The 251441-nt window shown below is 42.9% G+C and overlaps 2 protein-coding genes across 10 annotated transcripts; one reads left to right on the forward strand and one right to left on the reverse strand.

Annotated features, from left to right (window-relative positions):
- Positions 1 to 60805: 60805 nt before the first annotated feature.
- Positions 60806 to 137720, reverse strand: EAF2 (ELL associated factor 2). Its single transcript, XM_033944846.1, has 6 exons — positions 137585 to 137720; positions 117379 to 117473; positions 112112 to 112248; positions 94484 to 94626; positions 78054 to 78278; positions 60806 to 61874 (listed from the first exon to the last, which is right to left on the reverse strand). The coding sequence occupies exons 1-6, from the start codon at positions 137685 to 137687 to the stop codon at positions 61828 to 61830; spliced, it is 750 nt and encodes a 249-aa protein (XP_033800737.1). The 5' UTR covers positions 137688 to 137720; the 3' UTR covers positions 60806 to 61827.
- IQCB1 (IQ motif containing B1) lies at positions 137701 to 243437 on the forward strand. 9 transcript variants are annotated; one of them, XM_033944836.1, is made up of 15 exons: positions 137881 to 137988; positions 140857 to 141017; positions 148209 to 148323; positions 148441 to 148603; positions 157353 to 157482; positions 161301 to 161394; positions 167644 to 167743; positions 177743 to 177915; positions 186318 to 186427; positions 203257 to 203366; positions 220815 to 220957; positions 232261 to 232409; positions 239149 to 239280; positions 239558 to 239714; positions 242615 to 243437. In XM_033944836.1, exons 2-15 carry the CDS (start codon positions 140925 to 140927, stop codon positions 242845 to 242847), a joined length of 1902 nt encoding a protein of 633 aa, XP_033800727.1. In that variant the 5' UTR covers positions 137881 to 137988; positions 140857 to 140924; the 3' UTR covers positions 242848 to 243437. The 9 variants fall into 9 exon arrangements, with proteins under 9 accessions (XP_033800730.1, XP_033800731.1, XP_033800727.1 ...); XM_033944845.1 differs by having other exon boundaries at positions 239558 to 239596; positions 242615 to 242765; XM_033944838.1 differs by having other exon boundaries at positions 137965 to 138061.
- The last annotated feature ends 8004 nt before the right edge of the window (positions 243438 to 251441 follow it).

Below are 251441 nucleotides of genomic sequence, written 5' to 3' on the forward strand. Positions count from 1 at the left end.
ATGTCATAGAACTTTCTGATTATAGAAACATGATGGCAAATAAAGGCCAAATGACCCATCATAGAAACATAGAAACATAGAAGATGACGGCAGAAAAGAGCTACAGCCCATCAAGTCTGCCCACTCTGCTTACCCACCCCCTGTCTATGCCCTAATGACCCAATTTCCTTATCTTGACCCTCGTAGGGATCCCACATGGGTATCCCATTTATTCTTAAAGTCTGGCACGCTGTCTGCCTCCATCACCTGCACTGGAAGCTTGTTCCAATGATCAACCACTCTCTCTGTGAAGAAATACTTTCTGGTGTCGCCATTAAATTTTCCGCCCCTGAGTTTGAGCGGGTGCCTTCTTCTTCCGCGGCTCCATGTGTCTTCTTACCGGGCATATATTTCTGGGTATGCCTCTCATGCTCAGTGTCCTCGGTGCCAGTCCACCCCTGCCGCTTTGCTTCACATGTTTTGGTCTTGTGACCACATTCAGACATTCTGGTCTTTTGTTGCGTTATACTTACAAACTGTTTTGGGTAAGCGGATTCCTTTGAGGGGGAAATCCTCTTTACTGGCCAGGAAATGTATTCTTTTGTTGTGGCGTCAGGTCGAGGCGCCCACTATTACCATGTGGAGAAACGGACTGTTTACTTTGTTAAAAATTTGAATACCTGGATGTTCGAAGGGATGTTCCGGGTCCTTGGAGGAAGTTTCGCAGAATTTGGGCTCCTGTTTGGGAGGGATTGTCCTATATAGCTAGAAGTTTGCTTTTGAACTTTTGACACTGGAGTGTGTGTGGGGGAGGGGGTTTAGGGCTGGGGGGTCTTTGGTGAGGGACTTGGATCTTTTAGGTCTTCGTGAAGGATTAACACGGAAGACCTTTATGGTTCTGCTGTTGTCTTCTGTTGTATGTTTAACTAAAAACTTAGTAAAAACTATTTACAAAACACACAAAATAAAGCAAAACAAGGAACTATTAAATTTATTGGCTTATAGCAGGGGGTCCCCAAAGCCGAATCCAGTCGGGTTTTCAGAATTTCCCCAATGAATATGCATGAGATCTATGTGCATGCACTGCTTTCAATGCATATTCATTGGGGAAATCCTGAAAACCCGACTGGATTGCGGACCTCAAGGAGGGACTTTGAGACCCCTGGATTAGAGTGTCTATGTCAGGGATGGGCAACTCCGATCCTCGAGGGCCGCAATCCAGTCGGGTTTTCAGGATTTCCCCAATGAATTTGCATGAGATCTATTTGCATGCACTGCTTTCAATGCATATTCATTGGGGAAATCCTGAAAACCCGACTGGATTGCGGACCTCAAGGAGGGACTTTGAGACCCCTGGATTAGAGTGTCTATGTCAGGGATGGGCAACTCCGATCCTCGAGGGCCGGAATCCAGTCGGGTTTTCAGGATTTCCCCAATGAATATGCATGAGATCTATGTGCATGCACTGCTTTCAATGCATATTCATTGGGGAAATCCTGAAAACCTGACTGGATTGCGGACCTCAAGGAGGGACTTTGAGACCCCTGGATTAGAGTGTCTATGTCAGGGATGGGCAACTCCGATCCTCGAGGGCCGGAATCCAGTCGGGTTTTCAGGATTTCCCCAATGAATATGCATGAGATCTATGTGCATGCACTGCTTTCAATGCATATTCATTGGGGAAATCCTGAAAACCTGACTGGATTGCGGACCTCAAGGAGGGACTTTGAGACCCCTGGATTAGAGTGTCTATGTCAGGGATGGGCAACTCCGATCCTCGAGGGCCGGAATCCAGTCGGGTTTTCAGGATTTCCCCAATGAATATGCATGAGATCTATTTGCATGCACTGCTTTCAATGCATATTCATTGGGGAAATCCTGAAAACCCGACTGGATTCGGCCCTCAAGGAGGGACTTTGGAGACCCCTGGTTTATAGCATCCAGTGCATGCCACTGATCTAATTATCTAGTCATAAGAACATAAGAATTGCCGCTGCTGGGTCAGACCAGCAGTCCGCTCACACGGCAGCCCTTAGGTCAAAGACCAGCGCCCTAACTGAGACTAGCCCTATCAGCGTATGTCCTTGTTCAGCAGGAACTTGTCTAACTTTGTCTTGAATCCCTGGAGGGTGTTTTCCCCTATGACAGACTCCAGAAGAGCGTTCCAGTTTTCTACCACTCACCCAGTCAAAGAAATTCATCAGATTTTACGGACATTAATTCCCTCTGCCTTGGATCTTCAGTCTGCTGAATTCAAGATACTACAAAGAGACCACCCTGCAAATCCTTTAGATTAATCCTTAATGGCACAACCCCAGGTACATTATTGGGGAAAGAAGCCCTCCAGCTCTTTGAGAGTCCATGTGTTCTATTAAAAGAATATTCTTTGTAAACTTTTAAGTTTTTTTTTTTAATAATGCTAGCAAGCCAGAGGGCAGCCTTCTGTAATTATCATTCCCAGCACACTTCTGCCTTCTGGGCTGCTCCGGCAGGGCCACATGTCAGTCAAACCAATGTTCTTCCACAGCTGTACCTGCCAATTACTTAGCCCTCCTATGCAAATGCCATCTGAACTGTGCCGAACAGAATGGAACGCCAGACGCCCTCCATCTCCCGCTTTCTTTCCGTGTCCCATGTAAATGATTCTGACTGGATTGAATGATCTTCAAAATAAATTAATTTCATAGCAGTCATAAAGTTCACTCTATTGATTTTTTTATATTTTTTTGGCTTGCATGAGCTTTCCGCAGTTTTAAGGACTTATGGTACACGATCGTACTGACCCGTTGAATGGATGCCACTTCTCAAAACCAGTCTTTTCTTTCAGCATCACCAAGAAGACTTCTTTACGAACTGGTGTGACACGGCTTAAATAAAGTTAAGAGGTGAAAATAAACACAGAGTGACTGGCGTGTACCACCATGTTAGCATGCGGAAAACAATGATCACATGATAATAATAATAATAATAATAATAACAACTTTATTCTTATATACCGCCAACAATCTTGCGGCTTCTAGGCGGTTTACAATGAAGAGAAACTGTACAGACAGCGAATTACAGAGTATAGCATTGAACATCTAGTGATAGTAACAGGAGAGTTACAGGGTCTGTGTATTGTTTCACAATGAGTAGCATTATACAGTCGACGATATTCAGAGCATAAGTAGGAGAAGAGAAAGGAGATTGCGCTTTGAGTTACAAAGGTGCAAGACTGCGAAGGTGAAAAAGATAACATAAGATGTTGATGAGAAGTAAGTTGTTAACTTGGTACATTTGAACGAAGGACGGGCACCAGTGGGAAAAACTGGTAACAATTAAAGATAGAAATTTTGGCAGAAGACTCCTTTAGACTGCACAGTAAAACCTTGGTTTGCGAGCATAATTCGTTCCGGAAGCATGCTCGTAATCCAAAGCACTCGTATATCAAAGCGAATTTCCCCATGGGCAATAAAGGAAACGCAGACGATTCGTTCCACAACCCGAAAAACTTTAATACAAAATATTGTACTGTTGTGAGTGCTTGTGTTATGCTCAGCTCAGCGGCGTTCAGCTGCGCTCAGCGATGTGATGCGCGTATGTTGTGCGCACTTGTATACGGTGCGCATCGACGTGCTCGTATCGCAAGACAGCGCTCGATCAAGTTAAAATTTTATAAAACGTATTGCGAAACACTCGCACACCAAGTCACTCGCAATCCGAGGTTTTGCTGTACATCGGTTTCTACCCTCGTATGACTGTTTACAAAATTTTGTTGCTTTTTATTCAAGATTCGTTAATCTTAATTTCCCGCTCTTCGTAGCCCACTTAATTCCTTACTGTCACGCACAGGAGCTAAGATCTACACATCAGAATTATCTAATAGAAGGCTGCAAGCAGCGTGACCACCTCGCACCCTTTTTGCAAAGCCTATAATGGCTACCAGTACCTTACAGGGCTAAATTTAAAACTCTTTTTTTTTTTTAATCTTTATAAACCCCGCACTGCTCCTTGTGACCCTGGGCAAGTCACTCAGTCCTCCATAGCCCCAGGTACGTTAGCTAGATTGTGAGCCCACCGGGACAGTTAGGGAAAATGCTTGAGTACCTGATTGTAAAAACCGCTTAGATAATCTTGATAGGCGGTATATAAAAACCTAATAAACTTCATAAAAAACTTGATAAATCAAGTACAATATTGACATTTATCAATTAAGCATTCAAATACACTTGAAATCCTATAATTGATCATCATAATATAAAATATTACCCCCCTCCCTTATTTATTTATGAAAATGATTTGTTTCAATTATAATCAAAAATACCCACCCCCCCACCCCCTCCCCCCCTTAATGTCTTAAAATTTTATACAGGGAAGAATATTTTTAATTTAAAACTCTATTCTGACTTTCAAGGTCCTCAGAAAAAAAATGGGTTAGAGCCCTTCAAGAATGAGGGCCCCTTCCCGCGTGGCAAACGTGACACAGTTCATTCAGTTCTTAAGGGCTATATTGCATTTGCCGTGTTGATACTCACTACTACGATTTTATAACAGGGGCCCTAAGTTAGGCCTGTACACACCTTTGAGACCTCTAAGGTCCTCTCAAAGAACATCACTATCTGTACCCTCATCTGGAGATTTAAAAGTACAGCGCCGGGAGGAGGTGGGTGGGGGAATCAGGAGCTGGTGAGAGGTCATGCTACAGGACTCCAATGGGGTCTAGGATGGAGCCCTTGGGCCCTCCCCCAAACAAAACAGCGTTCCACTGCCTATGGCTTCTACAGTCTGGAATTTACTCCCAGAGGGGTTATATCTAACCTGAGACAACCTCTACTTCAGGAAGCAGGTAAAACCCTGGCTCTTCACCCAAGCCTTTTAATATATACATATCCACAATGAATATGTACGAGATGGATTTGCATGCCCTGCCTCCTTGAGATGCAAATCTATCTCGTGCATATTTATTGTGGATAGCCTGAAAACCTGACCTGCCTGTGGCTCTCGAGGACCGGAATTGCCTACCCCATCTCTAGGTGGAAGCTTGAGTTCCAAAGCTATAATGCAGTGGCAAAGCAGTTTGTGGGAACCCTGGGATTGAGTCTGAGGGTTCAGAACAAATCTCCTTTGTGCTCCTGTTGTCATTGATATATTTGTTCCTATTCTGTCTTCCATTATTCAGTATGATATAGAATTGCTTTAAGTGTCTGGATTCCAGCATTCGTTAAATATTGTGTGCAGTCCTGGTCACCACATCTCAAAAAATATATGGCGAAGCATATGACTTCTAAATCCAAAAGGTATGACGGGATATAAATAAAGTTATTATTATTATTTAGACATTTTGGGGAAAACAACCAAAAATCCAGTAGAGAAAACGATCATTTTCAAAACAGGAAAAACGTCTATCTTTTTGCTTTGAAAATGACCATTTCCTAAATATTTTTGTCCTCTGTGTGTTTATCTTTTTGAACCATTTTTGGAAAATGTCCAAATGAAAAACACACAAAAACCAACCGTTGGGACGTAGAAGGGACCAGCATTTTTAGTGGACTGGCCCCAGCAGAGCAGTGGGGCACCCCGGAGGGCACATAAAAGGTCCATGACCGATGCTCCCTCGCGTACGGACTGACTTGACGTGAACAAAAGTTTTTCTTCACGAGCGACAAAATGTCTGTTTCATTAAGGACAGTGGTCATCACGAAACCGGAAGCAAGTGACCATGTAAAATCTGCGAGAGACGCTCTAAAAATGTATGAGCAATTGCTCACATGCTCAGCTTAGAAGGAACATAGATCATCACCCCCTTACATTGTGTAGTGAGCCCGCAACCTATCATGCACAACTATACACCAAAACAATAGCCCTTACACATATGTAGGTGTCACCTGTACATCAGTACAGTAGGTGTTTGCTGGGTTTTGGTAGGCTTACACTTTCCACACCCAACCCTCACCCTCCAATGAGTGTTACTGGACCCGGCTGGCCTGCCGGACGGGCGGGCTTGGCACCCGTCCGTCTGGCCAACTTAACAGGTACGGGGAAGGGGGTGGGGGGGTTGTGGGGTCGGCTGGGGGGGGTCGCGTGTCGGCCGATTGGGGGTTCTGGGAGGAGAGGTCGTTGGGGGGAGGGGGGTTGTGTCGAGGGCAGGAGGGCCTGGGATCCCTCCTGCCCGTATTTTAGTGGGGGGATGGGGGTCGCCGGGGCCAGGAGGGCTTGGGCTTCCTCCTGGCTTGCTCGTACTCGGCTGGGGGGGGGCATGATCGCCGGGGCAAGAGGGCTTGAGCTCCCTGTTGCCCCGATATCATCAGGGGTGCCGCGGCTGCGGCGGGGCAGGAGGGCTTGAGCTCCTTCTTGCCCCGATGTTGTCGGGGGTGTCGCGGTTCGACAGGACAAGAGGGCTTGGGCTCCCTCTTGCCCCAATATCGTCGGGGGGGGGGGGGGGTGATGTATCGCGGTAGGAGAGATTGGCCATCTCCCCTGCCGTGATGAGATCACTCCTGTACCCGAACTGCCACAACCCGCGGCAGTTCGGGTAGAGGGGTGATCGCATCGCGGTAGGGGAGATGAGGCATCTCTCCTGCCGCGATGGTTACGGTGGGTAGGTTGCCAGGCCTCTGAACTGGTCGCACCAGCGGCCATCAGCTCAGCAGCCCCTTTTTCAGCACTTAGACCTGGTTTGACTTCGTCTAAGTCAAAAAGGTCTAAGTGCCGACTAGGCAACCTGTCAAATGTTTTGGTTATACCTGTTGTACGCCTAGGTGTAGGTCGGCCCACCTCCCGCCCACTGCCCGCCCTTTCCCCTCCTCTAAACACGCCTCTTTTCTCTCTGTGCATTTAGAGGCAGGGGAAAGGCCTAAGCTGGTTTTAGATACGTCTAAAAACCAGCTTTGGTTATGGTACTTGGACGATCAGGCTTTTTGATCATCCAAGTAGCCATTTAGGACACTTTTTAGATGGTTTTTTTTTTTATTATGAACCCCATAATCTCCAATATGTTTCATAAGGTTTAGTTCTTTGTTTGCTTTGTTGCCCCCTTAATTTTGTAATTTTACTGATGTTTTCATCGCTTAGAATTTTGAATAGGCAAATAATCAAATTTATAATAACCTTGAAACCTCATGGAGATCCAAAAAGGCACTTTTGGGTCCTTTTATCAAGCTGCGGTACGGGTTTAGCGCGTGTAATACTGCGCATTAAACCGCCTGCCACGCTAGCCGCTAACACCTGCATTGAGCAAGCGTTAGTTTTTTAGCTGGCCGTGGTGGTTAGCGCATGATGAAATGTCCGACGCGGCTTGATAAAAGAACCCCTTAATTTATAGTGATACAGGGGAAAAAAAGCCCAAAGAGTTCCTTATTGGAATCAGCTGTGTAGTCCTTTTGTATATGAACTTTCTCTCTTTTTGGGGGGTGACATTATTTGATTTTTGTCAAAGACCCCTTAAGACTTTCAGCAAAACCCTTGGTTCAGAACAATATCCTTTTCTGGGGTCTAATTAGTGGCGTAGAGAGGGTGAGAGGCACCCCCCCCACTCCTTCCTCGATCCCCCCTCCCGCCCGCGCTCCCTCCTTCCCTTCCCCCATACCTCCAGTTGTTCACTGCTGCGAGTAACAACTTCAACGTGCTCCTCGCCACCCCGTCGGTTTTCCCTCTGATGTCACTTCTTATGCGCGGCACCCAGAAGTGATGTCAGCGGTCGTGCCGACGCGGTCGCGAGGAACACATTGAACTTGTTGCTGGCGATGGTGAACAACTAAAGCAGCGGTCTCAAACGCAAACCCTTTGCAGGGCCACATTGTGGATTTGGAGGTACTTGGAGGGCCGCCGAAAAAATAGTTCATGTCTTATTAAAGAAATGACAACTTTGCATGAGGTAAAACTCGTTATAGTAAGTATAACGAGTTTTACCTCATGAAAAGTTGTCATATAGTTTATAAATCTTTCCTTAATTGCTTCTGATAATTTCAGCTATACACAGCTGAAAGCAGTGCAACATGCAGAAAGTGAAAAACTATTAAAGTATCAACTGCAAGAGACAAGATATTGGAGCAACTATTTTGAGGCCCTCGGTATTATAAAGAATGATTCTTTATGGAAAACCTGTGCTTTAAGTGTCCGGTGGTCGTGTTCTGGAACATTGCCCGCCTCACACGAGCACTTTGCTGCATCTGTATGCGATTGTGAGGTGCCGTGGAGAGGACAATCGCATACAAACGCAGGAAAGCGCTTGTGTGAGGCGGGCAACGTTCCGGAACAAGACCGCAGGACACTGAAGGCACAAGTTTTCCATAAAGAATCATTCTTTATAATACCGAGGGCCTCAAAATAGTACCTGGTGGGCCGCATGCGGCCCCCGGGCTGCGAGTTTGAGACCACTGAACTAGAGATACGGGGGAAGGGAAGGAGAGTGCTCGCCTGGCAAGGGGAGGAGTGGGAAGAGGGAGGGGAGGAGGGATGCCGGCACCCCCACCAACATAGCGCTAGGGGTGGACCGTCCCTCCTCGCTACCCCCTTACTGCGCCACTGGGTCAAATAATAAAAGCAGATAAGTAACTGCTGAATAACAGTCCTAATTATTTTAAAAGCAAGAACAATACTACTACTACTGTTTATCATTTCTATAGCGCTGAAAGACGTTTACGGCACTGTACATTTAATATTCAATAGACGGCCCCTGCTCAGAAGAGCTTACAATGGACATTAAGACAGAAATTGACCCTAAATAATTCTCTCACGGCTAAACTGCTTAAAGGGTGGTCTGTCTCCTTTAATCTGAGAACTGTCATACTTCCCTGCAGGATAAAATCTAGAGAAGTGTCAGAATCCGGTAATATTTTATGAGACCTTCAGAAGACTGGAAGGTTTTAATAGCTTAAAAGAATGGTAGAACAGAGGTCAGAAATTAAACATAGGAAAAACATCGGCAAGAACGGAAGCAGTGCTTTCACTTCATGTAGTTACAGACTGAGGCGTATGATTGATAACTCCAATCTTCATCTTTGTAGAATAATTAGCTAAATCATTACCTTTTTTTAATAAGAACGAAGTAAGCAGGAGAGTTATTGCAGTACCATATCACAATCGTTCTGGTTTTATGAGGAAGATCAGGTTTTAATTAAATATAGATTTAATTTTTTTTATTGGGAAAGCAAAATGTAAATTACGCAGCACATTCAGAAATCCCTAGTGTAAGATACATGCCAAAATATGTCTTGGTTAAAAACCAGCAGCTTGATAAGCAAAGGAAGCATAGAGTCTGAACTGTTCTATTCTTCTAGCACGTTCTAAAACAAACAAACAAAAAAAAAAAAGTGAGAAGGTTGTATTGTTATCCTTTAGACTCCATGCATGTTTGTGGATAGGCGAGTCTAAATATAACTGTTGGGAAAAGCATCCCCCCTCTAGATGTTGCACTCTGTAGATTTCAAAGGATAGATTATCCAGTTTAACCACAGGGTGTCACTGTCCCATGGCAACAAATATGAATGTGCTTCTCCACCACTAGGAGGCAGTACAGATAGCAACTAGCTGCAAAGTGCAAGGTTTTGTCATTAACCCCCTCTTCTACGAAACTGCGCTAGCTGTTTTTAGTGCAGACAGCCACACTGAATGACCCGCACTGCTCCCGACGCTCATAGGAACTCTATGAGCATCGGGAGCAGTGCGGGCCATTCAGTGCGGCTCTCTGCGCTAAAAACTGCTAGTGCAGTTTAATAGAAAAGGGGGTATGTTTCACAGAAGAATTAACAACAAAGAAAATGAAGTACACATTTGAAACACGGAAAGCCAACCTAATAGGGATAGAGGTGTGGCTGCGAGGGAAGGGACACGGGATAGAGAGCTGTAGTGCGGTTTTTACAACCAGCCGCAGCAGTAACAGCTCCAATGTTCATAGGAATTCTATGAGCGTTGGAGTTGTTACCGCCGTGGTCGGCACTAAAAGCCACACTAACCCCCTGTTTTATGAAGCCACGCTAGTGGCTGCCGCATGGCAACGGCCCCGAAGCCCCTTAAATCTCTATGGGCTTCGGGGCCGTTACCACAGTGCAGCTGCTAGCGCGACTTCGTAAAACAGGCCCTATACTTTTGTAAAACGGGGAGATAATTATTTTTAATGCACGTGTGGGGGGGAATAATAATAATATATTTTTTTTAATTTAATTTTTAATGAATACAAGCAATAATGTGTTACAGAAATTCTGAAAACAAAAACATAATCCCAACCGACCTAACAGTTGGATTTTAAATCTAAATCAAAAGAAACAATTCTCAATTATATATAGTCCTGAAGCCTGAGGAGAGAAACAAGAATGAAATTAAGAAGTAAAGAAATCATTATTATATTTCAAGGAAATAAAGTAGGTAACATTCGACTACTAATATAACTACTGACTCATTTTACGGGACGGGGCTAAATCGCGCGAGACAACGGCGCGCCGACAACTGAGCGCAAGGTTGATGGCGCGCCGAAGAAAAGCACTATTTTAAAGGGCTCCGACGGGGGTGTGTGGGGAGGGAACCCCCCCACTTTACTTAACAGACATTGCGCTGGCGTTGTGGGGGGTTTGGGGGGTTGTAACCCCCCACATTATACTTAAAACTGAACTTTTTCCCTAAAAAGCAGGCAAAAAGTTTGGTTTCAAGTATAATGAGGGGGGTTACAACCCCCCAAACCCCCCACAACGCCAGCGCGATGTCTGTTAAGTAAAATAGGGGGGTTCCCCACCAACACCCCCCCCCGTCGGAACCCTTTAAAATAGTGCTTTTCTTCGGCGCGCCATCAATCTTGCGCTCAGTTGTCGGCGCGATTTTGTCTATGAACCCATTTTACAATGGGCTATTTTAGGGTGCAACAGACACCCCATTCCCTTCAAGAAACAAACGCAACTTTTCTGGCTCATAGAAAACGTATTTGTTGTCTTGGTATAGAATAAAACATTTACAAGGAAACAATTGAAAATTAGCCCCTAATGAAACAACCTTTTCACGATAAACAAGAAATTCCTTTCTTCTTATTTGAGTCCACTTGGAGACATCTGGAAATATAAGACACCTGTTTCATAGTGTAATATAGGGCTCCTATTACAAAGCTGCGTTAGTGGCTTTAGCGCGCGCAGCACTTAATCACGCACTAACTCCCGTGCTAGCCAAAAAACTACTAATGCGCCTTCTTAAAAGGAGCCCATAGTGCAATATGGTCTTAAAACTGACTCTGTCTTGATGAAAAACCAATGAAACTATCAATGTGGTTCTCCCTGTGATTTCAATCTCAGATGTCTCCAATACTGCAGATAGATCTTGCTGAGGAACTCCATTCGTCTCTTTTAATGTTTTGTTCAGGTCATAAACTTTTTGAGTAGGTGGAATACTTGTATCCAAAATTTTTAAAGTACATAAAAACATAAGCAATGCCTCCACTGGGTCAGACCCGAGGTCCATCGTGCCCAGCAGTTCGCTCACGCGGCGGCCCAACAGGTCCAAGACCTGCGCAGTAGCCCCCTATCTATACCCTTCTATCCCTTTCTTCAGCAGGAAATTGTCCAATCCTTTCTTGAATTCCAGTATGTACTCTGTCCTATTACGTCCTCTGGAAGTGCATTCCAGGTATCCACCACACGCTGGGTAAAGAAAAACTTCCTAGCATTTGTTTTGAATCTATCCCCTTCCAATTTTTCCGGATGCCCTCTTGTTCTTATATGTTTTGAAAGTTTGAAGAATCTATCCCTCTCTACTCTCTCTATGCCCTTCATGATCTCCTAGGTCTCTATCATGTCTCCTCTGAGTCTCCGCTTTTCCAGGGAGAAGAGCCCCAGCCTCTCCAATCTTTCAGTGTATGAAAGGTTTTCCATGTCCTTAATCATTCGTGTCGCTCTCCTCTGGACCCTCTCAAGTGTTGCCATATCCTTCTTAAGGTACGTTGACCAATACTGAACACAGTACTCCAGGTGCGGGCGCACTATTGCCCTATACAAAGGCAGGATGACTTCTTTTGTTCTGGTCGTAATACCCTTCTTAATAATACCCAACATTCTTGTACGAAATGTCTATGCGATGCAGGAAATAAAGGGATTTCAGGTGGGGGAACAGCAATTTAAACTGGCGGCATACGCAGATGACTTTTTGGTGCAAATTGTGGACCCAGAGCGGTCTTTATCTGCGTTATTGGAGTTGATGCGTGAGTACGGGAATTATGCTAGATAACAAAAAATCTCTGAAAGTCTCTCTGGCAGATTTATACTTAGCCACCGGCAAATTTGAAATTCTCAACTTTAAAGACCTATTTTGATTCTCCAAATTTTCTATTTTCCGGAGAAGAAAAGCTTTATCCATTGTTTACTGTTTACTGTAGTAGCATTTCTTGTTTCTTGAACAGTCTCTTGAATTTCTGCTATCTTCTCTTGATGATTCTGTACCAAAGTATCTAAGTGCTTCAACTTAGTTGATACTTGAGCCAAAGGTGTAATAAAGTTTATACATACAGATTGAAAGTTGTCGATTGCAAATCATAGCGAGTCCATTGTCACAACTGGTGGTTTATAATAATAATAACTTTTATTTGTATACCGCAATACCACAAGCAGTTCAGAGCGGTTTACATAGGAAGAGACTGTACATATGCTGTGATGTTACAGGGAATATTGTCAAGTACATTGGTAACAAATTTCAATTACATTAGTGAGCCGAAGGAGGTTGGGTAAAACCGGAAAGTTGTCGGAGATACAGCAGGTAAGGCAGTGATATAGCAGGGTAGGAAGGAGTCAGAGAAATTTATCAAAGAGATAGGTTTCAACTGATTTCCTGAAGAATTGGTAGGAGGGTGCACTTGAAATGAGGGTCGTTAGACAATTATTCCATTTGCCAGCTTGGAATGACAGTGTTCTATCAAGGAATCTCTTGTAGATACAGCCCTTCAGGGAGGGAAAGGCAAATAGATAGAAACATAGAAACATAGAAACATAGAAATAGACGGCAGATAAGGGCCACGGCCCATCAAGTCTGCCCACTCCAGTGATCCTCGCTATCTATCTTTGCGGATAGATCCCACATGTCTATCCCATCTGGCCTTAAAATCCGCCACACTGGTGGCCTCAATAACCCGAAGTGGAAGACTATTCCAGCGATCAACCACCCTTTCAGTGAAGAAGAACTTCCTAGTGTCACTGTGCAGTTTCCCGCCCCTGATTTTCCACGAATGCCCCCTTGTTGCCGCGGGACCCTTGAAGAAGAAGATGTCTTCTTCCACCTTGATGCGGCCCGTGAGATATTTGAATGTCTCGATCATATCTCCCCTCTCTCGACGCTCCTCGAGTGAGTAGAGCTGCAAATTCCCCAACCGCTCCTCGTACGGGAGCTCCCTGAGTCCCGAGACCATCCTGGTGGCCATCCTCTGGACCGACTCCAGTCTCAGCACATCCTTGCGGTAATGCAGCCTCCAGAATTGCACACAGTACTCCAGGTGCGGTCTCACCATGGATCTATACAGTGGCATAATGACTTCAGGTTTACGGCTGATGAAACTCCTGCATATGCAACCTATGATTTGCCTTGCTTTGGATGAAGCTTGCTCCACTTGGTTTGCCGACTTCATGTCTTCCCTGACAATCACTCCCAAGTCTCTTTCTGCTACAGTTCTTGTCAGGATCTCGCCATTTAGGGTGTAGATCTTGCATGGATTCTGGCTTCCCAGGTGCATGACTTTGCATTTTTTGGCATTGAAACTGAGTTGCCAGGACCTAGACCAGTGCTCCAGCAGAAGTAAGTCATGCACCATATCGTCTGTCATTGCTTTTTTGTCTGTTGTGCTTTTGCTCACTACATTGCACAGTTTGGCATCATCAGCAAACAATGTTATTTTACCTCGAAGCCCTTCTGTCAGGTCTCTTATATAGATGTTGAACAAGATCGGGCCCAGGACGGAGCCCTGTGGCACTCCACTTATCACCTCCGACATCTCGGAGGGAGTGCCATTCACCATCACCCTCTGAAGCCTACCTCCAAGCCAGTTCCCAACCCATTTGGTTAAAGTGTCGCCCAAACCTAAAGAACTCATCTTGTTCAGCAACCTGCGGTGTGGCACGCTATCAAATGCTTTGCTGAAATCCAGATAGACGATGTCCAGGGACTCACCAACATCCAGCTTCCTCGTCACCCAGTCAAAGAAGCCGATCAGGTTGGATTGGCACGATCTCCCCTTAGTAAATCCATGTTGGCGGGGATCCCGCAGATTCTCCTCGTCCATGATCCTATCCATTTGGTGTTTGATTAGGGTTTCCATTAGTTTGCTCACTATTGAAGTGAGACTCACTGGTCTGTAGTTTGCCATATCCACCCTGGAGCCTTTCTTGTGTAGTGGAATGACGTTAGCCGTCTTCCAGTCCATCGGGACGTTACCTGTACTAAGGGAGAGATTAAAGAGCGCGGATAGTGGTTCCGCCAAGACATCTCCCAACTCCCTGAGTACCCTAGGGTGTAGGTTGTCAGGCCCCATTGCCTTGTTGACCTTGATTTTTGACAGCTCGCAGTAGACGCTGCTGGGTGTAAATTTGAAATTACTAAACGGGTCTACTGATTTAATCCTTGTATGTGGTTGAGGGCCGATTCCCGGCACCTCGCGGGTGAAGACTGAACAGAAGTATTCATTTAACAGTTGGGCCTTTTCCGAGTCCGTCTCCACATGGTCTCCGTCTGGTTTTCTGAGTCGTACTATCCCACCTGAGTTCTTTTTCCTGTCACTAATATACCTGAAGAAGGATTTATCTCCCTTCTGGATATTCTTTGCTAGAGACTCCTCCATGCGGAATTTGGCCTCTCTAACTGCCGCTTTGACGGCTCTTGATTTGGTCAGATAATCTACTCTGGAGTCCTGTGTCCCTGATTGTTTGTAAGAGATGAATGCTTTTTTCTTCTCTTTGATGAGGTCTGAGATCTCCATAGAGAACCACTGTGGCTTGTTGTTCCTACTCCGTTTGCTTACTGATTTAACATAGCGGTTTGTTGCTTCCTGTATGGTGGTTTTCAAAGTTGACCACATTTCTTCCACGCTGTCGGTATCTGCTTGGGTTTGTAGCACCTGGTGAACGAAGTCTCCCATGTCCTGGAAGTTTGTGTCCTTGAACTTGAGAACCTTGGTCAATGTGTTAGATTTCGTGAAACCTTTCCTGAGATTGAACCATATCATATTGTGGTCACTGGAGGCCAAAGTTTCACCCACCGAGACATCTGTGATACTTTCTCCGTTGGTAAGTACCAGGTCCAAAATTGCCTGATCCCTTGTTGGCTCAAATACCAGTTGCCTGAGTCCTGCTCCATTCAAAGAGTTTAATAGCTTCCTGCTGCTGCCGGAAGCAGAGGAAAGCGTGACCCAATCCACATCGGGCATGTTGAAGTCACCTACCAATACTGTGTCCCCCCGCAAGGTGATATTCTCTATATCTCCGATTAATTCCAAATCTAGGTCTTCTTGATGTTTTGGGGGTCTGTATACCACACCAAGATATAGGCATTTGTCCTTCCCTCTGGCCAAATTTACCCAAAGGGATTCCCCAGTGTACTGTACATCTGTGATTCTGGTGACCTTAATGTCATCTTTAGTATATAATGCTACCCCACCTCCCATTTTGCCCTCCCTGTCCCGACGAAGCAAGTTGTAACCTGGTATGACCATGTCCCACCCGTGGGAGTCTGTGAGCCAGGTCTCAGATATCGCCACCACATCCAGGTCGGCATTCCTCATTTCTGTCTCCAAATCTAGGATCTTGTTTCCCAGACTGTGGGCGTTGACGTACATAGCCCTCCATGTTGTGTGCTTGTTGTATCTCAGTGGGGACAATCCCTCTATATCAACTAGACCACCATTAGTATTTTTCGCTTGGCACTACGTGTGCGAGTGGTGCCTGGAAACACAAAGTGATGTGACAGGTAAATTGGGGATGAACCCCGTTAAGGTTTTGAAGCAAAGGCAGGCGAACTTGAAGATGACCCTCGCCTCCATTGGCAACCAGTGAAGCTTTCTGTAGAACGGGCTTACATGATCTGACTTTTTGAGACCATAAATGAGACGGACGGCGGTATTCTGGATGATTCTCAGACGTTTGATGGTTTTCTTGAAGGATCCCAAATATATGATATTGCAGTAATCCAAGGTGCTCAAGATTAGAGACTGAAACAGCAATCGGAAGGAGGCGAAGTCGAAGTAGTGTTTGATGGTAAGGAGTTTCCAGAGGGTGCAAAAGCAGTTTTTTAACCTGAGCATTGGTATGGTCTTCAAAAGTCAGGCATCGGTCCAGGATGACTCCAAGGTTTTTAATGGTGGAATTGATTGGGTAAGTTAGCCCGTTTAGGTTCAGAGAGGTATTCGTTAGTTTGTGGTTGGGACTTGCGAGGAAAAGCTTCGTTTTTTTTCTGGGTTTAATTTTAGTTTGAACTGTGTAGTCCATACCATAGTGAGAACAGAGGAGGTGAGTTGTTCAGTTTCTTGTGTCAGTGAGGTTATGGGGATGATAATTGTAATGTCATCTGCATATATGAAAGTTTAAATCGGAAAGCTTGAACTCCGGCAGCCGGCAGAGATCTTGTTCAGCTTGTGGCTCCCCACGCTGATTCGTGCCTCTTCCGAGCTCAGCTCCATTCACTCCCAGTGCGTCCCCTCTGTCCGGTTGAGATGACCCGGAAGCCATGAGGACTTCTCCTTCCTGGGTTATTTGCGCTGGAGACCCCGCAGCACTCGGTCTTCCCCGAGGCCCCTCAAAACTTCGGTTCTCCTTTAGCAATCCTCCAGGATCGGGAGGGGGTGGGGTCGGGTCCCGATGGGCTAAGTGAAACCTCACTCTCCAAGCTGAATCGCTTCTGAGATCCAGCAGCGGAAACGGCCCAACGCCAAAGGAATTGTGAAAGCTGTTATTATAGTTTATCTCGGCGTTGATGTTGCTGGTAGAGGCAGAGGGAAACTCTTGATATTATTGATCGCGCTTCAAAGATCATTTTAGTGCTATGATAATAACATTGTAAATGTTGACAGATAAAGATCTGAACGGTCCATCCAATCTGCCCAACGGTCGCACGCATTATTAATTCATGATTACATTGGTTTTCTTTGACATTTCTGGGACATAGACTGTAGAACACTGCCTGGGACTGTTCTTAACTTCCAACCTTTGGAGTTGCCATCAAAGCCCACTCCAGCCTATCCAAACCGTCTTGTCATTTCTTTATGAAATTCTCCTAAGAAAAATGGGAAAATGTAGCTTGATGAACTCGTTGCCTCCGTTTCTGCCTGCCCCATGAACTATTGTCCTTATCGAAAGTGGTAAATAATGCAGTGGCTTCTCATTATTGAAATGAGTCTGGCCTGAAACGTCCAATTTTTGCTGTGGATGTTTTCTACTGCTGCTTGGGCTAGACTCAGCTCTCCCTCTTTCGTCACTTCCTGGTCATGGAACCAGGAAGTGATGGCGGGAGGGAGAGCTGAGGCTGGCGCAAACAGCAAGTTGCTGCTTGTGCGGTGGATGTTACAGAGGTACGGGGGAAGGGAAGGGGTACACGAGCGCAGCGGGGAAGGAGCAGGGGGGGGAGCAGAGAAGAGGACGGGGGTATCACTGCTTGCTATGCCACTGTCCCGGTCCACCCACAAAATGGCCGGCTTTGGCTTTAGCAGTTATTGGTGACATTCGGTGGCATTAACCAATTAAATGCCACTGAATTTCAGTGAGTAGCTCCGCAGAAGCGATATAACTGGACGGGAACCCCCTCCTGAATCTTTCTCATGCTTGAGCTACCTCTGTCTTGGCGTTCACTCCCAGTCCTCGAGAGCTGCCAACAGGTCAGGTTTTCAAGATTTCCTCAATGAATATGCATGATAGAGATTTGCATGCAATGAAGATAGTGGGCATACAAATCTCCTTATGACATCCACTGGTGGTTCCAGTGACATAGCGAGGGAGGTTGGCGCCTGGCACGGCCGTGCCATGCGCCACCCCACCCTTCCCCGCTGCTTGAGTGCCCCTGCACCTCTTGAAATGTTTGCTGGTGCGAGCAGCATCTTCCACCTGCAGCTCACGCCAGCCTCTTCTCCCTTCCGATGTCATATCCTGGTCCCGCAAGCGAGAAATAATGTCAGAAGGGAGCCGAGGCCAGTGTGAGCAGCAAATAGAAGGTGCTGCTCACACTGGCGGACATTTAAAGAGGTATACAGGGGGGGCAGAGAGGAAGAGAGACGCTGGCGCCCCCTGCAAAGACGGCGACCGGGGCAGTCAGCTAAGGTCCAGATTTTCCCCGGACAATGTCCGGGTGTCCAGAGGGCTCTTCAAAACCCGGCACTTTGTGTTGAAAAGCCTCCTCTAAATCCCGTTGGGCAGGAGGAAATCCGCGCAGGCGTGGATTTCCACACAATGATGTCATTGCATGGCATCCATGCATGTGCAGATTTTCTCCTGCGGTGGTGGGCATGGCTAGGGCAGGACTGGGGCATAACTGGTGGAAATGGGCGGGACGGGGCTCCGGATTTTCCGATTGAAAAATCCGGCAACCGTACAGTCAGCCCCCCCTGGGAGGGAAGACCAAGGTAGTACCGAAAAGAGCCCCAAAGGGGTTTTCTGTTATAAACCATGGCAATAATCCTGGTTCTCTGCCAGGGTTCCACCATCTGGTCAGCTCTGATGACTGTGTGGCTTTGTGCTTGCAGATGAAGGAACGGAGGAGGGACGTTAGGACGAACTCAGTTCTATTAATTTGCAGAAGGTCTTCTATCAGTGACAGCATATCTTGCACTCTCTTAAGGCAGCCCGATCAGCCTGTAGACCTGACCTCTCTCACCCTCTCTAAGGAGTTTCTTCAGCGGCTTGGCAAAGAAGGGTTTTTGTCAGAGAAAGTGAGAGCAGTAATGATGCCCCGGCAGTGCCGAGAGGATGTTAAGTATGATGCGGGGGCCCCGTTCAGATTTTAATTACAGATGCTTTCAAAAAAATCCATAGAACCTCTGATTAAATTCCTAATTGCTTGTGACCACATGAATCAACAGTCAATAGGTTGAACAAAATGTCTGCTCTTCTTCTAAACAGGTTTTATGCCTAAACAAATTTGCCTGTATTTAAAGCGACACTGCCTCAGACCCATTTACATCAAATTAAAGGAGGTCAGACAGAGGACGATTCTGAAATGGCCTTTTTTTCTGGGTGACTCAGCAATTGCTTGGGTAAAATGGGGGGGGGGAGCTGAAAAGGAGTCGTTTGGGAAGGGAGGGGTTAGGGGAAAGCTGGCCGGCACTGTACAGGAACTTCATTTTGAAACGATCTGCCGATCCAAACTTGCTGACCGATCCTCCGTTGAAAAAACTCTATTAACACCAGAAACACCGTCTTCTCTGCCCTCTGGAATGCCATGCCATCACATCTCCGCCATGAAAATTCTCTTGATAAATTCAAAACCTTTTTATTTCAAGATAAGATCCTTTCTCCAACCACAGCATACTTTTCGTGAGAACCGTTTCTACCAAGCGACTTCCCCTTTCCTTGCTGTTTTCTCCCCTCCCCTCGTACCGCCCTTTATACTTCTCCCTCCCTATTCGCGGGGGGTTAGGGGCAGAGCCGGCCCGCGAATAGGGAAAAATCGCGAATAACTTTTGGCCGGCTCCGACCCAGCCCCTGACCTTACCTGGTGATCTAGCAGTGACGCGGGGCTGGAGCGATCTTTCTACACTCCTGCCCCTTGCAGAGCCGTGCTGCTGAGTTCCCGTGGTCTCACGAGACTACAACAGGAACTCTCTTTCCTTTTGGCTAAGTCTTAATAATAATATTGTCATTTATAGCTAAAGAGACATGTGATCAAGAAACTGTTTTATTTTACTTTTGTGATTATGAAAAACCTACCGAGGGCCTCAAAATAGTACCTGGCGGGCCGCATGTTTGAGACCACTGCTATAGGCTAAGGCTCTTTACACCTGCATTGTGATGTCATAGAACTTTATGATTATAGAAACATAGTAACATAATGGCAGATAAAGGCCAAATGGCTCATCCAGAGCATCCACTGTCTTCTCCCTATTGGCTAAGGCTCTTGACATTTGCATCTCCTCTTCCTATAGGCCAGTGATCTCCAATTCAAACTCTTTGCAGGGCCACATTTTGGATTTGGCGGTACTTGTAGGCCTCAGAAAAAAACCAGTTAATGTCTTATTAAAGAAATGACAACTTTGCATGAGGTAAAACTCTTTATAGTTTATAAATCTTTCCTTTTGGCTAAGTCTTAATAATAATATTGTCATTTAAAGCTAAAGAGACGTGTGATCAAGAAACTGTTTTATTTTACTTTTGTGATTATGATAAACATACCGAGGGCCTCCAAATGGTACCTGGCGGGCCGGAGGCTACTGGTTTAACACTACCTTCCACTTCAACCTAGGTTACTCCATTGGTCATTTCCACCAGGAATATTACATGCATTGGTCTCTACGCTTGACTATCTTGCCCCTCCCCCCGACTAGTTCCTTCTGATCTCACAGACCTGTCCTTATCTGATCAATTCAAGGTTTGGAAAAGTACTCTTTCTAATGTCATTAACACTCTTGCTGCCTTGTATCCAGCCAGATCTTCTTCCCATTGTCCCTTATCCTCAATATCACTAGATCCTTTGTCTTCTTAAGATGCCAAGATGACACTGGTGTCATCCTAATACGCTCTCTGCTCTTCTGCTTTGCAAATAATCTCAAATAGCCTACCATGCTGAAATCATCAAGGCTCGTGTACTATTTAAGTTGGGTTGTCTCTGTTATAAGGTCACGAATGGCACTGTTCCTATCTATATGATTGTTAGATGTTTCACAGCATCCCACAAATACAGTAGAAAATCTCATGCTCTGTTTCTTTTTCCTTCGTTTCAAGATTGCAAAAGTAAGAAATACTTGGAATATACTTTAGCATTTCAGGCAGCCTCCGACGATAAAGAATTTTGACCACTGTTAGGTAAAGCCTTTTCTTACAAACATTTTAGAACTCCGTTGAAAGACTATCCTTTCTCAAAGTATTTGGCTAAATAGTTGGTGTCAAGTCAAATGCGCGCCGGGACAAAGGCACGCACAGACAATTTAGCGCAGCGCGGAGGTGCGCACCACACTAAATTACAGTTTTTACAGCTCCGACGGGGGGGGGTGTGGGGGGGAACCCCCCCACTTTACTTAATAGAGATCGTGCCGCGTTGTGGGGGCGTTGTGCGGGGTGTGGGGGGTTGTAATCCTCCACGTTTTACTGAAAACTTCACTTTTTCCCTGTTTTTAAGTTTACAGTAAAATGTGGAGAGTTACAACCCCCCAAACCCCCCACAACGCCGGCGTGATCTTTATTAAGTAAACTGGAGGGGGGCTCCCCAACAAAACCCCCCGTCGGAGCCCCTAAAAACTGTAATTTTCTTCGGCGCGCGCCTTTGTCTTTCGCCGAGTTGTCTATGAACCAAATAGTTTTAGGTGTTTCTTATGTTATTTTATTGTTAATCTTTTGTTAACCGCGTTGAACTTCTGCTTACGCGGTCTCTAAGCACGATGTTATGTTAAGTCTTAAAGCGTAGTGTCCTGGCCTTGATCCTGGAATCTTAAGGCGGCCTGAGCTATAATTTCTGGACAGTAATAACTTTAGTCACTGTTCTTTTCTGAAATTCACTCTAATAATAATAATAATTTTATTCTTATATACCGCCAAAGCCATGGAAGTTCGAGGCGGTTTACAGCAAGAAGCGCTGGACCATCAGCGAAGAGGTTACAATCAAAGTCAACAGTACAGTCTTACATAATGAAAGAATTGGAAAGCTCTATAGTTCTTAGCAGAGCTGTGCAGATTCTTAGTTTACAAATCGATTGTAGCTAATTTGCTCACAGTTTGTAGATTCTCAGAAGTTGTTGCCCACTTGTTGCTCTAAAGGCAGAGTTCCCCTGTAACTTCATATGAACCCTCTGAATGTGTGGGTTCTTGTTTGGAGTCAGGGACTTAGGCCTAGATTCGCTAAACTCACCTAAGCGATCCGATCCGTGGCCGAGTCTTCCCGGGCGACCGATTCACCAAGCCTCCTCATGCAAATTAATGCGATCGGAGGCACGACCCACAGCGGCCCCACAGATCGCTGCAGAGTGATCCAGACGCATGCGCAGACCATGCTCTTTGCTGTAGATGTTATCCGCGCAATGCTCTCGCTCGAGGGTGGCTGCACTCGCTGGACTTCAGAGGAATCATTTTACGTTTACTGCCGGACTACCTATCATTTTAAGCACGACAGACGCAGCCAGAATGGAACAGAACTTGTGCAGCCCTGCTTTAAACCCGTGGGTTAAAACCACGGGCTCGCACTGCGCTGTGTTTTATTTTGTTTATTGTGCACAAGGGAGATGTGTTTTGTTTTATTTTTGCACAAGGGAGATGTGTATTATTTTATTTCAGGGCTACAGGGCTGGGATTTCAGGGCCGCAGAGAGCAGAACAGATGGAAAGGATGTGAGCGACTGGTCCTCGGCAGTTGCTTCTTTTTGGATCGGCCAGCCCAGTCGGTGTTCCTGAATTTGTTTAGTGAATCACTGCCTTCCTACTTTGCATGACATTTCCCCTCATTTGCATGCACAGATCGAATCGGATGGGAGGTTGATCGGCCAGGAGGTTAGTGAATCGGGTCGGGGTCGGAAAACGCTCGCAAACTGGTCAGGACACGATCGGTGAGCTTAGTGAATAGTGCCCTTAGGCCACTGCTAACTTTTTAGACTAATATAAGAGTGCTTTCTTCTTCCTGTCATATTTTCTCCCTCCTTCTTTCCCTGTATTAGAGTGGGCAGAGCATAATAGTGCCTTGTTGTAGGCTAGATTTTTGGGGATGTCATCAGATATATATTTTACTTTGTACCCATTATTTATCATAAGAATAGCCTTACTGGGTCAGACCAATGGTCCATCAAGCCCAGTAGCCTGTTCTCACGGTGGCCAATCCAGGTCCCTAGTACCTGGCCAAAACCCAAGGAGTAGCAACATTCCATACAGAATCTCGAAGAATAGCAAGATTCCGGAATCCCAGAGAGTAACAAGATTCTAGAACCCCAAAGAGTAGCAACATTCCATACAGAATCTCAAAGAATAGCAAGATTCCAGAATCCCAGAGAGTAACAAGATTCTAGAACCCCAAAGAGTAGCAACATTCCATATAGAATCTCAAAGACTAGCAAGATTCCGGAATCCCAGAGAGTAACAAGATTCTAGAACCCCAAAGAGTAGCAACATTCCATGCTACCGATCCAGGGCAAGCAGTGCAAGTATATTTCTTCTGTGGTAATTCTGCCACCTGTGTCTCACATATTAGGTTATAAGATTGTCTTTGCTTGTGTATTTTCTATATACTTCTCTGTACCTGTGTGATATCTTGTGCCTCTGAATAAAAGAAGTTATCCGAGAGAAAAAGGTAGTGGCGGGATATTAAAAAAAGGTATGACAGGATATAAATAAAGCTATCATTATTATTATTAGTGGTTATTGTCTATCCACAGATGTGTACGATAGGGTGTATGTGTGTGTTTTTGGGTACTGGAAGGACCGTAGTGGTTATAAGGTGGGTACCTTTGTGACCCCTGGCCACAGGGCACCCCTTACAATATCTGTGCATGTGTACAGGACATCCAGAAATGGCTCTGAGCTCGTGGAAGGATACGCACGATTCGTGTGGGGGCAGGGCTGTGGCAGAGCAGGGTGAGGCCAGGTGTCCTCTTTATGTAAAGAGGAAATCTGGTAACCCTAGTATGGCATCCTCTCAGTCAGCCTCTGTCTTTTTCCTCTTTAATTACTAATAGTGCTTTTAAAGTATAGGGCAGGGGTAGGGAACTCCGGTCCTCAAGAGCCGTATTCCAGTCGGGTTTTCAGGATTTCCCCAATGAATATGCATTGAAAGCAGTGCATGCAAATAGATCTCATGCATATTCATTGGGGAAATCCTGAAAACCCGACTGGAATACGGCTCTTGAGGACCGGAGTTCCCTACCCCTGGTATAGGGAATGAGATATCTCCTACTTCTTTTCTTATCTCTCACAGTGCATGAGGTTCATAGGCACCAGGCCTGTGGGTGCTAGAGCACCCTCAATATTCTTTCCAGCACTGCCCAGACATCAGAGCTGAAATCTTCCCGATTTAGAGCTGCAGGCAGTAAGGCTGTGACTCTGAAGCTATTGCTCCCACCTCCCACTATAGCCTATTGGTCAGATATTCCTCAGCCAGCCAAGTCGCAAGATTGTTGGCGGTATATAAGAATAAAGTTGTTATTATTATTATTATAAACTGCAAAGGAGACAGGGCCAGTAGCTTAGGATCACCATTGGTCAGACTTTCCTTAACCAACCAATAGACAGCAGGGAATATCAGGATGGAAGGTTGGTGTGTCCTAAGTCATTGGTTCTGCCTCCCTCTGCAGCTATTGGCTGGCTAAGGAATGTCTGGTGATCAGTGGAGTGCTGCAGGGCTCGGTCTTGGGCCCGATCCTATTTAACATTTTCTTAAGAGACCTGGCTCAGGGGCTTCAAGGTAAAATAAGTTTCAAGTTTATTAGGTTTTTTTTATATACCGCCTATCAAGGTTATCTAAGCGGTTTTACAATCAGGTACTCAAGCATTTTCCCTATCTGTCCTGGTGGGCTCACAATCTATCTAACGTACCTGGGGCTATGGAGGACTGAGTGACTTGCCCAGGTCACAAAGAGCAATGCAGGGTTTGAACCCACAACCCCAGGGTGCTGAGGCTGTAGCTCCAACCCCTGCGCCACACACTCCTCGCCGATGACGCCAAACTATGCAACATAGTAGGCAAAAGCACATTGCCCAACAGTATGACGCAGGACTTACTCTTATTGGAACATTAGTCCTCGACTTGGCAACTAAGCTTCAATGCCAAAAAGTGTAAGGTCATGCACCTTGGCAGCAGAAATCCATGCAGAACTTACACCCTAAATGGTGAGATCTTAGCTAGGACTGCAGCAGAATGAGACTTAGGAGTGATCATTAGTGAAGACATGAAGACTGCCAATCAAGTGGAGAAAGCTTCATCCAAGGCTAGATAAATGATGGGTTGTATCCGTAGAAGTTTCGTCAGCCGAAAGCCTGAAGTCATAATGCCGTTGTACAGATCCATGGTGAGACCTCATCTGGAATACTGTGTACAATTCTGGAGGCCACATTACCAAAAAGATGTGCTGAGAGCTGAATCGGTTCAGCGAATGGCCACCAGGATGGTCTCAGGACTCAAGGATCTCCCGTATGAGGAACGGCTGAGTAAATTGCAGCTATACTCACTCGAGGAACGCAGAGAGAGGGGAGACATGATTGAGACGTTCAAATATACCATGGGCTGTATCGAGGTGGAAGAAGATATCTTTTTTCTTAAAGGACCCACGGCCACAAGAGGGCATCCACTGAAACTCAGGGACGGGAAATTTCATGGCGACATCAGGAAGTATTTTTTCACCGAAAGGGTGGTTGACCGCTGGAATAATCTTCCACTGCAGGTAATTGAGACCAACAGTGTGCCAGATTTTAAGAAAAAATAGGATAGGCATGTAGGATCTCTTAGTGGAAGAAGTTAGGGGGGTGGGTCATTAGAGTGGGCAGACTTGATGGTCCGTGGCCCTTTTCTGAAGTCATTTTCTATGTTTCTATGTTTCTTATGGGCTCATAGCAGGGAGCAGAGAAGTGCAGCAGTGTAGGTCATAAGAACCAACTTTTCAAAATGATTGAGGGTGCTCAAGCTCTGCCCCAGAACCCACCCAAGCTTCACCTCAGACCATACCCCATAATAACAGTATTAATTGCAATGCCATTTTTCCATTCATTTTTCATATATACAAACAATATACAGTAATTGTATTAGCAATACATAAAGGTCAATCACAAAATTAAACAATACAAAACCCACTATATGGCACTTCTCAACATTCATTCCTACTAGAACAACTGGCCTTGATTAGACATGCAGAACGCAGATAAATGTTAAGCAAACCTAGGACCACAAACTAAAAGTACTAATATACACAAATAAAACCCTAAGATGCCAGACTCTGCATGCAGTACAACACCAGAGAAACAGACACAAATGCATTTCTTCCTGAACAGAGCAAAATACTGTATCGTGCAATGGTGCGCCCGCACTTGGAGTACTGTGTCCAGTACTGGTAGCCGTACCTCAAGAAGGACATGGCGGTACTTGAGAGAGTCCAGAGAAGAGCAACTAAGCTAATAAAGGGTATGGAGGACCTCTCATATACTGACAGACTGAAAAAGCTGGGGCTTTTCTCGCTGGAAAAGCGACGACTTAGAGGAGACATGATAGAAACCTTCAAGATCATGAAGGGCATAGAAAAAGTGGACAGGGACAGATTTTTCAAATTATGGGGAACCACAAGTACAAGGGGGCACTCAGAGAAATTGAAAGGGGAAAGGTTTAGAACAAATGCCAGGAAGTTCTTTTTCACCCAGAGGGTGGTGGATACATGGAACGCGCTACCGGAGGATGTGATAAGCAGGAGCACGCTACAGGGCTTCAAAGAAGGTCTGGACAGTTACCTGGAGGACAAAGGGATTGAGGGGTACAGATAAGAGTACAGGTAAGGTTATAGGGATAGGATTAGAGGTAAATGGTAAAATTAGTCAGAGACCACTGTTCAGGCAGTGGGCCTGATGGGCCGCCGCGAGAGCGGACCGCTGGGCGAGATGGACCTCTGGTCTGCCTCAGCGGAGGCAACTTCTTATGTTCTTCTTCTTAACAGATGTAAATTCTCAAAACCACCATATTTCAATAACTAAATTGAAAATAAAAACATTTTTTCCTACTTTTGTTGTCTGGTGATTTTATTTCTCTACACATCTTTTCCCAGTCTCTGGTTGAACTTCCTTCTGTCTGTGCTCTTAACTGTGTTTCCAGGGCCTTCTTATCCATTTGCTGTTTTTCTCTCCTTCTTCACTTTCTGCCCTATATCCATCTTTGTACCCAAATAATCACTACCAGCAGATATTCTTCCTTTATATATATATATTCTGGATATTGTATTATAAAAGTGCACAGAAAAAAAATGGTCTTTTGAACCGTTTAGAATGAGTAAAGCAGAGATAGGTTTCAACCTTTTGATCACAAGAAGATATGTTTCTTTGACAGTCCTTGCAATATGCGTCAGAACCCTGAGAGGAGTGTTAAACATCTTTTTGAGATAAGTGAAAATGATATTTTTTTGAAGTTTTGAATATTTACTACATAGATGAGAAAGTACGAAAGGTGCAATAATTGAGAACATGAGACATTGACTAGTGGGCTTGATCCACATTATGTTCTCACAAATCACCATTTTTCTGAGCACTTTTATAATACAATATCCATTATATGCTGTAAAAATATTTATAAATGAAGAATATCTGCTGGTAGCAATTATTTTGATCCAGTATTTATTTTTGCTTTAGCAGTAACTATATAAATAAATTCCCCTGATTAGTTTGGATTTCCTACATCCATCTTTGACATTAACTTAATATTCAACTTGCTCAATGTTTCTGCTTCCTTCTCAAATCTATCTACTGTTCCATGTCTTCCCTTCCCATGTAGCCAGGTGCACCATCTTCTCCCTCTCTGTGCCCTTCCCCTCTCCTCCCCTCCATCCATATGTACCATCTTCTCCCTTTTTCTTCTCTCTTATTCCCATCTTTTCTTAAACAGCATTTCTTGCATCTCTCTTCCCTTCTCATTCCTGTGCATCTCCTCCTCTCTTCCCTTCCCTTGCATATCCTCCCTCTCTCTCCCCTTCCTCTCCATCCCTAAACAGCTTCTCCTCCCTCTCCCTCTGGAGGTCTGACATCTTTTTCCTCTCCTTCCCACAGTCTAGCATTTATCTCCCCTCCTTCCCCTTTGTGGTCTTGCATCTCTCTGTCCTTCTCTTCTCCCTCTCACCTACTTCTCGCTCCTCCTTCCCTTCCCTGGTCTTGCATCTCTCTCTCCTTCTCTCTCCCTCCAGTAGTCCATTCCTCTCCTTCCCTTTCTTCCTTCATATGGTCTGTTATCTCTTCTCTCCTTCCCTCCTCCTCCTCTCTACCATGGTCTGCATCTCTGTCCTGCCCTTCCTTCAGCCAGAGGTCTGGCATCTCTTTCTCTCTTTTTTTTTCCTCTCCATCCCTGCAGTCCAGCATTTCATTAATGACCCCCTCCCCAATGATCCCAGAGGACTCCCCCCCATGCATTCCTCTCATCCACAAGATCAGATTAGGCAGTTTACTTCACTCATGCTGCCAGCAGCCAGAAGAGTGAAAGAGCAGCTGCAACAATGGATCCCACCTTCCCTAGATCCACCATCTCTCCTTTTCTCTTTTCAACTACCCTTTCATCCAGCATCTTTCTCCCTCCTTCCCCACCACCCCCCATCACCCCACCACCCCACCATCTCTCCTTTTCTCTTCGAATTGCCCTCCTATCCAGTAACATAGAAACATAGAAATAGACGGCAGATAAGGGCCCACAGCCCATCTAGTCTGCCCACCTTAATGTCCCTCCCCTACCTTTGCCCTGTGAATAGATCCCATGTGCCGATCCCATTTTGCCTTAAAATCAGGCACGCTGCTGGCCTCAATCACCTGTAGTGGAAGACTATTCCAGCGATCAACCACTCTTTCAGTGAAAAAGAATTTCCTGGTGTCACCTCGTAGTTTCCCGCCCCTGATTTTCAACGGATGCCCTCTTGTTGTCGTGGGACCCTTGAAAAAGAAGATATCTTCCTCCGCCTCGATGCGGCCCGTAAGATACTTGAACGTCTCGATCATGTCTCCCCTCTCTCTGCGCTCCTCGAGCGAGTATAGCTGTAATTTGTCAAGCCGTTTTTCGTATGGTAAATCCTTGAGTCCCAAGACCATCCGGGTGGCCATTCTTTGCACCGACTCCAGTCTCAGCACATCCTTGCGATAATGCGGCCTCCAGAATTGCACACAGTATTCCAGGTGGGGCCTCACCATGGATCTATACAATGGCATAATGACTTCCGCCTTACGACTGACGAAACCCCTTCGTATGCAGCCCATGATTTGTCTTGCCTTGGACGAAGCCTGCTCCACTTGATTGGCAGACTTCATGTCCTCACTGACGATTACCCCCAAGTCTCGTTCTGCTACCGTTTTTGCTAGGATCTCGCCATTAAGGGTATAAGACTTGCATGGATTCTGGCTGCCCAGGTGCATAACTTTGCATTTTTTGGCATTGAAGTTGAGTTGCCATGTCCTAGACCATCGCTCCAGTAGGAGTAGGTCGTGCATCATGTTGTCGGGCACTGAATCTTCGTCTGTTGTGCATTTGCCCACTACATTACTCAGTTTGGCGTCATCGGCGAATAATGTTATTTTACCTCAAAGCCCTTCTGCCAAGTCTCTTATAAAGATGTTGAATAGGATTGGGCCCAAGACTGAGCCCTGTGGTACTCCACTAATCACCTCCGTCATTTCGGAGGGGGTGCCGTTCACCACCACCCTTTGGTGAACGGCACCCCCTCCGAAATGACGGAGGTGATTAGTGGAGTACCACAGGGCTCAGTCTTGGGCCCAATCCTATTCAACATCTTTATAAGAGACTTGGCAGAAGGGCTTCGAGGTATCTCTATACCACATCCCTAAACACCACCCCATGAACCCAACTTCTCTCCCTTTCTTTTCCCTCCCTCCATCCCATTATCCACTATCTCTCTCCCACTCCTCTGTTGCCAGGCCCATTATTTCTTTCCTTTCACCTCCCCCTCCCAGTATAGCATATCCCCTCTCTTTGAACTCCCTCCCCCTGTGGGCTTTAGGGCAAACAGGGCAGTGGCCCTCAGTCCCATGGCTTTAGGGACCCCCTCCCCGAAGGCCGGCATACTTCGCCTTCATCTTCACCCTCATCCAGCTTCCTCCTAGCCTTTCCGGTTTAACCTTAAAAAGTAATGACGGTCTGAAGAGGATTGCCATCCCTACAGTAATTCTAACTGGCTGCCCGCACCCTCCACAGCACTTTCCCTCTGCCGCGGTCCCCTCCTTCCTCTTATGTAACATCCTATTTTGGTCTGAGATGGACCGCAGCAGAGGGAAACTGCTGCAGAGGCCTTTTTTTTTTTCACTCAGAGAATAGTTAAGCTCTGGAACGCGTTGCCAGAGGATGTGATAAGAGCAGATAGCATAGTTGGTTTTAAGAAAGATTTGGACAAATTCCTGGAGGAAAAGTCCATAGTTTGTTAGTAAGACATGGGGGAAGCCTCTGCTTGCCCTGGATCAGTAGCATGGAATGTTGCTACTCTTTGGGGTTCTAGAAACTTGTTATTCTCAGGGATTCCAGAACCTTGCTATTCTTTGAGATTCTCTATGGAATGTTGCTACTCTTTTGGTTTTGGCCAGGAACTAGTGACCTGGATTGGTCACCGTGAGAACAGGCTACTGGGCTTGATGGACCATTGGTCTGACCCAGTAAGGAAGTGATGTCAGAGGGAGATCCAAGGCAAGTGCAGTCAGCAAGTTGGAGGTGCAGCTCGTGCCAGGGAAGTTCAAGAGGTACAGGGGAAGGGAAGGGGCACACTACTGCCCTGGGCACCTCCCACCCTTGCTATACCACTGATAAAGAGGATGAGACTTGATATACTGCTTTTTCTGTGTGTGATTACACTAAAAGTGGTTTAGACAGGTACTTATTTTGTACATGAAGTGTTAAGTGACTTTCCCAAGGTCACAGTGGGAATTGAACTCACAATTTCGGGGTGCTAAGGCAGCTATTCTAACCACTAGGTTACTCCACCACTCATGATGATATGGAGCTAGGATGGCAGCTCTGTGTACCAGAAAAGTGATTCGAAATTAGCATTTGAAATGAGGCAAAGCCTGGTTCACGTGCTGAGAATTCACTGGCTTCAACCAACCTCACTTGAATTTTTCATCAGATGCTGCTGCTGCCACCTAGAAGAGACCTACTGGAAGTACACAAAGAGAGACCAGTCTGGCAAAGGCAAGCTTCACATCCTCCCGCTACAAGACAAGGCTGTAACTGGGGGTGGGCAAAAGAAGCAGCCACTAGGGCAGTGGTCTCAAACCCGCGGCCCGGGGGCCACATGCGGCCCCCCCCCCAGGTACTATTTTGAGGCTCTCGGTATGTTTATCATAATCACAAAAATAAAATAAAAGTTTCTTGATCATATGTCTCTCTAGCTATAAATTATAATATTATTATTAAGACTTAGCCAAAAGGAAAGATTTATAAACTATAAAGAGTTTTACCTCATGCAAAATTGTCATTTCTGTAATAAGGCATTAACTTTTTTTTTTCTGAGGCCCTCCAAGTACCTACAAATCCAAAATGTGGCCCTGCAAAGGGTTTGAGTTGGAGACCACTGGCCTATAGGAAAAGGAGATGCAAATGTTAAGAGCCTTAGCCAATAGGGAGAGGAGGAGATAGTGGATGCTGCGGATGGGCCATTTGGCCTTTATCTGCCATCATGTTACTATGTTTCCATAACCATAAAGTTCTATGACATCACAATGCAGATGTAAAGAGCCTTAGCCTATAGCGGTGGTCTCAAACCCGTGGCCCGCCAGGTACTATTTGGAGGCCCTCAGTATGTTTATCATAATCACAAAAGTAAAATAAAACAGTTTCTTAATCATCTGTCTCTTTAGCTATAAATGACAATATTATTATTAAGACTTAGCCAAAAGGAAAGATTAATAAACTATAAAGAGTTTTACCTCATGCAAAATTGTCATTTCTGTAATAAGGCATTAACTATTTTTTTTCTGAGGCCCTCCAAGTACCGACAAATCCAAAATGTGGCCCTGCAAAGGGTTTGAGTTGGAGACCACTGCACTAGGGCATATCGCCTTTTGGAGGTGGAAAAGTGACTGTAAAGTGAGTGGAATTCAAGTATGGTTTGGTAGTGTGTGAAAAGCCAGGGAAAGAACATAATGTAACATAACATAAAAACTTACTTCTGTACCACATAACTGTAAAGTTCCATGTGCTTCACAAAAGAAAGATGATAGTCTAAACAAAACTAATTACTTTAAGATTCGACATATAGATATGTTTTAAGTGTTTCCTAAACTGCTGATAGGTATTAGCGGTCGTCAATAGTTTAGGTCCTTGTCCCAGGAAGCTGCCTGATAAGATAAGAGACGATGGTGATAGTTTTTAAATCTTCATCCTTTGACAGATGGAAAAAAGAAAAGCGTATCTAAGTGCCTAGAATGTTTTACATTAACAAATGTAAAAGCATCCGTAATCAGGTGCAAATCCAAATAATACCTTAAAACAAATACAGCCAAACTTGAATTTCACACGAACCTCTATCGGCAACCCATGGAGTTCACGCAGAAAAGGAGTAGCGTGATCATACTTTTTCAGATTAAAAATCAAATCGAATTGCTGTATTTTGAATCTATGGAAGTTTTTTTGAGTGCCTGCTAAATAAATAATATTACAATTTGCTTCAAGGTACTTTATGGCTTAGCCCCTAAATATAACACAGACCTTTTCTCTTTCACAACCAACAGACATAGGCGAAGCTCACACCCGAACTTTGTTTCTCCACCGGTTAGAGGTTGTAAATTTAAAAGTCATCACCAACATCTTTTCTCACATCAAGCAGCATTATGGGGTAAAGACCTGGAACAACTGCTCGTGCCTACGACTTATAGGGAATTCAGGAAACGCCTAAAAACACATCTGTTTCTGAAATACTTAGGAAACCAACCTATACAATCTTAGTCCTCAACAAATGATCTCTAGAACTGTCAATCACCAAGTCTATACTTTGTTGATTCCACTCAATCTGTAACATCTTTAATCATTGTAAACCGCATAGAAAATCACAGTCCTGCGGTATATATAAAAATTATTATTGTTATTATTTTCCCAAGTTTATCTAAGGTTCTGCCTTCTCTGCCTGGTGGAGTACTTGTGTAAGTTCTGGTACTGTTTGCTCTCTTTAAGACAGACTCTATGACCAACGAGTGGTGTTGTAATTGTGGTCTGTCAAACTCTGGACAACATTAAATTCTATAAAGTGTGTCCAGTTTGCATGAATCCAGTTGACTTAAAATCAATGATTGCACCGGTAATCTGAAAGAAGAGATATCAAAATATGCTCATATAGTACATAGTTTCCATAAACTGTGGAAAGAGAGGAGTACCTGGTGCTAAAAAGCCTAGCTCAGGAGTGGGCAACTCCAGTCCTCGAGGGCCAGAAACCAGTCGGGTTTTCCCCAATGAATAGGCATGAGATCTATTTGCATGCACTGCTTTCAATGCCTATTCATTGGGGAAATCCTGAAAACCCGACTGGATTCCGGCCCTCGAGGACCGGAGTTGCCCAGGTCTGGCCTAGCTACAGCTTTGATGGGATCAGCAGAATCACCAAACTGTTTGCTCCTCTATCTTTAATTGTTTTGAAAGAGTCTCATTAAAAAAGAAGAGGCAGCATTGTTTACAATATATTTTTTGCATCCTAAACCTTATGGTCAAGTAATTGATCAAAGATGTTGGGACCTCCTTGTGAAATATGTACTTTACTTTATAGTGGACCCAATTTTTTCATGTGAAAAATATAATTTCAAAGTTTTCAAGAGGCACCGAGAGACATTCTTTTTTTTTCTTAAATAAATCTTTATTCATTTTTAAAAGCCAACATAAAGTGCAACAGGTTAACAAACAATTCATACAATAAACAGCACTCATTACAATCAAATGTACATAACACGCCACCCCCCGCACCCTCCCACCCCAAATCTCTTTAAATTTATTATAGTGTCCCAATTGTAACGAATTCATATGTTCAAACATACAGTTTCCCACCAAAAGTTGTAATTTAACCTGCCTCAATTTTTCTCGTGAATACCTGCATAGCAACTGAGAGACATTCTAATAGGGGAAACATGGCAAATGTGAGTTATTGTTAGGTGCCATCGACTCATGCTCGAGTCCTAGCGACTTGATGAATTGCGGATCTAAAAAGAAGTCCAGAAAGGTCCTCCAATGTCATCCCCCAGGGTTGTTTTCAACGTATCCAGCCATCTGATTGCAGCCATCTCTTTGCCTGGTTCCTTTGGTCTTCCCAAACATGATGTCCTTCTCCAGTGATCTCTCTCTTCTGATGGTGGGACCAAAATAACAGTTGTATCTTCATCATTTGGGCTTCGAGTGACATAACCGGTTTGATCTCTTCCAGAATCAATTTCTTAGTTCTTCTGGTGGTCCACGGCACGCCGAAAATCCTTCTCCAGCGCCAAAGCTCAAATGAGTCAATCTTCTTTCTGTCTTGTTTCCGTAGTGTCCAGCTTTCGCATCCGTAACTGACCACTGAGAACATGAGTGTGTGGACAAGACTGATCTTCGCTTGTAGTGTTACCTCCTTGCCTTTGAATACTTTGTCGAGAGCTTTCGTTGAAGAAGAAATGTGAGTAGCGGTTCAATAATCATGACAGTTTGCCCTACACCAGGTAAATCTATTGTTTGCTTCAGACTGGAACTCTTGAGTCACCTCTGTGACCCAACACTAAAAGGGAATAAGAATGAAGAGAAGCTTAAAAGAGGCAGAGAAGGGACAAATTCTAACAGCAAAGAATTGCTCCCAACCTGCCTGTAATATGCTTTATGACAGCCGCGATTGCTCCAGTTTCTGCAAAAGTGCTGAGTGATGCCAAGTCTCTCTGCAGTGTCAGCACTTGAGAGACCACTGAAGTTCTAAACAGACTCATAAACCTGACAGCAAGTGAGGATTCGCTCAAACTTGATGCATATCATTTAGTACATGGTAAGGGCACATCTCGCTATTAAGTGCATGTGTGAGGAATCTACAGCTTTACTCTTCAGGGCAACATCAACTTAAAAGAAAAAAAAAAAAAAAAAAACACCTTGAATGATGTTTCCTAAGCTGCACTAAGCAGCTAGTGCAAGTTTTAGCACGAGGTAGCAATTTGCATGCAATTACATGGAAAGAGTAAGGCTGGGTTTTGAAAGGCAAGTGCCAGTCCTTTTTGGTCAGATCATTTTTTGATTCTTTTTCCCTGGCAGGGCTTAAAACAGAGAGCAAAATGAGAAGGAGAACTGTGATGGTGCTATTGGCTAGTGATATGACTCCAGGCAGACTGCTAGAATAATTTGGATTAGATACAAGGGTCATTTCATAAATAATGCACACTATTTTTTTTTTAAAAAAAATTTAAATGTTTTTTGTTTGTTTTATTCAAGTATTTCTTTACAATCCTTCCATACAGTCTCCCTGCTTTGCAATGACTGAATCCCAATGTCTGGGAAGCTTCATTATTCCATTCAAGACACCGTTTTAGTTCAGTTGCCGAATGGCTCGGGTAACGGCGGAAGAAAGCTCTTCCAGAGATGCAAAACGATGTCCACGCATAGGTTGTTTCAACTTTGGAAAAAGGTCAAAGTCTGGTGGTCTTACGTCTGGACTGTAGGGAGCAAGTGGTAACACCTCCCAGCCGTATTCGTGTAGTTTTTCAATGACATTCCCTATGTGCAGGCGAACGTTGTCATAAAGAATGAGTGGCTCAGCCAAGAGCAACTGAAGTCGGGTTTTGTGCATTTTTTGCAAAAAAAAAATCACAATAATACACTGCTGTGACACTTCTTCCACATGGAACTTTGTCTGTGATGATGATGCCTTCATGATCATAAGTAAAAATCATCATTTGTTTGACTTTTGATTGAGCTCGTTTAAATTTTTTTGGTCGTGGGGAAGATGGAGCTCTCCACTCGTCATTGAAAAACTACGCAAATACGGCTGGGAGGTGTTACCTCATGCTCCCTACAGTCCAGACTTTGACCTTTTCCCAAAGTTGAAACAACCTATGCGTGGACATTGTTTTGCATCTCTGGAAGAGCTTTCTTCTGCCGTTACCTGAACCATTCAGAAACTGTACTAAAACGGTATCTTGGATGGAATGATGAAGCTTCCCGGATGTTGGAACTCAGTCATTGCAAAGCAGGGAGACTATATTGAAGGATTGTAAAGAAATACTTGAAAAAAAAAAATAAAACATGTAAATTTAAAAAAATCGGGTGCATTATTTATGAAATGACCCTCATATAAAAGAGAATCAGGGAGCATGGGTAAAAAAGATGGTAGGAGAGTGATATAAGGGTTTGAGGGGGAAGTGAACACCACTAACCTATTGAAAAGGACTGGAAATAGGGTAAAAAAAACATCTGCCGGGTTGACAGAGCTGCTTAGAGAATATAAAGCAAATTATTCGGGAATTAAGAGATTTCTTTTATCATAAAGCAGTGTCTCCAATGTTTTTAGCTCTGGCACATTAAATGGAGCAACTGTTTTTCACATCACACTATACAGAGCAAATATTTTTTGCGGCACATTATAATTCAATTTATAAAATTGCAAAACCAACAAAAAATTAAATTTGAGAGTTATTTATTCAAAGTTTTTTGAGCTATGTATGGGTAATTGTAATAACAGTGAAACTAAAGTAGATAGAATAGAATTGCTAATCAATGCAATGGATGTGCTTGTTTTTGAGTGCAAAGTAACTCAAAATGCAGCTCGATAGTCGACAAGCAAACACGCATTTCATTATCCACCATATGCAGTCGTTCTCTTATTTTCTATTTAATTTCTGTCAGAGCTGAAAATCCAAGTTCACAAAGATAAGATCCAAACGGTAACAAAGCCTTTATTACTTTATTGCTCAAGTTAAGATAACTACAGTGAAACCTTGGTTTATGAGCATAATTCGTTCCAAAAACATGCTTGTAAACCAAATTACTCATATATCATAGGAAGTAAGGGAAACTCGCTTGATTCGTTCTCACCAACCCCCACCCCCCGAGGCGCTGCTCCACCCCCCCCTCACCCCCGAGAACCGGCATCCCCCGCCAGATCGAACAGAAGCCTTACCCCATCTGGCACCGGCACGCAGCCCCAGGATGTGCTGGTGTCTGTGAACAAAGATCCTTCCTGTTGCCTGGGCCTTGAGCATCTGCGCATGCTCAAGGCCTTCTGGCTCTCGCTCTCTCCTTAGATCTCTTAAAGCCGTTTCTCCTTATACTCTAACCAATTTGTAACCAAGAACTCACAAGCCTTCTCAGTACTCTGCTTACATGTATTTGACGACTTTACATTGGGCCTCTTTTCGCTGATCGTGCGCTAATTGTTCCAGCTCCTCTTATCCCGCCCCTAATCCCTCTATCCTTCCTCGCCCCGACACCTACTACCACCAGATCAGCCCACAGACATAAACTATCCTTCCCCTCTCTACACGGCATCCTCCACGCAGGTAAATTGGGATGATCCTTCCTCTCCAAAATCACGGGCCTCTGGAATGATCTCACTGTCCCGCTGCGGAACCTGGGCTCCCTCCAACTATTCCGAAAACAACTGAAAACCTGGCTTTTCTCTAGCATATAACATCTCTTCTCCTGATTACATCCCCTCTTTTTATGCTTTGTAAACTTTTTCTCTTCTCTCTTCCTATATTTTTAAGCTTTGTAAACCGTGTCGAGTTCCACTTCCGTGGAGATGATGCGGTATATAAACTTAAGGCTTAGTTTAGTTTAGTTTAGTTTAGTTTAGTTTATCATTGTATCCTGCTTACATGTATTCAATGACTTTATATTGTGCCTATCATTGCTGATTGTCTAGCTCTTCTTATTGTAAACCACCTCGAACTATTATGGCTTTGGCGGTATATAAGAATAAAATTATTATTATTAATTATTATAGGGAAACATTACTACTACTATTTATTATTTCTATAGCGCTGAAAGGCGTATGCAGCGCTGTACATTTTAACATACAATCCCTGCTCAGAAGAGCTTACAATCTAATTTAGATAGGACATTTCAGGGTTGGGGAGGTTATAGTGGGTCTAGGTATTTGACAGCAGTGAATGGAAGTTAAGAGTTGAAAGCAGTTTCAAAAAAGTGGGCCTTTAGTTTGGATTTGAAGACTGCTAGGGATGGAGCACGACGTATTGATTCAGTCAGCCTTTGGTCTGATTCTATTTGAAACAGGCCTAAGGAAGGGCTTTGGATTTAGGTCAGCTTTCACCTGTAGCTCAAGGCAAGTTACATTCAGGTACATTAGGTATTTTCCAGGCCCTGGAATGCTTACAATTGTAGAAGTAAACAGTAATCATACTGCCCTCTGCTGGACAGTGTAGGATAAGACATGGAAGTAATACATTTTGAATAAGTAACTGTTTAGCACTCTGGAGATAAATTGCTCTTTATTAGCTGATCTTAGTTCTAAATTCCTTCTTTACTAAGTAAAGTGGTGTGTTAGTCCAACTTTAAAGGTAATAAATAGAAATAAAAGAAAATAACATGATGCCTTTTTTATTGAAGAAGAAAGTATTGCCTTCAAAAGCAAATCAAAAAATGTATTAAATTGGTCCATTAAAAATGTATCATCGTATTTTCTTTGTTTTGTTTTATTTATTAATTTCTTTACGAGAATCTACATAACACATGTAACTATTAAATAAAGATAAGGAAAGAATGAAAACCTTAACAATTAGAATTTAAAAGTTATATATAAATGTTCAGAATGTTCAAAAGAAAAGCACTTTAAATACAAGAATGAACATTTATCAGCTGGAATAAACATACACTTCCTGTGATAAAGCAAAGCTGAAGGGAAATAAAGAGCTCTGAATAATCAAAAACCCAGAACTACAAAACAAACACATGAAATGGTGTGTTATGAAAAAGCTTCCTTCTAAGTGTTCTAAGAACAGCAAAGCTCTGGTTTCCCTTGATGTGATTTTTCTTTCATGTATTTGGATTCTCAGAAGGTGAAAATCCCTCATGAAAGACTCCTTAGGTAAACTGAAGTTATAGGATCCCTTTTATGGATTGTAAACTGGCTTAAAAAAAAAAATAAAAAACACCAAAACAGGGCAACTAAGTTTCAATGCCAAAAAATGCAAGGTCATGCACCTTGGCGGCAAAAATCCATGCAGGACTTACACCTTAAATGGTGAGATCCTAGCAAGGACTGTAGCAGAATGTGACTTGGGGGTGATTATTAGCGAAGACATGAAGACTGCCAATCAAGTGGAGAAAGCTTCATCCAGGGCTAGACAAATCATGGGCTGTATTCGTAGAAGTTTCGTCAGCCGTAAGCCCAAGGTCATAATGCCGTTGTACAGATCCATGGTGAGACCCCATCTGGAATACTGTGTACAATTCTGGAGGCTGCATTATCAAAAAGATGTGCGGAGAGTTGAGTCGATTCAGCGAATGGCCACCAGGATGGTCTCAGGACTCAAGGATCTCCCGTATGAGGAACGACTGGGTAAGCTGTACTCACTCGAGGAACGCAGAGAGAGGGGAGACATGATCGAGACGTTCAAATATGTCACGGGTCGTATCGAGGTGGAAGAGGATCTCTTTTTCCTTAAAGGACCCACGGCAACAAGAGGGCATCCGTTGAAAATCAGGGGTGGAAATTTCATGGCGACACCAGAAAATATTTCTTCACCGAAAAGGTGGTTGACCGCTGGAATAATCTTCCACAACAGGTAATTGAGGCCAGCAGCGTGCCAGATTTTAAGAAAAGATGGGATTGGCATGTGGAATCTCTTCATGGAGGTAGTTAGGGGGTGGGCCATTAGTGTGGGCAGACTGGATGGGCCTTGGCCCTTTTCTGCCGTCATGTTCTATGTTTCTATTTGGCATGTGGGATCTCTTGATGGAGGTAGTTAGGGGGTGGGCCATTAGGGTGGGCAGACTGGATGGGCCGTGGTCCTTTTCTGCCGTCATGTTCTATGTTTCTATTTGGCATGTGGGATCTCTTGATGGAGGTAGTTAGGGGGTGGGCCATTAGGGTGGGCAGACTGGATGGGCCGTGGCCCTTTTCTGCCGTCATTTTCTATGTTTCTATGTTTTTTGAGATAAGGAGACCAGAACTGAATTCAGTATTCAAGGTGAGGTCGCACCATTGAACAAGTACCTGGCAGAAACCCAACGAGAAGCAACATTCCGGAGCTCAGATTGTGATGTCATAATGCCTCATTCCACCAGTACCTAAGAGTCAAACTCATCGGTGATGTCACAATGGCTTCATTATACTGCCATCATTTTCTATGTTTCTAAAATCATTGTTAAAATCCCATCAATCAATTATCCATATGGAAATTGATTGCTCCATGGGACCTGTGCAGATTAAGAGCACAAGAATAGCCTTACTGGGTCAGAGCAATGGTCCATCTAGCCCAGTATCCCATCTTCATGGAGGCCAATCCAAGTCACAAGTACCTGGCAAAAACCCAAATAGTAGCAGCATTCCATGCTACTGTATCATGTCTGTCTCAACAGCAGATGATGGACTTTTTCTCCAGGAATTTGTCCAAACCTTTTTTAAAACTAGCTGCATTAACTGCTCTTACCACAACCTTTGGCCATGCATTCCAGAGCTAAACTATTCCTTGAGTGAAAAAATATTTCCTCCTATTGGTTTTAAAAGTATTACTCTGTAACTTCATTGAGTGTCCCCTAGTCTTTGTAAATCTTGATGCAGTAAAAAAAATAGATCCATTTGTCCCCATTCTACACCACTCAGGATTTTGTAGGCTTCAATCCTATCTCCCCTTAGCCTTCTCTTTTCCAAACTGAAGAGCCCTAAGCTTTTTAGTCTTTCCTCATACGAGAGGAGTTCCAGCCCCTTCACCATCTTGGTTGCTCTTCTTTGAACTTTTTCTAATGCCGCTATATCTTTCTTAAGATAAGGAGACCAGAATTGAATGCAATACTCAAAGTGAATTTGCACCATTGAGCGAGAGAGGCATTATAACATTCTTAATCTTGTTAACCATTCTTTTTCTAATAATTCCTAGCATGCTGTTTTCCTTCTTGGATGCCGCCACAGATTGGGTGGAAGGCGTCAGCGTATTGTCTACGATGACACCTAGATCCTTTTCTTGAATGCTGATCCCCAAGGTGGTCCCTAACATCTGATAACTACGATTTGGATTATTCTTCCCAATGTGCATCACTTTGCATTTGTCCACGTTAAATTTCATCTGCCCAGTCTTCCAATTTCCTAAGGTCTTCCTGCAGTTTTTCATGGTCCGCATGCATTTTAACAACTTTTAACAGTTTAGTGACATCTGCAAATTTAATCACCTCACTCATCGTTCCAATTTCCAGATCGTTTATAAATAAGTTAAATAGCACCGGTCCCTGCGGCACACCACTATTTACCCTCCTCCACTGAGAAAAATAGCCGTTCAACCCTACCCTCTGTTTTCTATCCGATAACCAGTTCTTAATCCACAATTGAACATTGTCTCCTATCCCATGCCTCTATAATTTTCTCAGGAGTTTCTCATGAAGAACTTTGTCAAAAGCCTTCTGGAAATCTAGATACACTACACCAACTGGCACACCTTTATCAACATGTGTATTCACACCTTCAAAGAAGGCAAGCAAATTGGTGAAGCAAGACCTCCCTCGGCTGAACCCCTGCTGACTCTGTCTAATTAGATCATGTTTGTCAACATGTTCCACAATTTTATTTTTTATAATTGTTTCCACTATTTTGCCCAGCCCCAAGGTCAGGCTTACCGGGCTGTAATTTCCCGAATCTCCCCTTTAACCCTCTTTGTAAACTGGCATAACATTGGCCACCCTCCAATTTTCAGGTACTACATACATTGTTAATGACAGGTTACATATCAGTAACAGCAGATCAGTAATTTCATGTTTTGAGTTCTTTCAGTACCCTGGGATGTATACCATCCAGTCCAGGTGATTTATCACTCTTTAACTTGTCAATTTGTATGTCTTCCAGGTTCAATGAGATTTCTTTCAATTCCTCCACCTCATCACCCTTGAAAGCACAGTTACTTACCGTAACAGGTGTTATCCAGGGACAGCAGGCAGATATTTTCTACATGTGGGTGACGTCACCGACGGAGCCCCCTAGCGGACGTTTTCGCAAGCAGACTTGCTTGAAGACCTTCAAGCTTGTGATTGGCCTGCGCATGTGCGCATGCCCCTCCCGCCCGGTCTAGGGCATGCATCTCCTCAGCGTGGCCTTAGTTCAGATAGCAAGCAAAGAAGCCAACCACGGGGAGGTGGGTGGGTTGTGAGAATATCTGCCTGCTGTCCCTGGATAACACCTGTTAAGGTAAGTAACTGTGCTTTATCCCAGGACAAGCAGGCAGCATATTCTCTACATGTGGGAGACCTCCAAGCTAGATCCACAAAAAAGGTTAATCAGAAAAGCAAAAAAGCAAAAAGTCATCAAATTAAATGACCTTAATGATTAGATCAACATGAAGGAAAAAGATCTCAGATTTGCCACTCTTGCGGATTATATTGTTATTGCCCACATATGGAATAGTGGCGTGGTTGTCTTTCATTGATCTAAAAAAACCTTCATGATGAACATATGACTTGATTCGTCAAAAATTTAAATGTATCTATTCACTACTCTTATTTAAAGTGTCTATCCTATATTTTAAATTAGATATTTATATAAAATTTTTCTTATTTTCTATTTTATGTAAAGACTGTGCAAACTTGCAAAAATAGCGACTGCTTAACAGTAACTTGGAATGTGCAAACAAGCGAAAATTCTACTGTGCAAATAAGCAACAATTAAACTGTGCATATATACAAAGCACAGAAAATAGCAGCAAAACTGGTGCAAATAAGCAAATTAAAGCAAAGACATATCAAAAAAGCCAAAAGGCACTTATCTTGTGTTGTCGTATTACAAGATAGAAAGCTTAATTCCCATGGTTAGTATCCGACGGGAACCCGTTTCGCCGTAACATGCGGCTTCATCAGGGTTTAAATTGATATGCGAGCTGAGAAAAAAGCATATAACAAAGTTGTTAATGTAAAGAATATGTCTGCCATCTAAATGTTTGCAGATAAAGTACTAACTTTAAGCGTTTGTCTTTTAGGTTGTTATCACACAATCCTGCACTAAAAAATGGCGCTTTTAAGCACAGAACGCCAGTGCATGTGCAGTAGGCCAAAAGCTATTCAAGCATTTTGATTGGATATCAAAAATTAACATGTTAAAACAGCAGAAATACAAAAAAAGAACTTATATAAATATTGACCAATCTGCTACTGTATTTAGACCAGAGGGATACATGCTGTTAAGCCTATAGGTCCATCTAAGTTCTCGTTGTCTTAATCTTTTTACTCTATCCCCTCCTCGCAACGTTCTGGGTTCCTGATCTATCGCCAAACAGCGTAAATCATTGAAAGTGTGTTTAAATGCAGCACAATGTTCGACAATGACCTCTGCACTTCTGTTACGTTTGAGGTTGGATTTGTGTTCACAGATCCTGGTCTTTAAATCCCTAGTGGTCATGCCTATATATAACAGATTGCATGGACAAATAATAGCATAAATGACAAACTGACTCCTACAGTTTGTGAAGTATTTCAACGTATATTGTTTATTATCTTGTGGGTTAGTGAAAATTTTTGTTTGCAATGTGATTTCACATATAGCACAAGATTGACATTTGAAGTGACCGATTATATTCCGTGATGTTATTCCGATCGGGCGGATATTGGAAGGGCATAAAATTTCTTTAAGGTTGGAATTCCTAGAAAATGCAATCCTAAGGAACAGAAAGGGAGAGAAATTGGACACAAGGGATGGTGTGGAGGAGGGATAGAGATACTGGATAGGAGGGTAATTAGGAAAAGCAAGGGAGAGATGGTGGACTCTGGGGTGTGGGGAAGGAGGGAGAGATGCCGGATGAAAGGGTATTTAAGAAAAGGTGGATCTGTGGAGGGAGATGAAAAAAAGGAAAGATACCAGACTTCCTGGGAAGGGAAGGGAAATGGAAAGGGAGGACAGAGTTGGCAGATGAATGGTTAGCATGCAGAAAGAAAGAGACCCTGGCAAGCAAGTTATCAGAAGAAAACCAGAGCCTTGGACCAACAAGATTTGAAATATAACCAGACAACAAAAGGTAGAAAAATTAATTTTATTTTCTGTTTTGTGATTATAATATGTCAGATTTGAAATGTGTATCCTGCCAGAGCTGGTGTTGGACTGCAAATGTGAGCTAGGATTTAACAGAGAGAGGAAAAGTCCTTTTTGTTTCTTTATTTTATTTACACCACAGCGCCAGTGTGGTTAGGAGAAGCCAAAGGGGGTGAAAAAGCTATAAAACCCACCAGGAGTTTTGAAAAAAATCACCCAACTGGGCAGGAAAATCGAATTGAAAAACCAATTCAATAGGGCTGAATCGAATCAAAAATTTTTTTCCTGTATCTGGCATCATTAGTTTGCACTACTGTCTTAGACTTTAGGACCTGGGATTGGGGAGAGATGGCATCCTCAGTACTTTATAATGCAAGTGAAACGAGGATTTGCAGAAAAAAAATATTGTATAGGCCGGGGACATGAGACAGCAGGAAATGGGAACTTTCTTCCTTCTATTTTTGTGAATGGAAAGGCTGAGGATGTCAGAGAGTTCAGTTAAAATATGTGCTTTATAAGAAAATATAATAATGTGTTTTATAAAGTTTATAGCATAGCTGGCCTACCCAGTGAGGTGTTCCTAGTAGTGATGGTGGCAGCGTGTCAATGTGTTGAGAGGAAGAGGTGGTCTGGGAAATTCTTCTGAGCAAACTCCGGGCCCATTTCCACCCCCCAGTTAGTCCACTCCACTCAACTGGTTCACACACTGAGTGGGTCTTTGGGTGTTGTTTTGGGATCTCTTCCAGTGGTTTATCTCCTTCTGGTCCAAGGAAGGAAACTTTGTTATCCTTAGCATTGACCTACAGAATATGTTTGTAACAGTGCTGCTTGTGTGGCATTAGGCTATGTAGTGATCGAGAGAGAAAAACAGACCTTTGCACATTTTTGCACTATATGGTGGGTGTATGAGGAGATTCACATTTCCTGCACAGCTAAGTCCATGTGAAGTTACCTTGTGCTGTATTTGACATCTAGCAAGGTCTCTGTTTGAAAGGAAAGATCTAAACTTAAAAATGAAGTGGCCAGAAGTTATGGTAAAAGCAGATAGTGTAGCTGGTTTTAAGAAAGATTTGGACAAATTCCTGGAGGAAAAGTCCATAATCTGTTATTAAGACATGGGGGAAGTGTCTGCTTGCCCTGGATCGGTAGCATGGAATGTTGCTACTCTTTGGGTTTTGACCAGGTATTAGTGTCCTGGATTGGCTACCATGAGAATGGGCTACTGGGCATGATGGACCATTGGTCTGACCCAGTTAGGCTATTCTTATGTTATGTTCTCATCTGTAGGGGCCTTTGTTTTCACTTCTTATTTTAATGTATTTTTTTTCTGGGAACTTATCAGTGTTTTTTATAATGGGAACAAAAATGGAAGAGAATTAATGTGTGTGGAATGGGGGGTAACTAATTTCTTCAGCTAAATAATTCAATCCACCTCAAACAGACATAGGAGAACTCACGTACCATTCACACACCCTCCAACCAAAAACGTCAAAAGAAAAAAACTGTTCGACAACCTCCTAGCCATTCGAGCTGCAACACTCGACCCCCAACTCTACAACCAATTGACATCGACCACAGACTGCAAAACCTTCAAAAAGAAATAAAAACCCTTCTATTCAAAAAACACATAAAACCGAACTAACACAATCAGAACTGTCCCAAGCATCACCTGCAACTACTCCATATGTACTTCTGATGTCATGACAATTCAGACATAATTTATGTTATGTTATGTTTGGAATATAAGAAAATTTTCACTGCCTGTTTCTATTCTGACCATTTATTCTGTTTCATGGTCATTACAAAAAATATTTTTTTACATAGGGGGGTGTGTGTCAAAAAATGATGGGCCCCGGGTGCCACATACCCTAGGTACGCCACTGGTTGTAGATATACCTTCTTAGACAGGACCCTAGCTTTTCAAGCAGGTAAACTGCAATCTTGGCTAGGTAAATGTATTCACCAAGCTATGTCTTACTGCTCTTTTCGGAAATTAATTAAGACCACTTTGTTCGATAAACCCTAATAAGGGTTTTATTATTTGAAACTGAATTTTTAATGAATGTTTGCATTTTTACTGTATCACTGTATTTTGCTGATTGTCCAGCTCTTTTTTAGTGTAAACCACCTAGAACTTTTGGTTATGGCGGTATAAAGGAATAAAGCTATTATTATTATTATTTTTATGTATGGTCTCCTATGTATTGTATGATACCAGCAAAGCTAGAATGATGGTAGGTATAGATTCAATACATGCAACTTTGGGGACCCCAGCCAGAGTTAATTGCATATCAAAAACTCAGAAATCAATAAGGAAAACATCTTTCTAAATGAAAACATTTTTTTCCAAATGGACTGAGAGTAGAAATCAATTTGTAAATCTCAAGTAAATGCAGATCCAAATTCTTATCCTACGATGGCCAGAAATAAAGCTATCAGAGAACAATGAGTATTGTTTATGATGGCATTAATTACTTTTAAGGGAGAATTTAATTACCCAAATATTGACTAGGAAAAACAAAAGTCAGGAACATGTTTCTGGAGATAATAATGCACTATGTCAGGCTAATGGTTGGCTGCACAGTGATATCAGTAGATTGTAGTAAATGAAAGTACTAGATTACAAAAAAAAGCTATTTCATCCCTTTTCTCAGAGTAGGCCATTTTGTTTTAAACCAGGGGTGTCAAAGTCCCTCCTCGAAGGCCGTAATCATGTCGGGTTTTCAGAATTTCCCTCAATGAATATGCATGAGATCTATTTGCATGCACTGCTTTCATTGTATGTTAATAGATCTCATGCATATTCATTGGGGAAATCCTGAAAACCCAACTGGATTGCGGTCCTTGAGGAGGGAATTTGACACCCCTGTTTTAAACAGTTAATGCCCTGTCCAGGGGAGATGAATGGCCTAGGCCAGGAGTGGCCAACTCTGGTCCTCATGGGCTGGAATCTAATTGGGTTTTCATGATTTCCCCCAATGAATATGCATGAGATCTATTTGCATGCACTGCTTTCAATGCATATTCATTGGGGAAATCCTGAAAACCCGACTGGATTCCAGCCCTCGAGGACCCAAGTTTCCCACCCCTGGCCTAGGCCCTAAAATCATTATAAACTCTAGTCTAGAAAGCAGGGACAGGTTCTTACATAGGGTTACCATATGGCTCCAGAAAAAGGAGGACGGATTAAAACATCCAGGTTTTACTTCCAGTGAAAGCAATGGAAGTAAAACCCGGATGTCTCAATCCATCCTCCTTTTCTGGATCCTAGATATGTATCTGTATAGTACTCCATGCGTCTGATAATACCTTAGAATTAAACAGTAGTGGAGTTAACCTACACAAGACATGAACTGCTCAAAAATTAACGGACCAGAGAAAATTATTGTTTCTGTAAGACAACCTACACTTTATTTATTCACAGTTTCAAAGGGGGAATTTATTATTATTTTTTTATCCCTAGGCCAGGGGTAGGCAATTCCGGTCCTTGAGAGCTAGAGCCAGGTCAGGTTTTCAGGATATTCACAATAAATATGCATGAGATAGATTTGCATCTCAAAAAGGCAGTGCGTGCAAATCCATCTCATACATATTAATTGTGGATATCCTGAAAACCTGACCTGGCTCTGGCTCTCATGGACCGGAATTGCCTACCCCTGCCCTAGGTCATGGAAGCAAATGCTCCCTGAACGTCAGGGATGCAAGCCGTAGCTAAAAATGTCCCGTGTTTGTACCAAAGTACAAAATCACAGTCTTTGTTTAACGTTCTCCCTGGACATAAAAATGTGAGAACGTTAAATAAAGATTGTATTTATGTACTTTATTTGGTCTGCTTCTCTATTACTCTTCACTGTGGATCTAGTAGACAGGTTGCCTTATAATTTTCTCCCCCGTTTTTGTACCAGTCAATAGAGCAGGGGTGTCCAATGTCGGTCCTCGAGGGCCGCAATCCAGTCGGGTTTTCAGGATTTCCCCAATGAATATGTATGAGATCTATTAGCATACAATGAAAGCAGTGCATGCAAATAGATCTCATGCATATTCATTGGGGAAATCCTGAAAACCCGACTGGATTGCCCTCGAGGACCGACATTGGACACCCCTGCAATAGAGGGTCTGACCTACTCAACCTATTGACCTATTCAGGAGATTTAGAACTTGACCGCAATCCACCCCATGTTGCCTACAGCTCCACCCACAATTATGCTGAGACCCGCCCATTGCTCTGCCTCTGGAATAGCCAATTTGCAGTCATGTGAAGTACCTCTCGGTCTTTAGGAAGTACTAGCACAAATCCTACAGAAATCATGCCTTTGTTGCAGGTTTGTAATGTAATGTAATTTATTTCTTATATACCGCTACATCCGTTAGGTTCTAAGCGGTTTACAGAAAATATACATTAAGATTAGAAATAAGAAAGGTACTTGAAAAATTCCCTTACTGTCCCGAAGGCTCACAATCTAACTAAAGTACCTGGAGGGTAATAGAGAAGTGAAAAGTAGAGTTAGAGGAAAAATAAAAATAAAATAAACATTTTAACAAGACAGCATTGATCTAAATACTTTGGAAGGTAGAAGAGAGGAGAGAAAGGAATAGAAGCAGAAGGGGGAGCCGTTGAACAGTAGAATTCTGCAGCATCCACTATCTCCTCCTCTCCCTATTGGCTAAGGCTCTTAACATTTGCATATCTTCTTCCCATTGGCTAAGGCTCTTTGCCTGCATTGTGATGTCATAGAGCTTTATGGTTATAGAAACCTAGAAACATGATGGCAGATGAAGGCCAAATGGTCCATAATGTAATGTAATTTATTTCTTATGTAATGTAATTTATTTCTTATATACCGCTACATCCGTTAGGTTCTAAGCGGTTTACAGAAAATATACATTAAGATTAGAAATAAGAAAGGTACTTGAAAAATTCCCTTACTGTCCACACTGTTTGTGTGCGTTACACTGCTTTAGAACATTAAAAATTAAATGTCACATGTACAATGTGTACAGATGCAAGTACTTTATAAAACTCACATGTATAGGGTAACAAGACGTCCAGGAAAACCCAGACATGGTCCTCTTTATAGAGCAGACTTTCCAAAACCCAGCAATTTGTCTGAGTTTTGGAAAGCCCCGAGCTCCAGCCACATCTAGAAAGCCTTCAGCAAGCATGTGCGGACGACATCACACACATCCGCGCATGCTGGAGGCTATCCAGACACAGCCTGGAGGTCGGCAAAAAGAGACGCAGCTTATTGGGGGTGGGGATGGAGGCAGAATGGCGTGTCCAGGTTTTCCCGTCCTTAATATGATAACCCCACACATGTAAATCACAACCCCACCTACACTGCACCCAAGCTTCACCCCTTAGCATGCCTACTCTATAAGTGCATACTGATATGCTCTAAGCATACAGTACCTTTAAGCAAGACTTAATTTTGCAAGAGCCCATGTCTGCCTGTAAATCAGTGTTTTATGCAGGAAAATAGTTTATAAAATTACCCTCATAGTGAGCAATGCTACAACAGTATGCCTATATTTGGGTGCCTACGTGGTGCCAAGGGTTGTCAATTCAGTTCTCCAGCCACCCAGATAGTCAGGTTTTCTGGATATTCGCAATGAGTACACATGAGACCTCATGGCCGTTTGGTGAGGGATGGGCTGGGGAGGGCTTCAGTGGCTGGGAGGGTGTAGATGAGCTGGAGTAGGTTTTAACGGAGATTTTAGCAGTTAGAACCCAAGCACAGTACTGGGTAGAGCTTTGGATTCTTGCCCAGAAATAGCTAAGAAAAAAAATTAAAAAATTTAAAATGAATCAGGTTGGGCAGACTGGATGGACCATTTGGGTCTTTATCTGCTGTCATCTACTATGTTACTATGAGATCCTGAAAACCCTTTGGCCAGGTGATCTCTGAGGACTGAGTTTAAAGCCACTGCTATAGAACTGTGACAGAGTGAGGTTTCTGTCAGGGGCCAGCAGAGGGACCCTAAGCAGTGGTGTCTAGAGCTCATTTGCATAGAGATCTTGCAAAGACTGCTAGGAGCTGTCCACACACCCTGAGTGAAGTAGGGTGCTGAGAAGGAGAGCTCCAGCACAGAGAGCTGAGAAGAACAAGAGCTCCTTTGGGAGCCAGGCAACCCTTGAGAGGAGAAATGCGGGTTTCAGACTAATTCTCAGCGGCAGCTCCAGCTTGACAACCGGCAGAAGGCATGGTGGAAAATGTGTGAGTGATAGAGTTCACAAGGAGAGAAGCTGAATAACTGCAAGAGTCCTCACAGTGGGGAAGTCCTGAGCAACTGGAAGGAGTCCTCAGAGCACGTGTCTGGGAAAAGATGACTGGGAGAGTCCTCAGGATGTGAGTCCAGGAAAAGATGACTGAGCAACTGGGAGTGGGTCTGGAAGGAGGAGTAGCCAGAGAGCCTGGTAGAGCTTGGTCAAAGTCGGAGGTGGGGGCGGGGGGCTTGAGCTTGATGACCAGTGGAGGGACTGGTGAAGAGTGTCCAGGACCTGTGGGGACACAGAAGGCTAGGGTTCAGAGGACTGGCAGTGGCCCCACAAGTAGCCAGAAGAGCTGGAAGAACTGAGGGGGACTGGCAAGTGGCTGGCGGAAGGATCAGTGGCGACTGGCAGAGAGACTGGTAATGGTACTGGGAGCTGCCAGAAGACCCAAGAGGAAGCAGCCTGTAGATCCTGAGAGCATTGGTCAAAGGTGACTGGTGAGTGACCGAAGGAGCCGGTGGCAACTGGCAGAGAGACCAGTAAATGGTACGGAAGCTGCCAAAGACCTGGAGGGCCAATGAAGGGTTGGAGAGGACCCAGAGAAGAATGAGGGTCAGGAAGGACCTGGTGGAGACAAGGAAGTGTCTGGAGGGACCTAGTCATGTCTTTTAGAAGTGGATGAATGATGTGTGTGTGTTGTTTTAGCAGAGCCTTAAGAAGGATGGAAGACCATAAAGTGCCTGGGGGTGAAGATGTGATGGGTGATGACCACACGGCCTGATCACAAGACTAACAGGTTACTGTTAAGCATGAGCACTCATGGGAGCCACAGAGCTGATGTGGTTTTGCCTAAATTCCAGAACAAGCATGTGCATAACTTGTAGCAGTGATTGTCAACCCAGTCCTCAGGACACACCCATCCAGTCAGGATTTCAGGATATCCATAATGAATATTCATGAGATAAATTTGCAAGCAGTTTCCTTGATATGCAAATCTATTTCGTGCGCACTCATTACGAATATCCTGAAACCTGAATGGCTTACAAACTGGGTTGAGAAGTACTGATTTATAGTCTAAGTGCTGTCCACTCTCTACCCAGACTCTTCCTATGTGTATGTCCACCTGTCCAATATATGCTATATGAGATAGATGTATATTTACAGATTAGTAATTGGGCAGATTTTCAGCATTCAGATATGTATGTGCACACATTCGTGTTTCTATTCCATTATGTTAAACAATTATGCACAAATGTTAGTGTACATGTATGTGACCTGTATTTGGAATTCCAGGGGGCATAGTTTGAGTGACGTGTGCCTTTCTCCCTTGAGAAAGTTCACTATTTAGCCCTCCTCTGTTTTCTTTCTCCTTCTCTTCTTCCAGTGTTCCGTCCTAATCCCAATTGTATAAAATACTTTACCTATTTAAAAAAGAAACCCTCCTCCCCCTGTACAGATCCCTTACCTGCCTTTGTCCCAGTACATGTGGTCCCAGGGCCACATGCAGCTCTCAGTCTTCCATTGCAGCCCTCAAATATTTGACTGAAATGCTCTTCAAATCCTGTAAATGCATTAACTTTACTCTTGTCCACTTGATATAGTGACGGCAAATAAACAATATCTTAAGTGTATTACTCAGGTGACAATCCAAAATAAAATGATTTTTTAACAATATTTCCTTGAAGTGTTGTACAATCAATATTCATATTAATTTTTAATGTTTTAATACCCAGCCTGAGCGAGCAGGTCAAGACAATTTACAAAATTAGTAATACGTGTAAGCTTGAAATCTTTTGGTGGTCCTCAAAGCTTTCTTGTATTCACACTGCAGCCCTTTACATTAAGAAGGTTGGACATGACTGTTCTATGTTATCATCAGCCTCTTCTTCCCTTTCTTTATTTGATGATGACCTCTAGCTTTTCCTTGGAGTTTTTCCCTGCCTCCTGGAAACAAGTTATCGTTTGCCCTCTTGTTGAAGGATCCTAATGGAAAAAACCAATGCCTTGCATCCTCATCAAACAGGATTCTGGTTGCATCATTCCACTGAGGTTATACACTTGGGTCTAGGTAATTTTGTCAAGTTCTTCCTGGATGGTGGCAAAATGTCATCTTATTCTCCCTCAATATGTCTGCCACTTTTGATCATTCCATTTTGTTCCAACACATCTCAGACCTTAATATTTCTGACACCGTTCTTCACTGGCTCCACTCAAACTCAACTGGTCACTCTTTGTTCAACACTCATACACAATCTCTTCTCCCTGACCTTTGCTGTCTGGAGTTCTTCAAGGCTCAATTCTCACTCCCTTGATAATTCTGCTACAGTCACTCAGCTTTGCGTTTTTTTAGATACGCAGATGCGATCCAAGGCAAAACAGAAACTTAACAGGTTAGCAGTAGAGTTTGACACGGGGACAAATTATTCTCCATCCCCACGGGAACTCATTTTCCCATCCCGGCAAGTTCTTTGCCTGCCCCTGCCCCATTCCTGCAAGCTCCGTCATCTGCACAAACCTGAAACACTTTAAAATCATAAGTGTTCAAGGTTTGTGCGGTTAAGGCGGACCTTACAGGAAGGGGACAGAGAAAGCGACAAAACTCACAGGGACAGGACGGCGACAAATTTGTCCCCGTGTCATTCTCTAGTTAGCAGTGCTTTTCAGTCTGCTATCCGGATAAGTCGCTGCATAAAGTTAGGACAGCAAAGCAGCTGTCCTACCGTTATGTGGCAAGGTAACTGGGCCCTGATCTGAATTAGAGAATGACATGGGGACAAATTTGTCCCTGTCCCCGCAGGAACTCAATTTTCTCATCCCTTTCCCATTCCCATAAGCTCTGCCTTAACCGCACAAGCTTTGAACACTTATGATCTTAAAGTGTTTGAGACTTGTGCAGATGAGGGTGGAGCTTGCAGGCATGGGGCAGGAAAAGAACTCACCATGAAGGGGGACGGGGGAAAATTTGTGCCCATGTCATTCTCTAGTCTGAATATCGGCTGGTGCCCAGTTAACTTCCGAGTCAGCGGTCCTACTTGGAAATTTGATGCTAGGAGCCACACATGTCCTGGCATTCATAGGCAGAACGGTTTTTCGTTTGGGGAGGGCCCAAAAGCTCCACCCCAGTATAATCCTGCGGCACGACCTCTCTCTCTCCAGCTCTTAACTCCCCCGACCACTGTACTTTTAAGTCTTCCGGCAGCTGCCACGCAGACCTGCCCTGAAATCTTCATTCTGCAGTGGCGTTCGTCGACACTGCGTGGTGGCTGAAAGCCCTGCTTACCACTGCAGGCTGAATAGCGCATCACCCCGCGTATCCGATTCTAACTTGCCTTGCGCTACAACTGAATAACGTGTGAGCCAAATCCAAATAAATATGCACCGTCGGACTTAGATTTCTCTCAAAGGCAGAGATGCTAGGCTAGGACACCTGGGGCAGTGTATCGGTTCGTTCTTCCATTCTTTCCACACTCAGTACTGTACGATTATATTAACTACGAAGGTGTTTTATGTAGTAATGCATTGGGTCATTAATTTTAAGAATGTCAATGTGTTCTTGCTATCCCATTTAGCCTAATTAGTGTACATACTACAACGTAACAGTACACTTCACAGCGAAGAATGTATTGCACACTGGACTCATAAAAAGCACAAGTTGCAAGCATAGTGTTAGGTTACTCGACGGGATAATAAGAGTGAGAGATGACTCCTGAAGGTCGTGACAAAAGCTGAAGGTCGGATCATTGTTCAGGTTTATTACTTCTGAAATAACACCGGGGGAGATTTGCATTCTGCTCAATTGGATTTTAGCTTCTGCCGCGGGACAGTGTGCGCGGGGGATGGGCCATCGTTTGCTCCTTTTTGCATTTCCCTTGGTTTTGGTTGCCGTTTGCAGCTTCTCGTTTTTTTTGTGGACTATCATTTTAATGACATAAGAAATGTCAATGGCGTAGCCCATGTTGTTGCATTTACATAATTGGCCCCAAGATGCAGACCGCGGACGGTAGCCCAGCAACTCCCGCTCTGCAGCAGTCCCAGATATTCAAGGCCGGTGTCATATCCAAACACTACTACTACTGAAACTATTTATCATTTCTATCTATATATATAAAATCGGATGTATGTATGTATGTGCCGCGATCACGCAAAAATGGCTTGACCGATTTGAACGAAACTTGGTATGCAGATCCCTCACTACCTCGGGTGATATGTTCTGGGGGTCTCACGGCCCACCTGCACATGTGGGCGGAGCTACAAACATAAAATCAGATTTCACCCATTCATGTCAATGGAAAAAATGTAAAACAGCTGCCAACGCAAAAACGGCTTGCCCGATTTGAACGAAACTTGGTTTGCAGATCCCTCACTACCTGGGGTGATATGTTCTGGGGGTATCGCGGCCAACCTGCACACCTGGGCGGAGCTACAAACAGAAAATCATATTTCACCCATTCATGTCAATGGAAAAAATGTAAAAACTGCCTCCGCAAAACCGGCTTGCCCGATTTGAACGAAACTTGGTATGCAGATCCCTCACTACCTGGGATGATATGTTCTGGGGGTCTCGCGGCCCAACTGCACATGTGGGTGGAGCTACAAACATAACTTCAGATTTCACCCATTCAAGTCAATGGGAAAACTGTAAAAAGTTGTGGGACCGATTTGAACTACACTTGGTATGCAGATCCCTCACTACCTGGGGTGATATGTTCTGGGGGTCTCGCGGCCCACCTGCACACGTGGGAAGGGTGGGTTCACCCAATAATGTATATGTTCTTGCTCCTGGAGGTGAAACTAAAAATGTTGTTTATAATCAAGTTTTGTGTTAGTTGTATTGTATTCATTTTGTCAAATATTTCACATTATAATTTGAATATTGTACTTTTTATAAAGTAAAAAAATATTTTCATTCACCACTATAAAGTATCTTTATTTGAATCTATTTACAGTGTTATTGCTATAATTAAATACCCGTGCAACGCCGGGCCATCAGCTAGTAAGTACATAAGAATCGCCAGACTGGGACAGACCAAAAGTCCATCAAGCCCAGGATCCTGTTTCCAACAGTGGCCAACCCAGGTCCCAAGTACCTAGCTAGATCGCAAGAAGTAAAACAGATTTTAGGCTGCTTATCCTAGGAATAATAAGTGGATTTCCACAGGCCATCTCAATAATGTTCTATGCACTTCTCTTTTAGGAAATTATCCAAACCTTTTTTTTTTTTTTTTTTTAAACCCCACTAAGCTAACTGATTTTACCACATTCTCCAGCAATGCAGCACTGTATATTTAATATTCAATAGACAGTCTTAGCTCAGAAGAGTTTACAATCTAATTTGGACAGACAGGACCCCCCTCCCCCATGCCCACCCAGACCCCACCAATACCTTTTTTTAGTTGGCCGGCTTAATTTCTGCCCTGAGCCCCAGCATATCTAAAACCAGCCCTGAGTAGCTTGGATAGGAAGGGGAGGAGGGAGAAGGAGCAATAGTTGGAGGGGGATGGGGGGGGGTCTATTGAGGGCTTTTTTGAGGAGAGATGTAACTACAGCATGTTTGAAGACATCAGGAACTGTTGCAGTAGAGAGTGATAAGTTGAGGATGTGACCTATTTATTTATTCAATTTTCTATATCGTTCACGCAGGAGAGCACAGAACAGTTTACATGGGTTTATTCAGGTACTCAAAACATTTTCCCTCTCTGTCCTGGTGGACTCACAATCTATCTAATGTACCTGGGGCAATGGAGGAATTACCGTATTTTCACGCATATAACGTTCGCGTTATACACGATTTTACAAACCGTGCACAACCATGCACGTTATACGTGTGAGCGCGTTTTACAATTTTTTTTTTACATTCTGATCTGGCATTCCTCCTGCGAACCGGCATTCTCCCCCCCCCCCCCCGCTCATGTCACCCCCCCTCCCCTGTGATCCTACATCCCCCCCAGCACCGCAAATACAACTCTTACCCGATTGGGCACCGGCACCAGCACCAATGCACAGTGCCAGTGCCCAAAGAATCCTCCCTCATTGGTTTGGGCTGGGCTGGGCCGGGCAGTGCGAGAGAGATCCTCCTTCTTCCTCTGCCGGGCTGGACTAGGCTTTGAGCATTTGCGCAAATGCTCAAAGCCTTCTGGTCTCGCTCTCTCCGAGATTATTTGTAGACCGCAATTACCGTAGAGTTCAATGCAGGTAGACAGATAAATTAACTTTTAAGAACTGAAAATCTTCAAAACCAAAAAGGTCTTAAGGTGTTTTCTATAATGAAGATAAGAAAGACGCTTAAAGTCTTTGTCCCATAATGCCATCTGAAAAGGCAAAGTTATATCATGATATCTCTTGTAGCTACAGCCCTTGACTGGTGGAAAAACAAATAAGGCTTTAGTACTGCGTGAATAATACAAAGAATAACAAAACGGATCAAATAGGAAAGCACCAGACCCATTGCTACCTTATAGTAAAAAATCCTAGTTTAAAAATGATTTGTGCCTCTACAGGCAACCAATGTAATTCAAGATAGTAATGTAATGTGATCATATTTCCTCAATCCATAAATGACTGCAGTATTTTGGATTATTCACTTTATATGATTTTTCTTGGTACATGCTGCATAAGTGATGTTACAATAGTCCAAATGACTAAGTACTAGAGACAATAAAAAATATATTTAAAAATTCAACAAAGTCCATATTCCAACATTGTTCCTTACCATTCCATTGTAACTTTGGCTGCAGAGGGTCACTGCTCTGTTGAAAGGTGAACTTCCATCCTAGCTTCAGCTTTCTTGCAGAGGTCAGCCATTTTTCCCCCTCAGACTTTTCTGCAGCTTTTTTCTTTTTTTCCAGTCATTGTCTCTACAAATGAGAAATCACCTCATACCATACTGTTCTCAATAACATTACATTAGTGATTTCTACTCCGCCAATACCTTGCGGTTCAAGGCGGATTACAAAAGAAGTTATCTGGCCATTTCCAGAGGAATTGAAGAGTAGAGCGAGTTGCTTCAGAGAATTGGGATGAGTCTAGCGGTGTTTAGTTTGTTTTCAAGGATTTCTTGAATAGGATGATTTTTATTTCTTTTCTGAACGATTTGTAGTCTGGTCACTCTAAAAACAATGTTCACTAGAAGATGTGCATGGAACAAACTTAAATTTGGACTTGGGTCAACAGTTCTATTTTAGTTTTGTGAGATTAGATATAGCCACAATTACTGCAAGGTTGTTTTGTTGTTGTTTTTTTTTGGGGGGGAGGGTTGCCTCTTCAAATGGGATGGGCGGTGGACTTTAAGTAAAAAGCTTCCTTCTTGATAGGTACTATGTAGGCCACATTTGTGCTTGGAACATGGTTGATCAGTCTTGGCCCTGGACACCTCTAGGCGCTTCAAGGATGCCTCCCTGATCGGTCATGAAATTTGGAGGGATTGCCTGATTTGTACGGCAATGCTCAAAACTAGCACCAGCGCTAAAAGTGGTTTAGTGCCAGGTTTGCTCACACGTTGTGTGTAGCACATTAATGATTGCAGCACTGAATCCATTAGTTCACTCCACATTTAAATGTGGCGTGGCCTAGTGGTTCAAACAGCTGCCTCAGCACCCTGAGTTTGCGAGTTCGATTCCCGCTGCAGCTTCTTGCAACTCTGGGCAAGTTACTTAGCACTTCATTGGCCCATGTAAATTACTTTAATTGTGTAAACCAATGTTTTTAAACTTGGTCCCGAGTACTCCCTTGCCAGTCAGGTTTTCAGGATATCCACAATGAATTTGCATCAACTTGCTTTGCATACCCTGCCTCCATTATATGCAAATTTATTTCAGTCATATTCAGGGTGGATATCCTGAAAACCTGACTGGCAAAGGGATACTCTGGGACAGAGATGAACCACCGAAAAAAGCACTATATCAAGTCCCATCTCCTTTACTCTCAGCTATGCTCAAGCAAAGGTTTAAGAGCCGAATGGTCTTGCCCCACCTTCATGTGCTGTGTGGCACAAAGGCACTCATCCAGCACAAACCCGGCATGAATTGAGGATAAAGGAGCCTGAGGAAACTGCTATAGGACAAACTCTGCTACTCACGCAGGACACTCCTGTTTACATTCCCCTCCTCCAAAGGATGCCGATTCAAAAGATTCCTCAACAGAACTCTCGCCTTCCAAGCAGGGATATGGAACAACACCCTAATCCTGAATTCACTAACATACCACACATTCAGAAAATCACTAAAAAACACACTTATTCAACTAATTTATTTGAACCTCCAAAATGGTTCAACACTTACCTCTTTTTAAACGTTCCCCCTCCCATCCCCCTATGCTGCCCAACCACATAACCGTCCACCCACCCCTTCCCAATTCCTACCGATGTTATCTTGCTGATATCAGCATCTCTTATTGTACACTGTCTTGAACTGAAAGGTATGACGGGATAATAATAATAATAGCTTTATTTATATACCAACCAGTTTGAGGGAGAACAAGGTGATTTGAAGGTTCTGGAGAACTTTTTGGAAAAAAAATTTGGTAAATCTAAGATGGCCACCACGACAGCATTTTGGCATCAAAATACAGCTTCAAAACCCTTTAAAATTATTTTTTTAAAAAAAAGAAACATTTAGGATTTTGGAGGTGGGGGAACCTAAGAAAAGAAGCAGAAACATAAAAGGGGTTTGAAGATCCCACTGATTTTCCTCATAGGCTGTAACAGCCTTACTCATTGTGATCTGTGCTGGAACTATGCTGCAGCCTTCTTCAGCTCCAAAGGTAGCTGGATGTGGGAGAAGAAATCACTGCCTCAAACAAACCACTTCTTCAATGCTAAATCTTCATGCTGCCAGACTGATCCTCAAAACCCGACAGACACAGAAGGGGAGAGGTGAAATACAGCTGGCATCCTGCAGGACCCTGCTGAGCCCCCTAGGATGTCTGAAAGCCTGCACTCAAGCCCCTGCGACACAAGGCGAGCAAAGCTACCGCTACCTGAGCTCCAAAATGTTTCTGCAGGCTGGCTAACAGGTACCATAGAGGGACTGGCCTGTCAGCTGCAGACCTCAGTCTTCTTCTCCTCCATGCAGTTATACTTCATAACTATCTTGACCATATTCCTAACTGTAATTTGAAGATAGTGTAGTTTTTACATCCATTGGCCTGAGCCATGCATTTTCACTACTTAAATCTACATTAGTTGTGTGTGTTAGCTCCTTGGTGAGCATGGTTGAGTCATTGCTTTGAAATTCATTACACAGCAGTGGGAATCAACAGGAACTGATGAATTTATTCATCACACGAAATCAGGCCAGTTCATTTGACATGTGCTTTTTAAAAGGCAACTAGTAACACTAGAGCTTAAAGAATTTAGGATGACTATAGAAATACTAGTTGGAGGGAGCTGGATACTTACTTACATAACTGGTAAGCTATGCAAGTTCCCCCTACCCCTCCATTCATGCTCTAAAGCAGGGATCTCAAAGTCCCTCCTTGAGGGCCGCAATCCAGTCGGGTTTTCAAGATTTCCCCAATGAATATGCATTGAAAGCAGTGCATGCACATAGATCTCATGCATATTCATTGGTGAAATCCTGAAAACCCGACTGGATTGCGACCCTCAAGGAGGGGACTTTTGAGACCCCTGTTCTAAAGGATTTCTGGATATTTTTTTTAACTTGGCAATTTTAGTGTGGATTCATGAAACCAACATTGTGTTACTGCATTTTACTTACTACTTATTTCTTATAGCACTGCCACATGCACACAGCACTGTATATTAAGCATGTAAGACACAATCCCTGCTCAATAGAGCTTACAATCTAATCAAAACAGATAAAAACAAGACAAATAGGGGTTAGAGAATTTCTCACAGAGGGAATGATAAAAACAATGGTAAGAATTAGACGATAAAAGCAGCTTTGAAAAATAGGCTTTTAGCCTAGATTTAAGCACTGCCAGAGACTTCCAGGTCATAAAGCAAATGCCCTCATACAGAAAGATGACTTTCTAGCACTGGCACTGTCAGACGAATGCTAGGGGTCAGCACTGCCAATTTTGAACCAGGTCTAAATGGGGCAAGACCAGAGAGGTCTACTCATGACCTGATCCTCTATACCAGGGGTAGGCAATTCCAGTCCTCGAGAGCCACAGGCAGGTCAGGTTTTCAGGATATCCGCAATGAATATATATGAGATAGATTTGCATCTCAAGGAGGCAGTGCATGCAAATCCATCTCATGCATATTTATTGTGGATATCCTGAAAACCTGACCTGCCTGTGGCTCTCGAGGACTGGAATTGCCTTCCCCTGCTCTAGACTCCCAGGGATCACCTTCAGGTAAGTCTTGGAAATAAATAGGGAATGGGGTAGAACCGACATTAGCAACCGACACCCTTATCTGGGTCCCAGCCAATATTCAACTAAAGCCCAGATAAGTGTTAGTGGCCTATGCTTACCCCAGAGAAACAATGGCAGAGCCTGGTCCTAGCCCAGCACTGAAAAATTAGAGCATTAAATCAGACCACAGCTGTCAGTGTTTAAAAATATACCAAATGTACTAGAGGTTGAATAATGACCCATTTAATTTTAAACACACAAAAAAAAGAGTACTTAAAATATTTTCCACAGTGCAAGCATTTTACCTCAACAGTATTCTTATCAAGAGAAAAAAAAAAATTCCAGTCAAGATTAAAATGATAAATAATCTTATTTTATTATTCATGTTCACACACCTAAAAAGGTATATCATCTTATTTCAGTTTTACAATTGATTTGTATCTTTTTTTTCCAGAATAAGGCACAGCACAAAGTCAGTAAATAGTATTGTAAATGACACAAAACAACAGGAACCCTGGGAGGTAAAACAAATTTGTAGATTTGGAAAAGCGTAGGAATGGTGAATTCTCTCCTCGGATCCTAGGCAAAGAATCTTTTTAGTCATTTTGATTGTGTACTGTTGTACAGTACCAATCGTGTTCCTAACAACTTCTAGCTTTCATGCAAGAGGGTCAAAACCATACTCACATTTAAACCTTACTCAAATTTCCATAAAAATTCAGGCATGGCCTCAGTGGCCAGAAAAGCCTCTTACGTATGTTTTTAGAATGAAACAATATAAATAAAGAGGGAGACTCAAAACAATGAAAGAGGCATGAGAATTATAGAGAAAAACAAAATAACTTCAATGTTTAACAGATATGAATAGGAAATACGAGATACATTTGCATCATTTTATTCAAACTTCTTCACTGCTGTATGAAATGTAAGAACATGTCCATCCTCTCTTCCAATTAATATTTTAAACATACATAACTAAAGGAACAGAAATTGGCATTTAGAATAGTTGAAAAGGAAACATTTCTTTAAAACAGAAAAGCTTTCCCCAGTCATTTAAATAATTTGCAAACAAATTTTTAGAAAAAAATACCAGGCAATAAAGTGAAGAAAAATCAGGATCTGTCTGCATTAATTCATAGTCAATTCAATAATTCTAGAAACACACATAAATAAGACATATAAGCACTGCCTACATTTCAGGATGAGATATGCAGAGCAATTAGGCAAAAAATTAAGACATATTTCTTCCTTTATTTAAAGTTGAACACATCCACCGCAGTCGTATTCTCATTCTTAGTGCAAAATTCCGAGGTGCTGTTGCATTATTAAGGGAAGAGGATGGAAGGTTCTTGGATGGAAAACAGGCACAGCATTCATTCATCACTGTCACTTCCAGATTCACTCAACTGCAAGTCACTTCCTAGAAATAAAAATCATTTTGGTTTAATATCAGAATAGGAGGATTCTTGTACCGTACAAACCAAAACACATTACATTAGAGCAGGGCTTCTTAACCTGGGGTCCTTGAGGGTCAGATAAAAATTAACATTTATATTCATTATACAGCCTGGTACTGTTGATTTTTCACACAGATAACGAGAGAGTAGGTCTGTTTTAATTTGCACAAGAGGATTGTATTTCATAATTATAATGAGCGGCCATTATTTTTTGAATAAAAAAGTGTTTTTTTTAGATTGTTTTTTTTTTTAATTAATTTAATTTTGAATACTTACTTACAATATCCAATAATTCAAAGGAAAAAAAGGAAATCTCATAAACAATACATAATCATACATACATAATTCCTTTTTAAGCCCACATTTATGGGGAGACATGTTACAATTATTAAACAAACAAATTTTCAGGAAAAGATAAAGGACAATGATTCTCAGTTCATCCCAACGAACCTTGAATCATTCCTTACTTAATTGGGATATAAATTTCTCCTCTTTTTCCTCAGCAAATGAAACAAAACTCATTTCTGTTCTCTCGCACACTAAAAATTGTTGTAATTTAATGGGGTCCCAAAAAACACACTCAATATCCTGCATTTTAACTAAGCATTTACAAGGAAATTTCAGATAGAAAGATGCTTCTAGAGCCAAAACTCTCATTTTTAACTTCAAAAATTCTTTCCTTCTTAATTGAGTGGCTCTAGAGACATCCGGAAAGATCATAACCAGATCCCCACAAAATTTCATTAACCTGTTTTTAAGATAAAGTCTCATTATTAACATCTTATCTATCTCACTCATGCATGTTATCACCAGGGTGGATCGACTCTGGATCACTTCCTGAGTGTCTTCCAAAAATTCAGTCAAATTTACTTCAGTCATAACCAGATGGTCCACCTCCTGGGCAGATTCTATTTTTTTTTTTGAGGAATATAATAATAATTATTTATTGGAAAATTTTCCGCATTAGCCAATCCCAGTATTTCTTTAAAAAATTTTCTTAATAAAATTTCAGGTGATAGTAAGTGAGTTACTGGGAAATTGACTAAGCGGAGATTTTTCGCTCTATTCATATTTTCCATAGATTCTATCTTAGAATGTATCACTGTAGAATCTTTAACAGCAGATACTGAGACCGCTTGGAGTGTATTACATTGAGTTTCCATAACATTCAATCGTTTATCCAAACAATTCAAATTGGAATCCACATTTTCTAATTTATGTGAAACTGACTGAGAAAAATCCCCCATTTGTTTCATCGTTGTTCTGAGAAACCCTTCAACTCTAGAGATACCTAACCATAAATCTTTAAGGGTAATATCCTGTGTTTCCACCGTTAGTGGATTTTCCTCCACTCCACCTGAAAAATTCAGTGGTTTAGGTATTTCAGTATAAACTAACTTATTAGTATGGGTGGAGGATGCCACTTGTAATGTAATGTAATGTAATGTAATTTATTTCTTATATACCGCTACATCCGTTAGGTTCTGCAGTAGCGGCTGCTCTTTAGCTAGTTGGAGACGGACCCGATGACGTCCGTCTCTATCAGTGCCTGCCTGCCAGCTAGGACGAAGAAGGAAAGAACCGCTGCTGCAGGAGACTTGGGGGAAGCCAAAAAGTCCCCTCCGATATATCCCTCCGGGTCAGTAACAAGCTCCCCGATTGCTTATTTTAAAGTTAACAAACACAACTTTGCATTCACACACTAGTATTTTAGCCCGTTACATTAATGGGTGCTAGAATATATGTCTGTCTGTCTTTATTTCTGTCTCTCTCTCCCTCCCGCTGTCTTTCTTTCTGTCTGTCTCTCTCGCTGGCCCCCTTTGTCTGTCTGTCTTTCTGTGTCTCTCCCTGCCCCTGTGTTTTTCTTTTCTTTGTCTCCCTTCCTCCCGCTGTCTGTCTTTCTTTCTATCTATCTGTCTCTCTCCCTGCCTCCTATCTATATCTATCTATCTAGATAGATAGATAGATATAGATAGATAGATATAAAATCTTGATAAATAAAGTACATTATATTCATTGCATGCAAAGTTGTGTTTATGTTAATATTTCTTGGGAAGGGGGTCCTTAGCTTTCATCAGATTCTTAAAGGGGTCCATGACTCAAAAAAGGTTAAGAATCATTGCATTAGAGGACTCAAAAAAGGTTAAGAATCATTGCATTAGAGGACGAGTCCTTCTCAGAGCTTTACAAAGAAGCTATGTGAAGTCCCTTTGCTCTGTATATTTAAAAAGAGATTAGGTTCTTACCATGATATCTTTCCCAGTAGATATGAATGGTATGCTGAACTGTAGGGTTATTTATACATGCTCACGAGCATACTGAAGAAGATGTCAATCACAGCTTTTCAGCTCCTCCTCCCCAATCTCTGCTACCCCCTTCAGTTTGTACCAAAGGCAGTGACAGCACTATAGAAGGAGACAGCAGAAGGAGGAGTAGGGGGAACTCGCCGCTAAAAAGTGTCTGATCTGCTCAGATAAATGTAAAACTATCACTGAATGAACAGCAATACAAGTAAAACATTAACAAGCTTCTGAGAAGAACCAGGAATGCAAGAAAAATAGAAGTTATGTTTGAGTATTTTTATTGAAAATTATTCAGATAACCAAAAACTGCACAAACTGCACAAAAAGTACACAATGTAAGTACAGCACATCCCCCACCCTCCCTACCACAGAAAAATAGAAGTTAAACAAGAACATAACAGCCTGAATATTTATGGAGCTCACACATTGCTCCCTTTTAAATATATAAAGAGACTCTTAATAAGGTCATAGTCTGACAAGAAATTCTTAATTGTGAAGCTGACCACGAAGCTTAAGTCAGAATGCAGGCGCATCAGATAATTGTTGGGTGGGGGATTCAGCATACCATTCTTATCTACTGGAAAAGATCATCAAGTAAGAACCTAATCTCTTTTTCCAGTGCAATAGGAATGGTATGCTAAACAGTATGGATGTACCTAAGCAGTCCCCACGTCCACCCTGTAGAATTTGGTGAAAGTATGAAGGGAAGATCAGGTTGCTGATCTACAGTCTCCTTGGGTGGAATTGCCTCAGTTCCTGCCCAAGAGGGGGGTCAACTCTGATTATTTGCTGCAACCAATATAGGCAGACGGTATAGCTCTACGAATCCATCTAGAGATGGTAGCCTTGGAGGCGGATCAGCCTCATCTTGCCTGATTAGTTAAACATGAAAAGAGGGCCTGAAAGAGTAAAACTCATTGGCTACCTCCAGATAATGCAATAGTACTCTTCTGACGTCCAAAACCTTTAAAGCCTTTTTTTTTTTCATAGACCCTGTGGGATGAAATGCTGGCAGTAACTTTTAATTTGAGATGGAACGCTGAAACAATCTTCGGCAGAAAGGAAGAAACTGTACACAAGGTCACTCCCGTTTCTGTGATCCGGAGAAACAGTTGTTTGTTTGTTTTTTTATTTATTTATAAATTTTGAAATTTTAACAAGCATACAATCTTGTACAGAAAAGTGCAATCAAGAAAACATATTATTGATTATTCTCAAACTTGAAAATAAACCAAAATTACATAAAAGGTAATAAATCCAACTTAATCGTACACTAGTCCTCAACAATGGATCCAAGATTAAGGAATTAGGAGTAAATATAGTGCAATAACAAATTAAACCAAAACACGTCATCTGTGCTGAAAGAGAGCTTAAATTAATTAAGACACTGATGTTTCTCCTTTTTCAAGGCGCTTCATGGAGAGGAAGGCAGTCAAATGAGATGGTTCAAAGAAAATATATTTAAGGGAATTATACCTAATTACACACTTACAAGGGTATCTATGAAAAAATAATCCTCCCATCTGGGTCACACCTGGTTTTAATAATAAAAATTCCCTACTTCTTTTTTGAGTTTCTCTCGAAACATCAGGAAAAACTTGAATATGGAAGCCAAGGAAATCTCCGGATCTATTTTTAAAGAAAAGTTTAAGAATCCAATCTCTGTCTGGAGCCAGAGCTACAGTCAGTAAGAGAGTGGCTGGACTAGCCACCTCTCTATCAGATTGTTCCAATAAAGCAGTAACATCCAAAGGATTTTCCTGTGGTCTACCATCCTCATCTTTTTTTTGAGAATCCTGATTTTTTTTATTAGGCAAATAGTACACTCTTGACAATGGTGGCAATGAACTCTCAGGAATTTTTAAATTTTCCAGAAAGTAACGTTTTATCATTTCTCCTGGAGGAATTGACACGACCTTTGGAAAATTAATCAAACGCAGATTGTTAAACCGACTATTATTTTCAAGTACTTCTAATTTTCTTCTCATAATAAGATTATCTTTCACAATTAAATCTTGGTTACTCTTAAACATTTTTAAGTCCTTCTTTTCTTCTTGAATCTCAGTTTTTATTACTACAATGTCCTGTTTCACAATTTTAATTTCTTCTTTCTGGAATTCTAATTCTTTTTCCAAGTTCTTTATCTGAGGATTGAGAGAATTACCCAAACTAGAAACCAAATCCCATAACGATTCCAGTGTAACCTCTGGGGGTCGGATAGGGGCAAAGGAAAGTACTTGTGCAATGTTAGTTGGTTCATCTGAGTGTTTTACCTCCCCTGTGCCTTGTTGACCCTTAAGCACAGTTGTCCCTGTCGCTGGTTCTTTTACAAGGAGAAATTCCCCTTGTGATGTTCCCTGCAGCGAGCCCTCCAACTCACTGGCCTCTCGAGAAGAAAACTCTGCCTCTTCGGACATGCTCTCCTCCCTCAGAGAGCTAGCTCCCAGCGGCAACGGCTGTAGGGAAGGCGTCCTGACGTCGGGGCTCAGCGTGACGTCCAGCCCGGGGTATCCGCCGAAGCACTCCTCTCAGCCGGCGCTCCCAACGGGCGATTCTCCAAACGACTCGACTCGCTTTGAAGACGTCGGAAAATGTCATCGACAGTGAGAACTGCGGGGCTCGAGCGCTGGGAGGCTCCACCAATGCTCCTACCCCTTCTCTTCGGCATTATTTCTGGCAGGTAAGAGAGACACTCTCCAGCGTCTTGTCAGCAACAGATAGCGGCAGCCATCTTGGATCTTCCACTGCTCGGAGAAACAGTTTTCTACATGACAGGGCCTACAATTCTGAAACTCTCCTGGCAGAAATAATTGTCACCAAGATGACTGCTTTAACTGTCAAATCTATAAGGGAAGCTTCCTGTAAGGGCTCGTCTGGGGATCTGCTGAGCCCCTATAAAACTATATTAAGGTTCCAGGATGGAAAAAGTCCTCCATTCAGGGGTGTAGTCTTAGTGCACCCTTCAGGAACCTGGCTATGTCCAGGTGGGCTGCTAGTGAAGCTCTCTTCTCTTGGCCCTGGAAACAGAAGAGTCCTGCTACTTGAATTCTAAGGAAACACCACTGCCATTCCCTTGTCAAGGCCCTCCTGTAGGAATGTCAGTATGGACGAGATGAGGTCACTGACCAGCTCTAGCTTTTCTTTGCTGCACCAGCACTGAAACGTCTCCCATGCCTCAGCATATGCTAAAACCATTATTGGCTTTTTGGCTCCAAGTAGCAATAACTACTCCTGAGTATCCTTTTTGAACTAACGCTGTGCACTCAAGAGCCATGCCATAAGAGTAAAGCGTCCTGGATCTTCTAGGGCAAATGGTCTCTGCGAGAGTGAGTCTGAGATTTCGTCTCTTTTGTAGTTGTACTAGATCTGCATACTAAGGGCCCCTGGGCCAATCTGGTGCTACAAAAATTACTGTTCCTGTGTGATGAGCTATGTGGCGATCACCCGGCCTATCATGGGCCAAGAGGGAAACATACAGCAGCCCAGTCTCTGGCCATGGTTGAAACCAGGGCAGCTAGCCCTGCACGTCCATGCTTGTATCAGCGACTGAAGAATCAATCTGCCTTCTTGTTCTTTGCAGTTACTATGAGGTCAAACGTTGGACAACCCCATCTTAGCACAATGGCCTGGAATGCGTTCAGAGACAAATGCCCATTCTCCTAGGTCTAATGCTTGTTTGCTGAAGTAATCCGCTTGAACACTCAACTCTGACCACGTGCACCACAGAGATCACTTGCAGGTGAATTTCTGCCCAACAGAACAATGTCTTCGCCCCTTGACAAAGCAGAGTGCTCCTGGTGCTTCCATGCCTGTTGGCATAAGCCATCACAGTGGCATTGTTGGAGAATACCGACTATTTTGCCCTCCAGCAAAGACTGTAGCTGGAGCAGTGCTACCCGAACTGCTTGGCGTTCATCTGTTAATAGGCCACTTCTGTTGGGATGGAATCCATTGGCCTTGTACTGGGTGATCGTTGAAATGAGCCCCCCAGCCAAACAAGCTGGCATCCATTGTTAAGGTGACCCTGAATTGATCTGAAATGGGATCCCCTTCGCCAAAGACTGTGGGGCCAGAGCAACCAGCTTATGCTGCACTGTCCAAGATAATGGAGTTTGCAGGGAGTCTCTCTGAGGTGACCAGCGAGTTAGCAATGAGTCCTGGAGGGGACACATGTGCTTTTGCCCAGGGCACCACTTCTATCGTGGCTGCCATTGACCCAAAGACTTGAAGGTAACACCATGTCGTAGGCTCTGGTTTGGTCAACAGGTCTGTAATATGCTTATGTTTATGCTTAAGATTTGATATACCACTCCAGCATGTCGCTGACCTAAGCAGTTTACAATGCAGCAATTAAAGAAAGGAACTCCATTGAAGACAGGAAAGATAGATAGAGGGATAGAGAAGATACATATATCCTAACAAGCATTCAGTGAGGATGAAAACAAAAATTACATTAAAAATAATACTAGTTAATTATAAATTTAAAAGATTAAGAAATTAAAATTAATTGATTAAAAAATATGACTATGAGGCTTCTGTTTGCATGCTTCTAGAAGACAGACTCTGCCTTCTGCTTTGTTGAATTAAATAAGACTCCCAGATATTCCAGGGACTGTGTCAGAACCAGGTGGCTCTTTCAGACGTTCACAATCCATCCTAGATTCCACAGCATCTTCACAACTGCCACTACCACCCATTCCCCTTCCGATCAGGTCTGTGCTCTGACTCGTAACCAATCATCAAGTACAGGTGGCCCCACTGTGGGGATGAGCGGCCACTGGATGTGAAGGTAAGCTTCGTCAAATCTAAGGTGGCCAGAAACTCTCCTGACTGCACCACTGCAATGACTGACCAAATGGTTTCTATCCAAAATCAAGGTACTCGGGGCCATGTTGACATGTTTCAGATCCAGAATGGATCTCCACTCCTCAGCCTCCTCCGAGTATGTGGAGTATCTGCCAGAGCCCTATTTGTTTGGAGGAACTGGTTGGCTTGGATATTTAGCAATTTTTGTAGTATTGCTCAAATCCTTTTTGCATTCTCTGGCTGGCTTGCTGGCAATGTAATGTACCATGAACTCCTAATATAACTGTAATGTGCCATGAATGTCATATATAATCTAACTGAATGTATCTACTACTGTGAATATTCTTTTGTAACCCTTTCTGAGCTCACGGGATGACGGGATAAAAATCTAAAATCAATCAATCAATAAAATCCATAAAAAAGAGAGAGGGTGTACAAACTTATCTTGTAACCCTCTTTGATAACATCCAGGACCCAGCGGTTGGACGTTATATGTTCCTAATCCTCCAGAAAGTTCAAGAGCTGATCTCCAATCTTCAGAGGAGTATCATGAGGGTTTGTGTCATTGTGGTTTTTTGGCTGGCAATGCGGAGTGGAAACCTGAACCTTGGTTCTTCCAGAACCAAGAAAATCTTTGTCTGAACCTTGAAAGGTTCTCTGGATAGAGGCTCCTGTGGAATACTGATGAGTACCAAGAGACACAAAAGGACCCCTGGCTCTGGTCTCTAGGTGTTCGGGGTCTGTAAAGATTTGTGCCAGATCGGCGGATGCGACGTCACAGCCCAAGATGGCAGCTTAACTCGAACATTCTGTCGAGGCTGCTAAATAAAATATAAAACTCATTCCATGCAAAAGTCGTGAGCAGGCTTAAGAGGTGGTGGATTTGTATCCGAGGATGGCCATGCGGAAAAAATAGGACAAATTCCATTTTCCAATGGAACCAGGGGAGAAAAAGTCAGCATTTGGACTGCCCCCGGCGGACAGGGAAAAACTGTTGGCCGCTACCTCCTCGGTGTCAGAAGACGAGGGCCCGTCTGAGGCCATGGGAGATGGTGTTTTGCCCTCCGCATCGGCAGCTCCCCCATGGTTTCAGAAACTTAAACAAGAGATGGTGTGGGTGTGCCAGGATGTAAAATCAGTGCTGGTGGAGATCAAGGCGGAGGTGTGAGAGTTGGGCATGCGAGTTGCGGCCTCCGAGGACTATGTGGTCAAAATGGTGGTGGAGGTGGCTGAGCAAAGGTTGTCTTGTCAGTGCGCACGACTCTCTTATAAGATTTGGGCCAGATCATCTAGGTCATCTTCTAAAAGGGAGCCTGCTCAGCATCACTTTAGAGATCAAATCACTCGCGCATCGCCTGATCCAAAGCATATGAAAGGCAGCGATTGAAAAGGATGAAACTTTCCCCATGACTCTGCAAATATCATAGAGGGCATCCGCTATATAGTCTATTTCCACCAGCACAAGCTAAGGCAGGGGATCAGAGTCTGGCTTCTTAGTCCAGAAGAGGCATGTGCTATGAAGGAGGCTGCGGCCGTAACCTCTAAGACTAAAGCCTCAAATTGTCTTCGGAGGACTACATGCACTCTGTGGTCTTATGGATCTTTTAAAACAACCCCTCCTTCACCTGGTAGGGAAGTGTGTTTGGTCACCTGGGCTACCAGGGAGTCCATTTCCTGGAATTCCTGATCCATAGGATACAATTTAGCCATAGTTTTAGCCACCCTTAGGGATCCTTCAGGGTGCCATAGAAAAAAATGTGGGCTGAGCTCGGACCCTACTAAGAAGAGAACACAGGGAAGATGGGGGATTTTAGGGGGGTCTATATTCAGTTCTCCGAGGGACTCGGTAACGATCTCCATTATGGCCGAGAACTTAAAAAAACCAAACACAAATGGCAGACTGAGGGATCTTCTTCCTGATCTACAGCTGATAACCCTTGGTCCTGTGAATGGGAAGCTGCTTCACCCATCAGGGAGGCCTCACTTGAGATAGTATAGGGATCAAATCCAAATCCTCAGAGTCCCTGTCTGAAGCATCATCATAGTCCAGAATAGCATCTGCTTTCAGGGAAGAAGCGCTCTGAGACTCCCACGAAGTCTGCGTGCTGGTTTGCTCACTCACAGACTTGACCGGCAGATTTCTGCCTTGTGTATAAGCCTTCCAGAGGAGATTACCAAACACTGGGGTAAAGGCATGAGAGGGCAAGACTTCTTGTCCTTTAGGGTGTAGCAGTCATCTTTTCTTGGGTTACAAAGTTTCTATGCCCTGATGGTCTGCAGAGCTGCTGTCCTGGGGTTCTAGAAAGTATTTCATTTCCCCTGATGGGACTATCAGCCTTGCTCCATCCCTAGTGGCCTGCAGAGGGAATAAGCCCGAAACTCCCACCCTTGCTTCCCGTGCCATGTGTGGCACAAGGGCACTCTTCAGCTGCCCATCCAGTGCAAATAGTGCATGAGATAGGGGTATTAGGGTCCGAGGACTCCATCCCTAACAATTTTGAGACAAAATGAGGTGTTAAGGGAGTTTGAGAATTTAGAAAAAAAAATCAGGAATCCAAGATGGCAGCATTTTGGCACTAGAAAATGGCTTTAAAATGCTTCAGGGCTGACCAAAAATAACTAAAAATAGGATTTTAGAGGGGAGAAAAACAAAACTAGCTGTAACAACATTCAAAACAGTTTAAGACCCTCCGCTCCCCCAATTTTCCTCATAGGCTGTCACAGCCTGTACTCGCAGACAATGAGCAAGGGAAAAGGTGCTGCCTTGAAAGAGTAGCTGGAACTGGGAGGAATTTTCTGCCTCAATCAAATGGTCAGCTATCATGCCGAGATCTTCAATCTACCAGTAGGACCTCAGTTGGACTGAACCTCCACTCCCACTCCCTCCGTCACAATGAGCACTGAAAGAAAGTGGGTGTGTGAAACCGCAGCTGGCACCGTGAATGTCCCAAAGGATGTTATTGATGCTCAAGCTCCTGACCAGTTAAGGAAGCGAGAAAATGCTGAGGTGTCTGGAACCCTGAGCTCCACAAATATTCAGCAGGCTGGCTGTACAGGTCCCCGAACGATGTACCTGCCAGCTGCAGACAAGTCTGCTCCTCTCCAAGCAGGCACAGCTGGTCCTGGAGCCCAGGTAAAAACTGCAAACAGAAAGAGTCCACAAAAACGCAGCAAAACTAAAACAAAATAAAAAAAGGAGCAGATCAGAACGACACCTTCATGCTCACCTGCAGAAGGAAGAGCTAAAGGGGGCAGCAGAGACTGAGGAGGAGGAGGAGGAGGAGCTGAAAAGCTGCGATTGACATCTTCTGCTGAATGCTTGCGAGCAGGCATGGACAACCCTATGGTTCAGCATACCATTCCTATAAAATGCAGTAACAATCACAAAAAGACAGATTGTATAAGACAGAATGATCAAAATTGCCACTAGAGGTCACCAGGTGACAGAGCAAAGGATTCTGTTTTCAGATAAAAAGCCAGATTTCTAGTAGGTTAGAAAATACCTAGGCTTGCCTGATTGCTTGGAAGACACTATAGAACAGTGGTCTCAAACTCAAACCCTTTGCGGGGCCACATTTTGGATTTGTAGGTACTTGGAGGGCCGCAGAAAAAAATAGTTAATGTCTTATTAAAGAAATGACAATTTTGTATGAGGTTAAACTCTTTATAGTTTACTAGCTGATGCCCCGGCGTTGCACAGGTATGTAATTATAGCAATAACACTGTAAATGGATTCAAATAAAGTTACTTTATAGTGGTGAATGAAATTATTTTTTTACAGCTTTATGAAAAGTACAATATTCAAATTATAATGTGAAATATTTGACAAAATGAATACAATACAACAAACACAAAACTTGATTAGAAACAACATATTTAGTTTCATCTCCAGGAGCAAGAACATATAAATTCTTGGGTGAAGAGACCCCCAGAACATATCACCCCAGGTAGTGAGGGATCTGCATACCAAGTTTCGTTCAAATCGGTCAAGCCGTTTTTGATGTACTGTGAGAATGGCAGCTGTTTACATTTTTTGTATTGACATGAATGGGTGAAATCTGATTTTCCTGTTTGTAGCTCCACCCACGTGTGCAGGTGGGCCGCGAGACCCCCAGAACATATCACCCCAGGTAGTGAGGGATCTGCATACCAAGTTTCGTTCAAATCGGTCAAGCCGTTTTTGCGTGATCGCAGCACATACACACACACACACACACATACATACATACATACCTCCGATTTTATATATATAGATAAAACTTTCCTTAAACAGTTAAAAGGAAAGATATATAAACTATAAAGAGTTTTACCTTATGCAAACTATAAAGAGTTTTACCTTATGCAAAATTGTTATTTCTTTAATAAGACATTAACTATTTTTTCTGCGGCCCTCCAAGTACTCTATTTTTTCTGCAGCACTCACATTTAAAGTTTAATATCTTTTCTTTCTCAAAACTGGCACATTTCAATCACTAAATTGAAAATAAAATCATTTTCCTACCTTTGTTTGGTAATTTCATCAGTCTCTGGTTGCACTTTATTCTTCTGACTGTGCATCAAATATTTCTTCCTTTCTTTCAGTCTCCTGTATGCTTTCTCTCCTCCAGACCTCATTCCCTCTCCCAACTTTTTCTTTCTTTCTCTATGTCTGTCTTTCTCTGATTCTGTGTCCCATTTTATGCTTTGTTTCTGGCTCCCTGCCCCCCTTCTTTCTTCCTTCCTGCCCTCCCCCATGCCACCGCCGCCGGGGAATAGGCTGCTGCTGCTTCAGCCATCGGGAACAGGCCGAGATCTCCATGCTTCTCTTCTCCACGGGGCCGACCAACTCTCGCCGCCTGACGTCAATTCTAACGTCGGAAAGGACGTTCTGGGCAGCCAGGCAGCGATTGGCTAGCCAGAACGTCCTCTCGACGTCAGAATTGACGTTGGGCGGCGAGAGAAGCAGGGAGATCAAAGAACACGGTGCCGGGATGTTCCCCGATGGCAGCAGTGAGAAGGGAAGGGAAGCAGGTTGGGCACCATTGCTCTAGACGAGCCACACTCTAGAGAGAACAGTGGAGGGTGTCTAGCTGTGCGGATCGCCTCCCCCTTGGTACGTCACTGGAGCAGCAGCGTGTCTGGCTGGCTCGTTCCGTTCAAAGCTCCTTGCGAGATCCACGCATGCGTCTGAAGCCTCTCTGATGTTGTGATGTCAGAGAGGCTTCCGATGCAGGAGTGGATAGCGCAAGGAGCCGCCAACCCGTGGCTTTGAATGGAACGAGCCGGCCAGACACGCTGCTGCTCCAAAAGGAAGAGAATGATCCAGTCCAGACCGCAGGCCGCAAATAAAACCTGGAGAGCCACATGCGGCCCGTGGGCCGCGTGTTTGAGACCGCTGCTATAGAAGGACTGAGGGACTACAAATCATATTGCACACCAGCTTTACATGAAGATGCTGCTGTTCATTTCACATTCCACAAAGGATTGGGAAGTTTGTAGCAGAACAGTCACATCAAATTTCAACATATAATTACATAGAATTAAAAAAGTACTGTCAAATACCTTAATCCCAACAGAATCCCCATTTCTATTTTGGTTTTCAAATTAAATTTAAAAAGTATTGCATGAGGTCCCACAATGCAGGCAGATATTTTGCTATGACAAGGGCTCCTAAGGCAGCAATATCAAACTACAATCCTGAGATATATTCAGAATCAATGGAAGCAATGCATGCAAATCTCTCGTAGGCATGTTCATTAAGACTTTTAAAATACTAAAAGGTTTCGACAAAATGGAGCAAGAATCTTCATTATTCACATTGTCAACAGTGACTCGAACAAGAGGTCATGGACTAAAACTTAGGGGAGGCAGACTCAGGACTAATATCCGGAAGTTCTGCTTCACACAGCAAGTGGTGGACGCCTGGAATGCTCTCCCGGAGGAGGCTGTGACAGAGACCACCATTCTGGGATTCAAGGGCAAGTTGGATGCACATCTTCTTGCAAATCACATTGAGGGACACGGGTAAACAAGGTGTCCATTAGAGAACACCTAGCTTGGCCTCCGCGTGTGCGGGTCGCCGGACTAGACGGACCTAAGGTCTGATCCGGTGAAGGCATTTCTTATGTTCTTATGTAAGGATATCCTGAAAACCTGGTTTGTATTTCTTTAGAATTGCACTTGGACATCTCTGCCTTATGGAAAAACAGCAGTAGTTTCCCAAACCCCCAATGAAAATTTGCATGCAACGAAAGTGCTGCATATGTATTCCCATCTCATGGTTATTCATTGCAGATATACCTGAAAACCTAACTGGCAGGAGTCTAAGACAGGTTTGGGAGCCAAATATCCAGAGAAAATGAACATTCTTCAAAGAGAAATGGAGCCTACCAGCTAAAAACACAATAACACTTATGAGACAATGCACTTGTCTCACTGTCTGCATTAAAAAAAATGGGATTGTGCCATCTCAGGTTATAGTACAACAATCTACTAATTTATTCTAATAACTAGGTTTACTGTATTATTACACCAAAATGTGGAATGGAGAAGCCTAACGGTTAATGTAATAAGCTGAGATCCTCAGAAACTGGTTTTGATTCCAACTGCAGTTCCTTGTGACCCTCGGCAAGTCAATTAACCCTCCACTGCCACAAGTACAAAACTTAGGAGACAGAAAGTACCTGCATATAATGTGTACAGCGTTGTGTATGTCTAGTGGTGCTATAGAAATGATTAGAAGTAGTAACATGTCTTGTGAGGCTATTCTTTCCTTTCAAGTACCCTACAAAATATCCATCCAGCAGTTTCCCCCTGTTCCTTCTGGATTCATTGCAGACTGCTCAAACTTTTATTGGAAAGATTCAGATTTAGAAAAGGCCAAGATCACAGATTTACATCACAAGCCACTAAGGGGACAAATGGAATTTCTGCAGGTAAACAAACTTCCTCACAGAAATCCTTTGTAAATATTCCTCTACATGCAGTGAGAAAGGCTTAAGAGCAGTGTTTTTCAACCTTTTTACACCTATGGACCGGCAGGAATAAAAGAATTATTCTGTGGAATGGCATTGGTCCGTGGACCAGCGGTTGAAGAACACTGGGCTAAGTCGTGGGCCAGATCCCGCCCATCTCTACCCAATCTCCACCCCAGACCCCGCCCCCATAATAGTACTAATTGTAACAGTATTTTTTCCATTCATTTTTCACAGATACACAATATAATCTTATTACCAGAACATAATGGTTAACCACAAAATTAAACTACACAAAGCACACTGACAGCAGATGTAAATTCTCAAAATTGACATAATTCAATCACTAAATTCAAAAATAAAATCATTTCCCCCTATCTTTGTTGTCTCCCTCCATGCTATACCTTACCTTCTGGCCCCTGGCATTATCTTCAGGCCGGCTCCCTCTTCCTCACTGATGCAGTGCACAAAGCTGCGGGCAGCAGCTCCTTGCGCGTCCCGTGCCTCATCTGGAAGCTTTCCCTCTGACGTTGCAACGTCAGAAAGAAGGCTTCCGGTTCAGGCACAGGATGCCCATAGGAGCCACTGTCCATGGCTTTGTGCACTGAATCAGTGAGGGAGAGGGAGCTGGCTCGAAGATAATGCTGCATCGATCATACTGTGGACCGGCGGTTGAAGAACACTGTTTTGGGCCTGATGCACGTGCTGGCCCTGTGGACCGGCAGAAAATTTCTGTGAACCGGCACCGGTCCATGGACCGGTGGTTGAAGAACACTGGCTTAGAGTGTGTCTTGTACAAGTACATAGCAAGAATTACATGCACCTTGTTCTTGCAAAGCAGATCGTCAGCAAGTGAGGAGTCTGAAAACTGATGTCCCCATTTACTTAATAGAGGACCAGGAAGTTGCATAAGAGGGCTGGACAAAACAGGTTGAAAAAATTGTGACAGAGCAGGTGAAAGAAGTACAAGACTGAAGTAGTGACCATGCTGGCAAGTGGGGTGGTACAGCATAGCTGTTAAGTCAAAATGAGGTGGGTGTGAGGTATAAGATTCAGGAGGATCATTAATATTCATATCAAAGTCCCTAAGAAAGAGAATGGGAAGATGATTCAAGAAGGAAGGAAAACCAAGAGTAAAATTAAGTAAAAAAGCAGTAGCATAGCTGGCGGGGCAGGAACCTGGGGTGGAGCATCCATCTCCTCCAGGTAGTAGGAAGGTGCGTGGATCGGTCACAGGGTTGTGGGCTGCCTGCACAAAGCTGTTGGCTCTGCTGGTCTCCCGCTCCAGAACTGGAAGTTGACATAAGAGGGAACAGGGGCTAGCGGAGCCGATGGCCGTGAACAGGCAGACCGCAGATGCTCCCTGCACTTGAAGCGGACTGCCCCCCCTGCCCTTGGTATGCCATTGATATAAAGGAAGAAGGGGATTTAGCAGAAGTCAGTAAATAGCTGCTCAGAGAGGAAATGGAGTAGACATCAAAAGGAAGAAAAGGAGCAAGACTGAAGTGGATGAAGGAACTGAAACCTATAGGAGTTTAGTAGCCCAGCACCACCACTGCAACCAGTTAAACAAGGTACAGTATATGGGAGAAAAGCAAGAAAATTCTAGACTCAAGCATTTGACCCAATAAACATCAAATTAAAAAAACTTTAATGCTAGATTTCAAATGAAAAAAAAAAAAAGTGTGCACGTATACAGGACTACAGATCATTAGAGCTGATTGTCCTCTTAGGCCTTACAAACATATCATTGTACACCAAGAAACCTACCAGAAAAAATTTAAACAAAACTGTAGGTATAAATGATCATTTGAAGCAAGTCTATGTCCAAAATAAAATAATTATGTGAGAAACGCTTATATTTTTACAAAATGTGGATTAAGAGTATTTAACTTATCACTGCTGTGACATCAAGACTTCCAAACACTACTATGGTCTTATGCTGACCATCACAATTTATGTATACGACCTGAAGCAAAATCCATTGCAAAAAAATGTTGGTTGTTGACAATATGCTATTAACTAAGCTCGTTCCAGAAACCCCATTCCATTTTTTTTTTAAACCGAAGTATGTACTTACGGAGTGTATTCATCATTTGGCCATCAATGTCCTGACATCTTTGGACTGGGGTAGAGCGTTGTGCTTGCAAATTATGTGTAGACACAGAGAGAGAATGTGAGGATTTGTTACCCTCATCTTCAGAATCACTGGAACTGTCGCTGCTTGAAGACGATGAGCTTTTGGACTCTGAAGAACTGTCTGAGCTACTCATTTGATTTATTAGATTAGCTTCTGCCATTAGTTCTGGACAAAGGAAAAAAAAAAGGAATGCCTTTAGATTTGCTGGGTATGTGTACGTTGAAGGGCAAATGGGTTCTAATGCTTTCAATGCTTAAAACTACTGCTTTTGTTATGTCTAACAGGCTTGTCTGGAGAGGGGAGTGTGTTTCGCAGTGGTTAAAGCTACAGCCTCAGCACCCTGGGGTTGTGGGTTCAAACCCATGTTGCTCCTTGTGACCCTGGCCAAGTCACTTAATCCCCCATTGCCCCAGGTACATTAGATAGATTGTGAACCCACCAGGACAGTGAAAATGCTTGAATACTTGAATAAATTAATGTAAACTGTTCTGAGCTCCCTTGGGAGAACGGTATAGAAAACTGAATAAATAAATAAAAAGGTGGCAAAGTACAGTGGTACCTCGGTTTACGAGTACACCAGTTTACGAGTGTTTTGCAAGATGAGCAAAACATTCGCAAAATCGGTGCCTCGGAAACCGAACTTGCCTTGATTTGTGAGCGGTGCCCCCCGCGATTCGGCACCCTCCCCCCCCACGATCTGGCATCCCCCCGCTCGCGTCGCACACACCCCTCCCCCCACGATCTGAAATCCCCCAGACCCACCCGAACATGCTGCTTACCCCCTATCTGGCCACCGGCACCAACGCACAGGACATGCCAGTGCTCTTTGCTAGGCCTTGAGCATCTACGCATGCTCAAGGCCTGCGAGTTCACGCTGTCTCCGAGATTCTCAGAGATCTCCAAGAATCTCGGAGAGAGCGTGAACTCGCAGGCCTTGAGCATGCACAGATGCTCAAGGCCCAGCAAAGAAGAGGACGCAGATCTTTGGGCACCGGCATGTCCTGTGCGTTGGTGCCGGTGGCCAGATGGGGGTAAAGCAGCGTGTTCAGGTAAGTCTGGGGGATTTCAGATCACGGCGGGGGGGGGGGTGCGACACAAGGGGGGAGGGGTGCGGATCACACGGGGGGGCCTTCGGGGGGAGCAATGCTGGTTCTGGGGGGGGGGGGTAGAGCAGTGCTGCTGGCCTCGGGGGGTGGGGGGTGGGTGGGAATGTATCAAGCGAGTTTCCCTTAGTTCCTATGGGGAAACTCTCTTTGATATAGGAGTATTTTGGTTTACGAGCATGCTTCTGGAATGAATTATGCTCGTAAACTAAGATACCACTGTATTCTGTTGTACAGTATTAGCTATGCAGCAGCCCCTGTATTACTCATTTGTTGTATTTGAAAACTAAAAGATGAAGTTACATTTATTTGCAAAAGCAAGCAAACAAGGCCTAAGAGAGTGAAAACAAGTTATCAAATGAGAGAGACATAGCCAAAGTTCTTTGTTCAGATAATGGCTTATTTTAGAACCTTTATTGGAAACTTACAAATATAAAATACCAGCATTTTACACCTGTATACTGAATAAACTTTGAAAGCCGAGACTTACACATATAAATCTAGATTATGTTTATGTTGATTTAAGATTTGACCTACCGCTCCTGCATTTTACTGACCTAAGCGGTTTACAAAGTGTCAAACTAAAATGAAATTAGGTACTTGAGAAAAACAACCCTACCTGTCCCGAAGGCTCACAATCTAGCTAAAGTACCTGATAAACTGAAAATACGTAATAACATATAATGCATTTCTAAGATCAAAAATCAAAGAAACAGAAAATAGAAATAATGAAAAAAAGATAAAAAAAATTAAAAATAAAACAAATTTAAGAGATAGAAAAGTCTCTGAAAAGGCCTGCATATATTTTGCCATAGCATCGCCCGTGCACTCCTCAGGGCCCCCGCATCTATGACAAGGAAGCTGGTTTGTTTGCGATGCAAAAATACACTCGTTTCTCCATTTCAGAAAGGGAATGCACTTCTAATCACTATCATAATCAAAGTCGAGATTTTACAGTTGCCCTCAGATAAGTACAGGTTTTGTGGATATGCTCCTTTTGGACAGCACTCTACAAGAAAGATTAGCGGCAGTCAATCCCCAGGGTTTTCCCCTATCAATTATGCCAAGTTATTATGGGCTCTATACTTCATTCTGAGATCAAGTTTAAGTTTCAAGTTTATTAAAATTTTTGATTAATCGCTTAATCTTGCTTCAAAGCGATGTACATACATAAAAGAAAATATTTAAATTACAATTTTAAAATAAAATTACAATTTTAAAATTAAAAATAAAACATTTGAGACCTGTATACCTCCATTGATGTTTTAGATATGTGCAGTAATAAAATGACTGCTTACTCGACAATCCTGCCTACATTTTAGAAAAGGGTCCAGGCTGGCAAATCTTTTTCTTAAATAGTACCAAAACATGACATGTCGCAACCCGGATGTCTCAATTTCAGTTTCTATGTTCAATCTAAAATGGGGCTGTGCACCAAGATATGCAAAGGGCTTGACAGTCCAGATGAAAAAGTTCAGTATTCTCTTGTCCCGTATGGCTTACAATCCAAACTTGGATGTCTGGAAAACACCTCAAATTGCACACTGCTCTGTGGACATGGCCAGTTATTTGCATCTCAGCTGCCAGTCAGAGCACGAATGCTCGCTTGTAAAGACTTTGGTCCATGTTCCTGGTTAAATCTGATGAACTGATGATCTCTCTTAGCCTTGCTTGCCAGCCGTTTGTAGAACTGTAGTTGACAATCAGATTATAAAACTAGCAAAAGACCTTTATCTATTAGTATTGGAGCACTTACAGAAATTTGCTGACTTCAGGCTTTACTAAACCAGTATAAAAGGAGCTTCCTTTCTTCAGTTCTCTCATCTTGGTTGTGTTTTATATGTTTTTTGGGGGGGGAGGGAGGGGGGCTCTGTCCCCACAGTTTGTGTTCCTCTAGCCTTCTAGATCAACTGAAATCAATTTCTATGGGTCTACAGCACCACAAATCTTCATTTGCCACAACCTATATTTTGTAAACTCAAACCCTACATCCTAATATAACTTAACCATTGCAATTTTAAGTCTTTGGCCAGAGGCCAGACAGTATACCAGGAAACAGACATTCATGCACTTCAATTGTGGGGACCAGATGCCACCATTGTGCAATAGCCAGACTCCTTCCATTCCTGTAAACAATTCATCATCTGTTTTCTTCTAGGAGCTCCAAAGTGACAAATTATTTTTTTTTTATTTTGGAAAACATACACACACTGTACAATGAACTTAGAGACTGCAGCTTTATGCAATTAAGCAAAATGTACCTTAACCCATATGATTCATGACCATAAAAACACTAACATATACTAAATGACAGCAGATAAAGACCTGAACGATCCAGTCTGCCCATAAGTTATATTCATTAAATTCAAACAACATTCATTCATCCAACAAATGTAGTCCACTATATAAAAAAAAGTCATAGACAAGATAGGCTTAAGCTATCAATAGTGAATTTAATTATCTCCATCTGCAGTGCCTCCTTAAGGCATATCCACGAGTAGATATGTTCTCTCTATTTGGATTTAGCTCATACCTTTCAGTAATAGCTCAAGTTGAGTTACCTAATGTACCTGAATTTGTTCCTTTTCATAAGAACAGCCATAGTGGGTTAGACCAATGGTCCATCTAGCCCAGTATTCCTGTTTCCACAGTGGTCATAAGTGTAACCGGCAAAAACCTAAATAGTTAGCAAGATTCCATGTAGAATCCCAAATAGTGGCAACATTCCATGTTACCGTTCCAAGGGCAAGCAGTGGCTTCCCCCAATTACCCGAGTTTGTCCATCAAGCCCCTTTCCTTGTTTAAAAGCAGACTGAAAACCCTTTTTGATATAGCCTTCAATCCTTAACCCTACTCCTCTGCCCTCCAATCCAGCCAGCTGATCATTCGTTCCCCTTAACTGTATCTATGATATCCTGTTTGTCTGTCTTGGCTGTTTAGATTGTAAGCTCTTTCGGGAAGGGACTGTTTTCTTACTCTTTGTGACTCTGTGCAGCGCTGCGTGCATCTGATAGCGCTATAGAAATAATTAATAGTATTATTAGTAGTAGGTCAGTCTTGTCCCTGGGAAGGCTTACAACCCTCTTACCAAACAGTGTAAAAAGAGGCCTTAACGTGCCCTTACATGGGTCATTCCACTGTGCTGAGGCCACTTTTTACCGCTGGAGTAAAATGGCTGAAATTCCTATTTTTGGTATTAATAGCTATATACTAATTTTGCCATCAGTACGATAAGACCATTAAAACAAGTTAGCACAGTGGTTCTCAAACCTGTCCTGGGAGCTCCCCAGCCAGTCAGGTTTTCAGGATATCCACAATGAATATTCCTGGGAGAGATTTGCATGCAGATGTCTCTCATGAATATTCATTGTGGATACCCTGAAAACCTGACTGGCTGGGGAGCCCCCAGGACAGATTTGGGAACCACCGAGTTAGCACATAAGTAGAGAATGACACGGTGACTGTTACCCACAGGAACAGGGGGGGACTGGTTACCTTTACTGCGGGGACAAGGCCATTCACCGCTATACAGGGTGGTGAATGGCCTTGTCCCCATACTCAAGTATCTGCCGTGAGTTGCCCCCGCTTCCTTCCCACCCCTCCTGGTCAGCAGCCCTCCTTGGTGCAAACAAGTGTCCAGCAGCCCCCTCACCCCTTCGCTGGTCCAGCAACCACACCCCCTCATGAGTCCAGCAGCCCTCCCTCCCTCTTGCGAGTCTAACCACCCTCACCCCCACCCGATGGCTAACACCCCCCTCCCCCAACAAATCTGTGACTCTCCTGGCTTGGTCAGCCCTATCGCGCTTCCCAGGACGGGCCTACCAACCTGTTACGATGCTCGGCGGCAAGGTTCCGGTCAGAGCAGCCCTGTGTGCAGGAAGCATCTAACAGGATGGTAGGCCTGTCCTGGGAAGCACAATGGGGCTGACCCAGCCAGGAGAGTCGCAGGTTTGTTGGGGGTTTGTCACCAGCCATCAGGAGAGTCGAGGGTAGAAGGCTGTTGCAGGGAGATAGGCACAGAGGAAATACTAGAAAGTGAAGTATAGGAGACAAAGAAGGGAGTTGCTTGCTGAACATGGGGGGAAAAATATACAGAGATGGAAGATGAATGGTGAGTATGGAGAAATAAGACATGTCAAATGGTCAGGATACCCTGGTAAGTGAGTTAAGAGTAGACACACAGAAACAGAAATCAGAGCCTGAGACCAATGTGATGTGAAGAATAAAATGATCAGACAACAAAATGTAGAAAAAAAATGGATTTTCTATTTTATGATTAGAATATATCGGATTTGAAATACATATCCTGCTGGAGCTGATGTTAGACATAACTGGGGACTGCAAAGCCTAGGCTATGCTGCTTTAGCTTCCAGCTGGATTAAGGTTCTCTCTGACCGAGGGTAGATGCCCTAATTGCACTCTCCTAACACTATTTCTGTCATGTGTGATTGCGGTATTCTGTTAGCATGATTTTTCTGTGTAGCATTCTGTAATAATTTGGCTTATTCAGTTTTCTCGCTAGTGGAGGGGAGACAGGAGTTGTATAATTTGTGTTTATAAAATGACAATTGTACAGAATATTGTTTGTTTTATACTTTTAATAAAAATAAGTTCAATATAAAATTATAACTATTTGAGGCTTGTGCGGATGGGATCAGATGGTTTGCAGGGACAAGGACAGGGAGGAGACGGAGACAAATTTTTTCCAGTGTCATTCTCTCCGCATAAGCCCTTACCGCTATCCACTATGCAGGCGTTAAAGGCCTATGTGCTAATCAGTGCGCAGCAATATAGCTGCACTAGCCAATTACGCAGAACATGCTCACACCCTCTGCATTAAATAAAGTTTTTAGTGTGTGGATAGCATATACATATGGCAAAGTTACTGCAGGATGTCTCAGCATGTTCCTCAATATGCCATGTTTTGCTTTAATAAGCACACACTGGTGCTTGCCACAGATTTTTAAAAAGGACCCCTAAGTTTGTACCCGAGGTAATGAGTTAAGTAATTTTCTCCAGCAGCAGAAGATTTGTACTGGGCTTCCAATGTTCTAATAACCAAGCTTCTCCCTCCCACAATATAGGAATTAGCTGGATTACTTGTCCAGATGATAAAATAAGTAAATCACCATTATGTTTCAATCCAACTTTAACCTAATTTCAGAGCATGTCATTGTTTCAGGAACATTTCCCCATCCCCCAGTTCTCCCCCACAATGGTCTCTCACCTTCCAGGTGGCATGCAAAGGTAAATTAGGATAAAACAGTGGGGTTACCATGTTAATTTACTTTTAAAAGTACCGTATTTCCCCATGTATAAGCCACAGCCTATACATGGGTTTTATAATCTCCTGCAGTGGCTTCCTTATATGGGATGGCCTATCTAAAGACATCGTAGATAAGCTGCCCCATTGGAAGATCAGCCGTGGAGTCTCCTGTACCTGCAGTTGTCTCCTGCCCTGTCGTGGCCAGCGGTGCAAGGCATGAGCGATCTTTTCAGCATCCAGCCGGTCCCGCGCTGCTTCCTCAATGTCTGCGCCAGTTCTCGGGAGTACTGACACAGGCATTGAGGAAGCAGCGCATTACCGGCTGGATGCTGATAAGAATGTTATTGCCCTGCACCACTGGCTGCGACGAGGCAGGAGGCAGCCGGTGAAGGTATTTACTGGGGGAGAGAGATGTATAGGCCACCCCAGGTTTTAAAACACTTACATAAGCCTCGGCTAGTAACATAGGGTGGCTTATCTAAGAGTTTTAAAACCTAAATCGGCATTTCCTGCAGCCTATACAGGGGGGTGGCCTATACATGGGGAAACATGGTAATAGAAATTACATTAAAAAAGAAGATTAAGAAGATTATTTTATTGGACTAAATACATTTGTTGATTTGCCTTTGAAGGAAATAATTTTTTTTGCAGGTTAAAAATGAGCAAAAAGTGACAATATCAAAATATATAAATGAAACATAAAAAGCATTCTAATGAGTCTCATGGGGAAAGGGCAAGAAACAGGGAAAATCAGAATGTGACAAAGCAGTATTTTTTAATTACATGATAGGAAATCCAAATCTCCATTAGCAAAGTGTTCCAATTTTGCAAAGTAAATTCAGAAAACCCATGCCCAAGGTGTGTGTGTGTGTGTGGGGTATGTGTGTGGGGGTGTGTGGGTGTGTGGGGGAGTGTGGGGGGGGTGTGGTGGGGGGGTGTTGGGGGGCACCAGAAGCCTGGCTCATAATGTACACAGGATAAAGAAAACAAAGCACACATTACCTGAAGCACTGTGGCTTTAGGGCTCATTTTCATGAGAAAAATGATCAAAAACTGGCATAAAGTGTTATTTGGATGTTTTGTTTGCAAAATATCCAAATTGTCATTTTTCAAACAATTTTTACACAAGTTTCCTATGCTGTTTGTCTCCCTTAGTACAGGTAACGTCCCGATGGACTGGAAGACGGCTAACGTCATTCCACTACACAAGAAAGGCTCCAGGGTGGAGATGGCAAACTACAGACCAGTGAGTCTCACTTCAATAGTGAGCAAACTAATGGAAACCCTAATCAAACACCAAATGGATAGGATCATGGACGAGGAGAATCTGCGGGATCCCCGCCAACATGGATTTACTAAGGGAAGATCGTGCCAATCCAACCTGATCGGCTTCTTTGACTGGGTGACGAGGAAGCTGGATGTTGGTGAGTCCCTGGACATCGTCTACCTGGATTTCAGCAAAGCATTTGATAGCGTGCCACACCGCAGGTTGCTGAACAAGATGAGTTCTTTAGGTTTGGGCGACACTTTAACCAAATGGGTTGGGAACTGGCTTGGAGGTAGGCTTCAGAGGGTGATGGTGAATGGCACTCCCTCCGAGATGTCGGAGGTGATAAGTGGAGTGCCACAGGGCTCCGTCCTGGGCCCGATCTTGTTCAACATCTATATAAGAGACCTGACAGAAGGGCTTCGAGGTAAAATAACATTGTTTGCCGATGATGCCAAACTGTGCAATGTAGTGAGCAAAAGCACAACAGACAAAAAAGCAATGGCAGACGATATGGTGCATGACTTACTTCTGCTGGAGCACTGGTCTAGGTCCTGGCAACTCAGTTTCAATGCCAAAAAATGCAAAGTCATGCACCTGGGAAGCCAGAATCCATGCAAGATCTACACCCTAAATGGCGAGATCCTGACAAGAACTGTAGCAGAAAGAGACTTGGGAGTGATTGTCAGGGAAGACATGAAGTCAGCAAACCAAGTGGAGCAAGCTTCATCCAAAGCAAGGCAAATCATAGGTTGCATACGCAGGAGTTTCATCAGCCGTAAACCTGAAGTCATTATGCCACTGTATAGATCCATGGTGAGACCGCACCTGGAGTACTGTGTGCAATTCTGGAGGCCGCATTACCGCAAGGATGTGCGGAGACTGGAGTCGGTCCAGAGGATGGCCACCAGGATGGTCTCGGGACTCAGGGAGCTCCCGTACGAGGAGCGGTTGGGGAATTTGCAGCTCTACTCACTCGAGGAGCGTCGAGAGAGGGGAGATATGATCGAGACATTCAAATATCTCACGGGCCGCATCAAGGTGGAAGAAGACATCTTCTTCTTCAAGGGTCCCGCGGCAACAAGGGGGCATTCGTGGAAAATCAGGGGCGGGAAACTGCACAGTGACACTAGGAAGTTCTTCTTCACTGAAAGGGTGGTTGATCGCTGGAATAGTCTTCCACTTCGGGTTATTGAGGCCACCAGTGTGGCGGATTTTAAGGCCAGATGGGATAGACATGTGGGATCTATCCGCAAAGATAGATAGCAAGGATCACTGGAGTGGGCAGACTTGATGGGCCGTGGCCCTTATCTGCCGTCTATTTCTATGTTTCTATGTAAATCTCAAGGAGGTATATTGGAAGCATGTTTTGAACAGGACTAGGGCGGACCTATGATTTGGACATTTTTCTGCAATAATGGAACATTGCAGAAAATGTCTAGGGCAAAACTTTGAACATTTGAGGCTAGACCTGTTTCAATAATCAATAAGTGCCAAAAAAGGTACCCAAACTGACCAGATAACATGGCTTCCCTTACTCCCCCAGAAGTCACAGATCCTCTAACCCTCAAAGATGTGAATGAAACCATACAAGCCAGCTTCAGTCAGTCCTAGAGCTGCAAGCAGGGCTCTGGAGTAGTGGACTCCAGTCCATATACCACTCTTAACTACAACACTTGTGGTAGAAAGCGAGAGCTCTCCAAAACCCACCCAAAATGGATGGGCCATTTGACCTTTATCTGCCATCATGTTTCTATGTTTAAAACCTTTTGTAGTGTACAATTGAGTACAGTAGATTTTGGGCAAGTTTCAGAGCTCACTATACAATGTAAGGGGGTTATGGTAAGTTGTGTACCTGGTACTTTTTATTTGAAGTTCACTGTAGTGCCCCCCCCCCCCATTATTGCTCTGATAGGATGTCTGGGGCCAGTTTGTTAAGAATAAGGGCCCCCCTCCTGCATCCTAATGGCCGTGTTTTGTGTGGTTTTCATTTGGACTTTTTTTTTCCCCCGAAAATGGTTTAAAAAGATAGACGAAGAGGACAAACACATTTAGGAAATGGCCATATTTGAAACAAATAGACTTTTTCTGGTTTGAAAATGGCCAAGTTATCTCCTGGATTGTTGGACGTTTTTCCCCAAAATGTCCAAAATTGGATTTAAACATCATATTGAAAATGCCTCTCCACATCACAGATCTAGCCAAAACTCTGCAAAGTTTAAATTAATTTAGTAACAGTTTATATAAAAACTTAAAAAAAAAAAAAAGAAAGGTCTTAAGAACTGAAAATTTACACCGACATCAAAATTACGGCATAACATTTTCACATTTGTTACCACAGAAATTTGCAATACAACTACCCATACTTTAAGAACTAATCTATACATTGCACACGGAATGTGCCAAGCAGATATGAACTCCACCCTCATGACAGCAGCATCTTTAAAAACCCAGCTGTTTAAAACGTGCATCAAGAAGCAAGAGGGAGATAATTAGGATTCACTATAGTCAGGAGTTAATTTATTTTTTTTACTGTAGCAAAAATATTTTAGAGTCATAAGTGTAAATGATCACTGTACAAGAAACTTCAGTAGCTAGATCTCTTTTCTGTATGTTAAACTTTTTACATGAAGCCTGTTGCTATGCACTTTGGACCAACAGGAAAGTCCCAGACGGTAATAACTTGATACAATGCTAAAAATCCCCCGATTCCAATTTAGAGTGGTGGGTTACAAGATAGTATTGCCAGAAAGGGCTGCAAGGCCTCTGTGTCTTAAACTAAATTGTTTAAATTTTGATAGATGTACCCTCAGTGCAAGAGTAAAAGCTATCAAAATGTAAACAATTTAGTTTAAAACACAGAGGTCTTGTGGTCCTTTCTGGCAATATTATCTTGTAACCCACTACTCTAAATTGGAATAGAGGAATTCTTAGCATTGTATCTATGCACTTTGGAGTGGGATTTTCCAACACCTTATGCATTACTTAGTATGCAAAGCTCAGTTTCTTACAGCTATACTACTACTGCTAATTATTTCTATAGCGCTACCAGAAGCACACAGCGCTGCACAGAGTCACAAAGAGTAAGAAAACAGTCCCTGCTTGAAAGAGCTTACAATCTAAACAAACAAGACAGACAAACAGGATGTCATGGATACAGGTAAGGGAAACGGTTAATCAGCTGACTGGGTTGGAGGGCATGGAGTAGGGTTAAAGATTGAAAGCTGGGTTGGAGGGCAGAGGGGAGTACAGGACAATCGAGCCATTGTGACATCACTGATGAGGTTGGCTTTTATTGGTGAAATGAGGCATTATGACATCACAAGCTCAGCTCTGCTTCCCAAAGACTGAAACTCTTCAGATTACTATGAATTATTTCCATAGCGCTATTAGACGTACATAGCACTGTACAGAATCAAAGAATACAGTCCCTGCTCGAAAGAGCTTACAATCTAAACAGCCAAGACAGACAAACAGGATGTCATGGATACAGTTAAGGGGAACGGTTAATCAGCTGACTGGGTTGGAGGGCGTGGAGTAGGGTTAAAGATTGAAAGCTATATCAAAAAGATGGGTTTTCAGTCTGCTTTTAAACAAGGAAGGGAAAGGGGATTGACGGACAAACTGGGTAATTTATTCCAAGCAAAGGGGGCAGCTAGATGAAAGGAACGTAGATTGTGGAGCAGAACTGCAAAACTCTGGGGTAATTCTCTGGTGTGCAAACATATGGAATGGGGCTTATATACTGCTTTTTTGTAGTTACACGTTGAAAGCAGCTTACATATATTCAGGTACTTATTTTGTGCCTGGGGCAGTGGAGGATTAAGTGATTTGCTCAACATCATAAGGATTTGATCCCACAACCTCAAGGTGCTGAGGCTTCAGCTCTACCACTAGGCAACTCCTCACCAAAATAAAAAAAAAAATTCCAGTAAGTTATAAAATGTTGCTTTAAATTACAACTTTCGTCCTATTATGTCTGAATCTATTTCATGTTTTTCCTCTTCCATTCTCATAGTCTAGTGTTTCTCAATTCAGTCCTGGAGTACCACCTTGCCAGTTTTTCAGGATATCCACAATGAATATGCATGAAAGAAATTTGCATATAATTGAGGCAATGTATGCATATTCATTGTAGATATCCTGAAAAAATGAATGCAAGGGGTTACTCCAGGACCAAGTTGAGAAACACTCATAGTCTACTCATTTTTATCACCACCTTTTCTTTCCTTTTTTTTTTTAATCAAACATAGAAACATGATGGCAAACTTCCACTATCTCCTCCTCTCCCTAAGAGATCCCACATGCCTGTCCCGTGCTATCCTGAATTCAGATACGGTCTTCATCTCTACCACCTCCATCAGGAGACTATTCTACGCATCTACTATTCTACGCATCTACCACCATTTTTGTGAAGAAGTATTTTTTTATATTACTCCTGAGCCTATCACTCTGTCCTCTCCGTCCGGAGATTTCCTTCATTTTTCTTACCTATACTTATACGTATCTTCCCTCTTCCAGCTCTCTCCCCTCTGATTTTCATTCCTAGGCTTTCATTCTCCTGACTTCCTCATTCTGCTGCAACCTTTAACCTATCACATCTCTTCCCTCCCTTTTCCCCATTTCCTTCCTTCCATCTCAACATCCCTGTTTCCCCCACAGCACTCCTCCCCTTTCACACTACTTGTTTCCCCTTCTCTCATTCTTGTATCATTTGTCCCTTAACATACACCCTTAATCCTTCCATCTCCCCAGAAGTTGCCTCTTACATTTTACCACCTCGACATCCTTCAACCTCTTTAGCACTAACCAGAGGCGCCTCACTTTCACAGTGAATTACAAAATATTTCTAAATCTAAAATGTTCAAAACACTGTAGAGGAAAAGGTATCATGACCAATTTTTTTGCACACAAGTCATTACTGTGCTATTTGCCACAATTAAGCAAATTCTTCACAGCTAATAAAACAAAAATCACCCCTACCCGGCACTTCCTCATATCTTTTAAATTGCTTAGAGAGAAGTGGCAGTGCAATTGCTCCTATACACTGTCTGATGCCTGCTCCAGAGGCCCCATCTGACGCAGTTTTCTTCAGGGCAGAACGGGTCAGAGAGGGGGGGTCTCTGGAGCAGGAAACATATTTACTTTGCTGCACTACTGCTGTTCTCTATGCAACTTGGAAGGTATAGAAGAGGTTGGGGAGAGGAGTGTGTACAATGTTGGACCCGGGAGGGGGGAGGATAAAGGGAGAGATATTGGAGTGAGGGCTGTGGGGACACTGTATATTAGAGAATGACACGGTGACAAAATTCATCACCGTTCCCGTCCCCGCGGGAAATAATCCCATGTCATTTTTTAGTGTCTATTTCAGCTTCAGTCCTTCTACACCAGCATTCTTCAAAGCAAAGCTTGAGGGTCAGTGGTTGTGGCCATTCATACTCCAATTCTTCCTTCTCTCCTTAAAGAATGACATGAAGATGGTTTACTGCAGTTATCCGCGGGGACAGAACGGTGATGAATTTTGTCACCGTGTCATTCTCTACTGTATATCTCTACTTGCTTTTGATATTGGTCTAATAGTTTAATTAATCACAGATAAAAAAAAATTTGAAATACAATATTATATATTTTTTTTAAATAAAAAAATGTTGAAATATGATCTATACCGGGGGTCGGCAACCTGCGGCTCCAGAGCCGCATGCGGCTCTTTTCCACCTTTGCTGCGGCTCCGGTAGTGTGTCACGCAGGCATGCAGCTTACAAGTCCGGCGTCGCGGCGGGAAATAGCCATGCTGAGCAGTGAGCTCAGCACATACACAGATGAAAGCCTTGCTTGCTGATTGGTCCGGCGGCCCCGCCCCGCCGTGCCGCCGGACCAATCAGCAAGCAAGGCTTTCATCTGTGTAGTGCTGAGCTCACTGCACAGCATGGCTATTTCCCGCCGCGACGCTGGACTTGTAAGGTGCACGCCTGAAAAAGAAATCATCCTGGCCAGGGTCGGTGTCATGCTCCGGAGATCTACAGCCTTCCTATCTCCCTCTCCCTTCTACCTGCTTCCGGCCACATCCCCTGCTCCGCGGCTCTCTTCGGCAACTCAGCAGCAGCGATCGACACAAGCTTCTGACGTCGGGGCCTACCCTCTGTGAGTCCCGCTTGTTTCAACTTCCTTTTTCCACAAAGGCGGGACTCGTAGAGGGAAGGCCTCGATGTCGGCAGCTTGTCTTGATCACCGCTGCTGACGAGTTGCTTAAGAGAGCCGCGGAGCAGGGGGGTTTGGCCAAGTGCAGGTAGAAGGGAAAGGGCCAGATGCAGGACTCGTGGGTGAGGGAACAGAAGAGAGAGAGAAAGAGAGAGGGGAGGAAACAAAAGGAAATATTTCATACTGGGCTGGGCCGGAGTGGAGGGAGGGTGGAAAGATTCTAGCTACAGGGTGCAGTAACAAAGGAAAAGGGGGGGAAAGCTGAAAATGGAGATAGTGACACAAAGAAGAGAAAGGGTAAGCAGGACCTACTGAATAAGGATAGAGATACAGAGGGGACATGAAGAGGAGGTGAAATAGAGACATAGAAGTAATGCTGAAAAAGTGTGTGGGGGGAGATAAAGACATTGAAAGGGCAAATGGTGAACATGGCGTAAAGATAAGGACAGAGACAAATGAAGATTCTGAAAAAGTGGTGAGATAGGGATATAGGTGAGATGGACACAAAGAAGGGTGATGCTGGAAAATAGGTGGAATGGTAATTCTGACAGACACAGAAGGGAAATGCTGGATCAAGGAGAGATGGGGCTCAGGCTGGATGGAATGAGGAGAAATGCCTTGTTGGCCCGGAACTTCCTCTCCTACGTCAGAATTGACGTCAGGGAGCAGGAATGCTGGTCAGCGCAACACTTCTGCAGGGAAAGCTTGGGACGGCGGTGGCTTGGGGGCTGTTCCCCGATTGCGGTGGCAGCAAACCGAGTGGCTTGGGGGACGGCACGGAGACAGAAAGAAGGGGGAACAGGGAGACAGAAAGAAAAAGTTGGGGGAGAGAATGAGGTCTGGAGGAGAGGAAACATACAGGAGGCTGAAAGAAAGGAAGAAAGATTGGATGCACAGTCAGAAGAAGAAAGTGCAACCAGAGACTCATGAAATCACCAAATAGCAAAGGTAGGAAAAATGATTTTATTTTCAATTTAGTGATCCTGTATATAGCATTAAGATAAGAAACAATATATGCAGTGTTAGATTTGTTTTATAATGGTTTTGCGGCTCCAAGTTTTTTTTTTCTTTTCGAAAACGGGTCCAAGTGGCTCTTTATGTCTTAAAGGTTGCAGACCCCTGATCTATACTGATCAGATAGCCATCACACATCAAATGGGTTTCTCAAGTTATATTGCATCTGAGGTGATAAATGCACACATATTCTGAAATGCTGATGGCTCATAACTGCTACTGACCTGAAACGTCTGTGCCACCATAGAAAGATTAGGTTCTTAGCTCGATAATCTTCTCTCTTGTAGATGTGTCTAGGGTTATGCATCTGAACTCACAAGTTGCTTGCAGAATACAACTCTGCCTCCTTCCCAGGGAGCTGTTCCTATCCCCTCAGTTTGTATAAAAACAATCAAGTAAAACTATAATGAAAGTCTCTTGATATAAGAAAGTTGACCCTGATCCCTCCACAAAAGGGGACTCAACCAGAATCAAAAGAACTTGTGCACTCAATAGTATCTCACAAGCGGCTGAGCTATCGCTTTTATTATTTAATCCACAAGCCTGCATACAGGACCTATAGGGACCCCTGAAGAAGACCTTAGTGTCAAAATACGGACCGTGTTGAGTCCAATGTTTGTAGCGGTTCAGGCCCTTGACATTTTTTGTGGATTTTATCTATTTTGTTTCAATAAAAGTCTTCATCTTGGACATCAACTCTCCACAAGTTCTTTTGTTTCTGAAACTATAATGAAAGACATAATCGGAAGGAGGGAAACGTGGAAAAAACACCAACACTACAATTCTGTTCTGCTCTGTAACAAGCATTACCAATTAACAACATAACATTTAAGTAACTGCTCAAAATAGATACCAAAATGTGTGCAAACTGCACTAATCTTCTATAGAGCTTGAAGCTACTTGCATTTCTGCTATCAAGCACAGACTTAAATTAGACACTATGCTCGTGTATTTCCCCTTTTTTTTTCTCCCTCTCAGCTCATCAGAGACAGAGAATTCTCCAAATCCTGACTGATCTTAATGCAGAACGCAGGGGACAGTCCCCGAGTTCCAAAAAATACAAAGGGGCTGATCCTGCTAGCAGCAGACTTCCACAGCATGAGTTTGTGTTTTCTCCCAGGTAAAGGTTCTAATAAGTGAGAACCTCTGGGCACCGAGCCTCCAACCGAACACTTAGAAAAAATGCCCAAAAATAATAAAACCGCAGAGCAGAAACACTTCTGAGCAACTTGCCTGCAAAATAGAAAACTGGAAGGGGCAGGAGCAGCTCCCTGGGAAGGAGGTGGAGTTGAAAAAGATGATTGACAGCATTCTGCAATCAGCTTGCGAGTTCAGATGCATAACCCTAGCACTTAGGAGCACAGTCACATTGCACTAGAATTCACTCTGTGGTGTGTGAAGATCTGCTTTGTACAATCATTGATTTGAAAAATATACTTGGTTGATAGGAAAATATTTTAATTTGATTTTATCAATCATTCAGAAATGGATATAGTTTCCAACTTAATTCACTGTAACTCACCTTTCTCAATGTCATCCATTGGAGCAACGGGAGATTTCTCTTTGGGTGGAGAAGTTTTGACATTATTCGGAGTCTTATTTGCATTTCGCATTAGCTGCTGCTGCTGTTCAATACGTGACTGAATCTTGCTGCTTCCTTCAGCTCTGAATCCAAGATTTAAATGATAACACAAAATTCTTAAGTTTGACTCAGTTTCAGCTCACTAATTCTGAACTGAATTGAAAACTGGACCATAACTCCCACAATCACAAAAAAATACCAACAGAATAAACCAAGAGAAAAAAAAAACTCTGAAAAACTTAAATATCTGCTCCTACTACAACGTCAATCTTAATTTTTTAAATTTTGATTAGTATTTTTTTAATTTTTTTTTTTTTTTTTTTAAAAACAACCCCCAGCTTTCATACTTTTGAAAAACAATTTCTTAAAGCAGCTACCTACCCACTGCACACCAAGAAGAAGAAGGAAAAAAAAAAAAAAAAAAGAGGTGAAGAAAAGAGGACCTCAATAGAAACCAAAGCAGCTTTCTAAAGAGTTACTTGCCATTACAGGTCCAAAAAATTTAACTTCAAGTTTATTAGGTTTTTATATACCGCCTATCAAGGTTATCTAAGCGGTTTTACAATCAAGTACTCAAGCATTTTCCCTCTCTGTCCTGGAGGGCTCACAATCTATCTAATGTACCTGGGGCTATGGAGGACTGAGTGACTTGCCCAGGATCACAAGGATAAGCACGGGGTTTGAACCCCCAACCTCAGGGTGCTGAGGCTGTAGCTCCAACCACTGTGCCACACACTCCTATTTTTAATAGTACAATTTCAAAATGTAATCTCTTATAACAAGTCAGCAGATTTGGGGAAAAAAAAAAAAAAAAAGCACTTAAAGTTGAAGAGCTTCCAGATGTGTGCAGTAAAAATACAGGAGCCAGAAACTTTCAAATCTCAAAAGAGGACAACACCGGCTGACATAATTATCATTTTCAGACAGACAATCATTCCCAACAAGGGCCTCTTGTTTCGACAATTATGGTTGTCTCAGAGGATGTATTCTTTTAGTGCTGCAAAAACGGCTCCAAGTGCAAGAGCAGCATAGAAGAATACCTCTCCTGAGGCAGCCATAATCCAAGTACTATCACAAAAATCTCTTCACATCTAGACACCAGCGGGTACTATCAAAAAGACACAAATACTACTACTGCAAAATAGCCAAGATTTCAAATGTTTTCTAAATTTGACAATACTTTCTTTCACATCTAATATTTTCTAATTGATTAACTCCATAAGCTAGGTTTACTATATTAAATTTTTAAGCTTTTCTGTATACTTCTCCCTCCGTATTCACGGTTTTATTACTTGCGACTTTGATTATTTGCGGTTTTTACCTTGCTGGCTCCTCCCCCCCAAAATGACATTATCCCAGTTTCACTCTGGATCTGGGATATATGCAAGCGGACAACATCAGAAGCACAAGACAACGGCTTCACCGGCTTGCTCCAAATTGCAAGCTCTGTCCCCTAAATCTCAGGGCTCAAACTTCTATTGCTGAACCCAAAACCCCAAGAACGAGGATAATTAGAGTACCGATGGGTATCTCTCTGGGATCTCCGCCGTGCATGTGTGTGGCTTACCCCTTCACTCCAGCCAAGGCGCATCAGTAAAGTTACTTTGTGCTCCGAGACGTCGCCACAGGAGCCGAGAAGTTACCAGTGCCCTGGAGGTGCTGCAAAGCAAAGAGGCAGTCCGCACCCCTCATTTCCCCCACCCTGGTCCCGCGCCCACAGCAATAAACTGTACTTTTCCCTGGACTTGCTGTCGGACGGCACGCTGTTACTCTTGCCTTTGGCGTAAAACAGCCTCCCTGGGAACAACCCCGTTACCATGGCGATGAACAGAGTACCTCTACTGATTGGCCAGCAGCCGTCCCTGGCACCACCCCCTTCGTTGTGGTAACCCACTTGATGGACAGATTTCTCCTGGAGCAGGGCTGAGGCACACGCAATAAACAGCACGGATCACAGAGGCGGGTGGCAAAGAGTGCAAAGCTGAGCAGAGGAGCAGGCTGAAACTTGCTCTGCTCCTTGACGTTCTCCGAGCACAGCACAGAATATAACATCTCCCAAGGTCCTTTTGCAGAAATAGATTAAGAGAATCTAGGCAAGTACATATTCTAAAAGAGGTCTCACCAAAAAGTCTTATACAGGGGCATCAATAACCTCCTTTTTCCTACTGGCCATACCTCTCCCTATGCAACCTAGCATCCTTCTAGCTTTTGCCATCACCTTTTCAACCTGTTTGGCCACCTTAAGATCATCACATACAATCACACCCAAGTCCCGCTCTTCTGTTGTGCACATAAGTTCTTCACCCCCTAAACTGTACCGTTCCCTTGGGTTTTTGTAGCCCAAATTGGTGTTGTACTACATGGAAGGTGTGGCTTCCTGGGATTTTAAGAACATAAGAATTGCCACTGCTGAGTCAGACCAGTGGTCCATCATGCCCAGCAGTCCACTCACGCGGCGGCCCTCTGGTCCAAGACCAGCACCCTAACTGAGACTAGCCCCACCAGCGCACGTTCCTGTTCAGCAGAAACTTGTCTAACTTTGTCTTGAATCCTTGGAGGGTGTTTTCCCCTATAACAGCCTCCGGAAGAGCGTTCCAGCTTTCTACCACTCTGGGTGAAGAAGAACTTCCTTACGTTTGTACGGAATCTATCCCCTTTCAACTTTAGAGAGTGCCCTCTCGTTCTCCCTACCTTGGAGAGGGTGAACAACCTGTCTTTATCTACTAAGTCTATTCCCTTCAGTACCTTGAATGTTTCAATCATGTCCCCTCTTAATCTCCTCTGTTTGAGGGAGAAGAGGCCCAGTTTCTCTAATCTTTCACTGTACGGTTATGTTTATAATTTTTGGTCAGCTATTATGTATTTGGCATTTGTGGTCTGTGTGTGTAACAGAGGTATTCTGTTAGGATGAATTTTCTATGTAGTATTCAGTTTTCCTGATTTTTTTTTTTTTTTTGGGGGGGGGGGACGGGTGAGGAGACGGGTTTTGTTGATCTATTTTCTGTATTTGTGATTTATAAAATGACAGTTGTACAGAATATTGTTTCTTTTTTTCAATAACTATTCAAGGCTTGTGTGGATGGGATCAGACAGCTCGAAGGGACAGGGATAAGGACAATTTTTTTCCCTGCATCATTCTCTAAACAAAGCACCTCTCTCTATGCTTTTTCTTTTGCACTGTATGTTTAGTCGTTATCCAACTCCTTGAAAATACACTATGGGGTTCTTTTATCAAGCTGCGGTAGGGGTTTAATGCGTGTAATACCACGCGTTAAACCGCCTGCCGCGCTAGCTGCTAACGCCTGCATTGAGCAGGCGTTAGTTTTTTAGCCGGCCGCGGGGGTTAGCGTGTGATGAAATGTCCGACGCGCTAACCCCGCTAGTGCGGCTTGATAAAAGGAGCCCTTAGCTTCCCCTAAAGCAGTGCTTCACAAACTGGTCCTGGGGTGCTCTCAAGTCACTCTTGTTTTCAGAATATCCACAATGAACAAATGCACAAGATTGCATGTGCTGCATCTAAGGCACACAAATCTAAACTCTCGTTCAGTGGCATAGAAACACAGAACATGACGGCAAAAAAGGGCCACAGCCCATCTAGTCTGCCCACACTAATGGCCCACCCCCTAATGGCCACCCACTAATGGCCCACCTACCTCCATGAAGAAATTCCACATGCCAATCCCATCTTTTCTTAAAGTCTGGCACGCTGCTGGCCTCAATTACCTGTTGTGGAAGATTATTCCAGCGATCAACCACCTTTTCGGTGAAGAAATATTTTTTGGTGTCGCCATGAAATTTCCCACCCCTGATTTTCAACGGATGCCGTCTTGTTGCCGTGGGTCCTTTAAGGAAAAAGAGATCCTCTTCCACCTCGATACGACCCGTGACATATTTGAACGTCTCGATCATGTCTCCCCTCTCTATGCGTTCCTCGAGTGAGTACAGCTGCAACTTACCCAGTCGTTCCTCATATGGGAGATCCTTGAGTCCCGAGACCATCCTGGTGGCCATTCGCTGAACCGACTCAACTCTCCGCACATCTTTTTGATAATGCGGCCTCCAGAATTGTACACAGTATTCCAGATGGGGTCTCACCATGGATCTGTACAACGGCATTATGACCTCAGGCTTACGGCTGACGAAACTTCTACGGATACAACCCATCATTTATCTAGCCTTGGATGAAGCTTTCTCCACTTGATTGGCAGTCTTCATGTCCTCGCTAATGATCACCCCCAAGTCACGTTCTGCTACAGTCCTTACTAGGATCTCACCATTTAGGGTGTAAGTCCTGCATAGATTTTTGCCGCCAAGGTGCATGACCTTGCATTTTTTGGCATTGAAACTTAGTTGCCAAATCTTTGACCAATGCTCCAGCAGGAGTAGGTCCTGCGTCATACTGTCGGGTATTGAGCTTTTGTCGGGCACTGTGCTTTCATCTGTTGTGCAGTTGCCTACCATGTTGCATAGTTTGGCGTCATCGGCGAATAATGTAATTTTACCTCGAAGCCCCTCAGCCAAGTCTCTTACGAAGATGTTAAATAGGATTGGGGCCAAGACCGAGCCCAGCGGCACTCCTCTGATCACCTCTGTCGTATCGGAGAGGGTACCGTTTACCACTACCCTCTGAAGTCTACCTCTAAGCCAGTCACTAACCCATGTGGTTAATGTTTCACCCAGTCCCATCGAGCCCATCTTGCTCAATAACCTGCAGTGTGGGATGCTATCAAACGCTTTGCTGAAGTCCAAGTACACGATGTCCAGGAATTCCCCTATATCCAGCTTTCTTGTTACCCAGTCAAAGAAGCTGATCAGATTCGATGCCCTTTGTAAAACCATGTTGATGGGGATCTCGTAGATTCTCCTCGTTCAGGATCGTATCCAATTGGTGTTTGATTAGTGTTTCCATAAGTTTACTCACTATCGATGTGAGACTCACTGGTCTATAATTCTCAGCCTCCGTCCTGCATCCCTTTTTGTGGAGTGGAATGACGTTAGCCATTTTCCAATCCAATGGGACTCTTCCTGTACTTAGGGAAAGATTGAAGAGCGCGGATAACGTTTCTGCCAGGACGTCACTCAACTCCCTGAGCACCCTGGGGTGTAGTTTGTCCGGTCCCATAGCTTTGTTCACCTTGAGTCTTGATAACTCCTCGTAGACACTGCTGGGCGTAAACTCGAAATTTCAAAACAGGTCTTCCGAGTTTTCCCTCATCGGCAGCTGAGGGCCGGATCCCAGTGCCTTGCAAGTGAAGACCGAGCAGAAGTTTTCATTTAAAAGTTTGGCTTTGTCGGAGTCCGATTCTACATAGTTCCCGTCGGGTTTCCTAAGGCATACTATCCCATCTGTATTTCTTTTTCTGTCAGGGTGAGGGTGAGAGATGCCCAGGCTGATGGCACCCCTCCACTGCCCTCTTCACGAGCCCCCCCCCCCCCCACCTCCACATGCTCCTTCCCCACTCCTTCCCCTGGTACCTCTGTAAAGTTTCTGGCACTAGCAGCAACCTCCAAGCTGCTGTCATGACAGCATTGGCTCTTCCTCTGATGTCACTTTCTAGCGGCAGGTTCAGGAAGTGACATCAGAAAAAGAGCCGATGCTGGCACGACAGTAGGATGGAGGTTGTTGCTTATGCCAGGAACGATACAGAGGAAAGGAAGCGGTGAGCACACGCAGCAGTGGGGAGAACGATGGGTGCCTGTGCCCTCACCAAGATGGCACCCTGGGCAGATTGCCCCTCCCCTTAATATACCACTGCTCTCATGTGTTAAGTTATGCTAATCAGGTTTTCTATTCCATCTTTACCTAGTCAGTTCAAGGTCGGATTACATTACAAGAGGTTGGGTCAGTTAATGAGGAAGTTACAACGGACAGTTTGACATGGACATTCAACAGAATGGATGTGCTTATTCATTGTGGATCTCTTGAAAACCAGACTGGCTAGGGAATAGTGGTGCCAATGAAAAAATGCACCGACTCTTAAATCCTGCAAACCACTTCTTAAGCAGTCATTTTGAAACTAAATACATTTCTCACATCTATTACTTTGCCAACATATTTCTGTATTTATATCCTTTTGCTAAGTTTAAAAAGCAAAAGGAGAAGGTGGATTTGCATGAAAGATATAAATTGCACTTCTGAAATAAACAGCTGCACTCCATATTGTTTCAGGTGGTGGAATATGATAACAGAAAAATGAAGGCAGATAGGCCATATGGGTATTATCTAGTCTGCCTATCCATGCCATTGCTGCTTGCTTTTCCAAATTTGTTCAAGGCACGTTAAAATTGTATGACCTCCCTAGAGGGTAAGGAACCTACCTGCATACAGCACCTGAGACTAAGGGCCTCATTCACTTAACTTTTGTTAATGAGATGTAGGGCTCCTTTTACAAAGCCGCACTAAATTGCCGTACGCGCTAGCTGCTACCGCCTCCTTTGGAGCAGGCGGTAGATTTCCAGCTAGCACGCGCGAGCTAATCCGGTGCATGCGTTAAAACCACTAGCGCGGCTTTGTAAAAGGAGTCCTTAATGTACATACCACACAAATCCTACTGCTCTCAACCAGGCTTAACTACACTCATGTATACATTAATGTGCATAAAGAAGTTCTTACCTTTATTTCTGTATAATTTCTTGGGTGTGTATGGCACAGTGGTTAAAGCTACAGCCTCAGCACCCTAGGGTTGTGGGTTCAAACCCACGCTGCTCCTTGTGACCCTGGGCAAGTCACTTAAGAACATAAGCAGTGCCTCTGCTGGGTCAGACCAGAGGTCCATCGTGCCCAGCAGTCCACTCACGCGGTGGCCCATCAGGTCCAGGACCTGTATAGTAATCCTCGAGAGCCGTATTCCTGTCGGGTTTCCAGGATTTCCCCAATGAATCTGCATGAGATCTATTGCATGCACTGCTTTCAATGCATATTCATTAGGAAAATCCTGGAAACCCGACTGGAATACGGCTCTCGAGGACCGGAGTTCCCTACCCCTGCTCTATCTATACCCTTCTAGCCCCTTTTCCTTCAGGAAATCATCTAATCCCTTCTTGAACCCCAATACCATACTCTGTGCTATCACACCCTCCGGAAGTGTATTCCAGGTGTCCACCACCCTTTGGGTGAAGAAGAACTTCCTAGCATTGGTTCTGAATCTGCCCCCTCTTAATTTTTCCGAATGCCCTCTCGTTCTTGTAGTTTTCAAACGTTTGAGGAATCTGTCCCTCTCCACTTTCTCTATGCCCTTCATGATCTTGTAAGTCTCTATCATGTCCCCTCTAAGCCTCCGCTTTCCCCACCATTGCCCCAGGTACATTAGGTAGAGTGTGAGCCTGCTGGGACAGATAGGGAAAATGCTTTGAATACCTGAATGTAAACCACTTAGGCTATAAAAGTGGTATATAAATACTAAAATAAATAAATACATACCTGGGGCTGCTCCTTGTAACCCTGGGCAAGTCACTTAGTTTTGGGGTTTTTTGTTTTGTTTTTTATTGCCAGATGCAGTGTATTAGCTCCAATGCTCATAGGAATTCTATGAGTGTCGGAGCTTTTACCACTGCAGCTGGCAATAAAACCTAACGTGACTTCATAAAAACAGGTGTCAATCCTCCATTGCCCCAAGTATATTAGGTAGACTGTGAGCCCACCGGGATAGATCGGATAAAATGCTTAAGTACATGAATGTAAAAACCACTTAGTTATAGACTGCCTATCATGGAGGTTGTCTAACTAATGAATTTGGAAACTTAAGCAAGCTGCCCGGGATTACTAGGAGCATCAGGGGAGATTTTTATTTTTTTTTTTTTTGGGGGGGGAAGGAGGATCTTGCACCCCAGAGTAGAGAATGACATGGGGGGGAAAAGCACAGTTACTTACCGTAACAGTTGTTATCCAGGGACAGCAGGCAGATATTCCCACACATGGGTGACGTCACCGACGGAGCCCCGCAGCGGACAGCCTCGAAAGCAAACTTGCTTGAAGATCTCGAACTTTCGAGCACTGCACCGCGCCTGCGCGCGTGCCTTCCCGCCCGAACTAGGGGGCGCATCTCCTGAGAGGATCCTCAGTTCAGATACCTAGCCAAGAAGCCAACCAGGGGAGGTGGGAGGGTTGTGGGAATATCTGCCTGCTGTCCCTGGATAACAACTGTTACGGTAAGTAACTGTGCTTTATCCCAGGACAAGCAGGCAGCATATTCCCACACATGGGTGACCTCCAAGCTAAGTAAAAAGGGATGGAGGGAAGTTGGCAATTTACGAAAAAAGATTTTGCAAAACAGATTGGCCAAAATGGCCATCCCTCCTGGATAAGGTATCCAGACAATAATGAGAGGTGAAAGTATGAACCGAGGACCAAGTGGCAGCCTTGCAGATTTCCTCAATAGGAGTTGATCGGAGGAAAGCTACAGATGCCGCCATAGCTCTAACTTTGTGGCCCGTCACTCGACCTTGCAGAGGAAGACCAGCCTGAGCATAGCAGAAAGAAATGCAAGCGGCCATCCAGTTGGAAATGGTACGCTTTGATATAGGACGACCCAACCTGTTCGGATCAAAAGATATGAAAAGTTGAGGAGATGTTCTGTGAAGCTGAGTGCGCTGGAGGTAGAAAGCCAAAGCACGTTTACAGTCCAAGGTATGAAGAGCCGCCTCTCCTGGATGAGAATGAGGCTTTGGAAAAAATACAGGCAGAACAATAGACTGATTGATATGAAATTCTGAAACAACTTTAGGCAAGAATTTAGGATGAGTACGGAGAACAACCTTGTCATGATGAAAAACTGTGAAAGGTGGATCAGCCACGAGCGCTTGTAACTCACTGACACGTCGAGCAGAAGTGAGGGCGATCAGGAAAACAGCTTTCCAAGTGAGATATTTGAGATGAGCTTTGTCAAGTGGTTCAAAAGGAGATTTCATCAGTTGAGCTAAAACAACGTTGAGATCCCAAACCACAGGAGGTGGTTTAAGAGGAGGATGGAGATTGAGAAGTCCTTTCATAAAACGAGAAATCATAGGATGTGCAGAAAGGGGTTTTCCATCCAAGGGCTGATGAAAAGCAGCTATAGCACTAAGGTGGACTCGGATAGATGTAGTCTGAAGTCCAGACTGTGACAAATGAAGTAAATAGTCCAGAACTGATGTCAAGGAAGCAGATCTGGGAAGTAAATTACGTGTAGAACACCAAGCAGAGAATCTTGTCCATTTTTGACCATAACATTGTCTAGTTGATGGTTTTCTGGAAGCAAGTAAAATATCTTGAACAGACGGAGAAAATTGAGAAAAGTCTGTTATATAGAAAGGTACCAAGCTGTCAAATGTAGAGACTGTAGATTGGGATGAAGCAAAGATCCTTGATTCTGCGTGAGTAGAGAAGGAAATATTGGAAGAAGTAGAGGCTCCCTGGTGCTGAGTTGAAGTAGAAGGGAGAACCAAGGTTGCCGGGGCCACCGAGGAGCTATTAGAATCATGGTGGCCCGGTCTGATTTCAACTTGACTAGAGTCTTGAGAATCAGAGGAAACGGAGGAAAAGCATAAAGGAATTGATTCCTCCAGTCCAGTAGAAACGCATCCGCTTCGAGACGCTGAGGAGTATAGATGCGGGAGCAAAATTGAGGCAGTTTGAAGTTGAGAGGAGACGCAAACAGATCTATCTGTGGAGTCCCCCAACGAGCAAAAATTTGGCGAAGAGTAGGAGAATTGATTGTCCATTCGTGAGGTTGTAGAAGACGACTCAATTTGTCCGCCAAACAATTTTGTTGACCCTGAATATAAACTGCTCTGAGAAAGATGTTGTGAAGAATCGCCCAATGCCACAATTTCAGAGCTTCTTGACAGAGGGAGTGAGATCCCGTCCCTCCCTGTTTGTTGACATAATACATGGCTACTTGGTTGTCGGTACGTACTAGAATCACCATGTCGTGAAGTAGATGCTGAAAAGCTTTGAGAGCATAGAATATCGCTCTGAGTTCCAACAGATTTATAGGATACCTCCGGTCTGCTTGGGTCCAGAGCCCTTGAGTGCAAAGACCGTCCACATGAGCTCCCCATGCATACATTGACGAGTCGGTTGTGAGGACCTTCTGATGAGGAAGAGGGTAAAACAGGAAACCTCTTGAAAGATTCAAAGAGAGCATCCACCAGCGGAGAGACTTCTTTAATGAAGGCGTGATGGAAATCAGTTGAGTTGGTGGATCCACTGATTGTTGCCATTGAGATGCCAGTGTCCATTGAGGAATGCGAAGGTGAAGTCTGGCAAAAGGAACCACATGAACTGTAGAAGCCATGTGACCGAGCAGAACCATCATTTTCCTTGCTGGAACAGAGGAAAGTTGGCAGAATTGTTGAGACAGTTGAAGGAGTGCATCCTGACGTGGTTGTGGAAGATATGCTCTCAGATTGATAGTGTCCAGAGTAGCTCCTATGAACTGGAGGGACTGAGAAGGAGTCAGCTGAGATTTGGGAAAATTGATGTGAAATCCCAAACTTTGCAGAAAAAGAATAGTCTGTTGGGTCGCTGCAATAACCTCTGAAACAGAGGGAGCCTTGATGAGCCAGTCGTCTAGGTATGGAAATACTTGAAGACCCTGGTTGCGAAGAGCTGCAGCTACAACTACTAGACATTTGGTGAAAACTCTGGGAGAAGAAGCCAGTCCGAAGGGGAGAACTCTGTACTGAAGATGAAGATTTCCTACCTGGAATCTGAGATACTTGCGAAAGGCTGGATGAATAGGGATATGAGTATAGGCCTCTTTGAGATCGAGAGAGCACATCCAATCCCCTTGCTCCATCAAGGAATATAGAGTTGGCAGAGTGAGCATTCGAAATTTCTCTTTGACTAGATATTTGTTGAGAGCTCTGAGATCCAAAATCGGTCGCAAATCCCCCGTCTTTTTGGGAACTAGAAAATAACGGGAATAAAATCCCAAGTTCCTTTGTGGAAGAGGAACTTCCTCCACTGCTCGCAGGAGAAGAAGAGCTCGAGCTTCCTGAAGAAGGAGGGGAAGATGCGACTGATTTGAAAGACACTCTCTTGGATGGCGATCTGGAGGTACCTGAAGGAGTCGAAGAGAGTATCCCTCTCGTATGATGGTAAGTACCCAGAGGTCTGAAGTAATGAGCTCCCATTGGTGATAAAAAGTGGACAGGCGACCCCCTATGGGGAGGGGAGAATTTGGAAATAGAGAAATTTGAATGCTCAGGTCGAGATTGTCAAAAAGACTGAGCAGGCTTGGTGGCAGCAGGGGTCTGAGATTTTTGTTGCCTTTGTTGTGGAGGAGGCCGACGAGCAGGAGGTCTAGAAAAAGCAGGAGTTGTTTTCTGCGGATAGCGACGTGGAGTTTGTTTGAAACCTCTAGTTGGTACAGGTTTAGGTTTTGGACGAATGAGGGAAGCAAAAGAGCGCTCATGTTCTGAAAGTCGCTTTGTAGCCGCCTCAATAGAGTCATCAAATAACTCATTTCCTTGACAAGGAAGATTAGCCAATCTATCCTGAAGGTTAGGATCCATGTCCACTATCCGTAACCATGCTAACCTACGCATGGCTACAGCAAATGCCGACACTCTAGACGAGAGTTCAAAGGCATCATAGGAAGCTTGCAGCATGAAGAGTCTCAACTGAGAAAGAGTCTTAAGGATATTTTTAAATTCTGAAAGGCGATTGGTAGAGATGTCCGGGTAAAATGAAGATAAAATCTTTAAAAAATGGTTGAAGTAGGACGTAAATATGTAATTATAATTAAGAACTCTATTTGCCATCATAGAGTTCTGGTATAAACGACGTCCAAACTTATCCATGGTACGGCCTTCCCTACCAGGAGGAACCGAAGCATAGATTTTGGAGGGATGAGCTTTCTTCAATGATGATTCTACAACCAGAGATTGATGAGAAAGTTGAGATTTTTCATATCCTTTACATGGGACCGTTCTATAACGAGATTCTAATTTGGATGGGATAGCAGTGATAGAATAAGGAGTTTCCATATTGCGGGTGAAGGTCTGCTGCAGAACAGGAGTCATAGGTAATCTGAGTGACTCTTTTGGTGGATGGGGAAGCTCCATATCCGCTAAGTATTCAGGAGTATATTTTGAGTCTGAATGAAGGTCTATTTTGAGAGCTTGGCCCATGTCAAAAATAAATTTGGCAAAAGAAATTGATTTTGGATCAGATGTTTCCTCAGGAGAACCACTGCGAGATTTATGTTGAACTGAGTAGGATGGAGAAGCCTCTCTAGAGTATGGTGAAAGGTCTGATTCCAGACGCAGAGTGACCGAAGAAGCTGCACTGTGAGTTGGAGTCAGAGAATGTTTTCTTTTCAAACTCCTGGAAGGAGAAGTAACCGGTGTACGTGTTACAGAATGAGTCGAGGTATGTGAAGGACTGTCTCGACGGACTGGCTTCGACGGTGTTCTGGATCGAGAAGGGCTTCGAGTCGAGGCTCGATGATGTCGAGATCCATGCTTCGACTTCGAAGAACGAGGTAAAGAAGCCTCGGTATCCAAATTCGAAGACTCTCTCCGAAGCTTGGAAGGAATAGGTCTTGAATGCTTCGATCGATGCTTCGGAGGAGGTGAGCCCGGAGAAGACTCTGATGAAGAAATGTTCTTCGGTGTCCGGGATCGGCCTCGGGAGACTGGAAGCTCTGGTTGAGTGACAGGCTGATCAGTCCGAGGCAAGGTCGAGGACGGGACCAATTGAGCCACTAAGGAGGAAATCTGAGTGGTGAGGATAGATTTCAACATGTCCTCTAGCATTGGCACCGAGACAGAAGATTCTGACCTCGTAGGTGCAGCAGTACGCTCCGAAGAGGGCGACCTCGAAGGTGAGTATTCCCTTATCTTGGAGGTACGCTTCGAAGGTGGACGTGCCGAGGACTCTGGTGGCTTCTTGGATATGGCACCTGAAAGAGAACTCGGAGACTTCGTGGATGGCGTCGTCTTCGAGGCAACCGAAGCAGAATAGGTCGAGGCCTTCGAGACCGAAACTCCAGCCGGAGTCTGAGTCGAGGCCTTCGAGACCACAGGTGTCGAGGTCGTCGGAGTCGAAGCCTTCGAGACCGGAGCAGCCGCTACGGTCGAGGCCGGATCCGAAGATTGCTCCATGCCGAAAAGTTGAAAAAATTGAGCACAACGTCTCCGAAAGGCCCGTGGAGTAAGGGTGAAACAGCGATGACAATCTTCTGGGGAATGAGAAGAACCCAGGCACTGTAAACAACGGCAGTGGGGATCGGTGACAGAAATCACCCGATTACACTGTCGACAACGTTTAAACCCGGTAAGAGGCCGGGACATGGAAAAAATAAAGTCCGTGTCGAACGAAGGAGCCTAGGCCTAGGCCCAAAGCTCGACGACCGAACAAAAAAAGAAAAACAATATATATATATATATATTTTTTTTATATTTTTACCAAAGGGAAAAAGAAAGTAAATAAAACAAGCACAGCGACCGTACTAAAAATAAGAAACAGCCGCGGTGATGAGAAGGCAATGCTGCAGAGAAAGAAAACGTGTCTTCTTGTCTCCGCGGAAATAAACGAACTGAGGATCCTCTCAGGAGATGCGCCCCCTAGTTCGGGCGGGAAGGCACGCGCGCAGGCGCGGTGCAGTGCTCGAAAGTTCGAGATCTTCAAGCAAGTTTGCTTTCGAGGCTGTCCGCTGCGGGGCTCCGTCGGTGACGTCACCCATGTGTGGGAATATGCTGCCTGCTTGTCCTGGGATAAAAAAATTTTGTCCTCATCCCCGCAAACCATCTGATCCCATCTGCACAAGCCTCAAATAGTTATGATTTTATATTGAACTTATTTTATTAACGTATTAAAAGAAACAATGTTCTGTACAATTGTCATTTTATAAATACAAATATAGAACAAGGAACAACAAAACCCGTCTCCCTCCCCTTTACAAATATCCCCTCCACTATCAAGAAAACTGAATAAGCCAAATTATTACAAAATGCTACACAAAAAAATCATGCTAACAGAATACCACAGTCACACTGAGTGCAACTATCCCCTAGTGAGAGAGCCCTAAGCTAGCTGGAAGCTCAAGAATCATGGCCTGGGCTTTGCAGTCCCCATTTATGTCCAACACCAGTTCTAGCAGGATACATATTTCATATCTGATATACAGTATTCTCATCACATCACAAAATAAAAAATAAATTTTTTCTACCTTTTGTTGTCTCATTTTATTCTCAAATGTTGGTATAAGGCGCTGGCCTCCATGCTCACCTTCTCTCAACTCACTTGCCAGGATCCCCTGACCATTTGAGATTTCTTCTTTTTCTCCATAAGAACATAAGAATTGCCATCTCCGGCTCAGACCCTGGGTCCATCAAGTCCAGTGATCCGCACATGCGGAGGCCTTGCCAGGTGTACCCTGGCATAGTTTTAGTCCCCATATCACTGTATGCTTCTCAAGGGAGATGTGCATCTAATTTACCCTTACCTGTATCACTCTATGCCACTCTTAAGGAGATGTGCATTCCAGGTGTCCACCACTCGCTGCGTGAAACAGAACTTCCCGATATTTGTCCTGGACCTGGCTCTGTAGAGCGGTATTATAACTTTCTCTGATCTACTTGTAATTCCCTTTTTTATCATGCCTAGCATTCTATTTGCTTTCTTCGCTGCTGCCGCACATTGCACCTACGGTTTCAGGGTCCTATCTATCAGTACACCCAGGTCCTTTTCCTGTTCGGTCTTTCCCAGAGTTACACCTGACATACTATACTTGTGATCTTTATTTTTTCTGCCTAAATGCATCACTTTGCATTTTTCCACATTAAAATTCATCTGCCATTTATCTGCCCACTTCTCCAATTGATTCAAGTCGCTCTGGAGTTCCTCGCTGTCCTTCTGCGATCTGATTGCCCGGCAAAGCTTTGTGTTGTCTGCAAACTTGATGATTTCACTGGATGTTCCTTCTTCCAGGTCATTTATGAAAATATTAAATAAGATGGGTCCAAGTACTGAGCCCTGGGGTACACCGCTAGTCACTTTTTCCCATTCTGAGAACTTCCCATTTATGCCCACTCTCTGTTTTCTGTTCTCTAGCCATTTGCCTATCCATATTAGTATATCTCCCTCTATTCCATGGCCTTGTAATTTCCTGAGAAGTCTTACATGTGGAACCTTGTCGAACGCTTTCTGAAAGTCCAAGTATACAATATCCACCGGTTCTCCACTATCAATTTGTCTGTTCACTGTCTCAAAAAATTGAAGTAGGTTCGTCAAACATGATTTCCCTTTCCTGAAGCCATGTTGACTGGCTCTCATCAGGCTGTGTGTGTCTAGATGCCGGACTATGCTATCTTTGATCAGCGCCTCAACCATCTTTCCAGGGACAGACGTGAGACTTACAGGTCTGTAGTTGCCTGGCACTCCTCTCGATCCTTTTTTAAATATCGGCGTGACGTTCGCTATCTTCCAGTCATCCGGTATCTGTCCTGTTTTGATTGACAGGTTGGCAGGTTTTTGCAATAGTTCTCCGATTTCAAATTTCAGTTCTTTTAGTACTCTCGGATGAATTTATCACTTTTAAGTTTGTCGATCTGGTGGTAAATCTGGTCCAAGTCCACTTCTACTGTGGTGAGGCTGTCCTGTACGACTCCCTTGAACACTTTCATGTGTCAGGTATTGCTGCAGTGTCTTCCTTTGTAAAGACAGATGCAAAGAAGGAATTCAGTCTGTCTGCAATTTGTTTGTCATCCTTGACGCACCCTTTTCTTTCCAGGTCGTCCAGCGGTCCCACCGCCTCCCGTGTGGGTTTTTTTCCCTTTTACGTATCTAAAAAAAAAGGCTTGAAATTTTTGGCCTCTTGCGCTATTTTCTCCTTGTAGACCTTTTTGGCAACCCTCACCACCTTGTGACATTTTTTCTGATCATCTCTATGTTTGTTCCAAGCTTCGGATGTTTTCATGTGTTTCCACATCTCAAAGGAGTCCTTCTTTTCATTTAAGGCTTCCTTCACCTCTTTGGTAAGCCACGCCCGCTCTCTTTTGCCTTTGGTCATCCGCGGAATGTAGAGGCTTTGTGCTTCCATGATAGTATTTTTCAGTAGGGACCATGCCTGTTCCACCATTATGACTTTGCCCATCTTTTTCTTGATCCGTTTTTTCACCATGGCTCTCATGCTGTCATATCTTCCCTTTTTAAAGTTTAAAGTCGTGGTTGAAGTTTTGGTACCTTTCCCTTTCCCAACATCAAGTTTGAAGTTGATCATGTTGTGATTGCTCGTCCCCAGCGGGACCGTGACTTCTACTTCCTTTGCCGGACCCGTAATGCCATTTAGGACCAAGTCCAAGGTGACGTTTCCTCTCGTCGGCTCTCCTACCATCTGTTCCAGGAAGCAGTCCCCTAGCACTTCCAGGAACTTTGCCTCCTTGCCACAGTTGGAGGTTCCCAGGTCCCAGTCTATCCCCGGGAAATTGAAATCCCCCAAGATTATGACATTACCTGTCTTACATTCTTGTTTAATTTCCTCCATCATTTCCGAGTCTGTTTCCTCCCTCTGTCCCGGCTGTCGGTAGTAAAGGCCAATCTTTATGTCAGCATCGTTGTGTCTGGGAATCCTGATCCAGAGGGATTCCAGCTTCTCTTTCTCTTCTGCCATAGTCTCTCTCATGGATTCTAATCCTTCCCGAGCATATAGGGCAATACCTTCACCTTTCTGCCCCATTCTATCTTTTCTGCTCACCATCCATCTATCTCTATGCTCTATGTATGTATTGTTCCCCATGTTCAGCATCTCCCTTCTCTATGTCTCCTATACGTCACTTTCTAGTATTCCCCTGTGCCCACTATCAAGAAAACTGAATAAGCCAAATTATTACAAAATGCTACACCGAAAAATCATGCTAATAGAATACCGCAGTCACACATGACAAGAACAGTGTCTGCCCGGTTGGGCCAGGACTCTCTCTCAGATGTCAGAATTGACGTTTGTGGGGGGGGGGGGTCTCGTGGGCTGGCCGCTACACGCAGCCATGGCCAGTCCCCGCTAGTTTCTGCTGGGGGATGGATGGAGCGTATCAGCTCCGGGGATGGAGTGTTGTGCAGGGGGCATGCCAACAGCAATGGCTTCGGGGGAGGGGGGAGGCAGGGATTCCCGGCGAGAGGCAGGGAGAGATCCCTGGAGGTGGCCAGGCTGCATACCCCCAACAGGTGGCTTGATTACCCCCTGAGGTACGCATAATGTAGGTTGAGAAACACTGTTTTAGGACATCCACAATGTATATACAAACAGAGAGCAGTGCAGGGTACCTGAGGACAAATTTAGGACCACTGCTCTTAATAAAAATAAAATAAAAAATATATATAATATATAAAAGGGGGTGGGGTAGGATTTAACAGTTCCCAAAGGTCCTGAATAGGAAATCATTTTTCCCTCTTTAACAAACTTCATCATCTTCACAATATGTCGAACTTCAAATTCTTAAGAGGAAGAACGCAAAAGCTTCAGTTTTCCTTAAGGCAATGTACACTGTTCACTAATCATTGTCTTCACCAATAAGGATATGAAAACATTTTTCATTGCAACTAAGAGAATCTGCAGCTCCTACAATGCTATAAAACCCCCTTACCTTGTTTTCTTCACAGTGATATTGCTATTCAGTTTCTCCAGTCGGCATTCTCCAGTGTCATGGTTAACAATCAAGATGCACTCCTTTAGATACGGTCTCTTGGAACCCTTGAAGACTGTAACTGGTGTAGTTGAACCCTGATTTAAGTGAAGGAAAAAGCATAAGAGTGACAAATGCACAGACCATATAGCCAGTGACAAATAAAACAAAGCTGTGAACATAAGGCTGCTCAAGTAGTTTTCAGGGAACACCCGTCACCAATGAGTGTAGGCTGTTAGCAAAAATAAGATTTGTATCAGGGATTGCATAGGATTGTAATCTGACAGACTACTTGAAACTTGTTATGAATTAGAAAATATTTTTAAAAGCCCGTTTTCTATAGAACAGAGAAGGGAAGTGAAACGTCTAGGCCAGGGCATGCTAAGTTCCAGAAGTATTTTGGAAACAGCTCTAATACACAGGTTTTTTTCTACAATACTTGCAAGATGCACAGATATTAGATATTTTTTCAAGGTCCTTCAGTCTAGCACAGAGGTAGGAAACTCCGGTCCTCGAGAGCCGTATTCCAGTTGGGTTTTCAGGATTTCCCCAATGAATATGCATGAGATCTATGTGCATGCACTGCTTTCAATGCATATTCATTGGGGAAATCCTGAAAACTCAAATGGAATACGGCTCTCGAGGACCGGAGTTCCCTACCCCTGGTCTAGGATATGGTGCTATTTTTCCCCCCAATTGGGACTAAGAAATATGGGAGTAAAAAAACAGCCCGCCCCCTCTCATAATGGAGCAGGTTTGACTACCAAGACTTGCCAAAGGGCAGATTAGCAGATTAGCAAAAGAGAACATTTTTCTCAGTAGATAATGTGAAAGTTATTTCCAATTTCCCATTCATAATCCTCTGTCATTACCAGACATACCTGTCAGGGCCAAGGTTTGCATATCCTGCGTTTTGAATTTCTACCGTTAAACAATGGCAAATAGAAAGGCCTGACGTTCTGTTGCTGTCTGTAACAAAATGAACCCCAATAGCTCATTTTTAGGTAGAAAAAAAAATAGCTTCTTACGTTGCAGACAACTATACCTTCTGGGTGCAGAAGTTAGTTCACAGATGGTACCGACATCATAAAGCATCAAACAGTGGGCTTTGTATGTTCTTTAGATAAGATGGCTATGGAAGAACTAAAAAAGTGCTGTTTTTGTTTCTTTATTCATTTATATCCCGCCCTTACCCAAGGCGGGTTACACACTTACATACAAAAACTATAACATTACATACACCGTCAACAATACATACTCCCACAATGTAGGCCAAACCAATGACCCATCAAGCCCAGCCGCCAGTTTCCAATAGTAGCCAATCAGGATCAATAGCAAGTACTTATGCCTGTTTCTATAAAGAGCTGTACATTCCATTTTCTGGCCCTTCTCTACACTTTTTCTAGTTCTGCTACCTTTGTTTTGAGATGGGCTAACAAAAAATGCAAGGTATGGTCATGAAACCGATCTAGGGAGGGGTATTATCTATTCATTCCAAATACGAATTTGAACATTCTATTTGCTTTTTTTGACCTGAAATTTTCAGGTTACCATCCACAATAATTCCTTAAGTATCTTGAGAGGTAATGTCTAATGAGGCCATAACGTGTATATCGTTAGAAATATTTTTTTTCAATGTTTAATCAGCTACACTGGTGGACTCAAATGTATTTCAAAATTGTCTTTTTATTCATCCAAAGATAACTCAATGAGTCATCGAGCTATCTTTGGATGAATAAAAGAACAATTTCAAAATACATTTGAGTCCACCAGTCTGTTTAGGACATTTCCACTCTTTGTTTTGCTTTCTTGTGTTTGTGGATTTGATTCTCCTGTTTTCTTATCCGAATCAGCTACACTAACATTCTTGCAAGGTCCTCTGGAAATTCTTCAATCTGTTTGCATTTTAGCTATTTTTAAATCATTTTATTTGTAAAATTTAACTACCTTACTCACTCCTTTCAGATTACTAAACAAATATACTCTCTCCACTCAAAAATGTGACCATTTATGTTTAAAATTTGTGTATTATGGGGGGGGGGAACGCGCTGCTGCCGGCGACTAGGGCTTATTTTTGGGGGTAGGTCTTATTTTCAGGGAAACACGGTATGAAACAGATTTTTACATAAGCATACATTGGAGATATTAAAAAAGGTACGCAAGTTAGATAACAATTACTTTAACTGTAAAACAAATTCAAGAATATATTTTGTCCATTTTGGTTTTCGGCCTTCAAAAAATAAAAAATAAAAATTCTTAAGGGTGCACTGGCATTTGATACAAAGGATTGATTGTAATTGTTAACTTGTTTCTTTAAAACAAAGACTAAGGAACATAAATGTGAAAGACTGACTAGTATCAGTGTTAGAAAAAAAAGAACAGACTGTCCTTGAGGTTATTGAACAATTGCCTTATTTGTAATGTCCTATTTATGCACAGACCTGGCAAATCTGTAAGTTTATACATACAAGAATATTTACTTATTATGGAGGTTTTTTTTTTAACTACAAGAGTAAATGTTAGAAGTAGAAGTACTAGTACTACAATACTATAGGGATACATAAAATGCAGATTACCCTGCAGGTTTTGCATTTATGTAATTACATTTTTATGTTTATTAAAAAAAATGTATATGGCCACAAAGCGTATCAAAAGAATTATAAAGTTTGTTTTGTGTTCCTTTGCTTTTGTGGTGCTGTGTTATTTGTGGCACCAGCCTCTATTTCTTGTTCTTGAACAGGCTGGTATGGTAACATAGAAACACGATGGTAGATAAAGACCAAATGGCCCATCCGCAGTAACCATTATCTCTTTCTCTCTCCGAGAGATCCCACGTGCCTATCCCAGGCCCTCTTGAATTCAGACACAGTCTCTGTCTCCACCACCTCTTCCAGGAGACTGTTCCACGCATCTACCACCCTTTCTGTAAAAAGGTATTTCCTTAGATTACTCCGGAGCCTATCACCTGGTAGTTGGTTGAATCTCTTGACAACAGAATTGTCTCTTACCTCTACTGGGACCTACATCCTAGCTGCCCCAAGTATGTCCGCTCTTACTATCGGAAGTTAAGCAGGTTCAGACCTGGCCAGTACCTGGATGGCAGACTGCCTGGGAATATCAAGTGCTATAGGCTGAGGGGCCCAATTTTGGGCAGCAGTGACAGTGGAGATTGACACGTCAAAAGCGTGGAGGACAGTGGCGCACCAACAATCCCGCGCCGGCATTTGAAGATATACTGATGAATATGATATGAATGAATATGCAAATAGATAGTTGGAATTATTGTTTAAATGGCTTACACAGATTTCTTTAGATATAGATGCAATAATATAAAGAGATGAGAGAAATTTGATAGAATGAAATGTTAGTATAGTTTTTAGCAGCGAATGAATATATATGGAAATTTGAGAAGAATGAATAAGTGAACAGATACAAACCATATAACATAGTAACATAGTAAATTACAGCAGATAAAGAGTTCAACGGTCCATCCAGTCTGCCCATTAGTTATATCCATTAAAAATACATGATTAAATTAACTTATCTTCTTTGGTATTTCTAGGTCATAGACTGTAAAGTCCACCTGGTATTGTCCTAGGTTCCAAATGCTGAAGTTGCCGTCCAAGCTCTCTCCAGCCTATTCAATCATCCCGTTGTTTGCAGGATATCTACCATAAAGTCTGGCCAGTAACACCCTCATGTTCCAAGTTAGTGAAGCTCCCAATGATGCCCTCCCCAACCCAATCCTACACCAAATCACCACATATGGGACACAAGTCTGTCCAGTACCAGCCTTAGTTCTTTAATTTACATCCTTAGTTTTCTAATTAGAGATCCTTTATGTTTATCCCACGCTTTTTTGAATTCCATCACCATTTTCCTCTCCACCACTTCCCTTGAGAGAGCATTCCAGGCATCGACTACCCTCTCCGTGAAAAAGAATTTCCTAACATTACTCCTAAGTCTTCCTCCCTGCAACCTCAAATTATGCCCTCTAGTGTTACCATTTTCTCTTATCTGGAAAAGATTTGGTTCTATATTAATACCTTTCAAGCATTTAAACATCTGTAGCATATCTTCCCTGCCCCTCCGCTCCTCCACAGTATATATATTTCGGTCTTCCAGTCTCTTCTCATACATAGATATTTTTAGATATATATGTTGCAATAGAAATAAGATATGAGAGAAATTTGATAGAATGAAATGTGCTGGTATGGTTTTAATTTCATGTTTTTAGTTATATTGTTTTATGTTTATTTGAATATGTATACTTGAATCTATGTTTTTATATATTGCTGTAAACCCTTGAGGCAGGCCAAGAGCCAAAACACTTGCAGTGTCGGGTCTTTTTCCAATAAAGAATGTCATCCCAGTTCTGTTGGCATGTACACTTCTTTGTGGGTGTTACTGACTGTTTTGTGTATTTCAATCCCTTTTTCTGTACTGTATTTTGTCTTTAGGACAGAGACATGGTTCAACTCCTCAGTTCATTTGCTGTGAAGGGAAAGAGTTAATTGAAAAGAATTGTAGGGGACATGGAAGAAGAATAACTGTGGATCATCTTGGAAAAAAAGATTTTAGTTTTGTCTACAAACCTATTTCAGAAGAAGCACACAGAGATCTTATCAGACATCCAAAGTTGGGAGTGAAGAGTAGGTGCTGTTGCTAGTAGATTTCAACTTACCAGATGTGGATTGAACAGGCCATCTGCAGAACTGGAAAGGAGTAGGAAGATTATGGATGCCTTTCAGGGAGCTCTGCACAGGCAAATAGTGATAAACTCACCAGGGAAAGGGGGGGAGGGGTGATGCTGGATCTTGTGCTCACTTGGGCATCAGCAATTGTAACAGTATAGTTTGGTATAAGTCCAGTGCTTCTCAACAGGGGTGCCTCAGAGAGCTAACAGGTGTCCACATGAGATTTTGCTCTCCTCCAAATGCATGCTGAATAACAGGTTGCTTTGTCTGTGCTTTGTGCTGAAGAAACCAGCCTGTTACCAACACTTGCAGCAGCTTCTGTGCTCCCGGTGATGCAGAGGCTTCCTCCTTGCTTTGCCGGCACCCATGTAAAGCCTTTGGCCTTGCTCCAGCTGCTCACAATAAGGAAAACAAATCCTGCAAGCCAACCCCCACCCCCAAATTAAGCGTAGCCAGCCAAGATACATATTGATAACATTCATGCCATCAGACATGTCTTAATGGTTCACCTGCATAAATGCCGTGCCTCACCTCAAGATTTGGTAGAGTTATCGTCACCTGTTCACCTTTGCCAACTTCAAGGTCTCCTTCACAGGATGTGTCAATAGATGCAGGTTTGAAGTCATCTACCAAAAAAAGAATTAAAGATCAAGCCACTGAAAGTGTGTCAAGTCTAAAGAAATTTTGGCATACTGGTTTCCACATATTTGTCCTATATCATGACACATGCAAGTCATGTATACAAGCTACAAAAAAAATCCCTAACACACAAAAACCTCTCACTGTACAAATATTTAGGGCTCCTTTTATGAAGCCGCGTTAGCGGCTTTATTGCACACACATTTTTAGCGCGCGCTACCCCCTGTGCTAGCTGAAAAACTACCGCCTGCTAAAGAGGAAGCGGTAGCAGCTAGCGGCTGGAAAAGTTAGCACGCGCTATTATGCACATTAAACTGCTAACATGGCTTCATAAAAGGAGCCCTTAGAGTCTACAATTAAAAAAAATTGTAGTGGGTTGCTTCACGAGTTCTTGCCAAACTTCGAGGAATCGGGCTTAATTAGCCTTAACAGTTCTAACCTACCTAGGGTTCTCCTTCCCAATCTTATCTTTAGACTCTTTGCGCTTTCTTTGCGAACAGGCTGCCCTCTCACAGAAATAAATTACTGTAAGAACCTAAAGCTGAACTCCTTATATCGAAGGAGTGGGGTATGACAACTCTGTGGTATCCTTAGTCACCCAAAGCTTCAAAAACCAGCTGTTGGAGTAATTACGATCAGGTTAGGCCAGACCAGCTCAGCTAACAATATAAAAGCTTCACACACACACACACACTACAAGGATAAAAAGGTGAGCAATTACTAAACACTCTTGTAGATACACGCATCTAATTTGAACTTGCTCACATTAAACATCTGCTATTTTGATGACCAGACTCCCAAGGTCCTCTTGCAATTTTTCACAATCCTCTTGCAACTTAAAAACTTTGAACAACCTGTGCGTCAATTTTGTTGCACTCCTCTGTACCTTTTCTAATTCCACTATATTTTGCTTTGAGATACGGCAACCAGAATTTGGACAATAAGTAGCATTCTGCACGCAGATTCCTTTATAAAAATTACCCCCTGCACAAAGGGACTTGTAGCTCCGATTTCCCTAAGAAATGCAAGTCTACAAATTCATGCATGCAATGGGGTAAGCCCAGGAGTGGATCATCCTTTTCTGAAAACTTCAAAACGGGCTGGCAGCCCTAGATAGCATAGACACCCCAAACTGGGCTATCCTCAAGTCTCACATATAGAAAAATCAGCAAATGGTCACACCTTAAAATCTATGTAAATGACTAACTTAGCATGTAGAGGTGCAACATTGCTTCTTACTGTGGCTCTTGCTCCAGATAAAAACTGGTTGCTTAGATTGTTCTTTAGAAATAAAATGAAAGAATTTCTTGGACAAAAAATATTAATGTTTCCAGATTTGGCACGGGAAACCCAGAGGAGAAGGTGAGAGTTTCTTTTGATGAAGCCAGGTGTTACATCTCTTGGTGGGACTTTTTTTCTTCGACACCCTTGTAAATGTGTAATACAACACCATATGAAGAAATATGTATTCTTTGAACCATTCCAGTTGACAGCCTTTTTGGCAGGAACTCGGCTGGATGAAGGAAAATCAAAGTGAAGTGCATTTGAATAATGATATCCTTTCTCAGCCAAGGGACCTTGTTTTCCTAATATTTGAATTGATAGTTGTTAGCAGTTGTTAGCATTTGTTAATATGTCCGCCTTATCCTTCTTGGATCTAATGTTGAAGACTTGAGCTGAATTTAAGCTAAATATTTATTTTATTTGATTTGATTATTATGTATTTTACCTTTGAGTATTATTTTCTTGCTTTTCTTCAACTTTCTGTACAAGTGGATACTTGATTTATAACATGTAAAAATTTGATAAATAAATAAATAAAAAAAAAAAGCATGTAGAGGTGCATCATCCCAATGGCATGCTATTTTTCTTTGTAAACCATAATTCCCTCCATCTCCATGGTGAATAGCAGACTATACTGGTATAGCAAATCTACTAGGTTGCTAAATAAAGCTATGAAAAGCCTAAAGGTACTTCAGATTATAGCACTATCATGACAGGCTTTCAGGACCACTCCCATGCAGGTCAGATACAAAAATGTTTTAATTGTTCTGACCTGCAACACATTAAAATCTGATTACATGATCGAAATTCAAATGAATTGGAGTAGTGCCACATTTTAGCAGCTTAGCTTATGTAAGGATCAAAGTGTTCAGAATATTCTACTGAGCCTGTTATATAAATCCATAAGTGGATCTCAATTCCTGAGAAAACTTACTGTAAAGTTAACAGGAGTAACATTCAGTTTTGCACACTGCAGAAGACAGGAGGAAGAGCTGATTCATGTATGTCAAGAACAGAGATTAATTTATTGTCAGGGAGAAGGCAATGAAGGGGGTAGGGCAGAGGAGAGGAATTCAGAGCTATTCATACATTTTTGTTTAGTCCATAACAAAGATTTTCTTTTTTCATTCGTTATCCAATTATATCTGAAAAATTATTTTCAGCCCCAGGTTCATCTCTTAAGATAATTCAAGGAAAGTGGCTGAATGAACAGCATTACATTACATTCTGGCATATGAGTTTCATGGCAGATAGCAATATATTTAAATTACTAGAAACAAACCCAATTAAACATAGTGTAATGACAGATAATCAGTATAAGATATTAACAATAAATAATACATTTTGAGATAAGAATTTTTTTGAACAGATTGAACAGAAATGTCTTTAAACGTTTTCTAAAAACTGTATAACATAACATAAAAATTCACTTCTAGACCAAATTACCTTTAAGTTCTATGCGGTTTACACAAGATTAATTTAAAAATACACATTAAGATGAGAATAAGAAACTAAGGACCCAGGAATCTAGAAAATAAGTTAAGTCTTAAGTTGTTTTCTAAAGTTTAAATAGGATACAGAAATCAGTAATAGGGGTTTCAGCTCCTTATATGAGAGCATCCGGTCACGATGTCTCTGGTGGAAAGTCAGAAAGGCCTTAGTATTTCGAGAGTATTTTAAAGATATAAAATAAAATAATTCTGTCAAATAGGAAGGAGCATCTCCTGCTAAGACTTTATAGTACAGACAACCCAGTTTGAAAATAATCTGCACCTTGACAAGTAACCAATGCAATTCTCTATAGAAATGGGATACAGAATCATAAATCAATCTCAATGCAGAATTTTGAATAATTTTCAGTCTTAACAAATTTTTCTTAGTCCCAGCCAGGTAGACGATATTACAGTAATCTAAGGGCTCCTTTTACAAAGGTGCATTAGGGCCCCTAACGCGCGGAATAGCACATGCTAAAATACCGTACATGCTATCCACTACCACCTCCTCTTGAGCAGGCGATAGTTTTTCGGGTAGAGCACTAATCTGGTGCATGCACTAAAAACGCTAGCTCACCTTTGTAAAAGGAGCCCGAAGTGACTGAGCACTAACCACTGTACCGGTAATTTAAATGCAGAGAAAGCACAGTTACTTACCGTAACAGGTGTTATCCAGGGACAGCAGGCAGATATTCTTAACGCATGGGTGACGTCACCGACGGAGCCCCGGTACGGACACTTTTAACTAGAAAGTTCTAGTTGGTCGCACCGCGCATGCGCTAGTGCCTTCCCGCCCGAAGGAGGAGTACGTGGTCCCCAGTTAAGATAAGCCAGCTAAGAAGCCAACCCGGGGAGGTGGGTGGAACGCAAGAATATCTGCCTGCTGTCCCTGGATAACACCTGTTACGGTAACTGTGCTTTATCCCAGGACAAGCAGGCAGCATATTCTTAACGCATGGGTGACCTCCAAGCTAACAGAGAGGGAGGAGGGATGGTTGGCTATTAGGAAAATAAGTTATGTAACACAGATTGGCCGAAGTGTCCATCCCGTCTGGAGAAGGTATCCAGACAGTAGTGAGTAGTGAACGTGTGAACTGAGGACCAAGTGGCAGCCTTGCAGATTTCCTCGATGGGCGTGGAACGGAGGAAAGCCACAGAAGCAGCCATAGCTCTGACCCTGTGGGCCGTGACAGCACCTTCCAGTGAGAGACCGGCCCGAGCATAACAGAACGCAATGCAGGCAGCAAGCCAGTTGGAAAGCGTCCGTTTAGAGACAGGACGACCTAGACGGTTAGGGTCGAAGGACAGAAAGAGCTGAGGGGACGAGCGGTGAGTCCTGGTACGGTCAAGGTAGTAAGCAAGGGCACGCTTACAGTCCAGCGCGTGCAACGCCTGTTCCCCAGGATGAGAATGGGGCTTAGGGAAAAATACAGGCAACACAATGGACTGGTTGAGGTGGAAGTCCGAGACCACTTTGGGAAGGAATTTAGGATGGGTACGCAGAACCACCTTGTCATGGTGAAAAACAGTGAAAGGTGGGTCGGCAACCAGTGCATGCAGTTCACTAACCCTCCTGGCAGAGGTGATGGCAATGAGGAAAAGCACCTTCCACATAAGAAATTTGAGCGAAGTTGTGGCAAGAGGCTCAAAAGGAGGTTTCATGAGAGCGGATAAAACCACATTCAGGTCCCAGACGACCGGAGGAGGCTTCAGAGGTGGTTTGACATTGAAGAGGCCTCTCATGAACCTGGAAACCAGGGGATGAGCCGTGAGAGGTTTTCCGAGGATAGGCTCATGAAACGCAGTGATGGCACTGAGGTGGACTCTGATTGAGGTAGACTTGAGGCCAGCGTCGGACAGAGAGAGCAAATAGTCCAGAACAGTTTCCACCGCCAATGAGGTGGGATCGTGGTGATGTAGTAGACACCAAGAGGAGAACCGGGTCCACTTCTGATGGTAACATTGGAGGGTGGCCGGTTTCCTGGAGGCATTCAAAATACGACGGACATGATGAGACAGATTGTCTGGAGAGGTCAGGCCGAGAGAAACCAAGCTGTCAGGTGGAGCAAGGACAGATTGGGATGCAGTAGAGACTGATGCTGCTGTGTAAGTAGAGTAGGAAACACAGGGAGAGGAATGGGCTCCCTGGAGCTGAACTGGAGCAGGAGGGAGAACCAGTGTTGGCGAGGCCACCGAGGGGCGATGAGAATCATGTTGGCTCTGTCCCTGAGGAGTTTGAATAACGTCCACAACATCAGAGGCAGTGGAGGGAAGGCATAGAGGAACCGATCCGTCCAGTTGAGCAGGAATGCATCCGGGGCCAGACGATGAGGAGAGAAGAGTCTGGAACAGAAATGGGGCAGCTGATGGTTGTGAGGAGCTGCAAAGAGGTCCACCTGAGGAGTGCCCCACCGAGCGAAGATGGAGCGGAGTGTGGGAGGATCCAGGGTCCACTCGTGAGGTTGAAGGATGCGGCTGAGATTGTCGGCCAGGGAGTTCTGTTCGCCCTGGATATAGACAGCCTTGAGGAAGAGACTGTGGGCCGTGGCCCAGGTCCAGATGCGGACAGCCTCTTGAGAGAGGAGGGGAGATCCGGTGCCGCCTTGCTTGTTTATGTAGTACATGGCAACTTGGTTGTCTGTGCACAGGAGAAGAACCCGAGGGTAGAGAAGGTGCTGGAAGGCCTTGAGAGCATAGAACATGGCCCTGAGTTCCAGGAAATTGATGTGATGCTGACGCTCCTGATGGGTCCAGAGTCCCTGAGTGCGAAGATCTCCCAGGTGAGCTCCCCATGCATAGGGGGAGGCATCTGTGGTTATGATCATGGAGTGAGGGGGTAGATGAAAGAGTAGACCCCTGGAAAGATTGGAGGAGTTCAACCACCATTGAAGAGACTGCTGAAGAGACGATGTCACAGAGATGGGATGAGAAAGAGGATCCGTGGTCTGTGACCATTGGTTGGCCAGAGTCCACTGAGATGTCCTGAGGTGGAGTCGCGCCGGAGGAAGCACATGGACCGTCGAGGCCATGTGGCCCATGAGGACCATCATCTGCTGAGCTGGAACGGAGTGATGAAGGAGCACCTGATGGCAGAGGTGGAGCAGGGTCCGTTGGCGGTCGGAGGGGAGAAACGCCCTCATCAGAGTGATGTCGAGAACGGCTCCAATGAACTGAAGTCGCTGTGTGGGAAGCAGATGCGACTTGGGGTAGCTGATCTCGAACCCCAGGAGATGGAGGAAGGAGATGGTGTGTTGAGTGGCTTGTAGCACAAGTGGAGACGTAGGTGCTTACACCAACCAATCGTCCAAGTAGGGGAACACCTGGAGGTTGTGAGACCTGAGAAAGGCCGCCACCACAATAAGGCACTTGGTGAACACCCTGGGCGATGATGCGAGGCCAAAGGGTAGCACTTTGTACTGATAGTGGCGGTGCTGTATCTGAAATCGGAGGTAGCGACGTGAAGTCAGATGGATTGGAATGTGAGTGTAGGCCTCTTTGAGGTCTAGGGAACACAGCCAGTCGTGTTGAGAGAGAAGAGGGTAAAGCGTGGCAAGGGAGAGCATTCTGAACTTTTCCTTGACTAGACACTTGTTGAGGTCCCGGAGATCGAGGATGGGACGGAGGCCTCCTGTCTTCTTGGGAACCAGGAAGTAGCGGGAGTAGAATCCCTGACCCCTTTGGTCTGAGGGTACCTCTTCGATGGCGTTGAGAAGAAGGAGGGAGTGGACCTCCCTCAGGAGCGGAAAGCAGACTCTTTGGGAGGACTGTCTGGTGGAAGAGTCTGGAAGTTGAGAGAGTAGCCGTGGCGAATGATGTTGAGGACCCACTGGTCTGATGTGATGACCTCCCAACGGCTGAGGAAAAGCTGGAGGCATCCTCCGATAGGCTGAGGAAGAGGCAATGATGGTGGGAGACTGGCTATGTCCTGGAGAAAAGAGTCAAAAGGGTTGAGAAGGTTTTGACGGAGGAGGAGGCTTGGCAGGTTGGTGAGACTAGGAGCGAGCCTGAGATTGATGCTGGTGACGAGGTCGGCGAGGTTGCTGAGGAGGCGGGTTGAGAGGTCTTGCCGAAAACTTGCGCTGGTAAGAAGACTGCTGTCTGTAGAGGCGAGCAGGTGGAGTCTTCTTTTTAGGTTTCACCAGAGTATCCCACCTGGTCTCATGAGCCGAGAGTTTCTTGGTTGTTGAGTCCAGGGACTCCCCGAAGAGTTCATCACCAAGACAAGGTGCGTTAGCTAGGCGGTCTTGGTGGTTAATGTCGAGGTCAGAAACCCTCAGCCAGGCCAGACGCCGCATGGCAACAGCCATGGCAGATGCTCGGGAGGTCAGCTCAAATGAGTCATAGATGGAGCGAACCATGAATTTCCGGAGTTGGAGCAGACTGGAAATTTGCTGTTGGAAGAGGGGGACCTTACGTTCAGGAAGGTATTTCTGTAAGGAGGAGAGTTGTTGCACCAGATGCTTCATGTAGAAGGAGAAGTGAAAGGTGTAATTATTTGCCCTGTTGGCCAGCATCGCATTCTGGAAAAGGCGCTTGCCAAATTTATCCATAGTTTTTCCCTCTCTGCCAGGAGGGGTGGAGGCATAGACACTGGAGCCCTGAGTTTTCTTTAAGGTGGACTCTACCAGGAGAGATTCATGGGGCAATTGAGGCTTGTCAAACCCTGGGATTGGAATGACCCGGTACAAGCTATCCAGTTTGCGGGGGGCCCCGGGGACAGTGAGGGGGTTCTCCCAGTTTTTATAAAAAGTTTCCCGTAGGATGTCGTGGATGGGTAACTTAAGAAATTCCTTGGGAGGTTGCTCAAAGTCTAGGGCATCGAGAAAAGCCTGGGACTTTTTAGAGTCGGACTCTAAGGGAATGGAAAGAGCCGTCGACATCTCCCTGAGGAATTTGGTGAAGGAGGACTGTTCAGGTTTGGAACCGGTATCAGCCACCGAGGGTTCCTCGTCTGTCGGCAAAGCGTCTTCCTCGGTACCGTGCTGGGATTCTTCCCATAAGTCCGGGTCCCTGATGTCGGGGTGCGCACGGCGGGACATCGGTGTGGAGGGCTCGGCATGGCGGGTCTTGGAGAGAGACTTGCCGGAGCGGACTGAGGCGGTACCGGGAGAGGAAGATCGGTGCCGTTCCTGGTACCGGGAAGGGTCGGTATCAGAGCAGGCCTGCACCGTAGGTTGGGAACGGTGTGGTTCAGCCGAGAGCACCAGCATGGAAGTGTTAAGCGGTACCGAGGGGGTCGACACCGATGGAATCGTGCGAGGCTCGGACCGGTCCAGTACCGGAAGGTGTGGGGCCAACATCGCCGGCAACAGTTGCTGGAGTTGCCGCTGCAGCTGTTCTTGCAATTGGGTTTGGAGTATGGCCGCGATGCGGTCGTCCAGGGGAGGCACCGGTACCGCTTTTTTCTTTTTCGGTACCATAGGTGCCGCTCTACGCTCCAGCGATGAGGAGACCGATGACGAGGCACTCACCGATATCGGAGCGGAGCGTTTGCGGGGTCGGTGCGGTGCCGGGAGGACCGGCGTCGCAGCCGTGGCAGGAGGGCGCTCGAGGGAAGTGGAAGGCTTCTTAGCCGGCTCACCTGGGGCCAGCGACCCCGAAGAAGGATCCAGTGTCGAAGTAGTCGGTGCCGACTTTTGAGGTGCTGTCGACGTCGCAGAAGGTTCCAGGCAGATCCGGTGCCGAAAAGAATATTTTGCTGGATCTGCCTATTTTTTAATGTGCGCTTTTTAAGAGTAGCACAGCAGGTGCAGGTGTCAGCCCGATGCTCCGGACCCAAGCACTGCAGGCACCAATTGTGCGGGTCGGTGAGAGAGATCGGGCGTGCACACCGCTGGCACTTCTTAAAGCCCGGTTGAGGAGGCATGAAGGGAAACACGGCCTCCGCAAAATCGAAGCCGGAGGCCTGTATGGTGGCAACAGGCCCCGCCGGGGCCAGCCTGAAAAAAGAAAGAAAACTCGACGAGTTTTTTTTTTTTTTGAAAATAAAAGTAAAGTAATTCGAAGGGAAAAAATAGAAGAAAAACGAAAAATTACGCGAGCGTGAAGGCAGAAAACTGATTTTTCAACGGCTGTTGAAAACACATGCGTCTTCTTCGCTCCGCGGAAACGAAGAAACTGGGGACCACGCACTCCTCCGTCAGGCGGGAAGGCACTCGCGCATGCGCGGTGCGGCCAACTAGAACTTTCTAGTTAAAAGTGTCCGTACCGGGGCTCCGTCGGTGACGTCACCCATGTGTTAAGAATATGCTGCCTGCTTGTCCTGGGATAAACCTAAATATGCCCCCAGCGTGTGCAATTTCCAAAGTGTATGAAATCCCTTCCAAACTACCCGAGATATTTGACCTACAGAACTAATTAAATTAGATCATTCCAAATTAAAGGATCCTAATAATAATAATAAAAAAAGGATGCCTTCCACTGAATGAATAGTCTAATTGTCTTTGGTGAAAGAAATTGAAGATAAAATTGTTTCAGTACAGCATGACCTGGTCTTCCTGCTAATAATGATATCAATTCCACTAATATGGTACCTAGCCCAATAGAATATTAAAAATTATAATGCAAAACTTGAAATGAATCCGTGCAATTACTGGTAACCAGTGTAATTTAATTCTAACATAGGAACAGAAATATCCTGGGAGTTAGGTCATCATGGCGCTTAAAATTTGAACTCTGGAATTAACAAGTAGAGACTGGCGGAAATTAAGAACTGCAATTACTAAATTTTGTTGGGCCGGGAAAAAGCCAAAATGATCTTTTGATATTTTCTTAGGATCAGGGAAGAGAGGTGGAATGGGACTTCCCGATCTTCGTATCTATGGTAGGGCTTGTTTATTAAGACATATTAGAGATTGGGTTATGGATGATGTTTTATTTACTCCTATAGTTTATGAAAAGGCCTTTTATCATCCTTTTCATTTATTATTCTTACTTCAGGTACATCAGTAAAAATTACTGGTTCATTTAAGACAAAATTCTATTTTAAAACTAATGAGGTCAGAATGGCACACAGTTTGAGACACACTGTTATAGACAAAGGGTGAGAAAGCACAGTTACTTACCGTAATAGATGTTATCCAGGGACAGCAGGCAGCTATTCTCACATATGGGTGATGTCATCAGCGGAGCCCGGATGCGGAAGCTCGCAAACAGACTTGCTTGAAGAAACTAGAAGTTTCGAGTCGACTGCACCGCACATGCGCGAGTGCCTTCCCGCCCAGGGCGCGTCTCCTCAGTTCAGATAGCTAGCAGAGAAGCCAACCAGGGGAGGTGGGTGGGTTGCGAGAATAGCTGCCTGCTGTCCCTGGATAATACCTGTAGATGTAGTCCGAGTTGTGATAAAGAAGCAATGACTTCTTGAAATTCAAAGTGTTTTTGGGTATCCAAATAATTCAGAAATTTAGGTAAAAGAGTTGTGAAGAATTCAAAATAAGTAATAAAATGAAAGTTATAATTGAGGACTCTAGAGGACATCATAGAATTTTGATAGATGCGACATCCGAATTTGTCCATAGTTTTCCCTTCCCTTCCAGGAGGAACGGTGGCATAGGCTTTGGAAGGATGGGACCTCTTTAAGGAGGAGTCCACAAACAGGGATTGATGAGATAACTGTGAGTTGTCAAACCCTTTGCGATGTACAGTTTTATACCTAGAGTCCAATTTGCCTATAACAGCTGGAATGGTATAAGGAGTCTCCAGGCATCTGACAAAAGTCTGAGACAAAAGCTTGTGAAGAGGAAGCTTGAGCGACTCTGCCAGAGGTTTATGTAGATTCATGACTTAAGAGTATTTGGAACCAGCATCTAATTGAATATCCAAGTCAACAGCCATCTGACGAAGAAAAGATGAGAAAGATAGTTGGTCTGCCAATGCTTTGCCTCGAGCAGGACTCGAGGACATCGAAGCAGCCTGGGTCGAAGATGAAGCTTCGGCAGGAAAAAAGGCATCAAAGAATACGGAGACTTGGATGAAGCACTCGCAACCGCTGCATCCTCGAGGTGTGGAAATGGAGACCTTGATCGAGGAGTTGGTGGTCTAGTCGAAGTAGGAGTAGATCGAAGCTTAGTAGAAGAGGGACGTTCTTTAGAAGAAGAACTATGCCTGGAAGTATGCCTCGATGAAGGCCTCGATCGTCGATGAGAATGGTGCTTGGAAGCAGATCTCAAAGATCGAGGAGACTTCGCCTCGGAGACAGAAGCAGCCAATGCTACCAAAGAATGGATAGGACTGGAGGCTGTAGATCAAAGCTCCAGAGACTTGATGGAGGAACCTCGATGCACTCCCAAAGACTCTGCTCCTTGTGTGAAGATTCCTGCCGAGGCATTTGCAAAGATTCTGCTCCTTGCTTCACATGCTTAGATGCCAGACCAGACACTCGCAGAGACTCTGCTCCCTGCAAAGAGTGTGCAAGCTCAGACTGAGATAAAGGAAGCGACTCGACCTTGCGGGAGTCTGCAGAATGCCCAGGCTGGATGAGAGGAAGAAGCTTCGGTCCCATATTAGTAAGGAACTGAATGAATTGCTTCTCCAACATGGTCTGGAAAGAAGCCGGCAAGGATGGATCCGCATCTGAAACCTGACCACCTGCTTTGGCTAGAGGTTCCACCGAGGCAGTGTAAATGTGCTTCGACTTGGAAGTCTTAGGCACTTTGAGCACCACTGCTGGAACTTTCTGCTGAGCTATCTGACCTGAGGTAACAGCGGAAGATACAGCAGATGTCGTTGAAGAGAGAGCTGCTGCAAACGACGAAGGTCAGATGGGGCTCGAGGTGGAATCAGTAGAAGCAGCAGGAGTCTCGGTCGAAGGTGAGGCCGAGGTCGCCTTCAAAGTCGAGGGATTGGAGGAAGAATCCATCCCGAAAAGCTTCTCCACCAAAAGACGACAATGTTTAAGGGCTCGAGGTTGAAGAGTAGCACAGCGCTCGCACAACTTCAGTTGATGTTCCGGCCCAAGACACTTGAGGCACCGACAGTATGGGTCCGTAAGGAAAATCGCACGCTGTCACTGGCTACACTTCTTAAAGTCCATTACAGGCCAGGACATAGAAGGAAAAACAGTTGCCGCAAAATCGAAGTCCCGGCAGTCGGACGGAAGATTGAAAATTTAAACTAGAAATAAAAGAAATAAAGTAAGAACAGCGATTTGTGAAGAAAAAAATACAAACCACGGTTCAGAGAAGGCATGAAGTAACGAAGTTAAATGCAGAGAGTCAAAGACGGACTTCTCGGCTCCATGGAAAACTGAGAACTGAGGAGATGCACCCTACACTGAGCGGGAAGGCACTCGCGCATGCGCGGTGCGGTCGACTCAAAACTTCGAGTTTCTTCAAGCAAGTCTGCTTGCGAGCTTCCTCATCCGGGCTCCACTGATGTCGTCACCCTTATGTGAGAATAGCCTGCCTGCTTGTCCTGCAAGCCCTAAAGAAACTGCAGTAAACTCAACATGGGAGTGCGGGATGGAGGACCCTCCAAGAAAGGCATTGAAAGAGTCCAGAGCAGTTGGCTCCTACTTATTTAGAATGGCTCCTACAATTTAAAAAAAAAAAAAAAAAAAAAGGTTTGGCAAAGCCTATTCAAACAGACTGTTATATTTGTAAGCTAAGCTTTTCCTATATACTAGGAGACAGCCACCTCCTTAAAGAAAATATGAACATAAACAAGCCCTTTGCAGTTAGAATTTGCAGAGTGATAAATTCAGAATTTGCAGAAGCTCAGCAGCTAAGCCCAACTGGAGCCAGACTCTACAAACATGCCAGCACCAACGCTTTGCATGAGCAACATGTTTGTTAACTGAAAGCAGTGCATTCTATGTCATGTTCCTATCCATTTGTATTTAGCTGACATTTACTGTGTTGACACACCGATTTTGGTGTTGAAACCAGTCTGATTTCTGCAACTGAAGAATTAGATGCAGATGCTCTCAAAATATAAGCTTTTAAAAAGTACAGGCAATTTAAAAAAAAAAAAAATACAAACACATGCCCTTAAAACCAGAAATTATGTACAAATGTAGAGATCACTAACATTAAGGTCACCCAAGTGCTAGCAGCAGCAGGTACTGTTTAAAATGTCTCAATGGACATGTGATGGTAAAGATGGAGGGTAAGACACTGTTCTGGATCATTTAACCCTTTATTTGTCATTGTTGCTCAGAAGCAACATGTATCTTCTATGGCTCTTATGGGAGATCTGCATCTCCAAATACCTGTTACCTTGGCACCATTGCTCTCGTTCAACATCAAGTTACATAAAGCAGCCGTCTCACGATCTGCCAATTAAAGGGTTAAAGAATTTCCTGAACGCTAGATCGATCCTGCAGGGATGTGGACAGATGTGGCCCCATGTCATTCTCTATCTCCATCCCTGCAAGCTCTGTCCTCATCTGCACAAGCCTTGAACACTTTAAAATCATAAGTGTTTGAGGCTTGTGCAGACGAGGACAGAGCTTGCAGGAATGGGGCAGAACAGGGATGGAACTCACAAGGATGGAGATGGATCTCCTGGGTCGGGGACAAATTTGTCCCCATGTTTCTACAACTCCAATAGTGGCATCTTCTCTCATTTTAGAAATACTGTACCTTCTACACAATAGATAATATTTGCCTCTGGAAGAAATTTCCTTTTTTTTAAAAAATATAGATGGTGCAAGTTCTCCTTTACCAATTTCCTTAGCTCACCCTTTAAATTTCCTAGATTTTTGATTCCTTTAAATTTTTGAGATTGACTATGGTTTACTATCTAGTATGGTGTTATTTCTTTTGGTGATATATCCTGTTTAAAATTTATGATGGTAACAATTTTCTGTATCAACTGTTATACTTGAGGTGTAATTAAAATATCTATAAATAAAAAGAAAAAAAAGTTCTACAAGCATGAAACAAAATGGCTCAGCTAAGGAGAAAAAAAGATGCTGCTGTTGCAGGGGAGATGATGAATAAGAGAGAGACAAACATTTATCTGGTTATAAAACTGCTCCATTTGGGTTTGCTGGGCATGCCCAAGTTTCTGAACAGCTGCTCTCTCTGAACTATAAGGTGTTAAAGCAATCTCATGATTCAATTTCTCAATTACATGGAGGAAACAAGCAATCACTGGGTTACTCATTTTCAATGTGGAAATTTGCATAAAATAGGTTTACAGAGTAAAAATGTTTTGCAGGAAATGAGTTAATTCTCTAAATGAGTCGTCTTATTTCAAAGAACATAATGACTTAACCTAATCATACAAGAGAAGGCTGGGAGATTAAATTTCAGCAGACATTTTTATACACAATGTGGACAAATGCAAACACTGTGGGACGGGGGCGGCCACATAGAAAATCAAGAGGCAATGAAAAGGTACTCACCCCTGCTGGCTGCAACCAGAACCCCCAGAAGGGGTAATACTGTTGGTTTCCCTGGTGTTTGGGTCTGGTTTTTTTAATTTCCCTTGCTACTTTTTTTTGGGGGGGAGGGAGCAAGGAAAGGAGGGAACCAGCCACAAGTGACAGACCTGAGTAGGGGGCAGAAATAGACTTGGCACTATCAGGTGTTCCCCAAGACCTAAACCCCTGGCTCACTGAATTAAAAATTAAACAACAGGAGCAAATCCACAGACGACATCAGAAGCATGGGATACGACTATATATCCGCCTGCTGGAGATGGAGAATACTGGCAGGCCTGAGCTTACCATCCTATATATGACGGAGCTCAGCTTTGGTGTTCTCTATCTCCACCTGCTGGTGGATGGTCACAATCCACTCACCTCTGAATTCATCTGGTGCTGGTGACAAGCACTGGGGGAAAATAACCTACATTATAGTTACAAGGATACAAAGTTCCACTTTAGCAGTCACTACCAAAGAAAAGGATCTAGGAATAATTGCAAAAAAACATACTGAAATCTTCAACTTAAACGTGCAGTGAAAGCAAATTAAAAAAAAAAAAAAATCCAATGTTAGGAATTATTAGGAAAGGAATAGAAAATCAAAGAACACCATAATGCTTCTGTAACACTGACAGACAAGAGTATTAAGAAAAATTACAGTTTTGCTCTTTTAGCTCTAGCATTTGTAATTTAGTTATCTATATATTGCCCTGGCACAGTTGGTTTTTTTTGTTCGACTACGTAGCTGATTTTATTTTTTATTATGCTCTATAATTGCGTGATGTTGTTTGTGATTACATATGCACTTTTATTATGAATTTTATTTTGTAATCTATCTATAAATAAATAAATAAATAAATTGTACCCGAGTATTGTGTGCAATTTGTGTCACCACATCTCAAAAAGATAAGATAGTGAAGCTAGGAAAAAGTACAGAGAAAGAACCAAAATAAAAGGGAAGGGAATGACTTCTATGAAGAAAGGTTAAAAAGGCCAGGGCTCTTCAGCTGAGGGGAGATGAGAGATTTATAAAATTTTGAGTGCAGTGGAACAGATACAATGCAAATCAAGGGGCCCTTTCACTAAGCACCAAGGCGTACTTACGGCAGACTAGAAAGCGCTACTCATACCCCAGGGCACACTCAGGCATCCTACAGTAATTTGGGGATTGACGCAGGCATGCTCTGGACTAACTGGTTGGTGCAGCTACATTGCCACACACTAACCAATTAGCGCAGGACTAATTGCCTTACCAATTAGCGCAGGACTAATGAGCCTTACCACCTAGAAAACAGGTGTTCAGGGCTCATGCATTAATGGCCAAATGCTAATAGGTAAGTTAGCATGTGGACATTAATGGAAATTATAGAAAATGGGGCAATTTTACCACCGCACTAACCCTTCCCCCCTTTTTACAAAACTGTAGTGCGGTTTTTAGCGCCAGCCATGGTAGTAACAGCTCCGACACTCATAGAATTCCTATGCGGCTGTTACCGCCGCAGCCAACACTAAAAAACACAATATGGTTTTGGAAAGGGGGGGTAAGACCCATAGGAAAGACCCATGCTGGGGAAAGCGCAGCATAGTTAAAAAAAAAAAAAAAAGGGGGGGGCTTCCAATTGTTTTACACTTTCAAAAAGTACAGAGAATAGAGGGAAATGCCATGAAGATACTAATTAATACATTTTAAAACAACATTTTCTCTCTCAACATAAAGTCAAGCTCTGGACTTCATTGCTGGAGAGTGGTAAAAGCAGTTACACATTGCTGGGTTTAACACACTGCACAGCATCCTAGCACCTGAAATTCTGTGACCTTTTCAGAACTACCTTCAAAAATGTGTCCTTTTATTAATCTTTCCCATATGACCACCACTTTTGATAGCTTTAGGGTATGCAATAGACATAAGAAAAACTACCCAGGGATTCTCTTTTAACACCATTTTATATCCCATCCCAACTCAATCATCAAGGCAAGGGGCCAGGGGCCACAGAGTGCAGCCTCCTCTAGAACAGAAAATGTAGGCTGGTCTATTTTTCAATGGCTATGGCTCCCTCACCTTCAGTGGATGCGAACACTGTTTCCACAACATCCCCAGTCAATCTGAGGAAAACCTGAGCTGCAAATATAGCCTAGGCCAGGGATCGGCAACCTTTTTAAGGCAAAGAGCCAATTTATCCTAAAAATCTGACCTGCAATGGGTACAAAAGGGAATTTGAGCTATTCCAGGTCTCTCACTCTCCCCTCCAACCCCTCGCAGGTCTCTGCACCTCTCTTCACTCCTTCCTTCTCTCCCCCTCCCCATAGCCAAGGTTGTTTTCCCATCTCCAGGCCCCAAACTCACAATGCCTCCCAGTGGGCCTACAATGGTACCTGATGGTCCAGCAGGTCTGCGTGGCAGCAGCATGGCCCTCTTGCTCCTGCCTCCACGTGGTTGCCTTCCAAAATGTCTGCCGTGACCTTTCACGTCTGCTCACGGCATTTCCTGTATTACTGCGAGCTGCCGCAAGAGGTCACGACAGCCATTTTAGAGGGCAGCTGTGAAGAGGCAGGAGCGAGAGGGCCACTCTCCTACCATGAAGACATCCCTTTCCATCCATGGCATTTCCCTTTCCACGTGCAAGCTTATACGTGGTGCGCGTGTTGTTGGAGCTGCGGCCGGCTTGACTGGGGAGTTGAGATGTCCTGCGCATGCTTCTGGAGGATGGCGGCCGGCTTGAATCAGAAACCGGGAGGCGCTGGTGGACGGCAGAGGCATCAGCCGATGCGGGAGGGCAGCCACATGGGGACCCCAAGGGAAGGAAGCCACCACGCTGCAAGGGCTGCAGCACCCACAGGCAGATACCCACCCCTGGGCCACCATAGCAATCCTTGGTTGTGGAACAAATTGTTTGAGTTTACATTGTGGCCTATGGGGAACTTTGCTTTGATATACGAGTGCTTTGGCTTACGAGCATGCTTCTGGAACGAATTATGCTCGTAAACCAAAGTACCACTGTATTGTTAAATAGTAGCCAAGCAGTAGTAGCAAGAATGCACTTCAGAATATGATGGACCCCCTTCATTCCCTAGGGCAGGAGAGAGAGAGAGGAGCAATAAGGGTCATTGCAAGATCAAAACTGGGATGGGTTGGGGATGGGGGAAGGAGACTAATCTTACAGAAAGTAAATACAACTACCACTACCTATTACTAATATCCATTATTTCTATAGCGCTACCAGACACACGCAGTGCTGTACATTAAATACGCAAGAGACAATCCCTGTTCAAGAGAGCTTACAATTATGACAGACAAACTGGACAAAAATGGTGAATAAATATATGCAGTTCATATAGGGAAATACAAAGGGATGAAAAGGTAGAAAAGGTAGAGAAGGCGAGGGACTACAGAGTGAATGACAGACAAATAAGGTGTTTTACAAGTCGGTGTGGTTAAGGACTTAAACACAGCTTTGAAAAAGTAGGCTTTTAGCCTGGATTTGAATACTACCAGAGACCGAAGTACCGAGTCAGGCAGGATACAGGCATACAGCACAGCAAGGCAGAAGGGACGGAGTCAGGAGTTGGCAATAAAGGAGAAAGGAACAGACAAGAGAGACTTGCCTGACAAACGGAGTCCCCGGGCCAGAGTACAGGGAGAGATAAGAGAGGAGAAATATTGAGGAGCCACAGAGCGAATCCACTTATAGGTCAGTAAGAGGTGTTTGAACTGTATGCGGAAGCAGATCTGAGGAGAGGGGTGATGTGAAGCAAGTTGCAGTAATCAAAGCAAGAAGTAACAAAAGCATTCTTAAAATTGCCAGACTCTATACTTAAGTAAAATAAAACACTATTCGCTAATTGATTTGTACTACCGACACAAAAACCATTTATAAAAACACAGGATTACAGTATTTATAAGTTTCCTGGAGGAAAGTCTATAGTTTGCTTGAGACAGACATGGGGGAAGCCAATGCTTGCTCTGGGATTGGTAGCATGGACTGTTGCTAATATTTGGGTTTCTGCCAAGTACTTGCGTCCTGGATTAGGCACTGTGGAAACAGGATACTAGGCTAGGTGAACCATTGGTCTAACCCAGTAGCTGTGCTTACTTAAATTTTAAAAACCATGCTTACTAAATTTTAAAAAAGTCTACTTAAAGGCAACAGTACAACCAAAAATAATTCTCTTAAAAAAACAAAATTATGGGGGGGGGGGAAAAAAGCATAAAATACAGGAATACTTTTTAAAAAGAGAAGTGCATTGGTGTGAGGAGTGTGGCGTAGTAGTTAAAGCTACAGCCTCGGCATCCTGAGGTTGTGGGTTCGAACCCTGTGCTGCTCCTTGTGAGCAGGGCAAGTCATGTAATCTTTCATTGGTACATGTACGTTAGATAGGTTGTGGGACCGATAGGGAAAATGCTTGAAGTACCTGTAAGTAAACCACTTTGAATGTGGTTGTAAAAAACTACAAAAAGGGAAGGGAATGTGGGACTTGTATACTGCCTTTTTGTGGCTTTGGCATTTCAAAGCGGTGGGCACTGGAGGATTAAATGACTTGCCCGGGGTCACAAAGAGCAGGACTGGGATTTGATCTCACAACCTCTGGGTGCAGAGGCAGCAGCTCTACCAGCGAGTCCTTTCCCCTTTTAACCTTTCACTTAAAACACCTCACAAAATCACCAATCTTTTGCTCACTGAACAAGGTTTAAAAACCAAGAAACTAACCTTCACTCTATCTTGTTTGATAGTTCCCTATCAGAACGCCATAAACTACTAGTTATTTATTTCAAGTAAAACCAGTTCTAAGTTGCCAAACTAGGGAATGGAGAGTGTGTGCTTTCATTAAAAAAAAGGTCTAAAATACCAATTTTTTAAAAAAAAACAAAAACCCAAACACCCCACACATAGGAGATACCATAAATTAGAAACTGAAGTCTAAAGACTTTGGAAGAAACAAGATTATACTACTATTTGTGATTGGAGTTGTGGAGTGATCCCAACACAACTGAAAATGTTTTTTAAAAAGCCATAACCCCATCAATTTTGCAATTAACTACCTACTTGGGACAACATACTTTTTGCATTTTCTCTGTTACTCCCAGATGCTTGGGTACAACCCAAATTAATGGCGTTAAAACCAGTCAACACTGGCAGCGATGTGTCACACACTATAAGACATTCATATTATTATAACTAAAAACATTTTGGAAAATTATCAGTTTTTTGAAACGTAATAGCACAATCTTATTGGTTAACAGATAGCTGTCATCAAGGACATGTAGACCCAGTCCTGAAAGTTAATTCCCAATGTACTCAAGTGTAGAACTCGGACTCCATACAGTAACGTGTAAAACATATACAGAACTTGGCTGGAGCTGCCACACACATCAGCTTCCCACCACCGTCCTGGAACCCTGAAGGCTTCTTCAGTTGCTCTACAACAGTGGTCTCAAATTCGTGGCCCGAGGGCCACTTGCGGCCCGCTAGGTAATATTTTGAGGCCCTCAGTATGTTTATCATAATCACAAAAGTAAAATAAAACAGTTTCTTAATCATATGTCTCTTTAGCTATAAATGACAATATTATTATTAAGACTTAGCCAAAAGGAAAGGTTTATAAACTATAAAGAGTTTTACCTCATGCAAAATTGTCATTTCTTTAATAAGACATTAACTATTTTTTTCTGAGGCCCTCCAAGTACCTACAAATCCAAAATGTGGCCCTGCAAAGGGTTTGAGTTGGAAACCATTGATCTAGAATAAGTTAAGAATAGAACACATTCGAACATCTGGAATCCCCTACAACGCGCTCAGAGGACCCACTTGAGCGCCACGAGGCGACAACGTCCTTCCCTTTTCGGACACAAGGGGCGCTCTCCACCAGCCATTCCCCCACCACCACCACCACTGTCCGAACTGTTCCCAACCACCCCAAGAGCTCGCGCTGAAAAGAAACCAGGACGGAACCTTACATCGAATAGTATGAAACCCGCACCGTGGCTCTTTCTCGAAACTCTCTCCCAGCTTCAAAGCGCGTTCCTTGGAATCAAAGTTAGGAAAAGCCGCTCCATTCATTCTACTTTACCACCCGGCTCCGGCAGACAGCTACCATCTGTCGGCGGAATAAAACTTTCCGCCGCGAAACCCCCCCTCCCCTCTCTCCACGCCAACTGCGCAACTGGGGGACCACGCCCCCTTCTATGGAACAACCTTTGCGATTGGTACGTTAACTTCCGGACGACAGAATTCCAAAGAGCCCGATTGGGGGGAGGGGAAGAGCGAGGCTGCCGGCAACTTGCCAGCAAGTTCGTTGCGCAAGTATGCAAATAAGATTCCTGCTGTCTTTTCGTCACGCCGGGCACGCTGAAGCCGAACTGTGAGTAGCCATTGTGATGTTTCAGCGTTGGGGTTGGTGACGTCACGCCTGGCGTCACCGCGTGTCGAGTTCGGTGGGTCAAGTTATTTTCAACCCCAGGCTCCTTTGATCAAACCGGTTATTGGCGAAATTTTTTCGCGTTTGGGGGTCTTCGCCACGGTAAATCACGCTCTGCCGGACTCTCGTTTGGTTTAGGCAGGGCGTCTGTCCCGCTGTCATAACAACCAGTGGCGCGAACTGCACGGGAGGGCTTAGGTTTCAGTTATTGTGTGGCTGCAATGCGCACCCTCAGTATCCAACGCGACTTCAGTCAATCCAGGCAGAGCAATTGTTTACTGCCGCTAATTCTAGTGCATGGGAACATCAGTTGGGAACCTTTGATCGCGAGACCCTCATTTACATTTTTCTGCTCCGCCTCCCAACACTATGGGCGGTCCTGTAATTCCTCAGTTTTTCTCTCTACCCTTGAGGTGGTGGAAGCTTATATGTGGCATAGTAAGGGGGGGGAGGTTCACTCCCGGTGCCATCTTCACAGGGTACCTGTGCCCCTCCTCTCCGTCCCCTTCCGCATACCTCTTGAAACATTCGCTGGCTGGAGAGAAAAATTGGGGAGGGGGGAGGAGCCACTAAAAGTGATTTTTGAGAGTATCTGGAGCTAGGGACAGGGCTCTCCACCTCTACAATCCTACTCCCCAATTGTTTTTATCATTTAACGCCCACGGCAGCCATCTTTAATTTCCTGATTTTTGAATAAAAACCTCTATCTGCCTCAAAATACCTCGATTTGGCTCAAAATCATGCCAGACGGACTCCTCAGGCCAGGATATCCCAGATTCATGCCATATTTGCACTGGATGATCAGCTGAGGATTGTCTTGTGTCCCATGTGCCACTCAGCACTTGAGTTTTCATGTCAACCAGGAAGTACGGTGGCCTGCCTTCACGCCCTCAGAATCCATGAAGAGAGACAAAGTTCTGAAATGGCAGGATGTTCGCAGAGTACTGCTTCATTATCTGGAAGTGTCAAATGGGTTTCGACTGTCGGACCATCTCTTTGTGCTGGCAGGTTCTAGCCGCCAGGGCTGGCTGGCTTCCAAAGCATCCATTTCTAGATGGATTTGTAGGCCATTTCTTTAGCTTATATTGGAAGCGGAAAGCATCCCCGATATCCTTAGAGACACATTACACTAGGAGCATAGCATCTTCCTGGGCAGAGTCTAGAGCAGTGGTCTCAAACCCAAACCCTTTACAGGGCCACATTTTGGGGTTTGTAGGTACTTGAAGGGCCTCAGAAAAAATAGTTAATGTCTTATTAAAAAAATGACAATTTGGCATGAGGTAAAACTTGTTATAGTTTATAAATCTTTCCTTTTGGCTAAGTTTTAATAATAATATTGTCTTTTATAGCTAAAGAGACATATGATCAAGAAACTTTTATTTTACTTTTGTGATTATGATAAACATACCAAGGGCCTCAAAATAAGGCCTGACGGGCTGCATGTGTCCCCCAGGTCGTGAGTTTGAGGCCACTGGTCTAGAGCAATATCTCCTGAAGAAATTTGTAGAGGGCTGCATACTTTTACAAAATTTTGCAGAGTGTATGTAGCAGTCCAGTTGGATACCACATTCAGTACTTTCTGCAGGCTCATCTGTCCCTCAGGGGACTGCTTTGGTATGTCCCACAGGTTCAAGACTAATTTTCCTATTGCACTAGAAGAGAAGATTAGGTACAGTCAAACCTCGGTTTATGAGTGCACCGGTTTGCGAGTGTTTTGCAAGACGAGCAAAACATTCGCAAAATTGGCGCCTCAAAAACTGAGTTTGACTCGATTTACAAGCGCCCCCCGCGATCCTACATCCCCCCCCGAGCACCGAAATGAAATCCCTTACCCCGATTGGGCACCGGCACCAGCATCAACGCATAGGACATGCTGGTGCCAGTGCCCGAAGATCCTCCCTCTTCTGGGCTGGGCGGTGTGTCGGAGATCCTCCCTCATGCCTGTGCTGGGCTGGACTGGGCCTTGAGCATTTGCGCATGCTCAAGGCCTTCTGGTCTCGCTCTCTCCGAGATTCTCCGATTCAGAATCTCGGAGAGAACAAAACCAGAAGCCCTTGAGCATGTGCAAATGCTCAATGCCCAGTCCAGCCCAGCACAAGCAAGAGGGAGGATCTTCGGGCACCGGCACCAGCACGTCCTATGCGTTGGTGCTGGTGCCGGTGCCCAATCAGGGTTAGGGATTTAATTTCGGTGCTCAGGGGGATTGTAGAATCGCGGGGGAGGGGGAGCGACGTGAGCGGGGGGGGGGGAGGAATGGAGCAGCATCGGTGGTCTCAAGGGGGGGGGGGAGGAATGGAGCAGCACCGGTAGCCTTGGGGGGGTTGGAGATGGAACTGATCAAAGCGAGTTTCCCTTACTTCCTTTGGGGAAACTCGCTTTGATATACGAGTAATTTGGTTTACGAGCATACTTCTGGAATGAACTATGCTCGTAAACCAAGGTTCCACTGTACTTTCCTTGATCTTCTTTCTAGTAGATAGGAACACTAGTCTTGAAGCCTGTCCTGTTAGATGTTCATTAGCCTACTTTCTGTCTCAGACATCCCAGTATTTTGGGATTTCTTGTTCCTTTCCTCTGTCTTCAAGATCAAGGGTAGAAGAGACCACTTCTACTATGAAGAGACAAAGAGTTATCTTTCAGACTTAGTGCAGTTGTACTCGGGTAGGTGGCTTGTTTGTTCCACTTCATTATACTGAATGTTGCATATACTGTAGATTATGATTGTTTTGATTAAAGTTGTGATATAAGCAGAATAGACCCTATTTAGCAGGAAGGGTCTCCGTACTCCTCCCTATTATGTTTCTTCTCTAGGGCTTTGATACGAATTGAGCAATTACAGGACAGCCCAGAGTGTTGGAAGGCAGAGCAGAAAAATATAAATGAGGCTCTATGTACAAGGTCTCAAGATCAGAAGTTCACAACCCACAAGATCAAGACTGATGTTCCTATCTACTAGAAATAAGATTATCAAAGTAAGTACCTAATCTTCCCTTATTTGAAAAATTAGTCATAGATGCCTTCTTGATCACATTAGCTCTGTTCTCCGATACAATATTATTGTTGATATAATAAAAGCCATTTTAACTAGTCTGTTGAGGCAGGGAGGTTGTCAAACCTCCTCTTGCCCTTCTTACCTTCCTGGTGTAAAATGGTGGTCTTCTAAATAAGTGAAACATAGGATTCACTGATAATGCAGATTGGTTTTCAATCAGCATCTCCTTATTCTCCAGAATACTGTTTTATGGCTTCTTTATACAGTACATTTTTCAGCTTAAGGTTTCTACACCGTGTTGGTCTTTAGGGTGAGATTGAAGGGCATGGTAATAGGGGGTGGAGTTAGATGAGATTTCTGTGTTTTATAAGATGCTCTGAGTGGTAGTATTGTTCTCTTTTCATTGTTTTCCTGGTATGTTGCTGTAGGGTGTTTCTTGGGTTTGTTTTTCTAAGTCAAAAATGCATTGTAGACAAGTGGATGTTAAATGGTTGTTATGCTTTTAATATTTGTTACTAGTACTCGTTACTTTTGTGCAGCTGAGAAAGTACCATGGGCTGGAGTGAGCTTTGATGAAGACTCCAGTAGATGGAACCTAAGCACACTACCAGGCAGGGCTCTGGGTTTCGGGCCCAGAGATATCTAAGAAAAAGGACCATTTAAACTAAATAATTAATTTATGGAGCATGTATGATTGGGCAGACTGGATGGACCACTCGGGTCTTTATCTGCCGTCATTTACTATGCTACCACAGTTTGTGCTAGCAGAAGACCAAATCCTTGAATCTTATACAGTAAAACCTTGGATTGCAAGTGTTTTGCAAGACAAGCAAAACATTTTATTACATTTTGACTTAATATACAAGCAATGTCTTGCAATACACATATCAGAACTGAGCCGATGGTTCTTCTCTCTCTGACTTCAAGAGTGTAAGTGACTGTTCTTAACAAGCAAAGTCTTGCAATCCGAGTACATAACAGTATACACTAGTGCTGCCCGATTCAGGAAAAAAATTTCGATTCGATTCAGCCTATTGAATTGGTTTTTCGATTCAATTCGATTTTCCTGCCCAATTGGGTGTTTGTTTGTTTTTTTTCAAACATCTTAGTGGGTTTTTTTTATAGCCTCTTCACCCCCTTTGCCTGCTCCTAACCACACAGGCGCTGTGGTGTAAACAAAATAAACAAACAAAAAAGATTTTTCCTCTCTCTCTTAAATCCTAGCTCACCAGCTAACACCAGCTCTGGCAGGATACACGTTTCAAATCTGACATATTGTAATCACAAAACAGAAAATAAAATTAGTTTTTCTACCTTTTGTTGCCTGATCATTATTCAAATCTTGTTGGTCCCAGGCTCTTGTTGTCTTCTGATAACTTGCTTGCCAGAGTCTCCTGCTTTCTTCTTTCTCTGTGCTAACCATCCATCTGCCATCCCTGTCCTCCCCTTCCGTTTCCCTTCCCTCCCCAGGAGGTCTGGCATCTTTCCTTTTTTTCGTCTCACTCCACAGATCCATCTTTTCTTAACTACCCTTTCATCCAGCATCTATCCCCCCCCTTCCCCACCACCCCAGGGTCCATCATCTCTCCCTTTCTGTAACTTTCATCCCCAAATCCCATGGTCTATCATCTCTCTCCCTCTCCTCTATTTTCAGAACCATTATTTCTTCCCCCCCCAAAAGTCCGTCATATGCGCGTCTCTTTGAAACCCCCCTTCCCTCCTTCCGTGTACTTCTATACCAGGGCCCCCTCCCCTGAAGGCCTGTCCCCCCCCTTAAAGGTCTGCATCCCACCCCTGAAGGCCTGTCCCCCCCCCTTGGAGGCCTGCATCCCCTCTAAGGCCTGCCTGCCTGTCCCCTCCCTTGAAGGTCTGTCCCACCCTGAAGGCTGCACCTCCCCTTGAAGACCTGTCCCCCCTTGAAGGCCCCCCCCTTGAAGGCCTGCATCCCACCCCTGAAGGCCTGCCTGCATCCCACCTCAAAGGCCTGCCTGTCCCCCTTAAAGGCCTTCCCCCCCTGGAAGGCCTGTCCCCCCCTTTGAAGGCCTGCATCCCACCCCTGAAGGCCTGCCTGCATCCCACCCCCAAAGGCCTGTCTCCCCCCCTGGAAGGCCTGTCCCCCCCCTTGAAGGCCTGCCCCCCCGAAGGCCTGTCTCCCCCCCTTGAAGACCTGCATCCCCCCCGAAGGCCTATCCCCCCTTGTAGGCCTGCATCCCCCCGAAGGCCTGTCTCCCCCCCTTGAAGGCCTGTCCCCCCTGAAGGCCTTCATGCCCCACCACGAGGTACTGCTTGCCCCACCCCCCCACCCCGAAGGACTGCTCAACCCCCTGGCCTCCCCGCACCGGCGTTTACCTTAACGAAGCAGCCTGCAGCAAGATCTCAATGCCCGCAATCTTTGCACTGCTTCGGAGCTGTTTCCACCACCGCGGACTTGCCCCATCTCTGACGTCAGAGGAGGGGCGGGACCGCGGCGGAGGAAACAGCTCTGAAGCAGTGCAAAAATCGCAGGCATTGCAATCTTACTGCAGGCTGCTTCGTTAAGGTAAACGCCGGTGCGGGGAGGCCAGGGGGGAAGCGAGATGCCGGGGGGATGGGTGGGGGGAAGCGAGATGCGGGGGGGGGAGCCAGACATCGGGGGTGAACCGGACAGCAGCACTAACCGGTTGAGGCTCCCCCCTCGCCTTCTAAAGCAGGTGCGGCAGCGGCCAGCCAGCAAGAGCAGTGCTGCCGCTCCTGCTTTAGGGGGTGAGGGGGTAGGATCAGCCGAATTGTGAAGCCGATTTTTTTTTTGTTTTGAATCGATTCACCCGAAGTGAATCGATTCGAATCGTGAATCGGGCAGCACTAGTATACACGCGTCACATCATTACTACTGAGCCGATGGTTCTTCTCTCTCTGACGCTGCAGGAGTATAGTGACTTCTAAATGAGTGAGGTCTTGCAATACAAGTACGTATAGTATTTTGTATTAAAGTTTTGGGGTTGTGGAACGAATCATCTGAGTTTCCATTATTTCCTATGAGGAAATTCGCTTTGATATACGAGTGCTTTGGATTACAAGCATGCTTCTGGAATGAATTATGCTCGCAAACCAAGGTTTTACTGTATTAGTGATTTGCTTGGAGACAGTATTTGTTTTTAATAATCTTTCTGTATACTTTTCCTAGTTTATTCTTCAAATTAGGGTGTGATATATGAGAAGGCTCTTGCATTTTGAAAGAATATTTTAGGGTAGCTGACAATTAACCCCAAGCCATTTTTATACTGTTGATATGCTGCTTGAGCTAATAAACAGATTAGACATAACCTGGGAAAGGAGTTTGAGACAGAGTATACAGAGCGCTTATGCTCAAAACTTTAGCAAGTAACATCACCGCAGGACCTATTTATATATGTAACCTGTCCTGAGCATTTTGTTTTGTAGCATGGGCTAAGTATATATAAAAAAAAAAAATCAATAGATAAAGAATTTAGAGTTTTCCCCACAGGCTATCTGAATCAAGAGCCAGTAAGAATGGAGATTAATCTTTGGTCTCTTATTTTCTGTTGTAAGCATATGTTATGCTTCTTTAATAGTGTGTTTCAGGTTATGGTGGTTATTATAGAAGCCCTATTAGCAATCTGGATGTGTATAAACCAGCATCTATGTGTAACACATCCATGTCTAAATTCTGACTTTAGAAAGCTGGGATGTACTCGTACATGTCCAAATTGCGAATATGTGCATATGGTAAGGGGCAGGACTAGAGTGAAGCTAAAACATAGCCATGCATTCCCTATTTCAGAAGGGGACTGAGTGTTTGTTCTCCAAGATCAACATTGGGATTTATGGCTGCTTTCTGGGAGCCTAGGTTTATTTAAAGATGCTCATTTTGTGCAGTGCTGTTTGGGAAGAATTAGGTAAGGTCACCCCCTTTAATCTCCCTGTCTTTCTGTCTGTCATTGTCCTCTCCCCCACTACCCCAAAGTGAACGATAATAAGACTCTACTTGGGGAAACCTAGGTTTCTAAAATGGCAAACATTCACTTCTGTGTGTCGGCACATATTCATATATGTTCTGAAATCCCAACTGAAATTTGTGTGCCATAATATAGACGTGTATGTTGCTGAGTTGCTCTTCTTGATATTGTAGATGTTGATATTTGTAAAGGGGGTGCTGCTGCAGTACATAGCCAATGTTTCCAGTGCAGAAGGGACAGTTGTCCTGATTAATGGGTACTTTTCGTTTACTCAGAAGGATTGCAGAAGGCATCATCTACATTTTTCAACTCCACCTCCTTGTTTCACTGAGTCTTCTTTATTTTCTGCTCTACATCTGTTTTATTATTTTCAGGTTTTGTTTTTTTTTTAAAATCTGATATTGAGGCTTCCTGGTGCCACAGAGGTTTCCAGAGATACTGGGATAGCTGTGCCTGGGAGAAGATACAGTCTCTGGCTCAGAGGACTGTAGTCAGCGGGGCAACCATTTAGGGCATATGCCTGACTGGCCAATAGCTTTTGGACAGCTTGGGAAGGGTTTATCCTGAAATTTTTCAAGTGCTTGAGTGCAGGCTGCATGGCCCCATGTTGGTCCAGAGGACTGCAATGGGTGCCAGCTGCATCCCCCCCCCCCCCGAAGACATATGAGGAGCTAGTAGGGTTGAGTGTTCCAGACCCATGAGGTCTGTGTAAAAGGCAGTCCAAAGAGACAAGCCCCTGGAGGAACTTCAGGCTTGTGAAAGGCAGAAATCTTCTCCATGTTCCAACTGCAGTGATAGCTGATGTAGACAGCACCTTTCCGGTTCTGTGAGTACAGTGCATTACTGTCTATGGGAGACATCGGAGAGGTCTTCAGAGTGCAAATTTAAAGGTATCTGGGGCTCCCTATAAGGTCCCCCACATCTAAAATAATATTTTCTGAATTTCCAACTTTTGCATTTTACTCACCCATACTGTTTTATGGTGCCCAAATGCTGCCACAGTGGCCATCTTGGATTTCCCAATTTTATTTTAAAAGCCTTTCTCTGCCTCAAAACACCTCAATTTTTCCTATAATCAAGTTTTAAGGACTCCCCAGACCTTTCTACCAGTTTTGTGCTGGATGGTTGGCTCAGGAGAGTCCATTTATCATATGCCATGAGGCACGTGAGATGGGGTGAGAGCGCTGGGCTTATCCTCCTCTAGTCCCTCCAGGACCTTGAAGTCGCAAGATGCTCATTAGTTGGGTCAAAAGATCCCGTCTGGAGCTCTTGAATTATGACTTGGCGTTGTCTTCGAAACACAGTTTGCGAACACCTCTGAGCCCATGAGGACACGAAAAGGTCCCCTAAAGAGGTCCTCCAGAGATCCAGTGCAGGGTTTTATCTGGTTTTGTGAGTTGATGCTCCAAATTTAACACATCCTCCACACTGTCTGAAGCTTCGCTGGTGATTCTACAGAGGATTATACCTTTGCAGTGCGCAGTTCCTCAGCAGAAAGCTTTACCGCAGGAGCCAGAGTTCCAGTCAGAAAAAGACTGGGAAGTCCAGGGGTTAAAGGATTCCTGGTCTCAGGTGGGCTATAGTAGCCAAGAGTCTGTAGTAGCCCTGGATCAGGGAGTATACCCAACGGTGTTCAGGCTTTTCAAGCTAACAGACCTGGTGGATGTCATTCCAGTATTCTTGCAGGAATTAAATTTGGATTTCCTGCAGTCTTCTAATGTTCAATTTTCTCTTATGAGCAGCTGTAAGTCCCATCATCGTTCCAGGTTCATCCCATCTTGAGTTAGCTGTGATGCTGACGGAGCAGTGGGAAGCGTCAGAGGACCCTCTGAGGATTACCAAGGTTATGACAAAGTTGTACACATTGGCTCCTGAATTTCAGCAGCTTTTTACTCTGCCTAAGGTGGATTCACTAGTGGCGCAAGTCACTAAGCTGGCTCCACTCCCTAGTAAGGGAGAAATGATAGTGAGGGATCCTTAGGATTGCAATGAGTTCACATCAAGAAAAGCTGAACACTCAGCGAATCATATAAATACATAGCATATACATATCATAAATACAGTACTAAATGATCAAAGATATGAATTTATCAAACAAAAAGGTTTTCAATAATTTTCTAAAAGAATGATAAGATTGAGTTTGAGGAATTAGAGTACTCCACCGGGTGTTCATTTTACTAGTCTGGAATGCAAAAATTTGATTTAAAAAATCTTACATAACAACAAGATTTGGTTGATGGAAACGCAAACCAGTAAAATTTGCGTGTTTTCATGTTCAGTCTATGAAATTCAAAATGAGATACAAGATAAGCTGGGGCTAAACCAAATAATACATTAAAACAGATACAACTAAATTTAAACAGAACTCTTGCCTTGAACGGCAACCAGTGAAGTTATCTATAATAAGAGCTAACATCTTTTTAGACCAAAGATCAAGCGAACTGCTGAGTTTTGTATTATTCTTAGAGCTCTTTTTACAAAGGCGTGCTAGCGGTTTTAGCATGCGCTAAAATGCCATGCGCGCTAGCCGCTACCATCTCCTCTTGAGCAGGCGGTAGTTTTTCAGGTAGCGCGCACTAATCCGGAGCGTGCACTAAAAACACTAGCGTACCTTTGTAAAAGGAGCCCTTAATATGTTAAGGATTTTTTTATGAGATCCCAAATAAATTATATTACACTAGTCCAGGATGGACAAGACTGAAAACTGAACCAATAGCCTAAACGTCGCTAGATCAAAGTATTTCTTAATGGTGCGTAATTTCCAAAGAACAGAAAAACATTGCTTTATCGTCAGATTGTGAGCCCTCCAGGAACAGAAAATAGTTACTGTACCTGAATATACACCACTTCAATAGCTTTTGGGTTTTCAGGTTGTATATAAAGAAAAATAAATCTGATATGTAGGTTCTTAACAATCTACCTTCATATGTATTTTCTTCCTTCACTGTTCACTGTAGAATAGTCTCCAAGATCAACTTTGTGTGTCTAAGTTCTTTGAAATGAGCCCCTATGTATTTCACGTTGTATGTTAACATTAACCACAAATTCATAAGTGCTACAGTAAACCAGGCAAATCAGCAACCTTTTTATTTTTAACCGAGTGGTTCGGTGTGGCTTTTTCTGTCTTTTTGAGAAGTTATTAGATTTGATGACATGTACATTTTTTGAAATTGTAGGTTAATATGGTCTTTTTTTTAATAAAATTTATTATTTAGATTAACATGAGCCAAAATAAAACAGAGAATGTGGATGCGAGAATATTATCCCTGGCTTCTGAGGTCACAGAGGTGTCTAATCAGAATGTTCCTGTTTTGTTGCTGAAGTTAAAAGGTTTGTGAAGCCAGCAGAATAAAACTAATGCACAGCTATTTTCTCAGTTTGCATTTTGTTGCTTTCTTTTTTAAAATTTGCTTGCACTATTTACTTGTTTCTTCCCCCTCCCTCCAGAAATATTAAAGACTACACCTTCATTAAGCAAGGAATCCAAAAAGCTAAAAGAAGACTTGTACAATTATGATTTAATCCAGTATTGCGTGTTGGTTTTGAAGCAAGACTATTCCCGAGTTAATGGTGGATGGGCAACAGCAGCAAAGCTAGCAGAAATACTAAGGTAAGAATATCATTTCTTTTTTTGCTATTCTGCATACAATATGTGCAAGTTATTGACCTCAGGTGAAAAATATTTAGTACCGTATATCTGGGCACTAGCACATCCATCGCATTGATTAACAATTCTATTCTAACTACTTTAGTTTCACCATTGTTACAATTACCCGTACATAGCTTAAAGAACTTTATATAAATAACTATCAAATTTAATTTTTTGTTGATTTTTGCAATTTTATAATTTCAATTATAATGTGCCATGACAAACATTTGCTCTGTTTAGTGTACCGGAGCTAAAAAGGTATGAGAGACACTGCAATCGGTGATGCTCTCAAAAATTTCCAGGACCGTCTCCTCTTATAGGTAGTAATAGTACTAAACAAATATCAATGGAAACAAGTTTACTACATCCAAAGATCAATCGTTCCACAAACTTGTAAAACAAAAGATGTATCAAGTGTTCTACTGAACTCTCAGATGCCTGCTCTGGTGAATCATCAAAGATTTCTATCCAGAAGTGCAGGAGAAGGTATCATTCATTGAGTTCAGTGTGACTTTAAATTATAACTAATATAATCAATTGTGTTTGAACAAAAAATCGTGTACAAGGCAAAAACATTAAGTAAATAAATAAATGCCAAGAAGTTCAAAACATCGCACTTATCTTGTAGTTTTTTCAAGTGCCGATGTCATAAACCCTACAGGGACCCGTTTCACCATTCGTGGCTTCGTCCGGGGTCAAAATTGTGCAGCTTAGCTCTGTTGAAGAGACAAAATGGCATTTATTTATTTACTTAATGTTTTTGCCTTGAACACAATTTTTTCTTCAAACACAATTGATTATATTAGTTATAGTTTAAAGTCACACTGAACTCAATGAATGATACCTTCTCCTGCACTTCTAGATAGAAATCAGGCATCTGAGAGTTCAGTAGAACACTTGATACATTTTTTGTTTTACAAGTTTGTGGAACGATTGATCCTCCTATAGGTAGCCATTATCTTGTACAGGCTATACCTGAACAAACAAGAAAGCACCAGATCTCACCCCCGTTGCATGGAAGCAGTAGAGATTGATCTTGGGCAACTACTCACAGTAGAGCAGTTTACTTAGTGGGGAAACAGAATGTCTTGGCAGACAAATTGAGCAAACTCCTTCTGCCTCATGAATGGTCTCTCAACACATTTGTCTTACATCAGATTTTCTCCTAATGGGGGACACCAGACATAGATCTCTTTCCTTCCCCCCCCCAACAATAATCATCCATAATTCTGTTCTAGACTCTAAACTTCCAATTGCAATGCATCGGTTGCCTTATTCATTCACTGAGGAGGACAGATTCCTCTATGCATTTCCTCCAATACTTCTCATTGGGAAAACTCTACTCAAATTTCACCAAGATCGAGGCACCATGATTCTCTTAGCACTGCTTTGGCCATGCCATGTTTGGTTTCTGCTCCTCCTAGAGTTTTTGGCCACAAAACCCTGGAAGCTACAACCATTCCCAACACTACTGATGCAGAAGGTGAGATCCCTCCTTCACCCCAACCCCCACTTGTTAGCACTAACAGCATGGTTCATAAGAACATAAGAATCGCCGCTGCTGGGTCAGACCAGTGGTCCATCATGCCCAGCAGTCCGCACACACGGCAGCCCTTGGTTTAAAGACCAGTGCACTAACTGAGCCTAGCTTTACCTGTGTACTTTCTGGTTCAGCAGGAACTGTCTAACTTTATCTTGAATCCCTGGAGGGTGTTTTCTCCTATAACAGCCTCCGGAAGAGTGTTCCAGTTTTCCACCACTCTCTGTGTGAAGAACTTCCTTATGTTTGTAAGATTTTTATCCCCTTTTAACTTTAGAGAGTGCCCAACAACTGTTAAAGCAGCAGTCAGATATGCCAAACTCCGGATGGAAGAAAATTTGGCTAAGAATGTTAAAAAAGGGGATAAATCCTTCTTCAGGTATGTTAGCGACAGAAAAAAGAATACAGACGGAATAGTGTGCCTAAGGAAACCCGACGGTAACTATGTAGAACTACTGAATGAATACTTCTGCTCGGTCTTTACCTGTGAGGCACTAGGTTCCGGTCCACAGCTGCAGACAAGGGAAAGCTCAGAAGACCCATTCCGGAACTTTGAATTTACCGCCAGCAGCGTCTACCAAGAACTATCAAGGCTCAAGGTGAACAAAGCCATGGGACCGGATAAACTATAGCCCAGAGTGCTTAGAGAATTGAAAGATGTCCTGGCGGAGCCGTTAGCTGCGCTCTTCAATCTTTCCCTAAGCATGGGAAAAGTCCCATTGGACTGGAAAACAGCTGATGTCATTCCGCTCCTCAAAAAAGGTTGCAGGTCATAGACTGCAAACTACAGACCGGTCAGTCTCGCATCAATAGTGTGAAAACTTATGGAAACATTGATTAAACACAAATTAGATACGATTCTAAATGACGGGGGGCTGAGGGATCCCCACCAGCACGGTTTTACAAAGGGAAGGTCCTGCCAATCCAATCTAATTAGCTTCTTTGACTGAGTAACGAGAAAGCTAGATAAGGGAGAGTCCCTGGATGTCGTGTATTTGGACTTCAGTAAGGCTTTTGATAGTATCCCACACCGTAGGTTAATGAACAAGATGAGTTCGTTGGGATTAGGAGAAACATTGACTGCATGGGTAAAAGACTGGCTCAGTGGCAGACTTCAAAGGATTGTGGTAAATGGTACTCCCTCCGAAACGTCGGAAGTGATCAGTGGAGTGCCGCAGGGCTCGGTCTTGGGTCCAATCCTATTTAATATCTTTGTACGGGTCCTGCCTCAGGGACTTCGAGGCAAAATTGCGTTATTTGTCGATGACGCTAAACTGTGCAACGTAGTGGGCAGAGTAACTGTGCCTGACACTATGACGCAGGACCTACTTTTACTGGAAAAATGGTCTAATGTTTGGCAACTGAGTTTTAATGCCAAAAAGTGCAAGGTTATGCACCTTAGTAGTGGAAACCCATGCAGAACTTACACCCTAAATGGTGAGACCTTAGCAAGAACTGTTGCAGAACAGGACCTGGAGTAATCATTAGTGAAGATATGAAGACTGCCAATCAAGTGGAGAAAGCTTCATCCAAGGCTAGACAAATGCTGGGTTGCATCCAAAGAAGTTTTGTCAGCCGAAAGCCTGAAGTTATAATGTCGTTGTACAGGTCCATGGTGAGACCCCATCTGGAATACTGTGTTCAGTTTTGGAGGCCACACTATCGAAAAGATGTGCTGAGAATGGAATCAGTTCAGCGAATGGTCACTAGGTTGGTCTCATGACTCAAGGATCTCCCATATGAAGAACGCCTAGGTAAGTTGCAGCTATACACTCTCGAGGAACGCAGAGAGAGGGGTGACATGATAGAGACATTCAAATATGTTACAGATCTTATTGAGGTAGAAGAAGACATTTTTTCCTCACAGGACCTACGACTACAAGAGGGCATCCATTAAAAATCAAGGGTGTGAGATTTCATGGTGACTTCAGGAAGTATTTCTTCACCGAAAGGGTGGTTGATCGTTGGAATGATCTACTACTTTAGGTAGTTGAGGCCAACAACGTGCTCAATTTTAAGAAAAAATGGGACAAACACGTGGGATCACTTTGAGGGAGTGTTTAGGGGGGAGGGTTATTTGAGTGGGCAGACTTGTTGAGTCGATGGCCCTTTTCTGCTGTCATACTCTATGTTACTCTATGTTTCTATGTTTCTATTCTCTCTACCTTAGAGAAGGTGAACAACCTGTCTCTATCAACTAAGTCTATTCCCTTCATTATCTTGAATGTTTTGATCATGTCCCCTCTCAGTCTCTGCTTTTCAAGGGAGAAGAAGCCCAGTTTCTTTAATCTCTCACTTTACGGCAGCTCCTCCAGCCCTTTAACCATTTTAGTCGCTCTTCTCTGGACCCTTTAGAGTAGTACTGTGTCCTTCTTCATGTACGGCGACCAGTACTGAACGCAGTATTCCAGGTGGGAGCGCACCATGGCCCGGTACAGCGGCATGATAACCTTCTTCGATCTGCTCGTGATCCCCTTCTTAATCATTCCTAGCATTCTGTTCGCCCTTTTCATTGCCGCCACGCATTGCACTAACGGCTTCATCAACTTGTCAACCAATACTCCCAGGTCTCTTTCCTGGGGGGTCTCTCCGAGTACCACACCAGTGACCAGACATCCTGTATTCGTGAATAAGATTTTTGTTACTGACATGCATCACCTTACACTTATCTACATTAAACCTCATTTGCTATGTGGTGGCCCATTTCTCGAGTGTGTTTATGTCACGTTGCAGGTCTTCGCAATCCTTCTGTATCTTCACCACTCTGAATAACTTCGTATCATCTGCAAACTTAATCACTTCACTCGACGTACCAGTTTCCAGGTCGTTTATAAATATGTTGAAGAGCACGGGCCCAAGCACCGATCCCTGCAGCACTCCACTCGTGACGCTTTTCCAGTCTGAGTATTGTCCATTTACCCCCACTCTCTGTTTCCTATCCGCCAACCAGTTTTTAATCCACATGAGGATTTCGCCCTCGATTCCATGGCTCGCAGTTTTTCGAAGTAGTCGTTCATGCAGGACCTCATCAAAAACCTTCTGAAAATCCAGATATACAATATCGACTGGCTCAGCCTTGTCTATCTGCTTGTTTACTCCCTCGAAGAAGTGCAGCAAGTTCATCAAGCAAGATCTTCCCTTGCTGAAGCCATGTTGGCTGGTTCTCATCAGCTCATGTCCATCAAGGTGATCAATGATGCAGTCCTTTATCAGTGCCTTTACTATCTTTCCCAGTACCAAGATCATACTCACCGTTCTGTAGTTTCCCGGATCTCTCCTCGAACCTTTTACCGACCAAGTAAATGTACTCTGCCTCTCAGCTGCAGTATCTGTTGTCATTGAAACATCTAGAAAATCCTTCACTCATTGCTGTTGCCACTTCAAATAGATGAGATTCTCTTTCTAGTGTGCATCACATTTTCTAGAACCCATCACATGTCCACGTCCATCCATAATTGACTACCTTCTCCACATCTCTAACAATCTTTTAAAAATCATTTCGGTTAGAGTTTATCTAAGTGCTATCAGTGCGTTTCACTCACCCTTGGACAAACCCCCCTCCTATCTGTTCATCCCTTAAAAGCCCATTTTATTAAACCTATTCCATACAAAACTACCTATGAAGCCTCCACCTGCTGCTTGGGATCTTAATATAGTATTATCTGTTCTAATTAAGTCTCCCTTTGAGCTGCTTACATTTTGCTTTCAAACTTCTCACTTGGAGAGTTGTTTTCCTCAATGCCCTCACATTTGCATGCCGTGTGAGTGAACTTCAGGCTCTTGTGTTTGATCTTCCCTACACAAGATTCTACCACGACAGAGTAGTGCTTCGAACTCATCCAAAATTCCTGTCAAAGTCATCTCAGAATTCCACCTCAACTAGTCCATATTCTGCCTTTCTCTTTCCAAAACCACATACTCATTTTAGAGAGGCAGCTCTTAACACCATGGACTTCAAATGTACTCTAGCATGCTACCTGTACTGGACTAAACCTTACAGAGGATCCTCCCAGATTTTTGTGGCTTTTGACCCTAACAGATTCTGAGTTCCTGTTAATAAGCGAACTCTCTTTACTTGTCTAGCAGACTGTATCTGATTGATGCCCCTGTATAAGACTCTGGTGAGACCTCATTTAAGAATATTATGTACAATTCTGGAGGCCGCACCTTCAAAAAGATATAAAAAGGATGGAGTCGATCCAGAGGAAGGCTACTAAAATGGAGTGTGGTCTTTGTGATAAGGCGTATGGGGACACACTTAAAGATCTCAATCTATATACTTTGGAGGAAAGACAGGAGAGGGGAGATATGATAGAGATGTTTAAATACCTATGTGATGTTAATTGAAACATAGAAAGATGACGGCAGAAAAGGGCTACAGCCCATCAAGTCTGCTCACTCTACTGTCCCACCCCATTAAGTCTGAGTGCTAATGACCTAGTTCCTTAACTCGACCCTCATAGGGATCCCACGTGAATGTCCCATTTATTCTTAAAGTCGAGCACACTGGTGGCCTTGATCACCTGCACCGGAAGTTTGTTCCAGTGATCCACCACCCTTTCTGTGAATAAATACTTCCTGGTGTTACCACTAAATTTCCCTCCTCTGAATTTGAGCGGGTGCTCCCTTGTGACCGAGGGTCCCTTGGGAAAGAATATGTCATTTTCCACCTCGACACGACCCGTGACGTACTTAAATGTCTCAATCATGTCACCCCTTTCCCTGCGCTCCTCTAGAGAGTACAGCTGCAATTTGCCCAGTCTTTCTTCGTATGAGAGACCCTTGAGTCCGGAGACCATCCTAGTGGCCATCCGCTGGACCGACTCAGCTCGAAGCACATCTTTACAGTAATGTGGCCTCCAGAATTGCACACAGTATTCCAGATGAGGTCTCACCATGGTTCTGTAAAGTGGCATTATGACTTCAGGTTTGCGGCTGACGAAGCTTCTATTGATACATCCCATCATTTGCCTTGCCTTGGATGAGGCCTTCTCTACTTGTTTGGCAGCCTGGTGCGCATGAGTCGAGTCTCTTTCATTTGAAAAGAAGCTCTGGAATGAGAGGGCATAGGATGAATTTAGTTCCCCTGATTTTCAGGCCACTGCACTAACCATTAGGCTGCTCCTCCACTCCTAATGAATCTTGCAGTCTCCAAAGCCCCACAGTCTCTGTGAGGCTCGGATGTAAGATTTGATGACAAGACTGATTGTTATCCTAAGCTCTTCTTAAGTCATCCACCTTGGAATAGTGCTGCCCAATTCGCGATTCAAATCAATTCATCAATTCACTTTGGTGAATCGATTCGTTTTTAAAAAAAATCAGGGTTGCCAATTTGACCAGGTCTCCTAAAGCAGGAGCGGCAGTGCTGCCTCTTGCTGGCCATCCACTGCCACTGCTTCTGCTTTAGGGGGTCCCCTCGTGTCAGTCGGGAAGTGCTACAGTGCTTAGGCACTCTTTGCTGCGTCCTCCGGCTTCCCCCCTGGCTTTCCGCTCTTACCTTCAGATAATTCCGGCAGCCTGCACAGAGGATCACCTGTGCTGTAGCGATCCTTGCAGGCTGCCGTCATCCTCTGCAGCATGTTCCCTCTGCCGTGATCCTTCCCCTGACATCAGAGGAGGGGTGGGACCACGGCAGAGGGAACATGCTGCAGAGGCCGATGGCAGCCTGCTAGGATCGCTACAGCACTCGCGATCCTCTCTGCAGGCTGCCGTAATTAGCTGAAGGTAAGACCGGGAGGCCAGGGGAGAATCCGGAGGACGCTGCAAAGAAGGGGGGAACATGCAGGTCTTTGGGGGGGGGGCCCTGGTGTAGAAGTACATGGAGGGAAGGAGGGAAAGGGGGGGTCCAGAGAGATGTGCATATACCGGACTAGAGGGGGAAAGAAATAATGGATGTAAAAACAGAGGAGAGGGAGAGAGATGGTGGACAATGGATGGAGGAAGGGAAGGAACAGAAAGGGAGAGAAGTTGGACACAAGGGATGGTGTGGAGGGGGGGGATAAAATACTGGATAGGAGGGTAGTTGGGAAGAGAAAGGGAGAGATGGTGGACCCTGGGGTGGTGGGGAAGGAGGGAGAGATGCTGGATGAAAGGATATTTGAGAAAAGGAGAGATGGTGGCTCTGGGGATGGTGGGGTCCATCGCTGCAGCTGTGGGGATGGAGATGAAAAAAAAGGATAGATGCCAGACCTCTGGGGGAGGGAAGGGAAATGGAAGGGAGGACAGAGATGAAAGATGGATGGTTAGCATTAAGAAAGAAGAAAACGACAAATGGGCAGGAGACCCTGGCTGCAAGCGAGTTATCAGAAGACGTTCGTCGCAGAGCCTGGGACCAACATGATTTGAATAATGACCAGACAACAAAAGGTAGAAAAAATAATTTTATTTTCTGTTTTGTGATTACAATGTGTCAGATTTGAAATGTGTATCCTGCCAGAGCTGGTATTAGACCATGAAAGTGAGCTAGCATTTAACAGAGAGAGGAAAAGTCTTTTTTGTTTGTTTATTTTGTTTACACCTTAGCACCAGTGTGGGTAGGAGAGGGCAAAGGGGGTGGGGTAGGAGAAGAAGTTATAAAATAAACCCACCAGGATGTTTGAAAAAAAACCACCCAATTGGGTAGGAAAATCAAATAAAAAAATCAGTTCAATAAGCTGAAATCGAATCGAAAAATTTTTTCCTGAATCAGGCAGCACTACCTTGGAGCTGTTAAAAACACGGATGAAAACCAGATTTACAGTAAAGATGGCTAGATCAAGGTAGAAAGTCAAGTTGTGCCAGAAAAAAAATCTTTAATTAGTTCTGATAAAAATAGCACGTTTGAAATCATTTTCCAATGCAGGCTGCCTTCCCTTGCTTAGTGAAGTTTGAATTTTAGTCTATGCTAGGTTCCGCGGTTCCTTTTCAGAAGCATTATGTTTTGTCTTGGCCAGATGCAAAAGAATCACAGGATAATCTACCTAGTTTCTATGGTGATGAAGTAGCTGTTGGGATTTTCTCAGTAAACTGATAGTATATGACTTGGGCTTCAAAGAAATGTTAATCTTTCATGAGCAATGGCATTGATGGTCTCATATATTATGCCTGTCATACTGGTGATCTGTTAAGACACTCTGAGTTGTTTTGAATAATCTGTAGTACAAGTATGCATTGTGTTTACTTGGTCTCTAGTAATTGCTGTGTGGGACTGGATCCATCAGAGGATGTTGAAGAATTTTACAATAAAATACTTCCTTCAGCTGTAGATAACCTTTTGTTTTTGGGAAGACGTCTACAAGCACGTTTCATCCGTGCCATCAAGGTACTATTTTCCTATACAACTTCTGTTTGTCAACTTGTTTTCTTCCCTTCCTGTTGAAACTGGACTCTAAAAGGGCTGCAGTATTATGAACCTTACCCTCCCTCCCCTTTTTTACAAAACTGCAAAAGTGTTTTTAGCGCCAGCTGGCACGCTGAATGCTCTGCGCTTCTTCCAACGCTCATTGAGTTCCTATGAATGTCAGGAGCAGCGCAGAGTATTCAGCGTGCCGGCCTGCGATTTTGTAAAAGGGGAAGGGGGTTAATTCACAATGCACAGGGTTTTTCCCCATTTTATAAATCTCTGCCTCCAACTGTATTAACTTAGTTATCACAAGTTGTTCCTAGAATCTTGCATTTGTACACAATATTCCCGCTAAACCAGGGAAGTAGATATGCAAATTATGATGTCTTCTGAGCAACAATTGGATTGGCTTGGGCATCTCTTGGCTGGAAAGGGTGACAGCGAGCAATTTTCAAAACATTATAAAAATTGAGGAGACAGCACAGCTTTGTTAAACAGAGACTCTCGTGATTCAGCTTTTTGGCAAAACATAATATTCTTGTTGAGAAACAGTCTCCAATATATGAAGTTTGGATCTTTACGAGAAAAGACAAGTTTTTGAATTTGAAAATCTAAAAATATTATTTGTAAAGTCTTTAAAAAATATCTGGATTTTGATGACCTAGTTGAAAAAGGATTTTTTTCCCAATTCTTTATTCATTTTAAAAACTTACAATCCTTTACGTGTTGAATATATAGCTATATTATATTAAAGGTTTTACCTCAGAAGGACAGTCACCATAGACTAATATAATTTATAGTAAGGAGAGAGTATATACTGTGTGTTTATGTGAACATATTGAGTGTCTGGTACGCCATAGGTAATGACTGCATGTGTTTAGCTATTAGCGAAGTATGTTAAATTTCTGTTATTTTCCACAATAATGTGTAGATTTTGAAGGTTCATTTAATAAAATGCTGCTAGAATTTTTTGCATAATGTCTTTTTATTAATGTATCATTGCTGAGTATGAAAACATAAAAGTTATATCTATAATACCAAGAAATCTAAGCAAATATAATAGCAAATTTTAAGAAAAATGGAAAAACTGAGCTTTATGTAATCAGTGCCAGCTTACGAGGTTGTCAGTCCTATGCCCAAGTGAAGAAACAAACCAGGGGAGGAAGGTGGGATGTGAGAATACACTTCTCCCTCCAAATCCGTGGTTTCAGTATCCACGGATTCGGTTATTCACGATTTTTTATTCTTTTTTAAAAAAGCTAATTCTAGAACTTCCCCGCCTCCCTCCTGGCATCCCAGACTTTACCTGGTGGTCTAGCAGGCTTTCGGGGCAGGAGCAATCTTCCTACGCTCCTGCCCCGTGCAGATCACTCATAGAAAATGACTGCAGGGAGTTCCCATCATAGTCTCGAGAGACTATGGGAACTCACGGCAGCCATTTGCTATGAGTGATCTGCATAGGGCAGGAGCGTAGGAAGATCGCTCCTGCCCCAAAAGCCCGCTAGACCACCAGGTAAGGTCTGGAATGCCAGGAGCGAGGCGGGAAGGTCCAGAATGAGGCTGGGGTGGGTCAGAGCCGGCCGAAAACTTATTTGCGATTTTTCACACTTCGCGGTCTGGCTCTGCACACAATCCCTGCAAATACCGAGGGAGAAGTGTATCTGCTTGCTGTCCCCGGATAACACCTGTTACAGTAAGTATCTGTGCTTTATCCCAGGACAAGCAGGCAGCATATTCTCACATGTGGGACTCCCTAGCTTACGAAATAGGATGGATAAAACACAAATGTAGATCTCTGCCTAAAAAGTAGATATATTGTCCGATTTTGAGCAGGCGGAGCAAGGGAAGGAAAAGAAATGAGAATAATAAGAGGTATGCATCCATCCTCAGAAAGAGGAAAGGGCAACAATGAAAGAAGAGCAAAATGCAGGAATGCTCTAAAGAAGGAGATGACCTCAGAACGGCAGGCGAGTTTGAGAATAAGTGAGGGAGACGCTACAAGGACTCAAAGAGAAAAAGTAGAAAGGGGAACAGAAAGTGGCACATATAGGAGTGCCATATGAAGAGAGCCACAAAGCCATTCATTTCCCAGCTTGAGAAGACAGGAAATGAAAGTATAAAACCGAAATTCGAACAAACAAAAGGAAGGAAAATGAAAAAAGTTACTAGGAGAGGGACTCGAACCCATGCTGAACCACTTCGCCATCCTAATGGCTTTGGTGACGCGAGAATGAGGGTGTACCCCAAAGTAGAAGATAGAAATAGCGGCAGTGGAGGAAGTCCTAGTTTTTTTAGGGGGGGTGAGTCTGGTAGGTATGGATTCCAACATGTTTATCCTCAGGGAAAGCGGTTACTTATGTGTAACAAGTATTTTCAGAGGATAGCAGGCCAGTTATTCTCACATAGGAGCTGTATTTAGTGATTAACTGTGTTACTGTACTTACGGGTTGGGCAGGAAGGCATGCGCGATGGGAGCACTGCCTCAAGCTCTTAAAGAAATAGTATGCTGGGCAGTGTTTCTGCACTGGGATCCATGGATGTCACCCACATGTGAGAAGAATTGGCCTGCTGTCCTCGAAGAATACCTGCTACAGATAAGTAATATTACTTTATCCTCTCTATTATATTTCAGACATATGTATGGCCTGTTTTTGTGAGCAATAAACTCTGCGTAAAACTTGGTACTGGCTTTCTTGCAACTCTGGAAGAATTCTGAAATTCGTCTCACTAGCTTTTGGACATCAGGTGTATCTAAACAGTACTTTTCCCATTTTAATGATTGGTTTTCCTAAAGTCAGGGACTGTTGCCTTAACCACGTGATCGATGGTCCCATTATAGTTTACTACAGGAGAAGTCATATTTTGGGCATGTCTAAATTTAGACATGTTAGATTATTAAACCTGCATGCACAGCACGTACTGGAAACCTTGAGATGATATTAAACAGGTAGTGAAACCTCAGGAATGGTAGTGAGAGCTACATACCTGAAACTGGGAACTGGGAAAAATAGCATCCATATCAACATCTTTGACTCGAGCAGGGCTTCCCACATATCTCCTGATTTCCCTGTGGTGTCCCCTTACAGCTAAACATTGACTGTGGTCATTCAAAAATGTCAGGTTACTTATAATGATTATGCATGAGATAAAAACCTTTCTGGATAGGACTTTTATGTACCAAGCAAACAAACAGCAAACTTGGCTAGACAACTACATTAATGGAGCTAGACTGACCTATGACACTTTCAGAAAAGTCATAAAAACTGCCTTATTTGACAGATTTATCATCTAAAGAGTAACTGCACCAAACACGAAATTCAATTCTATTACTTCTAATATATCCACTCCTGCGTATAAGGCTGTAATTCTTAGTAAACTATATATTGTAATACGCTGCATTTTAAGATTCTTCATACTGTAATTTCACTGACTATCTGCATATTGTAACTCGCTGATTGTCCAGCTCTCATCAATGTGAACCGCCTAGAAGTCACAAGATTATGGCGATATAGAAGAATGAAGTTATTATTATTATTATAAACTTGCATATTTCGGCTCTCAGATTTGCATACATTGATCTCATGTGTAGTCCTTAAGAATATCCTGAAAATCTGACTGACTATGTAGTCACTAGGACAAGTGTAGGTAGCCCTGCTCGAAGGTCTGAATTGAGAGAGCAAGATATTACCTTCTCAAAGCTAGTTCTGTTTTAGTTTTTTTTTTATTTACAAATACGTGTTATGTTAAACTTGACTTAAAGTTTTGAGACTGAAACAAATATATATATTTTCATTAAGGATGAAGAAAAAAGTGAATTCTTACACTTTTTCCGAACAGTGACCGATTCTCTTTGCTGGCTATTTGGGGGACATATTCAGCTCACTGTATGCGGTAAGAAAAAGGGAGTTACACTTTTTGGTGTGAGATGTCTCACTTTAGTTTTTAGGACTGTGCAGTTATTTTGTTTTGTTTTACAAACTGTGCTAGTGCAGCATTGTGAATATTTGCACATTTTTAGTGTTGTTGCACTTTATTATTTTGGCACTAATTTGTATCTCACAAGGAAGACTCTGTGAGGGTGAGGTGTATTGACTTCATCGACACATGGATTGTAATATTGAACGTTAATTCGTTTATTTGACTATTCAATCCCGCACTGAAGTCTTCCTATCACTTATTAAATTTTACTGTATTGTATGCTTTAGTAAGGGTTTTTTTTTCCTGTTGCTGCGCTGTACAGATTGTTAAACATTCAGGATATAGAACTTGCTTTTTTCAGTTCTTGTTATTGTTCTATAAAGACTCAGGTTTTGTCAACCTTTTAAATCAAGTGGCAAATTAAAGAGTCTTCTTTTTAAAGATGCATTCAACGATTAATTGAATTGCTTACGGCTCTGATTTTAACCTAGACCATTTTGATTTCTGTTATTCCCTTCCCTATTGTTTTTAACCCTAATTGTACTACTTTATAATTAAATTGTAATTCATTCCCAAGTTTCCTAATGTTTCTACTTGTATGTGTAATTTAATTTATTCCTATGTTTTAGTTGTTTCATTTGTCATTTTAAGTCTGTCTTCCTTTACTCTGTAATTTTTATTAATCTGTACATCGCTTAGAATTCGGATTAAGCGATTAATCAAATGTAATAATAAACTTGAAACTTGAAACTTAATAATTTTGTGATTGAGACTGAGCAGTTCACAAATCCATTATTTAGCACTTGTTTATTTTCCTCCAGGTCTGTTATCGAGTGTTTGGGACAATATCCATCACACAATAGCTGAACTATTGATGCGATACCCTAATGGCCTCTTCTATCAAACCGCTAGCAGTTTTTAGCACAGAGAGCCACGCTGAATGGCCCACGCTGCTCCCGACACTCATAGAGTTCCTATGAGCATTGGGAGCAGTGTGGGCCTTTCAGCGCAGCTCTCTTCGCTAAAAACCTCTACAGCAGTTTAATAAAAGAGGCCCTAATATTATCATTATGGAGGATTTTAATTTGCATTTTGAGGAATATAATGTTCCATGGTTAAGATGTTTTTCTGTGTTATTATTAGATCTTGATTTGCAACAATGGGTGTCTAAACCCATCCATAATGGTGGACATTTTTTAAATTTATTAATATCAACAGTTACTCTGAATTTTGGGATTTCACGTATTCAAGCTAACCCTGTATCGTGGACAGATCATTATGCTATATGGTGCATTGAATTCTCGGGGCAGAGACAAAAGAAGTAAGGTGGATCAGAGACTGGAAGAAGGTTAATATAGAAAATATGGGCCATTTGGGAACCTTATTTGGGGAAGATTTCTTGGAAAGAAAGTTAAATGAACAATCAGTAATGTGGAATGCTATTTTCTCTAATAAGGTAAAACTAAACTAAACCTTAAGTTTGTATACCGCATCATCTCCATAAAGATAGAGCTCAGCACTGTTTACAGGTAATTCAATAAATGAGGGAAGGACATAATAAGAAATTAGAGGTTATGAAGAGGATAGCTAGCTTTACATTTTGGAGAAAAGCCAGGTTTTCAGATGCTTTTGGAATAATTGGAATGAGCCTAGGTTCCGCAGCGGGGCAGGGAGGTTATTCCAAAGCTCAGTGAATTTATCTGCATACATGACGCCTTTTAATGAGGGGAAAGATAGTTTGAGTTTGTGGTCGGATCTGGTAGTGTCAGGTCTTGAAGAATTCCAGGATAATGAGATTAAGGGAGGAAGAATTCCATGTAGGATCTTGAAAATTAGGCAGGTACATTTAAAGTGAATCCTAAAAATCACCGGAAGCCAGTGTTGTTTTGACAGAAGCGGGGAAACATGATCGAATTTGCTTTTTGCAAAGATCAACCTAGCCACAGTGTTCTGGATCCGCTGAAGTCTTTGAAGATTTTTCTTGGTTAGACTTAGATAGATGGAATTACAATAGTCCAGTCTGGAAAGAATGATTGATTGTACAAGGACAGCAAAATGTTGTTGGCGGAAGCAGGATCTCACTTTCCTCAACATGTGAAGAATAAAAAACATTTTTGTTACTTAGGATTTTAATAGGAAGGTGTCCTTGATGAGTAAGCAATGGTACCATGAGGAGCTCAAAGTAACAAAACGCCAATTAAGATGATTAGAGAATTAATGGTTTAAAAATAGATCAGAAGAAACTAAAAAACAGTATCTGGAATTGCAAAAATACTACACTTCCCCCTCCCCATTCGTGGTTTTGGTAATCGCGGTTTCACATATTTGCGATTTTTTGGGGGAGGAGGAAAAAAAGAAAAAAAAAAACCATCGTTAAGTCTTCTTTTTTTGCTTTCCTAACTTGCATATTGTACCCTTCTCCCTCCGGATTTGCGGGGGATAGGGGCAGAGCCGGACCGCGAATGGCGAAAAACCGCGACTATATGGCTCTGAACCACCCCCGCATCCCTCCCGCCTTTCCGGCCTTACCTGGTGGTCTAGCGGGCTTTCGGGCCAGGAGCAATCTTCCTATGCTCCTGCCCCTTGCAGATCGCCATTAGGAAATAGCTGTAGGGAGTTCCCATCATAGTCTCGAGAGATTACGGGAACTCACAGCAGCCATTTCCTAATGGCGATCTGCACGGGGCAGGAGCGTAGGAAGATCGCTCCTGCCCTGAAAGCCCACTAGACCACCAGGTAAGGCTGGAAAGGCGGGAGGGATGCGGGGGTAGGTCAGAGCCATATATTCACAGTTTTTCGCCATTCACGGTCCAGCTCTGCCCCTATCCCCGCGAATCTGGAGGGAGAAGGGTACAATATGCAAGTTAGGAAAGCAAAAAAAGAATATTTAAGAACATAAGAATTGCCGCTGCTGGGTCAGGCCAGTGGAAAATGCTAGTAACTCAGGCAAATTATTTAAATTGGTTAAAGAACAGGATCAATTTGACAGTGAATGACATAATAAATTATTTCCACAATAAAGTACAAGGCTTTTGTGGTAGTTTTCCTGTAAGGATTGATAATTTAGATCAGCAACCAGCAATGCCAAGCATGTTTGCTAGTTCACTAACAAACACAAATTGATTCAAGGCATGAAGCAACCTTGTAATAGATTAGATCCTATCCTGTTGAATTGGGTGAAGATGGCAAAGCAGGGGTTGAGCCCATTATTGCTGGTAATAATTAATAACAGCCTGTGTGAAGGTGTGATTCCCACAAAATGCAAGTATTTGGCCAATTCTGAAGTTGCCTGTTTTCGGTGCAAATACTGCTAAAAATTACAGACCCGGGGGGGAGGGGCCTTAGGTGCCTGAGCCAATCAGGTCCTTAGGTCCTTCCCAGTTCATTGGCTTGGGCACATAAGGCCCCTCCCAGAATATACTGGGAAGGGGAAGGCCTGCCATTTTAAAGAGGCGGGCCTGCCGGCAGGAGGGAAAGCACATTCCTCCTGTTGCTCTTCATTAGAAGGTACCAGGGGGAGGAGGGCATCCCTCCTGCCAAACCTTTCCCTTGGTGTTAGGGGGATCGGTGGGAGGGAGGCACCGGAGTGGTGGCCCAAGACAGGAGGGAGTGGGCATCCTTCCTGTTGATCCTACAAGGGAGTGGGGGATCGGGGCTATGGGGATCTCGGCATGACCTTTTTTTTTTTTTCTTTTAATGGGCACAGATGTTATGCGTGTGTAATATACACACAACATCTGTGCCTATTAAAAAAAGCTGTTCTTCCTGCCCCAAACAGCTGAGCAGCAGGGGGGAGTCCGCAGCTTAGTTGATCGGTGCAGGGAGAGCAGCTTGACAGAAGGGAACAACTGTGCTTGGCGATTGCTCTTCTGCATAAGCGCCAGGCACAGTTTCTTCAACCTTTTACTGGCAATTCTCTGCACAAATAGCATGCACATAAGAGCATCGCTAGTAAAAGAAAAATTGCTCCCAGAGCTTTGTGCATCTGGGTCTCAGTTGGAAGACTCTAGATCCCGGAAAATGGGCACTGTCTCACGAGGTGTTCAACTGCATTATGAGCTGGTGGGGACGCCTGACATTCAATTTGATGGTGTCAGTGATTAGCAAGAAAACAGCTAAATTCTTCAATCGAAGATGTGAGCCAGGAAGCAAAGTCTTGGATGCCCTAGTGCAGCCGTGGCTAACGGCAGAACTCCTATATATGTTCCTTACGTGGCTCATGACAGGCAGGGTCCTAAGGAGAATAATGTTGCACCCAGAGAAGGTAGTTCTAGTCACATCAGACCGGCTGAGTCGTCCATGGTATGCAAATCTTATCTGTCTAAAGAAGGACCAAGGACTCAGACTTCTGAACCTCCTGAGGTTGCTCACGCAGGACCCAATTGCCCTGGAGGATCCAGACCGCTTTGGGCACACAGCCTTAATGCACAAAGACTATTCAGACTTGTTAATTGCTACCCTTTTAAGATTCAAGAAACAGTTAACCTATATGACGGCCTGGAAGTGATTCCAGGTTTGGTTTCCAGGTGAGGAGTATGGACCCTGTCATGGTCCTGATTTCCATAGTGCTAGCATTCCTGCAAGAAGGCTTGGCGGTTGGCTTCCTTACCATAATGCAGAATCAGTGGGAGCCCTGAGTTTGCAGAACCCCGATGACCCCGCCAACCCATCCCCCTGCACAGCATCTTTCCATCTCTTCCTCCCAGCCCCCATGTGCAGCAGAACCCGATGACCCCGCCAACCCATCCCCCTGTGCAGCATCTTTCCATCTCTCCCTCCCAACCCCCATGTGCAGTAGAACCCCGATGACTCCGCCAACCCATCCCCCTGCGCAGCATCTTTCCATCTCTCCCTCCCAGCAGAACCCCGCCGACCCTCCCACCACGAGGCTGACATGCCTCCATTCGAAACAGCAGCAGCGGCAACACTGAACAGGCTGCCTTTCCCGCTGGGGCTTTCCCTCTGCTGCCATGCTACTCATGACACGGCGGCAGAGGGAAGGCCTTGGCGGGGAAGGCAGCAAAGCAGCCTGTTGTGTTCTGCCACCGTTGCTGTTTCGAACAGAGGTATGTCGGCCTCGCGGTGGGAAGGTTCAGGATTCTGCTGTGCAGGATGGGAAGGAGGGATGGAAAGATGTTGCGAAAGGGGATCTCTCGTGGCTTGGCTGTCAGAGGGGGCTGGGGATCCCTGCAAAAATGGCTTGTAATACTGTGCATTCGCAGTGTGTCCCTCATGAACTGAATGACACACCTGGGAGACTACTTCAAAGGATATTAAAAGTTAAACAGTTTTACTTGTACAGTGTTCCCCTGGTCGTTTTTGCGGTTGGCGGTTCGCATCCCCGGTCAATCACGGTATTTTCTGACCGTGAATCACTGACAAGGAGAGGACAGCTGGAGTGGCAGGAGAGAGCAGCCGCATCTCTCCTGACACGCATCTCCTGATTGGTAAGGTCCGACTTAGTGCAGGAAGAAGCAGTCGGAGCATACAGCAAATGATTTCCTGCACTCGCCGGCGCTCCGGCTGCTCTCTCCTGCCTCTCCCGCTACCCTCTCCAGTCTCCCCCATGAAAAACCATATTCGAGGTTTTCCAAGATTCCGGGGATTCCTGGAACGGAACCCCCGCGAATGTCGGGGGAGTACTGTATTTTGTTGTTCATGTTGTACACTGCATGCCTTAATAAAACGATGATTTCAGATGTCATTTTTTTTTTTGCTTCTCCCCTGCGCTGCGCTCATCTCTCATCTGATGGCAACATTAAGAAGTACATGTCGCAACTTTCAAACGTATAGATTAGATTTCCAGTGTTAGTGCATTTTCAAGAGAAAAAAATAGTTGCCATGATTTAGGAATCAACCCTCGTAGATAGCTGCTTCTTTGTACTTACGTTCTAGGTACATAGATTGTAGTGTGAAAATTTGATTACATAAAAATGCATTTACAACCATAGCTGTTTTGCTAGCTTTCTGTGGCCCCCTCTTATGAAGCTGCGTTATGCTTTTTTATTGCCAGCTGCGGCGGTATTAGCTCCAATGCTCTTAAAAATTCTACGAGCGTCAGAGCTTTTATTGCTGTGGCCGGTGATAAAAAATCCTAACGGGGCTTCATAAAAGGGGGGGTATGTTAGTCTCAATATAATGAGTAAAATAATAATTTGCATAAGTTGTATGTATGACATAGTGCAGTGATCTGTTCTTAATATATATATGTTCGTGTTTCAGTGCTTCAGTGTGACCACTTTCTCCAGTTGCTTATGACTGATGATGTTGAAACCGGAATTACAGTTATGTCTGTATTACAGAACATTTTAAGAGTTAACAGGTTGGTTGACTGATTAACTCAAGTTGATGATTGATTAATCCATCAGGTAACCGGCTAAGAAGCCTTCTCCGCTGGAGCGTCCTCCGGTCTCAGTAGCAGCGAGCCCAGTCCTGCCGACCTCAAGGCGCCCGCGGAAACGCTCCGCCCCTATTGAGGTGAGCCCCTCGACCTCGGGTTCCTCCTCCTCGGGGCGTCGAGTGGCACCACAGGTACTGCAGAAGATAAAAGCGGTACCGGTGCCTTCGCTGGACGAGCGGATTGCTGCCGTTCTGCAGGTGCAACTTAAAGAGCAGTTGCAACAGCTCCTTCCTGCTCTATTGGCACCGAACCTTCCAGTCCTGGTCCGGTCTGAGCCACCGGTACCGACAGTGGAGCAGCCTCTATTGTCCGCGTCCACTTTGTCGGTACCGGTACATTCTGCTTCCTCGGTCTCCATGCTTCCTCGGTCTCCTGGCACCGGAACCGAGAGCTCTACACCAGGCTGTGCAAACTTCGGCACCGATGCAGCCCTTAACATCTCCCGGTACGCTTCCTTGAGGTCGGGTAAGTCGACACACAAAACCCGACACCGGGAACCCTCCACACCGGAGTCCCGGGATCGCAGCTTCCAAGTTAGGGATCCTGATCTGTGGGGTGACTCCGAAGTGCCTCTTCTCTCTGAGGGGGAGTGTTCATCGGGTGACGAGGATCCTTCTGTTTTAGATCCGTCCTCTAAGCCTGATGCCACCTCTTTCACCTCTTTCTTGAAAGAGATGTGTGAATCTCTTTCTATTCCCTTGGAGGCTGAGTCCAAAAAATCCAAAGCGTTCCTGGATGCACTGGATTTTGACCAGCCTCCAAGGGAATTTCTAAAATTACCCCTCCACGATATCTTGAGAGAGACTTTTTACAAGAATCTGGAGACACCTTTGACTATCCCAGGAGCCCCTCGTAAATTGGACTCTTTGTATAAAGTCATACCCATTCCTGGTTTTGACAAACCGCAACTTCCACATGAGTCTCTTTTAGTGGAATCCACACTTAAAAAATCCACAGGAGCTAGTGTGTATGCCTCAGTCCCTCCTGGCAGAGAAGGTAAGGCCATGGATAAATTTGGCAAAAGGTTGTACCAGAATGCGATGTTGGCTAACAGGTCAGGGAATTATGCCTTTCATTTTTCTTTTTATCTAAAGCATCTCATTCAAAATCTGACTGCTTTTGAAAAATATCTCCCTGACCGCAAAAAATCTGCCTTTCGCCAATGTTCTTCCTCTCTTCTACAGCTTTGGAAATTCATGGTCCGGTCGATCTACAACACATTTGAACTGACCTCTCGAGCCACGGCCATGTCTTTTGCCATGCGTCGTCTGGCATGGCTCAGAGTCTCAGAACTTGATGTCAACCATCAAGATCGCCTAGCTAATGCTCCTTGCCTCGGCAATGAGCTCTTTGGAGAATCCATGGACTCCACTACGCAAAAACTATCTGCCCATGAGACTAGATGGGATACTCTTCTAAAAACTAAAAAGAAGACCCCCACCAGCCCGGCCTTTTCGGCAACAATCGGCCTACCAACGCCGCTATGTGGCTCGTCCTTTGCCACCAGCTCCTCAACAGCCTGGACGTCAGCGCCCACAACAACGGCAAACTCCTAGGCCAGCACAGCAACAACAGGTGAAGCCTCCTCCACCACAAAAGTCTACCCAACCCTTTTGACTTGGTTCTCCAGGGCATAGCCAGTGTTCTACCATCTGCCCATCTTCCACGACCCATAGGAGGACTTCTTGCTTTCTACATCAGCCGTTGGGAAATCATCACCTCGGATCAGTGGGTCCTCAACATCATCCGCCACGGCTCTTCTCTCAACTTTCAGACTCTTCCTACCCAAAGTCTGCCAAGAGAGTCTGCTTTGAACACTCCTCAGTCTTCCCTCCTTCTTCAAGAGGTTCAATCCCTCCTCCTTCTGAACGCCATAGAGGAAGTTCCTCTAGATCAAAAAGGGCAGGGATTCTACTCCCGTTATTTTTTGGTCCCCAAAAAAACAGGAGATCTCAGACCCATCCTAGATCTTTGCGATCTCAACAAATGCTTGGTCAAAGAGAAATTCAGGATGCTTTCTTTGGCCACTCTTTACCCTCTTCTCACTCAAGGCGACTGGCTATGCTCCCTTGATCTCAAAGAGGCATATACTCACATACCGGTCAATCTGGCCTCCAATACAATACAAGGTGCTGCCCTTTGGTCTTGCCTCCTCTCCAAGAGTGTTCACCAAATGTCTGATTGTGGTGGCTGCCTTTCTACGCTCTCACCACCTTCAGGTCTTTCCTTACCTGGACGACTGGTTAATCAAGGCCACTTCCTCTCATAGAAACATAGAAACATAGAATATGATGGCAGAAAAGGGCTACAGCCCATCAAGTCTGCCCACTCTGCTTACCCACCCCCTGCCTATGCCCTAATGACCCAATTTCCATATCTTGACCCTCGTAGGGATCCCACATGGGTATCCCATTTATTCTTAAAGTCTGGCACGCTGTCTGCCTCGATCACCTGCACTGGAAGCTTGTTCCAATGATCAACCACTCTCTCTGTGAAGAAATACTTTCTGGTGTCGCCATGAAATTTTCCGCCCCTGAGTTTGAGCGGGTGCCCTCTTGTGGCCGAGGGTCCCTTGAGAAAGAAAATATCATCTTCCACTTCGACACGTCCCGTGAGGTACTTAAATGTTTCGATCATGTCTCCCCTCTCCCTACGTTCCTCAAGAGTGTAGAGCTGCAATTTGTTCAGTCTCTCTTCGTACGAGAGACCCTTGAGCCCCGAGATCATTCTGGTGGCTGTCCGTTGAACCGATTCAATTCTGCGCACATCTTTACTGTAATGTGGCCTCCAGAATTGCACACAGTACTCCAGATGAGGTCTCACCATGGCCCTGTACAACGGCATTATGACTTCAGGCTTTCGGCTGACGAAACTTCTATTGATACAACCCAATATCTGCCTTGCCTTAGATGAAGCCTTCTCCACTTGATTGGCAGTTTTCATGTCTGCACTGATGATTACTCCTAAATCTCGTTCTGCTGAAGTCCTAGTTAAAGTTTCTCCGTTCAAGAAGTACGTCATGCATGGATTTCCGCTTCCGAGGTGCATGACCTTACATTTCTTAGCATTGAAGCCTAGCTGCCAGGTTGAGGACCAACTTTCCAATGTAAGCAGGTCCTGCGCCATATAATTCTGTAAACTGCATTCACTTACTATATTACATAGTTTGGCGTCATCGGCGAATAGTGTTATTTTACCTTGAAGCCCTTGAGTCAGATCCCCTATGAATATGTTGAAAAGGAGTGGACCCAGGACCGAGCCCTGCGGCACTCCACTGGTCACTTCCGATGTTTTAGAGAGGGTACCATTAACCACCACCCTCTGAAGTCTGCCACTCAGCCAATCATTGACCCATGCAGTTAGTGTCTCTCCTAACCCCATTGATTCCATCTTGCTTAGCAGCCTGTGGTGTGGGACACTGTCAAAAGCTTTACTGAAGTCCAGGTACACGACGTCCAAAGACTCTCCCAAGTCCAAATTTCTTGTTACCCAGTCAAAGAAGCTGATGAGATTGGATTGGCAGGACCTACCCTTGGTGAATCCATGCTGACTGGGATCCCGAAGATTCCCTTCATTCAAGATCGTGTCCAATTTGCTTTTAATTAGTGTTTCCATGAGTTTGCACACTATTGATGTGAGACTCACCGGTCTATAATTCGCAGCCTCTGCCCTGCAACCCTTTTTATGCAGAGGAACGACATTAGCTAATTTCCAGTCCAGGGGAACTTTCCCCTTACTTAGGGAGAGATTGAATAGCTCAGCCAACGGTTTCGCTAGGACATCGCTCAATTCTCTGAGCACTCTTGGGTGCAAATTGTCTGGTCCCATGGCTTTGTTCACCTTGAGTCTTGCCAGTTCACTGTAAACTTCACCTGGTGTGAACTCAAAATTCTGAAACGGGTCTTCTGTGCTTTGTGTTGCCTTCAACTGCGGACCGTGTCCCGGTGCCTCACAGGTGAAGACTGAGCAGAAGTATTCATTCAGTAGTTCGGCTTTATCGGAATCTGCTTCCACGTAACTTCCGTCCGGTCTTCTAAGGCGTACTATCCCGCCTGTGTTCCTTTTTCTATCACTAATATACCTGAAGAAGGATTTGTCCCCCTTTTTAATGTTTTTTGCCAGAATTTCTTCCACTCGAAGTTTTGTCTCCCTAACTGCCATTTTGACCGCTGTAGACCTGGTCCTATATTCTACTTTTGCCTCTCTTTTCTCCGTGCGCTTGTAGGAGAGAAACGCTTTTTTCTTCTCCTTAATGAGGTGCGAGATCTCCGCGGTGAACCATTGGGGTTTATTGTTTCTTTGTCGTTTATTTACTGATTTTATGAAGCGGCTAGTTGCTTCATGTATGGTTGATTTCAGTGTTAACCACTTAGCTTTTACATCATCGGTCTCCGCTTGGTCCTGCAGCGTCTGATGAACGAAATCTCCCATGCGTGCGAAGTCTGTGCCCCGGAAATTGAGTACCTTTGTTTTCGTGTTTGATCTAGGGAAGCCTTTCCTAAGGTTGAACCATACTATGTTGTGGTCGCTGGAGGCTAGCGTATCTCCTACTGAGACCTCTGAGACGCTTTCCCCTCTCAGACAGTGCACCTGGCCACCAACCAAACCATCCTGTTTCTACAACTCCTGGGATTCGAGATCAATCTACCCAAATCTCATCTCATCCCCACTCAGAGACTTCAATTCATTGGAGCGGTGCTGGACACAGTCCTCATGAGAGTGTTCCTGCCGTCCAACCGTCTTCAAACGCTTCAATCTCTATGTCAGCAGGTGCTTCCACAACGTTCCATCTCTGCCAAACAAATGATGATACTTTTGGGTCACATGGCCTCGACAGTTCATGTCACACCCTTCGCACGTCTTCACCTGCGCACTCCTCAATGGACCCTAGCTACTCAGTGGTCCCAAGCGACGGATCCTTGCTCACGACACATCTTTGTGACATCATCTCTGCGTCAATCTCTACAATGGTGGTTGATATCCTCAAATCTCTCCAGAGGTCTTCTGTTCCATCTACCTCCTCATCAACTTGTCATCACCACCGACGCCTCCCCTTATGCCTGGGGAACTCATTTGAACGAGTTCCAAACTCAAGGTCTTTGGACAGCCCTGGAAAAGAAGCATCACATCAATTTCCTGGAACTCAGAGCGATGTTTTATGCCCTCAAGGCCTTCCAACATCTTCTCTTTCCTCAAGTCCTACTACTGTGCACAGACAATCAAGTTGCGATGTACTACATCAACAAGCAGGGTGGGACAGGCTCTCGCCTCTTGTGCCAGGAAGCCCAGAAGATTTGGGCTTGGGCCACAGATCACCAATTATTCCTGAAAGCTATCTACATTCAGGGAGAACGGAATTCCTTAGCGGACAATCTCAGCCGAATTCTCCAGCCTCACGAGTGGACTCTCGATCCTTTAACTCTACAGTCCATCTTCGCTCAATGGGGCACTCCTCAGATAGACCTCTTTGCAGCTCCTCACAATCACCAGCTGCCCCTCTTCTGCTCCAGACTATACTCCCCTCACCGTCTGGCAGCGGATGCATTTCTCCTAGATTGGTCCAATCTGTTCCTGTATGCTTTCCCTCCTCTGCCTCTCATGTTACGAACATTATTCAAGCTCAAGAGGGAACAAGCCACCATGATTCTCATCGCTCCACGGTGGCCCAGGCAACATTGGTTCTCCCTTCTACTTCAACTCAGTTCCAGGGAGCCTATTCTTCTTCCACTGTTTCCTTCTCTGCTTACACAGCATCAGGAGACCCTTCTGCATCCCAACCTCCAGTCTCTGCACCTGACAGCTTGGTATCTCTCGGGTTGAATTCAACTGATCCTCTTCTGTCCCAGCCCGTTCGTTCTATTCTGGATGCCTCCAGGAAACCGTCCACTCTGCAATGTTACCATCAGAAGTGGACACGGTTTTCTTCCTGGTGTTTGCTTCATCATCATGATCCCACTTCCCTAGCAGTGGAGACCTTGTTAGATTATCTTCTTTCTTTGTCTGACTCTGGTCTCAAGCCTAGTTCCATCAGAGTTCACCTCAGCGCTGCTTTTCATGAGCCAGTTCATGGTAAACTTCTCTCAGCTCATCCTTTAGTTTCCAGATTCATGCGGGGTCTTTTCAATCTGAAACCACCTCTTAAGCCTCTTCCTGTAGTCTGGGATCTCAATGTGGTTCTCTTTGCCTTAATGAAACCTCCGTTTGAACCTTTGGCTAAAGCTCCTTTCAAGTTCCTTACTTGGAAAGTGCTCTTCCTTATTGCTCTTACCTCTGCCAGGAGGGTCAGTGAGCTACATGCACTAGTTGCGGATCCACCTTTTATAGTCTTTCATCATGACAAGGTGGTTCTGCGTACACATCCAAAGTTTCTCCCTAAGGTTGTCTCTCAATTCCATCTCAACCAATCCATTGTTCTGCCTGTCTTCTTTCTGAAACCTCACTCTCATTCTGGAGAACAGGCTCTGCATACTTTGGACTGTAAGCGGGCTTTAGCTTACTATTTAGACCGTACTAAGCCCCACAGATCATCTCCACAACTCTTTCTGTCCTTTGATCCGAATAAATTGGGACGTCCTGTTTCTAAACGTACGTTGTCCAATTGGCTTGCAGCGTGCATTTCATTCTGTTATGCTCAGTCCGGACTGACACTGGAAGGTTCTGTCACGGCCCATAGAGTTCGAGCTATGGCAGCATCTGTGGCTTTCCTCCGTTCCACTCCTATTGAGGAAATCTGCATGGCTGCTACTTGGTCCTCAGTTCATACTTTTACATCTCATTATTGTCTGGATGCATTCTCCAGACGGGATGGACACTTCGGCCAATCTGTTTTGCAAAATTTGTTTTCCTAATGGCCAACCTTCCCTCCATCCCTCTTTTTGTTAGCTTGGAGGTCACCCATCAGTCAAGAATATGCTGCCTGCTTGTCCTGGGATAAAGCACAGTTACTTACCGTAACAGGTGTTATCCAGGGACAGCAGGCAGATATTCTTGCGTCCCACCCACCTCCCCGGGTTGGCTTCTTAGCTGGCTTATCCTAACTGGGGACCGCGCACCTCCGTCGGGCGGGAAAGCACTCGCGCGTGCGGCCTGCTAGAACTTTCCAAGTTCTTAGAATGCAATCACTCTAAAAGTGTCCGTACCGGGGCTCCATCGGTGCCGTCACCCATCAGTCAAGAATATCTGCCTGCTGTCCCTGGATAACACCTGTTACGGTAAGTAACTGTGCTTAATGTAAAGCCTCCTAAAATTACAATTCTAGTCATTACTTGTGTATTTGGTATGTAAATGTTAGCTCTCACTTTACAGAATTGCCCCCATACACCCTAATTCTTTATATGGCACTCAAAATAGCACAGCTAAATATGGGCATAACCCCAATTTGCACACTCAATTTAATTGATAAATGAGCCAATTAGGGCTATTAATTGGGCAATAATTAACATTAATTTAAATTTATGTACACATCTTTAGGTCCTGGGATCTGTGCATAAATTTTATATGCAGATCCGAAAAGGTGGTGCAGCCTTGGGAGAGGCATTGTTGGATCAGGGCCATTCCTGGAATTTGCATACACTTCTCCCTCCGTATTCGCTGTGATAGGGGATTAACAGATCCGCGAATACAGAAAATCCGCAAATAACTTTTTCATATGTTATTCGCTGTTTTCTATTAAAAACCATCGTGAATAAAGTAAAACCGCGAATAACCTGGCGGGAGACCTGGCCTGGTCCTGAAGGAGAGGCAAAACACGGTGAAGAAAGTGCTTGGAATCAGCGATTTTTCTTTGCAAACTGATGCCATTTGGGGGGGAGGAGTCAACAAACTAAAAACCGTGAATAATCAAAACCGTAATTGCTGAAACTGCGAATACGGAGGAAGAAATGTACAGTGTTATAGAATTAGGCATGGATCCCAGCGCCAAATGCTATTTTATAAATGCCAAACTCTGAATGCTATTTATAGAACAGTGCTTAACGCTTTTAATAATAACTTTATTTTTTTATACCGCATAACCAAAAGTTCTAGGCAGTTTACACTAAAAAGAGCTGGACAATCAGCGAAATACAATACAGTGTTCCCCCGGTCGTTCGCGGTCGGCGGTCCCGGTTATTCGTAGTATTTTCCGACTGCGAACCGCTGACAAGGAGAGGGCAGTGGGAGAGGCAGGAGAGAGCAGCCGGAGTGCCGGTGAGTGCAGGAAATCACTCGCTGTATGCTCCGACTGCCTCTTCCTGCACTAAGTCGGGCCTTATCCAATCAGGAGCTGCTTTGACACGCAGCTCCTGATTGGTAAGTCCGACTTAGTGCAGGAAGAGGCAGTCGGAGCATACAGCGAGTGATTTCTTGCACTCGCCGGCGCTCTGGCTGCTCTCTCCTGTCTCTCCCGCTACCCTCTCCAGTCTCCCCAATGAAAATCCATATTCGCGGTTTTTCAAGGTTCGCGGGGGTTCCTAGAAAGGAACCCCCGTGAATATCGGGGGAGTACTGTAATACAGTAAAAAATACAAATACAGTGGTACCTTGGATTACGAGCATAATCCGTTCCAGGAGCATGCTCGTAATCCAAAATGCTCGTTTATCAAAACAAAGTTCCCCATAGACAATAGTGGCAACAGCAACGATTGGTTCCAGAACCCAGGGTCTGTACCTGTCGGGGCCGGGTGCTGCAGCGCCGTCTCCTCCGTCTGCCTCCTCTGTCCGTCATCGGAAGAAGAACCCGACAGTGCCGCTTTGGGGGGATGCCAGCTGCCGGAGAACCCCACAGTGCTGCTTTGGGGGGGGGGGGATGCCAGCCGCCGGAGAACCTCGCAGTGCCTTCAGAGGGATGCCTCCTCCATCTGCCTGCCATCCCTCCACATAGGATGCCCCTCGCATGCTGGAGAGCCCCCACCTGAGCCCATGCAGCCGAGCGCCGCCCCACCCGTACGCCGCGCACAATACGCCGATGATTGACGCTGTGCATGTCACACGCAACGCACAGGAGGGACAGCACCCGGCTGCGCAGGCACAGACAGAGGTCCTCCAACCTGCGGAAGGCACCCGATGTAGAAGGCTGGCCGGAAGATGGAAGAGGAATCCCCTGTAAGTGCTCGTTGATCGGGGCAGTGCTTGGTTTGCGAGTCAAAAGTTTGCTGAGTGTTTTGCTCGTCTTGCAAAACACTCACAAACTGGGTTACTTGCAAACCGAGGTACCACTGTATTTGTAAAATAGAATTTCAATAATAAAACTCTCATTAAGTAATAAACTTATTGAACAAAGTGATCTTAATTAATTTCTGAAAACAGCAATAGGATAACATAGCTTGCTGAATACATTTACCTAACCAATATTATTGCCTACCAGCTTGAAATGCTAGGGTCCTATCTAAGAAGGGCTTCTATCTACACCCATTAATTTTTGGATAAGCAAATAAGTAGAAGTTTCTAGTTTCTCTTGATGGTCTATGCAACACAAAATGAGCAAAAAGGTAAGCTGGAGACAATCCCGATATCAGCATAAAGCAGATACTGGAAAATCTGAATAATACTCTTGCCTCCAAAGGCAGCCAATCATCAGTTCCTGTTCTATGTGAGCTATTACAGCCCTGACAAAATAGCAATGTGGCTGTGAAACTATCGTCAGCTGGCTGCACATAGTTGCCTTTAGTTGTTTGACCAGTTTTGAACTGCTATGCACTCTTGAAGTTCTTCATCACTTTATTTTGTAATTGCACTTTGCAATTGTCTCTGCAACAAAAGTTTGTTACACCTGTGATGTGTGGTAGAGTGGGTTTCCCTCACCGTATTATGGAGGCTTTTTCTTTGCTTTGACATGCATTGCTTATGAGCCTAGCATTCTTCGTGTTTTGGGGAGTTTTTGAATTGGTAATTTTAAATTTGTTAATGTAAATTGAATTATAGTGTTTTCTTTATTTTTGCTAGCACGGTGTTATTTCAAGTGGATGAAAGCATTCTTCACTGCATCCTGGATGAACTTGTATTTAAACTTTCATCTGCAACCAATCCTGTGATAGGAAATGCTGCTACAAAATCATTGCTTGTAATGGTGGAGTCCCATCAACCACTAGTGGAACTGCTGCGCATGCGGTACAGAGGTGAGGCAGCTCATAAAAATGCTAGAACTCCCCTGCAAAGGAGTTGGAAAAGGCCAGTTCCAGTGGTTGTTGCTCTTCTACAGTAGTCTAAAAAAATTTAAGTTTCTTCTTTCACACCAGCTATTGTTTCACAAGTTCATATTACCTCCTTATTCTGGATAAAATAAAAATTAGCAGTGTCTAAAACGGATCTTTCTTTCCCTTTTCAAGTGCATTTCGCTCAGGCTATAGTGTCTTTTCGGGGGGGGGGAGCATGTACAAACAAACCTGTAAACAGTAGTGTAGCCAGCCCTGCAATCTAGAGGGGCCTAGGGGTGGACTGGGGGGGCAAAGAATTCCTCTCACCCCAACTTCCACCTCCACTCAAGCATGCTAACAATACCTTTGCTAGTAGTGATACCAACTCCCAACAGCCAAATTACTAAAGTGCCGCTGCTCCCCACTGCTTTCTTTCTGCTCCGAGCATTTGTGAAAAGTCCCGACATGCTTGAAGCAGGAAGGAAACAGTGGTGAGCAGTGGCACTGTAGTTATTTAGCTGGCGAAGCTCAGCATCCCCACCAGTAAAGGTAAAAGATGGTGCTGGAGTTCTAGCCCCTGGGGCTATGCTTCTGCCTGTATGTATGAATAAAGATGGAGCAAAGAAAACTGGAAGGATCAAACTGAAGGCAATTAGGTGAGAACTCATGGCAGTCATTCGGCTAGCAGCTTTGCGCCAAGCAGGAGCGCTGGAACACACCGAAGAGTGAGTGGAAAATATGAAAAAGGATCTGCAACTAAACATAAGAACATAAGAATTGCCACTGCTGGGTCAGACCAGTGGTCCATCGTGCCCAGCAGTCTGCTCACGCGGCGGCCCTCTGGTCAAAGACCAGCGCCCTAACTGAGACTAGCCATACCTGCATACGTTCTGGATCAGCAGGAACTTATCTAACTTTGTCTTGAATCCCTGGAGGGTGTTTTCTCCTATGACAGACTCCGGAAGAGTGTTCCAGTTTTCTACCTGGAATACTGCGTCCTGCGTTGGTCTCCATACCTAAAGAAGGATATAAAACTGCTAGAGAGGGTGCAGAGACGAGCAAAAAAGCTAGTGAAAGGTATGGAGAACCTGGACTACGAGGAACAACTTGGGAGACTGGGGTTGTTCTCCCTTGAGAAGAGGAGATTGCAAGGAGATCTGATCGAGACTTTCAAAATACTGAAAGGATTCAACAAAATAGAGCAGGGGAAGCAGTTATTTACAATGGCCGATGTGACACGGACAAGAGGACATAAACTGAAGCTAAGGGGGGACAGATCTAGGACGAATATCAGGAAGTTCTGTTTCACGCAGCGAGTGGTGGACACCTGGAATGCTCTCCTAGAGGAAATAATTGCAGAATCCACCGTTCTAGGATTTAAGGGTAAACTAAAAGCACATCTCCTTAAGAGTGGCATAGAGTGATACAGGTAAGGGTAAATTAGATGCACATCTCCCTTGAGAAGCATACGGTGATAGGGGGACTAAAACTAGGCCAGGGTACACATGGTGGGACCTTCGCGTGTGCGGATCACCGGACTTGATGGACCCAGGGTCTGATCCGGAGATGGCAATTCTTATGTTCTACCACACTCACGTTCGTACGGAATATATCCCCTTTCAATGCAACTAAAATTCAATGCAAAGAAATGCAGAGTAATGCATTTGGGGATTAATAATCGGAAGGAACCGTATATGCTGGGAGGTGAGAGGCTGATATGCACGGACAGGGAGAGGGACCTTGGGGTGTTAGTGTCTGAAGATCTAAAGGCAAAAAAAACAATGTGACAAGGCGGTGGCTGTTGCCAGAAGGATGCTGGGCTGTATAAAGAGAGACGTAGCCAGTAGAAGGAAGAAGGTGTTGATGCCCCTGTACAGGTCATTGGTGAGGCCCCACTTGAAGTATTGTGTTCAGTTTTGGAGACCATATCTGGCGAAGGCCATAAGAAGACTTGAAGCGGTCCAGAGGAGGGCGACGAAAATGATAGGAGTTTTGCGCCAGAAGACGTCTGAGGAGAGACTGGAAGCCCTGAATATGTATATCTTAGATGAAAGGAGGGACAGGGGAGATATGATTCAGATGTTCAAATACTTGAAAGGTATTAACGTAGAACAAAATCTTTTCCAGAGAAAGGAAAATGGTAAAACCAGAGGACATAATTTGAGGTTGAGGGGTGGTTGATTCAAGAGCAATGTTAGGAAATTCTACTTTACGGAGAGGGTGGTGGATGCCTGGAATGCGCTCCCGAGAAAGGTGATGGAGAGGAAAACGGTGACGGAGTTCAAAGAAGCGTGGGATGAACACAGAAGATCTATAATCGGAAAATAATAGTAAATATTGAATAACTAAGGCCAGTACTGGGCAGACTTGCACGATATATGTCTGTATACAGTACTCCCACGATATTCACGGAGGTTCCATTCCAGGAACCCCCGCGAATGTTGAAAAACCGCAAATACGGTTTTTAGCAGGGGAGTCAGGAGAGGGCAGCTGGAGAAGCAGGAGAGGGCAGCCGGAGCGCCAGCAAGTGAAGGAAATCACTTATGATAAGCTCCGATCGCCTCTTCCTATACTAAAGTCGGGCCTCACCAATCAGGAGCTGCTTTGATACGCAGCTCCTGATTGGTGATACGCAGCTCCTGATGACTTCAGAGCCCTGGGTAGGAAGCTGAAGCAAACAGGTCCACAGGTGGTCTTCTCATCCATCCTCCCAGTTAGAGACAGAGGAAGAGCCAGGGAAGAACCCATCCAACGTACCAACGAGTGGCTTCGCAACTGGTGCATAGAGATGAACTTTGGATTCCTAGACCATGGAAAGGCACTCCAGGGACTGCAGGGACCGGACGGACTTCACCTGACCAGAAGAGGTAAAAACGTACTTGGCCACCGTCTAGCCCGCCTACTTCGCAGGGCTTTAAACTAGGTAAGTTGGGGGAGGGTATCCACTCACATTCCAGAGCAGTAAGGAATCATCCTGTGGAGGCGAGACACAACCGCTCTTCTGAGCCCAAGGTAAGCACCCATAATACGCATGACAGCCCTAGCAAACACAAGGGATGGAGGGCCATGTATGTCAATGCACACAGTTTAGGCAATAAAATTCTGCAATTGGAGACCGAGATAGTGAATGCCGACCTAGATGTGGTGGCGATATCCGAGACCTGGTTCACGGACTCTCATGGGTGGGATATGGCTATACCGGGTTACAGTTTACTTCGTTGAGACAGAGAGGGCAGATTAGGCGGAGGGGTAGCGCTATACATTAAAGAAGGCATCAAAACCACCAGAATCACGGACGTTAAGTACACCGGGGAATCCCTCTGGGTGAACCTGGCCAGAGGGAGAGAGAAATGCCTGTATCTTGGTGTAGTATATAGACCTCCAAGACAACCGGAAGACAAGGACACGGAACTAATCGAAGACATAGAAAATATTGCTCTACGGGGGGACGTTGTACTAATGGGAGACTTCAATATGCCGGATGTAGACTGGAGCACACCTTCAGCAACAACCAGCGGCAGCAAGAGGCTATTAGCCTCCATAAGGGGAGCACGCCTCAATCAAATGGTAATGGAGCCCACCAGGGCCCAAACGATCCTTGACCTAGTACTCACCAATGGGGAAAGCGTCTCAGAAGTCTTCGTGGGAGATAAGCTAGCCTCCAGCGATCATAACATGGTATGGTTCCACCTGAGGAAAGGTTTCCATAGATCAAACACTAAAACAAAGGTACTCAATTTCCGAGGAACAGATTTTGCACGCATGGGAGTTTTCGTCCATCAGGCGCTCCAGGACCAAACTAAGACAGGGAATGTGGAGGATATGTGGTCATCCCTAAATCTGTCATACATGAGGCAACCGGCCGTTATATAAAATCATCACATAAACGGCGAAGAAAAGACAAACCCCAGTGGTTCACCACAGAGATCTCACGTCTCGTTAAGGAGAAGAAAAACGCATTTGCTTCCTTCAAACGCACGGGGAAAAGTGAAGATCAACTGCTACACAGGATCAAGTCCACAGAGGTCAAAACGGCAGTCAGGGAGGCCAAACTTCGAGTGGAAGAAACTCTAGCAAACAACATTAAGAAAGGGGACAAATCCTTCTTCCGGTATATCAGTGACAGGAAAAAAAACACAGACGGGATAGTACTCCTGAGAAAAACGGACGGGAATTACGCAGAATCGGATCCCGAAAAGGCTGAACTACTGAATGAATACTTCTGCTCGGTCTTCACCTGCGAGGCGCCAGGGTCCGGCCCTCAATTGAAGCCACAGTCAAACACAAAAGACCCGTTTTGGAATTTTAAATTCACACCCAGTGAGGTTTACTTTGAGCTAACAAAACTCAAGGTGGACAAAGCCATGGGACCGGACAATCTGCACCCCAGAGTGCTCATGGAGATAGGTGATGTCCTTGCAGAACTGTTGGCCGAGCTATTCAATTTCTCACTGAGTACAGGGACAGTCCCCTTGGACTGGAAAACAGCTAACGTCGTTCCTCTGCACAAAAAGGGTTGCAGGACAGAGGCTGCAAATTACAGACCGGTGAGTCTGACATCAATAGTATGCAAACTTATGGAAACACTGATCAAACGCCAATTGGACACGGTCTTGGACGAAGGGAATCTACGGGACCCCAATCAACACGGATTCACCAAGGGTAGGTCCTGCCAATCAAACCTCATCAGCTTCTTTGACTGGGTAACAAAAAGACTGGACGAAGGAGATTCACTGGACATAGTGTACCTAGACTTCAGTAAAGCTTTTGACAGCGTCCCACATCGCAGACTGTTAAACAAGATGAAATCGATGGGGTTAGGAGAGACTCTAACGGCATGGGTCAATGATTGGCTGAATGGCAGACTTCAGAGGGTGATGGTTAACGGTACTTTCTCTGAGACATCGGAGGTGACCAGCGGGGTGCCGCAGGGCTCGGTCTTGGGTCCGCTCCTCTTCAACATATTCATAGGAGATCTGACTCAAGGGCTTCAAGGTAAAGTAACATTATTCGCCGACGACGCCAAACTATGTAATATAGTAAGCGAGAGCAATTTACAAGATAGTATGGCGCAGGACCTGCGTACATTGGAATGCTGGTCCTCAACCTGGCAGCTGGGCTTCAATGCTGGGAAGTGTAAGGTCATGCACCTAGGTAGCAGAAACCCGTGCAGAATTTATACCTTAAACGGGGAGACCTTGACCAGGACTTCAGCGGAACGAGATTTAGGAGTAATCATTAGTGCAGACATGAAATCTGCCAATCAGGTGGAGAAGGCTTCCTCAAGGGCAAGGCAGATGCTGGGTTGCATTCGTAGAAGTTTCGTCAGCAGAAAGCCTGCTGTCATAATGCCACTGTACAGGACCATGGTGAGACCTCATCTAGAATACTGCGTGCAATTCTGGAAGCCACATTACCGCAAAGATGTGCAGAGGGTTGAGTCGGTCCATAGGATGGCCACCAGAATGGTCTCAGGGCTTAAAGGTCTCTCGTACGAAGCAAGACTAAACAATTTGCAGCTCTACACTCTCGAGGAACGCAGGGAGAGGGGAGACATGATTGAGACGTTTAAATACGTCACCGGACGTAAAGAAGTGGAAGATAACATTTTCCTTCTCAGAGGCCCCTCAACCACAAGGGGGCACCCGCTCAAACTCAAGGGCGGGAAATTTCACGGCGACACCAGGAAGTATTTCTTCACGGAGCGAGTGATTGATCAATGGAACAAGCTTCCAGTACAGGTAATCGAGGCCAGCAGCGTGCCAGATTTTAAGAATAAATGGGATGCCCATGTGGGATCACTACGTGGGTCAGGGCAAAACATTGGCTAATCTTAAGGGGAGGGTCTATAGAGTGGGCAGACTTGATGGGCCTTGGCCCTTTTCTGCCGTCATCTTTCTATGTTTCTATGACCGGGACCGCGAATCGTGGACCGCAAATTTGCAGTGGAGCACTGTATGGCCTTTTGGTTGAGGATGGGCTGGAGAGGGCTTCAGTGGCTGGGAGGGTGTAGATGGGCTGGAGTGAGCTTTGACGGAGACTTCAGCAGTTGGAATCCAAGCACAATACCTGGTAGAGCTTTGGATTCTTGCTCAGAAATAGCTAAGAAGAAAAAAATTAAATAAAATTTAAATTGAATCAGGTTGAGCAGACTGGATGGACCATTTGAGTCTTTTTTTCTGCTGTCATCTGCTATGTTACTATGTAAGATCGCTCCTGCTCAGTTCACTATGGGACCACAAAGGAATTGAAAGGTACTTGGGGAAGGTAGGATGGAGGTAAAAGTTGTTAGAGGAGGCGAGAGAGATCCCTCCTGTCATGTCTTACCGTGAGACCGCCAAGGAATTCAAAAGGTATGAGGGGGAGGAGGGAGGTAAGTAAAACTTTTTAAAGTTGTCAGGGACAGGAGGCAGGAGGTCAGGTCTTGCGGCAGGCCAAGCGGAGGCCTGCAACAGGTCCAGAAGGGGGGGGGGGCGGGCACTGACCCGAATATAAGCTAAGACCCCCCATTTTTTTGGGCCCTTTTTTTAGCCCCCGAATCTCGGCTTATATTTGAGTATATACGCTAATTATAGTCCTTATCCTGCTACCAGGAGGAAAATGCCTTTCCACCTACAGGCTCACAGTTGCATCAAGGATAGTGCTGCTAAGTACCACTTCACATTCAGTCCGCCACCTAGAATCATTCTCCTTCTGTTTGTATATTTTTAATACAAGGTCATGAGCAAACATTTTACCTTGGGTTTTCTCCCATGTGGCAAATCATTGTCAATTAGTACAGCTGTGGCTAATCCATAGATACAGATATATACATAAATATAAATATTATTTTTGTCTACAAAAATAAAAAGTTAACTTGTTTATTAGAGTTATGCTGGCTGGGGATCAGACTTCTCCTTGCATACTTCAGTGTGTTCTCTGTTCTCACTGGTCATCAATTTCTGTTTTTGGAAAAGGAATATATTTCTGGGTTTCCCATCCTGTGATTATATACAAGCCATGTTTTTTCTTCTTTTGAAGCAAGTTTTTTTGCTAAGTTTGCCTCCATAGTATCACATTTTATGAACAAATCAGATATTTGAGTGCTCACAGTCTAGCTGTAACACTTTAATATTAACTATAGCAAAACCCCCAAGTCAAAATATCCTTAAAAGACACCAAGATATAAGTTGGGCATGCCCTAGGACATTGCAGGAAAGTTAACTCCCTAGCCTCCACCAAAAATATAGAAACCTCAAATTTAAATTTTTAAGATAAGGAGCACCCTCAGCGTAAGTTTGAAAGCTTTAAAGAGCGACTCAAAGAGCAGCTCTGGTGCTTAGAATAGCAAAGCCAGCAAACACTTGAGCAGAGATGACCACTCACTGCCAGCCGCACACCATCATCTGGGTGCTCCAGTGTGCTTTAAAGTGCAAGTCAAGTGCAAACAGTGTGCAATAAATAAATATATATAAAAGTGGAAAATAAAAAGTTCACTGTCCTGCAATGCCCCGAATGCCTAACCCACTGACCTGAACAGAGAATGAAAAAATGAAAAATTAGTCGCTTGTCCCTCCAGTTACTTAGCTGAATAAAAGTGCTGTAGTCAAATAGTAGCAAGGAGAGTCCAGCTTTAATATTAAAGCACACACCTAGTACATTGTTCAAAGAAATTTAAACAATAAGAGGAAATACTTTTGCTTGATGTTTGGTAAGGATTTCTGTTCACTTTTGGTGTGCTGCTATAAAACAAAGTAAATGTTTAATATTCTACATCCTTTGGATCCTTTTACTAAGCTGTGGTAAATGCTAGCATCCGCTTACTGAAATTTAACCTTTTCCTATTGTAATAAATTTTACGTTACGCTGGTTCCAATCGTAATTAGTTTAGCAAAGTTTTGTATTATTCACCGTTATCATTTACGGCTATTGTAAACATAATGTAAATAAGTCATAAGTCTGTAAATTCAAATATTTTGTGTTCCTGGCTCTTTATTAGTCCATACAGACTGTTTATCCACGATGGCAACAACATTTTTGGAATGCCCCGTCATCCGGGACACACGATAGGAAAAGGTTAAAAGGGCTAAATATGAGATTTTGCATTCACAAATCTTGGCTATTAATTTTAAAAAATTAGGAAATAAGTCATTTTACTGCTGCAGCTGTTCAATGGTGTGCTAAGGCCACTTTTTCTAGCACCTTTGTTAAAAAAAAGACCCCTTAATTTATTTATTTTGGCTATAATGAGTTTTGCTAAGAAGCAAAACTGCAACATAAGGACTTTTACTTTATGCATCTAAGTTCTTTGCCTTGAAATAATTCAGTAAACTACAGTAGTTGTGAGCATAACAAATAGAATTTTTTTTTTTTTTTAGGATTAATATATTTTTCTTTCTTTTCAGGACTGAGAGCTCTGTTAAGCAAGCAATGGACTGGAAAAGGCTTTGGCAGAGAACTAGGTCGACTTCTGGACTTGCTATACTCTGGATCCTACCAAAAAGTAGAAATGCAGGTACAGCAAAGCCAACCAATAGACTGTATGAAAAACTTTTGAGTGGGCGTTAAGCACTGTTGACTTTGTATTAAAAAGTTTCTTTTAAAAAGTTATTTCTCCTGTAGTTTACTTTGTTTACATGTACCAGTGTCTCTTCCTTCCTTGTCAGAGTGTTTGCATCAGTAGAGTCCAGCTGGCTAATTAGGATCACAAGACCTTAGAACAGGACTGGATGTTCTAATCTAAACACTTTTTCTCACTAGTGCCAAACTCTGTCTATGGAAACATTTTAGCTTTGCATGTCCTACACACTGCTGCTCAGAACCAGAATGATGACTTAAACTACCAGTTTGGCCTTGGCTTGTCCTCGGCAGTATACACTGCATATGGGGGAAGATGGTAGCTTCGGATTTCACCTCCCTTTATGCTTCTGGTGGCTTAGGTGCTCAGCTGGAGTGTTTTCTGGGCCAGAAATTCCGGGATGAGCCAGAGAAAGCAGAGTTGGCATCCCTGGTAAACTGCGGCCATGTGCCAGTGGACAAACACCAGAAGCCAACACAGTAGATCCTGCCAGGACCCTCTGGGCAACCTGGGCAGTGGTTTGCTCTCGAATTCATACACATGATGTATGAAGTCTTTTTAAATTTCAAAAGCCAACCTAACTCCATGGGGGCCTCAGCGAAGGTAGTGCCAGGGTTTTTGGTGAAAGGCACAAGGTTCACCCCCAAGGAGCCATGTCGATGTCATGGGGACCCAAGCTCTGGTATAGAATCAGAAGATGAAGGTTCAGAGTCTCTGCCTTTTCATTTCTCATTCAGGATCCTCAGCTCTTGGAGATTCAGCATCTCAGCTGGGGGAGCTGACCATGATCAGGTGGCATCCCTGGATTTTGGAGATGAACCGAGGGTGTGAAGGTTGTTTAAACCCTCTAGCCTATAAAGTTTAATTGTGGAGGTGCTCCAGGAATTACAGTTGGAGCTGCCTCAAGCCTCCACTGCTCAGTGCTCGTTCATGAGCAGCACTAAGGACCAGAATACCTTTCCCTCACTTCCAGAGATCACTAAGATGTTAAGAGATCACTGAGATTTTATTTATTTATTTATTTATTTAGATTTTTATCCCGTCCTCCCAACAGCTCAGAACGGTTTACAAATGAACATACACAGTGCGGAGTAACTAGACATTTCAGTAGTACAACAGGTTTGGTGATTGGATTTATAGTTTTTGGAGAGAATTAAATACAGGGAGATTAAGCAGAGAGAGAGAAGGGGGAAATACAGTAGTTTAATTTAAGGAAAGTTATAAGCGTATAGGTGCAATTTGTTAGTGGATAGAGTAAGAGAGGGTCATACTGGAATTTCGGGAAGGAGATAGGAGAGTGGAGGGTGGGGCCTAAGGGGGGGAGAGGCAGAGGAGATTTTTAATTGAAGAGAAGGGTCTTTACCGATTTACGGAATGTTAATAATGAGTTCTGTTGTCTAAGTTGGGGGGGAAGTTGGTTCCAGAGGTGTGGAATGAAGTGGCTGTAGGATCGTTTGTGGGCAGTTTCTGTGAGCAAGGATCTTCCGGGGGGGACGCATAGGCGTGTCTCTGACTTTGAGCGGAGGGTGCGAGTGGGGTTGTAGATGGGAAGTTTGGATTTTATGTAGGAGGGGGTGGTGGAGTAGATTCTCTTGTGGGCAATTGTTAGGGCTTTGAAAGTACAGCGTTGGCTAATTGGGAGCCAGTGTTCAGCATGGAGTGCCGGGGAGATGGAATCGCGGTAGTTGAGGTTGTGTAGGAGGCGGATGGCTGCATTTTGGACCCGTTGGAGGCGTTTGATATTATTTTTGGTTAGTCCGTTAAATAGCGAGTTACAATAATCCATTCTGGAGAGGACATATGCGTATAGGAGTTGGGCGAGGTCTGGTGTGGAGATGTAGGGTTTGATCCTTTTCAGTTGGCGAAGGTAGTAGAAGGAGGTGGAGACTACTTGGGATATGTGGTTGGATAAGGATAGGTGTCTGTCTAGGGTTACTCCCAGGCTGCGAACTTGATCTGCTGCCGTTAGTCGAGTGGAATCCCATGTTAGTGTAGGTCGTAGGTATTTGGTGTTTTTGTTTCTGATCCATAGGAGTTCGGTTTTGGAGGCGTTAAGTTGAAGCTTGTTGTTTGACATCCAAGTTTTCATGTCAGTGAGGCAGAGTTCGAGGTTAGCAATTTGGGATGGCCGGTTTTCGCCTAAGGGGAGGAGCAGCTGGATGTCATCTGCATAAGAGTGGATTTTGATTTTATATTTTTGCGCTATATCGATGACTGGTTTGATGTAGAGATTGAATAGGAGGGGGGATAGAAGGGCGCCTTGAGGAACGCCATATTTGATAGGCTTAGGGTTAGATTTATGTGTCCCTAGTAGGACTGTTTGGGTCCTTTGGTGAAGGAAGGAGGTGATCCATTGGAGGGCTGTGTCTTTGATTCCGAGGTCGTGGAGCCTAGATGTGAGTAGGTGGTGGTCAACTGTGTCGAAGGCAGCGCTATGTTCCCAAGGGGCCCTTAGATGTAGCTAAGTCCATGGCTAAGCTCTACCTGATAGATTCTGAATTTCAGCAGCAGTTTGCTATGCCTAAAATGGATTTGCTGGTGGCGCAGGTTATGAAATTAACATCACTCCCTAGTGAAGGGGGAGTAGTCCTCAAGGACATACAATTTGAGGCTGCTGCACTGGAACTGAAAGCAGCAGCAGTGGCTTCTTATTATTGCCCAGGCATGCCACTCATGGCTAAGCCGGGAACTGAATCCAGACAGCAACACTAAACCACAGTTCCTCTTGGAGGGGATTGACTATGTTGCGGATGCTTTCGAAGACCTTTTCAGAGTCCTGAGCAAGGTGTTGACTTATGTCATCTCTGCCCGCAGAATGCTCTGGATTAGGCAGTGGGTGGGAGAGTCGGCCTCCAAGGTGACCCTGAGAAAATTCCCCTTTCAAGGACAGTTTCTCTTTGGCAAAGGCCTGGATGATCTCATGGCTAGTGTGGTAGATCATAAGACGAAATCCCTACCAGATAGCAGGGGAAATTTTCATGGCTCCCAGAAGTTTTGCCAGTATTCAGGAGTGTTCTCCAGTGAAAGGACATTTTAGGGCCAGAGTCAAAAGGTTCAGGAGCACCAGGCATCCCCAAACATCAGAAATCCATTCCTCTGAGGAAGAATGGCAGAGTAGTGGACACAGATCTCTTCAAATTGGTGGGAAGAATTTTACCAGCCCCTCCTGGACCTCTTTCTCATATTTCTAGAAGAGAAGCCTGAAAAGGCAGCCTTGGGTGTGTGTGACTGTTCAGAGGCTCATTGCTCTAGGAGCTATAGAACCCATACCACAAGGAGAATGGGGCTTGGCCAGATACTCAGTATACTTCATCATAACTAAAAGAGACTTGGAAAACTGGAGATTGATTCTGGATATAAAGCCAGTCAATGCAGCCCTTAAGATCCCCCACTTCTACATGGAATTGGTGCGGTCAGTCATTGCCTCAAATGCGCCAAGGAAATACTTTGCCTCTCTGGATCTAACAGAGGCATATTTGCATATTCCCATCTTTCCGGTTTACAGAAAGTTCTTGAGATTTCATATTGTGGACAAGCATTTCCAATTCTCTGCTCTTCCCCTTTGCCTAGCAATAGCATCATGAGCCTTTTACCAAAGTTATGGTTGTGGTGGCAACGCACCTCCACAAGGTGTGAATTCAGGTGCATCCTTACCTGGACAATTGGCTTATAAGAGCATCCTTGAGAGATGAGGGAATGACATCAGTGGATCAAGTGGTCCAGCTCCTATGGCCATTGAGCTGGGTAGTCAAATTCAGGAAGAGTCACTTGATCCTGACTCAATACCTGGAAGTCCATTTCGAGATGGCACAGAACAGGGTCTTTCTCCAGAAAACATACAAAACGAAGCTCATGAGACAAATTCAGGAGATCCACAGCCTATCGGCCCCCACAGCTTGGCAATATCTTCAACTGCTGGGATCCATAGTAGCCACAATAGATGTGGTGCCCTAGGCAAAAGCACATTTGTGCCCTCTTCAGGAGTCACTTCTTTCAAGGTGGTCTCCACAATTGGACGCCCTGGACCTCGCGCTGCAGTAGTCGGGCAAGGCATGGAGCAGCCTGGACTGGTGGCTAGAGCCAAAGTCCTTGGCCAAGGGAATGTCGGTGTGCCTCTCCCAGTGGACAGTTCTGATGATGGATGCCAGTCTTTTTGGCTGGGGAACACATTAAGAGGGATGTCCACTGCAAGGGCGGTGGTCCCCATCTCAGAGGACTTGGTCGATCAACTGCTAGGAGCTGAGAGTGATACGGTTAACTTTGCAGACCCTGGGCAACACCCTAGAAGGAAAAGCAGTCCGAGTCTTTTCAGACAACATAACCACAGAAGCCTATGTAAACAGGCAATGAGGCACCAGGAGTGCACCGCTGAGTTTGGAAGCTTGCTTCTCTTTCATTGGATGGATGCCCATCTCTTGACCATCTCAGCAGCTCACATAGCTGGGGTGGAAAATGTACAGGTGGACTTCCTAAGTTGGCAGACCTTGGATCTTAAGAGGTCTTTCTCTTGGAGGACCTTCAACTGCATAGTCAGGCACTGGGGATGTCTGAAGTTTGACTTCATGGCCTCAGCATCTAACAAAAAGGTGGCCTGTTTCTTCAGCCGAAGGTACGAGCCCAGAAGCGGCGAACTCCCTGCCTAATCAAGCTAAGTTCTTTATATGCCACGCTATTTTAGCGTTTAATCCGCTCAGATCTGACGAAGAGACGAAAAACAAGATCTAGTAATAGGAGATAATTGTTTACTGAATGATAAAAATACATCAAGATGCATACCCAGGGTACTTCATGGTGTCAGATAATGTGATGGGATTACCTCACAGAGACGGAGCGACGGGAAGAGAACTCGAAGAACCTGTGATCCAGATTCCAGTGGTTTTTTTGAGGATTTAAGATTAACTTATTCTTTAGTGCCCATTTGTCAATCATGTCCAAGCAGGCTTGTAATAGTGTTAAGTCAGGAACATTTTGTTTTTGTGGAAAACCCAGTAGAATATCATCAGCATAAAAATAACTCTTGGATCCTAGAAGCCAAGGGACTCAGGAAAATATTGAATAATAAAGGAGAAAGAATGGAGCCTTGGAGTACTCCACACGAAAGTTTATTACAAGAAGAAATCAATGTTGAAAAGGATACCCTAAATGTCCTTTCTGTAAGAAACAAATGAAACTACCTGAGAACTGGCCCTGTTAATCTTAATGATTCCAATCGTGATAATAATAAATAGTGATTGACAAGGTCAAGGGCTGCTGCGAAATCAAGAGAAATCTTTTTTTTTTTTTTATAAATCTTTATTCATTTTCTTATGTTACAACAAGTGTTTTAAATAAATTCATTATAAACTTGAATAAACACACTTGATTAACTCACATATTAATATCAAATTTAACATTTCTTTAGAAAATCAATATATTATAAAGTTATAATATTTTATAAGAAATTTAAATTTATACAATTATTATTGAATATAATAATCTCCCATCCCTCCCTCCCTCCCTATCAATACAGAATGAGAAATCTTTATTCATTTTCATATGTTACATCAAAAGAAAATATAAAATTCATATTAATATTTCAGAAAACTAAATTTATATAATTCTTAGTTAATATAATAATAACCCATCCCCTCCCCCCTCCCTTCTATTCAGTAATATATGAATTAAATTTCTAAAATTATTCTTTCCATATATCATATTATATATCAAGTATTAATATATTATATAATATTTAGAAATATGATCTCATCCATTTTTTCTCTCTAATCAAATTCTTTATATGGGAAAATAAATCATTCTTTACAATATTCAGTTAATGGTTTCCATATTTTTTGAAATTCATTTATATGTCCTTTTTGTGTTGCTATAGTGAGCTCCATTTTGTATATATGGCATACAGAATTCCACCAGAATGTGTAATTTAATCTGTCATGTTTTTTCCAATTGAATGTGATTTGTTGTATTGCTATTCCAGTTAAAATAAAAAGAAGTTTGTTATTATTTGATGATATTTGACTTCTTGCTCTCATTGTTGTTCCAAATAATATAGTATCATATGTCAAGGCTACTGGATTTTCTAGCATCCTATTAATTTGGGGCCAAATTGATTTCCAGAATGTTAAGATGAATGGACAAAAGAATATAAGATGGTCTAATGTCCCAATTTCAACATGACAGTGCCAGCATCTATTAGATTTAGAGCTATCTATTCTATGTAAACGTGTAGGGGTCCATAAAGCTCTATGCAAAAGAAAAAACCAAGTTTGTCTCATAGATGCTGACACCGTACATTTTAACCTCCAAGACCAAAGTCGTGGCCATTGAGATGCACTAATTTGGTGCTTTATCTCAATGCTCCAAATGTCTCTAAGACCATTTTTTGGTTTTTTATTTATATAATCGGATAATAATTTATACCACTGTGCAGCTTCATGACCTGTTGAATTAATCTGGAAACATAGGAATTCCAAACTGTGATAATTAGTAAGATTTTTCCATTCAGGGAACCCTACCTGAATGGATTGCTTCAATTGCAACCATCTAAAATATTGTGTTTTTTTAAGATCAAATTTATGTTGCAATTGTGAAAACTCCAGCAACTTTCCATTTTTTATTATATCATCTAAAATGCGAATACCTGCTATCATCCAATCTTTCCAGATTATTTTGAAACCGCCGATTTTGATCTTGGGGTTTAACCAAATTGTTTGATTTGTTGATTTGCTAATTGGAATAGGAGTTAGATTACTCATATATCTTAAAGTTTTCCATGTATCCATGAATATTTTATGTTCTTTGTATAGCCTTGGCATTTTGATACTAACTACATGACTAAGACGTAAAGGAAACATGAGTCTCCATTCAAGCCAGAACCATTCTGGAATATTATCAGTGGGCTCTGGGAGGATCCAATACATACCTTGATGTAAAATATAGGCTTGATGATACCTAAAGAAGTTGGGAAAATTTACCCCTCCCTCCGCAATTGGTCTTTGTAATGTCACTAAAGCAATTCTGGGATTTTTCCCAAGCCAAATAAATTTTGTCAATACCTTATTTAACTTTGAGTAAAAAGATTCTTGAAAGAAAACTGGTATCATTCCCATTTGGTAACAAACTACAGGTAAGATCATCATTTTAACTGTTTGTACTCTTCCCCACCAAGATAAATGTAAAGGATTCCATTGTTCACACATCTCTGTCACTTTTTGTAATAAACATTTTTCATTAATTTTCATTGTGTCTTCTAAATCTTTTGAGATCCAAATTCCAAGATATTTAATAGTATCCTCCTTCCAAACAAAAGAGAATGTATTAAATAAACCTTTTGTACAGTGTACATTTAATGGAAGTATTTCTGATTTATTCCAATTTATCTTATATCCTGAAAACTTTCCGAATTTATCAATTAGTTCAAGCAATTGTGGAATGGTGGATTCTGGATTCCTCAAATATAATAATAAATCATCAGCATAAGCTGATATTTTGTATTCTCTATCTGAATGAGGTATACCTTGTATTTCCTTTACTTGTTGGATTGCTAATATTAAGGGTTCTGACACTATATCAAACAGTAAAGGAGACAAGGGACATCCTTGTCTAACTCCTCTCTGTAGATTAAATTTTTCTGAAAATGTATTATTAATATATAATCTAGCAGAGGGGGAGTTATATAATGTTTGAATCATTTGTATGAATCTAGGACTTATACCAAACCATTCCATAGCCTGATACATAAATGTCCATTCTATTCTATCAAAAGCCTTTTCTGCATCTAAAGAAACAGCAAAAGTAGGCTCATTCATTTTCTTTGTTAAGTATAACATATGGAATGCTAATCTGGTATTATGAGATGAATGTCTTTGAGCAACGAATCCTGTTTGAGGCATACCTATAATATGGGGAAGAGCATTAGCCAATCTTAATGCAAGTATTTTTGCTAATATTTTTCCATCTACATTTATTAAAGATATTGGCCTATAGTTTGAAACCAATGTGGAATCTTTATTTGGCTTTGGCAAAACAATAGTTAAAGATTCTGCTATAGTGCCATTTATACATCCTTTATTAAGTTGATATTGAAAAAGATTTAATAAATAGGGTAATAATAAATTTTGAAATGTTTTATAAAATTCCACTGTATATCCATCACCACCTGGAGCGGATCCAACTCTAAGGGATTTCAACGCTGTTTCTAATTCTTTTAATGATATTGGCTCTTCCAAACTTCGTTTTATATGTTCAGGAACTTTTGGACCCTCTAACATTTTCAGAAATTCTAAACCATCTTTTTCTTTATTTAAATAAGTCTCGGAAGTATAAAGAGATTTATAAAATTTTAGAAATTGTTTTAAAATAGGTTCAATTTGTGTTAATGTGTCACCTTTTTCATCTTTTATAGCAATTATTTTTGATTTCTTTTTTTTCGCTTTGAGATAATTTGCCAATATTCTTCCCTACTTATTTGAATTTCCATAATACAATGCCTGCTGGGAGAATAAATCTTTTCTTATCATCTTTGATGAGAATTCATTGTATTTTACTTTAAGTTTTAATAATTCTTGTTGTATAGAATATTCCCATTTTTCTATTAATTTTGATTCTAAAATTTTTATTTCTGTTTCCAAATTAGAAAATTGTTTTCTATTTTGTTTATTAAGATAAGCCGAATAAGAAATAATTTGTCCTCTTATTGATACCTTAAAAGCATCCCATAATATTTCCCTAGAGATCTCATCTTTATCATTCATTTGAAAATAATCTTTCATTTTTGTTTGAAAATTCTCACAAAATATTGGGTCAGCAAGCAATGTATTATCAAATTTCCATATTGGTCTATTTGTATTTTGATCTGTGATTTTAATTTCAATCCACACTCCACCATGATCAGATAATATGACTGGATCAATGGCAGCTTGTGTTACTTGATGTGCTAGGTGTTTTGATATAAATATATAATCTATTCTTGAAAAAGAATTATGAACATGAGAACAGAAAGAAAATTCCCGTCCATTAAAATGAAGTATTCGCCAAATATCTGTCAAATTACAAGTTTGTACCAAATTATCTAGTCCCATCGATTTCATATATCTACTTGGGTTTTTATCTAATAAAGGATCCATAACAGCATTAAAATCCCCAGCTACTATTAGATTTGAAGTAGCCAGTGGTAAGATCAGTTGTTGAAGAGTCTTAAAAAATTCATTTTGTTTTGAATTAGGGGCATATATATTAAACAACGTCATGGTTGTATTTCCCATGCATATTTCCACTTTTACCCATCTTCCATGAACATCTGATTCTTTTAATTTAAATAAAGCTGAGCATTTTTTATTCACTAGAATAGCAACACCTGCTTTTTTCCCTATGGCTGGTGAATAAAAACAATGCTTTATCCAACCACCTGTCAACTTATTAGATTCAATGTTTGAAAGGTGGGTCTCTTGTATGCAACATATATCTGCATTTTGCCTTTTTAAGAATAGTAATGCTTTTTTCCTTTTTATAACATGATTTAGACCATTAACATTCAAAGATATTATTTTAAGAGACATTTATAATTATAATTTTTATAATATATTTTCTATATAATGATATATAATGTTTTTTATTAATATATTTTCCCAATATACTTAATAAATTATAATTTCCTTTTATTACTTCTATATCTCCTTTATATCTTTCTTTCTCATTCCCTCCCATATCCCTATTTCCCTCCCTCCCCCCCCCTCTTATTAAATACGATTACTTGGGTACGCAAGATGAGGTTAGGTTAAAATAACTCCCCCAAGCTAAAATAAAATATTCTTTATTTACTACTAATAATTTATCTCCCTTTATCTAATATATTTCCTATAAATCTAGCAAATAAATATTTTCTTATATAAATTTTATATAAAAAGTTAATGTATTTAAATCCATATAAGAAAATATTATCTTATCTTTTGATAAATCTATATAAGATTTATCAATGAGAATTACAATCTTACATATATTTATCAAGAATCATCTTTACATTCATTATACTGATATCTAATATTATTATTATTTTAATAGTACTATGTGGATCATGAAGTGGAGTCTGTGTGTCTTAAAATGTCTTTATATAGGTATATTTGTTGCAATCAGTCTATTTTTCAACCTTTATTCCAAATTGTGTTGTGAGGAAGAAATTTAGGTAAAATTCCCAGTTGTAAGACTCCTTTATTGAATCGTGAAATGAAGCACTTATTTCTTTCTTTAAATTTGAGATACTTCAATCCATTAGTTTTTTCAAATCTTAAATCTCTTTAGGAAAGTTTGCAGAGTGACGATATGAGGTTTGTTTTTTTTCATTACTCAGTCAAAGTGTCAGAGAAATAAAAGCGCTGAACAACTTCGAAGCTAGTTCAGTATTCGAGAAGGAGAAAATCAGTTATACCTTACATACAGCATAGTCTTTTTGGATTTATTCTGTGTTATTCCAGACTGAATCTCCTCTCTTTCATAACAAACTTAGCAACATTTTAGAATCGGAGAGGAGTTATTAATTAGTTTTCATGAACTCCTATCATTACATATTCAGCTTGTCTTGAAAAGGTTATCCGTGGAAGGTGACGCTTCCTCCCTGGGATTCTTTTTATTTTCAAAAGTACAACATCCCCTGTCACCTCTATATTCTCCAAATTTATCTAAAGAGAGTAAGTGGTCTGCCTCAATAGTAAGCATCACTCGATATATATAATTCACTGTTTCTTACACATAAGGAGGAGGTGGGGTGTAGGAATTAATTAAAGTTTGAAATAAAATCGGCAGAGAGATTTTTAAGAGATAGAATCAAAACAGGAACCACTTCCTTTTACAGGATATTCTCTCTGTTGTCCAATCTCTTTTTGTTTTGTATTTTGTAACTCCCCAGCAGCGTAATTGGAGATTTTTCCTGTCCATCAACCACATTTCCTGTTTGTATATAACCACTCCCATATTTAGTTACCATATTTACTTCTCTGTAAATGTAATGGATTCCATTTTCATTCGGATCTCCATTTAATCCACGTTTTCTTCTGTAAGTACATTTTCTTCAAAATGTTTATAAAACTTTCCTTTAAAAAGTATAAGTTTATGTACTCTTATAAAGTTTGTTTTATTTCTTTTATTTCCTTCAAAGAATGTTGGTTTTGTATAGTTCCATGTGTGTGCTGTAGCTGTAGTTCCAGTCCGTTGTTTTTTGAATCCACTTCAAAGTTCTAAATTTTAACTGTAAGTCATATTATTAATAAAATCAATTCTTATATGGTGAATATTTTAGTAAAGTATTAATAAATCTATACATACTCATTTTTCTCATTAGGTTTTCCATTAAGATGTTTAGGATGTCATGGGTTGTTCATATTGGTCCAGAAATTCTTGTAGTTTTGTTGGATCTGTAAAATTCTGAGTTTTATTTGCAATAGTGATTTTCATTATTGCTGGATAAAGGAGCCCATATCTAGCCCCTAAAGATTTCAGTTGTGGTCTCATATCTAAAAATTTTTTCCTTTTTAATGCGGTTTCCCTTGCAAAATCAGGGACAATATGTATTTTTGAATCTTGACATTTGAGATTTTTATTTTCTTTAGCTAATTGACAAATTTCCAGCGCTTGTTGATGTCTCAGTAGTTTGAATATTAATGTCCTTGGTCCAGTTTGTGAAGTTTTCCTTTGTGTTGGTATCCGGTGTGCCCTTTCGATTTCCAGTGGTGTTTTAAATTTTAATGGTAGTACTTTAGGTAGAAAGTGTTCCAAAAAAGTAATAGGATTATTTTTTTCTACCCCTTCCGGTATTCCTATTATTCTTAAATTATTTCTTCTTTCACGGTTCCGGCTGTCTTCAAGGTCTTTTTTTATTTCTTCTACCTCTTTCAATATGATTTTGTTTTGTCTTGCATTCAGATTGAGTTGTTCAAAGTTATCTTCTATTAAGTTTATTCTGTTTTCCGTCACTTCCACTCTTTTAGTTAATGCTGCTGCATCTTCAATAGCTTTTTGTAGTTTTTTGTTGCTGTCCAGAGCAATTTCTTTAATTTGTCTTAATTCTTCCATTACATCGAGGTTGTCATCTGATGGCAGTGGAGCTTTTGAAGGAGTATTACTTGGCTCCGGTTTTGATCGTTTATTACTTCCTGTACCGGATCCTCCTGCTCCTAAATCGCTTTTGTTCTGTTTGCTAGACGTCATTGTCTTTCAATATTTAGATATTTTTCTTTTGAATTTTGATTTTTTTTTGTAGTAATTTCAAAATTATAGCTTTTGAGCACGGAGCTATTCGTTTACACGACCATCGGAATGCGCGTCCAAGCCACGCCCCCCCCAAATCAAGAGAAATCTGTAGCACTGCCTTGCCTTTATCAATCGCCATATGACATTATATATCTGGGGTTGACATTATATATCTGGATTTTCAGAAGGCGTTCGACAAAGTTCCACATGAACGACTACTTTGGAAAATTGAGAGCCATGGAATAGAGGGTGAAATACTCACGTGGATTAAAAACTGGCTAGTGGATAGGAAACAGAGAGTGGTCAAGGTCAAGGACTGCTGCGAAATCAAGAGAAATCTGTAGCACTGCCTTGCCTTGATCAATCGCCATATGACATTATATATCTGGGGTTGACATTATATATCTGGATTTTCAGAAGGCGTTCGACAAAGTTCCACATGAACGACTACTTTGGAAAATTGAGAGCCATGGAACAGAGGGTGAAATACTCACATGGATTAAAAACTGGCTAGTGGATAGGAAACAGAGAGTGGGGGGTAAATGGAGAATACTCAGACTGGAAGAATGTCATCAGTGGGGTGCTGCAGGGCTCGGTGCTTGGACCCGTGCTGTTCAACATATTCATAAATGATCTGGAAATGGGTACGACAAGTGAGGTGATTAAATTTGCAGATGATACAAAGTTATTCAGAGTTGTGAAGACGCAGGGGGATTGTGAAAACCTGCAACAGGACATAAACATGCTCAAGAAATGGGCAGCGACATGGCAATTGAGGTTCATCATGGATAAGTGTAAGGTAATGCATGTTGGTATAAAAAAATCCCATACACAAATACAAGATGTCCGGGGCGGTACTTGGAGAGACCCCCCAGGAAAGAGACTTGGGAGTACTGGTCGATAAGTCAATGTAGCCGTCTGCGCATTGTGCGGCGGCGGCGAAAAGGGCGAACAGAATGCTAGGAATGATTAAAAAGGCGATCACGAATAGAACGGAGGAGGTTATCATGCCGCTGTACCAGGCCATGGTACACCCTCACCTGGAATACTGCGTCCAGCACTGGTCGCCGTACATGAAGAAGGACAAGGTACTACTTGAAAAGGTTCAGAGAAGAGCGACTAAAATGGTTAATGGGTTAGAGGAGTTGTCGTACAGTGAGAGATTAGAGAAGCTGGGCCTCTTCTCCCTTGAAAAGAGGAGACTGAGAGGGGACATGATCGCAACGTTTAAGATAATGACAGGAGTAGACTTAGTAGATAGAGACAGGTGGTTCACCCTCTCCAAGGTGGAGAGAACGAGATGGCACTCTCTAAAGTTAAAAGGGGATAGATTCCGTACAAACATAAGGAAGTTCTTCTTCACTCAGAGAGTGGTAGTGAACTGGAATGCTGTTCTGGATTCTGTTATAAGGGAAAACACTCTCCAGGGATTCAAGACAAGGTTGGACAAGTTCCTGCTGAATCAGAATGAATGCAAGTAGAGCTGGTCTTTGACCTGGGGGCTGCTGCGTGAGCGGACTGCTGACACAGCAACAGCTTTTCTTATGTTCCTATGTCCTTATGACAATCATTAAGTAAAGAAGCTAGTATAGTTTCTGTTGAATAAAATTTCCTGAAGCCGGATTGAAATGAGGTTTCTGCATGTTGAGTTAATTGGAGAAAGACTAAATGTTCCAAAACTTTGGAAACAAAGGGAAGATTTGAGATTGGTCTAAAGTTTGAAGCTTGTGATAAATCAAGTGAATGATTCTTGATGATAGGGTATACTACAGCAGTTTTCCAATCTACAGGAACAACCCCTTTTTCTAAACTCTTTACAACCATATTTAAAAGTAAAGTTGATAAGCCATGATTGATATCAAGAATCCAAGATGATGGAATTGGATCCAAGATACAAGTTGTTCTATTCATGGATATAATCAGTTTTTCTAAGGTTGTAATTGTAGGAATATTAAATTTTGACCACAATGATAATGTTAAATCACCTGAAAATTTTATAGACAAAGTAGTGGTATTTGGAGGGGAAATTGGAGGAGGTGAAACCGGAAAAGTATGACACACAGATTCTATTTTTGAAACAAACTAATTAGCTAACCCCCTCTTCTACAAAGCCACGAGGCAACAGCCCCAAAGCCCTTTAAATCTCTATGGGCTTTGGGGCCGTTACTGTGCAGCAGCCACTAGTGCGGCTTTGTAGAAGAGGAGGTAAGTCTTGGGCTGATAAGGTAGACTTCTGTAAAGTATTTATATTTGAAAGTCTGTTCAGAGTAGCATAGAGTTGTCTAGATTTATTGGGAACATGCTTAATTTGTCCTATATAATAGTCGCAACACGATAGTCACACACACGATACTGAGAATAAATGATAAGTTTCCAAATCACATAATGCATGAGTTTTACGCCATTTGCACTTAGAAGCACGCAACTGGTGTTTGAGAGATTGCCCTTCCTGACAGTACCATGTTTTTTTATGAGAATTGATATTATATTTCCTAATCGGAACAGATGTTTTTACAACTGAAGTAAGAGTAGTATTCCAAACCTGAACTTGAGATAACAAAGGAAGAGATAAAAAAAAAAAAATCAGACGGAAAGCTAGTAAATAGTGGAGGGATAGATGAAATATCAGAAGAAACAAAAATAAGGTTTAGTAATAAAACTGGTTGATTATCTACATTAACTGTAGATCGCTTATAAAACCAAATGTGAATTATTGAATGATCAGACCAAGGAACAGAAGAAATTGTAACGTCTGAGCAAAATTAGGAGGAGTGAAGTAGAAATTCCACTGGTCCAGCATTGGATCACTTATGAACACCATCTAAAAGATTTACGTTACATTGTACTGGAAACAATCACCTTGCCACAAGGAGGAAATTTAGCAGTCCGGTTGTGGCAGAAGGAACAAGAGTGAGATTGATATCGATGGGAAATAGTGGCCCCTTTTGGCTTAAACCAGGCGGTGAAGTGGCGGGCTTTCTTACACTGAAATATTTCCAGTTTTCATGTATAAGCTCAGCCATTTGTAAACTCCTGTACGTTAGCTCGGACCTTTAAAAAGTTAAATCCCATGCTCACCCAATCAGGATGAAAAGCTAACAGGACGCAATTAGTCAGGACCCTGAGCTTGAACAAAGGATTTTTATGTATAAATTGTGTATTTAATACTGCGTTTTATGAAATATTTATGTTCAAGTAATTGTATTGCACTGTCAAAGTTTAAAAAATCAATAAAGATTTATTAAAAAAAGGATTCACAAGAAAGATTTACTTCACCTCTTCATTATAAGTTAAGTGTTTTTATGAATAATATTAGCGTTGATATTGATTAAAAAACGGATAAATTATGCAATGATTGGGAGAAGAGCCTTTTAACAGTGGACATGGTTACTCACTCAATGGTCTCAACTACAATAGATCTCTAAGCACACAGGTAAAACTTAATTTAAGTCACTCATGTGAACATTATTGTTTGGTGCATTCAGTGTATTTTTCATTTGGGTAAAAGTCTTATGCACCAGGGTTTGAATTTCAGCATCCTATTGTCATTTTGGTTATTCTGCCATTCCCTGTTTGTTTTTTTTCCCTGCTGCTTAATTTGGTCCTGTTCCATTAAGTTTTTGGAGAGTTATATTGCATCCAAACGTTCTCATTTCATTTTGTTGGAAAGAATAAGACTCAAATGCAGCAAGCCATTAAGTTCTGTTTCTCTACCATTCCCCTAATCTACAGCAAGTGGTACATTGTCCCATTTTCATTATGTTTACTTGGTCCTTACTACGTAAATACATTGTATGACCTATGTAACATACATTGTATGACCTAAGTAACTTTTGTTTATAATGACGGGGGTTGCCATGCAGCTTATTTTAAAGAATTGGAAAAATTGGGATAGATTAAATTATTCATTCTGGTGGGAATCCCTATATTATGTCTTTAAAATGGAAAAGTTTATGGCCATTCAGAAGGGATATTATAAAAAATTTATGGAAGTTTGGGAACCATTAACTAAATATTGTAAGGATTGATTTATTTATATAAATGAGGATTACATACACATCCGGGGAGGGGGTATGTTTTGGCACTGGTTAAGAGGTATAGATAGGTTGTTTACAGGTATTTTTATGAGGTGTTGGTTAATTGGAAATGTGGGGGGAGAAATAAGTCTTGTCTTTATTATATTAAGTTTATTGTGCTTTAATGTTAATATTATATGTAAATGCATCAACTCTTGTGCACAATTGAAGTTTTAAAAATGAATAAAGAATTTAAAAAAAGCAACAACCAAAAACTAATAGTTCTGTGCAATTTAATTTGTGAGCCTTGTTCTTAACTTGGCTGCTCCTAGATATTGCAAAGATTTTTTTAAATTGAATTGATAACAGAATTAACTGGTACAAAGTGACCATTGCCATTTGCTGGGAGCACCTTTGCATTGTTAAATGATACTGTATATTGAAGCATTTTTAAAGAGGTTGCAGATACTGATGTGCATTATACATTACAATCTATTTCTTATTGGCTGATTGTAGAGACTACATCAAGCAGCATGTTTAGTTCAAGCAGTCTGGAAGGGATTTCAGACTAGGAAGAGACTGAAGAAACTCCCAAAAGCTGTGACGTCTCTGCAGAGAGGTTTTAGGTAATGTAGTCCTGTCTCTAACATTAAATAAGATTATGAGAGGATTGGATTTATTGAATTTGATTTACCACTATATAGGTTAGTGTTAAGTAGTATACAATTATTGAATGTAAATTCCACAATAATGCCAAAATTTTAGATTTTAGTATTTCTAAGCCTAGATTTTAGTATTTCTAAACTCTTAACTAATTTGCAATGCTGACTGACAATGCGAGAGGGAGTGTTTAAAGGCATTCAGATACACCTTAAATCCAATACTATATTATATTTTTGCACCTTATAACTGTGAGAGAGAACTGTGACAGCTACAGGGAAAAAGTACTGACTTAAAAAGTATCTTGAAACACATTATATCGTAGTTATCTTTGGCAATTGGTTAAAGAAATGCTAGTTAAATGGGTAGGGCAAGGTAATGGATTCTGTTTTGGTAATTTCTGGGTGCAGAAGAGTCCATGCTGTACCTGGAGATGTGTATGTCGCTTGGAGCTTGGGGGATGGGGAGTTAGGTTGGGTTATATTGATAATTTTTTGTTCTACTTTCTTTGCTCTGTAAGGTTGGGTTTAGTATAATAGTATCAGCAGCAGATGAATCCAGAGACTTGTGGATTATGACTATCTACCAGCAGGTGGTGATAGAGAGAATTACTCTGAGCTCTGTTACATAAGATGGCATGCTTCTTAGTCGGTTAGTATTTATCTCCATCAGGCAGATGGATGGTCTCTCACAAGCTCTGGGTCATGGTCATCTTTGCTACTTTACTCATGTTCTGAGTTCCTCAGTTCAGTTAAGCTGGGGTTCTTTAGGCTAAGCGTTGCCTACTTTAGGGGGTGCATTTGGTGGTGACAGGTCCCACCCCATGCCATTCTCCCTACATGTCACTGCCTCAATCTCCTTCCTCAGAAAAATGGGGCATTTCTTGGCATCTAAGTGCTTGCAGCCACAGCTTGGAGAGAGATAAATTCGTTCTGAGCCACTGAAAACTGCTTCAGGTCTATCAACCCTTTACAAACTTCAACTGAGCACCTCCAAGACTGAACTACTATGAATTAGGAAAGAAAAATGCTCCTACATCTGCCCTTCCCTAACTTGGGAATCAACTACCTTGATGGCAAAAGACAAAGTATGGAGCCTAGGAATTACTCTCAATTCAAATCTATCACTTTCCAAACACATCTCCGCAGAGTTCTCTGAACCTATCTGAAAAGAACTCAAGAGTTTTGGAAGTCGGATTGTCTTTTTGTCCTATTACTAGGCAGTCATAAGGAAGAAGGTGCTTCTTTTTTTAAATTTATTTATTTATATTTTCAGTCAAAGAATTACAACACTTTGAAAAAGGAAAAATAATATATTCAATTAACTAATACAAGATTCGAAAAGGAAATCTTCACAAATTATACCATGAATATAGTCCACAGTATGGGAGAAAAGCCACACTCAGTCCATCTTGAAACATCAGGAAAGATGGCAATCTTATGACCATAAAATTCAACATTTTCAGTCTTATAGAAAAGACGAAGTACCACTTCTTTATCTAAAGCTTCCATTGCGTGCTGGATCAAGGAAATTATCGTTTCAGCTTATTTTCTTAAGAACAAATAACTTAACGGAATTGCAGACACAATCTGGCCCTCAAACTCCATCTTGGACCCTGCCCATCATATCTCCTAATATCAGTCAAAGACTCCTTTATAAACTCTTTTCTTCCACTCGTCAACAGAACATGTGCCCGAAAGTTGGAAATGAGCAATCATAAGGCTGGTCCTAAAAAAAAAATCACTCGACCATGGTGTACCAAGCAACTTCAGGCCTGTCTCCAACCTGCCCTACATATCTAAGATATTGGAAAAGGCAGCACTAACCCAGCTACAAACATTCATCAACAAATGGGAGGCCCTTTCCACATTCCAGTCAGGCTTCAGAAAACACCACAGCACTGAAACTGTCTTACTGTCAACATTATAGACTACTGATGGCAACTGCTGGATAAGGGCAATGACATTCTATTTGTCTTGCTTAACCTGAGTGCAACTTTTGATATCATCGATCACTCAATCTTCCTCACCTGCCTCGCAGAAATCGGTATCCGTGATACAGCACTACACTGGTTCCAATCCTTTCTGAGCTAAAGATCCCAAAAAGTACTAGGCACTAATCTATCAAAACTGAACAAATCAAATATGAAGTATCACAGGAAACCCTATTATCTGCTCTTCTTTTCAATCTCTACATCAAACCAGTACTTGACATAGCCAAAAAATACCAAATCAAAATCCACTCTGCTGACAACATTCAAATGTATCTACCACTAGGAGCAAATCGCGATTCCCAGACCACAACCCTGCACAACTGCTTATCTTAAATTAAATATTGGATGGCCTCGAACAAACTTCAACTGAACACCTTCAAGACTAAACTACCGTATTTTCACGCATATAACGCGCGCATTATACGCGTTTTACCTACCGCGCATACCCCTCGCGCGTTATATGCGTGAGCGCGGTATACAAAAGTTTTTAAAACATAGTTCCCACCCCGCCCGATTCACCCTCCCAGCAGGACCACTCGCACCCCCACCCCGAACGACCACTCGCACGCGCTCCCACCCGCATCCACGATCGGAGCAAGAGGGAGCCCAAGCCCTCTTGCCCGGCCGACTCCCCGACGTCCGATACATCCCCCCCCCCGGCAGGACCACTCGCACCCCCACCCCGAACGACCGCTCGCACGCGCTCCCACCCGCACCCGCATCCACGATCGGAGCAAGAGGGAGCCCAAGCCCTCTTGCCCGGCCGACTCCCCGACGTCCGATACATCCCCCCCCCGGCAGGACCACTCGCACCCCCACCCCGAAGGACCGCCGACTTCCCGACAATATCGGGCCAGAAGGGAGCCCAAACCCTCCTGGCCACGGCGACCCCCTAACCCCACCCCGCACTACATTACGGGCAGGAGGGATCCCAGGCCCTCCTGCCCTCGACGCAAACCCCCCTCCCCCCCAACGACCGTCCCCCCCCAAGAACCTCCGACCGCCCCCCAGCCGACCCGCGATCCCCCTGGCGACCCCCACGACCCCCCCACCCCCCTTCCCCGTACCTTTGGTAGTTGGCCGGACAGACGGGAGCCAAACCCGCCTGTCCGGCAGGCAGCCAACGAAGGAATGAGGCCGGATTGGCCCATCCATCCTAAAGCTCCGCCTACTGGTGGGGCCTAAGGCGCGTGGGCCAATCAGAATAGGCCCTGGAGCCTTAGGTCCCACCTGGGGGCGCGGCCTGAGGCACATGGGCCCAACCCGACCATGTGCCTCAGGCCGCGCCCCCAGGTGGGACCTAAGGCTCCAGGGCCTATTCTGATTGGCCCACGCGCCTTAGGCCCCACCAGTAGGCGGAGCTTTAGGATGGATGGGCCAATCCGGCCTCATTCCTTCGTTGGCTGCCTGCCGGACAGGCGGGTTTGGCTCCCGTCTGTCCGGCCAACTACCAAAGGTACGGGGAAGGGGGGTGGGGGGGTCGTGGGGGTCGCCAGGGGGGTCGCGGGTCAGCTGGGGGGGCGGTCGGAGGTTCTTGGGGGGGGCGGGCGTTGGGGGGGGGGGGGGGTTTGCGTCGAGGGCAGGAGGGCCTGGGATCCCTCCTGCCCGTAATGTAGTGCGGGGTGGGGTTAGGGGGTCGCCGTGGCCAGGAGGGTTTGGGCTCCCTTCTGGCCCAACTACCAAAGGTACGGGGAAGGGGGGTGGGGGGGGGTCGTGGGGGTCGCCAGGGTGGTCGCGGGTCGGCTGAGGGGGCGGTCGTTGGGGGGGGGGGGGTTTGCGTCGAGGGCAGGAGGGCCTGGGATCCCTCCTGCCCGTAATGTAGTGCGGGGTGGGGTTAGGGGGTCGCCGTGGCCAGGAGGATTTGGGCTCCCTCCTGGCCCGATATTGTTGGGGAATCGGCGGTCCTTCGGGGGGAGGGATGTATCGGACGTCGGGGGGGGGCATCAGGCTTTCAGGATGGGGACAGACCTTCAAGGGGGGACAGTGCACGGAAGTCAGGGGGGGTGAACGGAGAGTCGGGACAGCGCACGGAAAGTCAGGGCAGTGCACGGAAGTCAGGGGGGGGTGAACGGAGAGTCGGGACAGCGCACGGAAAGTCGGGGCAGTGCACGGAAGTCAGGGGGGGGTGAACGGAGAGTCGGGACAGCGCACGGAGAGGCGGGGCAGTGCACGGAAGTCAGGGGGGTGAACGGAGAGTCGGGCAGCATGCGCGGTATAATCGTGAGCGCCTTATACCAAAGTTTTTGTGCTTATCATCGTGATTTCTGCGCGCTATACACGTGTGCGCGTTTTATACGGGTGCGTGTTATTTGCGTGAAAATACGGTACTTTGAATTAGGAAAGAAAAATGCTTCTACGTCCACCCTTCCCTAACTTGGGAATCAACTACCTTGATGGCAAAAGACGAAGTACGGAGCCTAGGAATTACTCTCAATTCAAATCTATCACTCTCCAAACACATCTCACAAGTAGTATCATCCTTCTACCTTCACAGAATAAGACTTCACCCAACTACTCTATACTTTTGTCTCTATATGCCTGGATTACTGCAATGCTTTATTCAATGGTCTTACAGCAAAAAACACCAAATGACTACAGTGAGTTCAAAATGCAGCAATAAGACTACTGAAAAACCTACATGTCCCTGACCCAGTCTCTCCAGCACTGATATTGACCCACTGGCTGCCCATAACTAAACGCTGCATTTTCAAAGACCTAGTTTTGACATATAAATCCCGCTACAACATGACACCCAAATATTTCTCAGACAAACTTCCTCTCTACACCCCAAAGAGAAAGCTACGCTCCCAAGCTACATGCACCATCAGGACACTCCCTCTAACTCCAGACAGCCTAGAAACAATCCTATTCCCATTTCTAACCAAACCTCTGGAACAGCCTTCCTCCTAATATCAGAGCCCTTAAAGTACTTCTTAACTTTAGAAAAGCTGTAAAAACCTTTTAGGAAATTATCCAAACCTTTTTAAAACCCTGTTAAGCTAACTGATTTCACCACATTCTCTGACAACGAATTCCAGAGTTTAATTACATGTTGTGTGAAGAAATATTTTCTCCAGTTTGTTTTAAGTCTGCTACTTAGTAGCTTCATCCCATGTCCCCTAGTCCTAGCATTTTTAGAAAGAGTAAACAAGTGATTCACATCTACACTTTCCACTGCACTCAGTATTTTATAGATCTCTATCAATATCACCCCTGAGCTGTCTCTTCTACAAGCTGAAGATCCCTAGCTGATATAGCCTTTCCTCCTAGGGAAGTTGTCCCATCCCTTTTATCATTTTTGTCACCCTTCTCTGTACCGTTTCTAATTCCGCTATATCATTTTTGAGATACGGCAACCAGAATTGCACACAGTATTCGAGGTGTGGCTTCACCATAGAGTGATACAAGGGCATTATAACATTTTTATCTTTGTTTTTCATTCCTTTCTCGATAACACAGGTCAACACATCATTTTCATCAGAGTTAATGTTGAGTGGGTTTTGTAGTATTTTTCAACAAATCTGTGTTTAGTTTTTCACTAGCACATCACATTTTTGTAATGAGGCTTATTGTATATAATTATAAACATTAATTGGGGATATATTATGCATTTATTAGATAAATGTATAAGGAGGGTTAATGATAGTTGTCTTTGTTTTTTTATGCTACAGGTAGTGATTAATATCAGTCGTTATCATGCCAAGACATTGTACTAATCATCCAGATAGTTTCTGTTACATCTGTGGTTCATTCACGACAAAAGCACAAAATCGCTCAATTACCGTAGGTCTGAAGAAGGTATACAAATTGTACTTTGGCTGTCCACTGGGTGACCAGGATAAGTGTGTACTAGTTGTTCAAATAGACTTCGTGACTGGCTCAATCAGTGAAAGGCAGCAATGTCATTTGCAATCCCAATGATATGAACTGAACCGCGAGACCATATTAAAGATTGCTACTTTTGCCTTGTGAACACAAGTGGATTATCAGCTAAAACTAAGTATAAAATTATATATCCTACTCTGGATTCTGCTATTAGGCCTGTTCCTCATGATGACTCACTGCCTGTCCCTGTACCTCCACAAGATGGACTTGCTTCTGTGGAACATGATGAGGAATGTGATGTTAATACAGCAGCTGGTCACAATCCATTATCTGATCCTGATTATGTGAATGATGAAGATTCGGAACCAGAGACCTTTACACAAGCTGAGCTCAATGATCTTATTCGTGATCTAAATCTTCAAAAGAAAAAGCAGAACTTCTTGCTTCAAGGCTTAAGCAAAAGCACTTGCTTGCAAAAGATGCTAATATAACTCATTACAGATAAAGGAATCATAACTTAATAGCATTCTTCACTGTAAATGACTCATTGTGCTTTTGTCATGACATCAACGGGCTCTTCAACAGTTTGTCACAAGTGTATTGTCCAGATGAATGGTGTCTCTTCATTGATTCTTCACAGAGAAGCTTGAAGGCAATGTTACTGCACAACGGAAATGCCAAACCAAGTATACCAATTGCCCATTTTGCTCATCTAAAGGAGTCTTATGAGAATATGAAGAATTTACTAGAAGCAATTAGTTGTAAAACACACCAGTGGAATATCTGTGGTGATCTGAAGGTCATTGGTATGCTAATGGGAATGTAAGGAGGATTCACTAAATACTGATGATTCCTGTGCTTGTGGGATATCAGATCTACAACTGAACATTATGTCAAGCGTGCCTGGCAGCTGAGGGATACCTATAACCCAGGAACAAGTAGTGTGAAATGTATTCCATTGGTAGATCCTCATAAAATATTTCTTTCACTTCTTCATATCAAGCTGGTAAAAGCCATGGGTAAAGCTAACTCGCCAGGTTTTAAATATCTTGTTAAGAAATTTCAAAAATCAGCATTGCAAACTGAAGTAAGGGATATTTATAGGCCCACAGATCAAGTCCATTATGCAGGATGAAGATTTTAAGCAATCACTCTCAGCAGCTGAGCTTGAAGCTTGGGAGGCATTCAAGTGGTTAGTGGAAAACTTTCTGGGCAACCATAAGTCTCCTTCATACAAGGAAGGAGTTCAGAATCTCCTTGACTCATATCAGAAACTTGGCTGTCGCATGTTATTAAAAAAAATACACTTTTTGCACTCACATTTTGACTTTTTTCTGGAAAATCTTGGTACGGTGAGTGACGAACAAGGAGAACGTTTTCACCAGGACATTCAGTTAATGGAGTGTCACTACCAAGGTTTCTGGAATGAGAGTATGATGGCCGACTACTAATGGATGTTGTGCCGTGACAATCCATACACAGCTCACAAAAATAAATCATACTCTTAAGCATTTTTGAAGAAATATCGGTTGCTAAGTGACACAGTCCAGTATAATTATGCTGTTCTGTGTGTTTATTTGACTTTGAACCGAAGATACTGAAACATTTCTTTAAGTTGATGCTGCAATTCTTGAAACCCTATATGCTAAAACGCTATAAAATAAGATCAGTCATAACTTTAAAAGTTTACATGACTGAAAAAAAGCTAATAACAGATCTGAAATCAGTGTGAAAAACCAATTTAGAAAAATGTGCTGTGTTGTCAGATGATTCTCCCTCCAAATTTTTTGTTGCCTTGTGCAATTCCTAACATTCTATTTGCTTTCTTAGCCGCTGCCGCATATTGAGCCAAGGATTTCAACGTATCCTCAACAAAGACATCTAGATCATTTTCCTGGCCAGTGACTATAGTTTGGGTTCCTCTTTCCCACATACATCACTTCGCACTTGTTCACATTAAATGTCATCTGCCATTTTGATGCCCAGTCTCACAAGATCCTCTTGAAATTTAACAACTTTGTGTCATCAGCAAATGTAATTATCTCACTAGTTATTCCCCATCTCTAGATCATTGATAAATATGTTAACAAGACAGCGGCCCCAGCATAGGCCTCTGGGGAACCCCACTATTTACCCTTCTCCATTGAGAATATTGACCATTTAAACCTACTCTGTTTTCTCTTTCAACTAGTTCTTAATCCATAATAGGACATTACCTCATATCTTATGACTTCCTAATTTCCTCAGAAAGTCTTTCATGAGGTACTGTGTCATTAATTGGAAAGAGATGAGCAAAAAAATAAGTGAATAAATAAATAGGAAACATATGAATAAAGCAATTCAGAAACAATTTCTATTTCATTACCTAATTAACATGACCATTTAATGAAGAACTTTATTTGTATTCCAATTAAGTTAAGCTTATAGCAAAAACAGGAATGTGCATACATTGTCAACAATATGCCCTGCATATCTGCACTGAACATGGCACACAGCTCAGAATACTGTTCATGAGTTTAATATTAAATGGGCTCCAGTATTATTAACAAGCCAAGCATTCATTCATTAACCAGATCTGATGTTAGTGCTGTAATCAGAGTTCTGTTTAGAGCAAAGAAAATAATGGGAGCTCCTAATGATATTTATTTGAAGACACTGCCTCTTATGCATGGCTTATGCTACTTTTTAAATGGGTTGGGTTTTTTAAAATAAATTTATCCTTAGCACCTCTCTTCAATAATTACACTTGTGAGAGCCCAAATGTATACAGCTCAAATAATGGAACAATAGTTAATTGATCCACCCACCCGTGGCTCATCTTCATAGATGCATCTGTCAGTAACATGATCCTCAGAAACACCACCTCGGGCTCCTGTTAATTCATGGCCTCAGGTTTTATGTGTAAACTCCTCATCGGACCCACGATGTGGGAGCCATAACAGAAAATATTTCATTTCTTCTTATGCCAATGATTTTTAAGGAGGGGATAGATAATAAATTTGAAGTAGATGAACGTAACGAACGTACTGAATTATATGGAATGAGCATTTTAGAAATAAATTGTGGTTCGTTGAAGGTGAGTGTTTTATGTACTAAAAGTATAATTTTGAAAGTAATACAATGCGAAATGGGCAACCAGTGTGATTTAATCAACAGTGGAGTGACGTGATCATATTTTTTAGCTTTATGGATTAATTTTATTGCAGTGTTTTGAATTATCTGAAGTCGTCTTTTTTCTTTCTGGGTTATATTAATGAAGAGGGAGTTGCAATAATCTAATTTAGATATAATAAGAGAATGAATTAGAATATTGATAGATTTAGAATCAAGAAAGGTAGAGATTGATCTTATAAGACGTAATCTGTAGAAGCAAGATCTAACTGTTTCACTAATATGACTGTGAAATGATAGGTCTACATCAAGTATTACTCCAAGAATTTTAAGTTGAGATACAGATTCTATAGGAATATTGTTTAGAGTAAATGGTGATGATAGTGCTAGGTTTGCTTTCCAGATGAAAAGCATGGTCTTGGATTTTTGTATATTTAGTGCCAGTTTGTTACAAGTTAACCAGTTTTTTATTAATTCCAGTTTTTTGTTTATGGCTTGAATTTCTTCGTCATTTTCAGGGTCAATGGGGTGTATAAGTTGTATATCATCCGCATAGGAAAAAGTTGTAAAGCCAAGTGATTGGGAAATAGTAAGAAGTGGTGATAAGAAGATGTTAAATAAGAGAGGAGATAAAATTGAGCCTTGCGGTACTCCATAGGTAGTAGTATAGTTTGAAGAGAAAGCATCCTTAAATTTGACTCTGGAAATGCGGTCAGAGAGAAAAGAATGTAACCATTGTAAGACTTGACCATCTATGCCTAGTGATTGCATCCGATTTAACAGTAGTTCATGATCGATTGTATCGAATGCAGCCGATAAGTCTAAAGAGAAAAGAGCAACTGATTTGTGATGGTCGAGGTAATAGTGTATATTTGTTATAAGACCAATCAACGAGTATTCTGTACTATGGTGTTTGCGAAATCCTGTTTGGTTGGGGTGAAGGGCATTTGAGGATTCGATAAAGTCGGAAAGTTGGTCAAACACTAGTTTTTCGGATAGTTTCATTAAAAACGGTAAATTAGAAATCGGTCGATAGTTGGAGATATCATCTTGACTATTTTTGAAATTTTTTATAATAGGAATGACAGTAGACGTTTTCCAAGATATAGGAACAGTTGCAGATAGGAAACTATTTTGAATAAGAGAGAGAATATAAGGGCCAAGATAAGAAAAAATTTTTTTTAAATATATTGGAGGAATGATTTCTGATGAAGAGCCTTTTAGATTAATATTTTTAAGATGTCCTTCTAATTCTTGCAAGGAAGGTGTTCTGAAATTGCTACATTTCGCTGTAGGAATATTAGTACTTGCATCTTCTGATATAAGTGTGTTTGATGTATTGTTTGTAAAATTTTGTCTAATTGTGGAGATTTTCTGACAGAAATAATCTGCTATTTCTTGGGCTGTTAGATTTGATTTTAACTTACTGGTTGTATTTTGTAATTCTGGTTTAATGGATTTTAAGATATTAAATAAAACCGAAGTATTGTTGGCTTTTTGGATTTTATTACTGTAATATGTTTTTTTTGCTTGGCAAATTTTGTAATTTAATGATAATTTAGTTTAATAGCTATGAGGCGTTTTAATAAAGTTTATAATATGACTTATCTTAAACGTGGTCTTCAAAACTGGGATAGCTTTTTAAAATGTGACAGAATGCTTTCTTTGCTCATAAGTTAACACTGTGTTTTTCTTATATTTTATGATGGCACATTAAAGTCCAGAAAGCTAAATATGATCTTTTAGAGTAAAAGATCATATCATAACAAACATTCCTGCAGCTGGGTAAACTCTTGCGGAGTCCCGCAGGGCTCTCCTCTATCCCCTATATTGTTCAACATTTACCTTGCCTCATTGGGGAACTTACTGCAAAACTTAAAAGTTAAATTCTATATCTATGCAAACGATAGTTATTCCCCTTACTACCCTGACTTCTGAGACAATGAATCAACTATCATCCATTCTAAAGCAAATCGAATTATGGATGACAGAATTCAAATTGAAACTCAACTCAGACAAAACCAAATTTTTCCTGGCAAGCCCAAACGATAAAATTAAAGACACATCAATCTTCTTGAATGGTCAGGTCTTCCCTATTGACCATTCCATAAAAATTCTGGGAGTGACTCTGGACCGCCACCTCACTCTAAACGCTCACACAGATTTACTGGTTAGAAAATGCTTCTCGATACTGTGGAAACTCAGAACCATCAGAAAATACTTTGATGCAGCATCATTCCGCCTATTGGTTCAATCTTCCATCTTGAGCATGCTCGACTATTGCAACATCATTTACTTAGGATCCTTCAAAAAAACCATTCTAAGACTCAGAGTTATTCAGAATTCAGCAGTTCGATTGATTTTTGGGCTGAAGAAATGGAAACACATTAGTCTCTATTGTCAAAAACTTCATTGGCTGCCCCTGGAAGCAAGAGTTCTGTTTACATTTTTCTGTCTTTGTTACAAATCAATATTCGGTCTGGCCCCTACGTACCTGGTTTCCCAATTTAATCTGGATAGTTCTATTAGGCTCACACGTAGAATTCATCTGTTCACCTTTCCGACAATTAAGGCCTGCCACTACAAAAGATTCCTAGACAGAACGCTCGCCTTCCAGGCAGGCAAATGGAACGATTGGCTGGGTAAAATTATCACGCATTCCTCATCCTACCTCAGTTTTAGAAAATCTGTAAAAACTAATCTGTTTAATCGAATTGTAACCTAAGAATTTTCATAAACTTTCCTCTTCTTCCTTTCTGTAAGCTTGTATGCAATATAATACAACTGGGTAATTGAATAAATTGAATATTGTTCCAAAGGAAATGTAGCACAAACAGCAAAAAAGGAACAATAATAGTTATTAATACAGTTTCAAAAATGGCGTTTAGAATCCAAAAGTAGAGTAAAATAACTCAGCATAGGGGAAAACCCTTTTATAAACTTTCATAGAATCAATCATTGTACCATCTTGTTAGAATAAATGATTTTTAAATAACTTCATAGATTCATAAGTAATTCTTAAATCTCCATGATGTGAAAATAAAGTCCAAAGTCCAAAGTTTTGTGAAAAGCTAATATAAGTAAACAGATTTAGTTTCAATGTCTCTGCAGCGGTGACCCAGCGGGGTCACCGCTGCAGAGACATTGAAACTAAATCTGTTTACTTATATTAGCTTTTCACAAAACTTTGGACTTTGGACTTTATTTTCACATCATGGAGATTTAAGAATTACTTATGAATCTATGAAGTTATTTAAAAATCATTTATTCTAACAAGATGGTACAATGATTGATTCTATGAAAGTTTATAAAAGGGTTTTCCCCTATGCTGAGTTATTTTACTCTACTTTTGGATTCTAAACGCCATTTTTGAAACTGTATTAATAACTATTATTGTTCCTTTTTTGCTGTTTGAGCTTGTATGCAATGTCTTTGTATTGTGACCACTTCACTTTTTGTTCAGTTCCTTTCGTTGTAAACTGCCTCGAATCATCAAGGCTTATATTTGATAACAATGTAGTGTAAACTCTTCGCTGATTGCCCAGCACTTCTTGTTGTATTCGATGACTTTATATTGTGACCACTTCGCTGTTTGTCCAGCTCCTTTCGTTGTAAACTGCCTTGAATCTTCATGGCTTATATTTGATAACAATGTAGTGTAAACTCTTCGCTGATTGCCCAGCACTTCTTGTTGTAAACCGCCTCAAACTTTCATGGCTTTGGCGGTATATAAGAATAAAATTATTATTATTATTAAATAGCATGACGTTTGTAGTCATTTGTTTCTGTGGACATTTATTTATCTCATAGAAAACAAGCTTACATTTCAGGGTTTAACACAAATAAAGAAAACATACAGTTCGTGAACCTTCTATAATTTTGTCTTCAGTGATTAAACATTTACTAAAACATTATTTACTCCCATGTATTAGTCCAAAATGCTAAATATATTCAGTGTGTGTATATATGTGCAGTGGTGTAGCGAGGTTGAAAGTCGCCCGGGACGGTGGCACCCCTCTCTTGCCGCCACCTTCCCTCCCCCCAGCACCCTCCTCCATCCGCTCCTTCCCCACTTGATGTTGTCTAGCATATGTTTGAAGCTTTTATGAGTTATAAAGGCCCATCTGTGCCATATGGGGTCACACTACTTATTGTGCACAGAGGTTTTCCCTCGCAGAATGTTGTTCCCCCCTGCAGGTTTCTATTCCTGATCAGTAGGTCTGGTCAGAAAACAACTGGGATGATTGGAAGTCAGATTCTATGCCTTTATTCCCTCAAAATGAATCCTCACTTGGAGGAATTCAGGGTCTCAGACAGGAGCCTTCAGTCAGGGGTCCGTGATGGCCCTGGTCTAGGGGGAAGACTCAACAATATGCCACCTTTTTAAACTGGCAGCTGTCGAAGCTCTCCTTGTAATGATTTTAAAAAAGCGAGTCATTCTCTAAAAACAGGGCATACAAATGAGGTTGCACCTAGGCCAATCAGAGCCATAGGCCCCTCCCTGGCACATCCCAGGATGCACCGGGAAAGGAAAGGCCCGCCATTTTGTAAGAGGCGGACCTGCTAGCCGGAGCAGGTAGGCGTCCCTCTGGCCGGACTTCCTGAATAAGGTGTGTGTGTGTGTGGGGGGGGGGTGTCATCAGGGGCAGTTGTTGGGGGGGGTTGGTCAACCCTAGGAGAAAGTGGGCATCTCTCCCGCTGTGGGGGGTGGGTTAGCAGTGTGGGGTAATTGTGCGAAGCGGCAGGAGAGAGTTGGCATCTCTCCTGCCAATCTTCAATTTGGGGTTGATGCTTTTTGTTTGGTTTTTTTTTTAATTTGCATTGGTGGAAGGGGAGTCTGAGCTGTCGAATCTTACTTTCCTGTTGGTGCCTGATCATAAGAACATAAGAACATAAGCAGTGCCTCCGCTGGGTCAGACCATAGGTCCATCCTGCCCAGCAGTCCGCTCCCACGGCGGCCCAAACAGGTCACGACCTGTCTGAATCTCCAGAAGGGGTCCCCTTGCCACCTTGGTTTCCCATTTAAGTCCTAGCTTCCCATCGAAGTCCTAACCCTCCGGTCTTGCACATGCACGACCTGGTTGGGTTTCTATACTTATTACCTGGTTAGCTTTCTATACCTGTGATACATCCCAGCACCTCTCTCAGTATCCCACGATCCCTTTATCCCTCAGGAATCCGTCCAATCCCTGTTTGAATCCTTGTACCGTACTCTGCCTGATCACTTCCTCCGGTAGCGCATTCCAAGTGTCCACAACCCTTTGGGTGAAAAAAAACTTCCTTGCATTTGTTTTGAACCTATCTCCCTTCAGTTTCTCCGAATGCCCCCTCGTACCTGTTGTCCCCTTCAGTCTGAAGAATCTGTCCCTATCCACCCTCTCCATGCTCCTCATGATCTTGAAGGTCTCTATCATATCTCCCCTGAGCCTCCTTTTTTCCAGAGAGAAGAGCCCCAGCCTATCCAACCTCTCGGCGTAAGACTAATGCAGCTCAGAGCTATCAGCAAATTTTGACCACAAATGTGACACAAGATTAGAGAATCTCTCAGCGATTATAGAGAATTGTTTGGAGTGCTCATTTTAATATTAATGACCTCGTCGTACTACATTTGCATGCTGCTGGAACCGGTTTAGCGACTGAGTTAAAGGCAACCTTAAGTTTTGAGAATCTGGTCCTGAATCCTCATGAGTTTAAAGCTTGAGCCCCCATAAACCTCCTTTGCTACATGTTCTGTCATGAGCATTTCTAAGTCTCAGACCACCTTTTTTCCTTTGCATCCAGACTTTACAATGATGTTAATGAAGCAATGGGAGACTCCAGAGGGCCCTTTGCGGATTACCAGGACTATGTCAAAGTTGTATCTGCTGGCTGCAGATTTCCAAGAACTGTTTGTCCCACCTAACGTGAATTCAAAAGGGACGCAGGTTACCAAACATACTTCTCTCCCTAGTGAAGATGGAGTAATTTTAAAGGATATGCAAGATCAGAGGAGAAGAGGCAATTTGAGGCCTTGGCTCTGGGGCTCGTGGCAGCGGATTCCGTTGTCGCATGTGCATACCGAATCCTGCGTCAGACTCTACCTACCCCCAGCTGCTAATTTTGGGGGTGGATTATGTAGCGGATGTTCTCTATGATATGTTCCGAGTCAAGAACAAAGTTTTCTGCTTATTATTTCTCTGCCCGTAGAATGCTTTGCATCAGACAATGGGCAGGAGATTGTGCTTCCAAGGTTACTATGAGCAGCCCTCCTTTCAAGGGCCTTATGCTCTTTGGCAAGAGCTTGAATGATCTTATGGCCAGTGTGTCAGACCATCATCCTAAAACTTTACCAGACAGTAGACCACGTGCCCCTGGGGGTAGTGGTTGTGGAACGTTTGTGGTTCACAATGATTTTGTCAGTTCTCAGCAAGGTCCTATGCTCAGAGATTGTTTCAAGAATTAAGATAGAGGTTCAGAGGCTCTAGGAGAGCTCCAATACCAGGTTCCTGCCCCGCAGCAGCCTCCAAGAAGTCACAATGATGCCAGGATAGTAGCCGATCTCCTGCAGATAGGACAGTTGTCAGCTTACTGGGAGGCCTGGGCAAGGATTTGCTCAGACCACTGGGTGCTGAACATCATTCAAGAAGGGTACAAGCTGGAATTCTATTGCCCCCTGCAGGTACACTGACAGACAGCTTGAGCGATGAAGTGTCTGGTTTCCCATCCTGATGTAGCATGATTTTTGAAGGGAGCAACATGGCTGCATCCTCCTGTGCGACGGCCATTTCCAACCTGGAACCTTAATATTGAAAGAGACGTCACTGATGGATTTTACTTTCAAAACAATTTTTCTAGTAGCTATTACTTTAGCGAGAAGGATGTCGGAGCTACAGGCTCTGTCGAGCAGAGAGTTCAGGATTACAGAAGCAGGGGTTCTCACTCTGCACGGTACCTTCTTTTCTGCCAAAAGTGGTCTCAGCTTTCCACGTAAATAAGGAAGTCCAGCTGCCTATGTTTCATTCCACAGGTTTGGAGAAAAAGAACAAAGTTGGCATTGCTGGGTGTTAGGTTTCTTCTTCATTACCTCAAGGTGACAAATGATTTTCGTCTCGGATCATATTTTTGTACTAATGAGTCCTAGTCACCTGGGGAAGCCAGCTTCCAAAGCTTCCATTTCAAGATCAATTTGTATGGCTTTTTCTTCAGTGTATATTGGGTATGGTAAGCAACCACCAATCTCTTTGAGAGCACACTCTATAAGGGGTATGGCTTCTTCATGGGCTATGGATAGTCCTGGGCAGTTGTGCCTGAAGAGGTTTGTAGGGCGGCTACTTGGTCTACCCCCCATACTTTCACAAAGTTTTACAGGGTGGATGTGGCAGCATGATTGGACACTGCTTTTGGGTCCTTCGTGCTAGCAGCAGGTTCATCTGCCCTGCCCTAGACTCAGGGGACTACTTTGGTAAATCCCACTGGTAAGACCCATTTATGCCTTTTGCATTAGAAGGGAAGATTAGGTTCTTACCTTGATAATCTTCTTTCTAGTAGAAAGGCTTATGAGTCTCGAAGGCCTGCTCTTTCAGATTTAGATTTAGCCTGCTTTCTTTCATGTTTCATGTTCTTTCATGTTTATTTCTAGATGTTGACTTTCGTCTGTCAAACAGATCTGAATTTAAGTGCTGACCAACCAGAAGGTCTCCACAATGTCTGGAGATATTTCCACCAGATGAGAGGTTTTAGATCTGTCTCTTGATTGTTAAAAAAAAAAAAAAAAAATCACATAAGTGTTAGTGCTGGTTGTATTCAGGTAAGTGGATTATTGGGTTCCACCATGTTGTTTTCTTTAATTGTTTTATGAGTACTAGCAGAGTAGATTTGGATTCATCAGAGAGTTCCCCGTGCCCCTCCTCTGTCTTTTTTTCCTATTTTAGTGGTTTTCAACTGCTTTGGGACGAACTGAGGAGCATGTGCTTGCTTTTTGTTAGTTGTTGTTGCTGCCTTTGCCACCATGCAGACCAGGCGAAGCAGCAACCTGTTGACCATGTGAATGAAAAAGAGGAAGAGATAAAGGAGACAAATGGAACAATATGGAATGGTGGTGGTGGTAAGAAGAGCAGGAGATGGGGCTGTGCTGGATAGTTGGGGTGTGGGGAAAAGGAAGATGAAAGCCATGCTGGATGGTTAGTATAGGGAAGGGGGAAGGGACATGCTGGATGATAGTGGTAGGAAAAAGGGAAGAGAGGAAAGAGTTAATGCTGGATGGGGGGAAGAGAGAGACACACACACAGGAGAGATCCTTGTGGCTAGGAGAGTTGGGGAGGGAGAGAGAGAGAGGAGATGCTGCATGGCAGAGAGGAAAGTTAATCTCTCATGTAGTCAGAATCTTCTTTTTTTCCCCTTCCTTTTTTACCATGAGGATAATCCAATTTGATTGTGACCAAAAAGGGTCCCCTAGTTCTTTGAAAAATACAAGGGGTTATGGTTAATTGATCTTCTTTTATTTTAGAGCTAAACGTGAGCAAGAATGGCTTCATTTTAAAAGACTGAAAGAAGAGGAGGAACTCAAACAACAACTTCATCTTCAGAGGCGAAGAGCTATGAGAATATTTAATGAAAAACAGCTGACATTACTTGAAATAGTTCATGCTGGTATGTGATACTGGTTACCTCCTTATGGACACCCCACATCGCAGTGGTCCTGAACAAACAATTGTGGGAGCATTTCACTAAAGTGTGATAAAGTTATGCAATCAATATGCAGTTTGTGCCAAGTCTTTACATTACTGTTGCCAACATCTGCCCATGCAGTTAATGCAGGGAAAATACAATGAGAATGCATTAACAGCTCTGCTGATAATACAGAGAGACTTATTACCTGTTGAGTTACCACATGTTAATTGCAAGGTGCAGACTATGCCAGTTCCCTACCCCATTACATACTATCCAGTTAATGCAAGAGCTACTGGGTTAACGATTAGCATGTGCTAATCCCTATCATGTTAATATGCTTTAATAAAAAGCCCCTGAGTATCTGTAGGACTGAATAGTGGGGTTTAGGGATTAGCCAAGTGCCTCTATAGCTACTGGATTTTTGTTCTTCATTACACATCTTTCTAATGGCATGTGACATAAAATTTGCTAGCTCTTTGGCCAAGAGGATAGAAGCCTCAGAAAATGTCTGCTTTGGCCAGGAATATGAGGATGCTTTGTAACTGCATACCTTGTATCACTTAGGACAGTAATCATTCTTTCTTGGTTGTGTTGTTCAAAATACTAGGTCAAAGTATTTAAGTAAAAGTAAAAATTAAATGTATGTTTTATTACTTAAGTAAAAGTAAAAAGTGTAGGACAACAGGCAGATATTTTCACTTGTGGGTGATTTCATCCATAGAGCCCGGTACAGACAGTGCAAAAGTGTACTGTCACTTTGAAAAGTTTTGAGACCGCCCATACCACGCATACACCGGTGCCTTCTTGCCTGATGTTGGCTCGTGGGACCAAGGCCAGGTGTTCTGGTAGGAATGAATGTTGAGAAGTGTGCTCTGTGTAGTTTAATTTTGTGGTTAACCATTATGTGTTATTAATAAGATTATACTGTATGTATATATGGAAAAATGAATGGAAAAAATGGGCGGGGTCTGAAGCGGAGCTTTCGGGGCCCCCCCAACAAAAATGTGTTCTGCTGCCTTTGTGCCCAAATGCTCAACAGATTCACCAGAGACTAGTCATTGGACTCTCTATCCAACACATGCTCGGCCCAACGGAAGCAGGTCCTGGCCATCAGACCACTACAAATCGTTGCCTGGACTGCCAAGGCAGCAATATTAAAACTTAAGAAGAGACTCCATCTTCCGTTCCTGGAGGTCCCCCAGGTCTGAACTCCCCTCCACCAGAACCATATGCCTCTTAACAATGGCTGAAACCACTGTGTCCACAGCCAGCGGATATAAGGAGTCCCTATCGGAATCAGGAATAGGGTAAAGAAGGGACATAGACCATGCTAGCTGAAAAGGGGCATCCATGGTCTTCCCCTGAGTGTGCACGATATCCTATACATCCTGCTGCATTGAAAAAGAATGGGAGGCCGTCCAAATCCCTCAAAGAGGATTCACCACACAAGGGGCCTCTTTGGACTTATCCTCAAAATGCAAAATAGAAGACACTTGAATTTGAGCTCCTGCAGCTCCTCCCAGTGAAAAATGCATACAACCAAAGTGTCCTCCCCCACAAGCAGCTCAGACATCCAGTCACCCATGTCATCTGCCCTCCCCTCTGAAGGTCCTGCAGATCCTTGGAGAGACCCAGATCCTCATCGGGTGACACATCATCAACCAGAAAAGCCACATCCTTTCACAAGAGATGTTGCTGCTTAGGAGGAGACAGGGGGGACTGGCACTGAAGAAATAGGCACCCTGGATGGAGCCGAGACCACAGGGGAAATCACAGGACTGCCAGCTATGTGCAGGCAGTATGCTTTCTACATAGCCAGCACAATTCCAGTGAAAACCACACAGGCAAGACAGAATCATACCTTCTTTCAGCAGTTCCACATCATATCATCAACTGGCTCACCAATCTGTTAAATAGTTCCTTCAACCAAGGGCACCTACCCAAAGAAATGAGAAAAATAGCCTTAACCCCTATACCGAAAACAGCCCAAGCAGACTTCTCCATAGCATCTTACTACAGACAGATTGCTGGTATTCTGAGCCTCACTAAAATCCTCGAGTCCCATGTCAGCAAGCAGCTAACCTCTTACATAGAGAAACACTCCTGCCTTCATACATTCCAATATGGCTTCCGAAAAAAGCACAGCACCAAGCTCCTCATCATCACCCTAATCACTAAAATCAAACAGTTGCTAAGTTTGGTTCATCAGGCCATATTACTCCAATTTGATATCTCCGCAGCCTTCGACTCAGTGGACCACCAATTACTCCTAACCAAACTCTCATAAATTGGTATAACAGGAACTGTACTGAATTGGCTTGCCGACTTCCTACAAAATCATGAATACATAGTCAAAAGGCAAGAATCATACTCCAACCCTTGGAAGACGTTCTGTGGCATCCCACAAGGCTCCCCATTATCCCAAATCCTATTCAATTTATTCATGAGCTCGCTGGGTCACATCAAATTAGGAAAATGAAATGGTACTGTTGTATGCTGACGACATCCTCCTCCTCATTCCCATAACCAAAAACCATCCTAATATTGCCGAAAAAATCTCAAACAATATAGATAAAATTCAAACCTGGGCAACGAACAACAAGCTGAAACTGAACGCCACTAAGACCAAAGCCATTGGTTTCCGCACCGCACAACAGAATGTCATACGTAACCTCACTCTTCCATCAGGCATTACTCTCATAATGGAAAAATCCACCAAGGTACTAGGCTGCATCTTAGACGACACTCTCACAATGGAACCACAAATATCTAACCTTTGGAAAAAGACCATCTACACTATGCATCAACTGCGACTCACAAGATCATACTTCTGCTCTGATCGTTCAGATGATGGTCCTACTTCAACTGGACTACTGCAACTCCGCCTACCTTGGCATCAACACCTCTCTCATCCACAACCTACAAATCATCCAGAACACAACAGTTAGACTAATCTACAAATTAAAGAAATTTGACTTAATCACAACCTTCATCAGGCAATTACATTGGCTCCCAATATCATCCCGAATAATTTTCAAATCGTCTTGTATCCTACACCAGATCCTATACGGAAGCTCAGCAGCCCCTTTCATCCAATTATTCTCTAATGTTTGGTCAACATCAAAAAGAATCCTTAACAGTATCCAACTAAATCTACCATCCACAAAAAACCTCCACTACAAGCAAATTTTCTATTCTATGCTAACTTATCTGGGTGTAAAAACCTGGAATGACCTATCAGAAGTTATCAGGACAGAGACAAACTACACTATATTCAGAAAAAACCTGAAGACTCACCTCTTTGACAACTAACAGTCTTAGTTTCTGTATAACTCTCCCCCTTCTTCTGGTTCCCCTCTCTTATTTCTCCATACCCCCTTCCCTACTACTTTCCCCCTTCCTCCTTGATCTGTCGCCTTGAGCCTGTATAGGTATGTGCGACACACAAATGGAAGATTAGATTAGATTAGAATCATGCGCAACTGCCTAGGAAGAGGCCTGCACGACCTGTTCCAGCCTCTCTAATTTAAGCAGGAGCTCAACAGAAGGGCTGAATTTCCCCTGAGGTCGAATTCACTGAAGATGCCTGAAAAAATAAAGTTACAGTAAGGGAATCCCCAGAAAACCCCGAGAAGATCCTGAGTGCTTTTGGTGGAAAAGGAACCCCAGAGCTCCACACTGCCAGCAGCCGCGACAGCTAGAGAATCTACAGTGCCTTAGGCAGTTAGGGAACCCTGGGCCTCCCTGCCACCAACTCTCCCTTTGCGGCCATTGGAGAATCCCTTTTGCCGGCATGTGAAGCCGACCCCAACGAGGGTTTCCCATTTCACATGGCCGTGAGCAAAAATGACGGGCTCCGGCTTCTTTGAGATCTTGGCCAAGAAATGCTCATTGTGAACTACAAGGCGGGCTCAATTCAGATGCCGATTAGCTATAAGGGAGAAAAGTTCCCTTCAGACAGGCACTAAGAAAAAACAATGGCTCTGCCTCAGGATTTATTTTTTAATTTTAATTCTTAAAGAAGCAGATCTCGCTGGCTCTCCAAGCTGTAGTCAGTGCCCTCAGACAAGGCGTACAGCTGAGGCACCTCTAAATAAAAACTGGGGAACTGAGGGAAAATGGGGGAGAGAGTCAGCCACCCACATGTGACACCCCCAAGGTTAAATGGGACCCCTTCAGGACCCAAGCTCTGTCCAGACAAGAAACAGCCAGAAAGCCATCGCTTGTCCTTTCCAACAGACCCTAACTAAAGACCAAGAAGGGAACAGGACTTCACAGGCTTACCACCTCCACCTGCTGGAGACTGAGAACAGACTGATTCTAAGAGGGACTGTACAGCCCATTTATACTGCTAATAGAATTCAGTGTTTTCTCACTCTCCACCTGCTGGTAGAAGAGCGTGAACCCATCCATCTGTGGCGGTCTGGAGGGATGCTAAAGAATGGTCATTTGTACTCTAGACACTCCAATGTAACTACTATCTTTTATAAATCTTTATTCATTTTCTTATGTTACAGCAAGTGGATTACATAAGCTCAATTAAAACTTGGATATACACACTTGATAAACTCATAATAAATATCAGTAAAACATTTTTTTTATTTTTGAAGCAAAGTATAAAATACAGATTAATATATAAGAATTTTAAATTATATAATACATATTGAATATAATAGTTTCCCATCCCCTCCCCCCTCCCTTCCAGTCAATAATACATATTTTTATTGTATTCCCTTCTGTTATTGGTATAATAATTTAAATTATTGAAATATTTTGTAATAACCATAAATATGCTCCCCTCCCTTTTCCCTTCCTATCACATATTTTAATTATGGGAAAATTTTTCATTCTTTACAAAAATCTGTTAATGGTCCCCATATTTTTTGAAATTTATTCATATATCCTTTTTGTGTTGCAATAGTGAGTTCCATTTTGTATATGTGACATACCGAATTCCACCAGAAAATATAGTTTAATCTGTCATGTTGTTTCCAATTGAATGTGATTTGTTGTATTGCTATTCCAGTTAAAATAAATAGAAGTTTGTTATTACTTGATGAAATTTGACTTCTTGTTCTCATGGTTGTTCCAAATAATATAGTATCATATGTCAAGGCTACCGGATTTTCTAACATCCTATTAATTTGGGGCCAAATTGATTTCCAGAATGATAAGATAAATGGACAAAAGAATAAAAGATGGTCTAATGTCCCAACTTCAGTATGACAGTGCCAGCATCTATTAGATCTTGAGCTATCTATTTTTTGTAAACGAACAGGGGTCCAAAAAGCTCTATGTAGAAGAAAAAACCAAGTTTGTCTCATAGATGCTGACACTGTACATTTTAACCTCCAAGACCAAAGCCGTGGCCATTGAGATGCACTAATCTGATGCTTTATCTCAATGCTCCAAATGTCTCTAAGACCATTTTTTGGTTTTTTATTTATAAATCCGGATATTATTTTATACCACTGTGCGGCTTTATGTCCTATTGAGTCCATCTGGAAACACAAGAATTCCAAACTGTGATATTTAGTAAGGTTTTTCCATTCAGGGAACCCTACCTGAATAGACTGCTTCAATTGCAACCATTTAAAATATTGTGTTTTATTAAGACCAAAATTATGTTGCAATTGTGAAAACTCCAGCAACTTTCCATTTTTTATTACATCATCCAAAATACGAATACCTGCTATCATCCAGTGTTTCCAGATGACTTTAAAACCGCCAATCTTGATCTTGGGGTTTAGCCATATCGTTTGAGTAGTTGATTTACTAATTGGAATATGAGTTAGATTACTTATGTATCTTAGAGTTTTCCAGGTATTCATAAATATTTTATGATCTTTGTATAACCTTGGCATTTTGATACTAATTACATGACTAAGACGTAATGGAAACATAAGTCTCCATTCTAACCAGAACCAATCTGGAATATTATCAGTGGGCTCTGGGAGGATCCAATACATACCATGACGTAAAATATAGGCTTGATGATACCTATAAAAGTTGGGAAAATTTACCCCTCCCTCCTTAATTGGTTTTTGCAACGACACTAGAGCAATTCTTGGTTTTTTATCAAGCCAAATAAATTTTGTCAAAATCCTATTTAATTTTGTATAAAAAGATTCTTGAAAGAAAACTGGTATCATCCCCATTTGGTAGCAAACTACAGGCAAAATCATCATTTTAACTGTTTGTATTCTTCCCCACCAAGATAAATGTAAAGGATTCCATTGCTCACACATTTCTATCACTTTTTGTAATAAACATTTTTCATTAATTTTCATTGTTTCATCTACTGTTTTTGTTATCAAAATTCCAAGGTATTTAATAGACTCTTCCTTCCAAACAAAAGAGAATGTATCAAATATACCTTTTGTACAATGTATATTTAGTGGAAGAACCTCTGATTTATTCCAGTTAATTTTATATCCTGAAAAATTTCCAAATTTCTCAATCAGTTCAAGTAGATATGGAATGGTGGATTCTGGATTCCTCAAATATAATAGTAAATCGTCTGCATAAGCAGATATCTTATATTCTCTGTCTGAATGAGGTATACCTTGTATCTCTTTTGCTTGTTGGATAGCTAATATTAAGGGTTCTAAAACAATATCAAACAGCAAAGGAGATAAGGGACATCCTTGTCTAACTCCTCTCTGTAGATTAAATTTTTCTGAAAACGTGTTATTAATATATAATCTAGCAGAAGGGGAGTTATATAATGTTTGTATCATTTGTATGAATCCAGGACCTATACCAAACCATTCCATTGCTTGATACATAAAAGGCCATTCTACTCTATCAAAAGCCTTTTCTGCATCCAATGAAACAGCAAAAGTAGGTTCATTCATTTTTTTTGTTAAATATAGCATATGGAATGTTATAGCATATGGTATTGTGAGATGAATGTCTTTGAGCAACAAATCCTATTTGATGCATACCTATAATATGGGGGAGAGCATTAGCCAATCTTAACGCAAGTATTTTTGCTAATAATTTTCCATCTACATTTATTAAAGATATTGGTCTGTAGTTTGAGACCAAAGTGGGATCTTTATTAGGTTTTGGCAAAACAATAGTTAAAGATTCTGATATAGTGCCGTTAATACAACCTTTATTAAGTTGATATTGATAAAGATTTAATAAATAGGGTAATAAAAAATTTTGAAATGTTTTATAGAACTCAACTGTATATCCATCACCACCTGGAGCGGTTCCAACTCTAAGGGATTTCAAAGCTGTTCCTAATTCTTTTAGTGATATTGGTTCTTCTGAACTTCGTTCAGGAATTTTTGGACCCTCTAACATCTTTAAAAATTCTAAACCATCTTTTTCTTTATTTAAATAAGTCTCGGAAGAATAAAGAGATCTATAAAATTTTAGGAATTGTTTTAAAATAGGTTCAATTTGTGTAAATGTGTCACCATTTTCATCTTTTATAGCAATTAATTTTGTTTTCCTTTTTTTTGCTTTAAGATAGTTTGGCAATATTCTTCCCGACTTATTTGAGTTACCATAATACAACGTTTGCTGAGAGAATAAATCTTTCCTGATCATTTTAGATGAGATCTCATTATATTTACCTTTTAGTTTTAATAATTCTTGTTGAATAGAAAGTTTTGATTCTAAATTTTTAATCTCTTTTTCTAAGATTAAAAATTGTTTTTTAATCTGTTTTTTAAGAAAAGCCGAATAAGAAATTATTTGTCCTCTAATTGATGCCTTAAAAGCATCCCATAGAATTTCTCTATTAATCTCATCTTTGTCATTTATTTGAAAAAATTATTTCTTTTTTGTTAGAAGATTTTCACAAAACATTGGATCAGCTAACAATGTATTATCCAACTTCCAAATTGGTCTATTATTATTTTGATCTATGATTTTAATTTTGATCCATACTCCACCATGATCAGATAAAATAATAGGATCAATGGCAGCCTGTGTCACCTGATGTGCTAGATGATTTGAAGTAAAAATATAATCTATTCTTGAAAAAGAATTATGAACATGAGAACAGAAAGAAAATTCCCGACCATCAAAATGAAGTATTCGCCATATATCTGCTAAATCGCAAGATTGAATCAAATTTTCTAATCCCATAGATTTCATAACTCTACTTGGGTTTTTATCTAATAAAGGATCCATTACAGCATTGAAATCCCCTGCTACTATAAGATTTGAAGTAGCCAGTGGTAAGATCAGTTGTTGAAGAGTTTTAAAGAATTCATTTTGGTTCGAATTAGGGGCGTATATATTAAACAACGTCATGGTAGTATTTCCCATATTCATTTCCACAATTACCCATCTTCCATGAATATCTGAAGCTTTTAATTTGAATGTAGCAGAGCATTTTTTATTTACTAGAATAGCAACACCCGCTTTTTTCCCTACAGCTGGTGAGAAAAAACAATGTTTGACCCAACCTCCTTCTAGTTTAATAGATTCAATATGTGAAAGGTGGGTCTCTTGTATAAAGCATATATCTGTATTTTGCCTCTTTAAAAATAATAGTGCTTTTTTCCTTTTTATCATATGATTTAGACCATTAACATTCAAGGACATTATTTTAAGATCCATTTATCTTTTTTTTTTTTTTAATTTTTTAGATAATAAACAATAAATGATTTTAAGATAAAAATTTTCCCAATAATTTAAATATTTTATATCCTTTCCCCCCCCTCACCCATCCTTTTTTTATATATCTCCCTTTTATTCCCTCCCATCCCTCCCATTTTAATTACGAAAACTTGGATACGCAGATTGAGGTTAGATTTAAATAACTCCCCCAAGCTATTAATAAATTTATCTAAATTACTACCAGAATTTTTTTTTTTTTCAATATCAATAGATTTTAAATCAAAGTAATATATAAAAAACTTGGTCATAAACATTTTTCATTAATTTGGTCATTCTTAAAATATAAAAGATTTTTTTTTTCCATTTTTGTATATTTTTAAGTTTATAAGGATAACTCATTCCAAATGAAATAATATATAAAAATATATCATCATATTATATAAATTTTTGTATATAATATTTTAAATATGATAAACAATTTATAAAACTTAAGTAATTAAATAATTAAGTATATTATTTAAAAATAAAAGACTATTCATCTTCTACGTTCATGTGCATTATTTTTATACAATAATATGTTTTTAGGAATCTTTCTTATAGATAGATGAAGTGTTTCTATTTTTAATTAAAAAAAATTTTGAGATCAAAAAGAAATTCGTTTTTTTATATTACTAATATTTCTAAGTATCAGATTTTGTTATTTTAAAATTATATGAGAAATAAATATGAGGCATAAGAGAATCCTTAAAATAAAATCAAAAACTTGCGTTACAAATTTTTTTTTTGTATATATTTTTCTATTGAAACGCAATATAATGTATTTGAAACGCAAGTTTAGCCGGAAGCACCGCCTCTTACAGGAAATTATTCGATTAAACCAATCATAATATGATTGAAGAATGGCTCTCTTTCCTCTCTATACTCCGCCCCCAATATTTTCTATCCAATCAGCACATCCCTTATTCTTTTGTCAAAGAGAAAATCATCCTTCGTCACCATTTCAAGATGGATCTCTGTCCAATTCACACTCTTGCATGTAAGTCTATTCTGTTTTAAAGTTCTAGAATTGAATCTTGTGGATTTCTTCAGATTTTTATTTCTTCTTTGCTTCCAATTGAGAACGTTGCATGCTGTTTAAATTTTTAATTCGATCCTCGTGCAAATTTTCCGTTGTCTTGAAAGTTTTGAATCTTTAACCGATGTTTTCAATTTTTCTTCTATATTGAAAGATTTATTTACTATATAAAGTATATATAAGTTTATAAATATTAAAAAGTAGCCATCAAATGTCTTTAAGTTGTCATTGGTTGATCGTGTTGATCCAGAAATTCCTGTAGTTTTTTGGGGTCCATAAAGTTTTGAGTTTTGTTAGCGATAGTAACTTTCATTACCGCTGGGTAAAGGAGCCCAAACCTAGCTCCTAAAGATCTCAGTTGGGGTCTCATGTCCAGGAATTGTTTTCTTTTTGATGCTGTTTCTTTCGCAAAATCTGGGACAATATGTATTTTTGAGTCTTGACATTTGAGATTTTTGTTTTCCTTGGCTAGTTGACATATTTCTATTGCTTGTTGATGCCTTAAAAGTTTAAATATTAAAGTCCTTGGTCCCGTTTGAGTATTATTTCTTTGTGTTGGAATCCTGTGTGCTCTTTCGATTTCTAATTCTGTTTTAAATTTTAGTGGCAATACTTTAGGTAGAAAATTTTCCAGAAAGGCAATCGGATCGTTTTTTTCCACTCCTTCCGGTAGTCCAATAATTCTTAAATTATTCCTTCGCTCACGATTCCGGCTATCTTCAAGATTTCTTTTAATTTCTGTCACCTCTTTCCATATGGTTTTGCTGTATCTCATATCTATGTTTAGTTGCTTTGAATTATCCTCCAATGTAGAAATTCTGTTTTCTGTCATGTCCACTCTTTTTGTAAGGATTGCGGCTTCTTCAATCGTTTTTTGTAATTTTTTGTTACTATCTAAGACAATTTCTTTTATTTGTCTCAGTTCTTCCATAACGTCGGGATTTTTGTCTGATGGCAGCGGCATTTTAGAGGGTGTAACCGGTTCTGGTTTTGATCTCTTGTTGCTTCCTGTTCTAGATACTCCGGCTCCCAAATCAGCTTTATTTTGTTTACTAGAAGCCATGTTCTAATATATTTCAGTAATTTCTTTTTAATTATATATTTTTTTTTGGTAGTATTTCTTATATATATAGCTTGTCTATGCGGAGCTACTCTCTCACCCAACCATCAGAGTTCGCGTCCAAGCCACACCCTTTGTAACTACTATCTTACTTTAGGCAGCGCCGGATCTTTCTCTCTGTAATCTTATACCTTTGACCAATTGTAACCACTGCTAACTGCTATGTCTGTTACAAATCTTATTGTAAGCCACATTTAATCCTTGTTGAAAATTGTGGAATATAAGAAATTGAATGCTATGGGGATTTACAAGAGAATAGTAAGACTTTGTCAGGAAGATAGAATGATTTGTGAGAATAGCATAGTATGTTATACAGTACATGGAAAAACCTTTCTTGCATTAAAAACATTTGATCAACTTAAATGTTGTAAAAATGATAGCATGAAATCAGCTGTCGTTTTGAAAAATATCTGTTACTTATTGCATTTTTGTTGACTATCTTACTGGTAATATGGCATATAAAAATGTTGCTTCCCATTATTTTATTCATGTTACTTTCTCTAGGCCAGGTGGATAAACACATGCAAGAAATGCAGGAGAAATCAGCCTTAATGATCCAGAGGCACTGGAGAGGCTACAAGGAAAGGAGAAATTTTCATCAGCAGAGACAAGCTCTTAAGCAGTACAAAGCAGCTGTCACTATTCAGAGAACTGTAAGTCTTTACATTCAGTTGTTTATTTTCATATTTCTATACTGCTCATCCAATTTACAAGCTAAAAAGGCAAAAAGACCTATGTATTTGAGATGTAGCAAGGAAAGGTCAGAGAACACTATACAGTCGTACCTTGGATTACGAGCATAATCCGTTCCAGGAGCATTCTTGTAATCCAAAATGCTCGTTTATCAAAGCGAGTTTCCCCATAGGAAATAATGGAAACTCACTTTGATGTGTTCCCCCCCCCTGAGAACTGGCATTGCTCCCCCCGAAGTTCCCCCCCTGCGATCCGGCACCACCCCACCACGATCCGGCACACCCCCCCCGACGCGATTGTGCACCCCCCCCCCCCCGCCACGATCCGGCACCCCCCCCCCCCGCTGCTTCTTACCCTCATCTGGGCACCGGCACCGGCATGTCCTGTGCTTGGTGCCGGTGCCCGAAGATCGGCCTCCTCTTCTGCTGGGCCTTGAGCATGAACGTGAACTCGCAGGCCTTGAGCATGCTCAGATGCTCAAGGCCCAGCAGAAGAGGAGGCTGATCTTCAGGCACCGGCACCAAGCACAGGACATGCTGGTGCCGGTGCCCAGATGAGGGTAAGAAGCAGCAGGGGGGGTGCCCAATCGCGGCGAGGGGGTGCCCGATCGCGGTGGGGGGTGCCCAATCGCGTCAGGGGGTGCCGGATTGCATTGGGGGGGGGGTGCCGGATCACATCGGGGGGGGGCCGGATCACGGGGGGGGAGGGTGCCAGATCGCGGGGGGGGAGGGTGCCGGATTGTGGGGGGGGGCGCTCGTAAATTGAGCCATGCTCGGTTTCCGAGGCACCGATTTTGCAAATGTGTTGCTCATCTTGCAAAACCGGTGCACTCGTAAACCGAGGCACCACTGTATTTTGTTGCAGCAAAAAGCTCCAATGGTAAATTCAGCAATCCAAGGGGTCCTTTTACAAAGGCACGCTAAATGCTAAGGCGTCCATAGAATATAATGGGCGCCTTAACATTTAACGTGTGCTAATCTTTGTAAAAGGACCCCCAGGTTAGGAATCTTGAAAGACTAATGTGAATAAATGGGTCTTTGGGGGGCTGCATAATGTAATGATAAAGGTGGTGAAATGGGTGCTTTGGATTATTGTCATTCTTTGTTTAAGTAGAGCAGTAAGTGGTGAGGACAATTTTTTTTCAAAGCCATTTACACAAGTTAAAAAGTGTTTTACCTCCCCTCCGCATCCAAAGCCACACCTTCAGTCACTCAGACAAGAAGTTAAAAGCATCCAATCATCTTCCCTTTCCTGTAGACTTCATTGGTTGAGCAGAAGATATCCTCTAACCAATCATAGATTAGCGGTCTCAGTTTTAAATTTTAGTAATAATTGTTATACATATTATGTAATACATACATTTTCAGATATTATTGTACATGAATTTAGAATGATATATTGTATTTACAGTGATACATGAAGGAAAATCAAGTGTATATTTTATGAGATCGTATAACTTTCTATGATACACTTGTTGTAGTATGAAAAATGAATAAAAAATTTAAAACAAAACAAAAAAGTGTTTTACCCGGGTTAATCAGCTGGCTAAAAATTCTTCACCCTCAGTTTGTTCCTTTGAGAAGAGGTGTTCTAGTGATATATTTAGGGCACGGGAGGGAAATGTAAAAGTGAACATAGGCTAATAAAAAAAGGGTTGGAGCAAAAATGTGAGTAAATTGGTGTGCTAAACCCTTTTATATTGAAGTCCTTAATATTACTATTAATATTCTCAATGCCTGCAATGATTGGCTCTTCGAAAGGTACACAGGAGGAGAGATTTGGGGAGTTTTTAGCTGGTGGGGCTGGGAATCCCCTCCAGCTACATCATAGATGTGCTGCTACTGGGAGGGCCAGGCACTCCGATGGCTATGCCACTGGGTTAGAGGTAGAAGTTAAGCCTAATTGTTTGAGATTACCTGAGGGTTTGTGAGGGGAGGGGAATTATGTCTACCTATTTATGTAGTGGGGAGGAATTAAGATGGCTGCTGATAAAACATTGGCTCTTTGAGCTCTGCAGTGGATTTTTTTTTTTAGGAGGTTGTAACAATGGCCAAGAGAAGCAAAAAGTAAAATCAAGATAAGCCATGTAGTTTCTACTGCTAAATTGGGTTCAATCAATATCATCATCCTGTGTCAACTAGGAGGTCCCAATAGTTCCAGTATTTTGGAGCCAGAAAGAAAAATCAGAACTTTTTGAGCAAGGAGGGAAGAACTCCCCTGAGTCTACCATGAGAAGTGACCTAGTCCTTGCATTTCCTCCATTGCTGAAAGTTGATAATAATTGTGCACCTCAGTCATTGGCAAGAGTGATTCTGTAGTAATGCTGACTCACTCCGAATTTGGAATGATTATGTGTGTGCAATACCAAAATTATTGTGGGACTACTTCTGGAGCAAAATTATTGTGGGATTACTTCTGGAGCAATATAAATCTGAACACTGAGATAGGATCTCTTTCCACATAGTATGGAGTCAGGAGAACTTGCTGCCATTAATAGCTTAGCTAATGCTGTGATACCCTTGGCAAAGCTCAATGCTCTATCTTTTGTCTTATTTGGGCAAATGTCTTGTGAATGGAGAATTTACTTGTGTCCTGTGTCTCCTAGTGTAATTTTTCTTCTCCGAAGATAAACAGATATAATATTCTCACATGTGGATGATGTCATCATCCATGGAATCCTGGTAAACACTGCCAAGTGCGCTCCCACTTTAAATCTTTAGTCAGTGCCCATACCACATGCAAACACATGCCAGTGCTTTCCTGCCAGACATTGGCTCACGAGACCATCAATTCTTATTTTTCCTTGAAACTGTGAAGCTGTGTTTTCAGTTTCTCCTCAGCGCATCAAACTTAGATACATTTTTGTACCTTACCATTGTTATTTTATTGTAGTTTTCTTCATAATTCTTCCTTCATTTTTCTCATTTTTAGATTTTCCTCCAAATTTGTTACATTTTCTTCATTTTTTAATTTTTGGCCTTCAGGCCACTTGGAGACCTTTTCTTGCCCTAGGCAGCATTAATGGTTTTCGTTATACTTTTCACTTGAGCTCCCTGGGCCATCGAGCCTTTTGACTTCTCATCAGCTGTTTTTCCCTCCATGTCAAAGAGAGTGCCAAGTGACTTCAAGAAAAGTACTCAGTGTAATCGGACCATTTCAGGCTCTGACCTCCATAATTGGTGTGTTCAGAGTCTGAGTCCTGACCATTAGGACATTTGCTGTGATCTCTGTCTGTTTTTGCAAAAGAGGACACTTAAAGCCTAACAACTTCATTGTGAAAGACTTTTTTTGGTTCAACATCGAGCATGACAAGAGATTCAGGACCCAACACCGCATGCACCAACGCCACATAAAGAGTGTCAAGCATCAGGCTCTCTTCAAAGGCAATACTTGACATTGTCACCCTCTAAGCCTTTCCCATGGGGGGGGGGTAGGCAGCAAATAAGAAAGCTAAGAAGCACAAACAGTCTTCCCCTTCTAGGCATGGCAGGCATTGTCCTAGGTGAACATAAAAATAGCCTTACTGGGTCAGACCAATGGTCCATCAAGCCCAGATGCCCATTCTCACAGTGGTCAATCCAGGTCCCTAGTACCTGGCCAAAACCCAAGGAGTAGCAACATTCCATGCTACCGATCCAAGATAAGCAGTGGCTTCCTCCATGTCTTTCTCAATAACAGACTATGGACTTTTCCTCCAGGAAATTGTCCAAAACTTTCTTAAAACCTGCTACGCTAGCCGCACTTACAACAACCTCTGCCAATGTGTTCCAGAGCTTAACTATTCTCTGAGTGAAAAAAAATTTCCTCCTATTGGTTTTAAAAATATTTCCCTGTAACTTCATCAAGTGTCCCCTAGTCTTTGCAATTTTTGAATGAGTGAAAAATCGATCCACTTGTACCCATTCTACTCCACTCAGGATTTTGTAGACTTCAGTCATATCTCCCCTCAGCCATCTCTTTTCCAAGCTGAAGACCCTAACCTTTTTAGTCTTTCCTCATACAAGAGGAGTTTCATCCCCTTTATCGTCTTGGTCGCTGTTCTATGATCCTTTTCTAGTGCCGCTATATCTTTTTTTGAGATAAGGAGACCAGAATTGAATGCAATACTCCAGATGAGGTTGCACCATGGAGCAATACAGGGGCATTATAACATTCTTAGTCTTGTTAATCATCCCGTTTTTAATAATTCCTAGCATCCTGTTTGCTTTTTTGGCCGCCGCCACACATTGGGTGAAAACTTTTATTGTATCATCTACGATGATACCCAGATCCTTTTCTTGGGCACTAACCCCCAAGGTGGACCCTATCATCATATTATTGATATAGGGAGGGCTGGGAGGATGGGATGGGGGTAATTTAAAGTATTTAAGATTTATGGTTAAGAATGTACAAGTGATTTTGTATAGTATAAGTTATCATATTGTATACTTGTTAATTGAAGTGAAAATGAATAAAGAATTAAAAAAAAAAAATTCTATCAGTGCTCTGGGGTTTATGCCATTAGATCCAGATGATTTGCTACTGGTCAATTTGTCATATTGCCTCATTATATCTTCCAGTGTTAAAGAGATTTGTTTCAATTTCTCTAGCTCAACAGCACTGAATACCATTTCTTACACTGGTATCTCCCCCACATCTTCCTCAGTGAAGACCGAAGCAAATAATGAATTTAATCTCTCCGTTATTGCTTTGTCTTCCCTGAGTGCGCCTTTTACCCCTCAGTCGTCCAGCGGTCCAACTGATTCATTTCCCAGTTTCTTTCTTTTAATATACCTAAAAAAGTTTTTTACTATGTGTTTTTGCTTAACACATTTCCCTACTTTGCAAAGCATTGCTAACTTATTTTCTTAGATGGGATTTGCATAAAAATGCACTATTTTGATATCTATTTTGTGAATTAAAAACTTTATTAAATTTTAAGCTAAATTTACCTCATAAAATTGTGCATTAAAAATGTAAGTAAAATGATGTGCTCATCTTAGTATATCTTATTACATCAATTTGAAATGCATCACAGTCTACTGACACTACAGGAAAACCAACAAGCTACAGCTCCCCCAAAACCATTAGGGTTGATGTAAGCAAGTTAGTGGTAACCACAGAGACTTAGGTTGTCTGATGTTATGGCATCCTCCTGACATCCCCAACATCCCCGTCATCCCGGACCTTCCCCGTCAGCCCCTGACATCTCTAACTCCCCCCCCACACACACACACATACACATCCTCCCCACATTCCTGGGTCCCCCTCCCACATCCCCGGACTTCCTCGTACCTTCAGATGAGAAAACGTTAGGAGGGAAGCCCACTCCCTCCTGCCTACAGGGCTGCATGTTGCAAATGACAGGGCTTCCCCCTCCCAGTGCATTTTGGGATGTAGTGGGAAGGGCCAAAAGCCCTGATTGGCTCAAAGGGGAGAGCAGAGTATTGGAAATACTGTTCCAGTACATGGAACCTCAAGTACCTCCTGTGAGCCAGAAAAATGGGAATGTGAAGATAGGCCTCCATCAGATCAAGGGAGGCAAGGAATTCCCCAGGCACTATCACCGCAATGACCGACCGAATGGTCTCCATGCGGAAGCATGGTACTTTCAGCGCAGCGTTGACCAATTTGAGGTCCAGAATTAGCCTCCAATCATCTGAGCCTTTCGTTGGCACTATGGAGTATCTGCCCAAGCCCGAGTCTCCAGAACTGGCTCTATGGCATGAAGATCCAGGAGCCTTTGTACCATTGGCCAGATTCTGAGGGTTATATCTGGCCAGCCAGCTGACCTGGTAATCTACAAAGAGGTCCAGAAGGGGGGCACAGAACTTGATCTCGTAACCTTCTTGAACAACCCAACGATCTGCACCTATCTATGCCCAGACTGTCCAGTAAGTCGACAGCTTGCCCTCTATCTGAAAGGACCTTTGTGTCACTGGGCTTCCTGCATAAGAACAGAATCTTCAATTCCCATGCTCCGAGACACCCAGGGTCTGCTATCCAGCAAGGCCTTAAGATGACAGTCCATAACACTGGCCATCAGGTCGTCCAGACCCTTTCCAAATAGCATTTACCCCTTGAAGGGAAGCCTGCTGAGAATGGCCTTAGAAGTCAAATCTCCTGCCCATTGTGTGATCCAGAGATTCTCAGATTCAGAATCTCGAAGAGAGCGAGACCAGAAGGCCTTGAGCATATGCAAATGTTCAAGGCCCAGTCCAGCCCAGCACAGGCAAGAGGGAGGATCTCCGACGCACCGCCCAGCCCAGGCAAAAAGAGGGAGGATCTTCGGGCACCGGCACCGGCATGTCCTTTGCGTTGGTGCTGGTGCCGGTGCCCAATCGGGGTAAGAGATGTCGTTTCGGTGCTCGGGGGGGGGGGAATGTAGGATCGCGAGGGAGGGGGGAATGACGCGAGCGGGGGGGAGGATGCCAGTACGCGGGGGGGGTATGGAGCAACGTCGGTGGCCTCAAAGGGGGGAATGGAGCAGCGCCGGTAGCCTCGGTGGGGGGGGAGGAGGAGGTGGAACGAATCAAAGCGAGTTTCCCTTACTTCCTATGGGGAAACTCGCTTTGATATACGAGCCGTTTGGTTTACGAGCATACTTCTGGAACGAATTATGCTCGTAAACCAAGGTTCTACTGTATTAACATTGCATTTTAGCTTTATTGATTGCAGTTTATTTTAGATTATAACATTTGTATGGTTTCCTTAATGCAGGCAATTAGGTTTTTGAAAAAACGCAGATGTATCAGGGAGGCTCTTTCTCCATGGAAAGGACCTGCTGAACTTACAGATGCACGAAGACTTGAGCTCCACGAAAAGATCGATGAACACTTAAGACTTCATCCAGTATGCTTTCTTTTTACTCTCTTCACTACAAGCTAAAAGTACAAAAAAAATAGGTGTACATTGTACTGTTTCTAAGTTCTGTGTCTGAGGCTAGAAAGTCATAGTGCTTACCATTAATGTAATGAATAAGATCACAACAAATGAATTAGCTTGGTGATGCTCTTGACAATAACAGAATTTAATGTACTAAAACAAATAGCATCTGTTTTATTTTTATAAATATATTACATATAACCATACTTCTTAATTTTGATAAATTATATGTTGCCTCACTTAGGTTTCTCAGTTGTCAGAAGAACAGAGTAAAGAACTGCATGTACGTGCCCAGGAAACGCTAGGACAGTACCTTCTGAAAAGGAGACTTCAGCAGAAAGCAGAGCTGTGTAGAAAGGCCTTACTAGCGCAGATCAACACTGACATCACAATGCTGATGAGTAGGAAACATTTAAAAAAATTTTTTTGTTTGTGTTTTTTAGTCAACGGATTAAACTTGTTAAAAGTGTTAGTAGTAAGGTGGACCTCTGGAAAAAGATATAAAGATCAATGGCTTATCAAAACATACTGAGTAGCAGGCCACATCACTGAGAATGTTGAGGATGCAGTATTTCGATTAAGTATAGGTCCCGGGCGTGTTAATTGAGAAAAATAGGAAAGAATGATACTCAGTGCTGTGCTGAAACAGACCATATGAAACATAGTTTCCAAGTTTATTCAAGTCTTACTATCCCTTGCCATAGACAAACCTTCTGGACAGCTTACAATCTAAAATCTTCAAGGAAAAGGGAGAGATGTTGTGAAAGGGGGAATAAAAACAACGACAGGAAAGTGAAGGAAGAAAACACAGCAAGTTAGGGCTCTTCAGCTTGGAAAAGAGACAGTTGAGGGGAGATATGATTGAATTCTACAAAATCCTGAGTGGACTAGAATGGGTACCAGTGGATCGATTTTTCACTCTTGTCTAAAATTACAAAGACTAGGGGACATTCGATGAAGTTACAGGGAAATACTTTTAAAACCGATAGGAGGAAATATTTTTTTCACTCAAAGAATAGTTAAGCTCTGGAACACATTGCCAGAGGTTGTGGTAAGAGCAGATAGTGTAACTGGTTTTAAGAAAGGTTTGGACAATATCTTTGAGGAAAAGTCCATAGTCTGTTATTGAGAAAGATATGGGGCAAGCCACTGCTTGCCCTGGATCAGAATGTTGCTACTCTTTGGGCTTTGGTCAGGTACTAATGACCTGGATTAGCCACTTGAGAATGAGCTACTGGGCTTGATAAACCATTGGTCGACCCAGTAAGGCTATTCTTTTGTTCATATGTACTATTTTAGCAGCACTTCACCAACAAAACAAAAAGAAGTTCAAGGTTTCAGTTATGGTATAATTTTTTAAATCTGATTTAAACTTCTCTATGCACATTGGGAAGAATAACCCTAATCATAGCTAATGGATGCTAGGGTCCACCTTGGGGGTTAGTGCCCAAGAAGAGGATTTGGGTGTCCTCGTAGACAGTACAATGAAACCTTCCGCCCAATGTGTGGCGACGGACAAAAAAGCAAACAGTATCCTAGGAATTATTTTAAAAGGGGTGGTTAACAAGACTAAGAATGTTATAATGCCCCTATATCGCTCCAGGGTGCAACCTCATCTGGAGTTTTGCATTCAGTTCTGGTCTCCTTATCTCAAGAAAGATATAGTGGCACTAGAAAATGTTCAGAGAAGAGCGATCAAGATGATAAAGGGGATAGAACTCCTCTCATATGAGGAAAGACTAAAAAGGTTAGGGCTCTTCAGCTTGAAAAAGAGACAACTGAGGGGAGATATGATTGAAGTCTACAAAATCCTGAGCAGAGTAGAATGGATGCAAGTGGATCGATTTTTCACTCCGTCAAAAATTACAAAGACTAGGGAATACTCAATGAAGTTACAGGGAAATACTTTTAAAACCAATAGGAGAAAATATTTTTTCACTCAGAGAATAGTTAAGTTCTGGAACACATTGCCAGAGGTTGTGGTAAGAGCAGATAGCATAGTTGGTTTTAAAAAGATTTGGACAATATCCTGGAGGAAAAGTCCATAGTCTGTTATTGAGAAAGACATGGGACAAGTCATTGCTTGCCCTGGATCAGAAAGTTGCTACTCTTTGGGTTTTGGTCAGGTACTAATGACCTAGATTGGCCACCTTGAGAACGTGCTACTGGTCTTGATGGACTATTGGTCTGACCCTGTAAGGCTATTCTTATGTTCTTATGGAAGTGTGAAGTCCTAAAGGCTGTGAAGAGAGTTCTAAAGCTGAGGTCCCTTTACTGAAAAAATGGAATTCTTGATGTGTTCATGAACTGTTTTGCCATAGGATGGAATTGTAAGCAAGTTTTGATTTGCAGATCTAAGTGATCTTAAGGATCATAAGGGCTAAAAAGACTGGGCTGAGCTGTCACCTCCCATCACTTAGATAAATACTGGAATTAAAATATTATCATTTTATAATTAAGCAACTCATTGAAAAACTGATGAATTGAAGCTAGCTATTCTAACTGCACATGTGCTTCAAAATCTAATTGGTTTATTACCCAGTTAGGTTCAGATTTTCCTTACTTGCATAAATTGTGCTTATTGGTTTTCTTTTTTTAATTACAATTTTAGTTAATTCACAAATTACAAACATCCCCTCCTTGCCTTCTCCCATCAACTTAAAAAATACAGTGATTACAGAAAGTCTCTTTTGAGTCTCCTCCCCCCCCCTTTAGATCTCATTCTAAGACTAACTCTGTCCGACAAGGTTTCTATTACTGTACTCTCCCATCTGGAATTTTTTTTCCCTTTACTTCTTGTTACTGCACCATATAACATTTAGCTTGGATATCTGGTAAATATAATCTCATTTTAATAGTACTCTGGCATTGTGTTTATTGACCTTTCAAAAAATGTATTTAAACTATAATGAATCAGCACATAATTTTGGATTCAGTGGTATTTCCTATTCAAATAACATAATTTCCTTTTTTCTCAAGTCAGATTCTGAATTTTGGATTTCTTGTATATTGTGGGCTAACCTTTAAATCAGGTGTGGTCCTTGAGGGCTACAACCCAGTTGGGTTTTCAGAATTTCCACAATGAATACACATGAGATCTATTTGCATACACTGCTTCCATTGTATTCAAATATGAGATCTCATGCATATTCATTGGTGAAATCCTGAAAACCTAAATGGCCCTCATACAACAAGGATGCCTACCCCTGATTTAAATCATACCATGTATCACGTGCAATATGGTTTTGTTTTTATTAGAGAAGAAAATAATAGCCATCTTTTTTTGTATGTGTGTGCATAGATGCTCCAGGTCTAAAGGAAGCCACAGAAAAGCATCTTGAAGTCTTCACAAGTCGATCAATGCCAGTAGCGGCCAAAGCCAAACAGTGCCATAACACTTTGCTGAAGTATACTCGCTGGCCATGGTGGAAGAAACTGGGAGATGAATTCATGGATGATGAAGTAGTTCCTAAGGAACTACCAGCTGTAGAATATGGGACACTCTTTATAGGTGGAAGTAAACCATCTAGTTGACAGACCAAATAAGCATTTATCAATTTTTAATTATTTGTACAGTATACATTGTAGTACAATGTTTTAAAGGCAGCAGCACTATATACTGTATAAAGAATGCATCATGTTATGTTCCACTGAATCAAAGCTTAAGTACTTTCCATAACAGAACACTGACAATGCAATAATTTTTTTAAGAAACCGAAGACAATAATCATGTCATTCTGATTTATTGTGTAAAAAGTAGAAGCATCATTATTGCTCGCTAATTTTCAGTCAGTTTATTTGATTTTTTTTTTTTGAGGCATCATAAAATTTAATTGTGAAAATGAACCAATGACCAGAGTGTGTTTTAGTTTCTCTGAGTCCAAAACTCTCATGATGCTATGACACTGCACTCTGCTTGAGAAAAAGCATTGGGATACAGAGAATAAGGGAGATACTGATTCATTGTTGCAATAAGTGATAAAGAGAATGGTGAAATTTTGGAAATCAGTGATCAGCTACCTGCTTTGATTGGAAATGGTCTGCAAAGTTTGGAACTACAGTACTGTTGAAACCGTTTCCATTTGCTTGTGTCAGTGGCATTAAAGGCTGATTCTGCTTTAAAACAATATTGCTTCTCATTAATGACATCATCAAAGGGATTAAGGTACCATCAGTGTTCTGTCATACCTCAGGGCTTAACTCTAGCTGCAATGTAGCATGATCCAGACTAGGAGAGAGGAAAGTGGCAAAAAATGTTGGTAATGTTAGGGACAAACAACAGAATCCCAAGGTTTCCACAGTAAGAAACGGAAATCCAAAAAACTCCAAAAAGACTGTGGAAAAACAATGTTCTTGGATCATTGTTTATTATAAGATCAAGTTATTTGAATTTGATCTTATAATAAAGAATGATCCAAAAACATTGTTTTTCCACAGTCTTTTTTTTTTTGGGGGGGGGGAGGAGGGTTTGGTAATGTTAGGGACAAAATTCATTTTGCATCTTTCCCTATGTATGTAAAAGAAAATACAGAGCTTTTCTATATAATACAATAGTACCTTGGTTTGCTTGTTGGTTTGCAAGCATAATTCGTTCCAGAAGCATGCTCGCAATCCAAAGTGCTCGTATATCAAAGCAACTTTCCCCATAGGCCATAATGGCAACTCGGATGATTCGTTCCACTGACTGAATACCGGTAGGTACATCTCTCCGAGCCGACCCCTAAGCCGACCCGACACCCAACCCAACCCAACCTGACCCCGGGAACCAGCTTTGTTGCTCCCCCGAGGTCACTGGCGCTGCTCCCTTTCTTCGCAATCGCCTCCTCCCCCCCCCCCCCACTGACCAGCCCTGTCCTTAACCATGCGCCGCCAGTGTTAAAAGTGCTTGCTGCCAGTTCTCTGCTGGACTGATGCTGGGCCTTAAGCATCTGCCTTCTGGCTCTCACCCTCTCCGCACGGGTAAGGACAGGGCCGGTCAGTGGGGGGGGGAGGCGATCGCAAAGGGAGGAAGCAGCACCGGTGGCCTCGGGGGAGCAACAAAGCCGGTTCCTGGGGTCAGGGGTGGGGGGGCTTGCAAATTGAGTCAATGCTCGGTTTGTGAGTTACAGTTTGTTCGAGTGTTTTGCTCGTCTTGCAAAACACTCGCAAACCGCGTTACTCACAAACCGAGGTTTGACTGTACTATAACCAAAGAATATATTTTCTTACTGGAATTATCACTTTTTTTTCAGAATTTTTAGGTTGCTCATAAAGACTTTATTACATATTCAGACATTCAGTGTTATTCCCAGGGTGAAAAATACCTCAGATTATGAGTTATGACCATTAAAACTTGTAATGAAAGACTGACGCATGTTTTGTATACATTCATTTTTTGTAGTTTTTGAAACACTATTTACAGTCTACTGTTGGGAAGTGATCTAGGCTGTCACTTTGCCATGCAGGCCATGAGATCATCCAGGCCCTTCCCAAACAGCATCTGACAAAGGGTACCCAACTCAGTGTGGCTTTAGAGGCAGAGTCCCCAGTCCACTACCAAATTCAGAGCATTCTGTGGGCCGAGATAGACCTTACTTGTTACTTAAAAATATCATAGAGAGCATCCGCTACATAATCCACCCCCAATAGCAGAAACTGGAGGTAGGCATCCTAATCTAATCTAATCTGGGATTTATGTGTCGCGCTATACCTGCAAAGGTTCAAGGTGACTTACAGTATAATTTACAGAGAACAGTTTAGTATACTGCATGAAGAATACAAACTAGTTATACTCAATGAAAAAATGGCCTACTATTCCCAACAACTTCTAAAACCCCCCAACAGATCAAATAACCTTTTTACATTATCCCAAAAAATATTCTCAGCACCACAAGGAGATAATCAAAACCTGAACACCAGTCTCAACAGCGAATCACTCTCTAACTACTTTGCTAAAAAAATAGACAATATACTTCCCACCTGGATGCTGTCACACAACTGACACCGGTCCCCTTCTGCTCAAACAGAACCCCCCAAACCTACAACTGAAAAACTAACACACTTAAACAATGTCTCACTCAATGACCTTACTGAGATTATTGACTCCCTTCAGCCATCCGGCTCCATCCTAGATCCCTGCCCATCATGCCTCCTAGTTGAGGTGAAGGATGCTTTTGCATACTCAGTCCTCCTTCTTATCAATGCCTCACTACACATAAGCTTTGTACCTACAAGCTGGAAATCAGCAATCATTAGACTATTGAAGAAACCCACACTTGACCCAGACACTTCCAGCATCTTTAGGCCTGTCTCCAACCTACCTTTCATTTCAAAGATCCTGGAAAAATCAGTACTCAACCAACTACACTCCTTTATTGACAACAAAAAAGCCCTATCCACCTTCCAATCAGGTTTCCGGAAATTTCATAGCACTGAAACTGTTCTCCTTGATATCATCGATGACTGCTGGAAAATAATGGACAAAGGAAATGATGTCCTACTGGTGCTACTAGACCTCAGTGCAGCATTCGACACCATTGACCATGACATCCTTCTCACTCGCTTTGCTGAGCTACGGCACTACTCTGGTTCACATCCTTCCTAAGCAGCAGATCCCAATGCATGCTACTCCATACTACCCTATCAAAGCCGATGAAGTACGGGGTACCACAAGGAGCACTACCATCCCCTCTGTTGTTTAATCTCTACATTACACCTGTCCTAGATATAGCCCACAAACACCAAATCAAGATTCACTCCTTTGCCAACAACATCCAAATATACCTACCACTAGGAGAGAACCGTGACTCACAGATTGCAAAACTTCAAAAATGTATCTCGGAAATCAAAATCTGAATGTCCTCAAACAAGCTCCAACTAAACGCCACAAAAACGGAACTCCTTTGGATCCACAAAGAACACTGCATCAACAACTGCCCTGCTCTCCTCTGGGAATCATCTACCATAACTGCCAAAGGCCAAGTACGCAGCCTAAGAATACTTCTCAACTCTAACTTATCACTTACTGACCATATCTCGCATGTAGTCTCATTTTCATTCTACTATCTATGATAACTACGGAAAATAAGAAACTATTTCTCTGAAGCAGACTTTACACAATTTCTCCATGCCTTCATCCTCTTCCGCATGGACTACTGCAATGCACTATTCAATGGACTGACGGCAAAAAATATAAAGTGTCTCCAACATGTACAAAATGCAGCAATCAGACTACTGAAGAACCTTTGCATCTGCGATTCAGTATCCCAAGCACTAGCGTCAGCCCACTGGCTACCCATAGCCAAATGCTACATCTTCAAAGGCTTAGTACTTGTGTTCAAGTCCTTACACAACATGGTGCCCGGCTACATATCGGCCAAACTCCTACCTTATGTCTCAAACAGTCCCCCTGCTCCCAGGAGGAAACACGTCTTCAAATACCCCCTGGTCGGAGCCTCCAATTAGAAAGTGCCAGACAAAGATCATACTTTCACTTCCTACCAAAGTACTGGAATCAACTATCTCCTAACATCAAATCCCTTAATAGACTTTTGAGCTTTAGAAAAACAATAAAAACCCACCTCTTCACCTGACTCCTCAGGACAAGCTAACATTCAGACTGTTACTCCCAAACCACTGTATTCTTAATAGATGTTCAGCCGACTCTCTCCCTATGCACACACATGCCTATCCCAGGCCCTTTTGAATTCAGACACATTCTTTGTTTCCACCACCTCTTCCAGGAGACTGTTCCGTGCATCTACTATCCTTTCCGTAAAAAAATATTTCCTCAGATTACTCCGGAACCTATCACCTCTTAACTTCATCCTATGCCCTCTCATTGCAGAGTTTCCTTTCAAATGAAGGAGACTTGTCTCAATGGAATAGGTGAATTAGTGGTGCAGCGGAGCTTCCATTGATTATGTGGAGCCTAATGCAGGATGTTTTGAATTTTATTCGAGATGAGACAGGTAGCCTGTGAAATTGTTTGAGGCAGTTAGAGATTGAGTCGTAATTTTTCAGTTTGAATGTGAGTCTTATTGCCGTGTTTTGTATGCGCTGCAGTTTGCGGATAAGGGTGATGTTGATACCTGTGTAGATGGAGTTGCAGTAATCTAGTTGAGACAGGATCAGCATCTGAACAAGTAGGGCAAAGTGTTGTTGATGGAAGTATGGTATGATGAGTCTCAGTTGTCTCATAGTGAAGGTGGTTTTCGTCCATCCTCCTCCTTTGTGGGAGCCTGATATAGGAGAGTATGCTAGGCACAGGCCACGAAAGAGGCTGCTGCTGCTGCTTTAACTCAGTGCCAGCGCTTCAAACTTTCTTTTGAGTGCCAAATCCAGCCTGCGGTCATGCACATATTTGAGAACCACCCTGACCTCACTGGGCAGGGAAGTGCAGCAGGTGACTTGTTCTACCAAGGAATCTGATTGTGCTTGGTAGTGCTATAGAAATAATAGTAGTTTCAAGTTTATTTAAAATTTATTATACCATCCACTCGAACCTTCTAGGCGGTGTACAAAAAACGCCATAACAATGCGCCAATTATAATACAATGTAAACAAAAAACAAACCTTAGGCAACACACAAAAAGTGCCTGAAATTCCTAAGCCAGAGGGTACAACTTAGACATGATCCTCGCCACTCACAGGGGACTCTTCGGAATATCCCACTGCTCCGTCAGCATCTGGATAAGATATCTGGATAAGAAGGAAAGCAGGTAGACTGTGGCTTAGCATTGCTCATGACCATTCTGTGAACAGAAGTAATCTGAGAATCTAATTATAGACTTTGCAAGGATTCTGCAGTAAACTCCAGTAAAGCTTGAACAGACAGCACACCACTGGGTCCTCCCCTTGGTCCAGGAGCAGCAGAGACTTCTGATCCAGAGACTCCTGCATCGGAGTAAGGGCACTCGTCTCCCTCCGACTGGACTTCAGATGCCAGAGACTGCTTAGCCCTAGGAGGCTGAACTTCCAGAGAGGGAAGAGAAAACCCCATGGAATACAGAAGCAGAATCATATAGACTTTGATAGCCCATATACACTTCAAACATTAGATGAATAAAAGCAGGGGTAAAGCTAGGTGGGTAGGGGGACATGCAGTAACTCCCCTTGTCCCTACACACGCTTCGAAGTACCTGCACTTTGCTGAAGCAGGTGAGCCACTGTCCATTGGGTCAAAAGAAGGGCCTATGAAACAGAGGCCCTAGAATGGCCAGAGGGGGCTACCTGCACAGAGCCTGCCCCCCACATGCCATCCTGCACGTGGAACATGAACATTCCACAGGTGCCCATCCAGCAGAAATCAAGCACAATGCCAAATGCCCTGAGGAGTCCATATATATTAATTTTTTACAAAATTGAGGGGTTTTTGAGGCAAATAGAGGCTTTTAAAATCAGGACCGAAAATACAAGATGACCGCCTTAGCTACATGAGGGCACCAAAAAATTGGCACATGGGAGCAAGGTAAAAATTCAGAAATTACAGGGAATGGGTTTTTAGAGGTGGGGAACCTAAAACCTTGCCCCAAAAACCCTCAAAAGTGAGAATTAGAGGACCCCCTCTCCCTCAATGTGCCCCATAGACAATAAAGGCACAATTCTCACAGTGCCTCCAGTCATGGTAGATGAACTTGACATGCCACTGGGGCTTGTGTTTATCTGAGAAGCTTGAAAGCTATGCCGTCGGTAGTTTCACTACCACATGGCCTCCCAAGGTGGACAGGTTTCAGCGGAGATGTCAGACTAACGATGTACCACCCATCAGGGCAGGCAAAGGATCGTGTTTGATGCAACAAAGGTAACATCGAATTTATACTGTGCAGAAGAGAGGCCCAGCCACGAAAACTCATCAAGTCGCTAGGACATGAACACGAGATGATGGCACCGAACTCACAGTGCAGCAGGTGCTATGCCTCATTCCTCAGGCAAGCTAGAAAGTGATGGAGACTTAATGCCTCAGAGAAGCATAAAAATTGGACCTGCTTGTGTCTTCTGGTTGCCATGTAGACCGGATTAGAACCCAAATCCCTGGACCCCACAGCTCCTCACTCCTCTTGGGGGGGGGGGGGGAAATGCTGCCAGCATCCGATAAAGCCCTAAGAACCAACCCAGATGCCAACTTGTGCGCAAAAGGATGAACTGAGGAACAGTGTCGGAGGAGACGGAGCTGAAAAATGTAGATGATGCTTTCTAAGCAAACTTGCAAGTAGGGGTTCACAACCCATTTGTTCAAGACTCATAAGCCTTTTGCACTAGAAAATACATTAATCATCCAGAAACAGAATATGATGGCTGATAAGTCTACCCATTTTGCGTCTGCAGTACCACAGACTAGAGTTAAGAAGCAGCTTAATCTTAATTTTCCCACCAGTAAAGTTCCTTTGTGTTGTACTTGTGCTTTCATGCAGTCTTTAACATGTTTGCTTTGCAACCTCTTTAGGGAGCTGTTTTGTGAGCACATCATTCTTTCAGTGAGGCATTTGTTATTAGATTATGTTATGTTGATGATTCACAAGCCTCTTTGTCATTCTGATGTGTATTCCCCATTTCACCCAAGGCAGCTTTAGCATCTTGCATTAATTGGATCTATTTTTAAAATGGATCAACAATAAATTATTTGGCTTTATAAATTTCAGTCCCTAAGTGTATTATTCTTTTTGATGTACTGTATATTCAATTCAGGCTTCTAGTTTTCCATGATTTGGATATTAAGAACATAAGAATTGCCATACTGGGACAGACCAAAGATCCATCAAGTCAAGCATCCTGTTTCCAACAGTGACCTACCCAAGTATCTAGTTTCCAAATGTATTTAACATTTGATATACCGTAATGGAAGAATATCCATGCGGTTTACATAAAAAAAGAAGATGGAACTACAATATCATTAATAAAAGCAAGAAAGTTAAGAAATAAAAGGTTAAAAACTGATTTTGTGCTTCTTGTTTCAGATTGGTTTCCGATGGGTCTCATATTCCATTTTGCAAATCAGTGGTCAAATGCATCTGTAAACAGAAAGGTTTTTAATAATGTTTTAAAACGTTCAAGATTGTGTTCTGTTCAAATATAATTTGGCAGGGCGTTCCAAAGTTGAGGACCAATGACTGCGAAAGAAAGATCTCTAGTGGATGAATATACAATTTGCCTAATCGATGGAATCACTAAAAGGTTTTGCTGTGAAGAACGTAGTGTATGTACTGATGAGTACGGTATTACATAATTATCCAGGTATGGTGGTGACCTATTGTAACATGTTTTGAAAACTAGGAGTATAATTTTGTATGCCAAATGATATTTTATTGGTAACCAGAGTATCGATTTTAACAAAGGGGTCACATGGTCAAATTAATTTTTTCCTGTTATTAATTTTATAGCAGTATTTTGAGCGAGTTGAAGATGATAAAGATCTTTTTGCCTTGCTCCGTAGTATAGTGAATTACAGTAATCCAGTGTACTGATTACTAGAGCGTGGACAAGAATATTAATGGCTGAAGGGAGTAAGAGATGAGATATTGAACGTATAAGGGAAGTTTATAGTAACTACGTTGTAGTACTGTAGATATTTGTTTTTGAACAGTTAACTTTGAGTCGAAAGTGACTCCAATAATTTTTAGCGTTGTCGAAAGTTGAATGGGAACTTTTGATAATAGTAATGGGGATGAAAGCGATTGATTGTCCTTTGTTGTAAATAATAAAGCTTTAGATTTTTGAGGGGTCAATGAGAGGTGATTGTATAAAGACATGAGGAGATCAGTTCAAGTTTTTTTTATTAATATCTTGTATCTCTTGGGTATATGTAGTATCAGTTGTATGAAGAAGTTGAATATCGTCTACATAAACAAATATTGTGAACCCTATAGACTGTGCAAGTGTAAGTAGTGGAAACATAAAGATATTGAATAAGATAGGAGCTAGAATTGACCCTTGAGGAATTTCACACAGCAGTGTAAAATTTTCTGTGTAGTAATCTTGTAACTTCAATTTGTAGGTTCTGTCTTTTAAATAGGATTTGAACCCTTGTAAGGCTATGTCAGTTATGCCTATATCATGTAGTTGGCTTAACAAAATATCATGATTGATAGTATTAAATGCCTAGCTAGATCCCAAGTAGTAAAACAGATTTTTTTGCTGCTTATCATAGGAAT

This window comes from Geotrypetes seraphini, chromosome 5, assembly GCF_902459505.1.
Source record: "Geotrypetes seraphini chromosome 5, aGeoSer1.1, whole genome shotgun sequence".
Taxonomy (NCBI): domain Eukaryota; kingdom Metazoa; phylum Chordata; class Amphibia; order Gymnophiona; family Dermophiidae; genus Geotrypetes; species Geotrypetes seraphini.

Excerpts from the sequence above, each read along its gene's own strand:
- EAF2 (XM_033944846.1), bottom strand. The coding sequence starts at position 137,687 with ATGAATGGAGCGGCTTTTCCTAACTTTGATTCCAAGGAACGCGCTTTG. Across the intron at positions 117,474-137,584 it reads CGGGTTTCATACTATTCGAT|ATGACTTCAAACCTGCATCT; the intron begins GTAAGGTTCCGT and ends TTTTTTTGGTAG. Across the intron at positions 112,249-117,378 it reads TAACTCTACCAAATCTTGAG|GGTTCAACTACACCAGTTAC; the intron begins GTGAGGCACGGC and ends CACTTAAATCAG.
- IQCB1 (XM_033944836.1), top strand. The coding sequence starts at position 140,925 with ATGAGGCTCTATGTACAAGGTCTCAAGATCAGAAGTTCACAACCCACA. Across the intron at positions 161,395-167,643 it reads TATTCAGCTCACTGTATGCG|TGCTTCAGTGTGACCACTTT; the intron begins GTAAGAAAAAGG and ends TTCGTGTTTCAG. Across the intron at positions 220,958-232,260 it reads ACTTGAAATAGTTCATGCTG|GCCAGGTGGATAAACACATG; the intron begins GTATGTGATACT and ends TACTTTCTCTAG.